This window comes from Pristiophorus japonicus, chromosome 16 (assembly GCF_044704955.1).
Source record: "Pristiophorus japonicus isolate sPriJap1 chromosome 16, sPriJap1.hap1, whole genome shotgun sequence".
Classification (NCBI taxonomy): domain Eukaryota; kingdom Metazoa; phylum Chordata; class Chondrichthyes; family Pristiophoridae; genus Pristiophorus; species Pristiophorus japonicus.
Window position 1 is genome coordinate 115,749,885 of NC_091992.1, and position 243,793 is coordinate 115,993,677.

Here is a 243,793-nt window from a genome sequence, read left to right on the forward strand (position 1 = left end):
AGGAGGGGGAGGGGGGAGGTTAGGGAGGGGGGGAGGTTAGGGAGGGCGGGGGGGGAGGTTAGGGAGGGGAGGAGGGGGGGTAAGGAACACTGACTGGAAATGCTCACACACAGAGAATGGAGTTGGGTAAAATATAGCAAGGCTATTATCGCATATGGATCCGATTCCAGTAAAACTCTGCACCTTCTGCAGAGGAATCAACATGGATACAATGAGGAGGAAAAAAACTTTTAAGTTTCATGGAAACACTTAAGAAAGTTTCAGACGCTGGGGCTGAGTCTGCACTCTCGATTGTATAAGCCTGTTATAAAAACAGAAATTTACAGCGCAGAAGGAGGCCATTTCGGCCCTTTGTGTCCACGCCGGCCGACAAAGAGCCGCACGGCCCTCGGTCAGCAGCCCTGAAGGTTATGTCCATAAATGCAATGGCTTACTGGGCTTGTTGTGTTGATTGCAGTTATACTGCAGCCAATGTGTACCTTAATCCTCGCACTGTCATGCACGCTGCAGTCAGACCATATCAGGTCTATTATTGGATAAAAATAAAAGTTGTAATTCAGACTGGACATAGGTGCAGATATATGAGAGTTGATAAAGTGATAATAGTTCTTGGTTTTATATTAGCATCTTGTCAGTGACTGCTGCCAGGACCTGGGTCCAGATGTGTTTTATCGGGGTCTCGTTACCAAATTCATTTTACTGAACCGACCTATTGTACTTCCCCCTCAATCCCGGAAAGCAGACACAAGACTTGGCTAAAACAGAGTGTCGTTTTTGATTAAACCTGTCACAAGGGGTTGAAGTCTGCAAGAATTTTAGACCTGAGACAATCTCCACCCCAGTTTCAGACCAATAATCCACTTCATTAGCATCAAGGAATAAGTTCCATTTTATACCACACATTATGTGCAGGTTATTTTTCAGTTGGAAGTGTTGTCACAGGACTTTGGATGAACTTCAGGTAGCAAACAGTACAGCGTCCAAATGTTTACTGTGACCTACTGAACGTTTGATCTGGCACACTTCAGACATTAGAAAGTTCCAAGTCGGTGCCCTACATTTTTGTTCATGGAGTGGGAAACTGGCATGACTTTAAAGCAGTATTCTGCCAGCTTGCTTTGCCAAAACCACCATTACAAATTTAAAGATGGGTTATGTGTAGTCACTGACATCATTTAAAATTATTCAATAGTTTTAAGAAGTGTTTCTTAATCTCCCTTCTCAAATGATGGTTTTTGCTACAAAGATTTGTTTTATGATAAACACTGTTTGCTCTGAAGGCACTGGAGTACAATATGACATACTTGCCCAAGGCAAGTAGTCATGCAATGTGAAATTCTAAAAAAAAACCCTATTGCTTTTGGCTGGCTCTGTTAATTCAACTTCACGATAGCCAACTAGCTTTTTATGATAACATAAAATGGCCTGCAGCCCAGACTTGACAAACGATTAAGTTTTATGCTGCTAATTTCAGGAATTATGTCTCGCCATGAATGAAGTGCAAACTTTGTGTGATTGTGCATTCTACCTATAATGATAAACATGACAAGTGCAGAATGTGCTTTAATGCTCAACAGATCACATGAGCCGCACCTCACAACACTCTGGTAGCCATAAACTAAAACTTACATTTAAATTCTTGTGGGCTAAATATCACATCAGCTTAACTTTTTAGCAAAAGAACTGGATAAATATCCTCTTAGGTAAAGGATAAGCATAAAAAATGATGAAATATTCCCTGCAATAGGTTTGTCACCAAGTTACTGGGAGTAGGAAAGGTAATTCCAAGGAAAACAGTCAAGCATATACTACTTAAAATGAAAGACTGGTTATTCTGGGAGTATCACACAATTATGTTCAAGAGCAAGGAAATTAAAAGAACAATCTTCAAGCAAGTTGCATGGGGCAACTTGTTCAGTCAGCAGAAAGATTGGGCCATATTCCAAATTTTTTTTACTATCCTTATGGGTGAGACAAAAGTGGCTGTAAGGGATCTTCAGTGTGACTAAAGAACCACTGCAAGCGATGCACCTATAGTGCCTTGCTTTTCTAACGCTGGAAAATGTTTGTAGAATTGGGTGGAAAGAGTTTTCCATACGATACTCAAATTGTGGCACTAAGAGCATTGAGCCTATCTAACCTCCTCCCTTTTAATTTGGGAGCACAGGATCAATCCTGGTACTCTGCTCATCTGATATATATACATATATATATTATATATTCGAGTCCATATCATAGGCAGTCCCTCAAAACGAGGATGACTTGCTTCCATGCCAAAAAAGGATAAATTCAGTGTTCCAATGAAGGACCTAAAATTCCAGGTCCTGAACTATCTCCTGAAGGGTGGAAGATGCCTGTGTGTGGATTTTTTTAACGTGTGGTGGCCGTTGCACACCAGCGACCACATATTCACAAGGCTACTAACTCATTTCTGGAGCGGAAGCAAGTCTTCCTCGATTTCGAGGGACTGCCTATGATGATGATGAATATTTCACATCCTGTGTAGATTTCTCTTTGCTTTACATATGAGGTGGTGTGGCAACACCATGGAACCAAACAAAATGGTAAAGCCACCATGTATTGAAGCCTTTATTATGCAGGTATCTGCCAGACGTGTGTCTATTAATACCATATTTTCTTGAAGTATCATCTGTCACGCAGTCACTGGCATGAAGTTAAACCGTGTCTGTGCTGCTAATACCACCAGAAAGCACATTGCTGGTTTTCTTGAACCACCTTTTGGGCAACAGATCAATTTGAATCGGCACAGGGGAGAGGGCCAGAATGGCCGACTACGGTGCTGCAAGATTCTATGATCAGTTAAAACCATTTCTGGTTTCCTGCCAAGGGTTATAACGAACACAGCACATTATTTATCATGATGATCCGCCCATTTTACCTTTGTAACCATGAAACACATTAATCGACCCTGAGTAGGTTTTAAACCTGCACGCCTCAGTCCAGACTGCCAAGTCTCCAAACCTAAGTGGTCATTAGTAAAAGCTTCCGATTAAAAAAGGTTACCTGCCCAGAAAAAAAACCTTATCATTTAAAGATTGCATTTGTTGATCGAGGATTGGAATCAGGAAAGCTTGCCCTCCGAACTTTGCAACCCTTCACCTCCTGATCGTGATTGAAAGGCGACTTTTGTGAGGTGCAAGTATAGAAAACTTTGGGCTTTAGAACCCGGGTCGCTCAGGAACAAATGAAGAGCGCACCCCGATCAGGAAAGCTTCGAAAACAAAGTTCCTGAGCGGAGTGAAAGATTGTGTGGGAGGTTAATTGTTTCTTTTACATTGTGAACCAGCAGGAAAGCAAAGTGTGGTCGGTCGCTCTTACCTCAGGGATTGTGAGCTCTCTCTGTCTGTCTGTCTGTCCCTCGGAGCTGGGGCTCTGTAACTCTGCAACAACTCCTGTCGCTGTACGCGGTCCCCGCCAGCGGCACCTGTTCTCCCCGCGGCCGGCGGCGGCGCTCTGCACCCAGCGCCCGGGCCAGGCTTCTGGGACATGTAGTCCAACCAGCCTGCTGATCATTGCCCCAAACATTCCTCGCTCTCCCCATGCTCAGGTTTGCAATTGCAACCGTAACAACCAGTATTTAGACAGCTCCTTCAATGCAGAAAAACATCCCAAGGTGCCTCACAGGAGTGTTATAATCTAAACAAATAAATTTGATACAGAGCCACATAAGAAGAAATTATGGCAGATGACCAAAAGCTTGGTCAAAGAGTTTTAAGGAGGTAAAGAGGTTTGGGGAGGAACTTCAAGAGCTCAGGATCCAGACAGCTGAAGGCATGGCCACCAATGGTTGAGTGGTTATAATCAGGGATGCTCAAGAGGGCAGAATTTGAGGAGCGCACACATCTCGGGGGGGGGGGTTGTGAGGCGGAAGGAGATTACAGAGATAGGGAGGGGCGAGGCCATGGAGGAATTTGTAAACCAGGATGAGAATTTTGAAATCGAGACGTTGCTTAACTGGGAGCCAATGTAGGTCAGCGAGCACAGGGGTGATGGGTGAGCAGGACTTGGTGCGAGTTAGGACACGGGCAGCCGAGTTTTGAATGACATCAAATTTACGTAGGGTAGAATGTGGGAGGCCAGCTCGGAGTGCGTTGGAAGTAGTCAAGTCTAGAGTTAACAAAGGCATGGATGAGGGCTTCAGAAGCAGATGAGCTGAGGCAGGGGCGGAGACGGGCAATGTTACGGAGGTGGAAATAGGCGGTTTTATGCCGCTGTTACATGGCCGGAAGCTCATTTCAGGGTCAAATATGACACCTCAGTTGTGAACAGTGCGGTTCAGCCTCAGACAGATGCTCGGAAGAGGGATGGAGTCAGTGGCTAGGGAACGCAGTTTGTGGCGGGGACCAAAGACAATGGCTTTGGTCTTCCCAATATTTAATTGGAGAAAAATTCTGCTCATCCCATACTAGATGTCGAACAAGAAGTCTGACAATTTAGAGAACATGGAGAGTTCGAGAGAAGTGGTGGTGAGGTAGAGCTGGGTGTCGTCAGTGTACATGTGGAAACTGATGCAGCACTTTTGGATGATGTCGCCAAGGGGTAGCATGTAGATGAGAAATAGCAGGGGGCCATGGATAGATCCTTGGGGGACACCAGAGGTAACGATGCGGGAGTGGGAAGAGAAGCCATTGCAGGTGATTCCCTGGCTACGATTAGATAGATAAGAATGGAACCAGGCGAGTGCAGTCCCACCCAGCTGGACAATGGTGGAGAGGCGTTGGAGAAGGATGGAGTGGTCAACTGTTGCATCGGGATTACTGTCTACTATTTATTTATTATATATAAAAAAGAAAAAGGACTTGCATTTTTTATTTTAAAGAAACATGAAATCCTGGAAATACTCAGCAGATCCGATGCACTGGTTCAGCCTCAGTACTGTGCCCAATTCTGGGCATCGCACTTTAGGAAGGATGTGACGGCCTTGGAGAGGGTGCAGAAAATATTTACGAGAATGGTTCCAGGGATGGGGGACCTCAGTTTCGTGGATAGACTGGAGAAGCTGGGGTTGTTCTCCTTAAAGCAGCGAAGGTTGAGAGGAGATTTGGCAGAGATGTTCAAAACCATGAGGGGGCTAGATAGAGAGAAACTGTTCCCATTGGCGGAAGGGTCGAGAACCAGAGGGCACAGATTTAAGATGATTGGCAGAGGAACCAAAGGCGACATGAGGAAAACCTTTATTACGCAGCGAGTGGTTAGTGTTATGTATTGAATAAAGAATCTGACCAGATACTGTAAGCTCAAAGTAGTGTGTGACTGTAGTCCTTTATTTCAGGTCTCCAGAGTGCCTCTCCAGCCTGTGAGGCCTCCTTATGTACCTGTGCTCCCAAGGGATTGTGGGATCTCTTGGGACTCCAGGGGATGAGCCCTCTGGTGGTTAAACATTGTATTTACAGGTTTACATATATAAGTTAGGATCTGGAATGCACTGCCTTAAAGAGTGGTGGAGGCAGATTCAATCGTGGCTTTCAAAAGGCAATTGGATAAGTACCTGATGGAAAGAAAGAGCCATCAAGTGTAGTAATATACAGACATGTTGTTTTATTACTAATTGTGATAATTAACAAAGGGGCCGCATTCGATTTAACAGGAGTCATGCCTGAGCTTTTGTCCATGCCTTCAGAAAGGAAGAAAATTGGAAAAATAAATTCAGCCTTGTCAAAGAAAAAAAGTACTTTCATGAACGCTAAAGGGAAAAGCCTCGCAGATTGGTCTTGCTTTTTATTTTACTTTTCAGATCGCTTACATCTGCAGTAGATTTTCGACATCATCCGAAAACATATTGGGTTTCACATGTACGCATACAACACCCAGCTCTACCTCACAACCTTCAATCCTTCCACTGCCTCTGTGTTGTCAGGTAGTCGTCCGACATCCAGTAGTGGGTGAGATTAAATTTCCTCCGATTAAACATTGGAAAGACTGAAGCCATTGTCTTCAGCCCCATCTACAAACTCCGTTCCCGAGCCATCGATGCCATCAGCCTCCTGGCCACTGTCTCAGACTGATCTCGACTGTCTGCGCCCTATTTGACCTTGAGCCTCTGATCACTTATCCTTTCCATCACGAACACCGCATACTTTCACTTCCATAATATCGCAGATCTCTGCCACTGCCTCAGCCCATCCGCTGCTGAAACTCTCATCCATGCTATTGTTACCTCCAGACTTGACTATTCCAATGCTCTCCTGGCCGGCCTCCCATCCTCCACCCTCCATAAACTTGATTTCATCCAGAACTCGGCTGCCTGTATCCTAACTTGCACCAAGTCCCATTCATCCATCACCCTTGCGCTTGCTGAAGTACATTGGCTCTCAGTCCACCAACACCTCAAATTTAAAATTCTCATCTGTGTGTTAAAATCCCCCCATGGCCATGCCCTTCCCTATCTCTCTAACCTCCTGCATCCCCAAAAACCCTCTGAGAACTTGCATTCCCCCAATTGTAGCCTCTTGTGCATCTTCAATTTCCTTCGCCCCACCATTAGTGGCCGTGCCTTTTGCTGTTCAGGCCCTAAACTCTCAAATTCCCTCCATAAACCACTCTACCTCTCTCTCCTCCTTTAAGATGCTTCTTAAAACTTACATCTTTGACCAAGCTTTTGGTCACATGTTCTAATGTCTCTTTCTTTGTCTCAGTGTCACTTTTTGTTATTGTCTGATTACATGCCATGGGACATTTTACTACGTTAAAGGTGCTATATAAATGCAAGCTGTCGTTGTAGTTTATAACAATACATAATTATATTAGAACTTGTTGTTTGAAATAATATAAATTTTGTAAGCAATTTATTTTAATTATTGTGTTTGGTTTGGTTTGGTTTAGGTTAGCCTGAATCCAGAATCTAAGTGAAAGATAAGTCGTTTGTCCCTTAATTTCAGCTCGAATGGGTGAGGGTCAAATGTAAAGAATAAGAGTGACATTGTACAGAATATCATTCTGAAAATTCAGTGATAATCTTCTAATTCTCTTTCAACGCCCTGCAAAGACTTACCATGCTGCCTTAGCCCTTGCATTCGAGTTTCCTGTTTACACTGTTATGTCACAACACAATGTCTTCTAGCATTCCCATCCAGCTGCATAGTGTTATGTCTTGAATAAAGAATCAGACCAGATACTGCAAGCTCAAAGTAAGGTGTGACTGTCGGCCTTTATTACAGGTCTCAGAGTGCCTCTCCAGCCTGTGAGACCTCCTTATGTACAGGTGCTCCCAAGGGATTGTGGGATCCCTTGGGACTCCAGGGGATGAACCCTCTGGTGGTTAAACATGGTGTTTACAGGTTTACATATATAACAACACTCCCCCCCCCCCCCCGCCCCGCCCCATCAAAGTCAATAGTATAACTATTTACAATGTGAGTCGATCTGGGGCCTTCCTTTCCCTGGTTGATCGTCTCGGTGCAAATGCTGATTTTGGTGAGTCGCTTGTTGGGCCCTCGCTGGGCTGCTGCGCAGCTGGCCTTGCTGGGCTGCTGGACGTGGTGAGTCCTGCTGGGCTGCTGCAGGCGATGGGTTCTGCTTCGTGGTCAACTGCTGGATCAGTTGCCACTTGTGTGTGTGTGTCTGTGTTTGTGTGTGTGTGTGTTTGTTGGAGGGTCGAAAAGGGTAGTGTCTATTGTGGGTTGTTCTGGATAGTCCGTGAATCTGAGTTTGATTTGGTCCAAGTGTTTCCTGCAGGTGAGTCCATTTGAAAGTTTGACCAGAAACACTCTACTCCCCTCTTTGGCCAGGACAGTGCCGGGAAGCCACTTGGGACCTTGTCCGTAGTTCAACACAAATACAGGATCATTAATCTCGATTTCCTGTGACACATTTGCGAGATCATGATATGTATTCTGTTGAAGCTGCCTGCTCTCTATCTGTTTGTGTAGATCAGAGTGGACTAATGAGAGCCTTGTCTTAAGTGCCCTTTTCATGAGCAGTTCAGCGGGGGGAACCCCAGTGAGCGAGTGGGGTCTTGTGCGGTAACTAAGCAGGACTCAGGATAGGCAAATCTGCAGTGAGCCTTCAGTTACCCTTTTCAAGCTCTGCTTGATTGTTTGCACTGCTTGCTCTGCCTGACTGTTGGACGCTGGTTTAAACGGGGCAGATGTGACATGTTTGATCCCATTGCAGGTCATGAACTCTTTGAACTCGGCACTGGTGAAGCACGGCCCATTGTCACTCACAAGGACGTCAGGCAGGCTGTGCTTGGCAAACATGGCCTGCAGGCTTTCAGTGGTGGCAGCAGACGTGCTTGCTGACATTATCACACATTCAATCCATTTGGAGTACGCATCTACAACCACTAGGAACATTTTTCCCAAGAATAGGCCTGCATAGTCGACATGGATCCTGGACCACGGTTTGGAGGGCCAGGACCATAAACTTAGTGGCGCCTCCCTGGGTGCATTGCTTAACTGTGAACATGTATTACATTTGTGTACGCAGGACTCTAAGTCTGCATTGATACCGGGCCACCACACGTGGGATCTGGCTATCATTTTCATCATTACGATGCCTGGGTGGGTGTTGTGGAGGTCACTAATGAAGGTGTCCCTGCCTTTTTTTGGCACCACTACCCGATTACCTCATAGGAAGCAGTCTGCCTGTATAGACATTTCATCTCTGCGCCGCTGGTACGGCTTTATTTCTTCCTACATCTCTAACGGGACACTAGACCAACTCCCGTAGAGCACACAGTTTTTTACTAAGGACAGTAAGAGGTTCTGGCTCGTCCAGGTTCTAATCTGTCGGGCAGTAACAGGTGATTGCTCACTCTCGAATGTTTCCATTACCATAACTAAATCTGCGGGCTGTGCCATCGCCACCCCTGTGGTGGGCAATGGCAGCCTACTGAGAGCATCGGCACAGTTTTCTGTGCCTGGCCTGTGGCAGATGGCGTAGTTGTATGTGGACAATGTGAGCGCCCAGCTCTGGATGCGGGCCGATGCATTCGTATTTATCCCCTTACTTTCAGAAAAGAGGGATATAAGTGGCTTATGGTCGGTTTCCAATTCAAATTTGAGCCCAAACAGATATTGATGCATTTTCTTTACCCCATAAATACACACTAACGCTTCTTTTTCGATCCTGCTTAAGCCCTCTCAGCCTTAGACAGACTTCTGGATGCATAAGCAGCCGGTTACAATTTCCCAAATTCATTAGCTTGTTGCAGTACACACCCGACCCCGTACGACGACGCATCACATGCTAGTACCAAACGCTTACATGGATCGTACAACACAAGCAATTTGTTTGAACATAACAGTTTCCCAGCTTTCTCCAAGGCATTTTCTTGGCTTTTGCCCCATACCCATTCATCTCCTTTACGCAGTAAAGAGTGCAGTGGTTCTAACAATGTGCTCAGACCCGGTAAGAAGTTACCAAAGTAGTTCAGGAGCCCCAGAAACGACCGTAGCTCCGTCACGTTCTGTGGTCTTGGTGCATTCTTAATTGCCTCCGTCTTCGACTCGGTGGGCCTGATGCCGTCCGCCGCGGTTCTTCTCCCCAGGAACTCCACTTCAGGCGCCAGGAAAACGCACTTCGAGTGTCTTAGCCTGAGCCCCACACGATTAAGCCAACTAAGAACCTCCTCCAGGTTCTGCAGGTGCTCGACGATGTCCCGACCTGTGACCAAGATGTTGTCCTGGAAGACCACGGTGCGCGGGACCGACTTCAGCAAGCTTTCCATGTTCCTCTGGAATATCGCCACGGCCAATTGAATCCCAAACGGGCATCTGTTGTAAATGAAGAGACCTTTGTGCGTGTTGATGCAGGTGAGGCCCTTCAATGATTCCTCCAGCTACTGCTTCATGTAGGCCGAGGTCAAGTCCAGCTTCGTGAATGTTTTTTCCCGCGGCAGCGTCGCAAATAGGTCATCTGCCTTTGGTAGCGGGTATTGATCCTGCAGGGAGAAACGATTGATAGTTACTTTGTAATCACAACAGATTCTGACGGTGACGTCTTCCTTGGAACAATCGGACTGGCCCACTCGTTGAATTCGGTCGGCAAAATGATGCCCTCTTGTTGCAGCCTGTCCAGCTCGATCTCCACCCTCTCTCTCATCATGTACGGTATCGCTCTCACCTTGTGATGGAGGGTCGTGCCCCCAGAATCAAGTGGATCTGCACTTTCGCTCCTTGGAACTTCCCGATGCCCGGTTTGAACAGCAAGGGGAACTTATTTAGGACCTGCGCACATGAAGTGTCGTCGTCCCAGTTCCAGCGTATCTTTCCCAGCCAGCTTCTGCCGAACAGCGTGGGGCCATCGCCCAGTATCACCCAGAGTGGTAAATTGTGCACTGCTCCATTGTAGGAGACCTTTATGGTAGCACTGCCGATTATGGGAATCAGTTCGTTTGTGTACGTTCTCAGTTTAGTACGAATGGGAGTCAGGATTGGCCTTGAGGCCTTGCTGCACCACAATTTATCGAAAGTCTTTTTGCTCATTATGGACTGGCTTACGCCCGTGTCCAGCTCCATTGACACTGGGAGTCCATTTAATTCAACCTTCAGCAGTATTGGGGGACACTTTGTGGTAAATGTGTGCACCCCATATACCTCTGCCTCCTCAGTCTGAGGCTCTGGTTCATCTTGATCCACCGTGGATCTGTCCTTCTCTGCAACATGGTGGTTTGCAGGATTATCAGGGTTTGCAGCTCGCCTGCACATATGTTGGAGGTGTCCCATTGCTCCACAGCCCTTGCAAACGTATCCTTTGAAGCAGCATGAATGGAAACGATGATCACCCCTGCAGCGCCAACAAGGTGTTAATGGCCTTGTACTCACCACCCTTGATGGTGGACTCTGAGACATCTGTGGACGTGCAGCTGCAGGCATGTGTGACCTGCCCTGTACATTTCGATTCAAAAACAACATTACTTTGTTCACAGTACTTGCAGCAGCATTCGTGTGCTTAGAAATTTGCTTGGTATTGTCACTGGTGGCGATGAACGCCTGGGCTATCGCTATGGCTTTACTCAAGGTTGGGGTCTCTACAGTCAATAGTTTGCGAAGTATTACCTCATGGCCAATGCCAAGTACAAAGAAGTCCCTGAGCATGTGCTCCAAGTGTCCTTCAAATTTGCAATGTCCTGCAAGGCGCCTTAGCTCGGCGATGTATCTTGCCACTTCCTGGCCTTCAGACCTCTTGTACGTGTAGAACCGATACCTCGCCATCAGAACACTTGCCTTCGGGTTTAGATGCTTCCGGACCAATGTGCACAAATCATTGTACGACATCTCTGTGGGTTTTGCTGGAGCGAGCAGATTTTTCATGAGGCCATATGTTGGTGCTCCGCAAATGGTGAGGAGGATCGCCCTTCGTTTGGCAGCGTTCTCTTCTCCTTCCAGCTTGTTGGCCACGAATTATTGGTCAAGTCACTCTACGAAGGTTTCCCAATCATCTCCCTCTGCAAATTTCTCCAGGTTGCCCACAGTTTTCTGCATTGTTTCGGTGGGGTTCGTCATCTGTATCTTGTCGCCAGTTGTTATATCTTGAATAAAGAATCGGACCAGATACTGCAAGCTCAAAGTAAGGTGTGACCGTCGTCCTTTATTTGAGGTCTCAGAGTGCCTCTCCAGCCTGTGAGGCCTCCTGGTGCTCCCAAGGGATTGTGTGATCTCTTGGGACTCCAGGGGATGAGCCCTCTGGTGATTAGACATGGTATTTACAGGTTTACATATATAACACAGAGTATAAATGATTCAGATTTTATTTGTCCTGTGGTGTGCACGAGCTTTCATAAAGCAGGAAGGATGGCGGCAAGGTGCGAAGATCATATCTACATTGCAATGGCTATATTTCAGCAAGCCTCTCAAGCATCCTCATTAGGAGTGACATTTGTCCACTGTGAACTATTTTCATAAGTGTCACTTGAAAAAAAATAGTATTCTTATATAAGTTTGCAGTTGACGCTGATCTCATGTCACTTTTTGACTCAGTGATAGAGCTCTTACCTCTGCATCAGAAAATTGTGGTTTCAAGATTTTCATAGAAAATCTAGGCTGATGCTTAAGTGGTGTACTGAGAGAGTGCTGCATGATCAGAGATGCAATCTTTCAGTTGAGGTGTTAAACCAAGGTCTTGTCTTTGGTGTTGGGTGGATCTGAAAGATCCCATGACATTATTCAAAGAAAAGCATAGGAGTTCTGATGTCCCGGCCAACATTTATCCTTTAACCAAAACCAATTAAAAAAAGATTATCTGGACATTTATCTCATTGCTGCGTGCCAATTGGCTGCTGTGCTTTCCTACATTACAACAGTGACTACACTTTGAAAGTGCTTCATTGACGGTGAAGCCCTTTGGGATGTCCTGAGGACATAATGGGTGCTATATAAATGCAAGTTCTTGAACTTTTCCTCAGTGTTGATGGATCTGCATCCTCAGTAAGATAAGTGGTTCCAGTGAGTGTTGGTGTTGTACAACATCATGCAACCCACAAAGGTTCATTTCAACATGCTTTAACAATGAGAAGCTATTGACTACTTCATCAATACCAACCACAGGATTGAAAAGTGTCAGTGGGGCTGGATGTATGGGCAGAGAAGCGACGCTCGAAAATTTCAATGTAAGATAAAAATGCTCCGTGACTGCCAGTGTTGAAATATGTGCGCAACTTCATAGACCTATTGTACATAAAGCACTGATGATCTAGCTATTCATGTACCAAATGAGTGTCCATCATCATCATCATAGGCAGTCCTTTGAAATTGGGGAAGATTTGCTTCCACTCTAAAAGTGAGTTCTTAGGTGACTGTACAGTCCAACACGGGAATTACAGTCTCTGCCACAGGTGGGACAGACAGTCGTTGAAGGAAAGGGTGGGACTGGTTTGCCGCATGCTTCTTCCGCTGCCTGCGCTTGGTTTCTGCATGCTCTCAACGACAAGACTCGAGGTGCTCAGTGCCCTCCTGGATGCTCTTGCTCCACTTGGGGCGGTCTTTGGCCAGGGACTCCCAGGTGTCGGTGGGGATGTTGCATTTTATCAAGGAGACTTTGAGGGTGTCCTTGAAACGTTTCCTCTGCCCACCTTGGGCTCACTTACCATGCAGGAGTTCCGAGTAGAGCGCTTGCCTTGGGAGTCTTGTGTCAGGCATGTGGACGAAGTGTCCTGCCCAACGGAGCTGGTCGAGTGTGGTCAGTGCTTCGATGCTGGGGTCTTTCAATGCTTCAACGCTTTTCTCTTGAATAAAAAAGACTGAGGGGTGACCGAATAGAATTATGAAAGCTTTTGATAGAGTGGATACAGAGATTAGGCGTGGGCAGATACAGCAGGAGCAGCGAGAGACTGTGGAGGGATGTGATCGGGGCCCAGGGGAGGTGTGAGTCCGGGGCCAGAGACCCAGGGCAGCAGGGGCCAGCCCACGCTGTGATATGTGTGCGCACTAGGTCCATGCATCAGAGCTGCTCTCCAGTCATCGTGGGTAATCCTTGCCACTGGACCAAGCTCTGTCAAGCCCGTGTGGTGGCTGGTCTGCAACGGTCAACGTTAAAAAAAATCCACGCACAGGCATCTTCCACCCTTGAGGATGTAGTTCGGGTCCTTCATTGATCCACCTGTGAACTCATCCTTTTTTGGCATGGAAGCAAGTCATCCTCATTTCGAGGGACCGCCAATGACTGCCTGACTGACTGGGGTCCATATAAGTAGGGTATGACACTAAGAGCCTTGGGCTCTGCAGGAGTTCTGAAGTCAAGCCCTAATCAGCTAAATATCGCTTCTCGGCCTTTTGGCTAAGATCATGCGTAACTGACCTGACAGGGGAGTAACCATGACCCCAAAGTGGTTCTCCCTGGATCAGGAAGGTGGTTCTCCTATGCTTTTTGGAAATAGAAGGTGGGTGGGGTGGATTGACCCATCCACCTCCACGGAGGTGTGTGGGGGGCCTGACCCATCCACCTCCATGGCACAAACCTGGTATTGCAGTACTTCCAGGAACGGTGCAGTGGCTCTCGGCCTTTTGGCTAAGAGCATTGGCGCAGAGTGATCCTTGATGTGTGCAAGGTGACCTCTGGCGTTTGTGATTTGACAAAGAATTGAAAAGATTGGCTACGAATTAAAAAAAAAAATAGATATAAATATAGGCAGCAGGCTCTCAGCATCTTAGAAGGGAAGCCACACGTTTAGTGAAGGCATTTATACTTGAGCAACATAAACAGAAGTCTGTTGACATACTAAGTACATGTTTCAGCAGAAAACCATAGTTGCTTACCACAGGAAGTTTTGAAATCCCTGAGTATGCCAAGTGCTGTATGTACATCACTTAATAAAATGTTCGTCACGCCTTGCTTCAAATCTTCTTCTCGTGAACCGCCACAACAAAGTGATTTTTATTTTGCACAAAAAGTTTAAAAACAAATATTTTATCACTGGCTGTATCTTCTCATAAACATAAACAATGTATCTCGATTTGTAACAAAAAGAAATCACAGAATTTATGGCCTAGAAATTGGAACGCATCTAAATCAGCACCCTCAGATTCCAAAACACCTTATGTTAAGTGTTATGTCTCGAATAAAGCAATGTAACTGAGTACTGTAGACGTGAGTAAGTGTGACCTTAGTCTCTTTATTCTAACTCCAGAGTGTTGGTACAGCATGGGGGGCCTGCTTATATACAGTGCTCCCAAGGGATGCTGGGATCCGTTGTGACTCCAACAGATACGCCCTCTGGTGGCGGTAGAATGCTGGTTACATAGAGTCTGCAGGCTGTGCCATTTCCACCCCGGTGGTGGGCAATGGTAGCCGACTGAGGGCGTCAGCGCAGTTCTCTGTGCCTGGCCTGTGGCGAATTACATAGTTATATGCAGACAGTGTGAGCGCCTATCTTTGGATTCGAGTAGAGGCATTGGTATTGATACCTTTGCTCTCTGAGAATAGCAATATGAGCAGCTTATGGTCGGTTTCTAACTCGAACTTAAGCCCAAACAGATACTGATGCATTTTTTTCACCCCATAAACGCATGCCAGAGCTTCTTTTTCAATCATGCCCTTTCAGCCTTGGACAAGATTCTGGATGCATAAGCGGCCGGTTGCAATGTTCCTTTGAAAATTAGCCCCGGCCGATCGAATCCCAAACGGGCATCTATTGTAGATGAACAGACCTTTGTGCGTGTTGATGCAGGTGAGGCCTTTCGAAGATTCCGCCGGTCCTGCGTCATGTAGGCCGAGGTCAGGTCCAACTTGGTGAACGTCTTTCCTCCTGCCAGCGTCACAAATAGGTCGTCTGCCTTGGGTAGTGGGTACTGGTCCTGCAGCGAAAAACGGTTAATCGTTACTTTATAGTCCCCACAAATTCTGACCGCGCCATCGACCTTGAGAACCAGAACAATCGGACTGGTCCATTCGTTGAACTCCACCGGCACAATGATGCCCTCTCGTTGTAGCCTGTCTAGCTCAATCTCCACTTTCTCTCGCATCATATATGGCACCGCCCGTGCCTTGTGGTGGATGGGTCATGCACCGGGAATCAAGTGGATCTGCACCTTCACCCCCGAGAAACTTCCGATGCCTGGCTCAAACAACGACGGAAACTTGCTCAGAACCTGGGCACATGAGGCACCATCGACGGGCAAAAGCGCTCGGATGTCGTCCCAGTTCCAGCGGATTTTTCCCAGCCAGCTTCTGCCAAACAGTGTGGGGCCATCTCCTGGTCCTATCCATAGTGGGAGTTCGTGCACCGCTCCATCATAGGAGACTTTTACTGCTGCGCTGCCAATTACAGGGATCAACTCTTTAGTGTAAGTTCTCAGCTTGGTATGAATAGGGCTCAGCTTGGGCCTGTGTGCCTTGTTGCACCACAGCCTGTCAAAGGCCTTTTTGCTCATGATGGACTGACTCGCACCCGTGTCCAATTCCATGGAAACTGGAATTCTGTTTAGTTCAATTTTTAACATGGTCGGTGGACATTTCGTGGTGAAGGTGTGCACCCCGTACACTTCTGCCTCCTCAGTTTGAGTCTCTAATTCAGTTTGATCCGCCATGGATCGGTCTTCCTCTGCAACGTGGTGGTTTGCAAGGTTTGCAGCTCATCTGCACATTCGCTGGAGGTGTCCCATTGTTCCACAGCCTTTGCACACATAGTGTTTGAAGCGGCATTGATGGGCTCGATGATCACCTCCGCAGCGCCAACAAGGTGTCAATTGCCTCGCATTAACGTTTGATGGCGGATTCTGAGTCATCTGAGGTCGTGCAGCTGCAGGCGTGTACGTTCTGCCATATGCATTCCTGCCTGAAAATGACGTTACTTGTGTACAGTACTTGCCGAAACATCTTTATGCTGTGAAATTTGTTTGGTGTTATCGCTGGTGGACATAAATGCCTGGGTTATTGTTATGGCTTTGCTCAGGTTCAGTGTTTCAACAGTCAATAGTTTGCGAAGGATAACCACATGGCCAATGCCAAGCACAAAAAAGTCTCTTAGCATTTGCTCCCGGAATCTAACAAATTTGCAATGTCCTGCAAGGCGCCTTAGTTCGGCGTGGTAGCTCGCCACTTCCTGACCTTCAGACCGCTGACATGTGTAAAATCGATACCTTGCCATCAGAACACTCTCCTTCGGATTTAGGTGCTCCCAGACCAGCGTACACAGTTCTTCATACGATTTGGTTGTTGGTTTAACCGGAGCAAGAAGATTCTTCATGAGGCCATAGGTTGTTGCCCCACAGACGGTGAGGAGGATCGTCCTTCGTTTGGCAGCATTCACACTCCCTTCCAGCTCGTTGGCCACGAAGTATTGGTCGAGTAACTCCACGAAGGCCTTCCAATTGTCCCCTTCTGAGAATTTCTCCAGGATGCCAATAGTTCTCTGCATTTTCGCGTGATGGTTCGTTATCATATCACCAGTTGTTATGGCCAGAACAAAGTAATGTGATTGAGTACTGTAGATGTGAGTAAGTGTGAGCTTAGTCTCTTTATTCTAACTCCAGAGTGTTGGTACAGCATGGGAGGCGTGCTTATATACAGTGCTCTCAAGAGATGCTGGGACTCCAACAGATACACCCTCTGGTGGCGGTAGAATGCTGGTTACATAGAGTTGCATACATAACACTTTGCTTTTCTGCTGTAACATGTAATTAGTATGTCAACAGACTTCTGTTTTTGAAGACCGCTGGTTTGCCAGCCAATTGCCTGAAGAAATTGACCGTGACAATTTTGTGAGGGGCCTCAAATGGATGTTTGGCCCCCTATTTACATAGGCAAAGAGGCTGACGCATGTTTCAGGCATGCGGCTTGGTCGCCTATGGAGGAGCCTGCACTAAAATGGAGGGCGGTGCACTTCCAGTGGAATGAACCCGCCAGCCACCTGCCATATTGGACCATGAGGCGTCCGTTTTTCGCCTGTAAGATCTACTTAAAGTCCCTTCTTAAAACCCACCTCTTTTGGTCACGCCTTCTAAATATCTAGTTCTTTGGCTTGGCAACCATTTTTTTGACTGATTATGTCTCTGTGAGAGTACGCCTTGAGACATTTTTCTACATTAACTGTACTATATAAATGTAACTTGTTGGTCTGTCTCTTTCCAATGGTGCTGGTAATTGAATCTGGTGAAATAAAGGACATGAGTCTTCCATACTTACTGTAGGCGGCAGCAGCTAAAGCAGGCTAAGAGATAAAAATTAATGCCGAAAAGAACTGTGGTACGATAGTCTGTATATACACCAGAAGAAGTATTTTCCTTTGTTGTGAAAATGTCAAATGTGTCTGAAATGTTTTAAGTTCTTTATTGTGATAAGTTAAATGAGTATGTAGTTACATGGTTTAATAATACCTTTTTAATCTGAGTTTCCCTTGCAGCTTGCTCTACATGTTTATGAGTTTCCTGCAACAGTTGCCTCTTCATTTCAGGAAGTTGTGTGGTATTTCTGTTTCCTGTCACGTGAATGATTTGTTCTATGACATTGATAAAACTGCGCAGAATGTGTATGTTTAGAGTGATGGCTGGGACGTAATGTCGCTATCGAAGTGAAGATTTTGTCTGGTATACCCAAAGTTTAATAGGAGCAGTTTCAAAATATGGAGCAAGTGATTGTAGATACATTGGACGTAGATCCGGGTGAGTCTGTCATTTAAAACATTGAACTGATACCTAGGTTAACGAACGAGAGAGAAGGGTCATCATTTTTGGCCTCAACAAGCTATGGTGAAAATGTCTGATTCTTTCTCATTTGTCTTTCATAATCATTTCTTGAGTCTTTGTGGGCCTTAACCACAAAAACAATAATAAAATGCAAGCACAATATTCCTAGATTTTACTTTTTTACTCAGGTCATTGAACTTTATTATTTATGTTTTATTGTATTAAACTATGCAGATATTTATTTATGTAACATACATTCACCAGCAGCTCACTGAGGGAAAGTATTCCCAACACTCTGACTGTCCGGGTTTGTAGATTGGAGTCATTACTTGGCTGAGTTTTTCATCCTTTTTCTTTCAAATGTTGTTATTTTCTGCCTTTCTTTTTAGTCTCCTGTGGCTGAGACTATTTCCCCATAGAGAGGACGATTAGGTTCCCAGGCATCTGCTAATGCTATTTTTAAGCTTTATTTTGTTTTCTGCTCTGGGGGTCTGAAAAACCTTACTGTATATAACCAGCACTATGGAAATGTTAAGAAGCTGTTGCTTGTGAGGAGGTGGATGAAAGTGGCCAGAGGTAAGTTGCCCAGTGAGCTGTCCCTTGTTGTCAGAGGGGGAGAAACTTACTTGAAATGTTGATTATCGCTTGAAGTTTTAAATGCTTTCAGTTACTTCAGCTTATTGGCTTAACATTTCAGTTATTATTTTTACATGGTTAGAGCTATCGCCACTTATGTACCTAAACCTGGTATGGAAATGCAGTGACGAACCTCAATGATTGGAACTTGCTAACCATGTGACTTATAATACCATGGAGTTTAACACAGACCAATCAGAAAGCAAGTTGGAACCCTACATTCATACTGACACAACAAATTTTGTTATATTGAAAGATAGTTTGTCAAACTATTCATCCTCTACCACCATCATCATTATCATAGGCAGTCCCTCGAAAGCGAGGCAAACTTGTTTCCACTCTAAAAGTGAGTTCTTAGGTGACTGAACAGTCCAATATAGGAATTACAGTCTCTGTGGGACAGACAGTGGTTGAAGGAAAGGGTGGGTGGGACCGGTTTGCCGCACGCTCCTTCCGCTGCCTGCTCTTGTTTTCTGCATGCTCTTGGCGACGAGACTTGAGGTGCTCAGCGCACCTCCTTCCGTAAACATGAGCTCATCCAAAACTTTGCAGTCCATATCCTAACTTGCACTGAGGCCCATTAACCCGTCATCCCAATGCTCACTGACCTACATTGGCTCCCGGTCCGGGAACACCTCATCCATGTGTTCAAATTCCCTCATGGCCTAGCCTCTCCCAATCTCTGTAACCTCTCCCAGCCCTACAACCCTCCGAGATCCCCCCACTCCTCCAATTCTGGCCTCTTGCCCATCCGCAATTTTCATCACTCCACCATTGCCGGCTGTGCTTTCAGTTGCCCAGGCCCTAAACCATGAAATCCCTCCCTAAACTTCCCCGCCTCTCTAACTCTCCTCCTTTAAATCGCTCCTTAAGACCTACCTCTTTGACCAAGCTTTTGGTCACCTCGCCTCTGAATCAGAAGGTTATGGGTTCAAATTCCACTCCAGGGACTGGAACACAAAAAAATCTAGGCTGACACTCCAGTGCAGTACTGAGGAAGTGCTGCACTGTCGGAGGTGCCGTCTTTCGAATGAGACATTAAACCGAAGTCCCATCTGCTCTCTCAAGTGGACGTAAAAGATCCCATGGCACTATTTCGAAGAAGAGCAGGAGAGTTATCCCCAGTGTCCAGGCCAATATTTGTCCCTCAACATAACAGAAAAACAGATTATCTGGTCATTATCACATTGTTGTTTGCAGGAGCTTGCTTGTGCGCAAATTGGCTGCCCCGTTTCCTGCATTACAAGTGACTACACCCCAAAAGTATTTCATTGGCTGTAAAGTGCTTTGAGACGTCCGGTGGTCGTGAAAGGCGCTATATAAATCCAAGTCTTTCTTTCTTTACCTGTCCTGATGTGGCTTGGTGTCAAATTTTGTCTTGTGAGGTGCCTTGGGATGTTTTTAAATGTGCTATACAAATGAAAGTTGTTGTTGTTGAATAGAATACATCCAGGGGCTGAGAGTTTATGAAGCAGGTGTCACTTATTGGTGCGTTTATTATTAACCAGTGATTTCCCCACATATATTGTCTGGTTATACTAATAATTACTGAACAGACTGATTTAAAGTGACGAAGATTTATCCAGATAGTTGCTTGACAAACAGGTATTTGCTCCTTCCTAACAGATCGGAACTCACTGTCAAATATTTCTCTGCAACCCTACTATCAAACCAGCATTTTCTGGGAACTGCCAAGTTACAAGACAGTGAGACAAAGAACAAAACGGCAGACTCCCAAAACCGAACAGCATCTTTCAATTCGGAGCTCAAGGATTGAGATTTCAAATCTCGAGCACACAGGCGAAGAGGAGCAGCTAGCTGAGGATGGCAAACAACCCCTGAGAGAGCTCCCCATCAATATGGGGGAAAAAAAGGAAGTGAGGTCGGTTCTGCCCCTTTGCAGTAATGTCTTGTATTAATATTTAATAAGTTTGGTGAATTTATCTGGAACTCACAGATTTGGATGCTATTCCCACAACATTCGGCAACAGTAAGAAGTAGCTAAATAAGGCTTTAAAAATTCTAGGATTATTCAAAAGATCCCAATGCATATGCTGCTGTCAAAAGATCCCTGACCACTTAAATGGCTTTCCTCTACCCGAACCATCCATAATCTCTGCTCTCGGTATGATTTTTCTTCTACATGTCCCTCTCCTTCCTTATGTCCCTTGTTTCTCTCCGCCTGATGTGTTCCTGTTTCCCCAACTTGGGATGACAGCGGCTGGAACGTAATATCCTGGATGCCGGTTATGAGAACACATGCTCATATATTCAGGGTTTCTCAGCCTGTCATGAAGCTCTGCATCTCTGACCAACGGAACCACCATTCAATGGGGTATGGCGAGTGGCCATGCTGTGGTCCGGAAGTTGATAATGCACTCACACATTGGCCCCAAGTTTCGGCCCGCGTCGAAAACGGCGCACCCCTGAGCTGGACGCCTGTTCTTCGCACCTAAAAGTGCGCTCGAAAAAAACTTCGATATTCTCCGGCTCCTCGGAGCTCGATCTCAGCTTGGCGCGGCGCGCTCTTCACAGCGGGGGGCGGAGCCAAACACTCGCGCCGATTCTGTAAGTAGTGGGGGGCGGGTCCAATTTAAATGAACCAACGTGGTGCCGGCAACCCTGCGCGTGCGCGTTGGAGCGTGCGCGCACGCGCGGTGTCAAACAAACATTGACACTCGGCCATTTTTAAAAGGACTCGGCTGCCGTCGAGCCCCTGACGCCGCTCCTATCCCATGGCCGAATGGCCTCAACCCCCTTGAAAAGCTGCGTGCGTCCGGTGTTGATCCTTCGGCTGCCGACCAGCCACTGACGCCGCTCCTATCCCATGGCCGAATGGCCTCAACCCCCTTGAAAAGCTGCGTGCCTCCGGTGTTGATCCTTCGGCTGCCGGCCAGCCACTAACAGAATGAAGGCCTGCCTGCAGCACAGCAGCTCAGCTCGAAGGCTGCTTGCTGCCGCTGTTGGGGCTGCCGTCGAGACACTGACACCACACCCCTGCCTGTCTCCAACATGAAAGGTCTGCCTGAAGCACAGGTAGGAACATGGTTTATTTAATCTTTTCTTTGCTTATAAATTTTTATTCAGGTTGGATTTATTTGTATAATATTTGTATAAGTATAACTAAGGATTGATTGTAGAATTTAATGACTTCCCTTCCCCCGCCTCCCCGCCCCCCCCACCTCGTTCTCTACGCCTAATTTGTAACCTACGCCTGATTTTCTAAAGTGTAGACAAGGTTTTTTCGAGCGTACAAAAATCTTCACTTACTTCATTCTAAGTTAGTTTGGAGTAAGTTTTCACTGCCGAAACTTTGAAAACAGGCGTCAGTGGCCGGACACGCCCCCTTTTGGAAAAAAAATTCTGTTCCAAAGTGAACCTGTTCTAACTGACTAGAACTGGAGCAAACTAAATGCCGAGAATTTGAATTTCTAAGATACTCCGTTCTACACCAGTTGCTCCAAAAAATCAGGAGCAACTGAGGCCGAAACTTGGGCCCTCTGTGTGGTGAGTTGTGCTACTGCTCATGAGCTGTAGTCCATTAAGCCAAAGCAAAAATCTACATTTTCCATTATCAAATGACTAACTAATGACTGTTCTCTTGGGTAGGGGCGGGGGAGGTAAGTAGAGTATCTTTGGGGTCAAACGGGCTCTAAGATGATACGTACCTCTGGCAATGGAAGACTGGAATTGAGACAACCCGTCAACCAGACTTGGTAATCTGATACCTGAGCCTTAACCAGGCTGGTTTTCGGTACTCCAGAGCACAGTCTGGATTACTAATGGGACTTGGAGATGAAGACGTTTCAAATCATCACCTTTTGGGGGCCCCAAAGCCTTGATATTTGTCAACCTGCACCAATGCCCCCTGCACTGAGGTGTGTCCCTACAGGGAGAGAGTGAGTGAGAGAGTTTGCAGACAAACGCAAACTGGACTTGGGAAAATTTCTCATTACCGTTGTTTGGAAACTCTTAAACATGTTACTAGGTTTCTCTGTCTTCCAGCTGATCAAATTTAAAAAAAATCTTCTTTCCTTCCTGCCTGGTCCAGATCACATCTCGACCATCAATGTCCAGTTCAGAATATACTAGGAACTTTCTACTGGCAGTGCTTAAATCCTAGATTTATATTGCAGTTCAACCCCTATTCAATCTATTGACAGGAGGGAAGAACAACACGTGATAAATTTGATTGACACAAATGGCTTCTAATCAAAGGGAATCTTTCAGAAAGATACAGCTTAAATATGTCTTACAACTGGCCTCAGTTTGGGGATGTGTGTAGTCCTTTATAATCCACTGTAATGAAACCTATATAATAAATATACCTTCCATCCATATACTCTCAACGGGAGATCAGTAAGAATCTGATCTAGTTCGTTGTTCAAAGCACTTAAGTTTTATTTTTCCACAGAGAAAAGAGAAAGTATGACACTGGAATCCTCACCAGCTGGGAGATGTGGCAGCGAAGCCAACAGAAATCACTGAAGAGTGGCAAGGAGGAAGTGATACACGCCATCTCCTGGTTAGAATTGTGGAAGAGATCTCTGAATGAGATAGAAGGTGTGAGTGACTTCTTTAGTGTAGGATCACATTCATAGCACAGGGAAGATCAAAGTGTCGGACGTTTATGTGAAAACAGCCTTCTCAGGGTGTTTCCAGTGGGAAATGGCGGTAATATTTTAGTGAAAGTAAACATCGCTGCAACTCGGTTCAAGGAGCTGAACAAATTTGTGAGAGGCGAGGACTTTTTTTTCTTAACTTTCTCTTGTAATAAGTTTACGAAAGAAAAAATTGGGGACAAAATTGGGGACAGAATGGACACCTGGAAGTGATCACATGAGCTCATGAAGTGGTTCAGGCAATTCATGCAGTGAATGCTAGTTATCGGGGTAATTACAACACTTTCAAATCAGAGATAACAGGGAACTATGGATAAAGAGCAAAGGAGTGAGTTATGGAAAGGAATTTCATTCAGATAGCACCTTTCACGACTTCAGGATGTCCCTAAGTATTTTACATCCAATAAAATACTTTTTGAAGTGTAGTAACTGTTGTAATGTAAGGGAAAGCAGCAAATAATTTGCACACAGCAAGGTCCCATAAACATCAATGAGATAATGGCCAGATAATCTGTTTTTTAGTGATGTTGCTTACTCAGCAGTAGTCTCACTGAAGGGTTCAGGTTGTTTATACAGAGAATATCAACCACACCCAGGGAGCATTTTAAGGCTGTAAATTTATTGAGATGTTATGATGCCATTAATCTCAAATTCATGATCAATTCGAAGCTAGTGAGAAAACAATATTGATTGTTTACAGAAGCAAATTAATATATAACAGGAACTGAAAACCCACAGCCCCTCTGGCACACTCACACTGTAACTTTGGCAAGAAAATTATGGAAGGGCTGGAAATTAGACCTAAATACGCCCATTGGGGATGGCCTGGTTCCAGCCACCCCAAATCAGGCTATCGATGTAAAAGAGGCCAGGGATGAGATAGGGACACCCTACTTCGGAAGTTCCTGCGTTCCTGGCCCTCGGAGAAAACCTGCTGCAGGAGCGGCAGAGATAAGTCTAGTGAGACCAGGTGTACCATTCTGCAGACCAGTGGAAGTGTGACCCGCCCAGGTGTCCAAGCTGGAATCATGGGCTGGACCACTGAAGAAGAACTGGTCTACTTTTTTTAAGAATCAAATTAAATCCAACTCCTTTACAAAGGGGACACCTGAGAGATGTTCCTGGGAGTTGGGATTAGTTGGGAAAACCGGCATCCACCATCGGGCCACTTTTCCAGCTCCTCAGTGGGTGGGAATCCTCGATGTTCCTCTAGTGGCCTGGGCGCCCACCAAACGGTGAGATCAGCAGCAAAGGTCACACGTGGGCACATCTCAGCACTTATGCCAGGATGCGTCCCCTCAGACTTTTGGGCCTCCATTTTGTTAATGCCATCAAACTGCTGCAGGAATGTTACATGTTCACTGTAATGTTGGCATTTTCCATATTACGACGATCCCATTCACTGATTTCCCTTAACACGTCTTACAATAACACACGGAGGAAGATTTTCTCTGCCGGTTGGACTTGAATCATAAGCCACTTTGTTTCAAATTTCGGTAGTATCCAAGTTTTTTGTCTTTGTGCACTGCTTGGGTGCCGCAAGCTACAGATAATATTTTCTCACTGAATATTAACAATAATTTGCATACATTTCAAGCCATGGATACCAACTGATGATAGTGTTAGATTTGCGGGGGGTTATCCATTAATAGCCCTATGCAAACCTCCAGGCCAATGACATTGAAACAGGACAAACCAACAAGTAAGGAATGTAAGAGCATATAGAACTGGGCTTTATGGGCTGGATTGGTAGGGTTCGCAGGCCATATATAAACATAAGAACATAAGAAATAGGAACAGGAGTAGGCCATACGGCCCCTCGAGCCTGCTCCGCCATTCAATAAGATCGTGGCTGATCTGATCATGGACTCAGCTCCACTTCCCTGCCCGCTCCCCATAACCCCTTATCCCCTTATCATTTAAGAAACTGTCTATTTCTGTCTTATATTTATTTAATGTCCCAGCTTCCACAGCTCTCTGAGGCAGCGATTTCCACAGATTCACAACCTCATCTCAGTTCTAAATGGGCAGTCCCTTGAGCCATAGTTTAGATACCCCAGCTTTATACCAAATGTCTGAAAGTTTAGACTTTCTACTCACGCTGGTATTTAATAAAGTTATGATATTCAGCATGGTTCAGCGACGAATGATGAATCTGGTGGACAGATACGTGTCTCCATCAAGATTTCTTTACTTCTGGGAGTAAATGGAAAATACATTGTCCTATTGGAGTGTTTCCTTGAATGAAATAATAATTGGGTCACATAATCTACACAGATACACTATTTGAATATTCAAAAGCTGAGAGTGTTTTGGCTGGACTGATGTGTTAACTCACTCCATTGTGCTATGTTATGGACTAGGTCGATATGGCACCGGCATCCAGTCATACTTCACCTTTCTGCGTTTTTTGGTTTTCCTGAATCTTTTTGCTTTTCTATTGGTCGGTGGTTTTGTGCTCCTGCCGTTCATCTATGTCAACAAAATGAACCTCAATCAGACAGACACGGAGCACCTGAGGAACAGTGAGTATGTTGAGAGTTTATGTCGCACTGAGCCATCACGTCAATATAAATCACCTTTAGTACACTCTACACATGTTCTTGTTTAAATGCAAGACCTGTTTAACCAAGACATGTTAAATTGATTGGTTCTCTGGGTATATCCTCCAGCCCCACAACTCCCCGAGATGTCTGCGCTCCTCTAATCCTGCCCTCTCGAGCATCCCTGATTATAATCGCTCAACCATTGGTGGCCATGCCCTCTGTTGCCTGGGCCCCAAGCTCTGGAACTCCCTGCCTAAACCGCTCCGCCTCTCTACCTCACTTTCCTGCTTCAAGACACTTCTTAAAACCTACCTCTTTCACCCCTACGCTAATTTCTACTTATGCGGCTCGGTGTCAAATTTTTAATCTCCTAATACTCCTGTGAAGCGCCTTGGGATGTTTCAGTACATTAAAGGCGTTATATAAATATAAGTTGTTGTTGTTATATAGTGTCCCAGTTACACTGCAGGCACCAGTCTCGGACTGGGCAGTGTCCCATTTACACTGTCACTGCTAGTCTCGGACTGGGCAGTGTCCAGTTACACTGTCACAGCTAGTCTCGGACTGGGCAGTGTCCAGTTACACTGTCACAGCTAGTCTCGGACTGGGCAGTGTCCAGTTACACTGTCACTGCTAGTCTCGGACTGGGCAGTGTCCAGTTACACTGTCACAGCTAGTCCCGGACTGGGCAGTGTCCCAGTTACACTGTCACAGCTAGTCTCGGACTGGGCAGTGTCCCATTTACACTGTCACAGCTAGTCCCGGACTGGGCAGTGTCCAGTTACACTGTCACAGCTAGTCTCGGACTGGGCAGTGTCCAGTTACACTGTCACAGCTAGTCCCGGACTGGGCAGTGTCCAGTTACACTGTCACAGCTAGTCTCGAACTGGGCAGTGTCCAGTTACACTGTCACAGCTGGTCCCGGACTGGGCAGTGTCCAGTTACACTGTCACAGCTAGTCTCGGACTGGGCAGTGTCCAGTTACACTGTCACAGCTAGTCTCGGACTGGGCAGTGTCCAGTTACACTGTCACAGCTAGTCTCGGACTGGGCAGTGTCCAGTTACACTGTCACAGCTAGTCCCGGACTGGGCAGTGTCCAGTTACACTGTCACTGCTAGTCTCGGACTGGGCAGTGTCCAGTTACACTGTCACAGCTAGTCTCGGACTGGGCAGTGTCCAGTTACACTGTCACAGCTAGTCTCGGACTGGGCAGTGTCCCAGTTACACTGTCACAGCTAGTCTCGGACTGGGCAGTGTCCAGTTACACTGTCACAGCTAGTCTCGGACTGGGCAGTGTCCAGTTACACTGTCACAGCTAGTCTCGGACTGGGCAGTGTCCAGTTACACTGTCACAGCTAGTCTCGGACTGGGCAGTGTCCAGTTACACTGTCACAGCTAGTCCCGGACTGGGCAGTGTCCAGTTACACTGTCACTGCTAGTCTCGGACTGGGCAGTGTCCAGTTACACTGTCACTGCTAGTCTCGGACTGGGCAGTGTCCAGTTACACTGTCACAGCTAGTCTCGGACTGGGCAGTGTCCAGTTACACTGTCACAGCTAGTCCCGGACTGGGCAGTGTCCAGTTACACTGTCACAGCTAGTCTCGGACTGGGCAGTGTCCCAGTTACACTGTCACAGCTAGTCTCGGACTGGGCAGTGTCCCAGTTACACTGTCACAGCTAGTCTCGGACTGGGCAGTGTCCAGTTACACTGTCACTGCTAGTCTCGGACTGGGCAGTGTCCAGTTACACTGTCACAGCTAGTCTCGGACTGGGCAGTGTCCAGTTACACTGTCACAGCTAGTCACGGACTGGGCAGTGTCCCATTTACACTGTCACAGCTAGTCTCGGACTGGGCAGTGTCCAGTTACACTGTCACAGCTAGTCCCGGACTGGGCAGTGTCCAGTTACACTGTCACAGCTAGTCCCGGACTGGGCAGTGTCCAGTTACACTGTCACAGCTAGTCTCGGACTGGGCAGTGTCCAGTTACACTGTCACAACTAGTCCCGGACTGGGCAGTGTCCAGTTACACTGTCACAGCTAGTCTCGGACTGGGCAGTGTCCCATTTACACCATTGCTGGTGGACTCAGACTGGGCAGCACCCTATTTACAGTGTCTGGCTGGAATGCCAGTTCGTCAGCCAAGGAGAGAGCTCTGCACGTGTTTAGCTACCGGCATCCATAGAGCTCCTTGCCCAGCAGTTACAGACGGAATAGCAGAGTCTGTACTGCCTAAATGGTGAACTGAATGCGCATAGGTTTAAAAAGTGTCCAGGGGCCCCAAGGGAGCTCCCATGCAGTGTCAAACCCATGGGTGTGAAACTACCCTCAGCCTACCAAGGGATCTCACCCTCTTCTCCCCTAACCCGGTTCAGGCCCGATGTTGATTCACATTACAATTTTAGCATTGGTGCAAATTATGAATCAATTCAGACTGACACTAAATTCCAGTGTAAACACATCTTTGGTATTGCACTCTCCTTACACTAGCCCATATTTAATTATACTGTGACCAAGTAAGATGCTGAGGACTACACAGCAAACATATCATTAACTATTTGTATTTCTAGTTTCCTTTTCAGTACCTGAATGCTTCAAGTACGATCCATATCATAAGGGCTTGGTTCCTTTTTATGCATATGTCTTGGATCTGCTCTCTGGGACAGTAAGTTATTATTTAAATTAAAAACGTGATTAAAATGAAATACTTTGTGTGTCACAGATTATTAAGTCCCAGATGGGAAGCAGCCAGTTCCCAAGTTGGGGTGAATTCACAACTAGCTATGGTGGTATTTGAAATCCTGACCTCTGTGTGACTAATTCAGTACCTTAACCATGATGGAAAAGAATGAATGCAGCTAAAGTTGATCGCACACAGAGGGTTTTCAGCATGTACGGAAGAGAGAAGCCCCAGCAAATTACAGTGTGACCACATAATCCCAAAACCCACAACATCACATTTCTGCTGCGCTCACAAAAGACGGCCTCAGAAACTGTGATTAATGCCTTGTGGTCTCAATTCGAGTTTTTAAATGAGGCGAAACGTTAACTCTGCTTCCTCTCCATTGATGCTGCCTGGCCTGCTGAGATTTCCAGCATTTTCTGTTGTTATTCCAGATTCCAGCATCCGTAGTATTTTGCTTTTGTCACTCAGATAATTAGATTGAGCTGGCATTCCTAATTGAATTGTATTTACAGTTGGGGAGGTCGGGCGACAGAATGATGAAAGATCGGATTGATCTGGGGCACAGAATTCAGTGGGAGGCTGGAAGTGGCCTGCCATCATCAACGCATTTATTTCTCTGGGGTTTTCAGCCTCCTGAATGTCTCCGAAGAATAAATGTGGGTTCTCCATTGGCAACTGTGGTGTGAAGTGCATCTTTCACAAAAGCTGATCAATGCAAAGTTACCTCCTAAAATCACACAGTAAAATCAGGCTTACAAATAGGAAACAAAATCATAATGTGGAAAATGGTAAAAAAAAAAATCACATTTCAATTAAAAATTATATCAAAAGTAATAAAGACAAAATAGCCTATTTTTTCCTATCAATTCACAACCTGGAAGCTACACCCACTGTTGCTATAGTTACTGAACCATGATTTGTGAAAAAATTTATTCAAAAAATGGTTGAAGAAACTTGTGTAACCTAACACAGATTTGCAATATTATTGATTAGCGCCACAATAGTAATACTGTACTGAGCAGGCCAACATTACTCCACAAGATGGTGATATCGAGCTGTTCTGTATTTTATTTAATTAATCAGGTTTGCCAGCACCTGTCAAAAAGTGGACACGTAACTTCTCTCCCCACCTTTATAATTATTATTTGTTTAATTCTATTGTTCTAACTAAAGTAGCTGTACCTTGAGTGCCCCATCTCACCACTCTCCTCAGTCAAGAGAGCAGATAAACTGTCTGCGACTTCCTTCAATCTACACTGATTGTAACCAGTCACCAGGAGATAAGTAAGATTGACTTTGGCTGGTCTGATTTCTCATTCCTTCCCACCAGGCCTCCTTGCAGCACCATAATAACACAGGCCAGATTGGTAACATGCTGCATGTGGAACAGCAGGCAAAAGCAATACCAAATTCTGGCACAGTGGTTAAAGAGCGTCGACATATCGAATTGAGAGGGTGGTGACGATAGGGTCACACAGCTTTAATTTCAATTGGCATCTGGCTTCATGCAACTTATATTGAATGTTAATGGAATGGCCTTTTGGAGAAGCCTGAACTATTTCACTGCAATTAATGTGTGTGAAAATTTACATGGTGCCTTCCTTTTAAGTAGAATTTAACAGGTACATGTGTGTGCGTGTATGTGTGTCAGCCTGTGACTGAGGGCAGGAAGGAGGGCTGGTCTCTGAGCTCTGCCATTGCTGTTCTTGATCGTTGAATGGCTACAATATATATCCTTTTAAATAGAGAAAATTATGCTCCAGGTACTATTAATTATTCTGTGTGAGGGCTATTGTAGCATTCACAGTAAAATATTACAGGGAGCCAGAGCAAGAGACACCCTGAAAGAGATAGAGATGGATAGCTAGTGCTGCCTGGTGCCCCCTCCTGTGTCAGCTACTCTACATTACAACAGTGACTACACTCCAAAAGTACTTCATTGGCTGTAAAGTGCTTTGAGATATCCAGTGGTCGTGAAAGGCGCTATATAAATCCAAGTCCTTCCTTCCTTCAGCCTGTGAGTTGGTCTAAAGAATGAAACATCACGTATTTAAACCCTTATTCACAGGATCTCATTTGGATCCTTTAACCGACGCAGGCAAGTTTACATATTTTATAGTTTAACAAAATTCTGCTTTTATTAACTACATTTTGCGCCACTAAGCATTTTGTATGATTTTCGGAATGTGTTAAGTTCAAAATTATTTCAAGAAATACTATTTTGAATTGATTTTTATCAAAGTATTTAATGAACATTTTTAATGAACAATCTTATGTACAAATAAAAACTCAGAAGGAAAGATTAAGTTTTGATTAATTACCAACAATAGTAAGTGCCTTTAACGTTGTTAAATGCCCCAAGGCACTTCACAAAGGGGGCAATTGGACATGGAACTGGAGTTGGGGGAAGAGACCGGAAAAGTGGTCAAATGCACAGATCTGTTTTGATTAGGCTTCAGAAAGGGGAGAGAAATAGCAAGGCGGAAGGTTTGATAAGATAATTCCATACTGTGGGTGAAGGCATTTGCCAATGGTGGGCAATGGTGAGGGAGGGGAACTGATGCACAGTGGGAAGTGGAGAGAGTCCGAGCTGGAATAGTGACTGGAAGAGGCCATTTTGGGATTTTAAGTGCAGATGAAAAGATTTGGAGAAATCGAGCCCCAAAGCCTGGGTAATGGCTTCAGCAACAATTAAAAGGTAGTAGGGGCCAGAGGAGGGCAATGTATGTAGATAGGGATTAGTTGATCTTGGTGACGGATAGTGTGGTGTATGGAGAAAGAGTCAGACTGAGCACTGTGAGCTCAAAGTAAAGTGTGACCTGAATCTTTTATTGCAGGTCTCCAGAGTGCCTGTCCAACCTGTGAAGCCTCCTGAAATACCAGTGCTCCCAAGGGATTATGGGATCCCTTGGGACTTCAGGGGATAAGCCCTCTGGTGGCTGCACAGAGTAAATACAAGTTTACATATATAACAGATAGGATGTTGGGTGAGCAGGCAGGAAGGTGGATAGAAATGGGTGGCAGTTTTCTGGAGGGAAGTGAACAGTATGGTTTTGGTCTTTCCAGTGCTAAGCTAAAGACAGTTCAGGCTCAACCCATAGGTTGCAGCACAGTTATCAAGTAAGTTGTCATTAGATATACAATGGTGTAGCAATTAAACAACAACAACAACTTGTATTTATATAGCGTCTTTAACGTAGTGAAACGTCCCAAGGCGCTTCACAGGAGTATTATGAGATTTAAAAAGATTGCCAATGTGAGAGTGTTACCGTGCAATGAATTAGCGCAGGTGACCAAAGGCTTGCTCAAAGAGGTATGTTTTAAGGAGCCTCTTGAAGGAGGAATGAGAGGCGGCGAGGTTTAGGCAGGGAGTTCCAGAGCAACAGAAGGAGGGCCGCCAATGGTTGAGCGATTATAATCAGGAATGCTTAAGAGACCAGAATGAGAGGAACGCAGACATTTCGGGAGGTTGTGGGGCTGGAGGAGATTACAGAGATAGGGGGGTGGCGAGGCCATAGAGGGATTTGAAAATAAGGATGAGAATGGTGCAGATTGACAGTAGAAATTGACATGGGCTGTTAACTTTTAAAATTATGATTAAAATCATGAAATAGTTTCTTCTCTAATGTTGATATTTATTTTTTACAGGGATTCATGGAAGCTTCATATATATTCTATGGGTATTATAAATTTGGTGTACACCAGAGCTTTATCTATAACCTCCCATTGGCCTACCTGCTGAGCATGATCATCTACTTCCTACTTTGCCTTTGGTGGATTGTGAAAAGGTTAGAAATTCCACGGCCCGTTTCACTTTCCTCGTTTTAAATTCAGTACTGTTGGCGCAAACACTAAGGGGTAGAAGTTGCCCCCCTGCCCGAAAGGGGGTGCACGCCCCCCCCCCATTTCAATGGTTTTTACCGCAGCTGTGGTTGAGGTCACCTCTTGAGTGAAATCCCGCTCTTTGTTGTTTTTTTTAACTTGGATCCGGAAGTCGCTCTTCATGGGGGCGGTGACGACACGAGAGGGGCGGATACACAGTGGTGGCAACATCTGAGGGGCGGAGGTTGGGGGCGGTGCGGAGTGACCGCCGCGGTGATGTCATCACGGCGCCGTGTCACCCCTTCGCTTAAAGGGGAGAGCCTCCGCGATTTTAAAACTTTGGCTCACTGGGCCACCAGGAAGGGTTTCAGCTGGGCCAGCGGCCATGCGCCCAAGAGGGGGCTTTCCAGGCTGCCTGTTGGCGGCGCGCCCAAACCCGGGGGCATAATTGTCGGGCTGACATGGCAGTCGGCCGACAAAAAAAAACCATGGCGGCAGCATCAGCGCGCCCTCCCCTTTAAGGGAAGCCACACCACCGCTGCAGAAGGCCACAGCCTCACTGGACCGCTGGGAAAAAAACAGGTTTTGGCAGCGCCGGGCCGGCCAAAGATTTTCAGAGGGGAATGTCGCCGTCGGGAGGTAGATCGGCGGTGCGCGCGGTGATGCCGCAATTAACACGGATCGGCAGCAGCGGAGCGGTGGGGGTGGAAATTGGGGCACCGCCGGGAAAACTCGGGAGGGCAATTGGGCTAGCAGCGGCCATTCCACGAAAAGTCAGCGGCCACTCCACTCGGCAACGTGGCCGCCGATTTGCGGTGGTAACAGGTCTTAAGGAGAGGGGCAATCTCAGCCCCTAAATATCAAAACAGTCCAAGAAATTAAGTAAAACATATTTTCAGGAAAACGTAAAGCAAATGCGAGTGTGAAGGAAAGGTGAGCTGTCTGCCGTGGCCTGCTCTGTCAGTTAGGATCGCCATCCTGTACCAGCAATAGAATTCTTCCTCCAGGATGGGACAGTCAGCCTTTCTGAATGAGTTACTGGGAACATTGGTGGGAAGGCACTCAGAATGTTCTGTTCAATACTGTGCTTTCTGTGCAGTAAAGGGAGAAAGACCATTGAAAAGCTTTTGAAAAGAACAGAACTTTGGAGGACAAAGGAGTTTACGAAAGAGGAAGCGAGGGCAAGGAAATATTTGTTGTCATTTATAGGTGATATATATATTGCACACTTCACATGGACTGTGTCCAACTGGTGAACAGGGTACAGGTAGCTAAATTACTGAAATGGAATCAATCAATTCATCTAAGAGAGAAGACATTCATTGAATCTGGCAACAATTCAAATGCTGGAACTGAGTAATGCCAGAATTTAATTTGATTTGTACTCTTAAAAGTTGTTCTAATGTTTACTGTAATCATCTTGTAGAGGCTTGATGCTTATGACAAATGGTCACGGATGTATTATAGATGTGTTTGCAGTCCGGGATGGATTTGGTAGTGTGTTACGGTTTTTGACATTATGCACATTGCTACAAGGTGAATAAGCTTGCAGTGCTCCAGGATGACATCATCATATCCGAGTGTTGCAAATCCAATGAGATACACTGTATGTGTGTGTGATAGTAATAGAGCCAAAACAGAGTGAATTTCTGTGGGTGTTCTCCTAATTGGCCACTGTAACTTCAGTGGATGAGCCGCGGAAACCTCAGAGAAATGGTGCCAACGACACCGTTTCTTCGGGGTTTCCACAGATTGTCCGCCAAAGTTATGGTTGATGATCGGGAGAACCGCCACGGAAACTCAACCCCGCTGTGTGCAACACATCACCTGCACCGCCGTCATCTGAGGTTATTGCAGTTTCTGCCTATCTGGTGCGTGTGTGTGCACAAGTGTCACACATTTACATACTTTACCATGCTTTAGAAACATAGAAACATAGAAAATAAGAGCAGTAGTAGGCCATTCGGCCCTTCGAGTCTGCACCGCCATTCAATATGATCATGGCTGATCCTCTCTCAACACCATATTCCTGCTTTTTCCCCATACCCCTTGATGTCTTTTGTGTCTAGAAATCTATCTATCTCCCTCTTAAATATATTCAGTGACTTGACCTCCACAGCCTTTTGTGGGAGAGAATTCCACAGGTTCACCTCCCTCTGAATGAAAACATTTCTCCTCATCTCAGTCCTAAGTTTCCTACCCTGTATCCTGAGACTGTGACCCCTTGTTCTAGAATTCATCTCCTTTACATAATATATTAAATCTTTACAAGGTGGCAATTCATGCAATAAGGCTGCTGATGATCGAGTACTCAAGAGATGAGCACAAATGATAGCTGTTTGATGCAAGATGAGCAACTGATATTCGAGAATTACAGGGGAAATAATATCTGTATATTCTGACATCCCGAGCATGGAGCTCATAGGGAATTCAAAATCGGAAAAAAATAAAGGAACTTGAAATAACTTTTATATTTTGCTGCAAACCAAATTGAATCACAAACCAAAGATATTTGAAAAGTTCCCGATCTCACTGCAGCAGTTATCAAAGTGCAGACAGCCATAATTTATAACAACAGCTTGCATACAGCACCTTTAATGTCGTAAAACGTCCCAAGATGCTTCACAGAGGCACAATTCTAAAAAATGGACATCAGATAAAATTCTCTACCACAGAAAGTTGTTGAGGCCAATTCACTAAATATATTCAAAAAGGAGTTAGATGAAGTCCTTACTACTCGGGGGATCAAGGGGTATGGCGAGAAAGCAGGAATGGGGTACTGAAGTTGCATGTTCAACCATGAACTCATTGAATGGCGGTGCAGGCTAGAAGGGCCGAATGGCCTACTCCTGCACCTATTTTCTATGTTTCTATGTTTCTATAAAGTCGGAGTGTGGAGTAAACAGGTTATACACTGGGCGGCACTCTTATTTCCGGAAACTGTCCTCGGTGGGCAGTTGTTGTAGTCAGTGTTTTTTTCTTAGTTCCTGGGATGTGGGTGTCGCTTTTGAAGCTGGCATTTATTGCCCATCCCTAATTGCCCTTGAGTAAGTGGTGGTGAGCCGCCTTCTTGAACCGCTGCAGTCCGTGTGGTGAAGGTGTTTCCACAGTGCTGTTGGGGAGGGAGCTCCAGGATTTTGACTTCATTATTGTCACAATCTCATTTGAATTCTCAATAAATTTACATCTGAAAGTGATCACAAAAGATGTGCTGTCACTTTTTGAAGCTCTTGGCCAGTTGAAACCTTTTTTGATAACTTTTGTTTTGTAATTATTTTGAATAATAATGAGGAAAAGTATAGAAGATGTAACACTCGAAAAGAAAACAGAGAGCACTGTGAGAGTGGGAAAACAAGTGCTCCCTCCAAGAATATAAAGGCTTTCTCTTCCCTCCAGGATAGTGAGTGGATTTAAACAGGAAAGTATGCAGGAGGAGAATTACAACACCAGACACAGTGCCAAGATCTTCGCTCTTTGGGACTTCTGCATCAAAGAAACCTCTATGGCCGCACTTAAACAACACAGCATTGTGAATGACCTGAAGGTATTGTAACACAACAGATTACAGTTAACTTTACTATGTTAGTCCTTCAAAATATCACTCTGAAATAATGTAACATGATCTCTCATATGGTCCTTTAATTAATTTGGAAACCACGCTTGCTGCTCCTAAACTGTGCTGTTTATATTTGGTTTCTCATGATATTGTTGCAGAGGTTCTGCAGTACTTGATTTTTTAATATGAGATTGATAAAGTAAAGTTAGTTATGATATTCCCATCAGTTGAAAAATGCCATATGACTGAATTTTATTCATTGGCAATCCTTAGATTGATCCAAATAAAAATAGCAATATTACTTATTACAATATGCAATCTTCCCATCTATTAATTAGCAGGACTTGATACTTGTCGGTCTGAAGGATACAGAAAAGACCAGGGACTGAACTATTTGGAAACATCAAACATTCTTTCTCATCTGAGGTTGAATTTCAAGATTTGAGTGGATAGTTTATTCGGAAGAGGGAAGTGTAGAATTTTTGTAGGACTTTATAAGCCTGAACTATGTTTCCACTGTGAGCTATTTTTTCAAGCATGATATATTTTTATGAATTAAACCTACAAAACTAAACTATCAAAACCATAAACAATGGCTGGTATCCAGCCCAACATCATCATCACAAAGGGTGACATAAATATTTCGGTGAAATATCAACATTATTTCAATGGCTTTTCCCACTCAGTGATGGGGACTGTATGTTCGTCGAGGTTATTTCCAGTCGGATAACTTATTGACATTATATATAATATACTAAAATGAAAGTTGATGTGTGGCACACAATATGATGATCCTAATAATGTATCATGAGTTGAGTGCTATTAGGATATTCTCACATCATAGAATCATAGAATGATACAGCATCGAAGGAGGCCATTTGGCCCATCATGCCATACTGGCTCTTTGAAAGAGCTATCCAATTAGTCCCATTCCCCTGTCCTTTCCCCAGAGCTCTGCAAATTTTTCCTCTTCAAGTATTAATCCAATTTTATTGAATCTGCTTCCACCACCCTTTCAGGCAGTGCATTCCAGATCATAACAACTCGCTCCGTAAAGCATTTCTCCTCATCTCCCCCTCTGGTTCTTTTGGCACTTACCAGAACAGTTTCTTCTTATTTACTCTATCAAAACCTTTAATGATTTTGAACACCTCTATTAAATCTCCCCTTATCCTTCTCTGCACTAAGGAGAACAACCCCAGCTTCACTAGTCTCTCCGCTTAACTGAAGTCCCACATCCCCGGTACCATTCTTGTAAATCTCCTCTGCAGCCTCCCTGAGGCCTTGACATCTTTCCTAAAGTACAGGTGCTAGAATTGGACACAATACTCCAGCTGGGGCCTAACTAGTGATTTATAAAGGTTTAGCATAACTAAATATGCTTGTAAACAAATAATTCACTGACACTTTATAAAATTGGCATTTCTCAACAAAAATGTTTAAGGTGGTTGAATTGCAGATGGGGGAAAATGTGGTGCTGGAGTAAAATGTGAAACCTAGTTCATCATCATAGTCAGTCCCTCGGAATTGAAGAAGACTTGCTTCTACTCCTGAAGTGAGTTATTTGGTGACTGAACAGTCCATTAAGAGAGCCACAGACTCTGTCACAGGTAGGACAGATAGTCATTGAGGGAAGGATGGGGTGGGACTTGTTTGCCACACGCTCTTTCCGCTGCCTGTGTTTGTTTTCTGCATGCTCTCGGCGTTGAGACTCGAGGTGCTCAGCGCCCTCTCGGATGCACTTCCTCCACTTAGGGCGGTCTTTGCCCAGGGACTCCCAGGTGTCAGCGGGGATGTTGCACTTTATCAGGGAGGCTTTGAGGGTGACCTTGAAGCGTTTCCTTTGCCCACCTTTGGCTCGTTTGCCATGAAGGAGCTCCGAGTAGAGCGCTTGCTTTGGGAGTCTCGTGTCTGGCATGCGGACTATGTGGCCTGACCAGCGGAGCTGATCGAGTGTGGTCAGTGCTTCAATGCTGGAGATGTTTGCCTGAATGAGGACGCTGATGTTGGTGCGCCTGTCCTCCCAGGGGATTTGTAGGATCTTGCGGAGACACGACCTGATTGAATTAGACCATCGATATGTCTTAGTTGGCTTGATTGAAGTTGAGTTTCTTGAAATAAAGCAGATTTCACAGCAAGTTATTTTCAGAAATCGAAATCCAAAATAGCATTTATACTGTTGATTAAATTCTAATACCTTCAATGACTGAGCAGTCAGTTGAATATAAATTGGCACTGAACTGGATTGAGCGAAACTGAAGCTCTGCATTGAGGCTGGTTTCCTGATTGACAATTTGTGTTTTTTTTTTCATTTTAACTAGATTGATTTGGAAGAGCAAATGTGCAGGCAAAGAAAAGCAGAACGGACCACAAAGGAGAAAGCGTTTCTCTACTTCATCCGTTTTGTACTCAATTTGTTCATCATGATTTTATTGACTGTAACTTTTTACTGCATTTACCAAGCAACAAAATCATCTCAACATTTCCAGCAGAAGGTCAGTACATTGGGCTCAATTTTGGCCAGGAATGGAGCAACTTGATTTTTCTGGAATATCTTAAAAATCCGCGTTTTGCACATTCAATTTGCGCCAGTGTAAGGGGGGGGGGGCCACTCGGCCAGGGATAGGGGCGGGCATCAGGTCCCACACACACAGCGGCTGCAGCACGCACACAGAGAGACTGGGGGCGAGGAGCTACTGCACATGCGCAGACACGCCACTGCGCATGTGCAGACGTCCCGGCACTGTTTTCAGCGCAGAACGCTGGCTCCGCCCCCTGACTCGACTGGCCATGCTGCGCGACGACCGAGGAGAGGTCGGACAGCGGACAAAGTGAGGGGCGATTTTTTTCGGCGCAATTATCAACGGAGAAAAGCACCGCATCTCCGGTAAGTGTGCCGAAAAAAGGGGTGGGCCAAAATTAAGCCCACAGACACTGTTGTTCAAGTTACACAGCATCGAATGACCATATTACAAACATAAAATTACTTACATTTTACAGCACAGAATCAGGCCATTCGGGCCAACTGCTCCATGTCAGTGTTTTTAGTCCACACGAGCCAACCTCCCACCAATTTTCCCTCACATTTTATTTCCAACATTTTGAATAATTTAACTGCCCCCACGCTCCAAACCCACCGACTTTTTTAGCGGGAAATTGCGGCCTTTTAAAGAGGGAATATTGTGTTTACCAGAATGATCGTATATACGTCCTCCTTGTTTACAAAGATCCATGCAGATATCTGGGAAAAATTTCAGAAAAGGGCAACAAAGATGTTGAGTTAAGAAGGAGGCAGTCTATTCTCATAAGTAAAGACTAAGCAAACAAAACATCTGAATTTTGAAAAGAGTGAGTGAAATTGCCAAAATGAGTATCGAAGCACTTTATGGCAGATCACGATTGGAAGCATTGATAACAGGATTAAAAGCTAAAGAAGCCGTGAATTCATTTGTAGATTAAGCCATTCAAACTTTGAGTTAATTTATGCATTAAACAGTCACTAAATGCACGAAATCGCCTGGTTTAAGACTAAATTTGGGAACTTGCCAAATGGCAATTTATCGACGCCTCAGCACAATGAGCCGAATGACAAATGGGAAGAAATCATTGGCCCTGAAGTTCATGGGCTTAGGAGGGCTGTACTGGACCGTAAATTTGGTGGTGCCAGAACATGGGGCCGGACCCAGTTCTTTTTAAAGCCCGAAAGCTCAGACGAGAGGAGGCAGCTGCTTCCAGTGCCTGTCCGCTTTGCTTGTGGCCTCATTGCAACAGGCGGGATGACATATCCCACCAGCTCCACCTTTACTCGAGCCAAGGCTATGTACACCTGCATGAAGCAGGTCTGTTTACTGCATCAATATGGCAGTGGGGTGGCGGGCGGGGCGGGGGAGGGGCCTAATACCAGATTCCAGCGGCAATCGAATGTAGAGTCCGTTGAATGGCTGTGGCAAAATGGATTTTTTTTAAAAATCGTCGATCTTTGGCCTAAACGGCCACCCATCCTCTGATGAAGTATGAATGCGGCATCATCATCATCATCATCATCATAGGCAGTCCCTCGAAGCGAGGATGACTTGCTTCCACGCCAAAAAGTTCACAGGTGTTTCAATGAAGGACCTAATATTCCAGGTCCCGAACTAAATCTTGAAGGGTGGAAGATGTGCGTAAATTTTTTTTAATGTGGGGTGGCTGTTGCCACCACACGGGCTTGACAGAGCTAGGTCTTGGTCCAGTGGCAAAGGTTAACCAAGATGACTGGAGACCAGCTCTGCTGCATGGACCTAGAACGCACACATATCGCACTTCTTCTGGGCCCCGAACTCACGCCTCTCCTGGGCTCTGATCACATCCCACTACAATCTCTCGCCGCTCCTTCGCCCCGACTTCGCCGCTCCTGCTGTGGCTGCCCACGCTCCAATCACCGACCTGGATCTTGGTGACGTCCAATCCGGTCGCTCTCTTCGCTGCCGTTGCTCTCCTGCCCCAGCACGTGCTGCTCCCTGGAGCGGCACACCACCACACTGCTCCTCCCGGCCCTCGGGCCTGCTCCGATGGTGCTCACAGGCCAGGGGCCGCGCACACTGCTGGGCCAGGCTGCCACGTTGCTCCTTCTGTTCCCCGATCTGCATGCGGCAGACACTCAGGGAATGCCATTAATGGTACAGAGACCAACCCCACTGTATTAAAATGACCCTGTCCAGGGATTTCGAATGAGGGTCCAAGGCAGGGCAGGCTAGCACATCTGGCAGAAGACTGGGGCGCCAAGAATATGTGTGTATTTTTACATTTATAAAATAATGTACTCTTCTTTCCAGCAGGATGAAAATAAGAAATTAGATTTTGTCACCAAATGTTTTGTGGAATATCTACCATCCATTGTCATCTCCATTAGTAATATTCTTCTGCCATTCTTATTTCGGATAATTGTCCGATATGAAGAGTATCCACCGAACATGGAAATCAATTTGATATTAATGAGGTAAATTTCCTTATTGTTTTTCACTGCGATTAGATGTGTGATGCAGCATGGTATTTTATTGATGTTGTGGCTGTCTGACGATGATTGAAGGGAAGGTCAACAATGTTTGAAAATGTAATTTATTGCACTTTATACATCAAGTCAATTCTTCCAGGGATGGGTACAATCTATTTTTTTCCCTAACAACAACAACTTGTATTTATATAGCACCTTTAATGTAGTAAAACTTCCCAAGGCGCTTCACAGAGGCGTTAACAAACAAAATTTGACACTGAGCCACATAAGGAGAAATTAAGGCAGGTGACCAAAAGCTTGGTCGAAGAGGGAGCATCTTAAAGAAGGAAAGAGAGGGAGAGAGGCGAAGAGGTTTAGGAAGTGAATTCCAGAACATAGGACCAAGGCAGCTGAAGGCACCAATGGTTGAGCGATTATAATCAGGGATGCTCAAGAGGCCAAAATTAGAGGAGCACAATTATCTTGGGCAGTGGGGAGCAGGGGCTGGAGGAAATTACAGAGATTGGTTGCCAGCAGAAATGATCCAACGAATTTCACTTCAGTTACCGTACTTGTTGATACGAGGGACCGCCTGCGCTGATGATCATAAGATTACTAGCTGGCCGAAACCGGAGTTACATTCGGCTGAGAACAATCGTAAAATTCAAAACATTGAGTGTCTGTGTTAAGGGATGGTTTAACATCTTCAGTTGTGCCTGAAACAACTCGAGCATGAACCTCTCAGTCATTATTGCCTAACCGTGAAGCTACAACACTGCAACAATGAAGAGAAAAGAAAAAACTTGCATTTCTGCAACACCTTTCATGTCACTGGGACATCCCAAAAAGCTTCATAGGCGATGAATTACTTTTGACGTTAAATCACTGCTGTTCTTTGGATAAACATGGCAAACTATTTGTTTTTGGTCGTGTTGGTTAATGGATAAATGTTGGGCAGGATACTGGGAGACTTGCCTTGCTCTTCTTCAAATAGCGTCAACGGGATCTTTTATGGATCTTGGTTTTAAACTCTCATTTAAAAATAACAACACCTGCAACAATACAGCACTCCCTGAGTCCTGCACTGAAGTGTCACCCTAGATTATTCATGTTCCAGAGTGGGACTTAAACCCCCGGCCTTCTGATGCAAGCAAGATTGCTACCACCGAGACATGTCAAGACAATAGAAAGGGGGGAAAAAGTACATTCAGCTTCCTGACGGCTCATTGAGTGAACTGCAGACTGGGAAGGTCCCGGGTTTGATCCTTGGTGTATGCTGTTACCCAATCTTTGCTCAGGGAGCAGTAGGGCGTCTACAGTTGGTCCTGAGTTAAGAAGCGAAGAGCGTAGGGATGGGAAGGGGGGGGAAATGGTCAAGATTTCTCCTGATCACTGTCCTGCAATCCTTTCACTGCAATTGTAGTGGTCATCGGGTGAGATTCTATGAGCCAGGCACCACTCCAGCCTTAAATACAGCATCCATGCCGTACTTTTGCTAACCACTATCTTACTACTCGGACTCCCGCAGCTCAAACTGCCAAATTATAGTGAGATTTACATACAAACATAGAAACATAGAAAATAGGTGCAGGAATAGGCCATTCGGCCCTTCTAGCTTGCACCGCCATTCAATGAGTTCATGGCTGAACATGTAACTTCAGTACCCCATTCCTGCTTTCTCGCCATACCCCTTGATCCCCCTAGTAGTAAGGACTTCATCTAACTCCTTTTTGAATATATTTAGTGAATTGGCCTCAACAACTTTCTGTGGTAGAGAATTCCACAGGTTCACCACTCTCTGGGTGAAGAAGTTTCTCCTCATCTCGGTCCTAAATGGCTTACCCCTTATCCTTAGACTGTGACCCCTGGTTCTGGACTTCCCCAACATTGGGAACATTCTTCCTGCATCTAACCTGTCTGAACCCATCAGAATTTTAAACGTTTCTATGAGGTCCCCTCTCATTCTTCTGAACTCCAGTGAATACAAGCCCAGTTGATCCAGTCTTTCTTGATAGGTCAGTCCCGCCATCCCGGGAATCAGTCTGGTGAACCTTCGCTGCACTCCCTCAATAGCAAGCATGTCCTTCCTCAAGTTAGGAGACCAAAACTGTACACAATACTCCAGGTGTGGCCTCACCAAGGCCCTGTACAACTGTAGCAATATCTCCCTGCCCCTATACTGAAATCCCCTCGCTATGAAGGCCAACATGCCATTTGCTTTCTTAACCGCCTGCTGTACCTGCATGCCAACCTTCAATGACAGGTCTCGTTGCACCTCCCCTTTTCCTAATCTGTCACCATTCAGATAATAGTCTGACTCTCTGTTTTTACCTTCAAATGTGAATAACCTCACATTTATCCACATTATACTTCATCTGCCATGCATTTGCCCACTCACCTGACCTATCCAAGTCACTCTGCAGCCTCATAGCATCCTCCTCGCAGCTCACACTGCCACCCAACTTAGTGTCATCCGCAAATTTGGAGATATTACATTTAATCCCCTCGTCTAAATCATTAATGTACAGTGTAAACAGCTGGGGCCCCAGCACAGAACCTTGCGGTACCCCACTAGTCACTGCCTGCCATTCTGAAAAGTACCTATTTACTCCTACTCTTTGCTTCCTGTCTGACAACCAGTTCTCAATCCATGTCAGCACACTACCCCCAGTCCCATGTGCTTTAACTTTTCACATTAATCTCTTGTGTGGGACTTTGTCGAAAGCCTTCTGAAAGTCCAAATATACCACATCAACTGGTTCTCCCTTATCCACTCTACTGGAAACATCCTCAAAAAATTCCAGAAGATTTGTCAAGCATGATTTCCCTTTCACAAATCCATGCTGACTTGGACCTATCATGTTACCTCTTTCCAAATGCGCTGCTATGACGTCCTTAATAATTGATTCCATCATTTTACCCACTACTGAGATAAGGCTGACCGGTCTATAATTCCGTTTTCTCTCTCCCTCCTTTTTTAAAAAGTGGGGTTACATTGGCTACCCTCCACTCGATAGGAATTGATCCAGAGTCAATGGAATGTTGGAAAATGACTGTCAATGCATCCGCTATTTCCAAGGCCACCTCCTTAAGTACTCTGGGATGCAGTCCATCAGGCCCTGGGGATTTATCGGCCTTCAATCCCATCAATTTCCCCAACACAATTTCCCGACTAATAAGGATTTCCCTCAGTTCCTCCTCCTTACGAGCCCCTCTGACCCCTTTTATATCCGGAAGGTTGTTTGTGTCCTCCTTAGTGAATACCGAACCAAAGTACTTGTTCAATTGGTCTGCCATTTCTTTGTTCCCCGTTATGACTTCCCCTGATTCTGACTGCAGGGGACCTACGTTTGTCTTTACTAACCTTTTTCTCTTTACATATCTATAGAAACTTTTGCAATCCGTCTTAATGTTCCCTGCAAGCTTCTTCTCGTACTCCATTTTCCCTGCCCTTATCAAACCCTTTGTCCTGCTCTGCTGAGTTCTAAATTTCTCCCAGTCCCCGGGTTTGCTGCTATTTCTGGCCAATTTGTATGCCACTTCCTTGGCTTTAATACTATCCCTGATTTCCCTTGATAGCCACGGTTGAGCCATCTTCCCTTTTTTATTTTTACACCAGACAGGAATGTGCAGTTGTTGTAGTTCATCCATGCGGTCTCTAAATGTCTGCCATTGCCCATCCCCAGTCAACCCCTTAAGTATCATTCGCTAATCTATCCTAGCCAATTCACGCCTCATACCTTCAAAGTTACCCTTCTTTAAGTCTGGACCATGGTCTCTGAATTAACTGTTTCATTCTCCATCCTAATGCAGAATTTCACCATATTATGGTCACTGTTCCCCAAGGGGCCTCGCACAACAAGATTGCTAATTAATCCTCTCTCATTACACAACACCCAGTCTAAGTTGGCCTGCCCCCTAGTTGGTTCCTCGACATATTGGTCTAGAAAACCATCCCTTATGCACTCCAGGAAATCCTCCTCCACCGTATTGCTTCCAGTTTGGTTAGCCCAATCTATGTGCATATTAAAGTCACCCATTATAATTGCTGCACCTTTATTGCATGCACCCCTAATTTCCTGTTTGATGCCCTCCCCAACATCACTACTACTGTTTGGAGATCTGTACACAACTCTCACTAACGTTTTTTGTCCTTTGGTGTTCTGCAGCTCTGTGTCAGGAGTTTTGTGCAGCTTTGTGTAAGGATTTTTATTGCACAGATCATCGACTTGCATTATAACATCACCAACTTTTAATTATAACACCAGCTGTATTTTTAACACCTGAACCAACAAGGTATGGAGTATAACTGACGTCTTGTTACCCAGCAACAGACCATTATGTTTTGAGGGACCAAGGAGGAGAATGTAATGTATTTGCTTCATGGGTTCTTGCTTAAGAATTCATAGCAACACATTGCTATTAAGAACTAGTTGGTTTATTAACAAATGTTTAACAATCACACTACACATTACCAGTTCATCCACTAGGCTCACAACTGCAGACCTCATCGTGGATGAGCTAGACCCAACTGACTGGGGTTTTATTGAGTCTTGTGAACATTGCGTGACTGGCTAAGCCACTCACAATGCAACAGTTCTACAAACCTGTGAGCACACTCGCAGGTGCATATATTACAGAGGAGAAAAACAAGAAACTGCCTTTCCTGAAAGAGAAATAATGATTTCTGTAATACATAAGGTGTTGCTATCTTTGAGTTTTTCAATCTATTTCCATTTAGGAGTGTATTTTTAAGACTGGCCAATCTGAGCATGCTGGTGTTCTCTCTGTGGCAACAGATCACCTGCTCTGATCGAAGAAACAAAAAGGATTGCCTTGCCTGTGGTTACAACATACACTACCAGGTGAGCAACAGAACACTAATAAATAGTAGTCTTATTAATGAGCACAGGGGTGCCAAAGTGTGGTGGGTTACAGATCTGATCTTGCAACATTGCAGAGTAAGTCCAATTTAATCCTCTGAGTTTTTGATTTCATCAGCGGTGCTGTGGACAGGAATAGACATTTCAGATGTGGGATTCTTCAGTGGGTCACTATCATTGGCCCTTGTGGCAGCAAGAGTACCCTTGCCACTGGCCTGGGAGTGTAAGAAATAATTTTAATTTGCATATCACCTTATCAATCCCCAGGAAGTGCCAAAGTGCTTTACAACCAATGAATTATTTTGCAAATACAGTCACTGTTATTATGCAGGCAAATGTGAAACCAGATGTCCCACAAACAACAAAGAGATGAACAACTGGTTAATCTATTATTTTCTCTGGTAGCAGTTGTTGAGGGATGACAGTTGGCTATGAGACTGTGAAAGTTCCATGCTCTTCTTTAAATGATGCCTTGGGATCTGTATTTCGGCTGATCAGGTACATTTCTCAGAGAAGTGATCTGAGTTGTAGGATGCCAGTGCACAAAATGGAATTTCTCTTGGTGAGCCAAAATTATGTGATTTCAGTTTGAACATTTCAGATCAACCTTTTGCTGCTTAAGGCAGTGTTTAGTTGCCAGGCAATGTCCCAAATCTTGGTGGACCCGTTGTTTGAAAACAGTACCAGGAGAGTCTTCAGAACGTTCGATGAGTAATAATACTTTGTACTTCAAACACATGTGCCACGACCTATAATTTAAATACAGGATTTCCTTGCTGTACAATCTCTCGGTAACAAATTGACATTCATGTCACAGTGATGTTTACATGTTTACTGATATTTCTGCTTCACCCTCCAGTGTTGGGAGACGAAGATTGGACAAGAAATGTACAAGCTGACATTGTTTGACTTTCTAGCTTGCATCGCTGTCACTTTTTGTGTGGAACTTCCAAGAAAGTAAGCAAATTTTTGAAAATCCCGTGTGCACTCGAGCTGAGAAGATTAAGGGTGACATGACAGATGTCATAAAATTGATAAAGGGTTATGATAATTTCAAAGTGTTAGATTGTTTCTACTGGATGACATGACAGTAACGTGACTGCACAAAACTAAGATAATCACCAGGAGAATTTAAAAAGAGGTGAGAAAATTTTTTTTTTCACAGAGGGTGGTTACAATGTGGAATCGTCCATCCCTAAAAGTTGTTGAAGCAGAGTCTATAAATTCATTTAAATGGGTATTATATTGTAGCTTCGAAAAGAATATTAAATGGTATGGGAAGCTAGCAGAAGAATAACACTGGTGCAGACTTGATGGGCTGAATGGCCTCTATTTGTACTGTAACATTCTATGATTCTATATAATCACACAACATAAAACAGCGTAACACCAACTCTCCACGAGCAACGCCAAGGAAGGTATACTAGTCTTAACTGATTGGGAAAAGTTCTAGAATTAAAATAATTCCCGATATAAATTAGGATGTATTCAAAACTGCAATTTAATATGCACGTCTCTTCAGTTCAAATAAATGTGTTTGTAGGTTGTATTCCATTAACTGCTATTGCACGCGAGTTGCATTATCTGGCCAGACCAAGAAACAACAAACAGTTTTCCTTTGACGTGAATCAAGGGAATTAAACTACTGAATGTTTTTTCCATTGTTTAGATTCATAGCACAGCATGGTCCCTTTAAGTTAACTAAAATGTTGCAGAAGCAGCAATTCCTGATTCCTGAGAATGTTTTGGATATCGTTGATGGGCAAACGATCGTCTGGATTGGGATGTTTTACTCTCCATTACTGCCACTTCTCAACAGCATCAAATATTTCATCACCTTCTATGTGAAAAAGGTACACTAGAGAAAATAAGAATGACTGTGAATTAAAGAGAGTGTATATTGCAGCTCAAAGCACTCGGTCTGTCTGAGAAACTCTAAGAATTTCTTTTCACAGAGAATGAGGAATCATCCATCCCTAAAAGTTGTTGAAGCAGAGTCTATAAATTAATTTAAATGAGAAACTCTGGTAACTCTAATGAATGAAAACTGGACAGAAAAATACCCGGTTACGATAAAACGACTGTGCACATAAATAAAATGTTCTAATCGTGCACTTGTTAGACCAGCCACTAGTTCATGTACAAACACAAACAGGTCAATTTTGCATATGTTCGTCATAGGACCCCAATTAGCATATTCAAATCACACACCCACCTAACATAGACGAGCGCTTGGGACTCTCATGTGGAGGTCCCAGGAAAATGGCGACAGGAGGGAACAAGGCACGATTATCGAGCCCCTCCCCATTCCCACCTGGTGCAATGACTAAATATCAGTCTAGGTGAGTTTGGACCTATTGGGGATGAAATTGGGGAGCGCTCTGTTTGGGGCGCTAACTTTTAAAAGTTTGAAAAATTAACGGCAGGCGCTAATGATTTCAGACTTTTAAAAATATTTGCCGTTTGCGCTCCAAGAAGAAAGTGGAGCGCTGAATCAAGTGTTTCACTTCCTTCCTGGAGCGCAGTTGGCAGCAGGCGGGGCGGTGACTTCAGCAGCGCAGCACACTGGGCTGTGCAGTGCTGCCATGTTCAGAGGCTCCTTCCCGTCCTTAAAGGAAGGGCCATCGCTGCAAGCTCTGCAAAGGAAACAAAACTTACCTTCTCCACGACAGCCACGATCTCGCCCGATCAGCCCGGCACTCAAGCACAGTGCAAACCCATTTGCGCCTCGTTAGTGCCCCCCAGAGGCGCTAATAGGAGGCGCAAAGGAGCCCAATTTTTCCCCCGTTGACTCATTTCTTGCAGATCATAAACCAATGGAATTTGTGTTTTATGCAGCATTGCTATTTTCACTGCAGGTGACAAATCCGGTCTTTAAATCTTTGCAATTGAGAACACAGACTGTGTTCCCTCCTTGACAGCCTTTTCCACACAGATGGTATGGACAGGGAAATGTGGACATGATTTTGTAAGCAACAAAAATGTTTTAAAAATTCACTGTGATGTAGCTTGCTTCCCGATCAGACCCACCTTCTCTGCTGTTCCAAGGGCAGGCACTGAAACTTCATGACCCAGAAATCCCTGTCGGCTGCTTCCCGTGGGCGATTCAGGGAAAAAGTTAAAAAAGATGCGCACCTACCTGTTCCTGCTGTGCCCATGCGAGTTCCCGGTACTAAGGCCTCCACTGATTGCGCGTCAGAGCGCGTGCACATCAGAACGTGCGCAGGGCTGGAGCTGCAGTCACATGGCTCTGGGCAGCCAATCCAGGTAAAGTATGTTCTCATTCATAATAATGGGAACTCCATAAGTTGGAGTTCCCATTATTATGAATGAGAAACCCCCCAAACACACAAAACTCTAATAAAAAATAGAAAAATACACCACATATTTTTATTAATTTAAATTAAAGTTATTCATGTATATATTTAAAAAAAATTCCGATTTTTAGAAAAGTTTTTTTAATTAGGGTTTAAAATAAACAATAACATTTGTTTTTAAATTTTATTTTGTAATGTTTTTGTGTATTTTAAAACTCTTACACCTGTAAAAGTAGGCTATGCACCTGCTTTTATCAGGCGCAAGAATTTTCAGGACATCTGCTGGGATATGGGTAAATACCGCAATCTTGCCCATGCGAATTTCCTGGATGTGGCGATGCGTTGGATCTGTCAAGCTCCAGCTTGACAGATCAGAAAAGCCGGTTTTCAGCGCATGTGCATTGTGCGCTGAAAACTGGCTTTTGCGAAGTCTTCCCAGGTCTGTACACACTCCGTACGGACCCAGGGAGGCCGGAATTTCTGGGCCCATGTCCCATTGCCCAGCCTATATTTCAGCATCCCTGCTGCTCATGGAAATCATTCAAATCCAAGCACCAGAGGTGAAAGGACACTATAGTGCATTGCATCATCCAACACATGCTATAATATTTTGACCTGATAGAGAAAGAAAATAAAGACTTGCATTTCTATAGCGTCTTTCATGACCTCAGGACGTCCCAAAGTGCTTTACGGCCAAATGAAGTACTTTTTTTGAAGTGCAATCACTGTTGTAGTAAATGCGGTAGCCAATTGGCTCACAACAAGGGTTCCACAAACAGCAATGTGATAATGACCAAATAATCTGTTGAGAGCTAAGTAACAGTGAACAGCTGTTCCTTAAAGTGAAAGACATTCAATACACAGTTGTATTTTTCATTAACTCGGATGTACGTTCATTTATTTTTGCTTATTCGCTCTGTGGTTTGGAACAAAGTCAGCCTGTAAAGTGCCTGAGTATAATGGGTTCTCTTTTTCTTAATTTTATCTTCAGCACACTTTGTATAACTACTGCCGTCCTGGGAAAAGACTGTTTCGAGCATCCAGCTCTAAGACTTTCTTTCAGCTGATACTGCTGTTTGGACTGATTGTAGCACTTGTTCCTGTCATTTTCAGTGTAGCTATGTAAGTATCAATCTCTGCAAAAGAGCGAACTGTTCCCACTCCTCTTTATTGTTTCGGAGGAGGGAACCAGGGGAGGAGGGAGAGTCTAGAGCTCTGCATTTGTGAAAGGGTTTAATTCTAGAATACCTCTCGGTAGGAGGATAAACCACTTGCCTTGGTGCAGTCATGCAAAGCTATTTTCAGGCCCGTCAATGGAGTGAGAAGAATGTTTTCTCCAACATAAGGTCAAATTGTGTGATCACCTCCCTGGTCACTGCTGCTGAAACCCTCATCCATGCCTTTGTTACTGCTAGACTTGACCATTCCAACGCACCCCTGGCTGGCCTCCCACATTCTACCTGACATAAACGTGAGGTCATCCAAAATTGTGCTGCTCATGTCCTAACTAGCGCAGATAGCCTCACTGTTATTTCTAAATCCGCGCCATAATCTTTCACTTCATGAAACACCAATCCCATCACAATTTATTTGCAGCTCATCCTAGTAATTATTTAGAAATATTCATTATTATAGTCTTGTATAAATGCCTTCTAGTGAGTTACACTTGCCTGGAGGGGGAACTTTCTGTGTTATTTAACTGCAACTATGTGCCTTGACCATAGTCCAATTAAAATACACATTGATTCAACAATATGGGCTCGATCCAAATGCTTGCAGTGGGAAAACTTGAACATGCCTCAATGTGCTCCCTGCATCCCCACCCCCTCCATTTTCTCCCTTCTCTCTCTTGAGGTAATAATTCTTCCGGTGTATATTTACATGGTCACTAGCAGTGCTCGTTTGCATCATCCATGTGACCATGTTTCATGTGAAAGCCTAAATGTTTGAGTGTCAGGAGGGTTTTAATCATGAGCATGTTCAAGGGTTAAATGAGCTGAACAGCTGTCTTCACCTGATGTCCACACACCTATATCATTTGTTGCTCTTGTTCTCACATGCTCTGTTGGTACTGATGGCATTTGTTCAAATCTAGGAGCTGGTTCATACCACTGAAAAGACTAAATGTAACTCTTGATTCTCTCTCAGGGTCCAACCGTCCATGTCATGTGGTCCATTTCGACACTATAAATCAGCCTGGGGAATTATTCCAGAAGTAGTGTCAACACTTCCATCAGAAGCACAGAACTTGCTGAACTACATTGTATCAGAAGTCTTTATCTTGTTACTGATCATTGGTTTATGGTAAGATACTGCGACAGAACAAACCCGTTTGAATTTTCATCTGGCTAGACACTCCTTAAAGAGCAACCATAGAGAACAAGCTTACATTTGCCTCATTCAACCTTGTGTACTTGCTGTACCTGCAGACAAAGGAAATCCAATCAGAAACAGCAGCCCTTGCTCCAATTTAAAAATCCCACTACCCTGGTAGTGCCTTCCGATGCTAAGATGTAATATAGACATATTTCGTAACATGATGCATGATGGAGCCTACGTCTTCACATTCCCATATAATGCCTTATTGGTGCGGTGAAATAATGCACTTCATTTTTCTTCTGGGACCTGAGTTTGAATCCAACCAGGCTGACAGGAACACAGGAACAAGAGTAGGCCATTCAGCCCATTCAATGAGATCAGGTCTAATCTGTATCCTAACTCTATCACCTACCTTGCCTCCATATCCCTTAATACCCTTGGCCAGCAAACATCTGTTCATCTCAGATTTAAAATTATTAATTGAGGTAGCATCTACTGCTTCATGTAGGAGAGAGTTCCTGAATTCTACTACTCTTTGCGTAAATAAGTGTTTCCTAACCTCTCTCCTGAATGACTTGGCTCTGATTTTAAGGTTGTGTCCCTTTGGCTTAGACACCCCGCCACCCCCCAGCAACATTAGAAAAAGTTTCTCTCTATCTACCCTATCAATTCCTTTCAAAATCCTAAAAACCTCAATCAAATCACCCCATAATCGTCTACATTCCAGGGAATACATACCTAGCTTCATAATCTAAGATATGGTGCCCTCGTAACATTCTGCTGAATCTGTGCTGCACTCTTTCCAAGCTCAATTTGATGAAGGAAATGCTCTTTTAGTGTAACCAGTACATGGAAAAAGTTATAAACCAGCTCGAGACATCATAAAAACGGTGCTGTATGCAGTAGCATGCTTGCCTGCTCAGTTTTAACAATATCAGTTTTGAATTGTTGGCAGGCAACAAGGAAGCACTGAATTAGTTTCGTTCAATTAGGATGTGTCTTTTGGTAGTTTTGGTCATGAATAAGCCAGGAATAGAAAATTTGCAAGGTGATTAACTATAGGAAGGTAGTAATTGCTAGATTGAAAAAATGCTGGAAATCTCAGCAGGTCAGGCAGCATCTGTGGAGAGAAAAACAGATTCAGGTTTCAGGTCGACGTTTCAGGTCGACGATCTTTCGTCAGAACTGGCGAATGTTGGAAAAGAACACATTGTTAAGAAGCATTGAAAGGGGGAGGGGGAAAGGGAAAGCCCTTGGAGTGACAGCACTGTCACTGCATCTTTTACAATTGTTCTGTTATTGCAATGAATTGATGGTGTAACCTTTTGAAAGAAAGAAGGTGGTGGCAATTAAAATAAGTTACTGCTTTATAGTGTTTTGTGACGGCTACCATTGTTTGAGTGACAGCATGCTCTTGATCTTATTTTTTAAAATCTATAATTTAAGCTTCAATTATAGTTAATTTTTTATAAAAAGTATAAACTTGAATTGATGAGAATATCAGTGTTACATACACTTCCCATGTACAAAATCAGCATAAAGAGAAAGAGAAATAGATGGACTGTGTGCGCTCAAATGCTGTTTTCTTCATGGATAATGCTTAACTAATATATTAAAATGTTGAAGACTTCAAAACTTACAAATGTTTTCTCATACATACAAAAGTTACTTTTGAGAACTTCCAATTTTGATAGACATTACACGTGCAAGATACTTGTATATTTTGCATAAATATTGTAATATTTTTTCTCCATTTTTCTCTTGGCAACAGTATGGTGCTGATAACGTTTGTTTCTTTGGTTCGAGCTAACAGAAGGACTATTACTCAACTGAAACGGCATTTAGTCCTGGTAAGTTCTGAAACCTTTTGGTACATTGACGGTACTGTATTAAACCTAGGCAGCATTACTTGGATTTTTCAGGTTTACTCACCCTCCTATTGCAACATATCAGACTCTTATAAACTTCAACACAGTGTGCCCAAATTTGCCCAGGAGTTGCTCCATTTTTTTTGGAGCAACTTGATTTTTCTGCAGTATCTTAAAAATCCCCATTCTACACATTCAATTTGCGCCAGTGTAAGTGAGTTAGTTAGGATTTTTTTTAGTTTAGTTTTTTTTTAAAAGGGGGCGTTACCGGCCACCTACACCAGTTTTGGCCATTTAAACCACTTTGGACAGCTAATAGTTGCTCCAAACCAACTTAGGCCAGCGTATGTGGCCACTTCTGGCCGCACAGAAAACCCTTGCGGAGAGTTAAGAAATCAGCGCAGGTAGGTACTAATGACTTGACTAAAGAATGTGAATAGGATCAAACAGCTATACAGGACTGACAAACTTCACAAAGTTAATTTACTATATAACAGAAGCATTCATGGAAGCTTAAACTACAAAAATAAAAGAAGTAAAGAGACAAAACATACTTACATAATTTTTTCAAAATATCCAAATAAAAAATAGAAGTACCTCCTGCTCGTAGGAAAGTATTTTCATCAACAGGGTTAAGGAAAGTCTTGAGTAAGCTCATTAAAATTACTGGTTACACAGTTATCACTCCCCCCCCCCCCCCCCCGCCCATCAAAACTCTCCTCTCTGCTCCCCCACCATCAAAACTCTCCTCTCTTCTCCCCTCCGGATCAAAACTCTCCTCCTTCCCCCCACAGCTCCCGATCAAAACTCTTCCCCCGCTCCCCCGATCAAAAGTCTTCCCGCACCAACCTGTTTCTTGTAGCCCTCAGTGCGGGCAGGCAACGGCCGGCCTGTGCGGCAGGCCACTCGGCCCGGGATAGGGGCAGGACACGTTGGGTCCCACGCTGCAGGCACGCATCATCACAATCCTGGGAGGAGCTACTGCGCATGCGCGAACGCTCTACTGGATATTTGGATATTTTGAAAAAAATTATGTAAATATGTTTTGTCTCTTTACTTCTTTTATTTTTGTAGTTTAAGCTTCCATGAATGCTTCTGTCGTATAGTAAATGAACTTTGTGAAGTTTGTCAGTCCTGTATAGCTGTTCTAGGCGCAGGGCCGTAACTCCGCCCCGGCAATGGACTCGCCACGCCGCGCCAAGCCTCTGGAGAGTCGGCAGAGGGGCCAGAATCCGGGGACATCTTTTTGGTGCTGTTTGGATCGTAGGAAGTTGGCACATCTCGCGTGAGTGCACCGAAAAAACGGGTGGGTCAAATTTGGGCCCAGTAAGTGGTAGGTTCACATTTAGAAAAATGTTATTGAAAGTGGCCATAAACTAAAAACGCCATTATGGGATTGATAATAGTGGAGTTGTTTCAAAATTGATTTCAATTTCTGAAAGAAAAGTACATTTAAAGAGGATTTTATGTTAAATGAGTGAAAATGCTTTTTAATCTTTAGACTGGCTGCAGTCTGATGGTATGTTTTAAAGTATGTACACTACATGTTACTGCCTAGTGAAATATGAACAGTACTAATAAAAATAGAAGTTGTTTGCTTGTCTAATTATTTACCAGTCTATGATTGGTGGGGTTGTAAAGAGCAAGAGAAGGATAATTTGAAATAGTACAAATTTTTTTTAAAGTCCTCCCGAACCAGAACTAACGGGTTGGATTTTCGGCTTTGCTCATTTCAGGCGGTAATGGCGGCGGGGCGATAAAGTTTGCGCCCGGGAACAGTTTGCGTCTCAGTCAGCAAAATTCGTCAGCTGGGCCCTGAGTGTGGGACAGAGCGCTAAGGGAGGCGTTGCACACCTCTCTTAGGGCGCTCGGCCGGCTGAGCAAGCAAAAATCCCGAGCTAAACAGCCGGCCTCGACGCGCTCTAAAAGAGGCCTGAAGAGAAAAAAAAGCAGAGCGTCAAGGATTAGGCGGGAGCCAAAAAATCAAGCCAGTGTCGTAACCAGGGGCGTTGCACACCGGCTCGCCTCTTCCAGGCGATAGTGCTCCACGCCCTGCCGAAACCGGCACCGAAAATCCCGGCGGTGCGCTGGAAATTGGCTGCCCGCCTGGAAGAGTTTACCGCCACCATTGCTGCTCCTCAGAGGTGAAAACAGAAGCAACAACAAGCTGAAAATCTAACCCTTTATGCTTTACAGTATCGGCTGCCCACTCCAAGTTCCTGGAGGGGATAAGTAGAACCATCCTGATGATAAAAGAGGCAGAGTGCCCTCAGAGCAGGATAAAAGTATCAACTAAAATGGAGTGTGCGTAAGAACTAATGATCTCCATTATAACTTGAGTAACTTGTACTTAAAATTTAGATTCAAGTCCAATGACTGAATTTACCCAACATACTTTGTAGATATTTTATTTAGAGTCTAGCTGGTTGATATTCTGTTTGCAAGCTTTAGATATGTGCTATCAAATAACTGCTGGAAAAATAACTTCAGCTTTGTGTTAGTTCTCTCCCTGAGATAGGTGCAGAGCTGGGAGCTGAGGAAGGCCACCATGTTTTGCACAAAGAAATATGGGTAGTATTACAACAAGAGATTGATGAATCTTTATTTTCCAGGAAGCCCATTCTTATACTGATGTGAAAGCTGTTGAACTTTTGCATGAGTGACTTGATTATTGCAACATTTGACATATCATAGCATTAAAAATATTTAGCACAGAGTGAAAAATAATTTAAATTGTTTTAAGTCACTTATTTCAAGCAAATTGATGCAGATTTTCTCAGCTTTGTTGCACCAAATGGCCTGCTCGTGGCTTTTACTTCCCTCTATAAAATCCATAGTTTGCTAAAGACACTTGGAGGTCTGCTGCTAAGGTCCATTATGCCACATTAATGCAAAATTTGAATAATTATGAACCATTTGTTTTACTAGGCAGGAAAGGATAAACAATATCTGGTGAAGGAACTATCGACATATTCTCAGCATACAAGAAATGGTTATTTCCAGGGCAGTACTTCTGGACTAAGGTAACTCCAGATTGACAGCTGGACGCGAACCTTTCAACAATGGAACTCTTTCAAGGAGAAAATCAGTGAGTTGTCTGTTTCAAGAGAAGTAGCACAATTGAGAGAAGGGCAAATGTTATTCAGTATCTTCCATCTTTAAGAAAAGAATCAATAATGTTTGTCAGCCACTTAAACTTCGATATTTTCTGAAAAAGGTAACCCTGTAAATATCACATGGTTTTCTTTCCTGTATTTTATTCTTTTGCACTTAGCTACCTGTTTTTATACGTAATGTTTTGTTAATAATAGACTCTGACAGCAACAAAATGCAACACCTTCCAAGGAAGGGGGGGAGTAAATACTTGGATTACAAATCCAAAATGGTATTCATAAATGAAACACCTCGGACTCAACAGAACATAAATCAATTTAATTAACTTGGTGCAGAATCCATACTTCGCCCCATGAAAACTCACCCAAACAAAAAATAAAAGCATAATATATTCACAAAATGATTTTAAAATAGATAATGTGCAGTCTGTTATTGGGATGTCCTATTTTACACAGCTGATAATTAATATTTGAGATTCCACTCCCATGCTGTGTTCTCTACCCCTTCCCCAGTTCTAATAAGATTCCCAGTTTTGGATATTGCAATGCCGCAAATTTGGATCTCTCATATCTTGATCAGGAAAAAAAAAATCACAAAAGTCAATATTATCTTTAGTATTGAGAGATTAGGCCTGCACATCCTTAGTTGCCTCCATCTAAAGGTGAAGGTGGAACTCACCCCAAGGGAAAGTCATAATTTTTACAAATTCATACATTCATTCTCATTCTTCATATGGGTCAAAACCAATTATCTTCACTGAACCTGAGTAACCGGGGCTTAAAACAACTTTGGACTCGGAGGGTATGTCACTATTTGTGTTCTGCACCATATATTGCAATGGGCAGCCTTTAGTACTGGAAAATATGCATATGGCTTTCCTTATGCAGGGTTGCAGGCAGTACATTTCGGACTATACACACACCTTCCAAATCATGCACTTCAAATTCTGTGTGTACTGGCGTGTGGATTTCTAGGGTGTTCTGGAGGCCTGGTCCGCGGGAAAGTTACAAATAAGAATGGTGCATTCTATCACAGTATATGATCTAAGCCCTCTGCCGAGAGATATGAAAGTATAAAGCAGCCTGGACCTTTCCACAGAGGACTGGACAGCAAGTTACCGTTCTAGTCTCACAATAAAGGGCCGCCCATTTAAAACTGAGATGAGGAGAAATTTCTTCTCTCAGAGGGTTGTAATTCTGTGGAATTCTCTGCCCCAGAGAGCTGTGGAGGCTGGGTCATTGAATATATTTAAGGCGGAGATAGACAGATTTTTGAGCGATAAGGGAGTAAAAGGTTATGGGGAGCGGGCAGGGAAGTGGAGCTGAGTCCATGATCAGCCATCATCTTATTGAATGGCGGAGCAGGCTCAAGGGGCCAAATGGCCTATTCCTGCTCCTATTTCTTATGTTCTTATGTTCACAAACCCCACAACAAACCCTGCAGAGGGAGTGACAACTGATGCCCTTAAGAACAGACCACCATTGTTTCCATCTGTACAAAGAGACCCAACACATAGACATCTTAGAAAAGGTTGGATAGTCCCTGGGAATCTGTATCAGGTTGGGCCCCAATTGTCCACCCCAATACTGAAACATGTTAAACTACTGTCAAAACATGAAGGACTAGGCTGTCAATGTACTGGAGCCTCCTGTAAGTGCTGTGTTGATAGAGAGCACAGCTGGAACAATATGAACAGAAAATGCTGGAAATGTTCAGCAGGTCAGGCAGCATCTGTGGAGAGAGAAACACAGTTAACGTTTCAGGTCGGTGACCTTTAATCAGAATCGGCCAGCAAACTCAGTATTTTGCTTTTGTTTTCGATCAATATGTAACCAGGGTATAATTTTTCTCTTATGTAAAACAAATGTTGCGTTTTTTTAAATATATATTCAGAGCATCAATTTATAATTTATAAATTTATAATCTGTTTAAAATGACTGGCTTCTTGAAATAAAATGCTTTATAAAATAATGGATTCTGGTTAATTTTATAAGATTTGTTACTTCAGTATTAAAGAGTTAAAATAATTGAAAGAGGTTTAGGTTGCAAAATGAAAGACGTTTACCAAAGTGCTTCACAGCTAATGGATTAGTTTCAAAGTGTAATCACTGTTGTTCTGTCCCCAAATAGCAATGAGATAAATGATGAGTTTATCTGTTTTGATGGAACAGAAACAGAAACTGCTGTGAACACTCAGCAAATCAGACACAGCATCCGCGCAGAGTGTACAAGTTATCATTTCAGGAATGTGCCTTCATCAGTACCAGAAAATATTACATAATAACATAATTAGTGTTGTGTATGGAGAAAGAGTCAGACTGAACACTGTGAGCTCAAAGTAAAGTGACCTTAGTCTTTTATTGCAGGTCTCCTGTGCCCCTCCAACCTGTGAAGCCTCCTGAAATATCTGTGCTCCCAAGGGATTATGAGATCCCTTGATACTCCAGGGGATGAGCCCTCTGGTGGTAGTACAGAGTAAATACAAGTTTACATATATAACAACACCCACCCCCCCTCCCCCCCCCCCGGCCCAACCGCCCCTCAAAGTCAATAGTGTAACTATTTACAATGTGAGTCGATCTTGGGTCCTTCTTGCCCTGGTTGATCATCTCGGTGTGAAAGCTGGTATTGTTGAATCATTTGTTAGGCCCTTGCTGGGCTGCTGTGCAGCTGGCCTTGCTGGGCTGCCTGGTGTGTTGGTTCCTGTTAGGCTGCTGTGGATGAAGGGTTCTGCTTCGTGGTCAACCGTGGTGCCGGTTGCCACTGGTGTGTATATTGGGGGATCAAAAAAGGTAGGGTCCAAGGTGGGTTACTCAGGATAGTCCGTGAATCTGATTTTAATTTGGTCCAAGTGTTTCCGGTGAATAAGTCCATTTGAAAGTTTGACCCGAAACACCCTGCTCCCGTCTTTGGCCACGACAATGCCTGGAAGCCACTTGGGACCTTGTCCATAATTTAATACAAATACAGGATCATTGATTTCAATCTCGCGTGACACATTTGCGCTATCATGGTATTCACTTTGTTGAAGCCGCCTGCTCCCTACCTGTTCATGTAGATCAGGGTGAGCTAATGAGAGCCTTGTCTTAAGTGTTCTTTTCATGAGCAGTTCAGCAGGTGGGATCTCAGTGAGTGAGTGTAGTCTCGTGCGGTAGCTAAGCAGGACTCGGGATAGGCAAGTCTGCAGTGAGCTTTCAGTTACCCTCTTCAAGCCTTGCTTGATGGTTTGCACTGCTCTCTCTGCCTGATCATTGGACGCTGGTTTAAACAGGGCAGATCTGACATGTTTGATCGCGTTACAGGTCATGAATACTTTGAACTCAGCATTGGTAAAACATGGCCCGTTGTCGCTCACCAGGACATCGGGTAGGCCGTGTGTGGCAAACATGGCCCGCAGGCTTTCAATAGTGGCAGCGGACGTGCTAGTCGACATTATCTCACATTCAATCCACTTGGAGTACGCATCTACAACCACGAGGAACATTTTGCCCAAGAATGGGCCTGCATAGTCGACATGTACCCTAGACCACGGTTTGGAGGGCCAAGACCATAAACCTAGCAGTGCCTCCCTGGGTACATTGCTTAACTGCGAGCATGTATTACATCTGTGAACGCAGGACTCTAACTCCGCATCAATACCGGGCCACCACATGTGGGATCTGGCTATCGCTTTCATCTGGGTGGGTACTGTGAAGGTCATTGATGAAGGTGTCTCTGCCCTTCTAGGGGACCACTACTCGATTGCCCCACAGAAGGCAGTCTGCCTGTATAGACATTTCATCTTTGCGCCGCTGGAACAGCTTTATCTCTTCCTGCATTTCCACTGGGTCACTGGACCAGCTTCCGTGAAGCACACGGTTTTTGACTAGAGATCATAAGGGGTCCTGGCTTGTCCAGGTTTTGATCTGCCAGGCAGTGACGGGTGATTGCTCACTCTCAAATGCTTCCATTACCATGGCTAGATCTGTGGGCTGCGTCATTTCCACCCCCGTGGTGGGCAATGGCAGCCTACTGAGAGCATCGGCGCAGTTTTCTGTGCCTGGCCTATGGCGGATGGCGTAGTTGTATGCGGACAACGTGAGCGCCCATCTCTGGATGCGGGCCGATGCGTTGGTATTTATCCCTTTATTCTCAGAGAACAGGGATATAAGTGGCTTATGGTCAGTTTCCAATTCGAATTTTAGCCCAAGCAGGTATTGATGCATTTTCTTTACCCCATAAACACACGCGAACGCTTCTTTCTCAATCATGCTGTAGGCTCTCTCGGCCTTAGACAGACTCCTGGATGTAAAGGCAACCGGTTGCAGTTTCCCGAAGTCATTAGCTCGTTTTAATACACACCTGACAATATGATGACGCATCACGTGCTAGTACCAAACGCTTACATGGATCATACAACACAAGCAATTTGTTTGAGCATAACAATTTTCTCGCTTTTACAAAGGCATTTGCCCCCAAACCATTCGTCCCCTTTTCATAGTAAGACATGCAGTGGTTCTAACAGTGTGCTAGGATCCGGTAAGAAGTTACCAAAGTAGTTCAGGAGTTCCAGAAACGACAGCAACTCCGTCACGTTCTGTGGCCTCGGTACGTTCTCAATTGCCTCCGTCCTCGCGTTGGTGGGCCTGATGCCGTCCGCTGCAATCCTCCTTCCCAGGAACTCCACTTCAGGCGCCAGGAAAACACACTTCGAGCTTCTTAACCTGAGCCCCATGCGGTTGAGTCAACTAAGAACCTCCTCCAGGTTCTGCAGATGCTCGACTGTGTTCCCACCTGTGACTAAGATGTCGTTCTGGAAGACCACGATGTGCGGGACCAACTTCAGTAAGCTTTCCATGTTTCTCTGGAATAACGCCGCCGCCGATCAGATTCCAAACGGGCATCTGTTATAAATAAAAAGACCTTTGTGCGTGTTGATGCAGGTGAGGGCCTTCGATGATTTCTCCAGCTCCTGCTTCATGTAGGCTGAAGTCAGATCCAGCTTCTTTCCTCCTGCCAGCGTTGCAAAGAGGTTGTCGGCTTTTGGTAGTGGGTATTGGTCCTACAGAGAGAAACAATTGATAGTTACTTTGTAATCGCCACAGATTCTGATGGTGCCATCTCCCTTGAGGACTGGGACGATAGGACTGGCCCACTCGATCGGGGAAATGATGCTCTCTCTTTGCAGCCGGTCTAGCTCGATCTCTACCCTTTCTCTATTCATGTACGGTAGTGCTCTCGCCTTGTGATGGATGGGTCGCGCCCCCGGAATTAGGTGGATCTGCACTTTTGCTCTTTGGAATTTCCCGATGTCTGGTTCGAACAGCGAAGGAAATTTTTTTAAGACCTGGGCACACGAAGTGTCGTCAGCGGGCGATAGTGCTCAGATATCATCCCAATTCCAGCGTATCTTTCCCAGCCAGCTCCTGCCGAGCTGAATGGGACCATCGCCTGGTACTACCCAGAGTGGTAGCTTGTGCACCGTTCCATTGTAGGAGACCTTTACGGTAGCACTGCCGATTATAGGTATCAGTTCTTCAAATTTACAATGTCCTGCAAGGCGTCTTAGCTCGGCAACATAACTCGCCACTTCCTGGCCTTCAGACCTTTTGCAGGTGTAGAACCAGTACCTCGCCATCAGAAATCTTTCCTTTGGGTTCAAATGTTCTCGGACCAGTGTGCACAAATCATCGTATGATTTCTCCGTGGGTTTCACTGGAGAGAGCAAATTCTTCATGAGGCCATACGTTGGTGCCCCACAGATGGTGAGGAGGATCGCCCTTCTTTGGCAGCGCTCTCTTCCCCATCTAGCTCGTTGGCCACGAAATATTGGTCGAGTCGCTCCACAAAAGTTTCCCAATCATCTCCCTCCGAGAATTTCTCCAGGATGCCCACTATTATCTGCATCTTTGGGTTCGCTATCTGTATCTTGTCACCATTTGTTGTGTATGGAGAAAGCGTCAGACTGAACACTGTGAGCTCAAAGTAAAGTGTGACCTTAGTCTTTTATTGTAGATCTCCAGAGTGCCTCTCCAACCTGTGAAGCCTCCTGAAATACCTGTGCTCCCAAGGGATTATGGGATCCCTTGGGACTCCAAGGGATGAGCCTTCTGGTAGCTGTACAGAGTAAATACAAGTTTATATATATAACAATAAGAACATAAGAAATAGGAACAGGAATAGGCTATACGGCCCCTCGAGCCTGCTCCGCCATTCAATAAGTTCATGGCTGATCTGATCATGGACGCAGCTCCACTTCCCTGCCCACTCTCCATAACCCCTTATCCCCTTATCGTTTAAGAAACCGTCTATTTCTGTCTTAAATTTATTCAATATCCCAGCTTCCATAGCTCTCTGAGGCAGCGAATTCCACAGATTTACAACCCACTGAGAGAAGAAATTCCTCCTCATCTCTGTTTTAAATGGGCGGCCCCTTATTCTAAGATCATGCCCTCTAGTTCTAGTCTCCCCTATCAGTGGAAACATCCTCTCCGTATCCACCTTGTCAAGCCCCCTCACAATCTTGTACGTTTCGACAAGATCACCTCTCATTCTTCTGAATTCCAATGAGTAGAGGCCCAACCTACTCAACCTTTCCTCATAAGTCAACCCCTCTAATCCCTGGAATCAACCTAGTGAACTGCTTCCAAAGCAAGTATATCCTTTTGTAAATATGGAAACCAAAACTGCACGCAGTATTCCAGGTGACAAGCTTGTAAGGAGGAACAGTGTGAAAAAAAGGGGAGGGGAAGAAAGACACATTGACAAGAAAAGAAATGTTGATGAGCTGTAAAGTGGTTTGGTGGAGAACAGCAGATGGTTAGCTGACAGAAACGCTAATAGCGTGGGTTAAAAGGAGGCACAATGAGAGTAGGTATAACAAACCTGGAGAATGTGGAATAGTTAAAGCAGGTTCGTTAAGTCAGAAAGGGAAAGCGTGAAATCCCATCAAAGCAGAGCAAGCGCCAATGGCCCAGGAGTGTGGTGCAAAAATAAGACAGGTCAACACCAGGGCCGCATTAGTTCGGTATCTGAATGGTAGCAACTCGAGCCGAGCTGAGATTATGTGCTGAACTGGTGGGGTAGGGAGTGAAACCATAATGTGCTGTGACATAGACAAGAATACTATCATTCACTGAGCCTAGGGTTGCTTTTTCAGGTTAAGCATGTTCCAGGTTGCATCACATGGCCTCCCAACTCCAACTGCCCCACCCCCACAAACCTGCCATGTCTCACCTGGCAGCAGACTCCTCCCCAAAACCAACTGGAAGACTCTTTTTAACTCAATTAAATGATTCTTGACTGTCAGTCAAACAGCCTCCCCCCACTCCCGCCATCTCCAATATGTTTACAAGTAAAAACGAAAGTGTTCAAAGAAAATGAAAAAAAAATTTTGTTTTCCATTATCGTATCATGTGACTACCAGGATGGTAGAAGGCAAACTAAATAGAACTTCGTCTTTTTTGTCTAGCAATTCCTATGAAATGATTAAATGGCTGAAGTGGTATTGACATGAAGAAGCATAATAATAGAAATTTAACAGACACCGAGGATATGCAGATCACTAAAGAGGTGGGGGGCAATGACCGATCTGAACTGGAAACTGTTGGATAAGACTTTAAACAGATTCAAAAAATTAGAGCCAGTAATATGTCTGGTAATTCACTTCATTTATTATTGACAAAACATTAGTGCAAAACACCCATGCAGAGCAGCGGACATCAGTCCTACATCTAATCACTCATGTATCTAGATTTAATGCGGAATCGTGAAAATGCTTCTCCAAGTCTTTCTAAGTAAAACACTGTATTGCTTCTTATACCATTTTCTTTATGGTCTGCCTCCTGCTGGACACAACATTATCTGATGTTTTATGACCACCCTGTTATTCAAACCGATTGTCAAACAAAGAGGAGAGGCCCATGCCTTTTCACACCATACTGTTAGTTCCTATCATTGCTTTCCCCGAGCCATAGCTTTGTTGTAAACAACCTTTAATGCAGCCCATTTGTAGCAGCACAAATGCGTTGGATTTTCAGTTGAGGGTTTTTAGAGGCGGAATGTCGGGCGGTGAATAAATTTAGCGCCGGGAAATGGTTTGCATCAGCAGCCACAGAATTCAGCAGCTGGGCCCTAACTGTGGAGTGGAACACTAAGGGAAGTGTCTTATCTTAGTGCACGGGGCAACTGAATATCCATTGCTAAAAGGCCGGATTCATAGCGCTCCAAGTGAGGCCTCCCTGGAAAAGAAAATTTAGGACAAAAAATACAAAAAAACATTTGCAATATATTACCCCAAATAAAGAATAATCGCAAAAAAGAAAACAAAAAAAACAATCGCACTTACCTCATTCCTTCCCTCACCACTGCCGGACAGCTCTGACCACCAGCTTTCTCTGCCGGGTTGTCTACGGGGCGCTACGGGGTCAGCGCAAAACAAATTTCGAGATCGGGACTGTGGTGTATGGAGAAAGAGCCAGACTGAACATGGTGAGCTCAAAGTAAAGTGTGAGCTTAGTCTTTTATTGCAGGTCTCCAGAGTGCCTCTCCAACCTGTGAAGCTTTCTTAAATACCTGTGCTCCCAAGGGATTATGGGATCCCTTGGGACTCCGGGGAATGAGCTCTCTGGTGGCTGTACAGAGTAAATACAAGTCCACATATATAACAACATTCCCCCCCCAAAGTCAATAGGGAAACTATTTACAATGTGAGTCAATATGGGGCCCTTCTTGCCCTGGTTGATTGTCTCGGTGTGAAAGCTGGTGTTGTTGAATCACTTGTTGGGCCCTCACTGGGCTGCTGTGCAGCTGGCCTTGCTGGGCTGCCTGGTGTGTTGGGCCCTGCAGGGCTGCTGTGGATGGTGGGTTCTGCTTCGTGGTCAACCGTGGTGCCGGTTGCCACTTGTGTGTATGTTGGGGGATCAAAAAAGGTAGGGTCCAAGGTGGGTTGCTCAGGGTAGTCCATGAATCTGAGTTTGATTTGGTCCAAGTGTTTGCGGTGAATGAGTCCATTTGAAAGTTTGACCCGAAACATCCTGCTCCTCTCTTTGGCCACGACAGTGCCAGGTAGCCACTTGGGACCTTGTCCATAATTTAATACAAATACAGGATCATTGACTTCAATCTCGCGTGACACATTTGCGCTATCATGGTATGGACTTTGTTGAAGCCGCCTGCTCTCTACCTATTCATATAGATCAGGGTGAACTAACGAGAGCCTTGTCTTCAGTGCTCTTTTCATGAGCAGTTCAGCAGGTGGGTTCCCAGTGAGTGAGTGGGGTCTTGTGCGGTAGCTAAGCAGGACTCGGGATAAGCGAGTCTGCAGTGAGCCTTCAGTTACCCTCTTCAAGCCTTGCTTGATGGTTTGCACTGCTCTCTCTGCCTGACCATTGGACGCTGGTTTAAACGGAGCAGATGTGACATGTTTGATCCTGTTACAAGTCATGAATTCTTTGAACTCAGCATTGGTAAAACATGGCCTGTTGTCGCTCACCAGAACATCGGGTAAGCCGTGTGTGGCAAACATGGCCCGCAGGCTTTCAGTCGTGGCAGCGGACGTGCTAGCTGACATTATCTCACATTCAATCCACTTGGAGTACACGTCTACAACCACGAGGAACATTTTACCCAAGAACGGGCCTGCATAGTCGACATGTACCCTTGACCACGGTTTGGAGGGCCAAGACCATAAACATAGCGGCGCCTGCCTGGGTACATTGCTTAACTGCGAGCATGTATTACATCTGTGAACGCAGGACTCGAAGTCCGCATCGAGACCGGGCCACCACATGTGGGATCTGGCTATCACTTTCATCATTACGATGCCTGGGTGGGTACTGTGGAGGTCATTGATGAAGGTGTCTCTGCCCTTCTTGGGGACCACTACTCAATTGCCTCACAGAAGGCAGTCTGCCTGTATAGACATTTCACCTTTGCGCCGCTGGAACGGCTTTATCTCTTCCTGCATTTCCACTGGGACACTGGACCAGCTCCCGCGAAGCACACAGCTTTTAACTCGAGATAATAAGGGGTCCTGGCTTGTCCAGGTTTTGATCTGCCGGGCAGTGACGGGTGATTGCTCACTCTCAAATGCTTCCATAACCATGGCTAGATCTGCGGGCTGCGCCATTTCCACCCCCATGGTGGGCAATGGCAGCCTACTGAGAGCATCGGCACAGTTTTCTGTGCCTGGCCTGTGGCGGATGGTGTAGCTGTATGCAGACAACGTGAGCGCCCATCTCTGGATGCGGGCCGATGCGTTGGTATTTATCCCTTTACTCTCAGAAAACAGGGATATAATTGGCTTATGGTCAGTTTCCAATTCGAATTTTAGCCCAAACAGGTATTGATGCATTTTCTTCACTCCATAGACACAAGCTAACACTTCTTTTTCAATCATGCTGTAGGCTCTCTCGCCCTTAGACAGACTCCTGGATGCATTAAGCAACCAGTTGCAGTTTCCCGAAATCATTAACTTGTTGCAATACACACCCGACGCCATATGATGACACATCACAAGCTAGTACCAAACGCTTACATGGATCGTACAACACAAGCAATTTGTTTGAGCATAACAATTTTCTTGCTTTTACAAAGGCATTTTCTTGGCTTTTTCCCTAAACCCATTCACCGCATTTTCGTAGTAAGACATGTAGTGGTTCTAGCAGGGTGCTGAGACCCGGTAAGAAGTTACCAAAGTAGTTCAAGAGTCCCAGAAACGACCGCAGCTCCGTCACATTCTGTGGCCTCGGTGCTTTCTCGATTGCCTCCGTCTTCGCGTTGGTGGGCCTGATGCCATCCGCAGCAATCCTCCTTCCCAGGAACTTCACTTCAGGCACCAGGAAAACGCACTTTGAGCGTTTTAACCAGAGTCCCACGCGGTTGAGTTGTCTAAGAACCTCCTCCAGGCTCTGCAGATGCTCAACTGTGTTCCAACCTGTGACCAAGATGTCGTCCTGGAAGACCATGGTGTGCGAGACCGACTTCAGTAAACTTTCCATGTTTCTCTGGAATATCGCCGCCGCTGATCGGATTCCAAACAGACATCTGTTATAAACAAAAAGGCCTTTGTGCGTGTTGATGCAGGTGAGGGCCTTCAATGATTCCTCCAGTTCCTGCGTCATGTAAGCTGAAGCCAGATCTAGCTTCGTGAACGTCTTTCCTCCCGCCAGTGTTGCAAAGAGGTCGTCTGCTGTTGGTAGTAGGTATTAGTCCTGCAGGAAGAAATGATTGACAGTTACTTTGTAATCGCCACAGATTCTGACAGTGCCGTCTCCCTTGAGGACTGGGACGATAGGACTGGCCCACTCGCTGAACTCGATCGGTGAGATGATGCCCTCTCTTTGTAGCCGGTCTAGCTCGATCTCTACCCTTTCTCTCATCATTTACGGTACTGCTCTCGCCTTGTGAGGGATGGGTCTGCAGGGTGCCGGAAGCTGGCCGCCCGGGCGGTAAGGTTTTGCAGACCCAGTATTCCCCCCCACTGCTAACAGTCACAATCCAAAAACAAATCCAGCCCACTGCCTTTTATATTACAATAATATCCTTCTCTTACACTGCCCCGTGGTGTGATGAAAAGCCAGTGTTTAAAAGCCTGTGTATTTCAATCTTAATAACGCTGAAGCTTAATATTTATATGTGCCTACTTTTACAGTGCAGTGTCCTTGGTCCTGAAATTTATCCTTTTATAATGTTATCAGAATTATTGAGGCAGCTGCCTCCCCCGCTGGATGGTGTGGCTATCCAATGGGGGCCTTGGCAGGCTCCTCTTCATTGTCCAGAGGTGGGCCTGCAATCCCCACTGGCAATGCCTGGCCCCTCATGATGGCCAAATTGTATAACATGCAGCACACCACAATGAATTCGGAAACCTGTTGATGGGAGTATTGACGGCAGCCTCCAGAGCCTTTAGGAGATGGCATAGCTCTGTCGGCACTCCCTTTTGGAAGTGCAGCCTTCTCACACACTGCTCCTCAGAGAGCTCGAGGTATGAGTGTTGATGCCTGTAAACCCATGGGGGGTAAGCCCTCCTCCCCAGCCACTTCGGCCTCTCCTCCTCTGTGGACCGAGGTGGCCAACAGCCCTTCTTCTCGCTTGAAGCCGCCTGGCAATAATATGGAGCATGATACGCTGGTGAACGAGTAATGCCCCCATTAAATTCTCTCACTGACGTTGTAAGGACACTGTAATGGCAGATAAAACTGTAAAGTCCTTACACAATACCACAAATCCACACGAGGCACATTCTATGGACAAGGTCACTCTGTGACCTGCACCTTTATTCAGAGGACCAAGAAGTGATGACCCTGCGTGGACCTCCCTTTATATACCTGGATGACCAGGTGAGGAGTGTCTCCCACAAGTTCACCCCCTGTGGTCAATGTGTGCATTTCTCAAGTATGTACAGTAATGCAGTGTTGTTACATGAAGGTTACATACATGACATCACCTCCCCCCCCAACGTCTTATTGGGATCACAGGTTAAGTCTTTCGGGTGGTCTGCACTCCCTCGTGGAGCGCCGCAGTTGGGGCTCTGGCTGTTGAGCCTTGGCCTGCGTGTCTGTCCCCTGTGGTGATTCCGCCCTGTCCGGGCTGACTGCAGGGACTGTGCATGCTGCTGAATGTTCTTGTTGCTCATTCACTGGCGGTGGTGTGAATACCATCTCATGATCTTCCTCAGGTTCCTCAGAGTCCATGCTGAACCTTTTTTTTACTTGGTCCAGATGCTTGCAGCATATCTGCCCATTGTTAAGCTTAACCACGATGACCCTATTCCCCTCTTTGTCTATTACAGTACCTTCAAGCCATTTGGGCCCCAAAGCGTGATTGAGAACAAATACGGGGCCACCAATCTCTATACATCTTCCCCTTGAATTACGGTCATTGTACTCATTTTGGGACTGGCGCTTGCCTTCAACAATGTCGGACAAGACAGGATGAATGAGGGACAGCCGAGTTTTGAGTGTACGTTTCATAAGGAGCTCCGCAGGCGGGACCCCCATGAGCGAGTGCAGTCGGGACCTATAAGCCAGCAGGAGGTGCGATAGGCAGCATTGAAGGGAGGGTCCTTGAATCCTGAGTATGCCTTGTTTTATGATTTGGACCGCACGTTCCGCCTGGCCATTGGAGGCTGGCTTGAACGGCGCTGTCCTGACATGGTTGATGCCATTACCCGACATGAACTCCCGGAATTCGTAGCTAGTGAAACATGGGCCATTATCGCTAACAAGGATGTCCAGCAAAACGTAGGTCGCAAAGACCGCACGTAGACTCTCCACAGTGGGGATGTCGTGCACAAATTCAAAATGATGCACTCGATCCATTTCGAGTACCCATCAACCACGATGAGAAACATTTTCCCCATGAACAGGCCCGCGTAGTCTACGTGAATGCGTGACCATGGCCTGGTGGGCCAGGGCCACGGGCTGAGCGGGGCCTCCCTGGGGGCATTTCCCAGCTGAGCACACGTCGTGCACCTGCCAACACAGTGTTCTCGGTCTGAATCAATTCCCGGCCACCACACATGTGACCGGGCAATGGCCTTCATCAGCACGATGCCTGGGTGCTCGCTGTGGAGTTCCCTGATGAAAGCTTCCCTGCCCCTCTGGGGCATGACTACCCAGCTGCCCCATAGTAGGCAGTCGGCTTGGATGGAGAGCTCAACCATCCACCTGTGAAACGGTCTGACCTCCTCAGGGCATGCTCCGTGTGCGGGCGCCCAATCCCCAGTCAGGACACATTTCTTAATCAGAGATAGGAGGGGATCTCTGTTGGTCCAGATTTTGATCTGGCGGGCTGTGATAGGGAAGCCTGCGCTGTCAAAGGCATCAACGGTCATGACCATCTCAACGCTTTGTTCCGCTGCCCCCTCAGTGGTGACCAGTGGAAGCCTGCTGAGCGCGTCAGCACAATTTTCCAGTGCCCGGCCAGTGCCGGATGGTGTAGTCATAAGCAGCCAGCGTGAGAGCTGACACATTGGCATTGACAGCCTTGCTGTCTGACAACAGGGATGTTAATGGCTTGTGGTCCGTTTCTAATTCGGACCCCCTGCCAAAAAGGTACTGGTGCATTTTTTTCACCCCATAGACACATGCGAGTGCTTCCTTCTCAACCATCCCATATCCACGTTCTGCTTGAGAGAGCGACCTGGAGGCATAAGCCACAGATTGGAGTTGCCCCTCAGCATTGCACTGCTGCAACACGCACCCAACCCCATCGAACGATGCATCACATGTCACAACCAATTTCTTACAGGGGTTGTACAGGGTCAACAACTTATTTGAACAGAGTAGGTTATGCGCCCGATTGAAAGCCCGTTCTTGACAGTCCCCCCAAAACCAATCACAACCCTTACGCAGGAGCACGTGTAGCGGCTCCAACAATGTGCTTAAGTTTGGCCGAAAGTTCCCGAAATAGTTCAAGAGTCCCAGAAATGAACGCAACTCTGATGTGTTGCAAGGCCTGGGTGCTCGTCGAATCGCCTCTGTTTTGGATTTGGTGGGCCGAACCCCATCTGCAGCAACCCTCCTGCCCAGAAACTCGACTTCGGGAGTCAAAAACACACACTTAGGTTTCTTGAGTCGCAGGCCTACCCGGTCCAGTCGGTGTAGCACCTCTTCCAGGTTGTGGAGGTATTCCTCGGCGTCCCGACCCGTGATGAGGATATCGTCCTGGAATATGATCGTTCCCGGAATGGATTTGAGCAGGCTTTCCATGTTTCTTTGAAAGATCACGGCCGCTGATTGAATGCCAAATGGGCACCTGTTGTAAACAAACAGTCCCTTGTGCGTGGTGATTGTGATCAGTAGTTTGGATTCGTCGGCCAGTTCTTGGGTCATGTAGGCTGAAGTGAGGTCCAACTTGGTGAACAGCTTGCCGCCTGCCAGCGTGGCAAAAAGATCCTCCACTCTCGGAAGAGGGTATTGGTCTTGTAGGGACACCCGGTTGATAGTGGCCTTGTAGTCGCCACAGATCCTGACCGAGCCATCCGCTTTTAGTACGGGAATGGTGGGGCTCGCCCAGTCGCTGAATTCAACGGGCGAGATGATGCACTCTCTCAGCAAACGGTCCAATTCGCTTTCAATTTTCTCCCGCATCACATACGGCACAGCTCTGGCTTTGTGGTGCACTGGTCTGGCGTCCGGGGTGAAGTGTATCACTACTTTAGTGCCTTTGAAAGTCCCGACGCCAGGTTGGAATAGTGACTCAAATTGCTGTAGGACTTGTGAACATGAACTTCGCTCCACAGATGACACTGCGTGCACATCTCCCCATTTCCAGTTCATCTCAGCTAACCAGCTCCTCCCCAACAGTGCGGGACCATTGCCCGGGACAATCCAGAGCGGCAGCCGGTTCACTGATCCATTGTGTGTGACAGCCAACATTGCACTGCCTAGCACTGGAATGATTTCTTTAGTGTACATCCGTAATTGAATCTCAATGCGTTCTAGTTTGGGTCTGCTGGCTTTGAGTGGCCATAGCTTGTCGAATTGTTGAACGCTCATGAGTGACTGGCTGGCCCCCGAGTCCAGCTCCATGCGTACCGGGATGCCGTTTAATAGGACCTTCATCATCATAGGTGGAGTTTTGGTATATGAGCTGTGAATGTTTGCTACATGAACCTGCTGAACTTCAATGTCCATTGATTTGCCCCACGCGTCATCCTGCCTCACAGACCCCTCTTCTGGTGCATCTGCCTCGTAAATTAGCCTGGTCACAGGCTTCCTGCACATTCTGGCTAAATGGCCAGTGAGGTTACAATTTCTGCAGGCGAACTGTTAAAACCTGCATGTCTGAGCAGCATGTCTGCTCCCACACCTCCAGCATGAATTGAGATTCCCTTTGTTGTGAACAAAAGAGCTGTTACCAGGCATTCCTCACTGATTGTCCCTTTGACTGCTCTTGAGCACCCTGTTAGTGGGTGTCAATGGCCCCATCCCAGAACGCATTGTCCACTAGGATGGCGTAAATGTCCGTTCAGCCTGCCATTGTCTGTGTTGAAAACCTGTTCTGGGGTCTATTGCTGCCTGGGGTGTGTTGAACTGCCCTTGCCTGCCTGCTGGGCTCTGAGTCGCGTTTATGATATTGACCCCCTGATGCATCGTCACGTTGGAGTCAGAGTTGCGTGCATATATTATCTTGGTTTCCTCCTCCCCCGCCATAAAAGTCTGAGCCAGCAACACCGCCGCTTCCAAGGTCAAGTCCTTGGTCTCGATTAACTTTCCCGGAAATCCTGGCATGATCGATGCCCTCAATAAAGAAATCCCTTAGCATCTCCCCCCTGCAGGCGTTTGTGAACTTACAGAGGCTGGCCAAGCGCCGGAGGTCCGCAACGAAGTCTGGTATGCTCTGTCCTTCCCGACGTCGGTGGGTATAAAATCTGTGTCGGGCCATGTGTATGCTGCTCGCCGGTTTCAGGTGCGCACTGATTAGCTTGCTGAGCTCTTCAAAGGTTTTGTCCGCCGGCTTCTCGGGTGCTAGCAGGTCTTTCATGAGTGCGTAAGTCTTAGATCCACAGCTGGTCAGCAGATGAGCCCTTCGCTTGTCGGCCGCTGCATCTCCCAGCCAGTCCTTCGTGACAAAGCTCTGCTGAAGCCTCTCAATGAAATCATCCCAGTCCTCACCAACACAGTACCGTTCCTCTGTGCTACCGGTGGCCATTCTCGTGGGTCGGTGATTCCCGTTTCTCGTCGCCAATGTAAAGTCCTTACACAATACCACAAATCCACATGAGGCACATTCAATAGACAAGGTCACTCTGTGACCTGCACCTTTATTCACAGGACCAAGAAGTGATGACCCTGCGTGGGACCTCCCTTTATATACCTGGATGACCAGGTGAGGAGTGTCTCCCACAAGTTCACCCCCTGTGGTCAATGTGTGCATTTCTCAAGTATATACAGTATTGCAATGTTGTTACATGAAGGTTATATACATGACAAAAACTGCCGCCTTCAGGTCAGAGCTTGACACAGCGTGCTGTGTGTAACCATTGCAGTCAATGTGACCTGCGATGTAGGATGCTCCATCTCCATTTAAACGCCAATACCGCCTGCTGCACCCTGGGAACACCTGGATTTTCAGGTGTTTCCTGGGGCGGGTGCATAATCAGGCGTTCCGGCCTAATTTTACATCTGGGATGTTAGTGGAGCATTGCACGACGATTGGCGTCATGATCTCAGTGAAATCTCAGTCGGGAATTTTGTTGGGGAAGTTGATGGGATTGAAGGCCGATAAATCCCCAGGGCCTGATGGACTGCATGCCAGAGTACTTAAGGAGGTGGCCTTGGAAATAGCGGATGCACTGACAGTCATTTTCCAACATTCCATAGATTCTGGATCAGTTCCTATGGAGTGGAGGGTAGCCAATGTAACCCCACTTTTTAAAAAAGGAGGAAGAGAGAAAACAGGGAATTATAGACCGGTCAGCCTGACATCGGTCGTGGGTAAAATGATGGAATCAATTATTAAGGATGTCATAGCAGCGCATTTGGAAAGAGGTGACATGACAGGTCCAAGTCAGCATGGATTTGTGAAAGGGAAATCATGCTTGACAAATCTTCTGGAATTTTTTGAGGATGTTTCCAGTCGAGTGGACAAGGGAGAACCAGTTGATGTGGTGTATTTGGACTTTCAGAAGGCTTTCGACAAGGTCCCACACAAGAGATTAATGTGCAAAGTTAAAGCACATGGGATTGGGGGTAGTGTGCTGACGTGGATTGAGAACTGGTTGGCAGACAGGAAGCAAAGAGTAGGAGTAAATGGGTACTTTTCAGAATGGCAGGCAGTGACTAGTGGGGTACCGCAAGGTTCTGTGCTGGGGCCCCAGTTGTTTACATTGTACATTAATGATTTAGACGAGGGGATTAAATGTAGTATCTCCAAATTTGCGGATGACACTAAGTTGGGTGGCAGTGTGAGCTGCTAGGAGGATGCTATGAGGCTGCAGAGTGACTTGGATAGGTTAGGTGACTGGGCAAATGCATGGGAGATGAAGTATAATGTGGATAAATGTGAGGTTATCCACTTTGGTGGTAAAAACAGAGAGACAGACTATTATCTGAATGGTGACAGATTAGGAAAAGGGGAGGTGTAACAAGACCTGGGTGTCATGGTACATCAGTCATTGAAGGTTGGCATGCAGGTACAGCAGGCGGTTAAAAAAGCAAATGGCATGTTGGCCTTCATAGTGAGGGGATTTGAGTACAGGGGCAGGGAGGTGTTACTACAGTTGTACAGGGCCTTGGTGAGGCCACACCTGGAGTATTGTGTACAGTTTTGGTCTCCTAACTTGAGGAAAGACATTCTTGCTATTGAGGGAGTGCAGCGAAGGTTCACCAGACTGATTCCCGGGATGGCGGGACTGACATATCAAGAAAGACTGGATCAACTGGGCTTGTATTCACTGGAGTTCAGAAGAATGAGAGGGAATCTCATAGAAACGTTTAAAATTCTGACGGGTTTAGACAGGTTAGATGCAGGAAGAATGTTCCCAATGTTGGGGAAGTCCAGAACCAGGGGTCACAGTCTGAGGATAAGGGGTAAGCCATTTAGGACCGAGATGAGGAGAAACTTCTTCACCCAGAGAGTGGTGAACCTGTGGAATTCTCTACCACAGAAAGTAGTTGAGGCCAATTCACTAAATATATTCAAAAAGGAGTTAGATGTAGTCCTTACTACTAGAGGGATCAAGGGGTATGGCGAGAAAGCAGGAATGGGGTACTGAAGTTGCATGTTCAGCCATGATCATATTGAATGGCGGTGCGGGCTCGAGGGGCCGAGTGGCCTACTCCTGCACCTATTTTCTATGTTTCTAAACTAGAGTGCAGGGTGGTAAGTTTTTGTGCCACCGCAAACCAGGAGCTGAATTTGCCGACCGAGCGGTAAAAGCTGGATGCTGCGGTAACGCCTAGAGATGCCCCTTCGGTGCGCTAACAGAGGCGCAAGGGAGTGGAAAATCCAGCCCAATGTGTTTTCAAATTCTTTATTCTGGAAGATGTCATGTGTGTAGTTGTCTTGGGTGTCAGCTGTGGCTCAGTGGCAGCACTCTCGCCTCTGAGTCAGAAGTTTGTGGGTTCAAGTCCCACTCCAGGGACTTGAGTGCATATACCTAGACTGACACGCCAGTGCAGTGCTGAGAGAGCTCTGCACTGTTGGAGGTGACGTCGTTCAGATAAGACGTTAAACTGAGGCCCCGTCTGCCCTCTCAGGTGGACATAAAAGATCCCATGGCACTATTTCAAAGAAGAGCAGGGGAGTTTTCCCTGGTGTCCTGGCCAATATTTATCCCTCAATCAATATAACAAAAACAGATTATCTGGTCATTGCTGTTTGTGGGAGCTTGCTGTGTGCAAATTGGCTGTCGCATTTCCCACATTACAACAGTGACTACACTTCGAAAGTACTTCATCGGCTGTAAAACGCTTTAAGATGTCCGGTGGTCGTGAAAGGAGCTATATAAATGCAAGTCTTTCTTTCCTTTGTTTTCCCTGCCACGTCTGAAATTACTGACTGATAACCATGGTATGGTTCCATGGCCACTGGGATCTTTGGCTATGTCAGTCAGGTGACCATATATGAACTGAGGCAGTCAGTGTCAGAGGGGTACTTGATCATGGAGAACATCGCATTTGCTCTGTGGGCAAGTGCCTGAGATATCCATATACTGAGATTGATAACTAAGCGTTTGTGAAATTGTGTCAACAAGATGTCAAACGCTCTATGGTGCAGCGCAGTAACCATTTATTGTACTTTAAAAGATTCATCATTAAAATTGCAAGATAACTTGCGATTACATTTTTGATCACGAAGCAACGGGCAATACAGATGGAGAACTACCTCCCTCCTCATAACCAATATGCTGTTGTGGTCAGGTGATTCATATTACAAAGAATGTCTTTAAACCTTTTCTCTGCAAGAAGGCTGGTAAAGTCAATATGTGATCAGTCTAAGAGATGTCTATTTTATGCTACATGTCATTAGAAAGTTCAACTGCTAATGGTTGGAACTGGAATTATTTGAGGTACATTAATTAGTTGTACTTTAACTGCTTGATTTAAAAATGAAAAGACTGATTTCCCCCAAATTAAAATAAATCGGTGCAGACTAAATTATAATAAGAATTATTCGTGCTATTATATCTGCAATAAATACGTACACTGTTGTCACAACTTTCAAGGGTCCCCATGTAAATGGGAGTGGGTTGGACTCCCACAGCCTGTACTTTACAGTGTAAAACTGACCCATAACCCTGAATATTCCCAGTATCATTTCAGATTTGTATATTTTCATGTAATATATAACTCGTTTATTCTGTGGCAATTTTTGACAATACCGGCGGCTGTCCTCAAGCATTGATCACAACTGCCGCCCCAATTATGCAATTCTGTTGTTGACTCGAAATACAACCTCAGTGTCTCACAGCCAGGAAATCGAAACTTCTCAGCTCAGCTGACGCAGCCACTGCTCTGGCTTAGGAATCGTGTCCGAACTTCCCCTTTTCCTCAAATTAAAATACATCGGTGCAGCCTAAATTATAATTAAGAATGATTCGTGAGAATATTCATAAATACTGTAGCATATCATTTTGGAGCATTCTGACCGTATAAAGTAGTTCTTAAGGATTATATATAAAAGGTTTGTTTCATTTTACACACTGCTCATAATTTGGAGACGTTTCCTAATAGTGACTCCGCCTTTCTGTGCACTGATTGGTGAATGTGTATAGAGGCAAGGTTTTGTATGGTCGGTTCGGGCATCAGCCAAACAAAGCGATCCAATCGGATTCAGTGAGCCAGAGGAGCTTGGAGCAACGCAGAATCTCAGGCGCTGCTGCAACTTGAAGTCAAGAGTAGGTAAGTGTCTGACTTGTCAAATAATAGCAACTATTGGTGAGTCATATGTGATTTATTTTTTTACTTGCCCAACGGGAATGGAAAAGTAAGTGTATTGTAGTTTAAAGGTCGTCTTGAGTTGGAAAGTGGGCGAGGGAGGAAGACGCGTAGGATGCATCTTATCGCAAAGGTTGGAGGAACATCGGGAAACAATAACAAGCATTTGGACAGGAGATGCTTGAATAGGGCCAGGGCACATATCCAGACGAAGTAGACATCTGCTGAATTTGTGGGATGTTTCGCTCATGCACAAACAGAATTCTCAATGTTGTATTAAATAAAGCAGTTTAGAAGGGCAGGTAGAATTGTTTGTCAGTGTGCTCATCGCAGAATGCGAGGATGCAGGTTTCATCATACTTGTGGTTTCTTTCCACAGGGAATTTCCAAACTCATAATGCATCTGAAACTTCTTTACCCAGAGAGTGGGGAGAATGTGGAACTCGCCACCACACGAAGTGGCTAAAGTGAATAATATAGATGCATTTAAGGGGAGGCTAGATAAGCATAAATGGGAGAAAGGAATAGAGGGTTAAGCTGATAGATTTAGTTGAGGAAAGGCGCGAGGAGGCTCGAATGCAGCATAAACGGGCAGCATGGATTGGTTGGGCTGAATCCTAAGTAATCTCTTTTGCAAACTAAACAAGCTCGGAAGAAAGCTGTTTCTGACCCTCCTGTTGACTGAAGAATGATACACGGTGCACAATATAATTGAAAACAAGGGAGACAATTTTAAAATACAACAAGCTAAAATCAGACCTCTGGGACTCTTCGTTAAACATCGGAATGTTTGTGGTACTAAACTGACCGACTTTCACTTGATTGCCTATAGACCCTCATGTGCAGAGAGTTGAATTTTCATTGAGTGCAGTGGGGTAATTCTCCGATAAATGTACTTGCGAAGCTGGCACTAATTGAAGCTCCAGCAACAAGAGGAGAAACAAGGATTTGTTGAAATTCTACTTTCACTTTCGTTTCCGTGGCCAAACCAGACATCCGTTTTAGTAATCTGGCAGTCATGACATTAACTTTCGCAGTGTATGTGAGAATGTTGGCTTGCTGTACTGCTATTGGAGCTGTCTTCAGTGTAACTTGTAAATAAATACACGTTTTTCTATTGGTTTTGATATTACCCAAAAGAATTGTAAATGGGAATTCCATTATCTGTTATTTGGAGCATTGCTAACATATTTGAATGGATATCTGAAGGGACATGTTTAAATCCTGAAATCATCCGAAACTCTCAATAGTGAGCACCAGGGGGCGCTAGTGAGGTAGTGTTATTTTTAATATTCCTTTTCTTCCTTGTTTTGCTCTTTGCAGGAAAACCCAGATTCTACACGGCACTGCTGGCTGAGAACTGGAGCTCACTGTATGGGGAAGTCACAAGAAGGAATTTAATATCATAGGGGCTTTGTACCAATGAGCAAATCACACAGTATAATAGGAGAACTTAGGCAAAATTCAAATTCAGAGACTTAATTTGCTTGCATCACGAGGCTTCCCTTTCTAACACCTTTACAGACTGTGCCTGCATGTGATCCATTATCCATTTTCTCAACGTGAATTACAGCTTTCATTTATTTGTTTTTGGATTTTATGCTGTTACACCTCCGTTTTGAAAAAAAAATTTTTTTGCCTTCAAAATCTGCATCGGTTGGCAGGTCATTGGGATTAATAGTGCCTTCAGACTGATCATGGTTTCTTGCGGCTCATGTTCGGCCATATCTTACCAGAGAAGGAGTCCAGTTGCTTGAAGAACTGATAAGTCATGAATGGCTATAATTGCAACTCCTTTCAGGGGTAAAATGACAAATCAGACAGAGTTAACACATCAGATTTCTTTTTTCTAATGAGAGGATAGAAGACCGAAGTTTAGGTTTAACACCTAGGCTCAAACTCTCTTCCTCCTAATTCCAAGCCTCGACTTTATTGATATTTACTTCATATTAATGACTGCGTCAGGTTAGTATTTGCAGAAACTGAGCCCTTGCAAAAAAAAAACACCTTTGCTTGATTGAGATCAAAGCTCCATTATTGACTTGATGATTGGTAGCAGGACAGGGAGTGAGTAAGGTGGTCTTTTGAATCAGTTCCTTATATTGGTGAATCTGATGCCCATTGCTACACTGATGGTTATTACTGATGGCCAAGGCCACTGATGGCCATTGCTACAGTGGTGGTCATTGCTACACTGATGTTCATTACTGATGGCCAAGGCCATTGATGGCCATTGCTAAGTCTGTTTATCTCCCTGCCTCATGTCAATTCATAAGTATCATGTAGCAACTTAGACTGGATAGCAACTCGAAGTCGAAATTCTGGCTGATTTCTCCGCCCCAGCCCAGTGCCACTGAGGCCAATTGTAGCACCTTCACCAGTGCCCTGACTATGACAAGCTGAACATAGCCTATCTGATTAAAATTGGGATGTTCCTGAAGCTTATTACTGTTGCATGCAGCAAATTTAATCACTGAGCCTTATGCAGAGCCTGATGTTGAATGGAGAAAGATTGCAAAGTGCTGCAGTACAGCGGGACCTGGGGGTACTTGTGCATGAAACACAAAAGGATAGTATGCAGGTACAGCAAGTGATCAGGAAGGCCAATGGAATCTTGGCCTTTATTGCAAAGGGGATAGAGTATAAAAGCAGTGAAGTCTTGCTACAGTTGTACAGGGTATTGATGAGGCCACACCTGGAATACTGCGTGCAGTTTTGGTTTCCATATTTACGAAAGGATATGCTTGCTTTGGAGGCAGTTCAGAGAAGGTTCACAAGGTTGATTCCAGAGATGAGGGGGTTGACTTATGAGGAAAGGTTGAATAGGTTGGGCCTCTACTCATTGGAATTCAGAAGAATGAGAGGTGATCTTATCGAAACGTCTAAGATTATGTGGGGGCTTGACAAGGTGGATGCAGAGAGGATGTTTCCACTGACAGGGGAGACTAGAACTAGAGGGCATAATCTTAGAATAAGGGGCCACCCATTTAAAACTGAGGAGAAATTTCTTCTCTCAGTAGATTGTGGATTTGTGGAATTCACTGCCTCAGAGAGCTGTGGAAGCTGGGACATTGAATAAATTTAAGACAGAAATAGACAGTTTCTTAAATGATGGGAATAAGGGGTTATGGGGAATGGGCTGGGAAGTGGACCTGAGTCCATGATTGGATCAGCCATGATCGTATTAAATGGCGGAGCAGGCTCGAGGGGCCATATGGCCGTGTCCTGCTCCTATTTCTTATGTTCTTTTGTTCTTATTATGTGTTACTTTGAAATATTCTTTACTTTTGTTTATATTGATAATTTTTCACTTGCTAAGCATTTACACAAGTCATCCTTCTCAATTGGCTTGATTGGCTTATCACTTAATGACCCGACCTGGCCCATATGCTTGCCGACATTGTTAATGGCTCAGCTGCAATCTTCTCCCTTTCAGAAATCCTAAAAAGCTCACTCTCTCGTCCCCTTAAACTACTTGCCCATATTCCACCCTTCCCTCACCTTCACATGGTCCATCTCTGACTTTTCTCTTCCCTTCCTTGATTTCTCTATTCCATTTCTCCATTTCTGGGGATAGGCTATTGACAAACATTCACTATAAGCCCAGTGACTCCCACAGCTGCCTGGACTACACTTCCTCCTATCCCGCTTCCTGTAAGGACTCCATTCCATTCTCCCAGTTTCTCCCTCTCCATCGCATCTGTTATGACGATGCCACCTTCCATACTAATGCTTCTGATATGTCTTCCTTTTTCCTCAACCGAAGATCCCCCTTTACCGTGGTTGACATGGCCCTCGACCGTGTCCGTTCTATTTCTCGTACTTCTGCTCACACCCCTTCCCCTCCCTCCCAGAACCACGATCGGGTTCCCCCTGTCCTCACCTTTCACCCCACCAGCTTCCATGTTCAATGGATCATCCTCCGCCATTTCCAGCACCTCCAGCGTGATCCCATCACCGATCACATCTTCCCCTCCCCTCCCCTCTCAGCTTTCCGAAGGGACTGCTCCCTCCGCGACACCCTGGTCATTCCGCAGTCGCCCCCAGCACCCCCTCCCATTCCCACAGCACCTTTCCGTGCAAGCACGAGAGATGCAACACCTACCCTTTTACCTCCTCTCTTCCCACTATCCAGGACCCCAAACATTCCTTCCAGGTGAATCAGAAATTTATTTGTACTTCTTTCAATTTAGTATACTGTATTTGCTGCTCACGATATGGTCTCCTCTACATTGGGGAGACCAAACGCAGATTGAGTGACCGCTTTGGAGAACACCTTCGTTCAGTCTGTGAGCACGACCCTGAGCTTCCGGTCGCCTGTCACTTTAATTCTCCATTCCACTCTCACTCTGATCTCTCCGTCCTCAGCCTCTTACTCTGTTCCAATGAAGCTCAACGCAAGCTCGAGGAACAGCACCTCATCTTTCATTTAAGCACTTCACAGCCTTCGGGACTCAACATCGAGTTCAACAATTTTGGAACATACCCCATGCTCTTATTTTTTTTTTCCCGTGTTTTTTCTCTCTTTCCCATGGCAGCTGTTGACGATTCTGCCATTTCCATTTACACCCTGTTATGTATGCAATAAAGGTACAAACTGAGTACTGTTTGACTGAACAAGGTACAACCTTGTTTCTACTTTATTACGACCCAAAGTGCCTGACTCACAAAATGGCTGGCCTTTTATACCCGAGCAGCACCATGTGCGTGCTGCTCAGTGGCCTCCAACAATGACACCATCTGGTGGCTACAAACAGCATGTACATACATGACACACCCTATCTCGACTCATCTTTTGTTTCTTAACTTGTCCCATTACCTTCTCCTTTTGCCTTGCGCCATCATCCCTTTTGTCTTTTAGGGGCCGAAATTCTCCTCTTCAGCGCCTCCTGTCACGCCTCCAGGGGGTGCAAATGGTGTGCGAGCCTGTTTTCGCCCGGGGAACATGCTACTGGCTCCCACGAAATTGTGCAGGAGTTAGCGGAGACGCAAACATGGTAGCGGTGTGCCCCGCTGATAGCACCCCAGGCAGCCATGCCTCCACTGATGATGTCATTGCCGTGCACAGTGGTCCCTTTGCGTCACATGGTGAAAATTGCCCAGTGCCCCGCGAGGCCGCCATGGGCAATGCCTGCGCCAGCGTCGCGGGGTCACGAATCGGCACGACCTCCGCTCCTGGGGCAGAAGTTAAAGGGGAGGACGCCATTTTTCTTCTTCGGCCGACCCACTGAGCGGCCCGTGCTCCAACAATGTCACGTGGTCTGGGCCACGATCATGCAGCCCGGCACTCCATCTCAGCAATTTTGTGGCCAGGGCGGGACTTCAATGCTGGGCGCAGGAAGTCCCACTCATCTTGGTTACCGCCTCCAAATGGGGTGTAACCGAATTTCACCCCTTAATCTCTTCTGCCTTCCAGCCTGTCACAGACCTTCCCTTTTATTCTTTCCTTCGCTCCCCCTTTTCCCTGCCCCTACACTTGCTTAAAAATCTGTGACATCACTCACATTTTTCAGTTCTAACAAAGTGTCATCGGCCTGAAACGTTAACTCTGTTTCTCTCTCCACAGATGCTGTCTGACCTGCTGAGTATTTCCAGCATTTTCTGTTTTTATTTTTATTTCAGATTTCCAGCATCCACAGTATTTTGCTTTTGCCCATATCTAACCTTCCATACTTCGACAAGGTCCTTGAGTTTGTTGTAGTTTCCCAGCTCTGTGCCTGCCTTTTCCAAAACATTCTGCCTGAATCCCCTCAGTCCAGCTCCCACCTTGTTTGTTGCATCGATATTGCACTGGCCAAATTCACAAATGACATAGAGGGCGAGAAATTCATTGTGGCTCAGGAGTAGGCGGTTTAATTAGAAAAGTTGGAGAATTAGCTCCAGGAACTAATGCTTTAGACTGCACGCAAAATTTGTGCTCACTGCTCAAAGAAATGATTGGAGTCCTAATTCAAGACTTTAAGCCCAAGCTCCTTGGTGTTGCACTCAAAGAGTGACCTTGACTGCCACTGATCTGGGGCTGGAGGTATGGTTGCAGGAGGGTGGCAGCGTTCTGTGACCACCTCTTTGGTGAAGCAGAGCCTTCTAATACCCTGCTCCTCACTTAATTGGAGGTAGGAGAAGTGCCCTCGGAATACCCTGGGAGGGCAAGGCCTCCAGATGGGCTCCCTGATGGCCGTCCTCCCCCCTCTGGCCACATGTTCTCGCTGCCTCCGCTCCCTCCGCCGTGGATCCTGGAGGGCGAGGTCTACTGCCTGTCCTGTCCCATTAATGTAACCATGTGTAGTGGTTTGATTTTTTTTTTAAAGAATAAATGTAGCTGCCTTTTAGTTGCCACAACACTCCTGATATTAAATAACCATGAACTGATGGAATGAGGCTGTTGCACTATGTTGAAACTGACAAAAAAGCACCGAAACTCCACTAACATAGCTACGACTCATGACTGATGATCCCATTAAATAATGTCACTGAAGCCGGCTTCCTGGTGCTTCATGCCAGCTCTTCCTATCGCTGTTTCCTCCAGGCGCTATGGTAGATGGCGACAATTAATTTCACAGATCGGATGGTCAGTGAGCATTGCATACTCAGCTGGCGTTTCGGCTCCCGGCAATAATTCTTAATGGTGGTGCTGCATGGGGGCAGGGTTTAGCGAGCGCCGCTGGATTTGCCTCGCCCTGGCGACAATGCTCTAGCGCCCCATTAGCGCCATCTGCTGGCACTAACGGGAGGTGCTAAGGTACCTAATTTTTCCCCCTTGTGATTTTGACATTGTTCTTCACAACCTTTTCATGGCGTTTGTTGTGGTTGACTAGAGCACACTACTCCATCATCTCTCCTCCATTGCCCAGTCCATGGGATTGCCCTCGCATAGTTTCACTTCTGCCTGTCCTGATGCAGTCAGTGCATCTGCAGAAGTGGCTTCTTTTCTAACTCCAGCACACTCATCTTTAGAGTACTCCCAAGATATATCCTTGACCCTGCCTCTTTCCCATCCAATGATCAGCCATGATCTTACTGAATGGTGGTGCAGGCTCGAAGGTCCGAATGGCTTACTCCTGCACCTATTTTCTATGTTTCTACACACTGCCCCTTGTTAAAATAATCCACAGGCATGGGACCAGCTTCCACTTGTATGCTGATGATACCCAGCTGATCTCTATGCTGTCTGACTACCTGTCTGGTATTGTCATGGATGAACCAAAATTTCCTTCAGCTGAACATCAAGGAAGACACCATTTTCTGCCCCACCAATAAACTTCATTGCTTTGCTGATGATTTAATACTGTCCTGCATTAAATCCTGCACGCCCATCACTCCTGTCCTTCCTCATCTTCAAACGCCACCATGGCCTTGCCCCACCCTCCTTCAGCCTTAAGTCTCTCTCAGATTCTTTGCTCCTCTGACCATGGCTATTTGCACTACTCCACCCCTCCTTATTTTGCCTCACCATTAGTGGCAGAGCATTCAGACGACTTGGTGGTCCTCTCTAAAACTCCCTCTCGAGACCTTTCGGTCTCTCCACTTCTCTCTCTTCATTTAGAAACCTTTTTAATTCCATCTTCTTGACAAAGTTTTGATCCCTTTCCCTAATTCTCCGATCATGGCTCAAAGTTTATTCCTTTCTATTTTTTTCCTTTTGTACAGGGCCTTGGGATGTTTTTCTACATTGGGTGCTTTATAAATGTAAGTTGTTGATAATATGAATGCTAAGCTGGCAGGAGGGTAGGTAATATAAGTTTTACTTTCCCTTGAAAAGGACCAACTTGCTTTGGCTGAGGATTGGCGTCACTAACTTGACTCGGCTGAAGGCATGTTGGGGCTAACATCAATAATCTGCTGGGGTAGCAAGTGAGACTCAAAAAGGTGTTGCACATAAAACTGTTTTAAAATCAGTTGCTAGATATTTTTATAACTCCAATATTGTAAATATTTGCTTTACATGTTAATAACTTACTATGTACAATACTCATTCATAAAAACTTTTCACTCTAAAGCTTTTTAGATGCTGAGATTGAAATGGAAGACAAAATTGTGCCACCTGAAGTGTCACAGGAATTCCAGGAAACACCTGTACCAAACTCATCCCTATCACCCGCTGATCACATTCCTCTTCCAGCACCAGGCGCTTTGGAGCCTACATCAACTGCGGCTGAAATTATAGACTCTGATTGCATTGATGTGTCTGAAACGCGAGGCGAGCCCATTATTAACTCAGTGACTACCACTGGCAGGCCATTGGCTAATGGAGACACAGCTTCTCGCTCATTTTCTGAAAATTCCACAAGAGAAAGCACGTGTCTTCCGGAATCTGCAGAAGAAAGTACTGAGGTACAGTATCATCCCGGTTTTATATCTTTGTGACAAATGCACATCTCCGAATGCACAGTGGTAGAATAAGGAGAGCTTACCACAGGGTGTCTCATATTAAGAGTGCAAGAACATTTATGATTAACCTAGTTCATTTAATCCACATCGTCACCTCATTTCATAACAGTCATGGCAGCTTGTTGCGAGAAAATGACTTCTGTTGTGGCATTATCTTGGTTGACAAGAAACAGTAGAGGAATATCATACATGGCTGTAATATGATCATATGGAGTGTCCAACTGAAAATTCCCATAATGTGCTAGACTTATTGGACCAGGAGAATTCCCATATCCTCTGTGCAACAACACATGCAGACATCACCATTGGGTTTGATCCCATTGTAAAATGGTAATAACAACAACAACTTGTATTTATATAGTGCCTTTTAATGTAGAAAAAACATCCCAAGGCGCTTCACAAAGGTGTAATCAGACAAAAGTCGATGCTGAGCCAAAGAAGGAGCCATTAGGAGTTCAAAAACCTGGTCAAGCAGGTAGGTTGTAAGAAGGATCTTAAAGGAGGAGTGGGAGGTGGAGGGGTTCAGGAAGGGAATCCCAGAGTGTGGGGCCTAGCTCGCTGCCAGTGGTGGTGGTAAAGGAGCGGGGGGGCGGGGGGGGCAGGTGGGTGGGGTTGGAGAAATGCATGAGGCCAGAGTTGGAGGTAAGAGATTTCCTGGGGCGCGGGAGGTTGTCGGGTTGAAGGAGGTTAGATAGGGAAGGGGTGAGGCCACTAAACATAAAACTGAGCATTAAAAATTTGAGGCATTGGTGGGGAGGGAGCCGAGCAGGATAAGATAAGGCCAGCAGAGTTTTGGATGAGCTGACGTTTATGGATGATGGGAGGCTGGTCAGGAGAGCATTGGAATAGTTGAGTCGATGGCCTCAAGTTTCGGCCTGAGTTGCTCCTATTTGTTTTGGAGCAACTAGTTTAGAATGGAGCATCTTAGAAATTGCAATTCTCGGCATTTCGTTTGCTCCAGTTCTATTGAGTTAGAATAGTTTCATTTTAGAACAGATTTTTTTTTCAAAAGGGGGCGTGCCCAGCCACTTACGTCTGTTTTGCAAGTTTAGGCAGCGAAAACTTACTCCAAATTAACTTAGAATGGAGTAAGTGTAGATTTTTGTACGCTCAGAAAAACCTTGCCTACACTAAAAATCAAGCGTAGGGAATGAAAGATAGGGAGGGTGGGGGGCGGGGTGGGGGGGGGGGGAATGTTTACAAACATTAAACACTTCACTTTTACAAATAAAGAGCCATCATCAGTAATAAATGATAAATAAATCAATAAATCAACCAATAAATCAATCCAAAAAAATAATAAAATAAAATATAAAAAAATAATAAAAAATCAATCAATAAATAAAAATTATTTCTACTCACCTACTGCAGCACCGGGAGCCCTCGAACAGTGAGCTGGGACGCTCCCCCCCTTGCCCAGTGTGTCTCTCTCTCTGTCTCTGTCAGTGTCTCTGTGGTTCTGACAGCAAGGGGTGGGGGGAGAGGGAGGGGAGGGGGGGGAGAGGAGGTGGAGGAGGAGGGGGAGAGAGGGAGGGAAGAGGGGGGAGAGGGAGGGGAGGGGCGGAGGAGAAGAGGGGGGAGGAGCGGGGAGGAGAGGAGTGGGGGGAGAGGGAGAGGAGGGAGAGAGAGAGAGAGGAAGGAGGGAGGGAGGGGAGGGGGAGCGAGGGAGGGAGAGGAGGGAGGAAGGAGGGAGAAAAGCTGAACGGGCCGGGCCGGGCCGCCGAGGTTGAACGGGCCAGGTCGGGTCCCCGTCGCTGACACTTCGGGCGGGGCCCGCCCCCATTCGGGCAGGTGGGCCCCGCCAACGACGGCGGGGGGGGGGGGGCGGTGTGGGGGGCGCGGTGGGGAACAGAGAAGAGGGAGTGAGAAAGGGGGGGGTGGAGAGGCTGAACGGGAGAGAGGTCCAGTCCGATCTTCGCCCGGTGAGCCCATTCGGCCAGGGCTAGGGTCGGGCCCCTCCCATACAGCCTCTGGGGCCTGGAGCTACTGCACATACGTGCACACTCTAGCGTGCATGTGCAGAGGTCCCGGTACTGTTTTCCGCGCTGGGACCTGGCTCCGCCCCCGACCCCTTGTGCTGCGCCACGCCAAGCACGAAGACGTCCTGAGCAGACCGGAGAATCACAAGGTAAGTTTTCGGCGCCCTTTTTCTTCCAGAAAGTCGGCGCGCTTTTCGAGATGCGCCGTTTTTCCAGAGGGCGGAAACTTGGGCCCGATAGGTGGGAAAGGCATGGATGAGGGTTTCAGCAGCAGATAGGCTGAGGAGCGGAGGGGAACACGACGTTGTGGTGATGGAAGGAGGCGGTCTTTGTGATGGAGAGGATATGGGGTCAGAAGCTCACTTTGAGGTCACACAGGATATCAAAATTGCAAACAATCTGGTTTAGCCCGACAATGGCTGGGGAGGAGAATGGATTAGTGGAAAGGGTACTGAAGACAATGTTTCAGTCTGACCACCGTTTAGTTGGAGGAAATTACAGCTCATCCAGGATTGGATTTTAGACATGCAGTCTGACAACACAGTTGCAGTGGAGGGGGTGATGAGGTAGAGCTGACTGTCATTCGGGTACATGTGGAAGCTGGCCTGCCTAAAGGCAGGATATAAATCAGAAAGAGGAGTGAGGCCAAGGATCAATCCATAGGGGACTCTCGAGGTACATGTGTGGAGTGGGAAGAGAAGCTCTAGCTGTGCTTGGATAAGTAAGAGTGGAACCAAGGGACGATGGAGGAGAGGCATTGGAGGAGGATGATGTAACTGCCTGTGTCAAAACGGCAGAGAAGTCAAGGTGGGAAAGAGCACCACAGTCACAGTGCATGTCATTTGTGATTTTGATTACGACTGTTTAAGTGCTGTGGCAGAGGTGCAAACCTAATTGATGAGATTCAAACATGGAGTTACAGGAAAGATGGCTATGGATTTGGGAGGCGACAGTACATTGAAGGACTTTGGCGAGGAAAGGGAGATTGGAAATGGGGTGATGGTTTACATGGTCAGAGGGTCAAGCTGATTTTTTGAGAAAAGGGGTGAAGACGGTGGTTTTGAAAGGGAGAGAGACTGTACTTGAAGGAGGACCATTTATCATGTAAGCTAGTATGGGGGAGGGCGCAGGAAGGGAAGTTGGGTGATGAGCAGTTGAGTGGGAATGGCATCAAGGGCCGATGAACAAGTTGAGTTCAGGGACAGGGCACGAGGAGAGTAACTAGAAAAGACACGGGTTTAGGGCAAGGGTGGGGGAGGTTTGGCAAGGGGAAGAGATAAAGCAGCAGAGGCAGCTGAATGGATGGATTCAATCTTGATGACATAGAAGTCCATAAGCAAAAGGAAAAATGCTCTGTGAGTCTTCCGAAGGCTGTATGTGTGTTATGGTGGATGTAGGTCACGGTGTTCCTGCATCAAACCTGTACACTGATGTGTGACATATATATGTATACATTCTCATTGTACATAACACTGCAATTCCTTGGTGGCACTCACCAATACACAGTGTGTCGTTTATAACTGTACATTGGGCAACCATGAGAAGCAACTCTTGGGTTTTCTGGTGGCCCAATGGTTAAACCAGTGCATGGGGATACAGTCAAACAAGGTCCGAAATTTAATCCTCAATTTGTGCTGAGGTAACTGCTGTCAATTGGGCAGCAATAGGGGTGCTACAATTGGCCACAGTGCTCCCTGGATGACCAGCCAAGATTCCTTGTCGAGATTGAAATCCAGAGACCCCATGCAAGAAAGCGCGCATGTGCGGCATTTGAGCGAGGATGGTATGGGCTCAGCTGTGAGACCCCACATTGATTAACTTGCCGACACGCTCAAGGCTGCTGAAGAATGGCCACTTTAAGTGAGGTAGTTGACAGTGACAAATACCCGTGAAACTCTCTCAGCAAGAGAGGAGCAGAGAAACCTGGCAGAAAAAATGGGAGGCGGGGGGCGGTAACCTCTGGAATATGCAGGAGGATTTTAAATCCCTCCGCCCAGTGGAAACCGAGTAGAATGAGAGGTATAATCAAAGTGATCTACATACTGCTTCTAATGGTGTGGCCTTCATGATTTATAAGAGGTAATTTCACAACTCTGCATTTCCAGCAGGAAGCATTGACCATTGAAGTGGACACGGTACAGTCTGAGGTACGACAGGAATTCCAGGGAACATCTCTAACAGATTCCGCGACATCATGCGATCAGTGCTTTCCTCAGCGAGATCCAGTCCCATCGGAACCTACATCAGAGATAACTGAAATTCTAGACTTGAGTGACATTGATGTCGCTGACATTCCAAATGACCCAACAGCTAACTCACCGAGGCTCAGTGGTGATGCATCAACTTCGAGAGGAGCACCTTCTATCCCACTTTCTCAGAATGCAGCAAAAGAAATAACTGATCCACCAGAATCTGCAGGAAAGATGACTAAGGTACATTATAGTGCACCGAAATCCCAACTTTATAGTTTGTGATTATTTGCATATTGTGTTAGTTCCCACAAAGCTTCCAGATGGCCACTCTGTTTACAATTGAGCATGTAATTAATTATCCTGAGATTATTGTCCCGTTTCCATTTCTCAAGACCATGGGGGAGAAATTCAGTATCGGCCCGTTTGGGGGTGGTAACAATCGGGAGGCACGAGACTTAGCGCCAGGCGCGGAAGTCCCGCCCCTCTCGAGAAATTCGGGTGACTAGCCCCGGAAGGAATTGGAGCACTAAAGCAAGCGCTCCACTTCATTCCCGGGGTGCTAACAGGACAGACGCCTCAGCAGTGCTCCGCACTGGGCTGTGCAGCGATGCCACGTTCGAGGGGCTCTCCCCTCAAGTGAAGGGAAGGGCCCATGCTGCCGACCCTGCCAATGAAAAAGGGACCTACCTGGACCACCATGAAGCTGGGGTGCCGGGCTGAGCGATCGCCGCCAGGACCCCATGAAGAAAACAAAGCAGCAGCGGGAACACCAAGGTAAGTTTAAAAAATAATTTTCCATTGGCCACCTCGCCTTTAATTATCGCCGCGGTAGGGGCTGGCCGCCCGACCCACGCCTCCTGCAGCTATCGGTGTTATCGCCCGGCGCTGCTGCAGGGGGGCGGAAGAGAATTTCGGAGCCGGGACGATGTGTGCGGCGATGACGTCATGATCTCCGGGGGCAGGAGATAGGGGCACAACGCAGTAGCACCTGCGCTAAACTCCCACCCAATGTGGCGCGAGTCATAAAAACATAAGAACATAAGAAATAGGAGCAGGAGTAGGCCATTTGGCCTCTCGAGCCTGCTCCGCCATTCAATAAGATCATGGCTGATATGGTCATGGACTCAGCTCCACTTCCCTGCCCGCTCCCCATTACCCTGTACTCCCTTATCGCTCCAGCCAGAGTCATTGCCAGTGCTGCACCCGGACGGTAAGACATTTGCGCAAATGCACCGAATTTCTCGCCCTATTCTTGGCTATCTCATTTCACAATGTGGCAACAAAAAGAAGCCAACAGGCACAAATCACACATCCTGTGCTTTCTGCAGAAGTCTAAAACAGCACAGTCAGATAAATTGTACCCTGACACATTAAACCCAAAAGCATCCTGGGAATGAACAACTTTCAAATGTAACATTTCCAAGTTTGCTGATGACACAAGACTAGGTGGGATTGTGACTTGTGAGGAGGATGCAGAGACGCTGCAAGGCCATTTAGATAGGTTGAGTGAGTGGGCAAACATTTGGCAGATGCAGTATAATGTGGATAAATGTGAAGTTATCCACTTTGGTAGGAAAAACATAAGGACAAAGTATTATTTAAATGGTGGTGGCTTGGGAAGTGTCGATGTACAGAGAAACCTGGGTGTCCATGTACACCAGTCATTGAAAGCAAACATGCAGCAAGCAGTTAGGAAGGTAAATGGTATGTTGGACTTCAATGCAAGAGGATTTGAGTACAGGAGCAAGGCAGTTATACAGGGCCTTGGTGAGTCCGTACCTGGAGTATTGTGTGCAGTTTTGGTCTCCTTACCGAAGAAAGGATATACTTGCCATAGAGGGAGTGCAGCGAAGGTTCACCAGACTGATTCCTGGGGTGGCAGGACTGTCGTATGAGGAGAGTTTGGGTCGACTAGGCCTGTATTCACTAGAGTTTAGAAGAATGAGAGGGAATCTCATTGAAACGTATAAAATTCTGACTGGGTTGGATAGACTGGATGCAAGGAGCATGTTTCCCCTGGCTGGGAAGTCTAGAACAAGGGGTCACAGTCTCAGGATACAGGGTAGGAAATTTAGGACCGAGATGAAGAGAAATTATTTCACTCAGAGGGTGGTGAACCTGTGGCATTCGATACCACAGAAGGCTGTGTAGGCCAAATCACTGAATATATTTAAGAGTGTGATAGATAGATTTCTCGAAACAAAAGGCATCAAGGAGTATGGGGAAAAAGCTGGAATATGGTGTTGAGCTAGAGGATCAGCCATGATCATATTGAATGGCGGTGCAGACTCGAAGGGTCGAATGGCCTACTACTGCTCCTATTTTCTATGTTTCTAGGTTTCACCATTTCATTATATCTAGCTGCAGTACAAATCCACATGCCACTTCTAAGTAAAAAGAAAGCATGTGAGATTAACCCAAATCCTAAAGACTAGGATATCTTACAAGGGTGCTTTGGTCTGTGGTCAGGTTGTACATGAGCAACAAGAACTGGGAACTCAGACAACATGTGAGCACATGCTCATCAGTATTCTTTATAATAATTCCGACCATTGTGTCTTTCATAACTGGCCATTGACAGTTCTGACTCCAGAGCCCTCTGGAATTCGCCCATACTCTTTAACTCTGACAAGAAATTCAAACTCTGTGGATGCATCACCCACACAGCATCATAGACAGCCCCTCGAAATCGAGGAAGACTTGCTTCCACTCTAAAAGTGAGTTCTTAGATGACTCAACAGTCCAATATGGGAATTACAGTCTCTGTCACAGGTGGGACAGACAGTCGTTGAAGGAAGGGATGGGTAGGGAGTCTGGTTTGCCGCACGCTCCTTTCGCTGCCTGTGCTTGTTTTCTGCATGCTCTCGGCGATGAGACTCAAGGTGCTCAGCACCCTCCTGGTTGCACTTCCTCCACTTAGGGCGGTCTTTGGCCAGGGACTCCCAGGTGTCAGTGGGGATGTTGCACTTTATCAGGGAGGCTTTGAGGGTGTCCTTGAAATGTTTCCTCTGCCCACCTGGGGCTCGCTTGCGTGAGGGAGTTCCGAGCAGAGCGCTTGCTTTGGGAGTCTTGTGTCAGGCATGCGGACAATAACATGACATCTGGAAGGTCCACCAAGTGGCAAACCTAACTGTTTCTCCAAAACAGTCTGATTGCTATGAGAGCCTGTCAGAAAAGCATTCCCAAAAGTATACTTTTATTCCTTACGGACTAATTCTGATTTAATTTTCTGGTGTGAACTAAATGCCATACACAGGAGCTAGTTGTTAAATTGGGCCATGCACGGCATATGCAAGCAGAAAACTGTCGGTTCATACTAGATTCGAGCAGCTTATGAAAACTGCCATTTGGCAGCAAACATGATAAGCGTTGGAAGCAAAAAGAAAGAATGGAAGAATCTTGCACCTTTCAATACCTAAAGACATCTTAAAACACTTTGCAACCAATGAAGTACTTTTGAAGTATAGTCACTGTTGTAATGTAGGAAATGCGGAAGCCAATTTGCACACAGCAAGGCCCCAAAAACAGCAATGTGATAATGACCAGATAATCTCTTTTAGTGATGTTGGTTGAGGGATAAATATTGGCCAGAACACCGACTACCATCAGGGATGAAAAGAATAGGATAAAGGATGCGTTAATCAAAAGGTGGCAGTCCACAATATGCACCATGGGCTTCAATTCATTAGACATTCCAGTGCAAACACCCTCGGGGTATCACTCACTCGTGTTCTGACTGGTGTTCACAATATCATACCATCTGACACCATGTTGAAATGGCAGCAGTTGTTGCCCATTTTATTTGGCATGACTGAAGCAACTGTACAAGAGTCCTAAGGATTTTGTCTGTGACGGGGAGTACGCTGTTGTGTTATTATGTTTTGCAGGTGTAATGCATGCTAATGGTAAGCACGTGCATAAATATAGCTGCTCATCAGTGCACACCAGTGCACAGTTTTATTTAATCTCCCACTCGAACAAGTCACAAACTTTCATTTCCAGTGTCTCCCTAAATTAGCAGAGTTAGAAAGGTCATGCTCTACCCACACATACTAAGCCCCAACCAAATTTGTTACATGATAGAAATTAAAAGTATGTATTTTGTGGTGAGACTTAGTAGCTGATCAGATATTTTTCGTGATGCAGAGCAAACTGAAACGGAATAGAAAGAAGAAGAGGAATGATAAATCTTCAGCTGTATTGGAGAAATCAGGAAATTTACCTCGTTTGCCTGAGAAAGAATCCTCTGCAGATTCTACACAAGGTGAGGCTGCACATCGGACAAATGAAATCGGCAGCCCTGCAGCTGCCAAAGAAGGTAAAGTATTACATTTGTGCTTGCAATGTATGCACCTGTGAGTATGCTCACAGGTTTGATGGAGTGTCCCCCCGCGCCCCCCCCCCTTTAATGAGGGGGCACATGGATTAACTGTTTATTTATTTGCAACAAAAGAGTTGTCGAGCTGATGCATTGTGAGTGGCTTAGCCAGTCATGTGATGTTCACAAGACTCAATAAAACCCCAGTCAGTAGGGTTTAGGTCATTCATGATGAGGTATGCAGCTGTGAGCCTCGTGGATGAACTGGTAATATGTAGTGTGATTGTTAAACCTTTGCTAATAAACCAACTAGTTCTTAATAGCAATGTGTTGCTAATAATTCTTAAGCAAAGAACCCAATGAAGCAAATATATTACAGTGCTCAAAAAAATGCAAGGAATTGTGAAACTTACAGCAAAAGACCACAGATATATATTCTGTCTGCATTATGTTTTGATGGTATGACATAGTTGTCCCATCATTTACTTAATTCAAAATACTGGAAAGATAAGGGAGCACTATTGTTTCTCATTTAGATAAAGGGCCTGGATGAAATAATCTACCTTTAGAAAGAGCTGGTAGACATGGCGAGCGTCCCACATATTCTGTAGTGTACTCAGTACCAAAGATCGGGGTTAATTGATGAATTGTGGCTTGCTATCCCATGCACAGCATGTAGATTTGAGGTCATATATGAACTCTGAATGGAGCAATCTTGACGGAGTGAATAGACTTTTCTCACTTTTGATTTTGTATTGTTATCAGGTGTGACGACTGTTCAGGCCCCACCGGTGGAACAGAATTTACCTGGCACCCAGAATGAAAACCAAACATCAAGTGCCGAGCCTGCCAACCAGAGTGACAAGGGGGGAGTTGATGGATTGGAAGAGGAAGCGAAAGCTGAACTTATCGATGGTAACTCCTTTTCCAAAACTACAGAAGTTGAAAAACACTCGTCTCTCCAAACAGGCACAGCCAGCAACACTGAATGTGTGGGAAGTAAACGAAAGAGGAAGGTATGTATGGAACATGTGTGCCAAGAAATGTTATTCTAGAATCAAGGACCTGAAATAACACTGTGGGATATGACTGGAAGAATGCTTACTGCATTAATCTGAAATTCCTCTCTCTGCTATTTAAAAAAAGACTTGGATTTATATAGCGCCTTTCACTACCACCAGACATGTCAAAGCGCTTTACAGCCAATGAAGTAATTTTAAAGTGTAGTCACTGTTGTAATGTGGGAAAGGCGGCAGCCAATTTGCAGACAGCAAGCTCTCACAAACAGCAATGTGATAATGACCAGATAATCTGTTTTGTTATGTTGATTGAGGGATAACTATTGGCCAGGACAATGGGGATAACTCCCCTACTCTTCTTCAAAATAGTGCCATGGGATCTTTTACGTCCACTAGAGGGCAGACAGGACATCGGTTTAACGTTTCATTTGAAAGACGGCACCTCCGACAGTGCAACACTCGCTCAGCACTGCACTGGAGTGTCAGCCTAGATTTTTCGTGCTGAAGTCCCTGGAGTGGGATTTGAACCCACAACCTTCTGATTTAGAGGCGAGGGTGCTAACCATTGAGTTACAGCTGACACTTTAGCAGTGGTGTTTTTTTAAACTTTAAACCATTAATGTCGCCACTAAAATAGCTGAGAAAAAAAAATCATATGAACATGTTAAACATTTATACGTTAGTATTCCACAGAATAATTTCAGGTTCAATATTGCTACAACTAGAATTACCAGCTCGTTTATACTTTTTGACCATTCAATGTTTCATCTGTAAGTAAATCTAAAAGAAAAATTAATTGCTAAAATATTTTGACAATTCTTTGAAGAAATGTTTGCAGGGGAGGATTGACTTGAATGGAATTGTTTCTGTTTCCTCTCCTTGCTATGAATAAAAACAACATATTTCACAACTCTGCTGCAAATAGAATTCAACTCTACAGGTGTAGAGTCGGTGTAGAGAGATGCACTGCTGCTGAACCTGTGGCGTGTAAATCAGGTTGCAAGGTCCAAACTGGCCAAAGTGAAATGGTGCAAGACTAGCCTTTCCCTGGAGGTCTCATTCTGCTTTGTTCCAGTGTCAGGGCAGTGCCAATGGATTCAGCCTGAATTTACCACAACTGCAGCATTGGTGTGAAGCAAAACTGTTTCATACTAATGCTACAGTTATGGTACAAATTCGTCTTTAAAGACATTAACAAAACTGCACTGAGGACATTTTTAAGGCAGTTATGTACAGTATTGCTGTTGTATTTTTGCCCATATTGGTTCTATATATTAAAGATGGTTTGTGCCCATTGAACTGATTTGAATTTTGTCCTTTTATTTATTTATGTTCTGATTTTACCATATTTTGTACTTCGCAAAAGAAATACAGTAATCCAATTTTTCCTACCTCTTAAAAAATTAAAACCTATAAATGCCACACTCCAGACAAAATGAAGCCGTATGCCTGGCTTATCCGTTTGCTTACCTGGACTAGATTGTTCATTAATTCTCAATGGGTTATTCAACAGAACCAGCGCAGAAAACAAAAGAAGAAGGAGAAAAAAGCCTCAATTAGACGAACTGATGCAAAAAAACACAAGATAGAATCACCAGCTGATGATGCAATGGAGCCAGCAGATGGAGAGGAGCCAGTTGGTGATCATGACCATGCTACGAGTCAGCCTGGCCATTCTGTTGAAGGTGAGGCACAGATACCTTGAAACCTGATTCACATTTCTATTCCAGACAAACGGGAAAAGTTCTATTTTACCACTGCATTAAAGGATCCACAGTGTGAGGTCAGATTTGTTATGTTTCATGAAGACACCATTTATTTAACGTGTAAGACCACTTGAACAAAGTTATCCATTGGTATAAAGAGCTTATTCAGGAATGGGATAAATTGTGCATTCGGACTCAGGCAACTGAGCTAAGCTGACATGACATTGATAGCAAATTGACCTTTCGGAGTGTTTCTACCCATTATATTTGCATAAAACAAACTAAAGTATTACTAGAAATCTTACTATGATTTGCACAATCTTTGTAGCAGTTAATATTTAGTATTCTGTCTCAAGTTGTCCAAATTTTAAATTACTTTTCTAATATTCTGCCTATACTTACAGTACAGTGTTTGCACCCTCCTGATACCAGTGAAACAGCTCAAGCTGCTGCCAAAGAAGAAATTCAGTCAGCATCTGATAAAGATGCGAAACAGGTTGGAACACAAGATACTGCCGAAGAGCAGATTCTCTCCTCAGACAATACTCCGGGAGACGGTGAAAGTACCGAATGTAAATCAAAGGTACAGTTGTATTCAAATATGCATCCTGTGCAATTACTTTTTTGCCAATTTTCGCTCCTCATTTCCTGAAGTTGTTGACTCTTGCAGGGGTACCGCTCCATGGGGGCCATCTGTCATCATATGTGAGCCTCGATATTGAGTGTTGGCAGGGTATTGCCCATGATGAGTTGTTCTCACTCAATGTCTACACACTCTCTTTCCAATAGGAGCCATTGGGACAGCAGTCGTGAAGGGGATCCCTGGCTGATTTATTTTTTTCTCCTCACTATTCCAGGGCACTGAGGCCACAGTACTGTCCCAGCTGCTGAGATCAGAGAACTTTGCATAGTCAAACCTGGAGTTGTAGATCTGTACGGCTTAGGTGTTACACCAGGCTGTGTCTTAAACCACCAGTCCATCAGAGCTAGACAATTGTTGTGTCACAGTGAGCCGAAATCTCAGGTGAGCTGAACCGATAAAGTACAAAAGGTTGAGACAGGAAAACGTGCAAAATACAGAGTTACTTGTATCCGAAGTTTACGGCAAATTGATATGCGCTACAGCAAGAGCTTTGCAGTTGAGTAAAGGGGCTTAATTTCAATTATTTAAAAAAGGAAGAATGCAAACATGTTGAGCATTCAATTGCTGAATAGCTAAAGGGAGTTATTTTGGCCAAAGTGTGAAAACAGGGGCAAAATGGGTGCAGTGCTAATAAAGCTAGCCTGTTTGAAAGTCTGCATTTTGCAGACAATTTTGGTACTAAGTGTTGATTGCCATAATTTGAACTTGCCTGAAGGTGTTAAACTAATATTAGACGCAATTTTCGTGGAGCAGTATATGTGGGCTCCTCTCACCTACTTCCACTGAAGGTAAGGAGTGCTCTGGTCGGCACATAGCAGCACATTGCAGGATGGCTCAGGGTTTAATGGAGAGGCTGCACAGGTTCTCGGATGTGGCACTGGAGGTCTAGAGGAGGAGGGATGTCCTGTACTCGCAGGGAGGGGAAGGAGCCCACCTTGCCCTTTGTTCCTCTCTCCTGTAGCAGTGGGTGCTGCTCTACCAGGCCTCATGTCCTCCTCCCATTCCTCATCCAGACCAAGGGGGTCCCCGAGCAAGCTGTTCATGACCAAGCACTCCCTTTCTCCTGGTGACTCCTATAAGATGGAATAGCACACAGTAGTTAATCTTTTTAGGTGAATTTCCAGAATAAATGTTGCTCCAGTGTTGGCGAAGCCTTGATAAAATGTCCCCGAAAGTCTCCCGATGTGTTAGAGATCATCCTCACAACTCCAGCAGCAATGACCATGAAATGGTGAACATCTGAAATCGGCATGAACGCTGTGTTCACTCCCAAACAGCTGGTCGCTGTTAGGAGAGGGCGTTAGTTGAAACACGAGCCACCAAAATGCCATGCAGCCTCTTTAATGAGCGCTATTAGGCATTTTATATGGCTGTCAGCTGTTTAACGAGCCTCCGGGCGGCCATTCCCGAGCACTGGCTTCAATTCCTTTACCAAGATGGCGTCTTGTGCTAAACAAGGGCTAAACCGGCATTTCAGCTCAAGACCCAATCTTGATCACCTTTGAGGATCGTTAGCACCTGAACGTGCTGCCCAAGATCACCCTCATAGATTCTAATGCATTGTTTGATGAAATAGCAGAGAACAGGTTCAAACCTACAGTATCCCAACTATGCCATTAGGGGGAGGCACTGAGATGGTAAATATTCCTGTGCAGGGTTGGATGGTAAACTCAGAGGGGAAGTTGTTCCAGGCTGAGCTAACATATCTTCTATGTTGGCAGTGTCCTGTGAGCAGATTGCCTCATGACTAACGATGTGAAAGGTGCAATACAAGTGCAGTATCTTTCTTCACTGGCTGATGAGCACTGCTGGGCTAAATGGCCTTTTCAACTCCTTGACTTTCCTTGTGTTATAAAGCAAACCCACTAAGGTCTGAATCTTGATAGGACTTAGGAGAACCATGCAGTACTTGGGACCTCTGCCTTTCACCTCATCGGGCCTTCTCATTCCCCATTTCTTCCATCCCTCCATCACCTGTGCTCTATGCTTCCTCACCTGCATCATTATCGAAATATCACATCTGTGCTTGTGCTTATTTCAGGGAGGGGTAGTGATGGTTGGCGCACTACTGACAGTTGCCCTGCCCCGAGTGCTGTATTTGATCCTCCCTCTTGCTCTGCGAAGCAAGATAACAAAGAGATCACTATAAACACACTCATGCATTTGAGCATTGTATTAACATTACATAAATTATCACTTCTGCAGAATCACCGTGTATATACATTGATGTACCATATGTTGGGAATCATAAAGTATATGATGATTCATATGAAACATACCACCTCGCCTGGATATCCACCTTCACCTGTCTAACTTCACTAAGTCCCATGCCTTTGAGAAGCTCCCTGCCGATTAATTCAATGAGTCTGTTTTCATATCCAGTTAATAGTTTCTACTGAGACGCTTCACCTCCTGTTGCCATTGCTCTTCGGTTATGTGGCAGTTTTGTTTTTAAGAGTAAAATGGGCCAAGGGAAGATAGGTTATCAGTTTGAAATTCATTCATGTCTCCACAGCAGCAAAAAGTAGCACTTTAATCTTCTCATCCATGTATTTGTGTTTGGTGTGTTTTTTTCTGTTCCATGCTACACATTTACAGTAGGCCTTCTTGATCTTTTTCAACGTAAACTTTTTCGAGACCTCCTTCCAAGTGATGTATTGATGCACTCTTTAGTTTCATTGCATGGCAATTGTCTGCCCGACAGCAGTAAAATGATAATTTCTCGCCTCTATCCTGTCATCTGCCAGTACTTCCACATCCTGATCAATAACATGGTACTTTCCAAATTGGGTGCTCAGCCAATATTCCACAGTGCAATGCACAACTAGATGAGCAGAAATGAGCATTTATAGCATTTATGTGATAATTTAACTGGGAAGTGAGAAAGGAGCATTAATACAACAACAACTTGTATTTATATAGTGCCTTTAACACAGTGAAATGTCCCACGGTGCTTCACAGGAATATTATGAGAGTTAAAAGAAATGGTACCGAGCCGCATAAGTAGAAAATAGCGCAGGTGACCAAAAGCTTGGTCAAAGAGGTAGATTTTAAGGAGTGTCTTGAGGGAGCAAAGAGAGGTAGAGAGGCGGAGAAGTTTGGGCAGCGAATTCCAGAGCTTAGGGCCTTGGCAACAGAAGGCACGGCCGCCAATGGTTGAGCAATACAGGTGAAATTAGCCGCAGAAAACTTGCCATTTTAATTTGCGGCAGTTCAAATTTACAGAATAAGTTATTAACCCTTTTGGCACAAAATAAGATATCCATTCAAGTGAACAAGAAAGTAGTGATACTGAAGAGAAGAATAAATTATGTAAATAATCCTTAACTTCAAAATTCTTTTAATTTTGGAATAAGTTATGCAAGTGATTACATTCTTTTTACTCTTAAATTTAAAAAAATAAAAACAGAAAAGAAAAAGAAAGGAGAGACAAAGTGAAGAGAAGAATTCTCAGAAGAAGCTACAGATTGCTGATGTGGAGAAGGGTGTGTCAAAGTCTGTTGCCACAGACAAGGTGCTAGAGCTGGAGGTGGGACCCACGTCTCAGATCAATAATCTGGATTCCAAGGATCCAAGGGAAGGTGGAAAAATAAAATCTAAGTCAGAATTGGAAGTTAAAGGCAGATCTGTTGGTGCTTCACAGCGCGGTAAGGGCAAGAGTGAAGATACGACCAAACAAACATCGACTAAAGATCAATCAGCCAGTAACAACCCAGGCAGCAGTGCTTCTGCACAAGAAAGTCGCTCAGCCATCCAAAGAAAGGTAACAGAACATGGCGGCATTGCTGCCATATTGGTCAAGCTCATGTAGAGCAACGTTCTCCACTTCATACTCGGGTCTATTTTTTTGGCTAAAATTAGCAAATGCAGGTAAGTAACTCTGTATTGAAAGTAAATGAGAATAAAAGTAACAAACTCATTGGCCTAGAAATTGGTTGGCGCGAGCCCATTTTAGATGGAAAACAGATGCCAAAGCATCCAATGTGATGTGAACGCACATTCCCGGCCATAAGTGGTAAAGGCAGAAATATAGGTATCTAGGACCAGCACATGAAACGGGCGTTAGTCCTATTGCATATGCAAATAGGGGGCCTAACACCTGTTTGAGGCCACCTCCACAAAATTGGGCTGCCCTGAATGCAGCCAGCGCTGAGATGCGAGATATGTCTTACCATTTTGCCTGGAACCGTGTCTGATGGCCACCACTTATTTCCAAAATGGCTATCAAAATTTGGCTTTCAGGATTTTGAGAACATATTAATAGTGTGGCTTCAAACTCTTGGCAGCGAGCCTCATCCTCTGGAAATGCATATTGAAATGCAGAGAAGGTGTGCATGATTTAATGGATGTAAAATTGTGCTCAGTGCATGCCCGAATATCTGAAAGTCGAGTCTGGAGGTGAACAAGACACTGATGGGTTTCAGCAGCAGCAGCAGGGCTGAGATGGGCAATGTCACGGAGATGGAAATAGGTTGCCTTTGCGATGGAAAGGATTTGGGGTTGGAAACTCAGTTCTCAACCGAATTGGACGCCTAAATAATGAATAGCCTGGTTCAAGCTGAGTTCGTGGTTGATAGAATTGGTGTCAAGGGTACGGAGTTTATGACAGGGGCTAAAGACGATGGCTTTGGTCTTACTGATGTTTAGCTGGAGGGAATTGTGGCTCATTCAAGACTGAATATCAGACACAAAGTGGTAGTAGATGGGTTGAGAGAGTTGGTGGAGAAGTGGAGCTGAGTCTCATCAGCGAAAATGTTGAAGCTGACCCCATGTCTGCAGATGACATTGTCAAGGGGCTATATGTAAATGAGGAAGAGGAGGGGGGCCATGGAAAAAGTATCTGCGCACTCCAGAGGTAACGATGTGGCGGAAAAGGAAGCCATTGCTGGAGATACTCTGGCTACGATTGGATAGGTAAGAGTGGAACCAAGTGAGAGCAGTCTCCCTGAGCTGGTGAATGGAGGAGTGGTGTTGGAAGAGGCACAATTCCTGAATCTAGAGAGTTTTGGAAAATTATGACTCGCACATCTACAATTTCTTCACCTATTTCTTTTAATACTCTGGGGTGGAAACCATCAGGTCCTGGAGAGTTTCCTATCTTAAGTTCCATTATTTTCTCCATTACCATTTAAAAAAAACTTGTATTAAATCCAACAAATTCCTCCCCGTTCAATTATTTTTAAGTTCCCTTGTACCGCTGGTATTTTGTCCTCTTCCTCAATTGTGAAAATTGATATAAAGAGCTCAATTAACAAGTTGCCGGCTCACTGAAATCCAGCACCCATACTAAAACTATTTAATTATTCAACAGCGCCCTTTTATAAAACAAAAGTATCAACCATTCTCTGCAGTTTTATTTTCCAAATGGAGTATGCCGGAAAGTTTGTGATATTTAAACAATTTATGGGCCATACTAGACATAGCCTAAGTAAGTCACCAGCCTTATTTACCGCTCTACAGGCCCAAGTTTCGGGCCGCGCCTAAAACGGCGCAGCCCGGACCTGGACGCCCGTTTTTCGCGGCAGAAAGTGCGCCTAAAAAAAACTTATCTATTCTCCGGCTCCTTGCAGGTCCTTTGGAGCTGTAGGGGGCGGAGCCAGGTCCCTGCGCTGAAAACAGTGCCGGGACCTCTGCACATGCGCGCTACAGTGGGCGCGCATGTGCAGTAGCTCCAGGCGCCCAAAACTGTGGGGCCCGAAGCACGCAGCCCCTAGCCCTGGCTGAATGGCCTCACTGGGGCTGCGTGGATAAGGCTCCTCCCACCTGACCCGACCCGACCCCCCTCCCCCCCGGTGACTCGACCTCTGCTCCACCCCCCCCCCCCCCCCCGGACCTCCGTGACTTTCCCCCCTCCCGGACCTCCGCGACTCTCCTCCCCCCCACCCCGGACCTCCGAGACCTGACGCCACCTACCTGTAAATCCAGCCCGGAGTCTTGGGCCCAGCCGTTCAGCCAACTTCTCTCCCTTCCCTCCCTCCCTCCTCTCTCCCTCCCTCCCTCCTCTCTCCCTCCCTCCCTCCTCTCTCCTTCCCTCCCTCCATCCTCTCTCCCTTCTCCCCCTCTCCCCCCTTCTCCCCCTCTCCCTCCCTCTCCCCCCCTTCTCCCCCTTTCATCCCCCCTTTCATCCCCTCTTCCCCCCCTTTCATCCCCTCTTCCCCCCCTTTCATCCCCTCTTCCCCCCCTTTCATCCCCTCTCCCCCCCTTTCATCCCCTCTCCCCCCGTTTCATCCTCTCTTCCCCCTCTTCTCCCCCTCTCTCCCCCCCTTCTCCCCCTCTCCCCTCTCCCCCTTCTCCCCCTCTCCCCCTTCTCCTCCTCTCCCCCCTTCTCCCCCTCTCCCTCCCTTTCTCCCCCTCTCCCTCCCTTTCTCCCCCTCTCTCCCCTCTCCCCCCCCTTTCATCCCTTCTCCCCCCCTTTCATCCCCTCTACCCCCCTCTCCCCCTCTCTCCCCCCCCTCCCCCTCTCCTTCTCCCCCCTGCTCCCCCTCTCCCCCTCCCTCCCCTTCTCCCCCTCTTCTCCCCTTCTCCCCCTCTTCTCCCCCCTTCTCCCCCTCTCCCTCTCTCCCCCCTCTCCCCTCTCCTCCTCCTTCCCCTCTCCCCCCCTCTTCTCCTCCCCATCTCCTCCTCCCCCCCTCTCCCCCCTTCTCCTCCTCTCCCCCCTTCTCCTCCTCTCCCCCCTTCTCCCCCTCCCCCCTTCTCCTCCCCCTCCCCCCTTCTCCTCCCCCTTCTCCCCCTCTTCCCCACCCCTCTCCCCCTCTCCCTCTCCCTCCCCCTCTCCCCCCTCCCCCTTCTCTCCCTCCCTCCCCTTCTCCCCCTCTTCTCCCCTTCTCCTCCCCCTTCTCCCCCCTTCTCCCCCTCTCCCCCCTCCCCTCTCCTCCTTCCCCTCTCCCCCCCTCTCCTCCTCCCCATCTCCTCCTCCCCCCTTCTCCTCCTCCCCCCTTCTCCTCCTCCCCCCTTCTCCTCCTCCCCCCTTCTCCTCCTCCTCCCCCCCTTCTCCTCCCCCTTCTCCTCCTCTTCCCCACCCTTCTCCCCCTCTCCCTCCCCCGCTCCCCCCTTCTCCCCCTCTTCTCCTCCCTCCCTTCTCCCCACCTCCTCCATCCCCCTTCGCCCAATCCCCCTCCTCCCCCACCCCCTCCCCTCGCTGTCAGAAACACAGACAGAGAGATAGAGACACACACACAGACAGACAGAGAGATAGAGACACTGACAGAGACACACTGGGGGGGGCTGTCCCAGCACGCTGTTGGAGGACTCCCGGTGCTGCAGTCGGTAAGTAGAAAATGTTTTATTTTTTGATTTTTTGAAATTTTTTTATTTTTTATTAATTTTTTTTGATTGATTTATTGGTTGATTTATTGATGTATTTATCATTTATTATTGATGATGGCTCTTTATTTGTAAAACTGAAGTGTTTAATGTTTGTAAACTTATCTTTAAACCCGCCACCCCCCATTCCCTGCGCCTAATTTGTAACCTACGCCTGATTTTCTAAAGTGTAGACAAGGTTTTTTCGAACGTACAAAAATCTTCACTTACTCCATTCTAAGTTTGTTTGGAGTAAGTTTTCACTGCCTAAACTTTGAAAACAGACGTAAGTGGCTGGACACGCCCCCTTTTGGAAAAAAAATTCTGTTCCAAAGTGAAACTGTTGTAACTGACTAGAACTGGAGCAAACTAAATGCCGAGAATTCAAATTTCTAAGATACTCCATTCTAAAATGATTTTTGTAAACTGTTTCCATAGGGTGAAAGCAAAACGAACGATGACAAGACGAACAAGAACATTTCAGAATCAAATCCAACACACCATGGCAAAAAACTATCTGATGATCAGAAGTGAGTCCAGTATTTTCCTAACAATGTTTTTTAAAGTAGAACAAAACGTATTATCATAGGATCTTCAGTGAGAGCTACTTTGTTGTATGAAATAAAATACATATATTAGCAGAGAACATTGTCTTATGTCTTTGGCAAAAAGGAAAAATCTAGTTTTGTGTTTAATAAGCAGTTTAAATTGAGCACAACTCTTTCAATTCCTTTCTCCTCCACTTAAAATGTGAAGAAATCTAGTCCCCTCATCATCATCATCATCATAGGCAGTCCCTCGGAATCGAGGAAGACTTGCTTCCACTCCTGAAGTGAGTTCTTTGGCTGAACAGTCCAATACGAGAGCCACAGACTCTCACAGGTGGGACAGATAGTCACTGAGGGAAGGGGTGTGTGGGACTGGTTTGCCGCACGCTCTTTCCGCTGCCTGCACTTGATTTCTGCATGCTCTCGACGATGAGACTAGAGGTGCTCAGTGCCCTCCCGGATGCACTTCCTCCACTTAGGGCGGTCTTTGACCAGGGACTCCCAGGTGTCAGTGGGGATGTTGCACTTGTAATGTTTCCGCTGCCCACCTTTGGCTCGTTTGCTGTGAAGGAGTTCCGAGTAGAGCGTTTGCTTTGGGATTCTCGTGTCAGGCATGCGAACTATGTGGCCTGCCCAGTGGAACTGAGCGAGTGTGGTCAGTGCTTCAATGCTGGGGATGTTAGCCTGGACGAGGACGCTGATGTTGGTGCCCCTGTCCTCCCAGGGTAAATCTAGTCCCAACGATCTTAAATTAGCGGAAACACACTGTACTCAGGAAAAAAGGAGTCTGGAAATATATTGCTGTTCTCTTATAGCAGGTTTACAGAATGATATGATTCCCTTCATTTCTACATATACCTGTAAATCATGATCATTCCATATCCAAACGCATGAACATATTTGCTGCGGCTCGCGATCTGAGCTGTCCCACCTATTGTTCCCAGCTCTCTCGGCTCCACTTCCTGCTTTAGTCTTGCATTCCTCTCCCAAGCCTAGGTTGTCCTAAAGTCACACCAGCTGATCACCCCATCTCCTGCCAGGCATCTCTGATCCTGGGGAGAACCTCTACCCTTCTCTCTGTTAATTTTCTCCCCGCCCCTCACTGTTAGTTGCAATGTGTCCCCTTCACCCCATTCCACTCCATTTTACTTCTTTGCCATCTTCTCTTGCTGCTGCCTGAGTCTCAAGCCCATCTTGGATTGGCCCACAGCTTCCCTCTGTTAGGATCTAAGCATCTTCTGCTGTGATTACTGCATCACTTGTCGCTGGTTGCCCTAAAGTAGCACCGACTGATTAGCCCTTCTCCTGCCAGGCATCCAGGATCCTGGGGAGAACCTCTACCCTTCTCTCTGCTCCTCTCTTTGCTGCATTATCCAGTTACATTGACGTCCTGGCTGGGCTCCCACAGCGGAATTCCCAACACAAGGCTTTCTCCCTTGCAAACAATCCCAGACCTCATCCTGGACAAATTCAGTGACATCCTGCGCCTGACCACAATCATTCCCGTCACCAAGGACTTCTGTGTTTGGATGCACATTACCCTGGAGACGCAATGCTTCTCATCTCTGTGGTGCAGTTTAATGGAAGAGACCTGGTCCAGTGGCGTGGCAGATAAAAACAGGTCAGGAATAGATCTGTGGAGAGGGCACCTGATTTTTGCAAATGTTGTTGTAGCTGGTTACAGGAGTATAAATCGTACCTCATTGCTCCCATTGGTGTAAAACAGGCACAGGGAGGACCAGTTTCAGGGACTAACGTCCGGCGCCACAGGGTCACCTGAAAGACGTGCAACTTGACAATGGGGTTGGCCATTTTCCTGGAGCGGCCATCTTAAACAGACATTAGGCCCCTTGCATGTGCTAATGAGGGACCTCGCGCTTGTTTAAAGAGCCCCCTGATCCCCGCAGGGAATTTGGGCTTTTCCAGGTGTGGATGTGGCCTAGTAATTGACTACCGCCAAAATGTGGTGGCAATAGTGCTCCTCCCAGTGCCACAGTGCTCCCGAGGGCCCCCTCCTGTTCTTCTCCCCCCCCCCCTGAGACCCGTGCCGCTGCTAATGAGGCTAACAGCCTGACATTCATCCTTATAAAGTGGTTGGGCTGCCTGTGGAGATGCCTATTTCAGGCCTGAAAACTGGACTAAAGAAACTTCCTGTCATACTCTGATTGTCGTTCCCCCTTTATTTCTGTTTCCTTTTCTCACAGTCTATCTGGTTGCCTTTTGCGGATATATTCTATCTCTCAGTCTTTGTGTCACCTATCTTGTTTTGTCTCTCTCCTCCCCTCCTGCACACACATCACTTACTGTATCGTTATCAAGTGGAAAGTTTTGGAATTTACCTGAGGAATTATGTTTTGGCTCAAGGCGTTTCGTTTTATTCAACTTCTGTGGTGTCAAAATGAAGAGAGGAGGGCCTCCCACTGAGAAAAATAAATACATTCCTGGTTATAGCTTTGGCTAAGTATAAATAACAGAAAGGACAGCTGCTGTCTGATTTTTTTGAAGATAACTATAAGCAGTTTGATTCACAGGTGGATATTTAAATACAACCTAAAATAATTTGAGTAATAAGAGGCAAAAATCCTGTCATAAGACAAACAACAATAAGATAATACTACTGAAGCAAGGTGGGAACTTGTGCACACCGCACAGTTTCAGCCTGCAGCATCTCCCTGAATAATAGATTGTTAGCTATTGGCCAAGTTAGCAACTTCAGAGCTCATTTAAAAAAAAATTACACAAGTTATTCAAAGAGACAAAAGATAAATGTAATGAGGTTATTACATTTCAGACCATTCTAAAATCAGGAACTCTTTGAAACAATGTCAATTTCTTAATGAAAAAATAAAGATCTGCATTTAAATACTGCCTAATCTCATCTCTTGGAAAAGTCCAAAAGCCCTTCACATGCAATGAATGACTTTAAAGTGCACTGACTATTCTTATGTAGGGAATCGTGGCAGCAGCTTTTCTCGCTGCAAGATCTCACAAGGATTAATGTCCAATTTGTTTGTTTTTGTTTGAGGTAAGAATGGTGACCAGGATGGGGAGTGCTCCCTGGTCATCTCTCTGGGCTAGAAATTTGGTAGGTTAGCACCTGGCTGGCAGGGGGGTGGGGTTAACGACCGAGCACAGCGAATACAGTGATGCTCGCAAACTTCAGTGCCGGTTTAGCGCTGGCTCTAACTCGTAGCGCCTGGACCTCCAGCGCCTCGCAGATCGTGACGTCATAAAGTGCACAACGCCCCGTTATAGCCCGGATGTGAAATTGACTCGCGTCCCCTGCTGTATCGTCTCGCGTGGAGAATGCCGCAAGAGGAGGTGTTGTGAATTTGGCTGGCCGCTTGGGAAGCGGTAATTAAAGGAATGCTTTTCAGCTAGCGCAACCTTTATTATTTGCACCAGTCTGGTGTGTGCGCAAAGTCTTTCATGTTTCAGTGGTGCAAGATGTCCAAGCTCTCCACTTTGTGAGAGTGTTTGGGGCTGTAATGGCAGTCGCCCAGGTTGCCTTGCAAAACAAAACTTCTGACAACTAGCTTGTACAACATCATTGGTCCTTCCCTTTAAGCGAGGGAAGCAGCCTCTCATGCTCTTGCCAATGCGCTCGAAATTGTTTAGCGCTCTCGGACTGTAGCACCCTCAGAGAAGTGATTAGCACTTGATTTAGCGCTCCACTTCCCTCTTGGAACGCTAAAACTGAATATCGTTGGAGGAGAGAATGATTAGGGCCTGGTGTTACTTTTTCAACTTTTCAAAATGGCACTCCCGAATTTCTACCCATAGTATCACATAATCTTTCACAGTTATATTAATAGGTATACAGGAGCTTGGTTTAATGTCTTCATCACAAACATCACCCCTGTCATGTTAGCCTAGATTATAAACTCAAATCTTGGCGGGAAAGGGCTTGAACCTACTTGATGTGACTATCCACTAAAGCTAACTGTACAGTTTATTATCAATTGGTAACTGATTGATTTTATTTTTTGTTTCTCTTTATTACAGCCAACCAGCAGCTTATTCTAATCTGGCTGCATCACACCAGTTCACTATTCACATCCATGCTATAATTCCAACGGAATTTCGCTTTGATCAAAACTATGACAAATTGTATATATATTTTGAAAATGACATAGTCATACTTGGAGTCATTTCTCTCCGGTAAGGTGAAACAAATGTATTGTCTACTGAAATTAACTATGTTCTCTAGTTTGTTGGACTGTTGGCACGATATGTGAATCAAATCAATTCTGTATTAAGCATAGTGTATTATAGATAAGGCATCGCTTACCTGTCGAGCACATTTCGTGTGTGATTGGATTTTCATTGGGCCCATATTTACATATTTTAGTCAAATTCACACCCCCTCTACAATTGACATAATTGAAATTTTGGTTAATATGCATTAATTGAGCAGAGTAGTGGTAATTCACAGCCAGAAGTAACATTTGTTGGAAAATAAGTAGCAATATTGCTAGGTTTAATCTGGTCAAAAGATAAGGTTATCAATGTCATGCCAATTTAGTCAGTGAGATGATTCTGCTCCGTATAGGTAAAAAGCACTTGTTTAATCAGATATACGTGTGGCATGTTATGGAGCCATCACTCTGGCACTGTTCTGGCATGTTACTCTTATTCTGCTAGGATTCTGGAGTAAAGCATTCACTAAACTGATGAGTCCTGGACTGATTTTGCTTAAGAATACCTCTAGTATGTCAGTGGAGTTTAAATTTCAGTGTTTATTTTTCTTTATTCATTCCTGGGATGTGGGCGTCGCTGTCAAGGCCAGCATTTATTGCACATCCCTAGTTGCCCTTGAGAAGGTGGCGGTGAGCCGCCGCCTTGAACCGCTGCAGTCCTTGTAGTTAAGATACTCCCACAGTGCTGTTAGGGAGGGAGTTCCACAATTTTGACCCAGAGACGATGAAGGAACGGTGATATATTTCCAAGTCAGGATGGTGTGTAACTTGGAGGGGAACTTGCAGGTTCCCATGTGCCTGCTGCCTTTGTTCTTCTAGGGGGTAGAGGTCGCGAGTTTAGGACGTGCTGCCGAAGAAGTCTTGGCGAGTTGCTGCATTGCATCTTGTAGATGGTACACACTGCAGTCACGGTGCGCCGGTGGTGGAGGGAGTGAATGTTTAAGGTGGTGGATGGGGTGCCAATCAAGCGGGCTACTTTGTCCTGGATGGTGTCCAGCTTCTTGAGTCTTGTTGGAGCTGCACTCATCCAGGCAAGTGGAGAGTATTCCATCACACTCCTGACGTATGCTTTGTAAAAATGCTGGGAAAGCTTTGGGGAGTCAGGAGGTTTAGACTCTTGATTGTTAGAGAAAGTCATTGCCTGGCACTTGTGTGGCGCGAATGTTATTTTGTGTACAATGAACACAAAGCTCAAGATGACTGGCCAGTGACAATGTGCCGCCCAGGGCAAATATACAAGGTGTTTTTTTTATCATTTTGTCCTTCAGTTCATATAATTCTCTCTTTGCTGTTTAGGAATCTCAATAAAAATGGATATCTTGTGCATAGCTGCTTGCATGTTGGACCTGACATGAAGGGAAGGACCATTAGATATTGCTATGCTTTGGAGAAAGGGAATAGAGTGATTCAAGAAACTGCTGTGCGGGTTTTAATAATACCTTATCAAAGTGAAAATGGTAAGAAACTATAAGGAATCTGTGTTGCCACTACGATGTGTCTAACCAACATTGCCCGCCATGGACCAGCTGAGGTCAGTAAAATTGCAGCCATTATCTCATATAACAGGCCCAGCACCGAGTGGTCAATTAAACGCGCAAACTCGAACTTAAAACCCAGAGAGGTTTATTCACCCACATCAGTTGGGTTTTTAAGTGCAGCGATGAAGAAGACAGTAACAGGGATTACATTTCCAGCTACACCTTCTAACTCTCCATTCCTTCCTCTCCAAACTCCTCTCTTCAACTGAACTATTTCCCTGCCTTTTATCCTCACAGGCTGGGAGTTGTTCCTGATTAACATTGCCCGCCTCCGCCCGTGCCTCATCTCATCCGCTGCTGAAACCCTCATTCGTACCGTTGTTACCTCGAGACTTGACCACTCCAACTCACTCCTGGCCGGCCTTCCACATACCACACTACGTAAATTTGAGGTCATCCAAAACTCAGCAGCCCATGTACTAACTCACACCAAGTCACGATCACCCATCACCCCTGTGCTTTCTGACCTACATTCTGACCCAGTTAAACAACGCCTCAATTTCAAAATTCTCATCCTTGTTGACAAATCACTCCATGGCCTTGCCCCTTGCTAATTCTAATCTTTTTCACCCTCACAACCATATAAGGTGTCTGCGCTCCTCAAATTCTGGCCTCTTGAACATCCCTCATTATAACTGCTCAACCAACGGTGGCCGTGCCTTCAGCTGCCTGGGCTCTAAGCTCTAGAACTCCCTCCCTAAACCTCTCCGCCTCTCCACCTCTCTTTCCTCCTTTAAGACACTCCTTAAAATCCACCTCTTTAAACAAGCTTTTGGTTATCTGCCTTCATTTCTTCTTTTGTGGCTCGGTGTGGCTTGTAACATTGTTGTGAAGCACCTTGGGACAATTTACTACGTTAAAGGCACTATATAAATAAAAGTTATAATATTAATAATAAAAGCAATTAAGGTCAATGATTTCTTAAAGTTATGCTGCATTTAATTGGTCATTCTGACGTTTTATACAAATTCTTAAAGTTGTGCCCTATTGTGCATACAGAGCTCTCAACAGCCTATGGCTCACTTATCATCCCTCTCTCATCCTGTTACATAACCTCCCCCGCCAGAAAAGAGCGAGGGGCTGGAGCGATTTCTGTAGTAAAGCACATCCACCCTCAGCATGGGGTAAGCATCAAACTTGGATGTTTCATTTGATTTTCTAAAATCATGACAGAATCTCGATGACCCATCGGGTTTTGTGCCATAACTATAGCAGTTGACCATTCACTGTGATGCTCTTCTAGTATTCCTAGCTCTAGCATCATCCTGGTCTGTTGGGAGACCTCCTATCTCTTCAGCTCAGGGATCCGGTATGGTTTCACTGAGACCATTATCCCCAGAGTCGTTACTACAACAACAACCACTTTTATTTATATAGCGCCTTTAACATTGTAAAATGTCCCAAGGTGCTTCACAGCAGTGTTATAAAACAATCAAGCAGGCTGCTATGTCATCGATAAAAACATAGAAACATATAAAATAGGAGCAGTAGTAGGCCATTCAATATGACCATGGCTGATCCTCTATCTCAACACCATCTTCCTGCTTTTTCCCCATACCCCTTGATGCCTTTTGTTTCGAGAAACCTATCTATCTCCCTCTTAAATATATTCAGTGATTTGGCCTCCACAGCCTTTTGTGGTAGAGAATTCCACAGGTTCACCACTCTCTGAGTGAAAATATTTCTCCTCATCTCGGTCCTAAATTTCCTACCCCGCATCCTGAGACTGTAACTTCTTGTTCGAGACTTCCCAGCCAGGGGAAACATCCTCCCCGCATCCAGTCTATCCAACCCAGTCAAAATTTCATACACTTCAATGAGACCCCCTCTCATTCTTCTAAACTGCAGTGAATACAGGCCTAGTCGACCCAATCTCTCCTCATACGACAGTCCTGCCATCTCAGGAATCAGTCTGGTGAACCTTCGCTGCACTCCCTCTATGGCAAGTACATCCTTTCTTAGGTAAGGAGACCAAAACTGCACACAATATTCCAGGTGCTGTCTCACCAAGGCCCTGTATAACTGTAGTAAGGCATCCTTGCTCCTGTACTTAAATCCTCTTGCAGTGAAGGCCAACATACCATTTGCCTTCCGAACTGCTTGCTGCACCTGTATGTTTGCTTTCAATGACCGGTGTACAAGGACACCCAGGTCCGTCTGCACATCGACACTTCCCAAGCCATCACCATTTAAATAATACTTTGTCCTTATGTTTTTCCTACCAAAGTAGATAACTTCACATTTATCCATGTTATACCTCATCTGCCATATGTCTGCCCACTCACTCAACCTATCTAAATGGCCTTGCAGCGTCTTTGCATCCTCCTCACAACTCACAATCCCACCTAGTTTTGTGTCGTCAGCAAACTTGGAAATATTACATTTGGTTCCCTCATCCAAATCATTTATATATATTGTGAATAGCTGGGGCCCAAGCATTGATCCCTGTGATATCCTACTAGTCACTGCCCACCACCCTGAAAAAGACCTGTTTATTCCTACTCTCTGTTTCCTGTCAGTTAACCAATTTTCAATCCATGCCAATACATTACCCCCCAATCCGATGTGCTTTAATTTTGCCATTGCCACTGTAGTTGGAGCTGCATTCATCCAGACAAGTGGAGAGTATTCCATGTGCCTTGCAGATGGTGGAAAGGCTTTGGGGAGCTTTGGGGAGCGAGGAGCAATGTTCCCCGCTCTGGAGCTCCCGCGAAGCCGGATTACCGGCTTTTAAATGGGCAAAACAGCATATGCGCGGTATTTTGAATGGGCCGTGCACACCCTTAAAGATGCCACGCATCCAAAATAAAATTAAAGGGAACATTGGTCAGGAGGTCAATTACTCCCCACAGAATACCCAGCTTCTGACCTGCTCCTTTAGTATTTATGTGGCTGCTCCAGTTCAGTTTCTGGGTAATGGTGACCCCCAGGATATTGATGGTGGGGGATTCGGCGATGGTACTCCTGTTGAATATCAAGGGGCAGTGGAGATAGTCATTGTCTGGCACTTGTGCGGCATGAAAGTTACTTGCCATTTATCAGCAATGGCCTGAAAGTCTTCCAGGCCTTGCTGCATTGCAGGCATGGAGGGCTTCATTATCTGTGGAGTTGCGAATAGCACTGAACACTGCAATCATCGGCGAACACCCGACTTCTGATGGCGGGAAGGCCATTGATCAAGCAGCTGAAGATGGTTGGGCCTAGGACACAGTCCTGAGGAACTCCTGCAGCGATGTCCTTGACATTAGGCTTGATTATGGTGGCTTCTGTGGTTGAATGATCACACTTGTTCTGTAGTGCATCTGATTGACTGGTATTTGTGTTGGTCACACTGGTTTGCACACTGAAACCTATCCAGCAATAGAAAGATCCACAATGGGACTCCATCATTCCCACATTACAACAGTGACTACACTCCAAACAGTACCTCATTGGCTGTAAAGCGCTTTGAGATGTCCGGTGGCCATGAAAGGCGCTATATAAATGTAAGTCTTTCCATCAGTGGATAAAGAATTATTGTTAGTAATCTTCTTACTGTTCAAATTGCAAATATCTGGGTGAGAATTGGACTCCTTCTGACACTGATAAATTCATCTGAAAAGAAGTGACACATAGACCAGTTAATCTTACATCAGTTATGGAGAAAGTATACAAAGACATTTTGTTAGGTGTTGTTACTAATCACTAAAGGTAAATCTCTGCATCACTGAGAGATACTCATGTGTAAACTTTCTCCATGACTTTGGATGAGTTTTCTCGGTTTTTATTCATTAATCACTATTTATGCAGCTCCCCGGTGGGGCCCAATAAACATTCATTTTGCGCAACATCTGCTGGTCTGGGCTTGTGTTTAATGTCATCATCATCATAGACAGTTCCTCAGAATTGAGGAAGACTTGCTTCCAATCTTAACATGAGTTCTTAGGTGGCTGAACAGTCCAATATGAGAACCACAATCTCTGTCACAGGTGGGACAGACAGTTATTGAGGGAAGTGATGGGTGGGACTGGTTTGCCACACGCTCTTTCCGCAGCTTGTGCTTGATTTTTGCATGCTCTTGGCGACGAGACTTGAGGAGCTCAACACCCTCCCGGATGCGTTTCCTCCACTTAGGGCAGTCTTTGGTCAGGGACTCCCAGGTGTCAGTGGGGATGTTGCACTTTATCAGGGAGGCTTTGAGGGTGTCCTTGTAACGTTTCCGCTGCCCACCTTTGGCTCATTTGCCGTGAAGGAGTTCCGAGTAGAGTGCTTGCTTTGGGATGCGCGTGTATGGCATGCAAACAATGTGGCCTGCCCAGCGGAGCTGATCAAGTGTGGTCAGTGCTTCAATGCTGGGGATGTTGGCCCGGTCGAGGATGCTAACTTTGGTTACATTGGATCTCGTTGTCGACGCCTGTTCTTGTTGATAGGCTCCTAAGACAAGGGAAGTAGTCCACGTTGATGTATCCATCTAGTATTAACTATGGTGACTTGTCTGGGTTACCTGGCAAGGATAAATTCAAGTTACTTTAATGCCTTCAGTTATAAAGAACTTCTCATGGCCGACTTCCAGTGCTTCAAATAACAATTGAGCTTGATTAAGACATATTTGGTAACAGATGATAATATTGTCAGTCATAAAAGCCATTGACTGATTTTAATGAATTCATTGCTTGTAATTAATTAAGCATCACATTCAGATTCATGAAATGTGACAATCATTTTGCTTGTGAAAAATACTGATTAATCAAATGTAAAATGCATTTACCTCTCTTACAAACCAGTGGATTTTTTTTAGTAATGTCATAGCAGAAACATGGTTTACAATAGTTTTCTTAATCTTCTTGTTTCTCAATGTAATTATTTTCTTTTTTATTTTAAGAATGGCACCAGTATGATGGCATCATGAACTTTCAACAGCCATCAATGTTTAGTGCAATGAAACACATCGCATCATTTGGAAAGTCTCCAGAAGAAAGGATTTCCCAGTCGATGTATACAGGAGGCAAAATTATGCTGGAGAACATCTTTGATCTCCTTACTTCCCTGAATCAAGAAACATTCAAGCAATTTAAGCTGCAACTGAAGCATTTTCAGCAGTGCCGCCGGATAACGGAATCTGAATGGTTTACATGGGTACGGCAAATCCATTTTGATGAAGTACAGGTAAATATTCATAAGTGTCACCGAAATGAAATTGTGCTATCTGGTTTTAGTTTGGAGCATGAGCAGTTAAAAAACATTTTTTTTTAATTGTAAGTTTCATGGATTCAGGCTTGACAGAGAAGTGATTTGAACTTAAACAATCAGTTCAGTTTGTATATGGCTGACTAACTTTTTAAATGCGAATGGGCAATTATTCAAAATTTAGGAAGTTCCAGCAATCTTTTCTTGGAAGTATATTAAAAAAATTATTTGAATTAAAAAAAAATTCTTGGGATATGGACTCATACGCTGTTGGGGATGTTGGCCTGATCGAGGACACTAACGTTGGTGCATCTATCCTCCCAGGGGATTTGCAGGATCTTGCAGAGACATCGTTGGTGGTATTTCTCCAGCGATTTGAGGTGCCTACTGTATATGGTCCATGTCTCTGAGCCATGCAGGAGGGCGGGTATCACTACAGCCCTGTAGACCATGAGCTTGGTGCCAGATTTGAGGGCCTGATCTTCGAACACTCTCTTCCTCAGGTGGCCAAAGGCTGCACTGGTGCACTGGAGGCGGTGTTGAACCTCGTCGTCTGTGTCTGGCCTTGCTGATAATCGGCTCCCGAGGTATGGAAAATGGTCCACTTTGTCCAAGGCCGTGCCATGGATCTTGATGACTGGGGGGCAGTGCTGTGTGGCAAGGGTCAGGTTGGTGGAGGATCTTTGTCTTACGGATGTTGAGTGTAAGGCCCATGCTTTCGTATGCCTCAGTGAAGATGTTGACAATGACTTGGAGTTCAGTCTCTGTGCGCAGACGCAAGCGTCGTCCGCGTACTGTAGTTCGACAACAGAGGTTGGGATGGTCTTGTATCTAGCCTGGAGACGACGAAGGTTGAATAGGTTCCCACTGGTTCTGTAGTTTAGTTCTACTCCAGCGGGGAGCTTGTTGAGTGTGAAGTGGAGCATTGCAGCGAGGAAGATTGAGAAGAGGGTTGGCGCGATAACGCAGCCCTGCTTGACCCCAGTCCGGACGTGGATTGGGACTGTGATGGATCCATTGGTAAGGATCACGGCCTGCATGTCGTCGTGGAGCAGGCGGAGGATGATGACAAACTTTTGGGGGCAGCTGAAACGGAGGATGCTCCATAGTCCCTCGCGGGTGACAGTGTCAAAGGCCTTTGTAAGGTCAAAGAAGGCCATGTACAAGAGTTGGTGCTGTTCCCTGCATTTTTCTTGCAGCTGTCGCGCTGTATAGATCATGTCCGTTGTGCCCCGTAGGGGATGAAATCTACACCGTGACTCCGGGAGGAGCTCCTCAGCCACATGGAGAAGATGGTTGAGGAGGATTCTAGCGATGACTTTCCTAGTGGCTGATAACAGGGAGATTCCTCTGTCGTTGCCGCAGTCGGACTTATCCCCTTTTTTAAAGATGGTCACAATTACTGCATCTCTGAGATCTTCCGGCATGCTCTCCTCCTTCCAGATGAGAGAGATGAGGTCATGCGTTTGTGCCAATAGTGCCTCTCCGCCATACTTTAGTGCCTCAGCGGGGATTCCATCTGCTCCCATTGCCTTGTTCCTGAGCTGTCGGGTGGCCTTTTCTACCTTGTGCAGGGCTGGGGTTTTGCTGAGATGGTGGCGGGCAGCATACTGCGGGACGGAGTCGAGGACATTCGAGTCAAAGGCGGAGTCTTGGTTAAGGAGATCTTCGAAGTGCTCCTTCCAGCGGGTCCTGAGTGCCTTGGTGTCCTTGATGAGTGTCACCCCATTCTTGGCCAGCAGTGGGGTGGGGCCTTGAGTGCTTGGGCCGTAAGGGGCATTGACTGTGGTGAAGAATCCTCACATATCATGGCTGTCAGCCAGCTGCTGAATCTCCTGTGCTTTCTCCACCCACCATCTATTCTTTAGGTCACTGTTTTTTTGTTGAACCTCGGCCTTAAGCTATCTGTAATGTGCTTTGCTGCTCCCGACTTGGGTTGTTGTTTTAGGTTCAGAAATGCCCTGCGCTTGCGATTTATTAGCTCTTGAAACTCCTGGTCATTCTCATCAAACCAGTCCTGGTGTTTCCTGATTGAGTGACCGAGCATCTCTACACGGGCACTGGTTATGGTGGCCTGGAGGGCAGACCAATCGCTGTGGGTATTCTGCGTCTCGGGGTCATCAAGGGTCGCCACATTAGCAGTGAGGCACTGGCTGTATAGGGCTCTCTTAGCTGGGTCTGTGAGTGCCCCAGCATTGATTTTTTTTTTGCGGCACTTCTTCTGCTGCCGTCGCAGCTTTGGGACTATGTTGATGTTGATGATGGAACGGATTAGGCGGTGGTCCATCCAGCAGTCGTCGGCTCCTGTCATGGAGCAGGTGATGCACACATCCTTGCGATGTGCAAGGATGTCGGGTCGATGCCAGTGTTATAGCTGTACTGGAACAGCTTGGCTAGAGGTGTGGCAAGTTCTGGGGCACTGGTCTTCAGCACTTCTGGCTGAAGATGGTTGCAAATGCTTCAGCCTTGTCTTTGGCACTCATGTGCTGGGCTCTGCCATCGTTGAGGATGGGAATGTTAATGGAGCCTCCTCCTCCCGTAAGTTGCTGAATTGTCCAACACCATTCACGATTAGATGTGGCAGGACTTCAAAGCTTTGACCTAATTCGTTGGTTGTGACTTTGACACGGTTGATCACACCATCCACCTCCAATGCCTCTCCTTCATTGTCCAGCTGGATTAGACTTCCGTTACCTGGATCCATTCCTATCTATCCAGTCGTAGCCAGAGAATCATCTGCAATGGAATCTCTTCTCGCTCCCGCAACCTTACCTCTGGAATCCTCCAAGGGTCTAGCCTTGTTCCCCTCCTATTTCTCATTTACTTGCTGCCCCCTCAAAAACATGTATGCTGATGACACCCAGCTCTACCTCACCTCCACCTCTCTTGGACCCTCCACTGCCTCTGATTTGTCACACTGCTTGACCGAGCATGATGGGCATGAAGTTTCCTCGTACTAAATATACAAACTCCGTTCCATAACCACTGACTCCATCCCTCTCCCTCGCCACTGTCTGAGGCTGATTTAGAGCAAACTTAGAGTGCTATTTGACCCTGAGATGAGCTTCCGATTCCATTTCCGCTCCAACACTAAGACCGCCTATTTCCACTTGTCACATTGCCCGTCTCCACCTCTGCATCAGCTCATCTGCTGAAACCCAACCCTTTGTTACCTCTACTCTTGACTATTCCAATGCTCTCCTGACTGGTTCCCCACCTTGCAACCTCTGTAAACTTGAGCTCATCCAAAACTCTGTTCCCTGCATCCTAACTCGCCCATCCCTTTTATGCTCGCTGACCTACATTGGCTCCACCAACAGCAATGCCTTGATTTTAGAATTCTCATCCTTGTTTTCAAATCTCTCCATGGTCTCATCCCCTTCCTGTCTCTGTTACCTCCTCCAGCCCTACAATCTGCTGAGATCTCTGTGCTCTTCCAAGATGCCTCTTGTGCATCCCTGATTTAATTGTTTCACCATTGGCGGTCATTCCTTCAGAAGCCTAGGCCCTAAGCTTTAGAATTCGCTCCTTAAATCTCTCCGCATACCTACTTCTCGCTCCTTTAAGACGGTCCTTAAAACCTACCCCTTTGACCCGTCCTAATATCTCCTTCTGTAGCTTGGTGTCAAATTATGTTTGATAACGTTCTTGTGAAGCACTTTGCTATGTTCTACTACATTGAAGGCACTATATAAATGCAAGATATTATTGTTGTGGTATTTCTTAGCTTTGTCTTCCTCTGATGAGCATGCATCTAGTCTTGTGTTGTAGCTTCATCAGGTTGGCAACTCATTTTCAGGTTTGAATAGTGGCTGCTCTTGGAATGCTCTTCTACTTGCCTCATTGGTTCCTTGGCTTGATGGTAATGGTAGAATGAGGGATATGCCGGGCCATGAGGTTACAGATTGTGGGGAATGCAATTCTGCTGCTGCTGACGGCCCACAGTGCCTCATGGAGTCCCAATTTCGAGCTGGTAGCTCTGTTCTTAATCTACCCCACTTCACACAATGGTAGTTCCACATGACATAATTGAGGCAGTCCTCCGTGTGAGACAGGGTTTGGTCTACACAAGGACTGCTTGGTGATCACTCCTACCAATACTGTCATGGTCAGATGTATTTGTGACAAATAGATTGGTGGAGACTAGATCAAGTAGATTATTCCCTTGAGTTGGTTCTCTCACCACCTGCCGCAGGCCCAGTCTGGCAGCTATGTCTTTCAGAACTCAGCCAGCTTGGCTAGTGGTGGTGCTGCTAAGCCACTCTTGGTGATGGACATTTACGTCCCCCACCCAGAGTACATTCTGTGCCCTTGTTATCTTCAGTGCTTCCTCTAAGTGGTGTTCAACACGGAGGAGTGCTGATTCATTGGCTGAAGGAGGGCGGTAGGTGGTAACCAGCAGAAGGTTTCCTTGCCAATGTTTGACCTGAAGCTATGAGACTTCATGGAATCCTGAGTCAGTGCTGAGGCTCTCAGGGCCAATCCCACCCGACTGTATACCTCTCTCCCGCCATCTCTGGGACATTGGCTGATAGGCATGATTTTATGAGTATGACTATGTCAGGCTGTTCGAGGCCCGCCCCCTAGATTTCATACCCACGACGCACCCCACCGCACCACTCACCTGACCTGCTATCCTCAGCATGACAGCGAGACAATTTCCTGCCCTCCTGTTTGGCGCCCGCAGCTCACTGATAAGCTATCAAAGATAGCTTCCATTTTAACTCGAGTGATTTGAGAACAGTATAACATAAGTCAAATTGTCTTGCCTATTTGATGCAAAACTCTGATTTCTTCACCATGAGGTAGGTTAGATGCGGTGTGTGAAAGGAGTGGATTTAATGGACCATTCGAAGGCAGTTTCTTCTTGAGTGCGTCCTTGTGTTTTTCACTTCGAATGTTGTATTGAGGAGCGAGCTAACACCTGCCTTTGAATGTAAAACAAATTAAAAAGGGGGAAGTTGACAGCTTAATTTGAATTTGGGTTCCTTATTGTAGATTCCAACACCTTACTTACGAGAGACACTTTTTTAAAAGCAAGAGTTTATTCCGTGTATATTTCCCATTGATTTATTTTTATTTTCTATCGCAGACTAAAGAATTGATAAGTGAGCAGTTGAAGAAATTTCTGGATCCTTACACTCAGCCAGAACCTAAAAAAGCAACAAAATCCAAAAGAATTGTGAAAAATCCATTTGTAGCTGGAATGCTGGCTTTTGTTATCTGCAACCATTGCTCTTTGGTCTTGGATACAAAAGACTTAGTAACTATCTGCCAACTGTTAAAACTGCCCCAGAAAAGTACAGAAGAGCATCTCCGAGACCTGAGAGAAATGACAATACTTTTCCCAACACCTCAATAGTAGGTTCAGCGCACATTTTTACTTTTATAGATTGCCTTGTACTTATTTTTACTCTTTTCCCTGACTGTTATAATCTGCTGGGATTTTGGAACACCAACCAGAAATTTATTTTCAATGAAATCTTTTTATATCACGCTTTTCTGATTTGCAGAGGACAGAACAAAAGAAATATTGATAACTGATCATTATGGGATGGAATTTGCCTTCTTCCCCTCCCCATGGCAATGAATCGGGCTGGTTCGAATGGAGTTCAGTATTTCTGGCCTCCATCTGCTGTTTTGTGATTGATCTGGAACTGCAGTGTGTTTTCATTACAGAAGTTGCAAGTTGTAAAGCTAAGGGGCTGGATTTTAGGCTTGTCTGTTTTCGGGGTGAAAACGGAGGCAGGGCGGGAAAGTTACCGGCCGGGAATAGTTTGCGCTTTGGTAAGGAAGTTTCGGCATCTGGGCCCTGCGTCAGGGGGCGCAGCGCGAAGGGAAGCGTTGTACATTTCTCGTGGCGCAAGTATGGGAAACTGTGTTCCGAGAGAGGCCCCGGGGGGGCGGGGGGATCCTTAAAAAAACACAAAGACATTCCCAAAATATTGCCCACGCCGCCACAACACAAATCGCTAAAAAGCAATTAAAAGAACAAACACTCGCACTGACCTTCGGAGCACTTCACCTTCCTCTGTGCCGCCGGCTATGCCGGACTGCACTGATTTCCCAGCCGGTCGTTGCGGGCACACTTCCGGGCGGACAGATCGGCCAAAAGTCCAAACTGCTGCCGGCTCTCCGGCAGTGCTGCTCAATGCCGCTGCTAAACGGGACCGGAGGTTCGCGACGGGGCACAGGAGACCTGAATGCCGCCTTTCTCGCTGCTCCGGGGTGACACCCGGAATGTAATGGACTGGAAAATCCAGCCCTAGATATAAAAACGTGTGCTCACATGTCCAGCAATCGGTTCTGAAGTTGTGTTAGGTTTTCTCTACCTCCTGTTCCCCATGATTCCCCCGTCTACTTTCAGATTTACTTGCTAATTCTTTGTTCTGAATTACTAAAGACTATTGTGACCTTTTCAAAACAGTTGCAAAGGGGTAAGTGGGCTGGTTACAAAGAACCTGTGTGGGACTTGAAAAATAAAGTTTGTTCAATTCTCAGCTGGAGAAAAAAATTCCCTTTACCTCTCTGAAAGCTGATGTCCACAATGTGTAATCTAAATTAATCCAAATAGAGGTATCAAACAGAAAAATAGGTCTGGAGATACTTGCATATTCTTCATACATAGAATTAAGCTACATGTGATGATGATCTGCAAGCTTCATATTCTGAAAGACACATACTTATCTACATATAACCTTCTTACATTAGAGCTGCTGGCTAAATTTTATTTGCATTGTGTTTATATTAAATTGTATTAGCATTGCAGTCGCTGATACCGGCAGAGTTCAGCAGTGAGATAGAAATCATTGGGCTGGAAACTGGATCTTGTTACGGGTGTAAAACATACTCGAAAGCCAATTTCAGGGACCAACCTCCCATGCCCAAGTTACACCTGAAAGACACCCGACCCGATATTGGGTCAGACTATTTTGCAGGAGTCACTGATGGCCACCTTTAATTGACATTGGGTCCTTTACATATGAAAATGAGGGTCCTATCCCCTGTGTTAGGCTCCCTTGCCGAACTTGGATCAGATTGCGTGGAGCAGGCACCAGGTCTGCTTTGCTCAGCATTCTTTAGCAGCAAGTTAGTTTTTTCAAAAAGGTTGCTGTGCAGCCAAGAGGAGCGGGCGTGCTTTCCCGAATTCCCGATATCCCGATCGGCACCCACGCCCCACCATGCACAAATACCTGGGCCTCTGTCATTGTTTTGGTAAGATATGGCTTGCAGTGCAATAAAAATACCGAAGGGAAAAAAAATAGCCTGGAAATTGCAACCATTTATGCATTTAATTCACACTCTTTGGGTGAGAAAGAGGAATTTGGTGGGGGGAACCTGTTTCTGCTGGGTTTTTGCCCATTTCATGCCCCTTTGGTAAATGCTGACGGCTGTTGGCGTTCGTTCTGCCCAACTGCCCTCCAGCATGAGATATTTGGAAATAGGTCTGGCGGGAAATCGGGCTCACGTAGAACTTCTGCCCGTTCCACCCAGGATGAGGTCAACAGTAAGTATGCCAGCATGAAGCAGACACACTTGCTTTACCACGATAATCGCTTGATCAGGCAGCACTTTAAATATATATTTGCCTTATAACACTTCGGCCGGAGGAGCCTGTATCCCGCCCGGCCACCAAAGTGCAGCATTTTGCTGCTCCAAAATCTCACTGGCTCTAAAGGGTGGCCACTCCAGTAGTACTGCGAATGCCATGGCCAACTGCCCTGATTATGCAGACGACACTGTCCCATAATTGGAGACGATGTCCAGGCCAGAGAAGAAGATCTTACCTGTGGATATTTCCAGGTCCTTTCTTTCATTATTTTCCCATAATTGAGCTCGGAGCGAGGATTCAAGTTCAAGAGAAAGGACTGAACCGGCAGATAAATCATCAGCAATGAAATAGTGGTAAGAGGTATAAAAGGGTTACATAGTTCACCCTATTATATGCATGTGTCAGATATCTGCTTTGGTCACCAGTGATTATTTTTGACACTTTAGATAACGTAGGATCTTTCAAGATGCGTGTATTGGTAATTCATTGTGAATTTTATTAACTGGCTCAACTAATCATATTTTTCAAGAAACTGATTGTCACTGATTCAGTGGGTTTGACATAGTGTTAACACTGTAATTGTGTTCGTTCCCAGTACATGTACCGGACTGATTAATCGGTGCATTCATCAAGAAGTCATGGAGCTGGTGCTAGTTGTACCACTTCTTCAGTGGTGTACGGAACACTGTCAACCGCCACATTCAGTGAGCAGTGAAGCCACTTCCAGCAGACCAGAACCACTGCAAGGTGTTTCATATAAAGTGTTTCGAAACAGGATAAAATCTCATCCTAACAAAAGAAGGTGAAATTTACATATTTTTAAATGTTGATAAAAAAACACCTTAGTGACTGCTGTTCAGGACTGTCTAACTTGTAGTTCATTTATTTAAACAATTACAAATTGATGGTACAAGATACCATACGGAGCCCAGTGCGATGGGACGTTTATAGAGCAGATGAACATGGTGTCTTGTTGCTACCACATCAGTGGGCAGGTTGGGGCCACAGGTCGTTTCCATGTTCTATCAGACTAAGATCATGCACTTTTTTTTACTGACAACAACAACTTGCATTTATATACCGCCTTTAATGTAAAACATCCCAAGGCGCTTCACTGCAGCAATTATCAAACAAAACTTGACACAGAGCCACATAAGGAGATACTAGGACAGGCTTAATCAAAGAGGTAGGTTTTAAGGAGCATCTTAAAGGAGGATAGAGAGCCGGTGAGGTTTAGGGAGGGAATTCCAGAGCTTAGGGCCCAGGCAGCTGAAGGCACAGCTGGCAATGGTGGAACAATGAAAGTCAGAGATGCGCAGGAGTCCAGAATTGGAGGAGCAGAGAGATCTCGGAGGGTTGTCGAACTGGAGGAGGTAGGGAGGGGCGAAAACAAGTACGAGAATTTTAAAATCGAGGAGTTGCCGGACCGGGAGCCAATGTAGGTCAGCAAGCACAGGGTGAAATGGACTTGGTGTGAGTTAGGAGATATGGGCAGCAGAATTTTGGATGAGCTCAAGTTTACGGAGGGTGTAAAGTGGGAGGCCAGCCAGGAGAGCACTGGAATAGTCGAATAGAACATTGGAAGGAAAGAGGACAGTAGGAGTATGTTTGAGTTTGTGTGTATGTATTGGCACATACAGCAGAACCTGGTCTCCAGTCATCTTGGATCCCCTTGCCACTGGACCAAGACCGTACTCCGTCAAGCCCGTGTGGTGGCTGGTGTGCAACGGCCACCCCACTTTAAAAGAATTCATGCACAGGCATCTTCCACCATTTAAAATGAGCTCATCAGTCACCTGAGTACTCAGTTTTAGTGTGGAAGCAAGTCATCCTCGACCTCGAGGGATTGCCTATGATGATGATGGAATAGTTGAGTGTAGAGGGAATAAAGGCTTGGATGAGGTGGGGTGGAGACAGGTGATGTTACGGAGCTGGAATTAGGCAATCTTGGAGCTGGAGACGATATGGGGTTGGAAGTTTACAGCTAACTAATAAATTAAATTGATGTTTTTTTTAATATCTACAAATAGATACCACATGTGTGTAGTGATTTAGTCAGTAATCCAGCAGTTAGGGTTCAATCTTAGGCTTGTCTGTTGCAGGTGCTGTGGGGAGCTTGGAGCTGCAGGCTGGGATGTAACTTTTCCAACATTCCATTGACTCTGGATCAGTTCCTATGGAGTGGAGGGTAGCCAATGTAACCCCACTTTTTAAAAAAGGAGGGAGAGAGAAAACAGGGAATTATAGACCGGTCAGCCTGACATCGGTAGTGGGTAAAATGATGGAATCAATTATTAAGGATGTCATAGCAGTGCATTTGGAAAGAGGTGACATGATAGGTCCAAGTCAGCATGGATTTGTGAAAGGGAAATCATGCTTGACAAATCTTCTGGAATTTTTTGAGGATGTTTCCAGTAGAGTGGATAAGGGAGAACCAGTTGATGTGGTATATTTGGACTTTCAGAAGGCGTTCGACAAGGTCCCACACAAGAGATTGATGTGCAAAGTTAGAGCACATGGGATTGGGGGTAGTGTACTGACATGGATTGAGAACTGGTTGTCAGACAGGAAGCAAAGAGTAGGAGTAAATGGGTACTTTTCAGAATGGCAGGCAGTGACTAGTGGGGTACCGCAAGGTTCTGTGCTGGGGCCCCAGCTGTTTACACTGTACATTAATGATTTAGATGAGGGGATTACATGTAGTATCTCCAAATTTGCGGATGACACTAAGTTGGGTGGCAGTGTGAGCTGCGAGGAGGATGCTGTGAGGCTGCAGAGCGACTTGGATAGGTTGGGTGAGTGGGCAAATGCATGGCAGATGAAGTATAATGTGGATAAATGTGAGGTTATCCACTTTGGTGGTAAAAACAGAGAGACAGACTATTATCTGAATGGTGACAGATTAGGAAAAGGGGAGGTGCAAAGAGACCTGGGTGTCATGGTACATCAGTCATTGAAGGTTGGCATGCAGGTGCAGCAGGCGGTTAAGAAAGCAAATGGCATGTTGGCCTTCATAGCAAGGGGATTTGAGTACAGGGGCAGGGAGGTGTTGCTACAGTTGTACAGGGCATTGGTGAGGCCACACCTGGAGTATTGTGTACAGTTTTGGTCTCCTAACCTGAGGAAGGACATTCTTGCTATTGAGGGAGTGCAGCGAAGGTTCACCAGACTGATTCCCGGGATGGCGGGACTGACCTATCAAGAAAGACTGGATCAACTGGGCTTGTATTCACTGGAGTTCAGAAGAATGAGAGGGGACCTCATAGAAACATATAAAATTCTGACAGGGTTAGACAGGTTAGATGCAGGAAGAATGTTCCCAATGTTGGGGAAGTCCAGAACCAGGGGTCACAGTCTAAGGATAAGGGGTAAGCCATTTAGGACCGAGATGCGGAGGAACATCTTCACCCAGAGAGTGGTGAACCTGTGGAATTCTCTACCACAGAAAGTTGTTGAGGCCAATTCACTAAATATATTCAAAAAGGAGTTAGATGAGGTCCTTACTGCTAGGGGGATCAAGGGGTATGGCGAGAAAGCAGGAATGGGGTACTGAAGTTGAATGTTCAGCCATGAACTCATTGAATGGCGGTGCAGGCTAGAAGGGCCGAATGGCCTACTCCTGCACCTATTTTCTATGTTTCTATGTTTCTATGTTAACTGCTTCAGTCTACTCTTTCTGGCATTCAATTTTGTTGCACATGTATTAATTAAGTGATGCCAAAGTGGAATGAAGTTAGAAAATGCCATTTACAGGTGATCACCATCTTTTATGTAACAAGTGGTGGTGACAGTGAGGAAGTCCATGACACAATCTGACAATGACTCTGGCTGGAGCAGGCTTAATGGGCAGAATGACCTTTTCTTGCTCGAGGTGTGTCTATGTCCTTACCCAGTTTAGACATGCTTCAGAATGGAGGTCATTGCTTCATTCTTGAGAATGGATGAATAATTGTGCAGGACACAGTAATCCCTGCTCCCAAATTCCTAATATGCCGCCTGTTGTGCAAAGCTCTGCACGTTTCGATAATCTATTCCCTAATCCCATTATTGACTGTGCATCCAAAAGATGGTGTGAAAATCAAAGCTTAATTGCACCGAAGCTGTATTGAATTATTTCTTAATTGCGGTTCAATAAACTGCAACTTGCTGAAGATATCCCATGGTTGTTGCTCACAGTGAAGGTACACTGGCTTGAATGGAGAGATTCAGCAACACTCACCATTCACCTTGGGATAAATCTGCTGGCAGAAGGAACTTCCCTGCTGGCAGACGGTGCTCAACACATGGTGATTGGTTGAAGGGACGACAGTGCTGTAGTCGAATTGATCAGAGGGATTCTAAAACACTACATAGGAGGAGCAGGAGTAGACCAGTCCAGCCCCCCCCAGGCCTGTTCAGCCATTCAGTTAGATGAAAGCTGATCTGTACCTTAACTCCATCTACCCGCCATTGTTACGGAACCCTTAATGCCCTGACCTAACAAAAATTTAGTAATTCCGTGTGAAATTTTCAATTGACCCCCAGCCTCAACAGCTTTTAGAGGGAGAGAGTTCCAGATCTCTACTGCCCTTTATGTGAAGACATACTTCCTGACATCAACCCTGAACGGCCTAGCTCTAATTTTAAGGTTATGCCCCCTTGTTCTGGACTTCCCAACCTGAGGAAATAGTTTCTCTGTATCTACCCTATCAATTCCTTGAATAACCTTAAACACCTCAATGAGATCACCCCTTAATCTTCTATTCTCGGAATACAAGCCTAGTCTATGCAACACAAAGGCACACTTTCACAAGACTTTTAATAATTTAGGGAGATAAGGAAAATTTACTCATACATGGAAAAGTAGTAACGACACGGTTAATTTTTTTTAGCAATGTAGCAACTTTTGTTATGTGTACTTATTTCTTGTTATGTTAGAAAATTGCTGGAACTTATGTTTCAAAACAAACCTCTGATTGAGACGTACCCTACACTGGTCTTCAGCTGGTTTTCACTGATTGCAACTGAGGATATTCCAGATTACTCGAGGGAAATGGGGATGACCCTGAAACATGTTGCACAAGGACTAATGTGCAGATTAAAAGAGTGCGAACAGAAAATGGAAAATGATAATTTTAAACCGGAGGACCAAGATATTAAGGTTTGTTTTAAGTGTTTTATATCAAAGATTAAGGGTTTGAAATTCGGCACCGCCGTTTTTGAGGCGGTGTCACCGCCTGAGTGCTGGTTTTACCGCTGGGCGTTAGGTGCAGGCTCCAATGGCCAAATTCAGTTTTTACGGCCAAAGATGAGAGAGCAGCGATAACAGGTGGCGTTGCACACTCCTCCTCACTCTGTTCAGGAGTGTCACTACATATACGAACCCTTGGCAGTCAGTACGCTGAGTTCGAGAGGATTTCTGCTGCATTAAGCATCTCCCGAGAAGAGCTCTGGGCCTTTTTGATGTGGGTTAGCAGTGCCAATAACAGAAGGTCACTCTATCAAATGATCTCAGTCAGTTTGGTGCCTCCAGAAAAAATGTCTGAGAAGCTGGAGTCCATAATGTATACATATATATTCCAATGGATTGCTGTAATTGGTGTTAGCTAACTAGGTCACCTCACTTGTAGAAGGTTTTTGAAGCTGGTGAGAATAGTTCTGCATGTGAAGAATGGTATTTTTAATTGCTCATAATTACTGCTTTTTGCTTTGTTGTATGTTACAATCAATGAAATTTAGGATTATCTTATATGTTCTGCAGGCATTTGGAACAAGCATCGATTATATCAAAGAAATGGTAGTCCAACAAACAGAAAGGTACACTTTATATATTGGTTTCTAGATGAATAAGACAAATGCCAACCAGATTGAGTTAGCTATTATTGCCTTGTTAAAGCCCTAGGCATAGAAATTCGGGTCGTTTGCGCCTCCCGTTCGTGCACCTGGGGGCGCAAACAAGTTTTCGCCTGGGCGCAGTGCCGCTAACGACTCTCGCTAAATTCTGCGGGAGTTTAGCGGCGGTGATAACCTGTAGCGCCCCGCTCCGCTGCGCCGACGGTGACAACGTGCGACCGGTCGCTCGTGGGGCGCAAGTTAAAGGGGAGGTGTGAGGCGTTGCAAAAAAAAATTCCGCCGATTTTGCCGAGCACCCCATTGGCGCTTTGAACGCAGGGTCTGCCCGACACTCTGCTCCCCGGTGGTCCAGGGAGGCCCCTTTCATTACCGTAGAGTTTGCAGCTTGGACCCTTCCCTTTAATTCAGGGAAGAGCCCCTCCTACGCGGCCCAATGCGTGGCGCTGCGCCCCGTTCCTGACGTGTCCGTCCCAGGGGTGGTAGCCCGAACTGCAAGACTTTGGCGCCTGGTGCAAAATGTCCCGCCTCCCGGATGCTACCGCCCCCAAACGGGACGCAATGGAATTTTTCCCCCCTACTCTTTGGAACAATGTTCCCAAATCTCTCCACCTCTCTACTTCTTTCCTCACATTTAAAAGTCTTCTCAAAATACATCTCTTCAACCCAGCTTTCAGTCACTTCTCTTAATCGACCCTGGCAAAGGCTCGATATTGGCTCCTTTTCTCTACCGTAAAATTCTCTATATAACTGTAAGGTGTTATTGTCGTGGTTACTGTTAGACATTTCCTTCCCCTTTAACAGGAACAGGCGAGGCAGGTTTGATTCATAAAGCACCTTTAATGGAAAAACTGTCCCAAGGTGCTTCCCAAATAGAATAAGCTAGAGAACCAAACTATGGAGGGAGAGATTAGTCAAAAAAGATAGGTTTAATCTGGTTTCTGAGGACAGAAGTGGGGAGTTGGAGGGGTTTAGGGAGCGAGATCCAGAGAGTAAGGCTGGGGCAGCAGAGGTTTTGCCACCAATGATCGGACAAAGGGAGTGGAATTCACTAAAGCCCGGAGTAAGTTGACTGAAGGGGTGGGATGGAATATAAAGCTGGAGGAGATTGCAGAAATAGGGTGGAGTAGGACCATGGAGGGATTTAAAATGTAATGTGCTGGAGGACAGTAAGCCAGTGTAATTTAGTGAGGATGGAAATGATGGGTGGGACTTATTGGAGGAATAGATACAGGCAACTGGGGTTTTAACAAGTTAGAGGTTTTGGAGTATTTGAGTAGTGTAGGGGCTGAGATCAGGGCAGAGGCCAGCGATGTTGCAGAGGTGAAAATAAGTGATCTTGGTGATGGGTAGGATGTGGGGTTTGAAACTCATCGCTTCAAAGCTTTAGGTTCTAGGTTCAGAATGAATGAATTGTAAGTGAGGTGGATGGAATTATTGTTAAGGTTTTTGGTGGGGGCTGAAAATAATGGCTTTGGTTATCTCATGGGGTACTGAGGTGAATGATCAGCCATGATCTTATTGAATGGTGGTGCAGGCTCGAAGGGCCGAATGGCCTACTCCTGCACCTATTTTCTATCTTTCCAATGAAGGAAGTTTGGACTCATCCATGACTTGATGTCGAACAAGTGGTCTGACAGCATGGAGGCGCCTGAGGGCTCATGAGAAGTGGTGGAAAGTTGTGTATCATCAGGATACATATATTTGTTGACTTCATTCCTTGGGTGATGTCTCTGAGGAGCAGCAAGTAGATAATGACTTCCTAATTTAGGGTGGGAGAACATAACCAGAAGAGGTTCGTCCAGAATTGAGCACTTCACAATTCTGTGAAAGTATTGAGTTAACAGGATAAATAGTTACATCTAAAGTTACCATTTCCTTACAATTCAAAACAAAAGCCAGGGCCCTGGTTATTCATGCTCCAATAATTGAAGAGTTCAGGAATTTATTTTGATTTGAAGGTTGAACTTAAGTCTCAATGTTTGTTTTTGCAGAAGGAATATCTCTGAGTTGCTGGAAAATGATTTGAAGTGGAGTAATAAGATGCATATGATAATCTGTAAACTGACTAAGAGCACAGGATTGTTCAAAGTTCCAGCTCTTTCATTTCAGCTCGTGGTGAAAGTTGCTGAGAAAATAAAATTGTTGCAAACAGAGGTAAGTCTTAAATTAGTCTGAATGTGAAATGCAACATAAACGTGTTTTGTTGCCTGCAGGGAAAGACAATTGCTTTGATGTTGCACTCCCCACGTCCACAGGTTTTGCCAAACCACTTCACAGTCAGGGAATTACTTTTGTACATCTACCTGAACAGGCAGACGGGGCCTCAGCTTAACTCTCATCTGAAAGATGGCACCTCTGACAATGCAGCACTCCCTCAATACTGCATTGAAGACAGCATTGAGTTGTGTGCTCAAGTCTTGGAGTGGCGCTTGAGCCCACAACCTTCTAACTTGGAGGCAAAAGTGAATAGTTTGTCGTGTAAGATATTAGATGGGTACTGGTTTGCTGTTTATTTTTCACTTAAATCAAGGTTACACTGGGAATGTGCCCAAGGGTATCATCCATGGTGTGTCCACCAGAGTTTCTGGGGTCACTGGGAAGGTGCCTCATTTACATGGGCGTGGTGGATGCAAGTACCACTTTGGACACATCGCTGCGTGTGCCTGTTCATGTGTGTCCGGAAACACCAGCGTCCACCAATGGGCTCATTGACTTTCTGAGCAGAGGTCCAATCTACGTTTAAAAGAATATATATATATATACACTCTTTAGGGGTTTGCACCTCTTGGCTGGCCTGGATCCCACCAGAGGGACCCACATATGTCCCTGTGGAGGCTAGTTTGTGGACATACTGACTGCCACAGAAATGTCAGGGCTCAGTCCATGGCCATGTCTGGATCCGACCCCTGGCCCTCAACTGCATTGTGCTGGGCGAATGGAAATTCCGCCTCTCAGAAGGAAAGAGGAAAATCATGGCAATGGCGGAGACTCGGTGTAACCGGGTTTCCGCCCTTTTTGAGGGTGGTCCACCAGTCTTCCGCTGGAGTTATGGCGGGAAAAGGGGATAAGGGGTTAAGGAGAGCGGGCGGGGAAGTGAAGCTGCGTCCATGATCAGATCAGCCATGATCTTATTGAATGGTGGAGCAGGCTCGAGGGGCCGTATGGCCTACTCCTGCTCCTATATCTTATGTTCTTATGTTCTTAAAACGGTGGAATATCTGAGGAATTTTTGGGCCCCATTTAAAAATTAAGGAGTGCAGTACAAAGCAAGGTCCCATAAACCATCTGAACAAAAATATGTCACAATGGGGGTAATTTTAGATTTGGGCAATGGTGTAAAATAGGTGATATTGAATTGGCCGCACATTATACACCACGGTCGATTTTCCTTCAGATTGAAGTCAGTAGAATGGAATACCAAGGGTGGTGTATATTGAGCGGTCAATTCAGTATCAAAATTTTTTTTAATTGCAAAAATTTAAAACGATTCCCAATAACTTTGGTTAACATTTTCTTTATCCCGTGCTTTGCAGTGGTTCCATTACTGACCGATAATTGCGATCATGTAGTTTTAACTGAACTTTATTGGCAGTTGTACTTTCTTCAGTCTCAGTGCCTGCAATGACTTGCATTGAACAACTCTTGTTCCCCCTCTCCCCATTCCAGGAATCACAAGCGGAGCCATCTCCAGAAGAAAATCAAACCAGTGTCAATGTAAAATCAGCAATCAACGGTGCTCAAGATTGCCTCCGTTCTTGGCGAACAGACACTTTGCAGAAAACCATACTTTCCGCAGCAAAGTTCACTGTCAAGAAAGAACTGGAGGTATATTTGGCACCTTTACCCTTCAAGATGCATTTACAGGCTTTTAAGTGCAGAGTAAAAATATTGCATTCTGTATATGGGCTACCTTTCAAATTTTTATTTATAAAAGGAACAAGACTAAATACAGACCATCCTGCTTCGAACCATCGAAGGCTGCAGCACAGCAGGAGGCTATTTGACCCATCATTCCTGTACCGGCACTTAACAAGAACAATTCAAAAATGAATCCTATTGCTCCCAAGCTCCTTCCATAGCCCTGTTCCTTCCCCTGCAGCAAGTATTGATCCAATTCTAAGATGCCATGGTTTCTTCCCCTGTGGCAAAGCATTCCATGCTCGAACAAATAGGCCTGATAACTGTATCTCACCTCAAATAAATGTTACCTTTTGTGGAGTGGGGAGTGGTGTGCAGTGAAAGATTTGGTTTGAATGAGAATAGATTATTTATCTTAAAGGAGAAAATTGTCCAAAAAAAAGACATTAAGCAAACCAATTACTGTGAATCATAGACTTATAGAATGGTTACAGCACAGAAGGAGGCCATTCGGCCCATCAAGCCCATGCCGGCTCTCTGCAAGAGCACTTCAGCTAGTCCCCCGCCTTTTCCCCGGAGCCCTGAACATTTTTTTCCTTCAGGTACTTATCCAATTCTGTTTTGAAAGCCACGATTGAGTCTGCCTCCACCACCCTTTCAGGCAGTGCATTCCAGATCCTAACCACTTGCTGCGTAAAAAGATTTTTCTTCATGTCGCCTTTGGTTCTTCTTTCAATCATGTTAAATTGGTGTCCTCTGGTTCTCGACCCTTCCGCCAATGGGAACAGTCTCTATCTACTCTGTCCAGACCCCTCATGATTTTGAACACCTCTATCAAATCTCCTCTCAACCTTCTCTGCTCTAAGGAGAACAACCCCAGCTTCTCCAGTCTACCCACGTAACTGAAGTCCCTCATCCCTGGAACAATTCTTGTAAATCTTTTCTGCACCCTCTCTAAGGCCTTCACATCCTTCCTAAAGTGTGATGTGCAGAATTGGACACAGTACTCCAGTTGAGACTGAAGCAGTGTTTTATAAAGGTTCATCAGAACTTCGTTGCTTTTGTACTCTGTGCCTCTATTTATGAAGCCCAGGATCCCGTATGCTTTTTTAACCGCTTTCACAACCTACCCTGATTAGTGCACATATACCCCCAGGTCTCTCGGTGCATGCATCTACTTTTGAATTGTACCCTTTCGTTTATATTGCCTTTCCTTGTTCTACGTATCACTTCACACTGAAGTTTGTCGGCCATTGAATGGAAAACTTAAATGAATAAGGATTTAATAGTGGGTATAATGATGGTTAACCTAAAAGGCTACTTCATGTTATATTTCTAAAAGAAAATAGCTTCTGCCCACAGCTAACGAGAGATCCAGTATTGTAATACTTCCCTCTAAATTAACAATTACTCTTATCTGGGAGCGTATATGGGAAAATGCTGCATGATTGTATGGCTGCTGATTTAAATTTCCACTAAGCGTATCCAGTGGGCGAGGTTCCCTGTCGGGAGCACAAATTCAGAATAATTGGGGGTAAAATTCAGGTCGGAGGCTTCCTTCGGATTACAAAAATACCTGGTGGTCCCGGAGGCACCTTGGATTGCGGTCGGAGGCCTTCATTCGATGCGCAGCGTACGGGGACAGGATTTCCCCCATACGTATGGACATGCTGGAGTCACGTGGGCCTGGCCCACCAATCACTCTGCAGTATTCGCATTGATAATAATGGGAACTCCGTTTCTCCGAGATCCCATTATTATCAATGAGAATAAACCCCTAAAACACCCAAACACAATATAATAAATTTTTAAAAAACTCATATATTTCAAATCAATTGAAATTAAAGTTTATTAAATGTTTTACAAAAAAATATATTTTTTGGAATTTTTTTAATATGATTTAATAGGGTTTAAAATAAACTTACCTTAATGGACAGGGTTTTTAACTATAAAAATTTGTATTTAAATAAAATTTTTATATGGTTTAAACCTCTTACGCTGGCAAAAATAGGCTATGCGCCTACTTTTACCAGACGTAAGAGTTTGAAGGACATTCACTGGGCAAGAGTTGGGCAAATAGCCCAATCTCACCCGCGTGAATGTCCTTCTCCCGGGGATGCGGAGGATCTGTCAAGAGAAATCGGGAAAGCCGTTTTTTGGCGCATGCACATTGCGTCCCAAAAACTGGCTTTTGCGAAGCCTCGCTGGGTCTGTGCACAACTTTGTACAGACCTATCGACGCCGGAATTTTAGCCCCATTATTTTTTACTCTGTTCTGGTGGTTGTATTTTTTTTTATCTCTGAGCAATAATTCTCTTTTACCAGACAAGGCCTGTCACCACTGGAATACAACATTAATTTCCATGACTGGGTGTTCCCACAGTGAAAAGATGTTTCAGGGGTTCGCAGGTTAAAAAAGCAGAGCTCATAGCCTGTCATTTTATGCTGATTAAAATGAATGGCTGGATAGTCATGGCTACAGACAGGTTAGCCATCAAAGGTTCGGTGTGGGGCCCCTACATTTTACTAGACAACGATACTAACTATATCGACTTAATCTCGTGTCAAATCAGCATCTGAGAAGAGAAAAGGATTCTCTTGAAGGGTCTCCACCCAAAACATTAGTCTGCCCCTCCCAATACCGACCAAGTCACTGCATAAATTCCAGCATTTGTTGGTTCAACTGCAAAAAGTTGAATTCTAACCAACCGACGGAGGGAGAGGGAAAATTTCTCACAACTTGTATGTTACTCCCTACCCTTTACCCTCCTCACACTTGCAGAAACGGAGGAACATTCAGCTCCTCGAACCTATTCTGCCATTCAATGAGATCATGGCAGATCTGCGACCTAACTCCATATACCTGTCTTTGCCCCATATACCTTAATACCTTTGGTTAATAAAAATCTATCAATCTCTGATTTAAAATTAACAATTAATCTCGCATCAATTACCATTTGCGGAAGAGAGTTCCAAATTTCTATCACCCTTTGTGTGTAGAAGTGTTTCCTAATTTCACTCCTGAAAGATCTGGCTCTAAATTTATGCCCCCTAGTCCTGAACTCCCCAACCAGTGGAAATAGTGTCTCTTTATTTCGCCTATCAGTGCCCCTTAATATCTTGAAAACGTTGATCAGATCATTCCTTAAACTTTTAAATTCTAAGGAATACAATCCTAATTTATGTAATCAAGAAATGGATCTTTTTCCACATTGGCATCCCATCCACCACTTAAACATTCACTCCCTCCACCACCGGCGCACCGTGGCTGCAGTGTGTACCATCTATAAGATGCACTGCAGCAACTCGCCAAGGCTTCTTTGGCAGCACCTCCCAAGCCCGCGACCTCTACCACCTAGAAGGACAAGGGCAGCAGGCGCATGGGAACACCAACACCTACAAGTTCCCTTCCAAGTTACACACCATCCTGACTTGGGTCATCGCTGGGTCAAAATCCTGGAACTCCCTCCCTAACAGCACTGTGGGAGTGAGTACCTTCACCACATGGACTACAGCGGTTCAAGAAGGCAGCTCACCACCACCTTCTCAAGGGCAACTAGGGATGGGCAATAAATGCTGGCCTTACCAGCGACGCCCATATCCCATGAATGAATTAAAAAATGAGTGATTGGAAATTATGAATGGGAGGAAAGGTATGGGGGAGCAGTGCACTGAGAACACAGCGCCTGTGTCCCTTCAGCATGGAGCCAGGATGTGAGCAGCATGTCCCACTTGGAACACAGTACGTTTACATTTCATACACGGATTGCTGGCGGCTCTTACTCATAGGTGATTCCGTCGGTGAAAGCGAAGTTACCGGGCGGCGAGTCCATCCTCGGCACTTAACCCGGTGTCTCCGCTGATCAAAAGCCATGGATCCACTCGGGCTCCCGTCCAATTGCACGGGTTGTGTGGCCCCCTGACTACTGGCCTGAAATTTCCTGACCTGTTCTCCCTGGCAGCAGCTGATACTATGGTGTGCAAAGGATAAGTAGCATAAACCTGATATTGTGGTACGTTGTTAACCAAGTAATAAATATTCCATTTGCTTTACAGATGTGGCATTGCCACTTCACCATGGATTGTGGAGTTGACGACTGGACTACTGAATGGAGAGCTTCGACAACAATTGACGTTATGAAAAGAATAGAGGAGGTATGTATACATATATAACAAGACCAGCCCTTCTGGGTATTTTGATTTAATGGTTTTGGCAGAGTTTTTGTCATTTATCTACATAAAGTAAGCACTGACAAGCTAACACATAATAGCCAGCAAAATTACAGATTAGCAGCTTAGGTTCATGAAATCTGCATCTGACTGAGCAGTTACACTCAACCAGTCACAACCCTGATTTAAAATCTGGTAATAAAAAGTACATTAAGTGTAAAATGAGCATAAGACCCCCTCCCGAACGACATTGTCACATCTCAAGCTGAGAATGCGGCCTGTGGGTGGTGGGATTGTTTTGAAGGGCCTCTTCGGGCAAAGCATTTTCAATATTTCAGGTGCGACCTTCCATCAGCTCTGTGCAGTTACCGAGAGGAACCTAAAACAGTGACCAGCCTTTCAGCTCGCAAGCAATGATATTTCAGAAATAGAACCAGCAACACTCCGCAGGTCAGGCAGCATCTGTAGAGAGAGAAACAGAGTTAATGTTTCAGCTCTACGGCCTTTCATTGTATTTCAGACTTTGTTCATAAAAATACCAGCGTTTTACAAATGCAGTTATACATTTCATTTGTTTTTTGTTGTATTTCATTTATAGGAAAATCCCTCTGACCAGATAGTGATCTACTGGGCTGAGAAGGAAAATTTAACGACCTTAAATTCCACTCTTTTGGAATGTTTTGAGACCTGTGCACTTAATGCTGTGGAGGAGGTTTGCCAGGTAAGAGAAAATACCAAAGGAAAGCATTTATTCCCGAATGACTATGCTTGATAATGTACAGTTGGGGGATTAAAGCTATTATCCAGTCAACTGTAAATCCATGCATCTGAGAGCTTCCCATCCAATGCAACAGTCAGCAAAGCCATGGCTTCATTTACAGTTGCTGGTGCTTGTTGTCAATGGACAACAGTTGTTTGATGTGGTGTTAAAAAAAGAAATAAATAACGACAATTCTAAGACTGCATTGCGCGTTGACCAGCTCTAGAACAAGATAAGTTAATATTTCAAGTGGGACCTTTCATCAGAACTGCTAATCTCAGGCTGGAGGAGCCCCTTTGACAGGACTGGTGTGGTGGCAGATGTAGGTCGCCCCTTACTGCCAACATCCCCAAAAATGAGGGACAAATTCTTTAATAACAAGCAAAAGGGCTTCTGCTGTAATAGCATGTGCACTGTAAATGAACATGCGGATGGCTATATTATTGTGTGCATTCTGCTGTAATACAGTGTGTAACATGAATGGACTTGTCGATGGCTAAGTTGTATATCGGCTAGACTTTCGGCATCTATCCACCCATTAACCGCTGATTTAGCGCCTATATTACCGCCGAGATGCTCTTTACCGCCCACATTTGATTATAAATGAAAACTACCGCCCGCTACTTTCAGCATTTTGCCCAGTACTGCCCAAAGTACCGCCCGCCCAAAAAGCCGCTTAGAAAAAGTTACACTCACCTGACCTTAACCCAGCGGTATGGACGGCAAGTTGTAAATCAGATGAAGTTGAAGAAAAGGCTGCTTAAAGTTGTTGGGAGCATTGAAGTAATTCGTGAGTGTTTTAAAATCTTGACAATCATCTCAGCACATTGTGGTCAATTTTGAGTTTATGTTGTGTTTGATGAGGACAATTCAAGAATTTTGAAGACAGATTAGGGCATTTCAAGTGATTTATAGTGATGGGGCCTGTAATTTCTCAGCCAGTGTTGATGACTACTCACATGCTGCAGAATAGAGATGGGAGAAGGTTTATTGAAGAGCATTATGTGCCCAATCAAAGAGGTGGCAGACTGCAGAGGAGGAGGAGATCTTGCACCCAACGCATTTCCAGGGAGCAGCGTTCATACCTAACCTGTCCAATAGAACGTGCGTTAGAAGGCTGCGCTTCCGAAAATAGGTCATCAGTGAGATTTGCCAGGTCATTAAGGGAGACCTGCAGCCTACCAGCACCATCAGGACCGCACTGCCCATTGAGGTTAAGGTTATTGCGTCACTTTCTTTCTATGCATCGGGCTCCTTTCAGGCCTCAGCTGACGACATTTGCACGACACACGTTGCTGCATTCAACAGGTGACGGAAGCCCTTTATGCAATCAGGATGGACTTTATAAACTTCCCAATGACTAGGGAGGCATAGAGTGAGATGGCTTTGGAGTTCTCGAGAATAGCAAACTTCCCCAAGGTCCAGGGTACAATAGACTATACGCACATCGCACTGTGAGCATCTTTAGAGGAGCCAGAGGTTTAACGTAACCGAAAGAGATTCCACTCTCTGAACGCGCAGCTCATTGTCGACCACAAGCAAATAATCATGGCAGTAAATGCCAATTTTCCAAGGAGCATTTATGATGCGCATATCTGAGAGAGCACTGAGAGCACTGTCTCCAACCTTTTCAACAGTCAGCCACAAGGTAAATGCTGGATGTTGGGTGACAAAGGATACGGCCTCGCTACCTGGCTCTTGACCCCCCCTCCATAAGCCTCAGACAGATGCCGAGCATCGCTACAATCAGAGTCATATAGCCACACGCAATATCGTCAAAGACAATTAGAGTGCTGAAGCAGCGCTTCAGATGCCTGGACCACTCTGGAGGCAGCCTACAATACCACCCTGAGCAGGTCGCTGAGTTCATGTTGCATAATTTAGTTATCAGGAGGGAACAGGCATTGCCAGATGGGACCGCCGGTCCACCTCAGGAGAGAGGGGAGGAGGAGGAAGAGGAGGAGGAGAAGGAGGACCTCTGGGAGGACAATCAGCCTGGCGATGAACCCATGCCCACACCGCATGAGAAGCCCTGTGGTAGTTACGCAACTGCAAGACTGTTGCGTCAGCAGCTCATAAATGAATGCTTTGCTTGAAGTTACGTTGGTGACAGTTACGTTACGTTTCATTCTTGCCTGGCCTGGCCATTGTTTGCAACCCTTGTATTGATGGTTAACCTTCTGTTTGTAAAAGACATTGCACAACAATTGTAAGTTAAATAAAAATCTTTTCTAATTTAACAATTGAAATAAACTTTAAAAACAAATTTTAAACTTTAAGTGTGCAAAAGCAATTAACAGATACATTACAGAATAGAAATACCCATCTCCCACACCCCCAACAGTCAACAATTTTTCAATAACAATTCAAATATAACAGCACCCAACCCCCGCCCCCAAAAGTTAACAATCTTTTAATAACAATAACTATCACAAAGCCACCCATGCCCTCCCCACCCCCAACCATGCAAAATATCTACCTGCGGCCACGGTTCCCTCTGCCTCTACCCCCGCTGATCTTTGCACCCCCTTTACCACTAACGTTGCCCCGTCCCTGCTCCTACCCGCATTAACTCCAAGCCGTCTTGCAGCAGGGCACCTCGAGCGCTGCTGCTGTGAGGGGGGGGGTGACGGTGGCAAAGTCACATCTTGGGATCCCGAAGAAGACTGGGTATCCGAAGAACCATCTCCAGAGTCAGAAGCAACTGCTTCCTCCTGACTCGCATCTGCCGGCATAGGTGGTAAGGCACCTTGGGGTGCAGTGCCGTACACCGAGTCCATCGTCTGCCGCATGGCATCGACGGTTCGCCGCATTACCGCAATCAGCTGCGCCATGTCCTCCAAATGACGCGTTGAGAGCGTGGCAGTGTTGCCGGTCAACCCACCTAGCGCCTGGAGGAGCGCTCGACCAATGTCGACGCGCGCCCTCGACAGTGAGACCATGTCCTGGTTGACATCCGCCTGCCTCTGAGCGTGCCGACCTCACTGAACCAACCTCCACGGATTCGGCGTAGGTGCTGGACCACTCGGTGGGCCCTGCTGCAAGCCGCTTGGCCCCGCTACTTCCTCGGTTGATGAAGAGGTGGCCGCAGGTAGGTTGGACCCTTGAGTCCCCGAGTCCCCTTGTGTTGAGCAGCTTGGTTGAGGGTCATCCATCTAATCCTCCTCCTCGGTGGTCTTGTCTCCGGTGGTGAGCACCACTTGACCTAAAATGGGCGACGCTCCAGGGGGCTCCAAATTTCTGCGATGTACCTGGGCAACGAGAAAATATAATATGAAAGGTTAGTAGAAGAGGAGGGGAGGGCCAGGCTGACATGAGAATGCTTACGCTGCGCAGGCATAAGTAGGAGGAGCATTAGATATCACCCACAGACGTTACGTTTAATTAACATGAACAGAAAGTACAGAAACTTCATGGCATTAAAATAAGATTTCATGATTCCAGCATTAATTACATTACATTATTCATGTATTATTCTCAAATACCATTAAATTACATGAAATTATCTGAGGGTTATACATTACTCACGTGACGCCACAACCAGATCTGCACCAGCACGGGTGGCCGAGTGATTATGGACCCCAACGAGGGCTGCGGCCCGCTCCTCCAGGTCGGTGAGTTCTGCCAACTCTGCAGGCCCTCCTCCCGTATGCCGACGCTCCGCACGATTTGCAGATATCTTCTTCTGCAAAGGTGACGAGCATGGTATAAGCTAATTGCCCAGGTACTATTACGGAACACGCAGATATTATAATGCACAATTAGTCATCACCAATGCTTTTCATCGTTAACGTTATATGCTAATACAGTTTGGATGCAATTGATGCATGGTTAACACATCTACATTCAGAGAAGCAATGTCATAAGATCGTGGATAGGAAGTAATGCGTGAGAGCAAGATTATCCAGCTTAATTACAATCTGGCAGATTTACATTTGAATTAATGAGCATGATTACAGTTATTAAAGTTAATAAAGTTAGTACTTACTCCAGCAGACACAACCAGGTCATTCCAGCGCTTGAGGCACTGGCTTGGCTCACGGTAATCATGTGCCGCTGATGACACCACTTTGGCGATCTCCGCCCAAATTCATTGGTACACACTCGGTGGCTGGGGAGGGGGTTTCCCACACGCACCCCGGGTTAATTGGCCCCACCACGTCTCCACCTCATCTACTAAGGCTGCATTGACCTCATCCGAGAACTTCTTGGCCCTTTGTCTCTCTCCAACCTCTGACACCTCAGCCACCTCACCAACATCACGAAGGGCAACTTCCTCAATGTCCATTTTTTAAAACTCAAGGTTTTCTAAAGCTGCGATTTGAACTTGAGGGGTTCGATGGATTCAAATTGCACTTGCTCAGCTGCAAAGCTGTCTCACACTCTCTCTCTCTCCCTCCCTTTGTCTTCTGCGCATACGCAGGTGACCCCTGACCTCCCTAATCACGGGAAAAGTTAAGTGACTGGAAAAAAAATTGCGCATGCGCAGAATGGCCGTTGCTATGGACACCGGCCATGCATGACTGAATAGATCACTACTGCCCATTTCACATCGCTACCGCTATCGCCCAAATTAAAAAGGCGAAACTAGCGGTTTTTAAAATGGGTGATATTGCAGCGGTTCTGAAAGATGGGACAACCACTTCTACCGGAAATATCGCCAGCGATATCAGTCGAAAGTCTAGCCCTATGAGCTCATTCTGCTGTTAAGAGTGTATATATTGTAGATGGACATGTACTATATTATAGAGTTAATTCTGCAATTCTGTACACTCAGTGAGGAAGCCTCACTGACACGGAGCTGTACTGTATTTTCTTCATGGGTTCTTTGCTTAAAAATTCATAGCAACATATTGCTATTTAAAAACTTGTTGGTTTATTAGCAAAAGGTTTAACAATCACACGACACATTACCAGTTCATCCACCAGGCTCACAACATCCTGCCTCATTGTGGATTCCCCAAACCCGACTGGCTGGGGTTTTATTGAGTCTTGTGAACATCACATGACTGGCTAAGCTATTCCCAATTCAACAGCTCTACAACTCTTTTGAGATCAACAGCTCTACAAACCTGTGAGCATACTCACAGGTGCATACATTACAGGAGCTTAGGTTGAAAATGCAGCTACAGAATTGCAACCCTGATTCTTTACCTCCGCCACGCCGCTTTCCTTCCCACCACACTCTGTCCCGACGCTCATTGCTCCTCACCGCGGGTGTGAGATTGAAGAATTTAGAAAGAAAGACGCATTTATATAGTGCCTTTCATGACCACCAGATGTCTGAAGTCCTTTTGGAGTGTAGCCACTGTTGTAATGTGGGAAACGCGGCAGCCAACTTGCGCACAGCGAGCTTCCACAAACAGAAATGTGATAATGACCAGATAATCTGCTTTTGTATTGTTGATTGAGGGATAAATATTGGCCAGGACACGAGGGAGAATTCCCCTGCTCTTCTTCGAAATAGTGCCATGGGATTTTTTACGTCCACTTGAGAAAGCAGACGGGGCCCTCGGTGTAACATGTCATCCGAAAAACAGCACCTCCGAAAGTTCAGCACTCCCTCAGCACTCCTAGATTTATGTGCTCAAGTCCCTGGAGTGGGACTCATATATGTTTGTAAGTGAAAGTAGTGAATGTGGGAAAATGAAGGTACAGATAAGGTCCTTGAATTCAATGGAAGTAGTCAGAATTTTACACACACATACTAAAAAGGGAGCATGTCGTTTTTATTTGGGTGTGAATTATATTTGTGAAATAACTAGACTTGCAGTGAAAATTGATCTTTTTAAATGTCTTATTTTCGACTAAATTTTAGATTAAAAAGGAAGTGGAACTGCTTACCAAGTTGCATGCGTGGGAGAGCCAAAAATCTGCTAAGGTTTTATCAAAACTGATCGAAGTATCCGGGAAAAGAATGAAGGCAAGCAATATCGGAGGTGTCAGCTGTGTGCTGAGTTCAGATTGTGCCACACATTACTGTCTCCTGCAAGGTAATCAGTTCGTGTCAATTTACTTGTAACTGGTATGAGTACAAAATGTTGTTAATATGCACACTCCTACAAACAGCAATGTGATAATGACCCAGATAATCTGTTTTTGTTCTGTTGATTGAGGGATAAATATTGGCCAGGACACCGGGGATAACTCCCCTGTTTTTCGAAATAGTGCCATGGGATCTTTTGCCTCCACCTGAGAGGGCAGACGGGGCCTCGGTTTAACGCCTCATCCAAAAGGCGGCACTGGAGTGTCAGCCTAGATTTATGTGCTCAAGTCCCTGGAGTGGGAATTGAACCCACAACCTTCTGACTCAGACGAGTGTGCCACCCATTGAGCTGCAGCTGACACTAAAGGACTGTAGTTCGGCTCCCTTGTCGGCCTCAGTCAACCTTCAGTTTGGTGGTGTTTAAAAATGAAATTGAGCCAAGTTACCACTCTGCCCTCTAGTGTTTTTTCCCCAAAATATCACTTCTCTAAATCCCAGAATATTCCCTGGATTTCCGTCCAGTGCAATATGTTGCTGCAGCATTGAGTAAATTGCAACAAGTTGTGTTGTAATGTTTTTTTTGAATGAATCTGGTTTAATTATTTACTCAGAAATGCATCGAATTATAATTGTACGTCACTTCGGACAGGAAATGACTGTGGCCAATATAAGGTGTTTGTATTTACTCTTGGGATGCAGGCGACCCTGGCAATGCCATATTTATTGCCCACCCCTAGTTTCCCTGAATGCGGCTAGTTTCCTCCTCTGAAGTGAGCCAGTTGGGTTTTCACAGCAATCCGGCAACTTTCCTGGTTATTTTTCCTGGTGCCAGCCCTCAAATTACCAAATTATTGCATTCAGTTTCACCTCTGGGTTGCTCGACCAGTACCATAACCGCAAGGTTACTGCATGGTGCTCCATTCCCACTTGAAGTCGTGACTCTTGTATATGTAAGGCCGAGAGGGAGAGGGGACAGCTCTTGGAGGGAATGGAAATACGCATGGCCGCAAGTCCGGGAGAAAGCTGGAGCATGCCCGGGATGGGAAGAGTTTTTGTTCATCTGGGATGGGTAGCGAGCCCAGAAGGAAGAGGGAATTGGCCGACAAAATATATCAGCTGAAAGGAAGTGTGCCAAATGGCCTCTGAAGAACTGTTGGTGCCTAAAGTTTGGAATGAGAAGCTATGGTTATTTTGGGTTAGTTACACCCGAGTAAACATTGCAGTCATATAAAACTTGCTCGCCACAATGTACAAGCAGAAAGGTGATTTCACAGCAGGACAGTATGTGTGAAGCCCTGATGTTCCACTGCAGGAGGGTGCACCTTTGCCGGTTACATTTTAGTAATCCTAGTGGTTTCATTGGGGAGGGATTATCAGGCTGTTGTAGGAGACGACAGAAGGAGTTGAGGTTGACAGGCGACAGGAGATGCACTCAACTACCTGAGATCTAGAGCTTTCACAGTGAGAATCTCGCAAAACGAAACACAACTGATCCCCAGCAGGTACAGTGCCAGATTCCAAAAGAATAGAGGCAGATGGTACGATCGAATCTTTGAAGCACTACTGTAGGGATTGATTACAATGAAAAAGTAATCGTATATTATATTAGTTACATTAATATAGTTTCTATCTGATATATATGGTGATCTCCAGGTGACTGCAGTAAGCTTGATGTCTCAGAAGAAGCAAGAAGTTTACTAAAAGATGCTGAGAACAGTTTTCATGTGCTGGCTGAATGCCTCTATAATGGCTCGGTTGAAGTTGCTGATCTGCAGTCAATCCTATGTAAAAGAAAGGAATACACCGATTTATTTCGAGCACGTAAGTTTGATATAATCCGAGGCTCCTGCTGGCCAACAACGTATGACAATTATCAGCAACACTGTGTGTTGGCGATAGTGTCAATATCTGCCTGCCCAACTGTACGCTTCACATACTGATCCAATTCCAACCCCTTTTTTGCCCTGTACAAGGCGCAAGAATTCTCTTGCAGCAATAAACTGAAGGTGTGTGCTTGATTTACAGAACAGACACGCCAAGTCCATCAGACGACGAGATGCTTTCAAGTTCATGCTGAAAATCTGCTGTCAAGGAGAGAAGAAGAACTTAAAGCCTTTCAGAATGAGAAAAATGCCATCGGAACACTAATAAATATGATTAATGAAATTCAGGAAAATATTACAGGTACAGTATTTATCAAACTTCCCTTTCTGAAGATGGTGCACATGTTACTTGAGTAGCTGATTGCCAAGGGAGAGACTACAGATCACGGAATCCTCAGTAATTGTTTATTTAATTAACGTTATGTGACTCTTTCAAACAAAAGTTTTTTTTTTAACCTAAATTTGTAAGCACATTTGGGCACAATATGTGAAGAATTACCACAGATTGAAGCGGATAATCAAAAGGACTAATCTGCATTGCCACTCACTATAATAAATTCTCACTTCGGGCTAGATATATTCAGTTGGTTAGCTGCAACTGCCCAAGTGCCGCGCTGTCAGCGCCTGCTGCGAACTTCAGTGAAGATTTAGCAGTGGTGCAGACAGTTTGAGCTGCGCTCACTAGCGCTGCCCACGAGGTGATGTCACATAAGAACATAAGAAATGGGAGCAGGAGTAGGCCATTTGATCCCTCGAGCCTGCTCCGCCATTCAATAAGATCATGACTGATCTGATCATGGGCTCAGCTCCACTTCCCTGCCCACTCCACATAACCCTTTATTCCCTTATCGCTCAAAATTTTGTCTATCTCCGCCTTAAATATATTCAATGACCCAGCCTCCACGGCTCTCTGGGGCAGAGAATTCCACAGAATTACAACCCTCTGAGAGAAGAAATTCCTCCTCGTCTCAGTTTTATATGGGCGACCCCTTATTCTAAAATTATGCACCCTAGTTCTAGATTCCCCCGAGTGGAAACATCCTCTGTGCATCTACCTTGTTGAGCCCCCTCATTATCTTATGACTCAATGAGATCACCTCTCATTCTTCTGAACTCCCAGAGTACAGGCCCAACCTGCTCAACCCCTTTATAAGTCAACCCCTTCATCTCAGGAATCAACCGAGTTCTCTGAATAGCCTCCAATGCAAGTATATCCCTCCTTAAATAAGGAGACCAAAACTGTACGCAGTACTCTAGGTGTGGCCTCACCAAAACCCTGTACAGTTGTAGCAGGACTTCTCTGCTTTTATACTCCATCCCCCTTGCAATAAAGGCCAATATTCCATTTGCCTTCCTGTTTACTTGCTGTACCTGCATTCTAACTTTTTGTGATTCATGCACAAGGACCCCCAGGTCCCTCTGTACTGCAGCACTTTGCAATTTTTTTCCATTTAAATAATGATTTGCTTTTTTATTTTTTCTGCCAAAGTGGATAACCTCACACTTTCCCACCTTATACTCCATCTGCCAAATTTTTTGCCCATTAACGTAGCCTGTCTATATCCCTTTGCAGATTTTTTGTGTCCTTCTCACAACTTGCTTTCCCATCCATCTTTGTATCATCAGCAAACTTGGCTACATTATACTCGGTCCCTTCATCCAAATCATTAATATAGATTGTAGATAGTTGAGGCCCCAGCACCGATCCCTGTGGCACCCCACTAGTTACTGCTTGCAACCGGCAAATGACCCGTTTATCCTGATTCTCTCTTTTCTGTTAGTTAGCTAATCCTCTATCCATACTAATATATTACCCCCAGCCCGGTGAACTTTCATCTTGTGCAGTAATCTTTTATGTGGCACCTTATCGATTGCCTTCTAGAAATCCAAATATACCACATCCACTGGTTATCCCTTATCCACCCTGCTCGTTACATCCTCAAAGAACTCCAGCAAATTCGTCAAACATGATTTCCCTTTTGATAAAACCATGCTAACTCTGCTTGACTAAATAATGCTTTTCCAAATGTCCTACTACTGCTTCCTTAATAATGGACTCCAGCATTTCCCCAACGACAGATGTTAGTTGTGCAACGCTCACTTAGCGTCGCGTTTGCAAAATTCAGTCTTTTGCCTGCTGCAGCGCCTGGCACTGAGACCGGCAGGGGAAAGCAGTCGGTCTAGCAACAATCCCAGGGCGATATTGCCCGGAGTGTAAGGCATGTGCAGGAATTTCACTTTTTCAACTTTTATTTATTTGTTGCAGTAGTGTGAAGTTTATTATATTTTTCAGCAGGATTTTTTTTTCTCAAAAATTGAGTAGGCCTCCCTGTGCTATCGCTCCGTTAGCGCCCGAAGAGGAGTGTGTGACGCTTCCCTTACCATTCCACTCTCCCCTTGGGCAATACAACTGAATGTCGTACTTTGAGGTGGTAGACATCACCCGGCGCTAAAGGTGGGCAGCACCGCAAAGTGGGCATGACCGAATTTCTAAAAAATACTGACATATTTACTGTGTCTAACATTTCACCTCGGCAAATGGTCATCATGGAAGTCAAATACTTCCGTACTTTTATGACCTTGTAGATGTCTTTTTCCGGTACAACCACAATGGGCCAAATGGCCTCCTTGTGCTGTATTATTCTATGTGGGAATGTGATCATCATTTGTGCGTTTAGCCGCAAAATTCTGATTCATTCTTTGGAACCTTCTCTCCACAGTAATTCCCATCATCTATATACTATGAATTCAATCATTGATACTTTTCAATCATAATAAAGTTCCTGAGTGCAAGGTCCATTCAAAAAGACATAAGTTTTCATAAAAACAATTTATTTTTCCAATTTGAGCTCATGTTCTGAATAAAACAATAATTATTGGCCAGGGTGATAAGATGAAAATTAAATGATTAAATTATTTGAGTTTGGATGGTCAAATGGCAATGTTTGTGTCAGCAACTCAGTGAACACATAGAAACGTAGAAAATAGGTGCAGGAGAAGGCCATTCAGCCCTTCGAGCCTGCACCACCATTCAATGAGTTCATGGCTGAACATGCAACTTCAGTACCCCATTCCTGCTTTCTCGCCATACTCCTTGATCCCCCTAGTAGTAAGGACTACATCTAACTCCTTTTTGAATATATTTAGTGAATTGGCCTCAACAACTTTCTGTGATAGAGAATTCCACAGGTTCATCACTCTCTGGGTGAAGAAGTTTCTCCTTATCTCGGTCCTAAATGGCTTACCCCTTATCCTTAGACTGTGACCCCTGGTTCTGGACTTCCCCAACATTGGGAACATTCTTCCTGCATCTAACCTGTCTAAACCCGTCAGAATTTTAAACGTTTCTATGAGATCCTCTCTCATTCTTCTGAACTGCAGTGAATACAAACCCAGTTGATCCAATCTTTGTTGATATGTCAGTCCCGCCATCCCGGGAATCAGTCTGGTGAACCTTCGCTGCACTCCCTCAATAGCAAGAATGTCCTTCCTCAAGTTAGGAGACCAAAACTGTACACAATACTCCAGGTGTGGCCTCACCAAGGCCCTGTACAACTGTAGCAACACCTCCCTGCCCCTGTACTCAAATCCCCTCGCTATGAAGGCCAACATGCCATTTGCTTTCTTAACCACCTGCTGTACCTGCATGCCAATCTTCAATGACTGATGTACCATGACACCCAGGTCTCATTGCACCTTCCCTTTTCCTAATCTGTCACCATTCAGATAATAGTCTGTCTCTCTGTTTTTACCACCAAAGTGGATAACCTCACATTTATCCACATTATAATCTGCCATGCATTTGCCCACTCACCTAACCTATCCAAGTGACTCTGCAGCCTCATAGTATCCTCCTCGCAGCTCACACTACCACCCAACTTAATGTCATCCGCAAATTTGGAGATACTACATTTAATCCCCTCGTCTAAATCATTAATGTACAATGTAAACAGCTGGGGCCCCAGCACAGAACCTTGCGGTACCCCACTAGTCACTGCCTGCCATTCTGAAAAGTACCCATTTACTCCTACTCTTTGCTTCATATCTCAATCAGCACACTACCCCAATCCCATGTGCTTTAACTTTGCACATTAATCTCTTGTGTGGGACCTTGTCGAAAGCCTTCTGAAAGTCCAAATATACCACATCAACTGGTTCTCCCTTGTCCACTCTGCTGGAAACATCCTCAAAAAATTCCAGAAGATTTGTCAAGCATGATTTCCCTTTCACAAATCCATGCTGACTTGGACCTATCATGTCACCTCTTTCCAAATGCGCTGCTATGACATCCTTAATAATTGATTCCATCATTTTACCCACTACTGATGTCAGGCTGACCGGTCTATAATTCCCTGTTTTCTCTCTCCCTCCTTTTTTAAAAAGTGGGGTTACATTGACTATCCTCCACTCGATAGGAACTGATCCAGAGTCAATGGAATGTTGGAAAATGACTGTCAATGCATCCGCTATTTCCAAGGCCACAGGATAATCGATCCAACATCTGGGGTTGGCATTTTTCCTCAAGTCACAAGTTAATGGGCACAGTTTTGCTCAGGAAGACTTGTACCACAACCTGGATGTGTACAGTTCGAGTGACTCAATACCTTGTTAATAAATTCAAAAGGAGTGCTGCTGGATATCAAAATGTTTTAAAACAAAATTATCAGCTATAAAACTGTACAGGCACTAGAAAAGTTTAAAACCCTCAAACACAGCAGTACTGGAACCTGAAGTACCCTTCAATTTAAGAAATTAGCCTGTTTGCTCAAATGTTTTATGTTAGTGGGTCAATCTTTTAGTTTTATGGCTGTATTTTCCCTACTGTTAATAACTATTGGGGTGAATACTGCACATGACACTTGTATCATATTAATCTGGTAGTATGTTTGAAGATCTGCTCATTGATTGTAAATTCTGATCTAAAGTTCAAAATGTTATTGTCTGAACTGAAACTTAAATTGAATAAAAACTTTAGTTCGTCGAATCTAAATATTTTCAATGTCCTTCAAATCTATGTAAAATTGCCAGAGAATGATGCTGTTTAAGCAATACCTGTACCTGCTTGCTTTACAGTCACTGACATAACTTCCCTTGAAGAAAAGCACCATGCCAATATCAAATCCATGAGACTCAGTGAACTCGTTGAAACAAAGTACTGGACGGATGAAGAATCTGAAAATAAGTCTGCTCCCGATGTTAAATATTACAACCTGACGAGTGATGTTAAACGAATGGCAGTTAAAATGCATGAACTCACAGAGAGCAACGTTCTTCGGAACTGCTGGCTGCAAGCCACAAAAAACTCTAAAAGCGATGAAGAAACTTTGGAAGACCTCTGCACCGGGATCTGGGACCGTTGCTGGAATGATTACGTAGACCTGTGCAGGAAAACCGAACAGGCTACCATAACGTTCCAAGAGATTGACAGGATGTTTTTCGATCTTCGAGAGAGGACTGATGCAATAAGGAATGAGTTAGCCATCATGTTCAAAGTGGTAAAAGGAGGAGATTTCCCTCAGGAGAGGCTTCAGCAGATCAAAGAGTATTATGAACTTCACTTAGCTCTTGATTCTGCACAAGTGATTCAAGACATAGTGAAGGAGTTAGAACTGCAGGGTGACTTCAAAAAAATTCAGAACCTGACTAAAATAGTAAGTATATTAGTTTGTAGATTAGTAACTTTATTGCCATGCAGTTATTGGTAAATGGATCTTTTAGGCTCCCATTTCCACAATAGGACAAATCTTGGCCTAGCTGTTGGCCTTAGTACTTACGAGGTATTAGCTTTGGCTTTTGGCTTGGGGGCTGTTATATTTTGTTTCTTGGATTAATGGTAGTTGATGAAGTTGCATGATGGCTCTGAATTATATAAATGTTGATGTGATTAACGCATTATCATGGCTGAAATGTAATAGCTGGAGAAGGATTAAATTTAAACATGGCAGGCCGTGGCAGCAATAACTTCCAGATATCGTAGCGGAGGCGAAAACTCCAGAATGGATGAATGAATTATGATGGGCTGAATGCCCTTCCTCAGTCATAACAAGAAAAAAAACTGTCTATTATTTACTGATAGTAAAAGGAAGAGAATTTTCAGCAGTAAATAGCCTGCTACATTCTACAGTTATATAGATTAATTCACCTGAACGATTCAGTACTGATCACATCATTGGATCACGGGTACAATTTGCCAGTGTTATTTTGTTCTTCAGCCAATAATGATTTTTTTTCTCTTTTTTTTTCTTCAGAATGAAAACTCTTTCAAAGAACAACATCTAGATTACCTTGACAAAGACTTAATTAACATCAAATATCTATTAGTGAAAATTAATAAGAAATGCAAAGAGTGCTTAGAGGAATTTGTTCAAAAGCAGCCATTTGTAAAGTGGGTGAAAGAAGCTCTGACAAGTAAGTAGAAATATAATTGTTTGATTTTTGGGGATTTAATTCTGGCTTTCCTTTTGTTGCTGTGGATAGAATTGAAAACATTTTTTGCCAGTTCTATTTCATTGTTACTTTTTTTTTCTCTCTCTCTTTCTCTGTCACTCAGGTTTAAGGGAAGTAAAAGTCTTTGTCGACCTGGCATCCATATCAGCTGGAGAAAATGACATGGAAATTGATCGTGTCGCCTGCTTCCATGATGCTGTGATGGGATATTCTCCCTTCATTTATGGCCTGCAACAGAATGCAAATTTTGACATGTTGATGTCTTCTGTAAGCGAAATCCAGAAGGCGCTTATAAGTGATCCACAACTTCCAGATAAACTGGTAATAACCGTAACATGTTTTCATTGTGGGCCATGCAGTTGCCGGGTGTCTGCAAAGCTACTTTGATGCTTCAACTCTGGAACTGACCGAGACCAATGAAGCTGTGAACTCCAAATTTTTATTTCTTTATTCCTTTAGAGAGATTCAGCTCGTTATTTGGAATGGCTGAAAACCCTGAGGGAAAGTCATGGATCTGTAGAAACATCCTCCCTGTCACTAGCAGCAGCCATCAACAACAAAGGAGTTTATACAGTGGGCAATATCGAACAACAGCATGAAGAAAAGGTACTTGCATCTGAATAGATGGTTAGTGAAACCAAAGTGGGAGAAATTCAGTCAGTTAGCGCCCCAGGAAGGGTCGGAACAGGGACACTAAAGGGGTCTGAGCTGCGAGCGCCGACATTCACGCCGTTCGGCACATTCAGTGTGCCGGTGCCGGTGGTGCTGAGCAGTATCGCCAGGAGCGTCGCGCCAGTGTGCACCTCCCCCGGTTTCGACAGCGTTGCGATATTTGCTTGGAGCAGCACCCATAGCGCTCCCTAGTGACACCGCCAGAGAAGTCTGGTGTGCAGCGCTGTCCCGGGATGCTAAGGGAAGGAATGATTGAAAAAGGGAAGTGAAATTGGTGGTTCTCTGAATTTTATTTGCGATTCACCTTTATTTGGAGGGAGTCCTTTATTGGGAATGTTTTTTGTGTTTTCTGTGCCGTTTTTTTTTGTTGTTGCAGGGAGGCCTCTCTTCGGTTGCTCCAAAGCCGGCACTTTTACAACAGATTTTCAATTGCTCAGCCAGCATGACGCCCTGAGAGGTAACGCCTCCCTTAGCGCTCCACTCCACTCTCAGGGCGCAGTAACCAGATTTTCTGACTTCCGTCGCAAACCATTTTCCGGCGCAAAATTTGCCGACCCGTCGCCTTAAGAAGCCTCCAACCGAATTTCCACCCCAATGTGTAACAAGAAAGCTGTGGTGATGTACCAACAGTGGTAGGGTGAGGTTGGTTCGGTGGTCTGAGGGTGAAGTTGGGTTAGTTTGTTCGAGAGTGAGGTTGGTTCGGTGGTTCTCGGGTGAGGTTGGATTAGGTGGTCTGAGGGTGAGGTTGGTTCGGTGGTTCTCGGGTGAGGTTGGTTCGGTGGTTCTCGGGTGAGGTTGGTTCGGTGGTCTAAGGGTGAGGTTGGTTCGGTGGTTCTCGGGTGAGGTTGGGTTTGGTGGTCTGAGGGTGAAGTTGGGTTAGTTTGTTCGAGGGTGAGGTTGGGTTCGGTGGTTCTCGGGTGAGGTTGGGTTTGGTGGTCTGAGAGTGAGGTTGGTTAGGTGGTTCTAGGGTGAGGTTGGGTTTGGTGGTCTGAGGGTGAAGTTGGGTTAGTTTGTTCGAGGGTGAGGTTGGTTCGGTGGTTCTCGGGTGAGGTTTGGTTCGGTGGTCTGAGGGTGAGGTTGGTTCGGTGGTTCTCGGGTGAGGTTGGGTTAGGTGGTCTGAGGGTGAGGTTGGTTAGGTGGTTCTAGGGTGAGTTTGGTTCGGTGGTCTGAGGGTGAGGTTGGTTCGGTGGTTCTTGGGTGAGGTTGGGTTAGGTGGTCTGAGGGTGAGGTTGGGTTAGGTGGTCTGAGGGTGAAGTTGGGTTAGTTTGTTCGAGGGCGAGGTTGGGTTCGGTGGTTCTCGGATGAGATTGGTTCAGTGGTTCTCGGGTGAGGTTGAGTTAGGTGGTCTGAGGGTGAGGTTGGTTAGGTGGTTCTCGGGTGAGGTTGGTTCGGTGGTTCTCGGGTGAGGTTGGGTTAGTTTGTTCGAGGGTGAGGTTGGGTTAGGTGGTTCTCGGGTGAGGTTGGGTTTGGTGGTCTGAGGGTGAAGTTGGGTTAGGTGGTTCTCGGGTGAGGTTGGGTTTGGTGGTCTGAGGGTGAAGTTGGGTTAGTTTGTTCGAGGGTGAGGTTGGTTCGGTGGTTCTCGGGTGAGGTTGGGTTAGGTGGTCTGAGGGTGAGGTTGGTTAGTTGGTTCTAGGATGAAATTGGGTTTGTGGGTTCTAGGGAGAGGTCGGTTGAAGTGGTCCTAGGGTCAGGTTGGGTTTGGTGGGCCAGGGCAATGCTGGAAATAGAACCCCATTGACAACACTAAGCACTCCCAGGCCAGATATACCATAGGCCAAATGCAAAACAAAGGCTTCCACTACTTTGCCCCAACACTGTGCTTCAACTCCAAACTCATAAAACCACACCCTTTTAGACCTGTGTGAAATTCTTCCATTTCTCACGTCGGTTTTGTTGCGGAGGTAAATATCGCGTACTAAATATCGCACACACCACACACAGCTCTGCGCCAGTAGCGCTAACGATGGCAACTTAGCTCATGGTTTCTCAAAATATGATTATCAATTTGATATCCAGTACGGATTATTTTGCGACACCACATAGTCATTATACATACAAAGAGGAAACTTCTATCCTGGTTTCACTTAGTTGTGAAAAGACAGTGTGTAAACCCATTCTTCACAGGCCCCACCAAGACTAGTTTAGTCCTGAAATAATAGAAATAGAACTCTTGCTTCCTAACTAGTGCTGTTGCCATCTCAGTTTGGCCCCGCATCCCTTTTGTCTCTCAAATCTCTTCTGCCTTCCACCCTATCACAGACCTTCCCCTTTGTTCTTTCCTCCCTCCCCCTTTTCAGGGCCCCAGCACTTCCTTCATAATCTGTTGCATCTCGAACTATTGCCAGTTCTGACAAAGGGTCATCGACCTGAAACGTTAACTCTGGTTTTCTCCACAGATGCTGCCTGACCCGCTGAGATTGCCAGCATTTTCCGTTTTTATTTCAGATTCCAGCATCCGCAGTATTTTGCTTTTGTGTTGAAGGAGAACAGGAGTTGGGACCAGACTCTCCATTTTATCTAGTTTGTGTGAATCTTTCCCTTTCCGTCAGCACTAATTTAGTTGATGGATTTCTTAGTTTCCCCATGTGTGGCTTAGACTATGTTAGTTCGTGCTCTGGTCACGAGATAGATGTCTCTCACATCCCCATCCCAAGTGATATGGACAGATTGCCTCAAACTGAGGAAAGCACACAACAGTTGCAGAGACTCTGTTTCTTAGAGTGACAATGATATGAATGGAAAGTATTCACCATTAGACCACCATGCCCAGAGGTGTATTTACTATAGGCTTCTGATTATATAGAAAAGCATACTCTTTAATAAAGTGTACCCTTCACATAAAACCAGAAGCTTCTTTTCTGCAAATTAATTTGCTGTGAATTGTATGCAATCTGGAGAAGCTGGAGTTGTTCTCCTTCGAGCAGAGAAGGTTGAGAGGAGATTTGATAGAGGTGTTCAAAATCATGAGAGGTCGGGACAGAGTAGATAGCGAGAAACTGTTCACATTGGTGGAAGGGTCGAGAACCAGAGGGCACAGATTTAAGGTAGTGAAGGCAGACTCAATCGTGGTTTTAAAAAGGGTATTGGATAAGTACCTGAAGGAAACAAATTTGCAGGGCTATGGGGAAAGGGCAGGGAGTGGGACTCGCTGAAGTGCAGAGAACTGGCACGGGCTCGATGGGCCGAAGGGCCTCCTGGCCTGAAACCATTCTATGATTCTAACCCATAGTATTGGATTGAAGTCATGTTGTTTGATCTGAATTTATTTATAATCTTGTTTAGCTGTCACTCGGAAGTGTCCTCCGGCTGAGGGTCTGTGATGAGAGCACTAACGAATGGAAGGTATACACATTGGAAGAACTGAAGGAATTGCAGAACAAATTAATGCTCATGTCGGGAAAAAGAGAACGTGGGAAAGAGGAAGTGGCCAGATTCATGGAGGTAAAAGCATTTGTAAAATAGCTTGGCTTCAATGTCTAAATCAAACCTAGAAATATTTTATTTAGAAAAAGAGAATTTATTTCAATAATTCAAATCATCAGCCGAGCTTGTTGGACTAAGTGAGGAATGAACGCTCAAAGCAATTTGTGTCCACCTATTTAAAGAGAGGCTCTTACCCTTTTTCTGGGCGTACTGGATCAATTGGTCACAACGGATGCAGGGAAATCGGGCTCGCACTCGCCCATAAGAGAGTTGACTCGATTTTCCTGTTCACTTGTACTCACTACACCCAGGTGATCCAGTGCGCCAAGACGCAGGGCCAGGAACATCATCCCTACACCCGTTAACCCACAGTGTTTCACTGATCAGACTATCCATGTGTATAAATGCAGCTCCTTCACGCTGACTGGTATCGTCACTCAATGAAGCTTGTTCGTCATCAGTGTTATCAGCACCAGACTGCTTCTATTATATAAAATTTGCAGCAGTGGACATAAGAAAGAAAAGTACAAAAAAGTGACTGATAATTGTTTACAATCATTTGATATTTCAAAGGCAGCTGATGGCAAGACTCATTTAGTCTTTGTATAAACAGCTTCTTCAGTTGGTAATGCATTGCTTTTTTTCGACGTAACATCACGCTAGAGCACCAATCGTGATTAGAAATTTGTACAGCATTTAAATAGTTATTATATATTTATTGCACTTCTGGCTGTGCATTTAAATAACCTAAGCCCTAAATTCTCTGCTGCAAGTTCAGCTGAGGCAACTTATTTTAATATTTATACTCTTGAACACATTTTATTTTCGACAGAATTTCAACAATGTCCAAAGGCTCGGAAAGTCGTTCATTGAATTGTACTCATCTGGAAACATGCTTTACAGAAACTGGAAGGCACGAGTGTTCTGCAGTAAAGAGAGTGATGTCTGCCTAACAATGGACTTTAACGTAAAAGGAATTGGATGTCTAAAAGTCGGCGGAGAGGTCTGTGATCAGCTGCAAGTATTGTGCAGAGCGCTGGAGGCGTGCCTTCAGGGCTGGTGCGAGTTCATTGAGAAGAGACGAGCACAGTTCTACTATCTGAATTACTATACAGCAGAACAGATTGTGTATCTGTGCTCAGAACTGGGATGCTTTGCTGCCGGAGAGCCTCTGTGTGAGCAGGTGATGACAATGCTGTCGTTCATTAAGCCTGACTGCACTGCGAAGGATATCAGAAGTGCGATGCCTCAGCTAATTACATTGAATGAGGATTCCGAAAATGGGGAGATGAGTGACTCTGTGCTGGAAGCTGGGGAGAGTGAAAGTGAGAGTGAAGAGGCTGATTTGGATTTGATCGACTTTGCCCCACCTACTGCAAGTTCAGTAGGGTACAGTCCAGAAAGAGCTTATATTTGGACATCATCTCAGAGTGACTATGAGGAGTGTGATAATCAATTCCAGTATGTTGAGCCTGTTGAAATCCAATGTCCAGAGCCTGTCCAGTTCCAACATATTGAGCCTGCAGAGTCAGTATGTGAAGAAATGTATGATGTTGGCATATCAAAGATGTCTTCCCAAATAGAAAATGCAGGTCTTTCTGAGGCGATTACACTCCTCTGGACCAAATTTATGGAAAACATGACTGCTTTCTTAACTGACCATTTAGATATATCCGCTTTTGGTGACTTGCTTAGCTGCCTTTCAGATACGAATGAGACAACAGTAAGGAGACAGCTTCCTCATTCTCTGCATCACGGAAGACCGAATCTCGTAGTCTGTGCCCAGCCCGAGATCTTTAGAGCTGCCTTATATGTCTACATGCAAAATCAAGAGCAGCCCCTGCCAACCTATGACGAAGTTCTTCTGTGCGCCGAGGAAACGACTTATGAAGAGGTCGAACTGTTTTTACGGCGGGCTTTGAGCAGAGGGTCCCACGAACAGAAAATCTATACGCTAGTACACGCAGATTGCCTGAGTTATGAAACTAGCGTCAGATTTGGAGAGTTGTTTGAGGAATTGATACGTCACTGTAATCCAGAATATCGGTTTGTTGTCATCTGTGATGCTAAGCGCCAACACTGTTATATCCCATCATATCTCAGCCATTACAAAGTACCTATAGGGCTGAATATCAAAACAGAAGCCATTCAGCAGTACCTGGTCAATCATTTCACTGTCCCTCAGGGGCAGAACTCAGCAGCTCAAGTATTCCATGACCGGCTTTCTGTCAGAATTGTATCGTCCAAAAGGCCTGGAGTGGGTAGGTACCAAAGCCTGTACCGTTGTAATATTCTATTTGGGAGGGGGAACAACATTGGACATTTCTAAGATTTGGGGACATATAGCCATTGCCGAAAAACATTTGGAAGTATGTCTCGCTCTCATTTCCCATTGTGCTTATTTAATACTGTACAGAAGAGGCCTTTTAAAGATCAATGTAAATTTCCGTAATCCAACACTTATAAACCTCATTTTAAAATTCTTTCAAACAGAATTTCACGTCAGCCAGAACCTGGTGTCCAAATACAAACTTTCTTGTAATTGTTTCTCATACAGGAAAATCGCTCTATGTTAACCGACTGCATGAAAAGCTGTTACAGCGCTGTCCTAGAATCCACAATGCTCTGATGACAATCCGATTAATTGACCCTGCAATTGATGAAAACATGATTGTTCAAAAGCTGCACAATCTTCCATATCCATGCAATCTTCGACAGCCAATGATATTCCATATTGATGCAGCTCCTGTAAGTAATCATCAAAGTTCACGGCCCGCTATTACCGGGGAGGTGGGGGGAGTGCGGGAGACCCCAGGGATGTGGAGCCCCTGCTGGCCTTAACAACGGGTCCTCATTTAAATAATCTGCTGCAGACTCCCGGCCAAAACGACAGCCTGGCTGGGCAGGTGCGAGCAGCCATTTGGAGCAGGAGGCACAGCTACAGATCCGTGGGAACAGTCTCCGGCTGGTAGTGCAGGTTAATATCAGGACACGGCGGGAAGGAATCGGGTTCGGAGGGGGTAACTGACTTGCATTCTTATAACTGCCCTCCCCCCACCTCTCATACACACCAACCCCTCCCCCCACACCTCACACACATACTACCCTCTCCCCCCACCTCACACACACACACACACACCCTCCCCCCACCTCTCATACACACCACCCCCTCCCCCCACCTCACACACACACCACCCCCTCCCCCCACACCTCACACACATACTACCCTCTCCCCCCACCTCACACACACACACACACACCCTCCCCCCACCTCTCATACACACCACCCCCTCCCCCCCACCTCACACACACACACTACCCCCTCCCCCCACCTCACACACACACCCCACCACCTCCCCCCACCTCACACATACTACCCCCTCCCCCCACCTCACACACACCCCCACCCCCTCCCCACACCTCACACACACCCCCACCCCCTCCCCCCCACCTCACACACATACTACCCCCTCCCCCCACCTCACACATACTACCCCCTCCCCCCACCTCACACACACCCCCACCCCCTCCCCCCACCTCACACATACTACCCTCTCCCCCCACCTCTCATACACACCACCCCCTCCCCCCACACCTCACACACATACTACCCTCTCCCCCCACCTCACATACACACCCCACCACCTCCCCCCCACCTCACACATACTACCCTCTCCCCCCACCTCACACACACACACACACCCTCCCCCCACCTCTCATACACACCACCCCCTCCCCCCCCACCTCACACACATACTACTCCCTCCCCCCACCTCACACACACACACACACACACCCTCCCCCCACCTCTCATACACACCACCCCCTCCCCCCCCACCTCACACACATACTACTCCCTCCCCCCACCTCACACACACCACCCCCTCCCCCCACCTCACACATACTACCCCCTCCCCCCACCTCACACATACTACCCCCTCCCCCCACCTCACACACACTACCCCCTCCCCCCCACCTCACACATACTACCCCTCCCCCCACCTCACACATACTATCCCCTCCCCCCACCTCACACCCCCCCCCCCCACCTCACACACATACTACCCCCTCCCCCCACCTCACACACACACACACACACCCTCCCCCCACCTCACACACATACTACCCCCTCCCCCCACCTCTCATACACACCACCCCCTCCCCACACCTCACACACACACTGCCCCCTCCCCCCATCTCACACACACACTGCCCCCTCCCCCCACCTCACACACATACTACCCCTCCTCCCCACCTCTTACACACACACACACCCCCCCTCCCCCCACATCACACACACACCATCCCCTCCCCCCACATCACACACACACCATCCCCTCCCCCCACCTCACACACACACACTGCCCGCTCCCCCCACCTCACACACACACAACCCCCTCCCCCCACCTCACGCACACACTGCCCCCTCCCCCCCACCTCACAAACATACTACCCCCTCCCCCCCCACCTTTCACACACACACACCCTCCCCCCACCTCACACATACACTGCCCCCTCCCCTCATCTCACACACACACACACACACACCACCCCCTCCCCCCACCTCACACACACACACACACCACCCCCTCTCCCCCACCTCACACACACACACTGCCCCCTCCCCCACCTCACACACACCACCCCCTCCCTCTACTTCACACATACCACCCCCTCCCCACCTCACACATACATTCTCCCACCCCCCACCTCACATACACACACACACACACACACACACACACACCACCCCCTCCCCCCACCTCACACACACACTGCCCCCTCCCCCACCTCACACACACCACCCCCTCCCCCTACCTCACACACCACCCCCTCCTCCCACCTCTCACACACCACCCCTCTTCCCCCACCTCACACACACACACCACCCGTCCCCCCCACCTCTCACACACACCACCCCTCCCCCCCACCTCACACACACACCACCCCCTCCCCCCCACCTCACACACACACCACCCCTCCCCCCCACCTCACACACACACCACCCCTCCCCCCCACCTCACACACTCACCACCCCTCCCCCCCACCTCACACACACACCACCCCTCCCCCCCACCTCTCACACACCCCCCTCCCCCCCCCACCTCACACACACACACCACCCCTCCCCCCCACCTCACACACACACCACCCCCACCTCACACACACCCCACCCCCTCCCCCCACCTCTCATACACACCACTCCCTCCCCCCCACCTCTCACACACACCACCCCCTCCCTCCCACCTCACACACACACCACCCCTCCCCCCCCACCTCACACACACACACCACTCCCTCCCTCCCACCTCTCACACACACCACCCCTCCCCCCCCACCTCACACACACACCACCCCCTCCCCCCAGGCCTGGTTCCCGCCAGGTGGACAGTTAAAATCGCAACCACGTTTCTGAAGACAATAAGGTCTACTTTCAGCAGGTAATTTTGTCCCTGAAAAAGTATTGCAAGTTGTAGATGTTCTCCAGAATCCCTCTAGAATTGTGGAAGATCATTCCTTTTACAACACTATCACTTACTTTCTCATCTCTGCCTTCTTAATTCAATTTTCATGGGACAAAGCCTTGCAAGAGACAATGTGTAGCTCACTGATATCAATCTCCTCCTGTCTGACATACATCCACTCCAAGAAAGATGGAATGAAATTTCTCTCGCTTTTATTGGACTTATCTCCTGAGCCTGGAGTATCACGGAACCATACATGTGAGACCAAAGTTTGGGGATTCTGATTATTCACCAATTTCCATCGTTCTTTGAGGGGTCCCCCTCCATTATGGAGGGTAATTAGAGGCTGGGTGATTTAGATACCAGAATCATTGCATAAGCACTGTTTCCTTTCTGAAAGGAATGAAATCTTAGTTAAGATCCAGTTGTTCTTTTGAAATATGAAGTCAATCTCTTCTGGAAATGAGAAAGAAAGAAAGGCTCGCATTTATATAGCACCTTTCACATCCACTGGACATCTCAAAGCGCTTTACAGCCAATGAAGTACTTTGGCACTGTTGTAATGTGGGAAACGCATTGGTTCTCGTATTGCCACCTTTGGTGATTTTGTTTTACTTTGTGCAAAGGGAAAGACTTTAGAAATACACAAAATCCTCACGTGCTACAAATTATTCTGAAAGTTATTTTTCCATTGCATAAATTGTGACATCCAGATTTATTGAATCTTCTCTGAACTTAGTACATCAACAGATAGATTTTGTGTCGGAGTTTACGTTAATCTTTATGGTCCTTTTTTCCTTTTGTAAGGTAAGGAAAAGACTGGAAGAATTCCTTTTCAAGATTCTAATATTAGGATTCCTGAAGAACAGTAAGGGAAGGATCTGGAAACGCAGCACAGCTCACCTGTACATTGTGGAACATCTGGATGGCAATGAATTCCTTTGTAAACCCCAAACTCAGCAGGTTGTTTAGGCTATAGTACTTTCAAAGCAATATTTTGCAGTTAACATTTACATCTTGTAGTATCTCTGGTGTGTAACTTCTGACTGATGAAGTTCACGTAGAACACTTGACACACTCAAATTATGTTTTTCGGTGCATACGTTTTACACAGGCTGCGTTTCATTTAGGTGTGTGGGGGGCCTGACCCATCCACCTCCATGGCACGAACCTGGTATTGCAGTACTTCCAGGAACGGTGCAGTGGCTCTAGGCCTTTTGGCTAAGAGCATTGGCGCAGAGTGATCCTTGATGTGTGCAAGGTGACCTCTGGCGTTTGTGATTTGACAAAGAATTGGAACGATTGGCTACGAATTAAAAAAAAATACTTATGTAAAATTAGTGCACACACAAATGTAGTCTGAGTGTGTTAAGCGTTCATATGTGAACTATGTCAGTTGAAAGTTCCACCTTTAAAACATAATTTAAAGTGAATCTTAAATGTTTTCTGTAGCAATAGGCTGTTCATCTGGTTACTTGTAGCTGGAGGTGTGCTATTGGACCAAATATTTAAATAATTAAACAGGATCTGTAGCTGGATTAATCAACCACTTGTTCACATGAACCAACTAAAAAACCAGAAGAAAGAAAGACTTACATTTATGTAGCGCCTTTCACGACCAGTGAAGTACTTGAGTGTAGTCACTGTTGTAATGTGGGAAACGTGGCAGCCAATTTGCACAAAGCAAGCTCCCACAGCCAGCAATGTGATAATGACCAGATAATCTGTTTTTGTTACATTGATTGAGGGATAAATATTGGCCAGATTATATTCAGTAAAAATTGAAACCACCAGCTGATTTAACTAAATAATAATTTCTCCCAGAATGTGGTTATGAATTAACTAGCATAGTATCTGTTTCTTTCACTAAGGGTCAACAACTATGGTCTAATTATGTAGGTTACCATTTCGTAAAGTTCAGTGTTATATAATTACATTATTTTCTCGCTGAAATTCTCAGCAAGTTAGCCTATCTTGATTATGGAATTGAAGTAAAGTTGTTGAGGCCAGTTGGTTGGATATATTCAAGAGGGAGTTAGATATGGCCCTTACAGCTAAAGGGATCAAGGGGTATGGAGAGAAAGCAGGAAAGGGGTACTGAGGTTGAATGATCAGCCATGATCTTATTGAATGGTGGTGCAGGCTCGAAGGGCCAAATGGCCTACTCCTGCACCGATTTTCTATGTTTCTATGTAAGTATGGCCCTTTTCTCTGCTTGCTGATTTCCCTACACTAACAGAGGAGAAAGCTGCTCTTTTGTCAAGAATAGTGCGGGCAACTCTGCAAACAGAAATTTGCAGCTTAAGTGACAGTTTTCCTTCTTTCAATATGCTTTTCTTGTAGGTAACCGTGGGACTTCTAGGTATCCTACCAACAATTCACTGCAGACCGCCAAGAGAAGTCCGTCGGCTTGAATTAAGAAAGTGCGAGGGCACCCACCGTAATATTTTGGAACCGTTAATGGATGAGGGGGAGTTCACGAGTGAAGCCATTCAGAGACCCTACCAATATCTCCAGCGGTTCAGTGCAAGGAAAGACATCGATCAATTCATATACAGCAAGAACATTGTTGAAGGATATCCTGCTGAATGTCTCATTTTATTTCTCCAACACTGTGGACTAAAGGATCCTTCCTGGGCGGAGTTGAGAAACTTTTCTTGGTTTCTGAACCTTCAGTTAAAAAACTGTGAGCAATCTATCTTTTGTGATCCTTTGTTTGTTGGCGATACCCTGCTTGGTTTTAAAAACTTCATTGTTGAGTTCATGATTCTCATGGCTCGAGACTTTGCAACGCCGTCTCTGAACATTTCAGACGAAAGCCCTGCTTTCTCAGCCCTTCAAGCACCTGACGAGCTATTTCCATATCTGATCCGGAAAAGATGGGAAACCCACCCTCACCCATACATATTTTTCAACGCGGACGGTCTTTCCATGACGTTCCTTGGTTTTCATTTGCAAAGAAATAATCACAGTGGCTTTGATGCCGTGGATCATCGTACTCGACAGATTCTGAGAGGAAATGTCATGTCGTCACAGCTTGAAAGAGGACTCAGCATGCAGAGAATAAAGTTTAACGAGGATTTTGATGATCTTCCCAGAGAAGTGAAACTGCGAAAGCTCTCCTTGGTACTTGGTGTCCAAGAGGCAGCAGATCCAGACGAGACCTACGAACTAACAGCAGACAACATGATGAAAATGCTTGCCATCCACATGCGCTTTAGATGTGAAATCCCTGTCATCATCATGGGGGAGACCGGCTGTGGGAAAACGAGACTGATTAAGTTCCTTTGCGACCTACAGAAAGGCAAGCATAAAACTGAGACTATGAAACTGGTCAAGGTACATGGAGGCACAACAGCAGAGACAATCTATGCAAAAATCAGGGAAGCTGAGGAGCTTGCCATTAAGAACAAGCAGAAATATGGCTTGGAGACGGTCTTGTTCTTCGATGAAGCTAACACCACAGAGGCCATTCATGCCATCAAAGAAGTCCTCTGCGATAAAACAGTTCAAGGTAAAGCAATGAAATGCAACACTGGCTTAAAGATAATAGCAGCCTGCAACCCTTACAGAAAGCATTCTGAAGTTATGATTGAACGCCTGGAAAAGGCTGGGTTGGGATACCGGGTTAAAGCGGAGGAGACTGAAGACAGACTGGGCAACGTGCCTTTGAGGCAGCTGGTGTATCGGGTGCAGCCTTTACCACCAAGCATGATTCCATTGGTCTGGGACTTTGGACAGCTGAGTGACAAAGCTGAATTGGCTTATACTTGCCAGATTGTGCAAAGATATATCCGAAGCCACAAGCTTCCCTATCTGCATACTCGAACCATAATAGAGGTCCTCGCAGCCTCGCAGCAATTCATGCGGCAAAAGAAAGATGAGTGCAGCTTTGTGAGCTTACGAGATGTGGAACGATGCATGGAGGTTTTGGTGTGGTTTTATGAGCATAAAGAAATGCTATTGGGTTACCCAAACCCAAATAACCAAATCTTGGAAGCTCTGGTATTGACGGTAGGAGTCTGTTACTATCCTTCACTGGTGTGCAAGGAAACATATTTAAAAACCGTATGCCATATTTTCCCTAAACCTTATGATTCGCTAGGCGCAATTCAGACTCAAATTGTCAAATGTCAAGACTGTTTGTTGGACAGGATAAAAACAAGAGAAACAATAGCTAAAAATGAGGCCTTAAAAGAGAACGTTTTCTTGATGGTTATTTGCATTGAGCTGAGGATCCCACTCTTCCTTGTTGGAAAACCTGGTAGTTCAAAGTCCCTGGCAAAGACAGTTGTACTGGATGCTATGCAGGGGCAATCTGCTCACTGTGAGCTGTTCAAAAAGCTGAAGCAAGTTCACATGGTGTCATTTCAATGCAGCCCTCACTCAACCCCGGAGGGGATCATCAACACCTTCAAACAGTGTGCACGATTTCAGCAGGGCCGCAACCTGGGTGAATATGCTTCCGTGGTGGTCTTAGATGAAATTGGCTTGGCAGAAGACTCTCCACAGATGCCGTTGAAAACTCTTCATCCGTTGCTGGAAGATGGTTGCGTTGACGACGACAATCCACAGCCTCACAAAAAAGTAGGCTTCATTGGAATTTCCAACTGGGCCTTGGATCCTGCCAAGATGAACCGTGGGATCTTTGTTTCCCGATTGGATCCATGCGAGAAAGAGCTCATTGAGACGGCCAAGGGGATATGTTCGTCTGACCATGCTTTGCAGCAAAAAGTGCAGGATCTCTTTCCCACCTTTGCCAAGGCATATTTAGAAATATGTCAAAATCAAAATGGGCAGTTTTTTGGACTTCGCGACTACTACAGCCTTGTAAAAATGGTTTTCCTTACAGCCAAGGAGACAACACGCAAGCCGACGGAGGAACAACTGGCCGACGCCATCTTACGAAACTTCAGTGGTAAAGATGAGTTCCAACCAGTTCCAATTTTTCTCCCTGCTTTGGAGGCTCCTCCTCAAACAAGTACACTGGAGATGGTGAAAAGAAATATCACAGCAGTTTCCAGTGATGGAGAATGTCGCTACCTGCTCCTCCTTACCAAGAACTACGTCGCCCTTCACATTGTACTGCAGCATGTTTTTCAAGATCTGGAGGACAAGCCTGAGATTATATTTGGGTCTAGTTTCCCAAAAGATCAGGAATATACACAAATCTGTAGAAATGTAAATCGAGTGAAGACCTGCATGGAGACTGGGAGAATGGTAATACTTCTAAATTTGAAGAACTTGTATGAAAGTCTTTATGATGCTTTGAACCAGTACTACGTGAACCTTGGGGAATACCAATATGTGGATCTGGGATTGGGAACGCATCGTGTCAAATGCAGAGTGGACAAAAAGTTTCGACTGATTGTTATTGAAGACAAGGATGTCGTCTATGAGAAGTTTCCCATTCCTTTGATCAATAGACTTGAAAAGCACAGCCTCGACATGAGTACTGTGCTTAACCTTCAGCAGCAAGGTATCACCAAAAAATTGGAGCAATGGGTCAAGGAGTTTGTGTCAGTGAAAGATAATCGAGTGCAAAGCGGCAGATTAACGTTAAACCCTTCAGAGGTGATCATCGGATTCCATGCTGATGCTTGTGCAAGTGTGCTCCTGCAAGTTCTGGACACTGCATACCTGACAAATGAAGGTACCTTGGAGGATCCTAGAACAATACTAAAATCAGCAAAGCACCTTCTTCTCAACTGTGTGACCCCAGATGCTGTGGTTCGTTTGAAGCACTCAGAGCTCGGGGATCATGAAGTCAAGGAGCAATGGAAAGAATATTTTGTTCAACAACACCATAGATCACTGAGTGATTATATTCACCAACATCTTGGCGACACAGAGGCACGACGGCACAGTTTTGTTGAGGTGATGATGTTGAAATCTATACATTAGAAGAATTTCGCTATTGACTCCAAGCTGGGGATTACTGTATGTAACAATTTGAAATTAGATTATGGGATCTTAGTTAACTTTCAATCGTGTTTTGATAAATTTTAGATTTTTGTCTACGGTTTGATGCTGAAATGCTGCTGTATTCAAAAGATAGGCAGAAGACATCCAACTCATGTGGAGCTTCAGTTTGTACACCTTTAATGTGCCTTCATTATACTAATCAACCACACCAAACTAAAATTAATGCCTATTCTAAAACAGGAGATTGCTACTTCATAGCTTTGGCCGGAATTTTAATCCGGAGGCAGGTCAGCAGCTGTGGGGGTGGAGGGGGACAGGGGCAGGGGGCTAGAGAGCTCTTGGGAAACCCGGGAAAACGGGGGCTCGGAGTGAGATTGCCTGCGGCCTTGGATGAGGAGAGGTCGGGAGGAGATCGGAAGCCTCCGGGTGGGTATTGTGTTCGGGGGGGGAGATCGGAGATCTTGGGGGTGGGGGTGGGGGGGGGGGTGGGCGCTGTGAAGGGATATCGTAGGCCTAGTGGGGTATATTGGAGGCCTCCGGCAGGGTGTGTTCGGGGGGAGATCGGAGGCCTTGGGGGTGGGGGGGGGGAAGGGGGCCGCTGTGGAGGGATATCGGAGGCCCCGTGGGGTAGGTTGCAGGCCTCGGGCCTGTCTGATTGCGGAGGGCTGAGTGAGGCAGGGATGGAATTGGAAAGGCATTTACATCCTGGGATCCAGCAGTCCTCGCCTTGCGGGAAACCCGACCAGCCAGTGGTAAATTTGAAATGGTGGATCGCCATGAGGCACGCCAGCCTCATTATAATATTTAAATGGGTGACCTGCCTCCAGGGAGCGGGTTGGCTGCCCATCCCCGTCCCGCCTCCATTTGAGTGGGCGAGTTGGGTTCGGAATTCCGTTTTTTAACTGTTTAACCTCCCACCCGGCCCCAAAACCAACCGTTTTTGGGGGATAAAATTGTCTGGTTTTTTTCCTCATTGACTTTAATGTGAAGGAATTAATCCAAATTATTTCCAGTAGGGCAAAAAAAACGACTTGAAATATGAGAAGTGAAGCCAGTGGGCTTAATTTCCCTGCTGCTGTTTTCAGCATGCCTGTTAATACATCTGTGTATATAAATGTCTGTGTTAACAAGTGCTTTCAAAGAATAAATCATTTGCAGAAAACTGTTAATAGCTGCACTGAAAACAGCACACAAAAGAAATGATGGCCACTGAGTATAGCATGTTCTGTTTCTTCATGTTAAACTTGGCAGCTGCTATTTTTCCAGTAAGCATTATTTTCGGTCTTCTTAATATAATGTGTTATGTTTTGTGTGTAATAAGTGCCAAAGGCCTCAAATCCTTCATCGAACTTTATAAACCATTCTGTGAGCATGAGAGATAGCTAGGATCCTGTTTCCACAGCCTTGCATCCATCTGTGCCACTGTGGTACTTCTGCCTGATACCTTACCCAGCCCGAGTCTATTGTAAGAGTTCAGCGACTATAATTTTGATGCCATCTTCTATTTATCAGTCAGTTGGTTCCCTGGCACCATCTTCATACTTTTCCTGGTATAATGTATTTGCTTCATGGGTTCTTTGCTTAAGAATTCATAGAAACACATTACCATTGAGAACTAGTTGGTTTATTAGCAAAGGCTTAACAATCACACTACACATTACCAGTTCATCCACCAGGCTCAAAACCACCTGCCTCATTGTGGATCCCCTGAACCCAAATGACTGGGGTTTTATTGAGTTGTGAACATCACGTGACTGGCTAAGCCACTCACAGTTCAACAGCTCCACAACTATTTTAAGTTGTGATCAGTAATCAGGTGCCCCCCTGATTAAAGGGGACAGGACACTCCAAAAACTTTTCAAGTGCCCCTTGTTTTTGGGTTTGTTTTTTGAGGGCACTAAAACACAAATTATACAAGTGCCCCCTGGCTAAAGGGGGAGGGGGAGGGACTAAAACCAGCACAATAAACAAATTAAACTTTAGACAAAAAAATCAAATTAAAATTTGGTTGCCGGGGGTGATGATGCACACCATTCCCTCCGGCGCCCACCTCTCACGGAAGGCCGCGAGCGTACCGGTGAGCACCGTGTGCTCCATCTCTAGGGACACCCTGGCTCGATCATTAGCTTCACAAACCCATGAGCATACTCACAGGTGCACACATTACACCTGGTTCGAATTGAATCCAGTTTTCACAGATGAATCAGACGCAGAATGGACAGAATAGCTGGATTGAAACCCCAACAGAAGGTTGAATTTAGACATTGTAAAAGTGAGATTGCACCATCGATTTATCAGTCGTCATGCTAACTAAAGTACTGCTGTTTCAGGTAACAACTTTTTCAAGGCTGCTTACCAAATCAGACATCAAGGTACTCGTTAAAGAGCTTGGCAACGATGTGGGAGAATTTTTCCTCTTGTTCCTGCATCAGTTCGATACAGAATATTCCTTCTGTAAAAAAATAAGGTCAGTGCTCCTGAGTTCGTTGAAATCATTATCATAGCGGCAGTTTTCAATAAAGTAAAGATACAATCGAATCTCAGATATTAGTTTCATCAGTCAGTCCGGGCACTGGAGGAGGAGGGCGATGAAAATCGATCCTATGCAATTTCAGAAGACGTAGAATATCTGCTCAGCTATTTTTCAGTATCTGCTTATCAATTTATTCAGAAACAATCCATAGTCAGCACTTTCATTTTGCTTTTTAGGTAGAAGGTGCGAATGTGTCTTTTTATACCCACAGAAAGTCGTTTCAAAGTTTGAAGACTGGAGCTCGAGTGTTACTGATACAGATGGATACTGAGGAGTCCACCCAGAGCTCAGAGCTGATTGCATCTGCCAAGTAAGTACAAATGGCTTCAATATTAAGCAGGAATAACTAGGGCCCAGAAATGGCGGTCGGAGGCTTCCCGCGGGCGGATGCCTCCGATCTTAAAAATTTCTCCGAATCGACCTGATGGTCCCAGAGGTACAGAGACTTCTGGTCCTGGGCCTCTATGCGAAGGCCTGTGTAGAGGCCCACGTATCCCAGGGACGAAAGTGCTTTGTACACGTCCTTGGGATCACGTGGGCCGGCCCAACCAATCGAAGTTGGGGTATTCTAATTCATACTTGTGGTTAGTTCCATTTGTGGAATTACCATAAGTATGAATAGGAATACCCTCAAAAACACACAAGCACTTAAAATATATATATTTTAAAACCATCACATATTTAAAATTAATCAAAATGGAATTTCATTAATTATTTAAAACAAAAATTTAATTTTTTGAACAATAAATTTACATCTTTTAAAGGGTCTAAAAATAAACTTACCTTATATAACAGGATTTTAATGTTTAAATTATTGAGAACAAATATATTTTTCTGTCCTTTAAGCCTGCTTTCAAGAGTCGTAAGAATTACAAGGGTATTCATTGGGCAGAAGTTCGCCACCAGCAGAGGCCCTTTACTTATGGATGCGTGTGATCTGACAGATCGAAAGTTCGGGTTTAGGCGCGTGCGCCTCACATGCCTAAACCTGGAACTTGCGGGGCCCCTACGTGCGCATGCGCACCTCGTACACGCCCATAGGGCCCGCACATTCACGGCCTGGGTGTTTACAGTGACGCACAAGGAGTCCCGTGCCAACTAGATCCATTGAAACTCCGAGGTATGCCCATCAGGAAAGATTGGACAGGCTGGGCCTCTTTTCTCTCAAAGAGAAGACTTAACAGGTGACCTGATGGAGGTCATCAAGATTATGAAAGGGTTTGATAGGCTGGACGTAGAGAAGATGTTTCCACTTGTGAATGAGACCAGAAATAAGCACCATAAATATAAGCCAGTCCCCAGTAAATCCAATCGGGAATTCAGGAGCAACATCTTTACCCAGAGAATGGTGAGAATGTGGAACTCACTACCACAGGAGTAGTTGAGAAGAATAGAATAGATACATTCAAGGGGAAGCTAGATGTTACATATGCAATAAAGGTAAAGACTGAGTACTGTTTAACTGAACAAGATATAACCTTGTTTCTGCTTTATTACGGCCCAAAGTGCCTGACTCTCAAAATGGCTGGCCTTTTATACCAGAGCAGCACCATGTACGTGCTGCTCAGTGACCTCCAACAATGACACCCTCTGGTGGCTACAACCAGCATGTACATACATGACACTCGATAAGCGCATGAGGGAGAAAGGAATCGAAGGATATGTTGATGGGGTTAGATGAAGAGGGGTGGAAGGAGGCTCGTGTGAAGCATTAACACTGGCATGGACCAGTTCTGAATGGCCCATTTCTGTGCTGAAAATACTTTGTAGTATTTCACTTATCAAAGTTTTTAAGAAGTTGACTGATTTGAGTTGTGAAAGATTGTGATGTTTCGAAACGTTGGGATTTTAGTTTGTAATAATAGAAGTTTTGCCCTTGTGCATCGTGAAACAGCCTGTTCTATCTGCACTTGAGCCAGTGGCTCCAATTAGAAAATATCAGACATTGGGGTGGACACCAGAGCTGTGAGGTGATCTCAACGTTGCTCGTTTGTTGAGGATCATTTCTGAGGTAAAGGTGCTACAATTATGTAGCATTTTTGCAGTTTTATGTGCCTACTACAATCTGCTCCTGATAATTTGAAGTCATTTTTTTAACTAAGAACTTTGAATTATCCAATCATTTGAATCAAGCAACATATTTGACACAGTCGATTGGAAATTTAGGGGTTAGAAAGTCAGAGTTGCCTTTTCCTGGCACATGTCAGGAGAGCATAGCATAAAATTGCACACTCCCACCTCACTGTATTCCAACCATTAGCGATTAATGGATGCAGAATCGCTGTTGCGGGATTGTACTGTTTTCCCAGTATGCACCAGGATTGGACGCTTCAGACACATCAATGCCAAAAAAAGATCAATTGTCAGATAATTTGAATGAAGCATCTTTGAATTAGAAGAGGTGCTTGTACCTCACCGTGCTGCTGGCTGTCTGATGTGATTACTGTTTCCAAAATTATATCCACTTGAAGTTGAGATTCTATGTTGTTCTTTCCAGATACTGCACAATGAATGAAATGAATCTGATGGACTCCAGGAAGTCCAATTGCTATGTGTATTTTATCACAAAGCTCTCTAGAATTGCTGGCGGATCAAAATACATCGGATTTCAAGGAGGTATGTTCAAAAAAAAAATTGCACTGTTTTGCGCCCGGACAGAAGAGGTGTAAACTGGTGGAATTTCTGTGCTGTATTTTACGCATTAAACCGAGAATGATACAGCACAGAAGGAGGCCATTCAGCCCATCGTGCGTGTGCCGGCTCTCCGAAAGAGCTAGCCAATCTGTCCCTCTCCCCGGCTCTTTCCCCACAGCCCTTCACATTTTTCCTTTTCAAGTATATATCCGATTCCCTTTTGAAAGTTAATTGAATCTGCTTCCACCGCCCGAAGGCAGTGCATTCTGGATCATAATAACTGACTGCCTAAAAAAGTGTCTCCTCATCTTCCCTCTGATTCCACTGTCGGAGCGACATTGAATCTTTGCACACAATCCCTGACACAGTGACTGTATTTAGGTTGTTGTGGTGAGAGTGTAGGAATTGACCGATTAGAGACAGAAATACTTGCAATTTGGGGCAGTGAAGCAAAGGTGCTACTGGGGGCGAGGCCAAATTCTGTTAGCAAGCAAGTGTCGGCGAGGCTAACTTTCCAGGAGAGTCCCTGATCTTTAACAAAACCAGAAATAACTGCAAACGTAAGAACATAAGAAATAGGAACAGGAGTAGGATATACGGCCCCTCGAACCTGCTCCGCCATTCAATGAGATCATGGCTGATCTGATCATGGACTCAGCTCCACTTCCCTGTCCACTCCCCATAACCCTTGACTCCCCTATAGTTCAAGAATCTGTCTATCTCCACCTTGAATATAGTCAATGACCCAGCCTCATTCACAGGATTATCCAATTCTCTGGGGTAGAGAATTTCAAAGATTTACGACACTCTGAGAAAAGAAATTCCTCCTCATCTCCATTTTAAATGGGCGACCCCTTATTCTGAAATGATGCCCCGAGTTCTAGATTCCCCCACGAGGGGAAACATCCTCTCAGCATCCACCTTGTCGAGCCCCCTCAGAATCTTATACGTTTCAATAAGATCACCTCTCATTCTTCTAAACTCCAATGAGGATAGGCCCAACCTATGCAACCTTTTCCCATAAGCCAACCCATGAATCATGCAGCAGGGTATTCAGCACCTGCGAAGAGAAAAACATCAATGGACATTTGTTGTTGCAGCACTGTTCAAACTGACTGTTTCTTGATTATTGTGCAGGTCAGTGGCTGTCTGTTCACATTGACGATGTGACTGAATCAGAGGAGATGGGCTCGGATATATCTGCATTTTATGACGTTACTATCAGTGAGCTGTTTGCCAAGGCTTTAGGTGTACAAGCAGGTGATTTATCTGTGATGTCAGTGTGAATTAAATTATCGCAGGCTACTGTTTCCTGCATTGAATACTCCTGTGAAGCGCCTTTGGATGTGTCACTACATTAAAGGCACGACGGGGTATATAAATATAAGTTGTTGTTGTTGAATGTGCAGCAAGGGGTGTGTGCCACAAAGCAATAACATATGGAGCGGTTCAGAGTAAAGCTGAAGCAACGTGCGAATGCCTCTCTGTGTTACTGTTTTGAGGCACAATCAGAGGTTTTTGTTATCTTCTGTAATGCACGCAGAATTCTTTTTTTAATTGCTGGATGTATACGGCTTTAAAAATAAATTTGGATATGGGGGAACTAACGGCTTTCTGGGCACTCACTCCCCTTCAAAGCATGTTAACATGTCACAAAGATGTACCACAGATTTCAAAGACACAGGCCTGAGCTTCCTATTGGACAGTTTGGAAAGTGCAGCTAAGTTGCAGTGACGGACATGCAACAAATTACAATGTTAATTTATAGAAATAAGGTTCTGAGAGCTTTAATATGAATATTTTCTTGCCTTGGGAGCTAATTTACTCGTCTACTTTCGGCTGTTTTACTTCTTTAAAGGCACTCTCTAGATTCAAGTTGTTGTTGCAATAAAGCGCTGCTGTGTTTAATTCTGAACAGACAGCACAGGCAGAAATGTATTAGTGACATAAAAACAGAAAATGCTGGAAATCTCAGCAGGTCAGGCAGCAGCCGTGGAGAGAGACAGAGTTAATGTTTCGGGTCGGCGGCCTTTCGTCAGATCTGCCGAATGTTTGAAATGAACAGATTCTTAAGGAGCTCTGAAAGGGGGAGGGGAGGAAAGAACAAAAGAGAAGGTCTGTGATAGGGTGGAAGACAGGAGAGATTAGGGAGACAAAAGGGATGATGGGCCGACTAGAGATGGTAATAGCAGAAGTTGGAAAAAGGTTAGTCTCGATAGGGTGTAAATGGTGGAATAATGACCAGCTGCCAGGGGAAACAGAGAGAGAAACGTTACATAAGATCAGGAGGGGTGGGGGAAAGATGGCCAAATATGGGCAGAGGTTATGGCCTGAAATTGTTGAACTCGATGTTGAGTCCCGAAGGCTGTAAAGTGAGTAAACAAAAGATGAGGTGCTGTTCCTCGAGCTTGTGTTGAGCTTCATTGGAACAGTGTAGGAGGCTGAGTACGGAGATGTTGGAGTGGGAGTGGAGCGGGGAATTAAAGTGACAGCCAACCAGAAGCTCAGGTCACACTTACGGACTGAACGGAGATGTTCTGCAAAGCGGTCATCCAACCTGCATTTGGTCTCCCCAATGTAGAGAGACCACATCGTGAGCAGCGAATACAGTATACTAAATTGAAAGAAGTACAAGTAAATCGCTGTTTCACCTGGAAGGAGTATTTGGGGCCCTGGACATTGGGAAGGGAGGTGGTAAAAGGGCAGGTGTTGCATCTCCTGCGCTTCAAATTAATCCATCAATTTGCAGTTGTCTGCTTTCAGGTAGTTCAGGTCAGAACAGCTGCAGGCACCAAACCTTCATCCGCCAGGTTTTAATTAAATATCCGATGACCAAAAATGTTGCTGATGCTACCTGAGAGTATTACTGCGGGACGCTGTAAATTCTGCAGTTTATGACATTTAGAAAAGTCTGCAGTACTTCTCCGAGAGAAACAAGCAAGGCACGGTGACATATCTTGTTTTTACTTTAGAAATTGCGGACCAGAACACTGTTCCAGAAGATGATCAACGAGTCAAAATGCTTACGGTATAAATTATTTCATTAAACTGTTTTAATGTTTGCACTACAAATGATTTTTTTTTATCATAGTGATTAACTAAAAAAAAATGATTAAAGAGGAAAATGTTTTCAGTCAGTGATATGGTACATTTATTTGATAGAAGCATTTGCTATAGTTGAATACTTTCATGCGAAAGTGTCGCATCATAAACCATCTAGGGCACATGGGAGATAATTATCACCACTGGCTGAAATCAGCAAGTGAAATATTCTCCCAAGTCTCTCATCATAACTGAGTCTCTCTGACACTGGCTCTTCTTGAATGTCTCCCATAAGTCCTTCTCTCAGGTTTTGATTCTCAAGGAACCTTGTCCCTTTGGGTTTGTTTAGTTTCTTGATGGCAACAGACCACAACTGCACGACACCGCTGCCTCCGTTCCCTCCCCTCCGCGGTGCCGATTCTCACTGAGCTCCCATCCTCACCCAAGTGGCTCACGGTCTCGGTGTCAGTTGTGGCTCAGCGGGCAGCATATCTGGCTTTGGTTCAAGTCCCACTCCAGAGACTTGAGCACAAAGATCGAGGCTGACACTCCAGTGCAGTAGCGAAGGAGAGCTGCACTGTTGGAGGTGCCGTCTTTCGAATGACATGTTAAACCAAGGCCTCTCTGGGGTCCTAAAAAATCCAGTGGCACCATTCAAAGAAGATTTCGGGAGGTCTCCCGATGTCCTGGCCAATATTTATCCTCCAACCAACATCACTAAAACAGATTATCTGGTCATTATCTCATCGCTGTTTGTGGTAGCTTGCTGTGTGCCAATTGGCTGCCGCATTCCTGTATTACAACAGTGACTATCCTTCAAAAAATATCTTGTTTGCTGTAAAGCACTCTGGGGTGTCCCGAGATTGTGAACAGTGCTTATATAAATCCAAGTTCTTCTTTCTTATTCTGAGGTCTATTTTTGTAATTGTCCGTAAACAGGAACGGCCAAAGATTCTCAACACAACATTCCTGTTGCAAAGCTGCATACAGAGTGCAATAAGCAAAATACGCGATGGTAAAGATGTGTCCAGTCGAAGCACTGAGCGTGTGCAGATCCTCCTGGATCTCCTGAGAGAAGATGGGGAATGTGAGGGTAAGCACTAGCGCCTGGGCACTGTAAAAAGGACGCGACTGCGGCCAATGAACCGAAAGTGGACTGCGCATGCCGGGATAGATCGGGCTGTGAGGAAAAATGCCGGGAAGCTGGAGCACTTCTCAGTTCCTCCGTCTGTTGTGGTGAACGTTTTTTTAAATTTGGGAGCTGACAGTAATGCGCAGCTTCCGCTTCGTTGGCAGGAGTCACGCCGTTATAAAAAATGTTCACATTTAGTCACCGCAGGAAGTTTAGTGTACCCGGTGCCAAGCAGCTTCGGTTTCGCAGCAACACTAAAGTTGCGTCGTGTAAATGGAGTGTTGAGTCCAATTGACTCCATGGAATTTCCCTGTAGTGTGAAGTCAGGTCCTGACTCTAGATTGAGGCTGTATTTACACCATAACAACACGACAGTTATAATGTCTCATCGCCGAGAGCATGCAGAAATCAAGCGCAGGCAGCGGAAAGAGCATGCGGCAAACCTGTCCCACCCACTCCTTCCCTCAACGACTATCTGTCCCACCTGTGACAGGGACTGTGGGATTTGTATTGGACTATTCAGCCACCTAAGGACTCATTTTTAAGAGTGGAAGCAAGTTTTCCTCGATTCCGAGGGACTGCCTACGACGATGATGATGGATCCTTAATTAATGCTATGCAACAGACGTCAAATAATACCTCTTAAAGGAAGAATGGTATGTCACATTCTTAGTTGCTTGATGCGATGACCAAATATGGAAATCAGTGAGTGATGAAGTACTCAGCATATCAATAAATTGGACAGTTGGTATCCATATCGGATTGGCCTGTCGCTGGGTAACGATTTTCAGTAAGTGAGAATCCTTTGAACTCTGTGAGCCTTTTTTCACTCCAGTCTAGGCAAAGGATAACTTTATATCCTCTCTTTGGTGACTGAATACGTTTGGAAAGCTCAACGCTGGGCCCTAAAATTTACAATTTATTTCATCGAGCAGAAATCTTCTGCCGACACAACAGTGCTTTACATGCCATTTGTTTACTGCTAAGATTATGGGCCCAAGTTTCCACAAGAGTTGCTCCTATTTTTTTGGAGCAACTAGTTTTTTTGGAGTATCCTAAAAATCGCAATTCTCCCCATTTAGTTTGCTCCAGTTTCACTGAGTTAGTTCAGTCTCTTTTTAGTTCAGTTTTTTTCAAGAGGGGGCATAACCAGCCACTTGCACCTGTTTTGGCCATTTAAGCAAATTTGGACAGCGAAAAGTCACTCCAAACTAACTTAGGCCAGCGTATATGCCCACTTTTGTACGCTCAGAAAAACCTTGCGGACACTTTAGAAATCAGGCGCAGGTAGCCAGAGATAGAGGGTGGAAGGGAAGTTAGAGGATTTAAAAAGCATTAAACGCTTCACTTTTAACAATAAAGAACCATCATCAATATGTCAGTGTTATGATAGGAATGCTATTTTTTTTAAATCCCAAGCAGAGAGACTGGACAGGGTATAGGTGCTATCAGTCTATATGAGTATATTTTTAGTAAAGATAGCTAGATATTAAAGTACTGGAAATTTTTGAAAATTCTTTTTTCCACCCCCTGCCGGATCAAAACTCTTCCTCCACCCCCGCAATCAAAACTCTCCCCCGCCCCCGCCAGATCAAAATTCTTCCTCCCCCCCACCACCACGATCAAAACTCTTCTCCCACACCCCCCCGCCCGACACCGGATCAAAACTCTTCCCCTCCCCCCCCCGATCAAAACTGTTTCCCCCCCACCCCCATCAAAAGTCTTCACCCCCCCCCCAACTCTTCCCCTCCCCCCCGATCAAAACTCTTTCCCCCCGCCCCACATCAAAACTCTTCACCCTCCCCCCGCAACTCTTCCCCTCCCCCCCCAATCAAAACTCTTTCCCCCCCCGATCAAAACTCTTTCCCCCCCCCCATCAAAACTCTTAACCCTCCCCCCCCAACTCTTCCCCTCCCCTCCAATCAAAACTCTTTCCCCCCCCCATCAAAACTCTTCACCCTCCCCCCGCAACTCTTCCCCTCCCCCCCCCGATCAAAACTCTTTCCCATCCCCCCATCAAAACTCTTCACCACCCCCCCAACTCTTCCCCTTCCCCCCGATCAAAAATCTTGCCCCCACCAACCTGTCTCTTGTAGCCCTCAGCACAGGAAGGCAGTGGTCGGCCTGTGTGGCAGGCCACTCGGCCCGGGTTTGGGACGGCAAGCTTCGGGCTTCTCCCACACAGCCAGCAGAGCGTCGCAGAGATTTGGGCTGCCAGGAGCTACTGCGCAAGTGCGCATATTCTAGCGAGTATGTGCAGAGGTCCCAGCACTGTTTTCAGCACCGGGGCCTGGCTCCGCCCCCCCCACCCATGGTGCTGCACTACGACAAGCCCAAAGACGTCCCGAGAAGCGTGGAGAATTACAAGGTAAGTTTTTGGCGCCCTTTTTATTCTAGAGATCTGCGCACCTTGTGCGCCATTCTAAGGGTCGTTGGAAACTTGGGCCCTATATACTGGCCCTTTTTAGCGTTGTACTAAATTGGGATTGACCAACTTTCGGCTGTAACAAACATCACAGTACTGCATTGGATAATGTTGCAGTGTTGTGTTACTGAGGTCGAGTAGTGTCGACAACAATATTATCCGTTTATATGAAGGCCACAACTGCTGCTAACGAAATGAATTGGTTGCGCATGCACAGTTTCAGTAGTTTTCTTGGCTGCTCGCGAACAGAAAAGAAAATATTGTCGGCAATAAATCTCCCTAACACTCCCCCCCCCCCCCCCCGCAAAATTATTATACATTAATACTTAAACCAAACCGTGATATTATTATACATTAATACTTAAACCAAACCCGTGACATTATTATACATTAATACTTAAACCAAACCCGTGACATTATTATACATTAATACTTAAACCAAACCCGTGACATTATTATACATTAATACTTAAACCAAACCCGTGACATTATTATACATTAATACTTAAACCAAACCCGTGACATTATTATACATTAATACTTAAACCAAACCGTGATATTATTATACTTTAATACTTAAACCAAACCGTGATATTATTATACTTTAATACTTAAACCAAACCGTGATATTATTATACGTTAATACTTAAACCAAACCGTGATATTATTATACATTAATACTTAAACCAAACCGTGACATTATTATACATTAATACTTAAACCAAACCGTGACATTATTATACATTAATACTTTAACCAAACCGTGATATTATTATACGTTAATACTTAAACCAAACCCATGATATTATGATACATTAATACTTAAACCAAACCCGTGATATTATGATACATTAATACTTTAACCAAACCGTGATATTATTATACGTTAATACTTTAACCAAACCGTGATATTATTATACGTTAATACTTAAACCAAACCGTGATATTATTATACGTTAATACTTTAACCAAACCGCGATATTATTATACGTTAATACTTAAACCAAACCGTGATATTATTATACATTAATACTTAAACCAAACCACATTATACATTATTATTAAACCACCATAGATTGATGTGCAAAACACTTCTGCGCAGCTTCCAGTCATTAGCAGCAGTCACTCGGTTATATTAATGCTCTGCAATAATGATCTGTGTTTTTTCACAGCACAATTTTTAAGAACGGTAACAGAAAGACTGATGTTACAGCTTCAGGAACAAGAGGAGGTGTCACCAAATCCAAAGGAATGGATATGTTTGGAAGCCCTGAAAATCGATGCTCTGCAGGAGGGCGGCACTTTCAGGTAACACTGCGAGCTGCGTTGGATTCACCCTGTGGCTGGATCTGTTACTCTGAACTCTAGTTATTCGGGGTTGCTTTCTGAAGCTGCACTGCCGGTGCAGGTTAGAGTGTTACAGTCCAGCTTATGACGTATACTTGGATTCAGCGAGGCTCTGTGCTGACTCCTATTGTGTCTACCCACTTCATCTGCTGGTGATTGTACCTTGTTCACGTGAAGCCGAACATAGAAACATAGAAAATAGGTGCAGGATCAGGCCATTCGGCCCTTCGAGCCTGCACCACCATTCAATACGATCATGGCTGATCATGCATTTAAGTACCTCATTCCTGTTTTCTCTCCATACTCCTTGAACCCTTTAGCCGTGAGGATCCCTTTACTGTTGGAGGAAGCGCTCCAGATGCTTTAAAATACAACAGTTGGGTGTGTCCCATCCCAGCCCCAGAAGGTCTACTTTTCTCAGTCGAGCTGATGGATAAACTGTCCAAATGACGATAGTTTGCCATCATAGAACAGCTCCTTCTTTTCTTGCTTGAGTGCTTAATTCACTAGTGCTTTGGATTGTTGGAGGATGGCCGAGTTCCTTTCTTCTGGAAGTTCCCCATGACTTAATAATGGCTTGTTAGTGGTTAAGCAGTGAATATTGCCTGAAGAGCACTATTTAGGATTGCATTATGTTCTCCATTTTTGTGCTGAATTTATGTAACTATAGGTACAAATTCAAAAATGCCCGTATGGAGCCATTGAATCTTGCTGCTCGATTGGTAGAGTAGCAATGTGGCAACTTCTACCTGACAGCTCGACAGAGACAATGGGGGAGAAATCCGACTTGCGGGAAGGGCAGGGAGATCGCTCCGTGCATGGTTCCATGCCGGCCTCAGGCCCCGAGCCAAATTTGGCCTTTCGGAACCACTTAGGCTGCTCGACATATGGTAAAACAAGGCCGGGATTGCGCAACGCAAGCTCTGTCCATTTGTACCTGAATTTTGCATTGGGTCCTATAGACAGCAGGCAGGCTGCTTGCCCATTTACATGCCCGACTGAATAGGGGTACGGCGGCATAGTGGTTACATTACTGAACTAGTAATCCAGAGGCCTGGACTAATAATCCGGAGACATGAATTCAAACCCCACCATGACAGCTGGGAGAATGTAAATTCAGTTAATTACACAAATCTGGAATTAAAAAGCTAGTATCAGTAGACCGTGAAACTATCGGATTGTCGGGGGGGAAAAACTCATCTAGTTCACTCGTGTCCTTCAGGGAAGGAAATCTGCCGCCCTTATCCGGTCTGGCCGATATGTGACTCCAGGCCCACAACAATGTGCTTGACTCTTAACTGCCCTCTGAAATGGCCTAGCGAGTCACTCAGTTGTAACAAACTGCTACAACCAAGTCAGCACTGTGGGAGTACCTCCATCACACGGACTGTAGCGGTTCAAGAAGGCGGCTTGCCACCACCTTCTCAAGGGCAATTAGGGATGGGCAATAAATGCCGGGCTTGCCAGCGACGCCCACATCCCATGCACGAATAAAAAAAATAAAGCATCAGGTGGGCCTTGGGCATCAGTAGAGGTGCCTCAAGCAGCAAGTCCCCAACGATTTTCATTTCCTGGCTGCCCGTTTTTCAGGTGCAAAATGGACAGCTATGCCTTGAATTTCTCCCCCCATGACCCGTAGTCCAGTGTACTGAAATGTCCCTATACCTACCTCCTGATGTAAGCCTACCAGCCTAAGATGCTCATACCAGCAGGCAGATGGAAGGGGGAAAATAAATTGTCAATCCTCCTGTATGAATGAAAAACGCATTTAAACTCTGTCCCTACGTGTTATTTGTAACAGGCATTAAACTTGTTAATTTAAAACATGGTAAATTCCTGCATAAAAATAATACACATGGGAGTGTAGTATGAGAACATTAAGCATTTGTATGTGAAGCTCGCTGAATGGAAATTCTATCCCATAGTGTGAGCATTACCAGTCGCACTCCCTGCATACAGTTGGTGCTCCAGTTCCTTGTACCAAATCCCGCTCACCCATCATCCCTGTGCTCGCTGACCTACATTGGCTTCCGGTTAAGCAAAATTCTCATCCTTATTTTCAAATCCCTCCATGGCCTCGCTCCTCCCTAGCTCTGTAATTCCCTCCAGCCCCACAACCCCCCGAGATATCTGCGCTCCTCTAATTCTGCCCTCCAGAGCATCCCTGATTGTAATCGCTCAACCATTGGTGGCCGTGCCTTCTGTTGCCTAGGTCCTAAGCTCTGGAACTCCCTGCCTAAACCGCTCTGCTGCTCTCCCTCTCTTTCCTTCTTCAAGACGCTCCTTCAAAACTCTTTGACCAAGCTTTTGGTCACCTGCGCTAATTTCTGCTTATGCGGCTCGGTGTCAAATTTTTATTGCATAATACTAGAAGGCGCATGATGGAGAAGGTACTCTGTTACACATATGCCCCTCCCATGTGAACCAGACAGTGCGCTGGATGTGTTGCTGACAGCCATGCAGACAAGGAGTTATGCTGCATTGGCTCCGGTGGGAATGGTGTTTTACCTGAATGTGGGGACTCCTGATTCAACAGATTATGAAATCTGGAACTGTGTACTTGGAAAGGCAACATAGAGTTGATTTCACATGAAACCAAGCACCAGTTTTTATATATTATATTCACATTATTTTTCTTTGTACTGATAATGTAGACACACACTATGGAAGTGCATTCAGAAAACAGTTACTCTGAACCTGGCCCAGATGATTTCCATCCTAGACAGAGACTACAACCTGAGTCTTTTGGTGGATCCTAAAGTGGACCGAGAGCTTAAACAGCTCTGGCTCAACATCTTCAATGATAAACAGATACTGAGAGTATCTCACCAGGTTGAAAGTTCAGGGTAAGATGGCTTTACTCAGGTGATGTGCATCTTTTAATGTCACTGGATTTCAGGACAATTTCCCACATGACTGAAATAACTCAGTGTGATTCATATAGAATTTTAGTCATGTTTTTACATGGAACTGGTAAATAGTCTCTCAAGATTTCCTTATTTTCCAATTTTCAATGTTAATGCAAACTATTAGCACTGACTGTACCATGAGGTAAAACCATTTTTTATTCATGTAAATTAAATTCGGTTATCGTGTGTAACAAATGTAAGTATAATTTGAAAGTATATATCTTCCAAACAATATTTACTCGTCATTTATAGATTCAGCAAGTTTAATGGCTCCGACTTTCACCTTCGTAACCGAATTTGTTCATTACTGATCCAAATATATTGGATCAAACCTCATACTTGATTGAAGTCCCTGTTACACGATGATCTTCAGGCTGAATGAAAGCTCTTAGAGGTGCCTGCTTTCTATGAAAGTCAACATTTGGAACAACTGATACTCACTCCGCTATCAATGTGCTGTTGGTGTGTATGTGTTTTTATACGTGTGTGCATAATAAGAAAAAAATATGCTTAAAAGTATATATTTGGATCCGCAATGAACAAATTCAGTTACAAAGGTGGAAATCGGAGCCAGTAAACTTGTTGAATTTATTCATGGCGAGTATATATTGATTGGAAAATATGTGAGGCAAACACCTCACATGCCCTTCTTGTCCTGGATTACAATGCGGTAATGCAAAATGGTATCCGTGTTTCCATTAGATCAAACACCAAGGAAATAACAGTTGACCACAAAGTGAGTAAAGGAAGTGTGGAGATTTCCTGTGCTGCACCTTTCAGCTGGCTGATCAAGGAATACATTGACCAGCTGTGGGTTGAATTTCAGTATTTGGAAGGTACAGTTGCTCATTTCAAACTACAAATTATAAGAAGACATTAATAAACGTGACGAATGGGCATATATTTTAATTGAATTAAAAGGTAGTGCAGTTATGCTAAACTTGTATCGAACTTTGGTTAGACCACACTTGGAGTACGGCGTACAATTCTGGTCGCCATATAAAATGGATATAAAGGCACTGGAGAGGGTGCAAAAAAGATTGACAAGAATGGTACCAGAAATGTGAGGGTATACCTATCAGGAAAGGATGAACAAGCTGGGTCTCTTTTCTCTTGAAAAGAGAAGGGTGGGGGGGTGACCTAATAGAGGTCTTTAAAATTATGGAAGCTTTTGATAGAGTAGGTACAGGGAGAGTGTTTACACTTGTGGGGAAGAGCAAAACTAGAGGCCATCAATAAAAGATAGTCACCAAGAAATCCAATAGGGAATTCAGAAAGAACTTCTTTACCCAAAGAGTGATGAGAATGTGGAACTCGCGACAACAGTGAATAGTCGAAGCAAATAGTATAGCTGCGATTAAGTGGAGACTAGATAAGCATATGAGGGAGAAGGGAATAGAGGGTTATACTGATAGATTTAGATGAAGAAAGACGAGAGGAGGCTTGAGTGGAGCATAAACAGTGGCATGGACTGGTTGGGCCGAATGGCTTTGTTAACTCTAGTCTCGACTATTCCGGCTTCCCACCTTGCACCCTCCGTAAACTTGAGCTCATCCAAAACTCTGCTGCCCATATCCTAACCCACACCAAGTTCCCTTCACCCAATCACCCCTGTGCTCACTGACCAACATTGGCTCCCTGTCTGGCAGTGCCTCAATTTTAAAATTCTCGTCCTTTTGAAATCGCTCCATGGCCTCACCCCTCCCTCTCTCTGTAACCTCCTCCAGCCCTACAGCTCTCTGAGATCTCACTCCTCCACTTTTGGCCTCTTGCTGAACCCTAGATTTTCAGCGATCCATAATTGGTAGCCGTGCCTTCAGCTGCCTGGGACTTAAACTCTGGAATTCTCTCCCTAAACCTCTTCACATCTCCACCTTTCTTTTATGACACTTCTTAAAACCTATCTCTTTGACCAAGCTTTTAGACTCTTGTCCTAATGTGCCCTTATGTGACTCAGTATCAAATTTTTGTTTGATGACGCACCTGTGAAACGGCTTGGGATATTTTATTAAGTTAAAGGTGCTATTTAAATGCAAGTTGTTCTTGTTGTATGTTTGTACGTCAACCTGCATCTGTTACTAAAGAATCAGCAGGTGTTTTAGATTTTGTTTGACAGGCTCCCTGTACAATCAGAATAAAACGTTATAAAATATACATCTCATTCAGGTGCAGCTGACAGAGACAAAGCAAAAATACTGAAATTTGTCAACAGTTTTAACAAAAGTAAGCTCGGAGAGTATTTGGGAGGTCAGAGCAAAGAAGGAAAATGCGACCTTGGTCAGCGATACCTGATGGATTTTATTCTGATGACCATTAATATCTCATCGTCTGCTGAAGTTGAGGTAAATCTGATTAAAGTTGGAAAAACCTACAGTGTTTCTTTAAAACAACTTTCACTGACTAATCATTTAACAGGACAGATAACTTGTATATTGAACTTTCCAGTTGCCCCACTTATATAGCTGTTTAGGTCCCTAATATCTCACATCACCTCAGATGGAAGCAAATAACTTGTGGAGCCCTCCACAATCTGTAACAGTGAGGCTGTTCGGTAACTGAACTGATGCAACCATACTCAACCTGAATGGGAATCTGAACTTTATCCAATCAGGTATATGATACTGGAGTGATAACACCATTGGTACCTCACTGGCATTAAAGGAACAATCTCTGCAGCAGCAATACTGTGCTGTAATGAAAGAGTATTGCCTTTATTAGCCGAGGCATAGAATACAAGAGCAGGGAGGTTCTGCTTGAACTGTATAAAACACTGGTTAGACCACAGCTGGAGTACTGTGTGCAGTTCTGGTCACCACATTATCGGAAGGATGTGATTGCACTAGAGAGGAGATTTACGAGGATGCTGGCTGGACTGGAGAATTTTAGCTGTGAGGAAAGATTGGATAGACTGTAAACATGTTTTCTTTGGAACAGAGGAGGCTGAGGGGAGGTCTTATTGAGGGGCCCAGATAGAGTGGATAGAAAGGACCTAGTTCCCTTAGCAGAGGGGTCAACAACCAGGGGGCATAGTTGGTAGGAGGTTTAGAGGGGATTTGAGGGGAAATTTCTTCACCCAGAGGGTGGTGCGGGTCTGGAACTCACTGGATGGTAGAGGCAGAAACCCCCACCACATTTAAAAAGTACTTGGATGTGCACTTGAAGTGCTGTAACCTGCAGGGCTATGGACCAAGAGCTAGAAAGTAGGATTAGACTGGATAGCTCTTCATTGGCCAACACGGTCACGATGGGCCGAAATGGCCTCCTTCCCTGCTGTAAATTTCTGTGATTCTTCTATCTGGTAAAATGAGCATGGTTTCCAATGAAAATGAGCACGAGGACTGACAGCATCATTCGACATCTTTGAAATTGAAAAAAGACAAGGGTGTGTGAGAAATGTTCCCCTGATAAACATCATTGATATAGGAGTGCTTGTATGTAGAAACAAAGTGGTCACTAGCACAAGCGAAAGTGGGACAGACAGAACGTACGAACTGAACGTTAAGATTTCAAGCTGTGTTCTGCACAAACATAAGCATCCCCAAGAGTGAGCCACACAGTGTCATTTAATCAGAATGTATGAAATGTTTCTGTTGTACACCAGCAGTTACAATGTGCTTGGCACTGAACATTTAACTGTGTTGAATCAACAATCGGTACTGATAAGAACGATGATCTTCGCCACAACCCCCGACTCAAATCAATGAGAGCCAAAGGCAACATCGAACATGTCTGGATCACTAGTGAGCTGTGTTCTCATTCGCAAAGCCACAGTTTCTCCTGTTGCATAGAAGGAATCCCAAACATTGTTCTACAGAGGCCCTGAATTTCCTCAGACTATCTGCCAGTTACATCACCGTAACTTTGAGGAACTGCCCCTGGCTGCAATGTCTAGAACCAGGGCACACAGTCTCAGGATAAGGGCTGGGCCATTTAAGGCAGAGATGAGGAGGAATTTCTTCACTCAGCAGGTTGTAAATCTTTGGAATTCTCTGCCCCAGAGGGCTGTGGATGCTGAGTCTCTGAATATATTCAAGGCTGAGATCGATAGATTTTTGGAGCCTAGGGGAATCCAAGGATATGGAAATCAGACGGGAAAATGGAGTTGAGGTCGATGATCAGCCATGATCTTATTGAATCGCGGATCAGGCTCGAGGAGCCGAATGGCCTACTCCTCCTAATTCTTATGTTAAGTGCAGTAGGTTTCCGACACATTGCCGGCACAGTTACAGCAACACAGTGGCAGAAAGGAGGAGGAAATTCAGGGGCTGACTATTTAGAATTATTTTTGGTTGAAGGTACTCTCTCCACTTGCACTAAATGCTGTTTTCCTTTTTATTTAGATTTTCAAGGTAGCATTCATTTCCTGCCTGAACGAACTACACAATGATTATAATCTGACCCTTCAAGACCTATCGCCTCCCTGGATACACATTGCCTATAACATTTTCAAAAACCGTCTACATAATTTGTCCAAGACAATTGCGCTCTATCCAAAAATCCTGGAACACTTTCATCTTTACATACAGGGAGCATTGAGTTCTAATCCTCAGGAAATGGTGAGTCTTACGAAAATATTACAAAATGTTTAACGCTTATGAAGAATTTGATAATAAAATGCAAAGTTCTTTAAACTGTGATTTGAAGGCAACATTAAACGTGCCTCTGTACTTATTCCATCGTTTTACTGACAAGACAGATCCATGTTGTTTTATCCTCCAGTCATTCAGTCTATCCTCACTTTGACAATATAATATATATGTATTTCTGTTATTCAATTAAAGGCTGCCTTTGTAGCATGCTTAACATGCACACTTTGCAATTCTGTGATTCTGACTCTCAATGTTACCAGACACTCAAATCTGCTGGCTGTATTTCTGATGACTTAACTCCATTCTTGGAAAGCTGAGTGTAATGAGAATATCTGTTCACTGACGTTGCACACGCAGCTTCAGCAGTAACAACCTGGAGAAACAGCAGGATCATGATCAGCAGTTACTTGCCCCTTGCTGTGCTGCTTCTGCCACTTGTGTTATTCAGCCCACTGAATTAAAAGAATTTAAAGAAACAATGATTTTCTTCAATCCTAAGAGGTGACATTACTATTTAGTGCCAGTGAAAAATATGTCATCTTGTTTAATTTATGGGTTTTGAACAACATTGCTACATTCAATAAATCTCAACCATGGCCTGCTCATTGAGAGCTTGCTGTTTCTTGACAAAGACCTGGTGCAAATGTTTTCAAAATCAATGAGCTGGATTGTCGTTGGGTTAGCACCTCTATCAGTGCCTGGGGGGGGCATGGTACTGGGTCTGCAAATGATTGCCGCCCGGACGGCCAGCTTCCAGCGCCCCGCCGGTAAATTCGGTGCCGGTTTTGCGGGCGCGCTGAGCAGTACCGCTCAAGAGCATTGCGCCGATGTGCAACGCCCCCGGTATCGCTCCGATCTCGAAATCTGTTTCGCGCTGACCCCGTAGTGTCCCGTAGCCAACCCGCCTGGAAAACCAGGAGCGGCAGTGAGGGACGGATTGACTACATGAGGTAAGCGTGATTGTTTATTTTTTGTTTTATTTTTGCGGTTTTTCTTCATGTGGGGTGAGCAATATATAGGGAATGTTTTTTGTGGCGATTTAAATTTTCCCGGGAAGCCTCTCTTTGGGCGCTCCGAAGCCGGCTCTTTAGCAACGGATTTTCAGTTGCTCAGAAAGCCGAGCACCCTAGGACAGATGTGAAACACCTCCCTCAGTGCTCTGCTCCACACTCGGGGCCCAGCTGCTGAATTTTGTGGCTGCAGACGCAAACCATTTCCCGGCGCAAAAATTACCGCCCCGCTGCCATTAGTGCCCGAAAAAGCCTCGAACTGAAAATCCAGCGCTAAATATGTTGGCGTGCCTTTGGCTATAACAAACATGCTTTCTGTTAGTTGAGTAAGGAGCAGCATGAACATCAAAGAAAATTGACAAAGCTCCCAGACTTCCCAGGTAATGGAGGGAGAAGCAAATACAAATCTTTGGAAAAGGAAGTAAATCGAAATAATATCTACGGCTGTGGAATGTTGTACACAACTTCAGTTGGCTGTTTTCCTGCAGCGTTTTTGACTGCAGTGTCATTATGTTTTGGTGCTATAGGCGTGCCCATGCAATTCTTGGATTTGGGACTGTACTGTGGCAGGGTGATCTGGGCAGACGAGGTGAGAGTTCAGGGTGGGACCGGGTTCCACTGGGTTTTCTTCCTCTTTGTATAAACGTTGAAAAATTCCATCAGAGGTTTGGGCTGGGGGCTTCTCGCTTCCACCTTCCTGTACCGAAGTCAGAAGAGACAGGACCGGTGGCATGACATCGGCCAACAGAACTCCCGCCAGTTCCACTTCCTTTGACCCCACACGCCTCCCCGCCCCCCCCCCCCCCCCTGCCCCCCAACGTAATGCATGATGCAGGCGTTCTTACGTGCCATGATGACAGCCTGGCAGAAATGGCGCCCACAATGGCAGTCGATTGCAGAATAAATCTGAATTGTTGTTGGCCATAAGACAAGGTGCCTTTCAGGTTCCTGGTCCTCCATGGGGTGGATGCCCAGGGCATGGCAGGAAAAGGCGGCCACTTGCCCCCTTTAAGAAATAGCCCGGTCCCTGAGACTTGAGAGCGGGTGAGGGTTGGGGTGGTCTGGCAGCGGAGCTCCAGACATTTTGAGGCCACTCACTGTCTTGTTATACAACAGGTGTAGCTCTAGGCACTGTAGAATGATAAATACTAATTAAAGGACCAATATCAACAAGCAGACATTTTAAGATCAAGCAGCTGCCTGTGCCCCAAGCACTGGAACTCCCTCCTTAAACCTCTCCGCCTCTGTACCTCTCTTTCCTCCTTTAAAATGCTTCTTAAAATCTACCTTCCAAATCTTTTACCTCTTTGACCAAGTTTTTGGTCACCTGCCCTGATATCTCCTTATGTAGCTCAGTGTCAGATTTTGACTTATAACGCTGTTGTGTAGCACCTTGGGACCTTTTATTACATTAAAGGTGCTAGATAAATACTTGTTGTTGTTTTATAAAACTTGACAAAAACATTGAGAAATTTTGCTGTTTCTACAATTATCAATGTTGACATTACTTAATCAAAGAGAACTTCTCTTCAAAAAGTGTAATATTTGTGTTTATTTTTCAGACTCTTGACATACTTGCTGCTTACGCGTGTGCAGAACGGGCTCAAGCATTAGATATTGTGACAATCAAACACTGTGAAGAATTAATAGAAATAATGGAAACCGTACAGCCATCAGTTGAACTAGTTTACAACAAAAACTACATCAAAGCGTGCAGTCCAACCTGCCAGCAAATCATTGCTCAGATCAGGCAAGCTTCACATTCTGTTCATCTCATGCACTACCTGCTGAAAGATGTGTTGTTTTACATTGCAAACAGCCCCACCCTATTCCAGGTCGGTGACTAGATTTTCCTCCAGTCACTAATGTAAGTGGCTGGATTCCCCATTTTGCACTCGCATCAATGTCATTAGTGACTCTGAACCTGGACATAAACATTCTTGCTGGTCTCCCCAGCTCTTAGCCAATGGTTGTGACATTGTGGTAGAAACTCGAACCATCATTAACAACTTTTAGAACAATGGATTACTACCGTGTTACCCAACAGGGTACATTTGGCTGCTGCCTAGTATAGCCAATACAGACCAAGACCTCGCACTGCACTGATTTGTCCCATTTGACCACAAAAACTGTCTTTACAATCAATTCTATTAATACTTCCAATTCCATAAGATGACTTGTGTATATAAATACATCTATTTTGTTAACTTGTTTGGAAAGCAGTTCATTTTTTTTAACATGAAACAGGAGTTTTCTGCTGTATGAGTTTTTTTAAACGTCGAACACAGGGCAATATGTAGCTTTCCTACCCATCGTGTTGTGAGACTCCCATTGTTTTACGAGCTTATGTAATAAATCGCTTTATAATGTTATGGTAGGAGGAAGCACAGGACAGTACAGGTCTATGGGGAAAGAGGAGGGCAGTGGCAATAGTTTGGGATTGCTTTAGCAAACAGCCAGGACAGACACGATATCGGGCTGAATCTTGTGTGGAAAAGTACCTCGCCATTGCCTGCCACGTGAGATCGAGAGATCGAGCATTCAGCCTGTGGGAGATTGTGGTTTGAGCTGATTGCATAACCTACTCTCACGTAAACTCTAAGGCGACTGTAGACACTTCAGTTCCAATAAAGTTTATCCAGAAGCAAAATACTGCGGACGCTGAAATCTGAAATAAAAACAGAAAAACGCTGGAAATACTCAGCAGGTCCGGCAGCATCTGTGGAGAAAGAAACAGAGTTAGCGTTTCAGGTCGATGACCTTTCGTCAGAACTGGAAAATGTTCAAGATGTATCAGATTTCAAGCAAGTGCAGGGGCAGGGAAAGGGGGAGGGGAGGAAAGAACAAAAGGGAAGGTCTGTGATAGGGTGGAAAGCAGAAGAGATTAAAAGACAAAAGGAATGATGATGCGAGGCAAAAGGAGATGGTAATTGGGACAAGTTAAGAAACACAAGATGAGTCTAGATAGGGTGTAAATGGGAATGGCAGAATCATAAGTTTCTGATAAAGTTTATGTTTATTTATTCTTGCAATGAACAATTTCAATCTTAGAATCACTGTAAAGAGTAATAATGTTAGTTATTTTATTATCTGTTAGATCACTTTGGGACTGTGCACTTGTATTGAGCATTTTTATCGAGCATGTCGTTTTCAGTGCAGGTGACACTGATCCCAAGTTACGAAACATTGCTGTAAAACACTGCACGCAGCTTCAGAAGGTAAACAACATGACCAGTTTTTTAAAACTGTGCAGTGAGAGAATTTGTCCTCATGTACACAGTGACGTGTACATGGTAATCATTATATTTTCAATGATTTTCAGCTTATAATAAAAAAAATTGTTTGCATGTTAAGAATGATAAGGACATGAGATTCATGGGTGTCTCTTTGACCCTCTCATTTTTAGTATTGTATTTTGACAATTAACCCTTAGGATATGTGCAAATATCTCGACAATTCTGCACAGGCGAATTGCTCACTGTTTCCACACAGTATCACTGAGTAGAAGGTTATATTGCTTGTCAGCTCATAGTCACACAGCTCATAATCTTCCTATTCATGTAAAGTTAATAGAAAACTCTACACAATAGCTTAGCAAAATAATTCTTCTTTAACTTTACACACAGGAAAATATATTCTGTAATCCCTTGTTCCTAGTCTCGCCAACCTGAGCATCCTTTTTGTACCTATAGGATTTCCACCTCTTGTTTATCACCACCTGTACTTTTTTGAGAAATTCAACATTCACAGTTTCTTCCCCGTGGTAATTTTTTTGCAGCAGATTTCACGTAAAATCTTGACTATATCAAAACTTCCATAGAGCTTTTCTCAAAATGTCATGGTCATCATCATATCCAAATCAAATATAGCACAGCCAAATTAGATTAAAACACTGCCCCAAAATGTGCCTTAACCCAAGACTCAGAAGAGCTTCTTACTGAAGTAGTACAGATTCTTTAATTTCCTATACCAGCCATCCTTATCAAACTGCCAATTTCTGCCTAATTGTAGCCATTTTGTGTTGTGGCCCTGCCAAAGCTCATTTCATGTAAACCCCTCACAGCCAACAAAGAGAAGACACTTTCTTCTCTTCTGGCTGTGCTATAGGAACAAGAGTAGACCATTCAGCCCCTCGAGTCCGTTCCGCCATTCAGTGACATCGTGGCTGATCTGTGACCTAATGCCATATCAATCTCAGCTTTAAAATTAACAATTGTCCTAGTGTCAACTGCTGTTTGTGGAACAGAGTTCCAACCTTTGTTCTACCGCCCTTTGCACTTAGAAGTGTTTCCTAACTTCACTCCTGAAATGCCTGCCTTTAATTTTTAGGCTGTGTCCTCCAGTCCTAGACTTCCCAACCAATGGAAATAGTTTCTCTCTGTCTACCCTATCAGTTCCCTTTAATATCTTGAGAACTTTCATCAAATCACCCCATAACCTTCTAAATTCCAGTGAATAAAACACTAGTTTGTGTATTCAAACCCAGGTCTCCGAGATTAAACAAAACTGTACCGCCTGACTGACTTTTGTAAGGTTCATTTAACTGAATCCATTGAGAGGACAAAACGTCAACAAATAACTCCTCAAGGAACTTTTTTCCCAGAAGAAGCTTCGGCAAGTTATTTTTCTTGAAAGGCTAAAGCTCCATCGAATGTACTGTTGGTAATATGAGAGGACGACGGCTTAATGCATTCTTGTGACATTTGTCGGCACAATCCTCTGTCCACTGTTTCAATGGGGACACTAACTCAATATAAACGGGCAAACTCCTCTTAAAATAGCAAACAGAAGAATGTTGTTCGGGTATGTTAATTGTTCTACCATTAAAATAACTGTGATTTCTAGGCATGGATCTCATATTGTGGCATGAGTTTTTGATCAGATTGTCATTTCGAAGTTTCCCCTGCTTTTTGACTCTGGTATTATCCCATTTCCTTCTGAAGAATTAGTTTTGTGGTTACGTTGAACAATTCCAATTTATTTAATGCTTGTACACAGATCCTCAGAACTTCGTCTGATTTGAAAAAGAACAAAACAGTTGAAGGAGTGATTGAAGTGCTGCAGTCGTGCAATGAGGAATCTAGTCACTTGGACTATAGGTAAATTTATTGCCACGTCTCATGTAGTTCTTGCAAATAATTGCGTTGCTGGGTGTTAAAAGTGCTATTTTTGGCCAGCTGCACTATCCAGTTTGCCTTTGTTCCTTGAATTAGTGCTTAGCATCCATTAGGCGGTGCTGTGCACTGATGCTGCAAAACACAATGTCACAACGCTGCCTGAACACAGAGAATGTTAATGGTCCTAAAGTGTTCATTTTTCTGCATCTAAAAGAAATAGACCCTGAAGATATATGATAGCACCTTGGCAGCAATTGCAGGAAAATGCCTCTCTACCAACCAGCAGATGGCGGGGTCAAATTTTGTGTTGTCTGGAACTCAAGACTAAAGGGCTGAGTTGGCAGGTGTAATGTATGCACCTGTGAGCATGCTCACAGGTTTGTAGAGCATTTCTGTCGTGTAGTGGTTATAACGTTTGCCTTACACGCGAAAGGTGTCGGGTTCCAAACCGGATGGAAACATTCAACAAAATAGTTGTAGAGCTGTTGAGTTGGGAGTGGCTTAGCCAGTCACGTGATGTTCACAAAACTCAGTAAAACCCCAGCCAATTGAGTTCAGGGGATCCACGATGAGGCAGGCGGTTGTGAGCCTGGTGGGTGCCCTGGTAATGTGCAGTGTGATTGTTAAACATTTGCTAATAAACCAACTAGGTCTTAATAGTAATGTGTCGCAGTGAATTCTTAAGCAAAGAACTCACAAAGCAAATATACTACAGCTGGGTGGGTCATTTCTTTGCTGAACCCCTAACAGAAAGCAATTCTGCACTAGAAGAGAGAGAAAATAAGCTTGACTGCTCGCTTGGATCATGCCAAACACAAAATAACACTGATGCCAACCTCTCATTTCGAAAGAGAATGCAGGATGCCAAACAGGAGTTCAATGAGAAGACCCATGCATATTACAATGTCTCAATATTTTCTTGCCGTGTTGTTCTACCTCAGGTATGGCATCAAAGAGTGTCCAGTCTGCCTTGGTGTGCTGACGGATCCAGCCAGCCTTCCCTGTGAGCATGTCTTTTGTATCAGCTGTCTGGAGAACTCACTTGAAGTGCAACATTGTTGCCCAAAATGTAAGGCAGACGTGCCACATTCCTGCAAAATCCAAGTCTCCGTCCAACTCAAGTAAGTTTCACTCTTCAAAACCAAGTTTCGAGGCTAGAATTCCGCCGACTTTGTAATTGAGTTTTCGCCACGATTTGACCCCCCGCGGCGAAAACCCGGTTGGCGGGCTCTTCGGTGACCTTTTCGCAGCGACGCTTCCGCGTACCGCCGAGGAGAGGAGCGCCGACGTGCAACACCACAAATCGCATTTGCAATCGATTTTTGGCTCCCTCGGGACCCGTATCTTGCGCCCAGAATATCGACAGGGGAAACCTGTGGTGCAGTCCTGCCAGCAGCGGTAAGTATGAAGACCTCCAAAAAAGGTAAGTTCAGGTTTATATATTTTAATTCTTTTTCAGCGATTTAGTAGGTAAGGGTTTTGTGAATGGCTTATTTTTGTTTTTTGCGATTTATTTGTTGATTTTCCCCCCTCCTCGCAGCGCTACCAACCCAGGACTACATTTGCGGTTTGTGCCGCCAATCCTCGTGTGATGCCGATTTTTACCGCTGCGCAAATTAAAGGCCGAAAAGCAGGCCTGAAAACGACAGTGAAGCGAAAATGGTAATTTTGGCGTAAAAATACCGTTTCCGCTTCAGACCAAAATTCTAGCCCTCAGTGTTTTGTCCTTTGCCTAATCACTTTAACAAAAGAGTGCAAGAGCTTGTGGCGACATTTTTGGGACATTGTGAGCAGGATTTCCTGCAGGATTTATGTCGAACTATATCTAGCATCACTCCAGCAGTCAGGGGGTCACTTCCAGGAGTTTCTGCTGAAAGTGTAGGGGATGTAGAATACACCTGCCTTAATAGGTTGTTTAGGGACCACTAACTGGGACTCAGTTTGCCCCCACATCCCTCCACCTTCCGACTCTCCTGCTGCTGTCCCAGGCTTGACTCCCTCTGTGATAAGCGCACAGCTTCCTCCTGTACCTCTCTCAGCATGCTCTGAAGGCCCCCATCGAGGCTTCATCTCTGCCGGTAGAAACCCCAACTGCCCCATTCTCCTCCCATCAGCCTTTCTGCCCAGCAAGTCCATCGGTGGCTAATCTCGTTAAACTTCTTCCTGTCCCATTGCTGAACCCTTGAACTCTGCCACCAGACCAACAATCACCGCCACTCTCTGCACCTCCCTCCAGAATGTCCGTTCACTTGCAAACAAGGCCCTTGCCATGCACGGCTTTATTCTAATTGCATTGACACATCATGGCCTCGACGCAAACTTGGCTCATGGGTGATAACACCTTGCCCCTTGCTGTAACCTCCTCGTCTGACTATACATTCCACCACCGGCCCCGCCCCATAGAGCTGCGGTGGCAGTGTGACCCTGCCTGCCAAATCTCACCTTGGTTCGTCCCTCTACTCCTTTGGCATTTTCTCATCCTTTAAGCACCTCACCTTGTTCCTCCCCTCTCATCTCTCCTTTAAAATTCTTGTTCTCTACGGCCTATCCAAGCCCCATACCAAGTTTCGCACCGAGATAGCCTCACTGCTTTCCCTCCCTCAGCCTCGGCATTGAGTGACTCCTCATCCCCGCTGATTACAACCTCCATTTCAACTCACCTTGCTCTGAGTTCTCCACCCTCATGCTCTCTTAACCTCTCCCTCCAGATAAACTCTCCTACCCATATTCGAAGTTACCCCCTTGACCTTGCCATCTCACGTGGCCTCTCTATTCCCATCGCCTGAATCAGAGACAAGGCCTTAGCTAATCACTTCTTCCATCCCTAGCCACTCAACTGAGTTTCAACAATGATAAATGTAAAGTATTGTGCATAGGTTGCAAAAATGTGAGATGTAATTAGCCAATAAAGGTGACCTTTATTCAATTAGCCAATAAAGGTGGCCAATAAAGGACCTCTATGAATTGAAATCTGCCACCCTTACCCGGTCTGGCCTACAGGTGACTCCAGACCCACAGCAATGTGGTTGACTCTTAACTGCCCTCTGAAATGGCCTAGCAAGCCACACAGTTGAACCAAACCACCACGACAAAGTCAGCACTGTGGGAGTACCTTCACCACAAGGACTACAGTGGTTCAAGAGAGCGGCTCACCACCACCTTCACAGGGCAATTAGGGATGGGCAATAAATGCCGGTCTTGCCAGTGACGCCCACACCCCGTGAATGAATACATTTTAAAAAACTATCTGCATAATCTGGGGAAGCAATTTTTAAAAGTTCATAGACTGCAGATATATATATTATAGCCAGAACAGTTGAATATAAATCTACAGCATGCTATGGCTTTGCGCTATAAAATCAGACTACTTGGACTACTTTGATCAGTTCTTCTTAAGAGTCAGAACCTGCAGATTTGGAACTGCTTGTGAACCATTACCTTTGCCCTCCTGTACTATCAATGCATAGACACACGTAGGTACAGTAGGAATGATCTGGTATTGAGACATTGTAGTCTAACACTATTAAATAATTATAACCCTAAAATAATTTTTTCATTTTTACAGAAAAGCTTTGAAAAAACATAATGACTTCCGTCAGAAGTGCAATATGTTTTTCATGGAGGTTGTTTCCAGGTTTTGCTTCAGCGAAGATTCCCCACCTTGCGATGAAGTGATTATGTTGCTGCTTTCATTACTAATCGCGGTCAGAAAATCTCCAGAAGGTTTGTGTTGTGATGGAAGGTGACAAATCTCCACTGACTACTGGCCACTCTGTCTTCAGACATTGAGAGGCTGGTGTTACAATGACAGGCGCCCAATACATGAATCACTGCTCGGAAAATTGGGCAGAGGTCTAGGCCTATATTGCACCCGAGGTGTCCCATCATGGGCAATGAACACGACGGGGCTGGGAGCCTGTGCACCAACTCATTAGGCACATAACTTGGATGCAATTGAGTTAATCAGGAGTCCTTCACGGACTACTGTTGCCATCAATGTGCTGTTGGTATCCTTGGGACTTGCACCTGGACTTAGAGATAATTATGCCAATAGGCTGACTTCACTTAATCCAACAAGGTCAACTCATTTGGACAATGGCACACACAGCACTGGCATGGGCCACACTATCAGCTCCTGACCATATGAATGTAGAGTTCCAGTGTAGGTGAGATGCAGTTTTGCAATGTTTTGAAAAGTTGATAATTGAAAAGTAATCATAGTGTCAGCTGTGGCTCAGTGGGTAGCACTCTCACCTCTGAGTCAGAAGGTTGTGGATTCAAGTCCCACTCCAGGGACTTAAGCACATACATCTAGGCTGACACTCCAGTGCAGTGCTGAGGGAGTGCTGCACTGTCAGAGGTGCCGTCTTTAGGATGAGACGATAAACCGAGGCCCTGTCTGCTCTCTCAGATAAAAAGATCCCATGGCACGATTGGGAAGAAGAGCAGGGGAGTTATCCCCGGTGTCTTGGCCAATATTTATCCCTCAATCAACGTAACAAAAACAGATTATCCGGTCATTAGCACATTGCTGTTTGTGGGGGCTTGCTGTGTGCAAATTGGCTGCTGGGTTTCCCACATTACAACACTAACCACACTTCATTGCCTGTAAAGTCTGGTGGTCGTGAAAGGTGTGATATAAATTCAAGTCTTTCTTTCTATAGCTAATGGAAGATCTCAGTTTATTTTCTGTCTAACCCACTGTAGCTTTGAGTTCAAATTATATGAGAAGCTAAAAGAGACCGTTACATGCCTGAGCCGAGGTAACCCTCATGGACACAGTCCATGTTCTGATGATTAGTGGGACTTAGATACCTATGGGTAAAAATTCCAACATCCCGTTCTCTGGTCTGGAGTGCAAATCACAAAATTAAGCTCTGAACAGTGCACGATTTTCCATCCCTTTGTGCTGACCACGTTAGAATTTCTAAATATAAGTTTCATGTTTCTTTTTACACATAAATCAGCCATAAGATTAACATTTAAGAGGTCTGTTAATCTATAATAAAACAAAACATTTATTTTTATATCAGGTAACCTATACCAGACGCGGACATTAACCCCATTCTCTGAATGCGTGGACATCAACCCTGTGATACGTTCTGTTTTACTGAAGCTTATGCTGCATTATAGGTAAAGGAAAAACAAATTTTTTCAATTAAATATCTAGTTACAGGAATTTGACAGAAGATGAAAGGTGCTGCTATGTTTTCGGGGCTTTTACCAGACATTTCCCTCATGCTCTCAGTCAAAGACTACTCTGAAAGCAAGCCCTGATTCTCAGTGAACCAGCGTGTGACGATATCCGCTAATGTAGTGTCGCGCAGGGGTTAAACAGAACACTTTTTTATTTTAACTGAAATTCGTTTATTGAATGGACACGGGCCCTCGCAGGGTCTTCTGGGGGAACACTTTCCTGGTATGATCGCTTGTGCCTAATCTTCCCCAGAAATGCACCAGCTGTCGTCAACTACCAAGTGTCTGGGGTGCCGCCTAAAACAAGTGTTCGGCCTCTTGAATATGCAATTAGGGGCCTAACGTCTTTTTTTTTGAGAACCCCCCCCACTCCAATTACTAGTGAGGGAAGGGATTCATTTCTTCATCCCAGCGACTTAGACACCAACTTGTTCACACAAATATGAGACCTTTTAAATGTTCCGACTGTGAGAAGAGCTTTAAAAGCAAAAACGATCAGGTTATACACGAGCTCTGCTTAGTTTCTCCAGGTCAACCTGGGCCTAATCGGCGGTCCTTAAAGGGGCCGCTGATGGTAAGGTAAGTACATTCATTTTTACCTGCGTTAATGTGGAGCCAGAGGAGCAGGAGTTCGCCTCCCTCCTCCCATTCACCTCCCCCTCTCATTCACCTCCCCCTCCCATTCACCCCACTCCTCCCATTAGCCTTTCCCTCCCGTTCACCTACCTTCCCCCATTCACCTCCCCCTCCCATTCACCTCCCCCTCCCATTCACCTCCCCCTCCCATTCACCTCCCTCCCCCCGTTCACCTTCCCCTCTCATTCACCTCCCTCCCGTTCACCTCCCCCCTCCCGTTCACCTCCCCCCTCCCATTCACCTCCCTCCTCCCATTCACCTCCCCCTCCCATTCACCTCCCCCTCCCATTCACCTCCCTCCCACCATTCGCCGCCTCCCTCCCTCCTATTCATCTCCCCCTCCCATTCACCTCCCTTCTCCCATTCGCCCCCCCTCATTCACCTCCCCCTCCCATTCGCCTCCTTCCCCCCCATTCGCCTCCCCCCTCCCATTCGCCTCCCCCCTCCCATTCGCCTTCACCTCCCCCCACCCGTAAGCCTTCCCCTCCCGTTCACCTCCCTCCCCCCATTCACCTCCCCCTCTCATTCACCTCCCTCCCATTCACCTCCCCCCTCCCGTTCACCTCCCCCCTCCCGTTCACCTCCCCCCTCCCGTTCACCTCCCTCCCCCCCATTCGCCTCCCCCCTCCCATTCACCTCCCCCCTCCCATTCACCTCCCTCCCACCATTCGCCGCCTCCCTCCCTCCTATTCATCTCCCCCTCCCATTCACCTCCGTTCTCCCATTCGCCCCCCCTCATTCACCTCCTTCCCCCCATTCGCCTCCCCCCTCCCATTCGCCTCCCCCCTCCCATTCGCCTCCCATTCGCCTCCCCCTCTCATTCACCTCCCTCCCCTCATTCACCTCCCCCCCATTCACCTCCCCCCCCATTCACGCCTCCCTCCCCCCCATTCACGCCTCCCTCCCCCCATTCACACCTCCCTCCCCCCATTCACACCTCCCTCCCCCCATTCACACCTCCCTCCCCCCATTCGCCTTCACCTCCCTCCCCCTTCCATTCACCTCCCCCTCCCATCCACCTCCCCACCCCCTGCCCTCCCAACATCACACACAAGAATTATCCGCGAGCTGAATTTTCCAGGGTCCCCGATCGGCCAGCTGCATCAGGACCCCCGATTGGCACCTGCAGCGTGCCAACGTTAAGTAGGTGAGGCCCACTTTGAAGCGAGCCTCGGGGTGCCACCTTTGGGCGAGCCTTCCAGGTGCTCTGCCCACTTCATTCCGGTTTTGGGCATGGAGCAGATTTCCCGGTCCAAGTGTCATCGGCTCTTGCCGCTCCCGAAAAAAGACACTGGTGCATTGCGGATGTTCCACTCACACTGATTTAAAACTACTTCATCCCAATCGATTAACATCAGAACAAATCAAGACTCCAGCACCTGCCAGCTCCCAGGACTCACTGTGTTGCCGCTGGTAGTGAGGCAAGTGGCCCGACATTCATTTCTTCAAATAGGCGAGCTGCCTGTGGAGACATGACAAGTGCCGGCAGATCGCCCAATTAATAGGCCTCAGGCCCCCAGGTTGAGGCAAGGGCTCCATGAGCAGCGCCCACTATCAGGCCCAAAGGAATATCAACCCCAGTGTATTTCTCCCAAGGCTTCAGATAAAAATCCATAATGTAAAATTCTGTGTCAATAAATAATTTCTGATCTGTCACAGGTACTTTGTATCCTGCATGTAGTGATTGGCCAGCTCGCCTCGTGGTTTCCAACCAGTTATTAGCCAGTTAGCGTCTCAGGACAGCTTGTCACTTCAATCTACGTACTGCAGCTAGGATTTTAGTTTAATCTCAGCAGCTCAGGTTGAGTGGTGAAGCTCCTGTCCTCGCTCGTTTGGGTGAGAAAGTAGATGCGACTATAAAATGGGGGATGCCACGTGATGTTCGCGTCCACCTTTTACTTAAAAGCAATGAGGACAAGAATTTCAATCCCCAAGCAGCTTACATTGCCTTTACACCATGCTGCAAAATGCAACTCCTGTCCACTCAAGGCAGCGTATAAACTCGAGGGTAATGCAGCAGGATTCAAAGTGTGCACTCGAAATATTTGAATGTAGGGTAGGTGGGTTTACAAAGTGGCCAAGGGGGTTCCAGGGACTTAGACTCCCTGCAGAATAAAAAGGAAATTGTTTTTGAGACTGCCAGGTATAGTCTCTTGGCTTGACTCTGGAGTCAGGTTAAGTTAGTTTCGCATCAGTGAAAAGTGGGAATCACTTTGTACTGATACAAATTGTGCAGTGTGAATGCAGTGGTGAATTGATTAAGCAATGGAAAAGGATGCTTATGTTTACTGCTATAGATTGATAAAATATGTCTCGTATATATGTAATTCCACATAACATATGAAACACGGAATAACATTTCAGGATGCTAATGCTTGTTATGTCTCTCGATAGTTTTGATAAGGTAAAAGTCTTCATGCAGACGTACCTCTCAAATCTGGAAGAAAAGATATTCTTGAAAGACGATCTGAAGGAACTCTATCTTCTGTTCATCAAATGTTTTGAGGTAAAGAGGAGGGTTTTCGGTTATCTCACTCCTAAAGATGGCTTACAGATTTGTTCGTGCCGCTGAATCTTTCAATGTATTTTGCTTTTCAGGACTCGGTGTACGGCCACTTTGAGCAGTGTGGAGGACTCGACAATGTGCTATTCCTCAAACAGAACTGCAGCTTTGCCAGCAGGTTTGCCAGGGGCAAGGTTGCTACCTGTAAAGAAAACGCCACCGAATACTTGCAGAACATTGCCAGACTGCGTTTCTGCTTCAGTCTTACAGCTCAGCTGATGTACCAATCACACACGAGGACAGGTAAAACATTCGGGGATAACTTTAAATCGTTTCATGCTCTCTATCCATTCATTCATTCATAGGCAGTCCCTTGAACGAGGATGACTTGCTTCCACACCAAAAGGGATGAGTTCACAGATGTTTCAATGAAGGACCCGATATTCCAGTCCTGAACTTCAGGGGTGGAAGATGCCTGAGCGTGGATATTTTTAACGTCTGGTGACTGTTGCACATCAGCCACCGCACGGGCTTGACAGAGCTAGGCCTTTATCCAGTGGCAAGGGTTAACCAGGACGGCTGGAGACCTGCTCTGTGCGCACACATATCGCAGTGTGGGCTGGCCCGTGCTCCCCTTGGGGCCCCCAGCTCTTCTGGGCCCCGTATCCTCATTTGCCGCACCTCCGCTACGACCTTCCCGCTCCTCCGCTGTACCTGGTCCCCCGCCGATGTTCCAGCTCACGCTCTAACCGGCGACCTGGGTCTTGATGACCTCACCCAGTCGCCGACCTCAAAGCCATCGCACACTTGGGACGCCTCGCACCGGATGATGTAGTGGCATGCTCCAGCTCTTTATCCTCCTGACCTGCGATGGTGTTCTCTCGTAGGTCAGGGTGACCCACGATTTCCAGGGCCCGGCGCTCCAGCTCTTTATCCTCCTGACCTGCGGTGGTGTTCTCTCACAGGTCGGGGTGGCACACACACAAGCCAAAGGGACCTTAAAGCCACCCTATTTCCAGCCTCTCCCAGAGCTGTTCTGTAGCTTCAAGCTGTGAGAGATTGGTCTAAGCTCACGCAGCCGGACGTGTGCCCACCCTCACTGTGGGAAAGCACACAAACTGTGCTTAGATTTCTCCCAAACCCCACCATCCCCCAGGCCCAGCTGAGATTGGCAACTCGCCACCTGAGATGTTATGGCAACTCAGCACCTATTTTCAACTGGAAATATTACCTATCAAATTTTTTGGGTGGTTTCTCCTATTGGACAAAAGGTAGAGCTGCCGCAAATATCAGCACGAGAGGGCATTGACTACCTAATATGTGGGGGCTGGAAAAACATAACTCTCCTCTCCCTGTCGTAAGTTCAATTCATTTTTATATTAAGTCAGGCTTTTTTTGCCAACTAAAACATAGACATGTTTATGCCTATACAATGTAAAATAAGCATGAAATATTACTTAATGCTCGACAGTACAAAGGGTGTAAGTTATTACTAAATCCAGTAGGAGAGATGCTGGAGCAATTGTAGGTAGAAAAGAAAGACTTGCATTTTTATAGTTGGCCTTTCAAAGCATCAGGACATCCCAAAGCGCTTACAGTCAATTAAGTAATTTTGAAATGTAGTCACTGTTGTAATTTAGCAAATGTGGCAGCCAATTTGCACACAGCCATGTGATAATGACCAGATCATTTTTTTTTTGTAATAATTTGGTTGAGATATAATTGTTGGCTAGGACCTGCTCGTCTTTGAATAGTGCCATGGGATATTTTACGTCCACCATCATCTCATCCGAAAGACGGCACCTCCGACAGTGCAGCACTCCCTCAGTACTGCACTGGAGTGTCAGCTTCAACTTTGTGCTCAAGTCTCTAGAGTGGGACTTGAACCCATAACTTGCTGACTCAGAGGTGAGAGTGCTACCTACTGAACCACAGCCAACTGATGATCTGGTGATCAGCATGTTTTACCACTGTGGCCATACTCCGGTGTTCCTCTACTTTTTATTAACTCTTCCACAATGTTGTCTCACTCATAATGCACTCTTCATGAATAGGAATTCCCTGCTCAGACTCACTCTGAACACGTTTACTCTCCAGTGGTCAGTGCAATTTCAATTATTGCACAAGTTTTATTTTCTAATTTAAACATTTTTATATTTCAGATATGAAGCATGGCGATGCAATGGAAAAATTAATCGACCATATAAAAATGATTTGTTTGCATTCTGGCAATGACTGGTATCGGGTTTATTTGATGAGGGCAGTCTATGATCAGTATGGGATGGATTTTGTTCAGTCTTTACAACAGCTGGAAGAATACCACTGGATATTTCCAAATAAGATCATTGAAAAACAGGTGAAAGATTTTATGGGTTTATGTAAATTTTAAATGAGATGCTAACATCGACAAATTATGTTGTCTCTTAGAAGTGATTAACGTCATCAAATAGATGTGTATAATTCTTTATTTGTTTTTAGATATAATCATTCATAAATTAACTCTTAATTTATGAGTTATTACTTTTTAACATTGAACATTCTTTGTAATGTTCAAAATGCATGCATGTTTTTATCACGCAATTCTGCAATATTAATGAATACAAATGACCACGAAAGACTATTCTAAAGGAGAAATTGAGAAATATGTAGGACCACAAATTATTTGTATTTAATTTAGAGTATTCTCCAAACAAATAAACGTCAGATCCTCACCAAAAAAACAAAGAGAGAGATTATCCCAGGCTGTTAAGCGAAGCAAAAGAGGCAATAACAGAGGCTTTGACGATCATTTTCCAATCCTCTCTGGCTTCAGGTGTGGTGCCAGAGGACTGGAGGACTGCTAACGTGCAGCGTTTGTTTAAGAAGGGAGAAAGGGATAGACCGAGTAATTACAGGCCAGTCAGCCTAACCTCAGTGGTGGGAAAATTATTAGAAAAATTCCTGAAGGACAGAATAAATCTTCACTTTGAAAGACACGGATTAATCAAGGACAGTCAGCATGGATTTGTTAAGGGAAGGTCGTGTCTGACTAACTTGATTGAATTTTTCGAGGAGGCAACCAGGAGGGTCGATGAAGGCAAAGTGTATGATGTAGTGTATATGGATTTTAGCAAAGCTATTAATAAGCTCCCATATAGCAGACTGGTCACAAAATTAAAAGCCCATGGGATTCAGGACAAAATGGCAAATTGGATCCAAAATTGGCTCAGAGGCAGGAAGCAAAGGGTAATGGTTGATGGGTGTTTTTGCGACTGGAAGGATGTTTCCAGTGGGGCTCCGCAGGGCTCAGTGCTTGGTCCCTTGCTTTTTGTGATATACATCGATGATCTAGACTTGAATATACAGGGTATGATTAAGAAGTTTGCAGATGATACTAAAATCGGCTGTGTGGTTGATAATGAAGAAGAAAGCTGCGGACTGCAGGAAGATATTAATCAACTGGTCAGGTGGGCAGAACAGGGCAAATGGAATTTAATCCAGAGAAGTGTGAGGTAATGCATTGTGGGAGGGCTAACAAGGAAAGGGAATACACATTAAATGGTAGGACACTGAGAAGTGGAGAGGAACAAAGAGATTTTGGAGTGCATGTCCACAGATCCCTGAAAGTAGCAGGACAGGTAGATAAGGTGGTTAAGAAGGCATATGGAATGCTTGCCTTTATTAGCTGAGGAATAGAATACTAGAGCAAGGGGGTTATGCTTGAACTGTATAAAACACTGGTTATGCCACAGCTGGAGTACTGCGTGCAGGTCTGGTCACCGCATTGCAGGAAGGACGTGATTGCACTGAAGAGGGTACAGAAGAGATTTACGAGGATGCCGGGAGTGGAGAATCTTAGCTATGAGGACAGATTAGATAGGCTGGATTTGTTTTCATTGAAACAGAGGAGGCTGAGGGGAGACCTCATTGAGGTGTATAAAGTTATGAGGGGCCTAGATATAGTGAAAGGGCTTATTTCCCTTTGCAAGAGGGGTCAACAACCGGGGGTCATAAATTTAAAGTAATAGGTAGAAGGTTTAGAGAAGATTTGAGGGGAAATTTCTTCACACAGAGGGTGGTGGGGGTCTGGAACTCACTGCCTGAAAGGGTAGTAGAGGCAGAGACCCTCATCACATTTAAAAAGTACTTGGATGTGCACCTGAAGTGCCGTGATCTGCAGGGTTACGGACTGAAAGCTGGAAAGTGGGATTAGGCTGGATAGCCTCTTGTTGGCCGGCACGAACACGATGGGCTGAAGTGGTCTCCTTCCGTTCTGTGAACGTCTATGATTCTGTGACTTAAGAATTTGTTTCACAAAGTGGTTTACTCAGACATGGAATGCCCTACCAGAAAGAGTGGTGGAAACAGAATCCATTCAAGCTTTTAAAAGAGAAGTGGATAGAAATCTGTAAAAGAAAAACAAATCAAAAGGATGTAGGGAAAGGGCAGAGAGTCAGCAGAGGTGCAGTGGGCTGAATGGCCTCCTACTGTGCGATAAAATTCTATAGTTCCAGAGTGATGTAACCCGGAGATGTACTTTCCTCTGCAAAGTTAAAAGAAAAAAAATTACTAAACTGTCATTATAAACATGCAGGTTGGTAAAATAATTGCCCTTCAATTTTTAAATGCAGAGTTTTTAATTTTGTTGCAGAATTGCGACCTCAGTTCATGTTTTGTTTAGTATACTGACGTGTCGAAGGGTTGTTTCTTCCAGCGTTGTCATAGTGTCGAGTTGGATCGGTTTATTTTATGTGGACCGCAGTACAAAGCTATTCGTGATGCAGTTACTGAGGCGATCTTGAAGTCCCAGATGAGTATCGTGACAAACAAGATAAAGGTACTTGGAGATAGTTCTGGTTTCTTTTTTTAATTTAACAGTGCAATACCCTCAATGCTTTGTGTCAGTTTTATGCATTTTTTTTTACCTCAACATATTTTGCTAACATTAAATATTTGTTTTAAAACTTTGGTCCTTAAAGGCTCTGAAGTGCTCTCCAAGTGATCAGCAGCTTTACCTGGCCATGGCATTTTTCCGTGAGGTTACATGTTTGTTTGCAGCAAAGGATCGCAATATGCACATTAGTACAACGGTAAGAATCAATCCCTGACCTAACTTCAGCCATGTGAGAATCTGTTCCTCTAATTGTTTGCGCCAGGCGCATTGTCACACTGGCTAAAATCTCTTATTCAATTAAACAACCGCGAACTACAACTGAACAATCTTTAGGGGTACAGTAGCATAGTGGTCATGTTACTGGCCAAGACCTTGCTCCGTCAAGCTCGTGCGGTGGCTGGTGTGCAACGGCCACCCCACGTTAAAAGAATTCATGCACAGGCATCTTCCACTGTTTAAAATGAGTTCATTTGTCACCTGAGAACTCATTTTTAGTGTGGAAGCAAGTCATCCTCGACCCCGAGAGACTGCCTATGATGATGAATCCAGAGGCCTGGACCAATGATCCAGAGACATGAGTTCAAATCCCACCACGACAGCTGAGGAATTTAAATTCAGTTAATTAAATAAATCTGAATAAAAAGCTAGCATCAGCAATGATGACCATAAAACTACCGGATTGTCGTAAAAAGCCAACTGATTCACTAAGGAAAGAAATTTGCCGTCCTTACCTGGTCTGGCCTGTATGTGACTCCAGACCCACAGCAATGTGGTTGATTCTTAACTGCCCTTTGACATGACACCTCACCACCACCTTCTCGAGGGCAATTAGGGATGGGCAGTAAATGCTGGCCTTGTCAGTGATGCTCACATCCCGTGAATTAATTAAAAATACAATCTTGTTAAAAGAAAGAAATACAACAGTTTCTTCTAGTTTCTGCTGCTCTTCCCGAGGGAAGAAACGGAAGATTTAACGGTCAACCTAAGCATCGGCTCTCAGCAGCACCAAATAGCCTTTAATTGACCTCAGGAGATGCCTATTTAAAGCACTTCATCCCAAGGGATAGTTGAGGAGGTCGAAAATCAGAAATCTGCTTTGTTCCAGTTTGTGTCCTGAAAGCGGCAGACCATGTTCAGCATAACTTCATAGCAGACCGTCTTCCTCAAGTGAGTCTCTTCACACCTGTTAATAAAGGGTTGTCAAAATGTAAACACTTCCTTGTTACGTAATCGCCCCTGATGCATTAGATGGTGTAACCTTCCTGTTATAACACAATAGTTTACAATTAGAATTATCACAGAAGATCTGCTAGTCTTGCAAATAGGTATTGGTCCCTTTACCACCTCAAAATGGATTTAATCTGCTCTTGGTATATTGCTCACAGATGCAGCATTTATTTAAGTATAGTATTATTGGTCATTGAAATCACGGATCTCTTTGATTGGTCAGTAGATATCCACAAAGATAATGAAATGGAAAATGATTGTCTCCCGGGAACGGTGTTGTGGTGGGGCGATCGTATCTGATTCTCTTTCTCATGTAGTTCACTATGGAGTTCACAGGCCAGAAATCAGACCGTAAATAAATTAGTTTTTTTTTTAAAGAGATTTCTCAACGGAACAGGACTACAAAAGTGTGAAGCTATTCCAGTCCGTTGTTGGAACTGTTTTTAAAATGGCTTCTTCCCCCGTGTGCCAGAGTATTGCACATTTCAGGTGTGAGAAACCCTTGAGTATGGAGAGCAGCAAGTTCAAATATCGAATTAGAAGATAACAGCAGTGGAGACTGTGACTGTTTTCTGGCAGTGGGGAGCTCTACAGCAACACTTTGGACAATTCACAGTGCGCTGTTAACAATAATTGTTTCAGAAAATTTTGCGAGGAAATTTGGTTTGAGGGTTCCTAAGGCGCTAATGTCAGGTGATCGCTAAATTTAGCACCGGAAATTTTTTAGCGACGGGAACAGCAAAATTCAGTGTTTGCGCCCTGAGAGTGAAGTGGAGCACTAAGGGAAGCGTTCCACACTTCTCTTAGGGCACGAGGCCGGGTGAGCAACTGACTATCCCGTGCTAAAGAGCCGGCTTCAGAGTGCCTGAAGAGAGGCCCCCCTGCAAAAAAAAGAATCGGAACAAAAAACATTCCCGATACATTACTCACCCCAAATAAAGTTAAATCGCAAAAAAAAAAATCAAATTACCTCAGGCAATCATTCCTTCCCTTCGCGTCCCGGGACAGCTCTGCAGGCCAGCTTTCTCTGGCGGTGTCACTAGAGGTCGCTACGAGTGCAGCGCAAACCAAATGTTGCTTCCGTGTCGATTCTGGGGGCGTTGCACACCGGCGCTACGCTCCCGGGCGATACTCCTCAGCGCCGCCAGTATTGGCTCACTGAATTTGTCGAGCGGCGCTAATGTCGGCACTCATGGCTGCAAACCCTTTTGCACCCCTCATGAGGGGCGCTATCCAACCAAATTTATCCCCCTCTATATTTTATGTGCAGTGAAGACCTTTGCCACTGCTTGGTATCATACTCTGTGAGCTGAGGGTCTGCTGCAATTCCATGAGTTAGCACTCTGATTGTTGCTGAATGCCAATCCAAAGCATTGATCATTAAAGCTCTCTCATGACTGAGCGCTGCTGCGTAACGTTACCAAAAATCTCTGCAGACATTTGCAGCATTTTTAATGGGCTCTTTTAAAGTCCGCAGGAGGAAGTGCTGTACCATGTGACGTTTCTCTACAGTAGACGTTCCTCCATGCAGTATCAGCCGTGGCTCAGTGGGTAGCACTCTTGCCTCTGACTCAGAAGGTTGTGGGGTTCAAGTCATGCTCCAGAAATTTGAGCACAAAAATCTAGGCTGACACTGCAGTGCAGTGCTGAGGGACTGCCGCACTGTCGGAGGTGCCGTCTTTCGGATGAGATGTTAAACCAAGGCCCCATCAGCTCTCTCAGGTGGACGTAAAAGATCCCACAGCATTATTTCAGGGAAGAGCAGGGGAGTTATCCCCGGTGTCCTAGCTTAATACACATCCCTCAATCAGCAACACTAAAACAGATTATCTGGTCATTATCACATTGCTGGTTATGGGAGATTGCTGTGTGCAAATTGGCTGCCGCGTTTCCTATATTACAACAGAGATGGCACTTCACAAGTTCTTCATTGGCTGTAAAGCACTTTGGGACGTCCCGGTGGTCATGAAAGGTGCTATCGAAATGCAAGTCTTTCTTTCTTTACATTTCTGAGATAAGGGGTCGGAGTAGCACCAATAGAACAATCAGAAATATCTTATTTCAGGATGTTGTCGGAATTTCTGATGATGCCAATTTCCAACTCGCTATCCCATAACCTGACTAAAAGCAGTGATTCTGGATGATGTTAAGTTCATAAGATGCCCTAAATGCCGGTACTGGGTGCCCAGTGCTGGACAGTGCACTAATATCTCCTGCCCCAGTAATGAGTACAAAAATTCACATACAAAGAAAAATGTCATTGAAACTTCCACCACTCAGGACTGAGAATTCTTCACTTGCAGCAGCAAAGAAAGAAAGACTTGCATTTCTATAGCGCCTTTTCACCATCACCTACGTCTATAAGCACTTTGCAGCCAGTGAAGTACTTTTGGAGTGTAGTCACTGTTGTAATGTAGGAAACGCAGCAGCCAACTTGCACCCAGCAAGCTCCCACAAACAGCAATGTGATAATGATCAGATAATCTGTTTTTGTTCTGTTGATTGAGGGATAAATATTGGCCAGGACACCGGGGATAACTCCCCTGCCCTTCTTCGAAATAGTGCCATGGGATCCTTTACGTCCACCTGAGAGAGCAGACAGGGCTTCGGTTTAACGTTTAAAATTCTGACGGGTTTAGACAGGTTAGATGCAGGAAGAATGTTCCCAATGTTGGGGAAGTCCAGAACCAGGGGTCACAGTCTAAGGATAAGGGGTACGCCATTTAGGACCGAGATGAGGAGAAACTTCTTCACCCAGAGAGTGATGAACCTGTGGAATTCTCTACCACAGAAAGTAGTTGAGGCCAATTCACTAAATATATTCAAAAAGGAGTTAGATATAGTCCTTACTACTAGGGGGATCAAGGGGTGTGGCGAGAAAGCAGGAATGGGGTACTGAAGTTTCATGTTCAGCCATGAACTCATTGAATGGCGGTGCAGGCTCGAAGGGCCGAATGGCCTACTCCTGCACCTATTTTCTATGTTTCTATGTTTCGACAGTGCAGCATTCCCTCAGCACTGCACTGCAGTGTCAGCAGAGATTTTTTTTTTATGTGCTCAAAGTCCCCGGAGTGGGACTTGAACCCACAACCTTCTGACTCAGAGGCGAGTGTGCTGCCCACTGAGCCACAGCTGGCAGAAAGGGATTAACAGCCTAGTTTGTAAATTAGAAAATAAACTGTGGTTCCTATGTGTTCAGTTTGTAAAATATCTTGTCTTTCAGTCAATCGACATGTTGCAGAAATTTATTAAGGATAGTAAAATCTTTGAGGCTCCAGCCCTGAAAGATTTCTGCACGGCTTTGGTGAAGAATGAACTCGGAAGCCCAGAATCTTCCCTGCGGATCGCACCAGACCAGCTAAACCAACGGCGCATCCTGGTTGAAATAATAGTTCACGCAGCCTTGGTGTTCATCTGTGGAACAAATGCTTTGTCTTCACCGCTCCGCAATATTGCATTCAACTCTGCCAAAGTAAAGGTGAGGAAACCACAGACACGCAGTCCCTGTATCAGGAATTTTCCACCAATATCCTGGTTTATGCACCTGGTCATCCAGTTCCCCCTGACTCTTCACACAGTAAATTAAGCCCGTGATTAATGTTTATGCTTCCTTGAAAAGGGAAAATTTGCAGGGCGATGGGAAAAGAACAGGGGATTGGGACTAATTGGATAGCTCTTTCAAAAAGCCGCCAGAGGCACGAAGAGCCGAATGGCCTGCTTCTGTGCTGTATGATTCTAAGTGCGTATAATAAGATTATCATTAACCTGGTGGCTTTACCTCACCTTAGATACATAAGTTGCATACATCCTTTTTGCCTATCCTGTCCTGAAAAGGATTTCAGTGCTTGAGGTCTGTGATTCTTGGTATTAACAGTATAAGAACATAAGAACTAGGAGCAGGAGTAGACCCTGCGGCCCCTCGAGCCTCCGTCGCCATTCAATAAGATCTTGGCTGATCATCGACTTCAAACTTCACTTTCCCCCCTGATCTCCATATCCCTTGATTCCTCTCGACTCCAAAAATCTATCGATCTCAGCCTTGAATATATTCAGAGACTCTGCATCCACAGCCCTCTTGGGCCGATAATTCCAAAGATTCACAACCCTCTGAGTGAAGAAATTCCTCCTCCTCATCTTTGTCTCAAATGGCCTACCCCTTACCCTGAGACTGTGCCCCCGAGTTTCAGACACTCCAGCCTGGGGAAACAACCTCTTGGCATCTACCCTGTTAGTCCCTTTCAAAATCTTGCATGTTTCAATGAGATCTTAACTCCAGAGAATATAGGCCCATTCTACATAATCTCTCATCATAAGACAGCCCTCTCATCCCAGGAATCAAAATGCAATGCTACAACACTAAGCATTCTTCGGCTAAAGTGAAGGACTATTTATTCCTTAATCTCTCTTCCTGTCATTTATAAGTGTGGACTCCACTGCCAATGTTTCATTAGTGCACTTCCTCCCTTAGTAGGATCGCAATCTGCATCACATAATTCTCCATGGCTGCCATAAAAGTGACTTCATGATTGGGAGTGACTAGTCCTGATCATTTTTCCTCTTACACTCACCTCTGCCCCACCCGCCCGACAAACACAGGTTCATATTAATCGAACAGTAAAGAGGGGCATTGGTATCGGTTTAGTACCAGTCTGCCAGCAGGCAGTGAGGGGGTTCACCATTCTGTTCCACTCAAGGTTGAGGACTTGTGATAATGTGTTGCATACCCAAGCTCCAAGAATAATGAAATAATGATATTACCTGATTTAGCAGCAGTGCTAGCTTCTGTTTGATTGCCAAGATAATGAAACTCAGTAAAGTGTTCCAACGTCCCAAGAAAGCTCCTACAGCTCTAAATAGCTTCTCCAAATTGTTGACATTTTGGCACTGGGCCTATACCTGGGACAAGAGTGAGAATGCCAGAGTTTGGGATTCAGTGGAACTGAACTCTTGTGACTTGGATTTTTATCTGAATCTTCAGAAGAGAAAATAGTGATACTGATGAAACATCTCTACAGTAATAGGTGACCTACTGTGACAGTGCTTACTTTTCTTGTTTAATTTTTAGAACGCTTACTTACCAACCATGCCAGAAGATCTTCAGAGTGAAGTCAGGCGTGTGATTTCAGGGAGAGGGTTGTGGTACAGTAAGTGTTTTAGGCATCCCTATGTCTTTAAATGTTAGTAATTTCCATACCAAAGGATCAAATTTGCATGTGAAATTTTTAAACTTGTGCTTTGTAAATGTACCTCAAATGTACATTTATTCTCGAAGAGCAATGTTTCACTCTTCATAATACATGATGAGGCTAGATTTTCCTTGTCCTTACAAATGCCAAGGTACCTTGCATGCCACAAGCGCGCATCAGAAAGTTCTAAGTCCACTGTCTGGATTGTACGAATGTTGAAATCAGTGTACAGAAAGTCACAGGCAGAGGCATTTACAGTGTGTGAGTTGCCCCACCGTGTACGAGGTCTTGGAAAATCTATGTTACAAATAATTGTTGGTCAGGTAGATTTGATATGTTTTATTTTACTTTTGTTCATTTTTAGTTCTGGAATGCGCTGCCTGAAAGGGCGGTGGGAGCAGATTCAACAGTGACTTTCAAAAGGGAATTGGATAAATACTTAAAAAGGAAACATTTGCAAGGCAAGGAGGAAAGAGCAGGGCAGTGGGACTAATTGGAAAGTTCTTTCAAAGTACAGCACAGGCAAGACGGGCTGAATGGCCTCCTGTGCTGTATGATTCGATATATATTCTTCATCTATTGCACTCCATGTACTTAGCTGTTGGGCAATTAAATGAATCGATTGGCAAGCTGTTCTGAATCAATGGTTCAGGCCTCCACCTGTTCTCTTCCTGCCGCCTCCCGCCCAATTAAAATCACTCACATCTAAGAATATCCATGTTGGATTTATTTTAATTCCATAATTGCCCTTGAGAAGCTGCCTTCTTGAATCGCTGTAGCCCGTGTGCTAAAGATACTCCCACAGTGCTGTTAGGGAGGGAGTTCCAGGATTTTGACCCAGCAACGATGAAGGAACGGTGATATATTTCCAAGTCAGGATGGTGTGTGACTTGGAGTTGATGGCGTTCCCACGCACCTGCTCCCTTGTCCTTCGAGGTGGTAGTGATCTCAGGTTTGGGACAAGAGCAGAACAACAAGTAAACTAGTTTTAGATAAAGATGAAATTTTTCTAATTTTTGTCCTTGCTGCACTCCGAACTTTGGGCCCAAGTTTCGGGTGGAGCTGCTCCTATTTTTTTGGAGCAACTAGTTTCGTTTGGAGTATCAAAGAAATCGCAATTCTCGGCATTTAGTTTGCTCCAGTTCGAATGAGTTTGTTTAGTTTCATTTTAGTTCCGTTTTTTTTTCAAAAGGGAGCATTACCAGCCACTTATGCCTGTTTTGCAAGTTTAGGCAGTGAAAAGTTACTCCAAACTAATTTAGAATGGAGTAAGTGTTGACTTTTGTACGCTCAGAAAAACCTTGCGTACACTTTAGAATTAGGCGTAGGTAGCCAGAGATAGGGGGAGGAAGGGAAGTTAGAGGAAAGTTAGGGGATTTTCCAAAGCATTAAACATTTCACTTTTAAAAATAAAGAACCATCATCAATCATAAATGATAAATAAATCAATAAATAAAAATTTAAAAATCATTCAATAAATCAATAAATAAAAAATAAAAAGTTCCCACCTCACCTACCCTTTCGGGAGCCTGGCCAGGACTTGGGACTGCGTGCTGCAGGCTGGAAATCAGCACTCTGCCTGTTCCGGGAGCCCATTCGGCCAGGGCTAGGGGCTGCGTGCTTCGGGCCCCTCCCACACAGCCAGCAGCACACGCACACAGAATCTGGGGGCCAGGAGCCACTGCACATGCGCACAGACTCCACTGCGCACGCACTCAGCTGCCGGCACTCTTTTTGGCCCAGGGCTGTAGCTCCGCCCCCCTGGTGTTGTGCTGCGTCGCGCTGACTGCTGAACAGGCCTGCTGCACTCGGAGAATCGCGAGGTAAATTTTTGGCGCGCTTTTCATTCTACAAAATAGACGGGCCTCTCGGCGGTGCGCCGTTCTAGCGGATATCAGAAACTTGGGCCCAATGTAACTCCCATTTTCTGTATTTCAATGCAGCCTGCCGCTGTGGTCAACTTTTTGGAGTTGGTGAGGTAAGAATCCATATTTGTTATTTTAAGTTCAAGTATTTATATAAGATTTCACTCCATTTGTTAATTGAAAATAACCGTTGCACTCCCTTTACACTTTGCATTACGTCAATGTTAAAGGATTAAATCGTCAGTCATTACTTGCTATAGTTTTTTTTAATGAGGCTATGTACACAATATACTTCTCTCCACAAGTTCGATACTGAATGAACATTGACACTCATTAGGTTCATGGTTGGACCATGGATGGTTGCTCTTGGTGCTGCTCCACAGTTAATCCTCCAGGGGGCACACTTTAACAGAAAGGGATGGAAACTGACCCCAGCAGACTAAAAGAAACACAATGAGAAAATTCTAGTGAGGTTTCCGTAGGGGCTAAGATTCAAGCATTTGTCTTCTAAATCTCATTTATAATGGGACCTGCTGTAGCAATCCTGGCTTAGCACTCTTGCTCCATTGAACTATCCCATCTATACTGCAATGCTGATCCATTAACAAAGAGCCAGAGAAACAAGCCTGCCTGTGGCTATCTGCGACCTTTCTCCCATGTCCCGTTCCCACTCCCATCTATCTGTCTGCTTCACAGGGACTTGAGCACATAAATCTAGGTTGACACTCCAGTGCAGTGCTGAGGGAGCGCTGCACTGTCGGAGGTGCCGTCTTCTGGATGAGACGTTAAACCGAGATCCCGTCTGCTCTCTCGGGTGAACGTCAAAGATCCCGTGGCACTATTTCGAAGAAGAGCAGGGGAGTTATCCCCGGTGTCCTGGCCAATATTTATCCCTCAATCAACACAACAAAAACAGATTATCTGGTCATAATCACATTGCTGTTTGTAGAAGCTTGCTGTGCGCAAGTTGGCTGCCGTGTTTCCCACATTACAACAGTGACTACACTCCAAAAGTACGTCATTGGCTGTAAAGCGCTTTGAGACGTCTGGTGGTCGTGAAAGGCGCTATATAAATGCAAGTCTTTCTTTCTTAGTATCTGATCATTCTCCTGTGCACTGGTCTAAACACTGGCCTCAGTGAGTTCAGATTAAGCTGAAGCCCCTGTTTTCTGAGTAGCAGGGTTCCTGGAGTGTTGCTCTGGGTTTTGCCCTGCCAGGTTAAATCCTATGATCCACCCAAGACAGGAGGGCCCGCTACTTCAGACTGCACCATTTAGTGACTTGCCCAAAGAGAGACAAAATTTGACATGGATTCAAACTCACTTCCCTCTGTGTCGGAAGTCCACGACTTTAATGCTAGATCCAGAAAGTCACATGCCCACTTAAGCATTTACAGGTCATTCTGTTTCTTTTCCTCTGTGTGTGTGTGTGTGTGTTTTTCCCTTCGTCCCGTTCCTTGTTACGTGCTGATCATCGGTAATGTCTTCCAGTGTTGTCACAGGGCCTGCAACCAAAACTTTCACTTGTCACATTTGGTGCCTGACCTTCCGAATGTTTCCTCGATTGTCTGTTTTAGTTTCAGATGTCCAGCAACTACAGTTTTCGGCCAGTTGCCTCGGAGCAGTTATTGCATGTTGCAGCTTAGCTGTTCCTCGTGGTGAAAGGAGTCAAGCTGATAACTAACTAAGCAATTGTTTAATTGACAGTGTGGGAAACCGATGCAGACTGCTCAGTGCCTTGGTTGTGGCGCAGTGATTGGTGGAAACCAACACACACCTGTTGCTGGAGTTACTATTTCGCAAGAGTATGTATATTTTTATTTGATCATTTTAACAGCTTTGAAAAGAAAGATAATTGCATTTATATAGCACCTTTCACAACCACTGGATGTCCCAAAGCCTTTACAGTCAATTAAGTATTTTTTGAAGTGCAGTCGCTGTTGTCAGTCATCAATCATCAGCAATCCGTTGAAATCGAGGAAGACTTGCTTCCACTCTAAAAGTGAGTTCTCAGGTGACTGTGCAGTCCAATACAGTCTCTGTCGCAGATGGCACAGACAATTGTTGAAGGAAAGGGTGGGTGGGGAGTCTGATATGTCGCACCCTCCTTCCGCTGCCTGCGTTTGCTTTCTGCATGCTCTCGGCGATGAGACTCGAGGGGCTCAGCGCCCTCCCGGATGCTCTTCCTCCACTCAAGGCGGTCTTTGGCCAGGGACTCCCAGGTGTCGGTGACGATGTTGCACTTTAACAAGGAGGCTTTGAGGGTGACCTTGAAATGTTTCCTCTGCCCACCTGGGGATCACCTGCCATGTAGGAGATCCGAGTGGAGCGCTTGCTTTGGGAGTCTTGTGCCGGGCATGCGGACAATGTGGCCCGCCCAACGGAGCTGGCCGAGTATGTTGTGATATACTGTTGTAATATAGAAAACACAGCAGCCAATTTGAGCACAGCCAGCTCCCACAAACAGCAATGGATTAATGACCGCATAATCCCTTTTTTTTTAAAGTGATGTTGATTGAGTGATAAATACTGGCCAAGACACTGTGGAAAGCTCCCCTGTTCTTCTTCAAAATAGTGTCACGGGATCTTTTACATCCACCTGAGAGAGCAGATGGGCCTCGGTTTAAAGCCTCATCTGAAAGACGGCACCTCAGCTGGTGCAGTGTTCCCTCACCACTGCACTGGAATGTCAGCCTAGATTTTTGTGCTCAAGTCTCTGGAATGGGACTTGAACCCACTACCTTTTGATACCAACTGAACCACAGCTGACACCTTGTTTATAAACTGTGAACCTGCCCAATACAAATGGTGGTTGCACTGACACAAACTGGTTGTACAAAGCCATGGCGAAGTACAGTGTGAATGCCAATCGAGCAGGTCCCCCCCGGCCATCATCTCTGTCCCCTATCCTTACCCCGTCTCCATCCCTCACCCCCATCCCCCTCACTACCTTTTCAATTGGTAGTAGTAGGAAAACTGGAGAAAGATTGCAAAGTGCCGCAGAACAGTGGGACCTGGGGGTACTTGTGCATGAAACACAAAAGGTTAGTATGCAGGTACAGCAAGTGATCAGGGAGGCCAATGGTATCTTGGCCTTTATTACAAAGGGGATGGAGTATAAAAGCAGGGAAGTCTTGCTGCAGCTATATAAGATATTGGTGAGGCCACACCTGGAATACTGCGTGCAGTTTTGGTTTTCATATTTACAAAAGGATATACTTGCTTTGGAGGCAGTTCAGAGAAAGTTCACTAGGTTGATTCCGGGGGTGAGGGGGGGGTTGACTTATGAGGAAAAGTTGAGTAGGTTGGGCCTCTACTCATTGGAATTCAGACGAATGAGAGGTGATCTTATCGAGACGAATAAGATTATGAGAGGGCTTGACAAGGTGGATGCAGAGAGGATGTTTTCACTGATGGGGGAGACTAGAACTAGAGGGCACGATCTTAAGGGGCCGCCCATTTAAAACAGAGATGAGGAGAAATTTCTTCTCTGCGGGTTGGAAATCTGTGGAATTCGCTGCCTCAGAGAGCTGTGGAAGCTGGGACTTGAAAACATTTAAGACAGAAATAGACGGTTTCTTAATCGATAAGGGAATAAGGGGTTATGGAGAACGGGCAGGGAAGTGGAGCTGAGTCCATGATCAGATCAGCCACAATCTTATTGAATGGCGGAGCAGGCTCGAGGGGCCGTATGGCCTACTCCTGCTCCTATTTCTTATGTTATATAAGGCTGAGGGAAGGAGGCTGGACAATCTCACAACTGATCAGCCACCAACTTTGTAGTTTACATTTACAAAAACTCTGTATAGGAGAAAGGAAGGCAGACACCGGCCTTATCTCCAGCTCTAATTTTAGAGGGAAGAAAGATGTGGGAAATTCTGCTGCATGGTGAGGTACTGCTGACTATTAAAAGTGGCAGTGCAGTGCCAGCAGACGCGAGCGGTTTTGAATGAAATCTGGACTGACCCCAGACAGCAATTAAAATTTAGGCTGGTGCTGGAAGTCACTTCAGATCGATTCCTGTGGCAGAGCAGAACTCGGCTCAGCTGGCCTATGTTTCCTTTCTAGTCACAGGGATGAAACTCAGCCCGGTCACATCTTGGGATCTGTCTCAAGGAGAAATCAAGTTGTTGCACCCGACCGACAGATGACTCCTGTTGCTTTCTTGTTACTGCGAGCACTGACACACGTGTCACTGATGCTTGGGACAATTCATCATCAGCAGGTAACTGGTTCTTCTTTATGAAATTATAAATCATTTGAGCCTGAACATATTACTGTGCAATAATAGCATATTAATACCTATAATCAATAATATATTTAAAAAATCGCACTTCCTGTCATTGTAAAGTCCTCGGTCCACACTTGTGACAGAAACTGCCTAAAATGTGTCACTCTGTAATTGCACACTTCCCCCAATAGAGATGCTGTAGCGCCACCACTGACGGGAGGGTGCAATTACAGCAGGACATGTTTACTACAACAGTTTCATTATTCCAGATTCCAGTATTCGCAATATTTTACTTTTGTCCATTATCCCCTTCTGCTCTAACCCTGCTTTAATTAATAACTATACCTGATCTTGACTCTCTGTGTTCAACGCCATGGGAGAGCAAATAGTATTCATGTAAAATCTTTTCTTCACTCTTTTGGGTCTTTTTTTCATTCTTTTCAAATAAATGGCTAATGCCTCCACCAAAACTTCGGACAAGAGAATTTCACATGAATGTGTTAAGTGCTCAAATGTTATTATCGCACAGTATACTTTCCAAGCTATCATTTTTAATCTGTCATCTACAATAGCGTCTAACTGCAATGATATGATGGCCACGGAATGTGACCACAGCAGAGTAATAATTTGTCATTTAAAATGTATGGGGTTTGGTGGAGGTTTTTAAATCTCCTGTCATTCAAAGGCATAGACGGATGTGATTAAATCCCCATGTTGAAAAGGTAAACAATTGAAAACTCTTGCTTTATGAAAACATTTTATGGAATATTAAAACCGCCAAAATTCTGTCAATTTATTTTTTGATGCAGATCATTGGAGAAATGATTAAGCCACGGGTACAGAATGTATCAGAGTTTTTATGGCAGCATCTTGAAAAAGATCTAGATCAGCTTGGAAAGTCCCTGGGGAAGAATATTGACGACACAGCCACCTGTATTCACCTGGTTATTGACAATCTGCTGAATCTGCCTCAAGGTAACGTGGGGTGTCTTGCGCACTACCTGGAACTCTTTGCTCAAGCCATCAATCAATTGCAATAGGTGCTGGACACATGGGAAGAGCCCTCAAAAATATTTTGACTTGTCCTGTCCCTTTAAAGAATAGTCTTTTCATTTGCAGCCTTTGGTTTTTTTGGGGCGTTTGGTTTTATTTTATGCAAGCTATAATTACTGTTTTTATTAAAATACCGATACTCAGTTTGTTCATTTTCTCACGAGAGTGATCGTCAAAGATTTAAATCCGTTTGATTAAAAGTAGAGTGTAAACAGCACTCTGAAGGAGAGAGTGATGTGCAGCGCACTCAAACCCTCCACCCCCCCACCCCCGAAATTTGCAGAGTAACAGGGTGTGTCCACGATAAACAAGCATTTGGTGCTGGGGGGCATCTGGGGTGCCCCCAGCAGAAGTTACCCAAATGGGACATACTTGCACCAAAAGTGGTGTCCAGTTCAACCTCCGACTTTGGAACAGGTCACCTGTAGTGTGGAGGTTTGGCACAGCATTGGGAGACTCACCCTTGGCCCCATCCCTTCTGACACAGGTCCCCAGGTAAGAGGCAGACAGAGGCTCCGTCCCCTACTAGCCATCACAGGAGCCTCCGCAAACCAGCATCACCACGGAGGAATTTCAGCCCCATGGTATTTATATATGGAGGTTTATCTCAAATTATAATGGCTTAACCTGATTGAAACAGTTTAATGTGGACACACTGCATGTGGCAAAATGTTGCTCTGTTTATACAGCTTGTGTGCAGCTTGGAAAACGTAAAACTTTTTTAATTCCATAGACTGACACGGTGCATAGAAACTAGGTGCAGGAGTAGGCCATTCGGCCATTCGGCCCTTCGAGCCTGCACCGCCATTCAATGAGTTCATGGCTGAACATGCAACTTCAGTACCCCATTCCTGCTTTCTCGCCATACCCCTTGATCCCCCTAGTAGTAAGGACTACATCTAACTCCTTTTTGAATATATTTAGTGAATTGGCCTCAACAACTTTCTGTGGTAGAGAATTCCACAGGTTCACCACTCTCTGGGTGAAAAAGTTTCTCCTCATCTCGGTCCTAAATGGCTTACCCCTTATCCTTAGACTGTGACCCTTGGTTCTGGTCTTCCCCAACATTGGGACCATTCTTCCTGCATCTAACCTGTCTAAACCCGTCAGAATTTTAAACGTTTCTATGAGATCCCCTCTCATTCTTCTGAACTCTAGTGAATACAAGCCCAGTTGATCCAGTCTTTGTTGATATGTCAGTCCTGCCATCCCGGGAATCAGTCTGGTGAACCTTCGCTGCACTTTCACAAATATTCTTGTCATTCATAAGTCACTCTCTAACACCTTTTGTTTCTGCAAGTCTGCGGTTTGATTTATTTATTGCCATAATATGTACGGTTTACAACTTAGAAACTATTAACCAAAAGGACAGTTGTTCCCCAAGTGTTGTTCAATAATAATTAATAGAGGGGGTAGGTTATCAGTCCCTGGGAAATGAATATACATGGTTGTAATATATGCACCTGTGAGTATACTCACAGGTTTGTCGAGCTGTTGCATTGTGAGTGGCTTAGCCAGTCATGTGATGTTCACAAGACTCAATAAAACCCCAGCCAGTTGGGTCCAGGTCATCCACGATGAGCTATGCAGCTGTGAGCCCAATGGATGAACTGGTAATATGTAGAGTGATTGTTAAACCTTTGTTAATAAATTAACTAGTTCTTCATAGCAATGTGTTGCTATGAATTCCTAAGCAAAGAACCCATGAAGAAAATACATGGCAATGGTGAACTTTAAACTGAATTTTATTCTTTGTGACATTATTTTCCCAGCTCGCACAGTAAAGTACGATGAATACTTGTCCACAAAGCAAGCTAGAAATGCATGGGAGAGCCAGTTCATCGAAGCTCTTATTTCTCCATTGTTAAAGGTTAGTTGAATTACTGTATGAGGTGTTCCTTTCTCATGCCCACATCCCACATGTCTGGTAAATGTGCTCATCATTGCAACACTGTTTTCATCATTTGGACTTTTGGAACTATTTTCAGTTGCTAAAGTGCAGCTAGTAGCATCAACATTTCCTCACACGCAAATCATTGAGTGCTTTGAAGCAAGGATGAAAAGGTGGGGGAGGAACATGTGAAAAGTGGAGAAGGCATGGTGAGGCTAGGATGTGTAGTCAAAGGCACGATCGCAGAGGAACACTTTGAGGAGGATTTTGAATGCAAAATTCATTGTTTTAAAATTAGCCTCAGCTGGCTGCATCTTTAAAGGAATCACTTTTTCAGTAAGTTGGCCACCTTGGCTCAATGGTAGCACTCTTGCCAGCAGGTTGTGGGTTCAAGCCCCACTTCAGAGTCATGGCCACATAATCTAGGCTGACACCTCAGAGCAGTGCTATGGGGGTACTGCCTTTTGGATCATATGTTAAACTGAGGTAAAAATAGAAAATGCTGGAAATATTCAGTGGGTCAGGCAGCATCTGTGGCGAGAGAAACAGAGTTAACGTTTCAGGTTGATGACCCTTTGTCATAACTGTTAAACTGAGGCCCTGTCTGCTCTCTTATATTGACATAAAAGATCCCATGGCAAAATTCGAAGATCAGTCCTCGCCAATATTTATCCCTCAACCAACATCACTAAAACAGATTAACTGGTCATTTATCTCATTGACCTTGGTGTGAGTGAATTGGCTGCCATTTTTGTCTTTAATACAATAGTGCCTATGCTTCAAAAATGTCTTAATTGGCTGTGAAGTACTTTGGGATGTCCCGAGGACGTGAAAGGTGCTATATAAATGTATATTCTTTTGTCTCTGTAAGACAGAATGGTCAGAACACATAACTAACCAGATCCATCCACATATTTGATGTGAGTTGGCCAGCTTTCATTAGTGACATTGGAGGAAATTAATGAGGTCAAAGATTGCTTGGGCAAGTCTCTCTTCAAAATATTAATATTAACAAGGATATAGACTGGGGAACCAGATTAACTGGGGGGTGATTTTCATCTTCATGGCTTGGGCAGTAAACTGTGGGAGCAGATTGTCTGCCCATTATAGAATCCACTTGACTTGAGTTTCCATTGATTTCAATGGTTTGCCACCCAAGCAGTGAAGCTGAAGATTACCCACTTTGTCTCTGATGTCTGAACCATCAAAACAGTTATTGTCTCAACATTACCATCTGTGATATGAATGGCTTTTCGATGGCATAAATCACCTGCTTGCTCAACGTTAGTTCTGAATTGACATCTGGGGTCCATGTGGTTGCCTCGGAATCATGCCACACTCATTCAACATTTCATCGTGAAGTCTACAGCTCTTTTATCCAAAATCATGTAAGGAACTGTGTAGGAAGTACATTCTAAAAAAGAGCATGGCACCCTGAGGATTGATTCTATGTTGATTGTACGTTTAGTTTCTGCATATGATTTTACATGTAAATAAATCTAACTGTTATTTTTAGCCTGTACACATTGACCTGAAAGTGTGAGATTTATCACTTAATGGATAAGAGCAGATCAGAATGTGCTAGACAACCCACGTGATCTCCATTGCCATAATTAGGGATAATTATTCATCCTGGACATGCTATGTCAGATACTGCAGGCACAGGGAGAAGAATTATCAGTTTGTAGGATATTTAGACTGCTTTCGTCAACAACTTTTTTTTGCTGTGAACCCAAGATATAAGTGTTGGGAGAAAGGAGAAACCATGACACTGCTGAATTTTATTTTATTTGATGTTTTTTTTAATTCTATTTAAATGAGTTAAAAAACCTACTCACCAAGCAGTAAGTGATTATTAAAATGTCCCCCCACCCCCCCCCCCCGCCCCAAAACTATTCACACTTCTATCCTGTGGCATACTGGTGAACATTTAAGTTATGGAGCTGGTAAACAAGGAAGCTTTCCCGTTTTTCTAATTCGCAGGAGCTTGATAAAAGGTTATCGGATGTCGCAAACCATATGAGTTCTGATGAGAGAATCGGTGGGAGTCTCGTTGTTAAAATGCTGTATGGAGACCCATCGGATTTGCTGACCTTTCCTCGTGACATTTTGGACTGTTCTTCTGCCTGGAAATGTCAGCGGCGAACATGTGTAGAGAGCTTTACTCACGTTGTAGAGCAAAAGAATGGAAAGAAACTGACGCCTATCCTGTGGCAGTTTCTTCAAAAGGTATTATTAAGTGTTGTTAAGCAGTGACCCTTTATCAGCAGACTAGATCTTAACATAATGTGCCCTCTGTAATATGGAGTTCCATTGACATAATCATGAGGGGAGTGTTCCCAGTGAGAACGAAAGAGCAACAGAATATTTAAGCAGCAGAAATGTATTTATGTGGCCGAAACAGTTGAATACCAGTCAGAAACAGGTCCACCTCTTAAAGGATTACAGAGTATCAGTTCACCACACACGCCGCCAACCTATTCCAGGGGTCCACTATTCTCTGGGAAAAAAAGAACCATCTAATTGCCAAACTAGTTCTGCCATCGTGTAATCTGTAACCATGGTCACCTGGTCTTCCCTAACCTATCCAGTTTAAATAATTAGTCCACATTAACATAATCTAGCCCCTTCGTTATTTTATAAACCTCAATCAAATTGCCACTGCGTCATCACTTTGCTAAAGTATACAGACCCAGCTCTTTGAGCCTATCGGGATAAATAAGATGTTTTAGACTGGGGCTTAATTTTGTGGCCCTCTCCTACCCTTTCCGAAGGCTCAATATTTCCCACCACATGGGGAGACCAAAATTGGACAGTGTTCTAACCGAAGCCTAACCAAGGTCTTGTACAAGGACAACATGACACGCTTTGTTTTGCATTGATTTTTCTTGTGAATACAACCTCGAACTCTGCTTTAGCAGTAACTTCACAGCGCTGGTCATGAATCTTGAGAGATATGCACTATAACACTCTGATCTCTCTCTTTCACCACTAGGTTCAATTCTGTTCCCTGCAGGGTGTATGTATATTTAGCATTGGACCTGCAACGGGCATAACCCGACATAATTCAAAAGTTAAACATAATTTTTCAAACACAGGCCCATTCCCTTAACACATCCTCGTTGGCATCAGCTCACTGGGCACAGATTTGAGATTGAACATTCACCTGCCTGGCCTCAATCATTCAGCTACTCACTTCATAAACTCGCCAACCAATCAAAAAGAAGAAGGTGGTGTAATATATCTTTTTTGTTATTGGATTTTCTGTGTTTGTCAGTTACTGACTTTAGAGGTAAAACAGTGTATTTGTCAATGTGACTGTTAGGCTGTGCATTAATTACAATACAGAGTATTTTATTGTGTTTACAAAATATACAAGCCAATAAATGTCATGTAAAAAAGTTATAGGCATACTTAAGGATCCCAAAATGTCCTTGATGTCATTGCTGTGTTAACATTTCCAGTCTTGTTATCGCTTAAGCATGTCAGTCCTGCCTACTGCTAGCTTGGCTGCTGTTTTAAACTCATTAAACACACCACCCTGTACAGAGCACATTGAGGTGCTCCGACAATGAGGGGGTCCATTTTTACTTCCGGATAGGAACGCAGTCTAGCAATCGACCGTCCCATCTGGGAGTGGTTCTGGGGAGTCGCGGGTGTATTTAACGGCTAGGCCTCATTAGCATGCTTTGCGACTTCCCCCTAAACAGCCTAGAAGCAGCTGCCCAGCCGTTACAATTGGGGCACTCGGAGGCCGGGGACCCGGGGTAATGGTCTCCGGCACAAGGTAATTACAGCCGAGTGCGTGGGAAGGAGGATCGTAGTCTGGGGCATGGGAGGCCCAAGATCTCCTTTTTGGGATTTTCCTGCCCCAGGCTTTCCTCTTGTTCACACGCCTCCTGGAGCACAAGGTGTTATCTCTGTAACTATGTAATACTTGCCACCAGAGGGCACGACTGTTGGAGTCCTAATGGTCACCTGCACAAACGTGCAGGGCCAGTATAAAAGGTTGGCTGCCATGTTGTTTAGGCATCTGGAGATGTAATAAAGAAGACTACGGTCACACTAAGTTTAGCTCAGAGTACTCAGCCTCGTGGAGTTCTTCCATACACAACACAAGGGAACTTGTAAAAAGAAATGTAAAAGTTTACACTTACCTAGGCCTCTGCTGGCCCTGCATCCAGATCCCAACAGCTTTGGGTTGGCGAGGAAGCAAATAATGCTTCCTCCCTCAGGCCTCAGATAAAAATAGCAGGCAGGCCCCAACAATGTTATCGGAGCCTGATCTGCATATTTAAAGGAAGGAGCCCACTGGCTCAAGGCGGGTGCAGATCGGGCAGGAACAGAAAGGGTAAGTGCCCCTTTCCATTTACGCTGCCCCGCCTGTCCAGTTTCTGTCTGGCAGGGTGTGTTAAAAATCGATGCCGATGTCTCAGTGCCAAGCAAAACATTCCTAGCTTCTCACCCATGCTTCTCTCCCCTCTATCTGTGTTCCCTTGTGTCAGCTGCGGCTCAATGGGTAGCACTCTCGCCTCTGAGTCAGAAGGTTGTGGGTTCCAGTCCCACTCCAGCAGCTTGAGCACTAAAAATGAGTGCTGCACTGTCGGAGGTACTGTCTTTCGGATGTGATGTTTATAGGAGCTTGCTTGTGCACAAATTGGCTGCCACGTTTCCCACAATGACTACCAATTTCCCACAATGACAAATGCCACCAAGCTCATGGTCTACAGGGCTGTAGTAATACCTGCCCTCCTGTATAGGTCAGAGACATGGACCATGTATAGCAGACACCTCAAGTTGCTGGAGAAATATCACCAACGATGTCTCCGCAAGATCCTACAAATCCCCTGGGAGGACAGGTGCACCAACATCAGTGTCCTCATCCAGGCTAACATCCCCCAGCATTGAAGCACTGACCACACTCGATCAGCTCCGCTGGGCAGGCCACATAGTTCGTATGCCAGACACGAGACTCCCAAAGCAAGCGCTCTACTCGGAGTTCCTTCACGGCAAACGAGCCAAAGGTGGGCAGCAAAAACGCTGCAAGGACACCCTCAAAGCCTCCCTGATAAAGTGCGACATCCCCACTGACACCTGGGAGTCCCTGACCTAAGACCGCCCTAAGTAGAGGAAGTGCATCAGAGAGGGCGCTGAGCACCTCGAGTCTCAACGCCGAGAGCATGCAGAAATCAAGCGCAGGCAGCGGAAAGAGCGTGCGGCACACCTGTCCCACCCACCCCTTCCCTCAACGACTATCTGTCCTACCTGTGACAGAGTCTGTGGCTCTCGTATTGGACTGTTCACCAACCAAAGAACTCACTTCAGGAGTGGAAGCAAGTCTTCCTCGATTATGGCGGACTGCCTATGATGATGATGATGACACTCCAAAAGTACTTAATTGGCTGTAAAGCGCTTTGAAACGTCTGGTGGTCGTGAAAAGCGCTATATAAATCCAAGTAACATGTATTAAACTAGGTCTTGGAGGTTGTGGACAGTAGGCCTGTCTCTCAATATTTTTTTTAAAGAATCCTCAAATTGGGGATTCAGTTCTTACTAGGTTTAAAAAAAGTTAATTTTGTGTGCTGAAAAATGCAACTTTATGCAGCACCAGTTCTCCCTGAATTGCTGTATATACATAAATTGCATCATGCTTTTTTACTCTTGTGACTTTCATTAAGCTTCCCCAATTTCAAATTGAAGATGTTTAAAAGGTCCCCTGAGTCAGCTCATTTTAAAAAGTAATATTTCCAATAGGTAGTGGAGCATTTTTTTATAAATTAATTCACGGGATGTGGCCATCGCTGGGAAGGCCAGCATTTATTGTCCACCTCTAGTCGCCCTTGAGAAGGTGGTGGTGAGCCGCCTTCTTGAACCGCTGCAGTCCTTGTGGTGAAGTTGCTCCTACAGTGCTGTTAGGGAGAGTTCCAGGATTTTGACCCAGCGACGATGAAGGAACGGCGATATATTTCCAAGTCAGAATGGTGTGTAACTTGGAGGGGAACTTTCAGGTGATGGTGTTCCCATGCGCCTGCTGCTGCTGCCCTTGTCCTTCTAGATAGTAGAGGTCGCGGGTTTGGGAGGTGCTGTCGAAGAAGCCTTGGCGAGTTGCTGAAGTGCATCTTGTAGATGGTACATACTGCAGCCACGGTGCATTTAACACTTAGCCCTCTAACCCGTTTATTCGGTGTTACATAACGGTTTTGCTAACTGGTAGAGAGAAGCAAGACTCGCAGCTTCTGGAAAAATGGTGACTGTAATGTATGCACCTGTGAGTATGCTCACAGGTTTGTAGAGCTGTTGATCCACCGGTACGCTCGCAGCCTTCCGCGAGAGGTGGGCACCCCCGGCAACCAAATTTAAATTTGATCCATTAATGCAAAAATTGGTTTAATTTGATGGTTTTAGTGTCCCTTTTAAGGGGGCACTTGATTTATAGTTTTCACTTAAAATAGTGTAGAGCTGTTGAGTTGGGAGTGGCTTAGCCAGTCGTGGTGTTCACAAGACTCAATAAAATCCCAGCCAGTTGGGTTCAGGGGATCCACGACGAGGCATGTGGTTGTGAGCCTAGTGGATAAACTAGTAATGTATAGTGTGATTGTTAAACCTTTGCTAATAAACCAACTCATTTTTAATAGCAATGTGTTGCTATGAATTCTTAAGCAAAGAACCCATGAAGCAAATACCTTACAGTGATATATGACAATTAATGGCTTAACTTGATTGCTTTACATAATGATAAACATCCTTGCTTTTTTTTTTATAGGAGTGTCATATAAGGATGCTTAAGCATCTACCTGATCTTTTTGGACTTCAGTATGAGTTAATCAGGATATTTCAAACTGCCTCAGATGTGAAACCAAAGACCATTTCTCAGTTCCTTCAGCAAATGACATCAGGTAACATGTTACTTTTTAATTCTAGCAGTTTTGACCTGTGAACAAGATATGCCGACATATTGCTGTGAAAGCAGTGGGAGTGTATGACAGTACGCTGTGCAAGAAATTGAAATTATTTGACCAAATAAGCTTGTGTTGTTTCTAATCTACGTGACAGTTGTCTCTGAAATGCCTAAAAGAAGGGAAACTAAGGAGAGGCATAGATAGAAAGGAAGTAAAGGGCAATTCATTATAAATACGTGACAGTGGTGTTAAAAATCTGTTTAAAGACACTTGGCTTATTCTTGTTTTGTTTTTGTGTTTATAGATCAACAGGGCCAAAAACATAACTTTGAGAAAAGGATCAAGATTTTCTTGCAGCTCTGGAATGAACTGGGTTCATTATTGGCAAAAAACAGTGAGTGTAACATAACTGTTGGATCCAATTTCCATTGGATACGTTTTCCTTTTGGATCCATGTTATTTAGTAACAGTGTTCTTGAATAGCTGTGGTTTCTGACCATTTCTCACAACAGTCTTCCACTTGCCAATGCACCAGAGGCTCCAGAATTTCACACAGCCTCTGAGGCTGTTGCTTAAACCTCAGAGTGCTTCCTGTGTCCATGCCACAGCATGCATCATGTTGGAATTTTCTGACGTTAAGTGCTCCTCCCACACATGATTTGACTGAAGGAGATCACACATGGAGCGTGGCTTGGCCCAGTGCAAGACAAACGGATATATACCCATAGTGTACAGCAGGGCTGCCTGCATGTCATGCTGTGAATCAAGTCATTGAAGCCATCATAGGGTCAGGTGGTCCAGCTTAACTGGGATTCTGTAGTAGACTATTGAAGTGCAGTTAAGTGAAAAATGGGGAACCTTTTTCTTAGCGGATTTATAGTAAGCTTTTTGACTCAGAGGAAGTGCTGGCCACTTAAAAGTTAGAATATTTACACAGGAAAATGTGCTGCACGGTTGAATATGAAAAAGCTGTCTAGTGCAGGCAAATATCCCTGTCATTTAGACCAGTGTTGTACACCATGCAGTACACTCCCTTCGTCGCGCCATGCTGGTATTTTCCCAGCCCCTTCTTGTTAAGTCAGGAATCAGCCCATTCCGTTTTTTTGAACTACTTCAATCTAGTTCACATTCATTGCACAAAGTAGCAGTTTGTCTCATCGGTAGCAGACCCTATTTGAGGTTGCTACTCACAGTTGCACTGAGCTCAGTTGAAAATAGTGTCTGCTAGTTCTCTCCTGCTTCCATACAATTACTGTAGTAGTATTTCAGCTATCACTTTCGCCTCAGTGCTGCAAGGGAGTTGAGTAAGCTCAGCCATGCAGAGTGTATATATCTCAGTTGTTGAGTTTAACTTATCTCTGGTCTTTCAAATAATCAGGATCAAGTGCAAACCAATATGGTGGGTATATTGCATTTAATGAGAGTTTAAGACCGAATATAACACACTAGTTATACAGCAAAAACATACGACTATGACAAGTAGCTGGTACCAGACCCAATCGGACAGTAACAGCTGGCATGAGCAAACAGCTCTTCTCTCTCTTCTTGAACTACCCAAGAGTGTTCGACCGAATCCACCCTTAGGGGTCCTTATTTCACCGTCTGTGCTAAGGGCTCTTTGGGTCTTCCTTTTATTCTCTTTTTAGGGATGAGCCTGGGGTAGAATATTAACAACACCATTTAACCTATGGAGGATCCCCTTAAAATAAGGTGCCCAATGGTATGTCAAGTTCTTTGTTTAAGTCATGGGAAAAGGCCAATCGTCCTGTTATCTCCCACCTTTCAGGGGCTTTCTGTAATTGACCAATCATGGCCTTACAGCAGGTTGAGGACTGTCTCATCCGGTCCTTTCCTCCCAAGGCTAGAGTTTCTCATTCCCATTTTCCAGGAAAACTTAACTAAAGCAGTTCCAGTAAAACATAACTTATACATTAACCCCTTACTTGTCTTGAGCTTTAATACAATCATTTAAACACTGTGTTATTCACGTCACAGTTTCATTTGCATGACCATATATTTTTAGGTATTCCTAATTTCTAACACAGTTTCAGTTATCTTTTCAAATTCTTGTTTTCCAGATCTGGGAATTCCAAAAGAGCTGCATCAGAAGGACTTAACTTTTGAAAGTCCCATTGAAGTTTTGTTGCCTCAACAACAGGGTCCAGGTCTTTGTGTCACTGCACTCAGCAAATTTCTCATTGGGATTCAAAATGATCTCATTGGGGCCATTAGTGATCGCAAAAAGTAAGCAATCTCCTGCTTTTTTTTAATGTGAATGCTTCAAGGCGAGGAACTGTAGTGCTAAGATAAAGGAAATCTTCCTGCTTTGCACCCTGTCAGGGAATCTTATGTGTCACAGATCAGATGCAATGCTTAACTAATATCTCCTCGATAGTGTGTCTCAACCAATTAAGTTCAGTCATTACTGTGTTTCCATTAGAGTTATCATTTGCTTATTTAGTATTTCGGAGTGATATTATTTGGTATATTTATTGAGGTATAATTTATAGGTTATATCCCATTTTTTTTCTGGTAGATCTTCCATCAGCCCAGAAGAGATATCAGATGCGCATCTGATTCTCTGTGACCCTGATAAAGATTTCATTCCACTTGTTCTCTCAAACTGCCAGTACTCCCTGGAAAAAGGACAGGAGACATTGCCCGAGTATGATATTGAAAACATTGAGCGGCAGCTGATACGACAGTTCCTGAAAGGGAAACCATCCATAGTTGACTCTGTAAGTATGCCTTTTGAAGAATCTTTTACATTTACAGTGAACAGGAGCAATTAACATTGACATTTTTCTTTTACAGAAAATTCCCAAGTTTGTCGGGAGGCATGAAAGAGATTATTCGAGCATCTTTATGGAACTGAAAGCGAAGATATCTCAGGTGAATTCCTTATTGATTTCTTGATGACTATTTTGTATTGATGACCTCTGGTTATGCTGTTTGCCACAAGTGGAAACATTCTTTGACATTAAAATTGCAGGTCAAAATTTACTATTTAAATTTGTGTTTTAAAATAGTTTTATTGTAGATCTAGACAAGTAGATTCTCCCTAAAGTGGGGCCGCCTGCTATAGTATAGTGTCCCATCTAATGGCTCAAATCAGACTGAGAGAACACTTGCAAGTGATAGGCAAAAATGCAGCATTTTAACACTTCCCTGTACAAGTATAAGATTATTTTTGGTCAGAAAATTACACACAAAAAACCAATAAATGACTGATGAAAATAAATGCCTCTTGAGGGAAGTTTACAGTTGTATATTCATATGTTCATATGTACCTATTTGGGGGGGGGGGGGGGAGCGGGAAATAGGGTTAGGGTCGATTTTCATCTTCAGTGTACATCTGTGGGCGAAGCGATTGCAATGATCGCCCGATATCGCCAGTGAGGGACCTGAAACATATCAATGGCTGGGCCTCATTTACATTCAGCTGGTGAGCTGCCAGTACATTCTGAGTGCTGATAGGTAGTCGCTATTTTTGTGTGGGGGCGGGGTGGGAGGGGGTGGCTGGGGTGTGCAGAGAGAGGCCAAGAAATCAGGAGCCATCCACATTCACAGGCCTGCAGCACGAGTTTAAAGGGGGGAGGGCTAGGATAATCGGGGCGGGTGGGGAGTCATTATTCAGGGGGGGGTGGTGGGGGGATTAGCGGCAAGGCACAGGGAGAGCAATGATGCACATCCTGGTGCCCAAAAAGTGCCAAATAAATGATTTTTTATCATCCCCAGAGCCACTTCTGGTCATTCCTCTCAGGGACGCAGTTTCTGGCCAGTTCCCGCTGTGCAATTCCAGCACTCAGCAGGCGAGCACTTAAATGTTCCAAAATGGCGCCAGGGTCCTCACGAATAATGAGGCTCTCGCCTTGTGAGGCAGGAATGTGGTCACCTAAATCAAAGGCCCGCAGGAAGTCAGTGGGAAGTTTAATTTTGGTCTCTCTGCCGCCCCATTCCCACTGAGACACAGGACAATGCAAAGATCAACATCAGGGCCACTACATTTTAGTAGAAAGGATTGCCATCTGCAGTGGTTTAAAAGGCAGACAATTGATTTTATGTTTGTAATTTTGACTCGTTTAGCCTGGAGACTGTATATTGCTCGCCCCACTCTAAGAAAAACAACCACTGACCATCATGTTGAGGCACCAATGGCACATTTCTGTGCTGCTGTTCCATCTTCGCAATCTCTGTTTTATGTTCTCGATGGAATAAATTAACAATTTTTATTTAATAACACATTGCTCCAGGAATCAAGTGCGTGAAAAGTTTGCTGCACATCCTATTGTGTTGTTCCAATACTTAGTTACGACCACCGAATGTAACTAACCGAGACTGACCCACTAACAATGTAGTGGCCAAACTGGAGAACAGCAATATAATGCAATGCGTCTGTTGGCCTGCCAGCCTTTAAGGGACATTTTAAGGTGTTGAACTACAGACCCATAAGTAATGGGACCTGGATCTCTTGGACAAGTGGAATGATCTGTCTTGTCTCTGCAGAACTGTGAGGTCGGAATAGGTTTGGGCCTCAACAACCAGCTTCAGCTCCCTAGAGCTCCCAAAATTCTTACATCTCTGTCACCATCCTCCATCTCTGCCTGTAGCCAAGTTTCGTTCAACCACTTGTCTGACCACCTCTTCTTACTCACCTTGTGATTGTCTCCCTCTGGTTGGGTGTTGAAAGTTCAGCAGTTCTGGCTGCTCGATTCTAAAACAGTATCACTGCAGTCTGGGGAACAGTCGTGGAGAGGGGCGCAGTCATAGGCGGTCCCTCGAACGAGGATGACTTGCTTCCACATGGGTTCGCAGATGTTTCAATGAAGAACCTGCTATTCCAGTCCTGAACTCGAGTTGAGGGGGTGGAACATGCCTGTGCGTGGATTTTTTTTTAAACGTGTGGTGACCGTTGCACATTCGCCACCACACGGGCTCGACAGAGCTAGGCCTTTATCCAGTGGCAAGGGTTAACCAGGATGACTAACCTGGTCATCCAGGTTAGCTCTGCTGCACGGAAATACAGATCTACCAAACCTCATCCAGTACCAGCACAAGTATCAATAAAGCATCATTACTCACCGTTTGCCTGCAATTCTGCCAATTCGTATGAAAATAAATCGAGGGGAAGGATATTTATTCATCTGTTAATAGATTCTTTCCTTCTGTTTAGGAAAAATTGCCGCTTTCCGTCTGCACCACAGTCACAACAGTGCTGAAATCCTACAGTGACATTTGTGATGCCCTGTATATCATTGAGATTGTAGTTAGATTCCTCGCTGCTGCAGGAGGAGTCCCAGACAACCAGCTTCTTTCCTATCTCAAAGATACTTTACAGATGGATTGGCGAGTGTTGGCCTGTGTCAGCAAGGTCAGTTTTCATGGCTATTAACACAATCACTATCTGGAAAAGGTTGCTTGGGCTTGCATGAGATAAACACTTACTCTCCAGCAGGGTATCAATATTTGTCTTTTCACCTTCAAATTATCATTCTTGCTGTTTCTTATCATCAGCTTCGTTTATAGCCTTTCTTTGCTGTTTCATTGAGTGAATTTCCGAACTCGGCTCGAACTGTGCAGTGTTTGGATTAGTTTGGCACAGTCCCGAGTGTATGGTTGCAATGTGCTCCCACCTCATTCAGCTGGGTGCTCTCTCTTCCCATCCTCCCATTTGTTCACTCTGCCTAACCTAGTGCTGTCCAATAAGAATTGCTGACGAGTCACAGGTGTGGCTACGGTGACACCGTTTCAGCCGCATGCACTGATTTTAGTAAATAACGCCTTACACACAATACAGGTAGACGCACTTCAGGGTATATTTACAGAACAAACATCTGCCACTTTTCAGTCACCAAGGAAGTAAAGCAATCACAATGATCAAAGTAAACTCGCATGCTCCACTTTTCATCAAACCGGTTTATCAACAAACACAAAATGTTAGAGTACACATGCATACACCATGTGAATATGAGTACTGAGGTCACATGAATCTGTAGCATGAGATCTGCAGTTATTTGTCAATGACACCACACATAATAGCCCAATTTTCTCCAAACCCTTTTTTGGCGCACTTATCTTAAATGTACCGACTTTGCGAACTGGAAACGGCGCCGAGAAAAAAGTGGCCCCGTCCTGTCCGCTCTGCCGAGTTTCCGGTGTCCCAGCGTGGCGTAGATAGTGAAGTGGGGGGGCGGAGCAACAGGCCAGCGCAGAAAACACTGCCGGCAGCTGTGCGCATGCGCAGAGAAGTCTGCACGCATGCTCCTCGCCCTCCCAGCATGTCCTTCGGGCTGTGAGCAGGACCAATGCTCACAGCCTCTATCCCCGGCCGAAGGGATGCCCCCGATGTTCGCCGCACCCTATCCCCAGCCGAGTGGCCTCCCACGCCGGCTGGCCGGCCTGCTGAGTTCCCGGGCCCAGGTACAACTTCAGTTTTATTTTTTATTTATTGATGGCTGTGTTTTGTTTAGTGAAAAGAGTTTTGATTGAGGGGGGGCGGTGGGGGGAGGGGGCAGAGGAGGAGAGTTTTGCGGGGGTGGAGAGAAAGAGTCTTTTGATGGGGGGGAGGGGACTTTAAAATAAACTTGATTCTGGCATAAAGGTAGGATTTCTATTTTTTATTTGTTATTGATTGATTGCTTATTACTTTTTGTGGTTTAGTGCTTTGTAAGTCGGTGCAGGTCCTCAGCTTCCTTCTATTTTTTATTTGTTAACTAATTGCTTATTACTTTTTGCCCTTTGTTTTGTGCTTTGTAAGTCTTGGTGCTTTAAATGTACTAACCTGCGCCGAATTCTTAACTGCCCGCAAGGTTTTTCAGAGCTGGCCACATACGCTGACCTAAGTCGATTTGGAGTAAGTTTTTGCTGGCCAAAGTGGCATAAATGGCCAAAACTGGCGTAAGCGTCTGTGAACGCCCCCTTTTGAAAAAAAAAACTGAACTAAAAAATCGTACCTAAGTACTTACTCTGGAGCAAATATTTGGGGGAAAATGACATTTTTTAACTTATGCCAGAAAAAACAACTTGCTCCAAAAAAATTGATGCAAGTCATGGCCAAAATTGGGCCCACAATAACTTGGCTTCTGTCAGAATGGTGACGTAACTTTCCAACTGCATTATATTTATCGGACTGTTGTCCTTTTTTATATATATAGATATATATATATATCCATACACACACACGTTGTTGTATCAATTGGAATATTTTTGTACTTTTCCTGCTAGGCTTTTGAAGGATGCAAACTGAAGCACACGCTGTCCCTTTGGCAACTGCTGTCATCTTGGAAGTCAGAGGTTACGCTGGGCACAGCAAAGGTGAGAATGTGAATACCTATCAAACTGAAACATTGTAAGTTACGTGAATTAGAAAAGGGATGTGGTTGATACATTAGAAAAGGACGTCTACAGGATAGAAAGTCACGAGTTACTTCAGTGGTGTTCTAAACTTCAACTGCATTTCACTATCAGTACTTGCTACAACATGTAACAATTGAATGTGAAGATTAACTCGAAAATTCTTTTGAGAGTGGGACTCCCCGTTTTGTAAGATTTTGTTTTTCTTCTCTGTCCCTTGGTTTTCATACATTATCCCGAAGAGGGCAGTTGGATGACTTGCTCTTCGGTCGCTTACATTGTTCCACTAAAGCCAGGCTCTGAGAGGTGTTCAAGGGTACCCCAGGAATCTCTCTCACTCCCCCGCCCCATATCTCTTTCTCACTCCCCACCCCCATCTCTCTCACTCCCCTGCCCCATATCTCTCTCCCTCCCTCCCCCGCCCCCTACTCTCTCACTCCCCATCTCTCTTTTTCTCCTTACCCCTTCTCTCTTTCTTGCTCTCTCTCTCTCTTTCTCTCTCTCTTTCTTTCCCCATCTACCTCTCTCTCTCTCCTTATCCCATCTCTCTCCCTTCACCATCTCTCTCACTCCCCCATATCTCTCTCTTTACCCCCTTCTCTATCTTTGCCCCATCTCTCGCTCATCCCCAATCTTTCTCTCTTTACCCCGCTTTTATCTCTCTCTCTCTCTCTCTCTCTCTCTCTCTCTCTCTCTCTCCTCCTCCTCTTTACCAATTCTCTCTCTATGGAGATGGTCCTTGCCTCATTTGGTACTTTGTCACAGTAACGTAATTGAGACTGACAACTTGGAATCTGGGGCATTGCACCCATCTATACCAGGACAGAGTGCTAGTGCACTGTCACATCTCCCACCAGTGATTTCACTGATTGCTTTTGATGAGGTCATGTGTGTTGATGTTATTGAAAGGAACATTGGAGAAATGGGACAGCTGGTTTGGAGGAGCTGCTGTGAACAACAGCACGAGGGATCTAAATTAATGCCAGTAGATTCTGATTATCAAGGAGGGATCGAGGGCCTTCGGGTTTATTACTTCTGGAATCCTATGCAAGTTAGTAATATTTAAATGATGTTTCACAGTACAGTGTTATTTGTGTGAAATATTACTCGAAGCCAAAGGAAAGGCATCTATGCAATGATACTGATTTTATTATGTTTTAAGCACGCATTTATTACAAATTATTTACAGCTCAGAAACAGGCCATTCGGCCCAACAAGTCCATGCCGGTGTTTATGCTCCACACGAGCCTCCTCCCACCCCTTTTTCATCTCTTCCCATCAACGTATCCTTCTTGTCCTTTCTCCTACTTGTGCTTATCTAGCATCCCCTTGAATGCATCTATATTATTTGCCTCAGTTACTTACTCCCTGTGATAGCAAGTTCCACATTCTCACCACTCTTTGGGTAAAGAGGTTTCCCCTATATTCCCTTTTGCATTTCTCAGTGACCGTCTTGTTTTTATAATCCCTAGTTCTGATCTTCTCATCATGGCATCCAATTTAGTGAACTTAGAGCATCATTTTGTGGCATCCAATACTCAGTGCTTTAATAGCAGACTTTCAGTAAATTCAGAGAGATGGGGTTAACAATAATTCTAATTTTTCCTCTTTTACTAGGACCCATTTGAGAGGACACCTGAGGCATACAAGGAGCACTTGCTTCCGAAAGAAGAAACCGAGCTGAGGACATTTTTTGCATGCACTGACGTCAACACATTTCTCTTGGAGCTCCATGAGATCCTGGTCCTAAAGACTGCTCAAAGCAACGTAGATAACAACTTCCCAGCCACTTGGAGGTAATATACACCAGTAGTTACAATCCAAGTAAAGGGACTGTGGTTGCAGCTTGTTAGAATACTGTCCTTTCAATCTGGAACTGGGATCAAGTTCAATCCAGAAAGAGAGTCGGAAGGTTTCCGCTCCTTGACCATTAAGGATCCCAAGTAGAGCAAGTTTGAGTAATCATGACACGGGAACAGCACAGAACTTTTGCAAAGCTTGCACAATTGGCACTAATTTGATAGTCTCGCTCAGGATTACCAGCAGGTTGGGTACTTTTGGTAAAGGGGACATTACACTATTAGGAGTCATTTTAATTTCACACCCAGGGAAACTGATGGGATTGGATTGAGCACCCTTCTCACATGTTGCCTGATTATACTTTCCATTGATCGATAGAATGTAAAATCGCGTCGGGTGTAAAACGGGCAGCAAATTCGATCCCTTCAGTTTCCTGCTGGGCGGTTTAGGTCAAAATGGCCTCTTGTGTGTGTAATGCTTGAGTGCTTTACCAAGACTGAGGTTCAGGTACTATTTCTAAGTATAAAACTATAGAAAAGTCAGGGACAAGATAAGGTAAGTCAGCCCATCAAAGCTCTTCCCTCCAGTACATTAACTTTCCCCATCATGGCATCCAATTATATTGTGAATAATCCCAATGTGTTTGTCTCTGGGATCTTGCTTGGTAGTGTATTCTAAATGTTCATCAAACTTTGAGGTGAGATGTTTATCCTGAAAAAAAATTCGACTTACTTTTCACTGGACTGCATCTATGTCCTCTCGTCCTACTTTCTTTGGTTATTTTGAAATGATAATCTGGATTTACCTTATCTTTAGCATTTAATATTTTCTAGAGACTTCAGCAAGGTATTGCCATTAGTTGTCTTTTTTCTAATGTACTCTTGCTGCCCCGATCTACCTTCATAGCTCATCCTCTTCATATTTGGGATTAGACTTGGGGTACATCTTTCTAAAGCAAGTATATTTTATTCTTGTGTGTATCATGGTGACCAAAACTGAATACCGCATTTTCAAAGCCGATTTTCCTGGTGGGTTATGGTGGCGTTTTCCTGGGAGGGGGATAAGGGTGGGTGGGGGGAGAAGAAAAATGAGGTGGGGAGCCTTTCCACTGCACCCCGACATTTGATGCCTCTACAGAATTTCCAGCTGGAAGTTAGTCAGAGATTCAATACATACGCCAAAAGATAGGCAGATGCATTATAAACAGTGAGATGGCATCATGCAACATATTTCCCCTCATTTACACTCCAGCAACATTGGGCCCCTGGACCACTGGTATGGTCCTGGCATCTAGCGTTGCTACGGGCCATGGGCCAGTCGCTTAACACTTAGATGCCAACTTTGACTTGGGCAAGGTTTGCCTTGACCAAAGCAGGAATCTTTGAAACGATAAAGTGTTTTCTTATCTTTCTCTGCTCTTCTGCTAACCGTACGATGGTGTGATAAAGTGCTGCAGCAATTCCCCCTCCACCCCCGTGGTGTATGGAGAAAGAGCCAGACTGAACACTCTGAGCTCAAAGTAAAGTGTGACCTTGGTCTTTTATTGCAGGTCTCCAGAGTGGCTCTCCAACCTGTGAAGCCTCCTTAAATACCTGTGCTCCCAAGGGATTATGTGATCCTTTGGCACTCCAGGGGGGATGAGCCCTCTAGTGGCTGTACAGAGTAAATACAAGTCCACATATATAACAACCACCACCAAAGCCAGCTGCCCAACAGTGAAGTAAAGAGCCGCAACAGCACCCTCAATATATAAATGACCCTGTCCCTGGCAAACGTGCCAGTGTTAGGGGTACAGGCAATGGGTGGGCAGAAGTTACGCCTGCCAAAAAAATCTGCCACCTTTGCAGCAAAACAAAATGACTCCAAACAGTCGAGCAGGAAATACTCAAAGTAAAATGGTAATTAGGAATATTTTAAAATATCATAGATCTGATTATTGAGGCTCGCAAATGCTGACACGTGTTATTTTATCGCTGTACTATTTATTATTTTTTTGAGTTTTAAGCACTAAATTTGTTGCTTTATTTCAGCCTTCGTGACGTTCTTTCAATTTACCTGGAAGACAAGGGCTCCAGCATTCTCCCAGGACTGGAAGACAATCTTTCTGATGACATCACTCTGGCTAAAAGCACTGAGACCTGGAAACTTGCAGTGAATTTTATGAAAGGAATTCGATAGTGTCACACTCTGCGGGCTGCAAGACCATTGCTGCACTGAAGTACAAGTGAAACCAAACTGAGTGAATAACTGTTATAAGTAAAGACTGTTTTAATAGTATCCTAATTCAGTTTTGTAATATGTTGCACTATGTTCACAGAATGTCCATTGTAAGTGTATTATTCGGTAACTAAAAAGATGTGCTGTTGTTTGTTGTAATAACGCACAACTTTTCAAAATTGTCATACAAAAAAAATCAGCATTACACAATATCCTGTACATTTCATACCATGGACTATTGTCACCTGTGAAGAATGTTCAGCTAGGTACAATTTAAAATCAACCATTTTGTAATTAAACAGGGGACAAGAGGTTTGACACAGTACGACATCCCACGACAAATGCCATGAATTATTGCAGTTAATGTGTATCACTATTTGCTGCTCAAGTACCACAATTTTGCATTGAAGGCCCAAAGGCAGCGACAGTAATCATTTCCAAGTGGATCTTGGAACAAATTACTTATCTTCATTGCAAAGCCATCTCCCTGGATAGTTTACTTTAAATCTGGAGAGCACAATGTGTAGTGTATAAAAACATGAGTAGGCCATTCAGTCCCTTGAGCCTGTTCTGCCATTCAGTTAGATCATGGCTGATCTGTATCTTAACTCCATCTCACTGCCTTGGTTCCATAACCCTTAATACCCTTGCCAAACAAAAATATATCAATCTCAGTTTTGAAATGTTCAATCCCTCAAGTCTCAACAGCTTTTGGGGGCGAGAGTTCCATATTTGCACTCCAACTTGTGTGCAGAAAAGCTTCCTGACATCACCCTTGAACGGCCTGGTTCTCAATTTAAGCTGTTCCCCCTTGTTCTGGACTCCCCCCAACTCCTTTAATCTTCTTAAATACCTCAGTGAGATCACCCCTTAATCTTCTATACTCAAGGGACTACAGGCCACATCTATGCAACCTGTCCTCATAATGTAACCCTTTTAGTCCAGATATCATTCTGCTGAATCTGCTAGACTGTTGTTGAATGTAAATAATTAATACATAATTTACCCAAAAAAAGAGAGAAACTTCGGCAGTGTGGTATTCATGCTTTATGTTGGTTTTGAAAATCTTTGCTTTTAACATTCCATTTGAAATTGAAAGTAATTTCATATTCCATTTCCTTTATTTTTGAAGATGTTTTAATAATTGTTATTTGCCTACTTAGTAAATCATATTAATTTGAACTGCTGTAATTTATGGTCATTTTTTTGTTAGTGTAAAAAGGATAATTTAAAGAAATTTTACAACTATTAAGAATATATGGTTAATTATCTCTGCAATCTCCTTCAGACCCACAATACCTCCGAGATGTCTGCGCTCCTCAAATTCTGCCCTCTTGTAAATCCCTGATTATAATCGCTCCACCATTGGTGGCCGTGCCTTCAGCTGCCTAGGCCCCATGCTTTGGAACTCCCTGCCTAAACCTCTCCGCCTCTCTACCTTTCTTTCCTCCTTTTAAGACGCTCCTTAAAACTTACCTCTTTGATTAAGTATTTGCTCATCTGTCCTAATTTCTCCCTATGTGGTTCGGTGTCAAATCATTATCTTGTAACATTCCTGCAAAACGTCTTGGGCTGTTTTACTATATTAAAAGCGCTATATAAATACAAGTTGTTCTTATTGTTCAGCAACTGATTCCATTATTAATCTGATATGGGAATGGTGATCCACTGAACAAATATAAAGGCTAGTACACCCTCTAAGGAGTTTATTGCGATTGTATTACAAATAGCTTTTGTGAAGTACCATTTGGTGTATATAAACTCCAGGCTGTTGTGCTAATATTCACATTCTGGAACCCGGCCAATTTCTGGTTTTAGACCAAAGGGAGTCACTGTGACCTAACAATCCCTTAACTAATTGCAAC

At 45.0% G+C, this 243,793-nt stretch overlaps 3 protein-coding genes and 1 pseudogene across 10 annotated transcripts in view; 3 read left to right on the forward strand and 1 right to left on the reverse strand.

Moving 5' to 3' along the window:
- LOC139226752 (transmembrane channel-like protein 6) overlaps positions 1 to 3,427 on the reverse strand; it is a 134,853-nt gene extending 131,426 nt beyond the window's left edge. For both annotated transcript variants that reach the window (XM_070857742.1, XM_070857743.1), the window contains exon 1: positions 3,340 to 3,427. The gene's annotated coding sequence lies outside the window, so the exon portion shown is untranslated. The remainder of the gene's footprint in view (positions 1 to 3,339) is intronic.
- Positions 3,428 to 13,717: 10,290 nt separating this feature from the next.
- Positions 13,718 to 13,955, forward strand: LOC139227285 (U2 spliceosomal RNA; annotated as a pseudogene).
- A 3,964-nt stretch (positions 13,956 to 17,919) lies between these two features.
- Positions 17,920 to 58,383, forward strand: LOC139226754 (transmembrane channel-like protein 7). 2 transcript variants are annotated; one of them, XM_070857747.1, is made up of 16 exons: positions 17,920 to 18,059; positions 20,346 to 20,601; positions 23,134 to 23,282; positions 25,705 to 25,866; positions 28,457 to 28,551; positions 32,221 to 32,360; positions 35,791 to 35,938; positions 38,272 to 38,445; positions 40,765 to 40,928; positions 45,664 to 45,787; positions 46,665 to 46,762; positions 47,475 to 47,658; positions 50,114 to 50,244; positions 51,271 to 51,426; positions 53,213 to 53,291; positions 56,238 to 58,383. In XM_070857747.1, the coding sequence occupies exons 1-16, from the start codon at positions 18,020 to 18,022 to the stop codon at positions 56,334 to 56,336; spliced, it is 2,199 nt and encodes a 732-aa protein (XP_070713848.1). In that variant the 5' UTR covers positions 17,920 to 18,019; the 3' UTR covers positions 56,337 to 58,383. The 2 variants fall into 2 exon arrangements, with proteins under 2 accessions (XP_070713848.1, XP_070713849.1); XM_070857748.1 differs by having other exon boundaries at positions 40,768 to 40,928.
- Positions 58,384 to 77,242: 18,859 nt separating this feature from the next.
- Positions 77,243 to 243,517, forward strand: LOC139226750 (E3 ubiquitin-protein ligase rnf213-alpha-like). Of its 6 annotated transcripts, none has more exons than XM_070857737.1 (71): positions 77,243 to 77,254; positions 85,288 to 85,621; positions 89,763 to 90,089; positions 93,996 to 94,167; positions 94,933 to 95,183; positions 96,700 to 96,871; positions 97,297 to 97,475; positions 100,945 to 101,298; positions 105,276 to 105,367; positions 109,391 to 109,546; positions 110,881 to 111,041; positions 115,984 to 116,267; positions 121,381 to 121,649; positions 124,436 to 124,642; positions 128,758 to 128,980; positions 129,581 to 129,636; positions 131,664 to 131,826; positions 133,339 to 133,497; positions 137,587 to 137,685; positions 138,299 to 138,421; positions 144,279 to 144,453; positions 146,100 to 146,267; positions 146,472 to 146,630; positions 151,403 to 151,980; positions 152,578 to 152,737; positions 152,880 to 153,097; positions 153,236 to 153,382; positions 156,731 to 156,889; positions 157,704 to 159,132; positions 159,429 to 159,619; positions 163,144 to 163,299; positions 164,680 to 168,213; positions 170,592 to 170,728; positions 171,006 to 171,104; positions 173,292 to 173,410; positions 174,566 to 174,688; positions 176,401 to 176,456; positions 177,410 to 177,563; positions 181,200 to 181,335; positions 184,029 to 184,220; positions 184,986 to 185,119; positions 186,450 to 186,625; positions 188,624 to 188,839; positions 191,445 to 191,632; positions 192,980 to 193,100; positions 194,881 to 194,981; positions 195,941 to 196,120; positions 198,565 to 198,722; positions 200,033 to 200,132; positions 203,226 to 203,337; positions 203,430 to 203,637; positions 205,497 to 205,690; positions 208,028 to 208,150; positions 208,293 to 208,403; positions 212,658 to 212,912; positions 214,500 to 214,578; positions 216,564 to 216,598; positions 218,192 to 218,289; positions 220,553 to 220,709; positions 221,525 to 221,690; positions 223,541 to 223,638; positions 225,643 to 225,888; positions 230,423 to 230,555; positions 230,863 to 230,952; positions 232,637 to 232,802; positions 233,095 to 233,296; positions 233,373 to 233,450; positions 235,732 to 235,929; positions 237,783 to 237,872; positions 239,529 to 239,707; positions 241,742 to 243,517. In XM_070857737.1, exons 2-71 carry the CDS (start codon positions 85,310 to 85,312, stop codon positions 241,887 to 241,889), a joined length of 16,389 nt encoding a protein of 5,462 aa, XP_070713838.1. In that variant the 5' UTR covers positions 77,243 to 77,254; positions 85,288 to 85,309; the 3' UTR covers positions 241,890 to 243,517. The 6 variants fall into 6 exon arrangements, with proteins under 6 accessions (XP_070713838.1, XP_070713837.1, XP_070713841.1 ...); XM_070857736.1 differs by lacking the exon at positions 77,243 to 77,254 and adding an exon at positions 78,485 to 78,539; XM_070857740.1 differs by lacking the exon at positions 77,243 to 77,254 and adding an exon at positions 78,485 to 78,539 and having other exon boundaries at positions 93,996 to 94,113.
- Positions 243,518 to 243,793: the final 276 nt, after the last annotated feature.

What these genes read in the sequence shown, in the direction of transcription:
- LOC139226754 (XM_070857747.1), top strand. Translation starts at nt 18,020, where the DNA reads ATGGAGCAAGTGATTGTAGATACATTGGACGTAGATCCGG. An exon ending in TACATTGGACGTAGATCCGG is followed by an intron (nt 18,060 to 20,345) that starts GTGAGTCTGTCA and finishes CCTTCCTAACAG; the next exon opens with ATCGGAACTCACTGTCAAAT. An exon ending in TGTGTGGAACTTCCAAGAAA is followed by an intron (nt 46,763 to 47,474) that starts GTAAGCAAATTT and finishes TCCATTGTTTAG; the next exon opens with ATTCATAGCACAGCATGGTC.
- LOC139226750 (XM_070857737.1), top strand. Translation starts at nt 85,310, where the DNA reads ATGGAAGACAAAATTGTGCCACCTGAAGTGTCACAGGAATTCCAGGAA. An exon ending in CTTTTCCCAACACCTCAATA is followed by an intron (nt 121,650 to 124,435) that starts GTAGGTTCAGCG and finishes GTTCGTTCCCAG; the next exon opens with TACATGTACCGGACTGATTA. An exon ending in GTTCTAATCCTCAGGAAATG is followed by an intron (nt 188,840 to 191,444) that starts GTGAGTCTTACG and finishes TTTATTTTTCAG; the next exon opens with ACTCTTGACATACTTGCTGC.